The 267,731-nt window shown below is 45.7% G+C and overlaps 12 protein-coding genes, 1 long non-coding RNA gene and 1 other non-coding gene across 74 annotated transcripts; 8 read left to right on the forward strand and 6 right to left on the reverse strand.

Moving 5' to 3' along the window:
• The first annotated feature begins 3,898 nt into the window (after window positions 1-3,898).
• On the forward strand, window positions 3,899-30,517 carry RBM39 (RNA binding motif protein 39). 24 transcript variants are annotated; one of them, XR_015139098.1, is made up of 18 exons: window positions 3,899-4,199; window positions 4,819-4,882; window positions 6,631-6,680; window positions 11,015-11,209; window positions 13,729-13,794; window positions 13,891-13,944; window positions 16,037-16,154; window positions 16,467-16,619; window positions 18,718-18,855; window positions 20,767-20,832; window positions 21,735-21,939; window positions 22,491-22,568; window positions 25,115-25,241; window positions 26,253-26,303; window positions 28,508-28,589; window positions 29,026-29,131; window positions 29,382-29,460; window positions 29,552-30,517. XR_015139098.1 is itself a non-coding variant. In XM_086332154.1 (18 exons), the coding sequence occupies exons 3-18, from the start codon at window positions 6,662-6,664 to the stop codon at window positions 29,650-29,652; spliced, it is 1,584 nt and encodes a 527-aa protein (XP_086188280.1). In that variant the 5' UTR covers window positions 3,899-4,199; window positions 4,819-4,882; window positions 6,631-6,661; the 3' UTR covers window positions 29,653-30,517. The 24 variants fall into 24 exon arrangements, 20 of the variants coding, with proteins under 20 accessions (XP_086188280.1, XP_086188288.1, XP_086188296.1 ...); XR_015139099.1 differs by having other exon boundaries at window positions 26,271-26,303; XM_086332154.1 differs by lacking the exon at window positions 25,115-25,241 and adding an exon at window positions 9,813-9,888 and having other exon boundaries at window positions 11,018-11,209.
• Window positions 30,518-32,239: 1,722 nt separating this feature from the next.
• Window positions 32,240-33,754, reverse strand: ROMO1 (reactive oxygen species modulator 1). 2 transcript variants are annotated; one of them, XM_086332182.1, is made up of 3 exons: window positions 33,693-33,754; window positions 33,373-33,503; window positions 32,240-32,431 (listed from the first exon to the last, which is right to left on the reverse strand). In XM_086332182.1, the coding sequence occupies exons 2-3, from the start codon at window positions 33,501-33,503 to the stop codon at window positions 32,323-32,325; spliced, it is 240 nt and encodes a 79-aa protein (XP_086188308.1). In that variant the 5' UTR covers window positions 33,693-33,754; the 3' UTR covers window positions 32,240-32,322. The 2 variants fall into 2 exon arrangements, with proteins under 2 accessions (XP_086188308.1, XP_086188309.1); XM_086332183.1 differs by having other exon boundaries at window positions 33,373-33,601.
• A 37-nt stretch (window positions 33,755-33,791) lies between these two features.
• Window positions 33,792-51,404, forward strand: NFS1 (NFS1 cysteine desulfurase). 2 transcript variants are annotated; one of them, XM_086332175.1, is made up of 13 exons: window positions 33,792-33,952; window positions 34,565-34,674; window positions 35,384-35,500; window positions 36,199-36,282; window positions 40,055-40,207; window positions 43,051-43,144; window positions 44,448-44,582; window positions 46,159-46,316; window positions 46,920-47,025; window positions 47,105-47,186; window positions 47,823-47,906; window positions 48,505-48,594; window positions 50,665-51,404. In XM_086332175.1, exons 1-13 carry the CDS (start codon window positions 33,856-33,858, stop codon window positions 50,726-50,728), a joined length of 1,374 nt encoding a protein of 457 aa, XP_086188301.1. In that variant the 5' UTR covers window positions 33,792-33,855; the 3' UTR covers window positions 50,729-51,404. The 2 variants fall into 2 exon arrangements, with proteins under 2 accessions (XP_086188301.1, XP_086188302.1); XM_086332176.1 differs by lacking the exon at window positions 47,823-47,906.
• A 2,746-nt stretch (window positions 51,405-54,150) lies between these two features.
• Window positions 54,151-65,663, forward strand: RBM12 (RNA binding motif protein 12). 5 transcript variants are annotated; one of them, XM_086332135.1, is made up of 4 exons: window positions 54,163-54,297; window positions 56,355-56,464; window positions 59,592-59,676; window positions 62,273-65,663. In XM_086332135.1, exon 4 carries the CDS (start codon window positions 62,295-62,297, stop codon window positions 65,154-65,156), a length of 2,862 nt encoding a protein of 953 aa, XP_086188261.1. In that variant the 5' UTR covers window positions 54,163-54,297; window positions 56,355-56,464; window positions 59,592-59,676; window positions 62,273-62,294; the 3' UTR covers window positions 65,157-65,663. The 5 variants fall into 5 exon arrangements, with proteins under 5 accessions (XP_086188263.1, XP_086188261.1, XP_086188264.1 ...); XM_086332138.1 differs by having other exon boundaries at window positions 59,624-59,676; XM_086332137.1 differs by lacking the exon at window positions 56,355-56,464 and having other exon boundaries at window positions 54,151-54,182.
• Window positions 54,151-91,890, forward strand: CPNE1 (copine 1). 16 transcript variants are annotated; one of them, XM_086332142.1, is made up of 19 exons: window positions 54,163-54,297; window positions 56,355-56,464; window positions 59,592-59,676; window positions 62,273-64,089; window positions 83,404-83,532; window positions 83,632-83,811; window positions 83,956-84,030; window positions 84,118-84,189; window positions 84,337-84,417; window positions 84,585-84,674; window positions 84,788-84,874; window positions 85,006-85,092; window positions 85,186-85,245; window positions 85,326-85,459; window positions 85,563-85,617; window positions 85,876-85,927; window positions 89,176-89,309; window positions 89,458-89,694; window positions 89,905-91,890. In XM_086332142.1, the coding sequence occupies exons 4-19, from the start codon at window positions 64,075-64,077 to the stop codon at window positions 90,043-90,045; spliced, it is 1,629 nt and encodes a 542-aa protein (XP_086188268.1). In that variant the 5' UTR covers window positions 54,163-54,297; window positions 56,355-56,464; window positions 59,592-59,676; window positions 62,273-64,074; the 3' UTR covers window positions 90,046-91,890. The 16 variants fall into 16 exon arrangements, 12 of the variants coding, with proteins under 12 accessions (XP_086188277.1, XP_086188278.1, XP_086188268.1 ...); XM_086332147.1 differs by lacking the exon at window positions 62,273-64,089; XM_086332148.1 differs by lacking the exon at window positions 62,273-64,089 and having other exon boundaries at window positions 59,624-59,676.
• A 1,532-nt stretch (window positions 91,891-93,422) lies between these two features.
• On the reverse strand, window positions 93,423-98,131 carry SPAG4 (sperm associated antigen 4). 2 transcript variants are annotated; one of them, XM_086332185.1, is made up of 12 exons: window positions 97,689-98,131; window positions 97,052-97,156; window positions 96,657-96,723; window positions 96,411-96,472; window positions 96,133-96,176; window positions 95,799-95,824; window positions 95,562-95,670; window positions 95,292-95,367; window positions 95,031-95,146; window positions 94,298-94,465; window positions 93,706-93,795; window positions 93,423-93,589 (listed from the first exon to the last, which is right to left on the reverse strand). In XM_086332185.1, the coding sequence occupies exons 1-12, from the start codon at window positions 97,759-97,761 to the stop codon at window positions 93,440-93,442; spliced, it is 1,086 nt and encodes a 361-aa protein (XP_086188311.1). In that variant the 5' UTR covers window positions 97,762-98,131; the 3' UTR covers window positions 93,423-93,439. The 2 variants fall into 2 exon arrangements, with proteins under 2 accessions (XP_086188311.1, XP_086188310.1); XM_086332184.1 differs by having other exon boundaries at window positions 96,133-96,472; window positions 97,670-98,131.
• A 2,385-nt stretch (window positions 98,132-100,516) lies between these two features.
• Window positions 100,517-147,134, forward strand: LOC147360324 (fer-1-like protein 4). Its single transcript, XM_086331256.1, is given in 45 exon segments — window positions 100,517-100,523; window positions 101,884-102,057; window positions 102,338-102,393; window positions 104,623-104,714; window positions 104,883-104,924; window positions 105,188-105,346; window positions 105,889-105,949; window positions 106,066-106,197; window positions 106,483-106,545; window positions 106,625-106,709; window positions 106,969-107,128; window positions 107,249-107,432; window positions 107,518-107,704; window positions 108,567-108,928; window positions 109,309-109,417; window positions 109,604-109,781; window positions 109,876-109,996; window positions 110,378-110,478; window positions 116,043-116,130; window positions 116,204-116,320; window positions 118,127-118,279; window positions 119,445-119,598; window positions 119,747-119,871; window positions 120,101-120,235; window positions 120,361-120,534; window positions 120,980-121,096; window positions 121,183-121,344; window positions 125,039-125,234; window positions 125,380-125,435; window positions 125,524-125,655; window positions 126,505-126,547; window positions 127,360-127,460; window positions 127,537-127,674; window positions 127,779-127,895; window positions 141,483-141,610; window positions 141,791-141,961; window positions 142,386-142,540; window positions 143,121-143,281; window positions 143,779-143,864; window positions 144,961-145,059; window positions 145,299-145,540; window positions 146,067-146,221; window positions 146,318-146,470; window positions 146,567-146,667; window positions 146,780-147,134. Coding segments are annotated over 45 exon segments (5,925 nt in total). The 3' UTR covers window positions 146,973-147,134.
• Window positions 118,375-127,363, reverse strand: LOC147360325 (uncharacterized). The gene is made up of 2 exons (XM_086332181.1): window positions 125,060-127,363; window positions 118,375-121,378 (listed from the first exon to the last, which is right to left on the reverse strand). Exon 1 carries the CDS (start codon window positions 127,132-127,134, stop codon window positions 126,634-126,636), a length of 501 nt encoding a protein of 166 aa, XP_086188307.1. The 5' UTR covers window positions 127,135-127,363; the 3' UTR covers window positions 118,375-121,378; window positions 125,060-126,633.
• Window positions 147,135-148,724: 1,590 nt separating the features above from the next.
• On the reverse strand, window positions 148,725-162,627 carry ERGIC3 (ERGIC and golgi 3). Of its 3 annotated transcripts, XM_086332178.1 has the most exons (14): window positions 162,506-162,627; window positions 162,298-162,368; window positions 162,097-162,184; window positions 161,767-161,886; window positions 156,672-156,765; window positions 155,645-155,810; window positions 155,441-155,498; window positions 151,809-151,823; window positions 151,104-151,135; window positions 150,256-150,352; window positions 150,115-150,179; window positions 149,288-149,424; window positions 149,156-149,211; window positions 148,725-148,959 (listed from the first exon to the last, which is right to left on the reverse strand). In XM_086332178.1, the coding sequence occupies exons 1-14, from the start codon at window positions 162,591-162,593 to the stop codon at window positions 148,880-148,882; spliced, it is 1,167 nt and encodes a 388-aa protein (XP_086188304.1). In that variant the 5' UTR covers window positions 162,594-162,627; the 3' UTR covers window positions 148,725-148,879. The 3 variants fall into 3 exon arrangements, with proteins under 3 accessions (XP_086188304.1, XP_086188305.1, XP_086188306.1); XM_086332179.1 differs by lacking the exon at window positions 151,809-151,823; XM_086332180.1 differs by lacking the exons at window positions 148,725-148,959; window positions 149,156-149,211; window positions 149,288-149,424; ... (2 more) ...; window positions 151,104-151,135; window positions 151,809-151,823 and adding an exon at window positions 154,906-155,158.
• Window positions 162,628-171,391: 8,764 nt separating this feature from the next.
• C13H20orf173 (chromosome 13 C20orf173 homolog) lies at window positions 171,392-184,680 on the forward strand. The gene is made up of 5 exons (XM_086332187.1): window positions 171,392-171,994; window positions 172,226-172,404; window positions 183,257-183,397; window positions 183,607-183,655; window positions 184,359-184,680. The coding sequence occupies exons 1-5, from the start codon at window positions 171,503-171,505 to the stop codon at window positions 184,512-184,514; spliced, it is 1,017 nt and encodes a 338-aa protein (XP_086188313.1). The 5' UTR covers window positions 171,392-171,502; the 3' UTR covers window positions 184,515-184,680.
• Window positions 184,681-192,353: 7,673 nt separating this feature from the next.
• Window positions 192,354-239,832, reverse strand: CEP250 (centrosomal protein 250). 13 transcript variants are annotated; one of them, XM_086332119.1, is made up of 33 exons: window positions 239,482-239,832; window positions 231,980-232,268; window positions 231,462-231,518; window positions 229,553-229,635; window positions 229,162-229,327; window positions 228,275-228,381; window positions 227,773-228,027; window positions 226,248-226,344; window positions 223,660-223,761; window positions 222,998-223,159; window positions 222,277-222,455; window positions 221,517-221,699; window positions 219,459-219,603; window positions 218,501-218,647; window positions 217,158-217,388; window positions 215,992-216,185; window positions 215,643-215,770; window positions 215,037-215,206; window positions 212,549-212,716; window positions 212,004-212,138; window positions 210,098-210,241; window positions 209,108-209,241; window positions 207,847-207,985; window positions 206,389-206,731; window positions 205,658-205,779; window positions 204,041-204,161; window positions 202,720-202,841; window positions 199,682-202,267; window positions 196,260-196,373; window positions 195,914-196,069; window positions 195,366-195,467; window positions 194,285-194,347; window positions 192,354-192,960 (listed from the first exon to the last, which is right to left on the reverse strand). In XM_086332119.1, the coding sequence occupies exons 2-33, from the start codon at window positions 232,163-232,165 to the stop codon at window positions 192,697-192,699; spliced, it is 7,305 nt and encodes a 2,434-aa protein (XP_086188245.1). In that variant the 5' UTR covers window positions 232,166-232,268; window positions 239,482-239,832; the 3' UTR covers window positions 192,354-192,696. The 13 variants fall into 13 exon arrangements, with proteins under 13 accessions (XP_086188245.1, XP_086188248.1, XP_086188244.1 ...); XM_086332122.1 differs by having other exon boundaries at window positions 229,162-229,332; window positions 239,482-239,815; XM_086332118.1 differs by having other exon boundaries at window positions 239,487-239,735.
• Window positions 212,666-220,400, forward strand: LOC147360329 (uncharacterized). 2 transcript variants are annotated; one of them, XR_015139103.1, is made up of 2 exons: window positions 212,666-212,860; window positions 212,994-213,968. It is a non-coding gene; the product is annotated as an uncharacterized LOC147360329 (long non-coding RNA). The 2 variants fall into 2 exon arrangements; XR_015139102.1 differs by lacking the exon at window positions 212,994-213,968 and adding an exon at window positions 218,366-220,400 and having other exon boundaries at window positions 212,712-212,860.
• A 4,570-nt stretch (window positions 239,833-244,402) lies between the features above and the next one.
• TRNAM-CAU (transfer RNA methionine (anticodon CAU)) lies at window positions 244,403-244,475 on the reverse strand. Its single transcript has one exon. It is a non-coding gene; the product is annotated as a tRNA-Met (tRNA).
• Window positions 244,476-253,975: 9,500 nt separating this feature from the next.
• On the forward strand, window positions 253,976-258,626 carry GDF5 (growth differentiation factor 5). The gene is made up of 2 exons (XM_086332188.1): window positions 253,976-254,944; window positions 257,203-258,626. Exons 1-2 carry the CDS (start codon window positions 254,320-254,322, stop codon window positions 258,075-258,077), a joined length of 1,500 nt encoding a protein of 499 aa, XP_086188314.1. The 5' UTR covers window positions 253,976-254,319; the 3' UTR covers window positions 258,078-258,626.
• The last annotated feature ends 9,105 nt before the right edge of the window (window positions 258,627-267,731 follow it).

The following is a 267,731-nucleotide window of genomic DNA, read 5'->3' on the forward strand; positions in this document are numbered from 1 at the left end:
ACTGAGATCCCACAAGCTGGGTGGTGTGGCCAAGAAATAAATAGTATCTTGCATAATCTTTTTTATCATGGGATGGAGAGATGGACAAATAAGTGGCTGTTGATATACCCATGAAACAGCTCTTAAGGACGAATTTATGCAAATTCCTTTTGGATATGTCACTACAATGCCCCTGACATTATGGCCAGCAGTCAGGCAAGTATTTGAAATCAATGCCAAATTCAACCTTTAAGTAGATTGATTATACAATCAAGTCTAAATGAGGGTGGAGGGGGATGATTTGATCCTCCCAAATCAGGCAAAAGTCATAAGGCTGGCAAAATTACCTCCACTAGTATGAAATGGGATTAAGTTTCTCATTGTTACAGAGACATTGTTACAGAGGGAAAAAAGAAAGTTCACAGTGTCCCCAGCGGCTCAACAATTGCTGGAATCTGTCAGGTAAAGTATGCAAACAGTTGTTGGTTCAGGTCAGAAACTCTGGCCAATCAGAAACCTTGGTCCTCTGAGATAATATCTGAATTCTCTTGGAATGTTAATATCAAAAATTTTTGAGATAATAAAACCTTTCTGTTATAAGCATCTTTTTATACAGGGAAATTTCAATTTAAAGACTTAAAACTTTCATATTAAGAATGCTTTGTACATATATATGTTATATGTTAGTCACTCAGTTGTGTCTGACTCTTTGTGACCCCAAGGACTGCAGCCTGCAAGGCTCTTCTGTCCAGGGAATTCTCCAGGCAAGAATACTGGAGTTGGTAGCCATTCCCTTCTCCAGGGGACCTTCCTGACCCAGAGATCTATTCAGGTCTCCTGCATTGCAGGTGGATTCTTTACCATCTGAGCCACCAGTGAAATCTACTGTATACATTTCTGTATTTAAATTGTAATGTTTAAAGGAACTTGAGGTACTAGAGATTCAGGTAAAAAAATATGATTAAGTAACTGACGAGGTTTGTCATTTTAATTGGAAAAGTATAAGACTACATTAGAATATTTTAAGAAATTTAAAACACCATATTTGTGATTTTAATTTTTTAGGTTTAGAAGAGTTTATATACTTGTAAAAGTTTTAAAGTACTCAAAAATAACACATTAAAAAAAAACCACCATGACAAAAGCATACTAAATTTGAGGACATTTATCTAACATAAATGGGACTGATTTTTTGAAGGGAGTTTAGTCCATTTAATTTGAATTCAACACAATATTAACAGAAAAAGTGAAGATGATTCTAATATTCTAGTTAGATTTATAAATAAAACAAATTTTCTAAGTCAGTCTTAAAGTCTCAAGGAAACTAGATTAAAATGCACTTATTCTATACATTGAATGTTAACTTTTAAAATGCAAGTATGAAAAATAGCATCTTCTGTCCATAGAAGTCATACACGAATGTTAAAAAACTCACATTGGCAAAATATATTTAATTATCAGCCAAATTCTCTAAGCATAACATCTGCTACCTTCTTTATCCCAGGCCCTTAGTTAGCCTGTGGTCCTCTCTTCACAAGTTTTAAGATAGAGTGATATTCTTGGTGGTGATGATTTAACCCAATTAACTTCGAGGCAAAAGAATTGAGAACATAATGATGAAAGGGGAAGGAGTCCATGAGCCAGACAGAGTGAGAGTTTTGCATGGTGAATAAAAAGCATATCATATTTTTAATATTTTTTTAAATACATAAAAATACTTTCATTTTAGAGACTGAGTTTTCCAGTTGGTGTTTCTTGTTTGTGTGCTAAATTGCCAGGTTCACTCTGATCATTCTGGGACAGAAAACAATTTAAGGGATATTCAATACTCAAGTACGGAGAAGGCAGTGGCAACCCATTCCAGTACTCTTGCCTGGAAAATCCCATGGACGGAGGAGCCTGGTAGGCTGCAGTCCATGGGGTCGCAAAGAGTCAGACACAACTGAGCGACTTCACTTTCACGCATTGGAGAAGGAAATGGCACCCCACTCCAGTATTCTTGCCTGCAGAATCCCAGAGATGGTGGAGCCTGTTGGGCTGCCGTCTATGGGGTCGCACAGATTCAGACACTGCTGAAGCGACTTAGCAGCAGCAGCAATACTCAAGTAACTGAGAGCTTAAAATATTTCTCTTCTCAAATAAGTCTAGAGATTAAAGTCAGATTCTGTGCAGTCATATTCCCAAACAAAATTAAGTAGGGGCCACCATCTATGTTTTAATATTTTCACAATTAACAAGTCACAACACTAGAATTAAAGGGAAAAACAAAGGCAAACGTTAGCTTGTCTTTTCTAAAATAATTGTGTTTCAATATAATGTGATGATTTTCAACATTCAAAAAATGAAAAGCATCTGAGTTTTCAGGAAAAGAAGTTAAGGGAATATTAATAATTATGCAAAATCTACTAATTCTCTAAAAGAAACACCTAAGTGCAAAGTTAATCTGAAATGCAAAGCCTCTTTACACCAAGAGTTTCTCTAAATATTTTATTCAGAGATAATAGAAGTTAACTTTTTTGAGGATTAAATATTTGCCAGGCATTTTACATGGCAAAAGAGGCTATTACCTCATTCAATCCTTTCTATACTCCTATTAGCAAGCCTTCATTCATCCATTCATTGATTTAATGAGTTTCTACCTGCGCATCTGGCTAAGTGCTGACAGTTCACTAGTGAGCATTACTGGCCTTCCTCACTAACAAGCAGTTTAGTAATTATACTCTTCTTCACAGAAATGGAGGGCAGGTTCATTTACTTGTCCAAGGTCACAGTATTGGAGCAGCTAGACAAACTCATCTCAAAGCTTTGCAGTCAATCATTAAGCTGTCAACAGACTTCTAGATTTTCTCTCTCAAGATTTTTTTGTTTTTAATTTTTTTCTCTCTAAATTTTTTCAATCATTTTTATCTTAAAGTCTTGTAGACAATGATCTCTGTGCTCTCCGCTTTTTCACCGTGTAGACCAAAGAACAAGTGGTGACTGTACATTGTAACTGCCATGCATCTGGGAGACTTCAGGGACAAGGAGCCAAGTCCCAGGGGATTACTGTTCACTCGCTAAGACGTGTCCAACTTTTTGCGAGCACATAAAATGCAGGTTTCCTTGTCCTTCACTTTGCTCAGCTTCATGTCCATTGAGTACATACCCAGGGGAATGGGGTACATTTCTGAAGAAACAATAGCAACCCCCACACAAGGTCAGATTATAAATTCGAGGGGCACAGAACTGGACCACGCCAAGGGATGCAGTGTTTTTTCACCTTCTCTTTGCCTTTGCCCACTACTTCCAAGGATATTTTGAAGCTAGGCAGCCAACGCGGTGCCTGGTCCACTGGCTCCACAGGCCGAGAAATCTTTTTGTTTCACACTCTTAGCCCCCTACCCCTGAACGTCTCTTTTCATCTTCTCTCTTGCTTGCTTTTCACTCCGTCTTCACCCTTGGCAGATAATCTGTATAAGAGCCTTTTCGTTTTATTCTAGAGCCATATGGACTAGATTGGTTTACGGCGACCTTGACAGACACCTGGGTGGGAGGCCCGGGGGAGGGGGCAGCCGTCATCTCAGAAACCTTCTGATAGCTCTGGGGCGGTGGCCACGAGGAGGCGGCGACCACTGAACTCCACTCAGTGATGAGTTTTCTGGAAGATTGACAGTACGTGTACCAACTGTCTTTGCGCTAGCAGGTTGCGCGATCTCGCGAGATGTGGACGCTGATCTGGAGTATGGACTCAAAGGCGCCTTTCTGAGTGGGGGATGGGAATATCTGTGGCGCAATCATTGCGCGAGATTGGGCCATAGTCGCTGGGGGCCGATGCTTAAATCTCGCGATATTTCCGCTGCTCCGGACTGGAATTAGGAGGTGCTTCTCGCGAGAGCCCGTGCTGAGGGCTCTGTGAGGCCCCGTGTGTTTGTGTGTGTGTATGTGTGTTGGTGACTGTGAGTACGGGGAAGCTGCGGCCGCCATTTCAGAGAGCTTGCCGACACTGTCGCAGGGGTGGATCCTGAGCCGCCGAAGCCGCCGTCCTGAACTCCCGCGCGGGCTCCTCTAATCCCATTGTCTCTTTTAGATTCGCTTGGGCCTGTCCGCTCTCTGAGCCCGAAATTCGGGCTGGGTGGTACCGCGGCCTGGGCCTAGCGGCTTAACAGTAGCAACAGCGGCGGCAGCCACAGCCCCCCTTTTTCTGAATACGAGCACCGCAAGGACCCGGAAAGCCCGCACAGGTGAGGAGGCATCGCGGACCCGCGTATTTTCAGGGCTTTTTTGAGGTTTGGTTCTTTTCTGGATTGAGGGGCACTCTTTAGGCGATTTTAAGCGCCCGGGTTGGGGGTGGGTGGGGGGAGGTTTTTTAAAAATCGTCGTCTTTTCGACGACCGCGCCCTTTTCCGGCCGAATATTTTTCAGGGTTTTCGGGTGGCGTGGGCTCGAGAGAGGCTTCGGGCAGATGGCGACCTGTCCCTTCGAGGCCCGGGCCGACCGCGACCTCCCAACATGGCGCCAGCCGAACGCTGCCTTGGCACACAACCCCTCCCAGCCGAGGGAGTTTCCCTTTGCCCCTAAAATGGCAGCGCGGGGTTTTGCGCGAAAGCGGCGCTTTGGCTCGAGATTCTTGGGTTCTGTTTTTTGAGGCGCTGTAGGCTTTTTAAAAATACAGTACCTAATCTGTCTAGCGTGTTTGATGTTGGGGACATTTTAGATTAATTTCCAAGCCTACTAAAGTGGTCCCGCTTTAGTCATTCTGTGGCACCTCTTTGAGGTTTTGGAATATGTCCGGTAAAAAGGAAATTTAGCACAATTTAAAATTGTTTACTCACCAAATTTTCATTCTTGCTTTTTACCTAGTCGTTTAGAGAAAATGGCAGACGATATTGATATTGAAGCAATGCTTGAGGCTCCTTACAAGAAGGTGAGAAAAAACAAGTCGGTGAGGTTTATCTATTTCTTAATTTAGCATTATTCACGAAACTACTGCTGAAATGTAAACTAACCTCCCCGGAGCCCTCTTGATTTACCTTATCAGAGATGCATTACATGTAACTTACAAAAGTAAATATATGCTATTGATGTAATAATATTGTGCAGTAGTTTCACTTCAGCGTGATGAATAAATGCCCATCTATCTCTCTTTGTAGACTTGCCTAACGATATCTCACCTCTACTCCCATGAATTCACCTTTGATTCCAGTGTGAACTGTCAATCATAAGGTAGTAATTGAGTGACTTATCGCTGTACCGTGGTCCCCTAGGTAAAATGACTCAACTAAGAATTACCAGCTCCAGTTTGGTATAGCAAAAAGGTGAATGTAGTGGTTTGGGAAAACAGCAGGGGTCCAAGAATAACCAAGCATAACCAGTCTGTGGCAAGTAAATCTTTAAATAAGACAAGTCTTACAAGAAGAAATGGGTGAGATTTAAAATTTATCCTATACATAAGACTGGTGATAGTAAATATTAAAACAGGCAGGTGATGATCTGCTGCTCAGTTAAAAATTACTAAAATTCTTGGATCCCTGAACAGAAAAAATTTAAAGCAAAAGAGGCAATATCACAACTTAGAGTCACTTGATGACTGTTTAACTGTTCTCCATATTGTTTTATTTTTAATTCGTCCCTGCCATAATATTTCACACTAAAAACTACAAAGGAGTTATTTTTGCTAATAACGTAGATCCATTTCAGTATCACAGTAAAAGTAAAGTGTCTTTTCATTCTTTCACCACCAGTTGGTGGTGAAAATAGCAGTATGCATGCGTTATCACTGATGTCACAAACTGTAAGCTTTGTAAGTTAGCACTTATACTCTATACTCCTTTAGCTGATGTGATCAAACTTGAAAATAAACATTTCGCTAAACCTTTTAAAAATAATACATTTGTTTTGGAGTGTATAGCTCGACCATGTGGTACCAATTTGGATGAATTCTTTAAAGCTTTGAATAGTGTACTTAGTTTGTAATACTTAGACTCTTGAAGCTCTACTTTCTATTTTAATGTTAAGATTCTGTCTTAGTTTAACATGGATGTAATTCCATGTGAACAGGTATGGAAGTAGGACTGGTGGATTATTAATTGACTTTCTTGGGTTCTTGGGAGTCAACATTACTAAAGCAGTGTGAATCCCTGTTTGCTTCAGGGCGAGATGTGTGACAGAGGTGGCATCAAGCTCTTACAGTCCCAACCCTCCAACGGAAATGGGCGAAGATCTCAGGAATGGCATCGGTCACAGGAAATCGATAGTGGCTGGCTGCTAGCATGGCCACTTGGGGCTTAGGCAGAAATAGAGCCATGGTACTGATCAAAGGGGCCATAGCACATGGAATAAAACTCAAAACAGGACTTCATTCATGTTTTATAGAAATTCTATTTAACCACTTCAACACTGTAAATCTGGATAACTTAATATCTAACTATATAAGAAAATTTAACATGTTAATATGCATCTTTATTTTTGTATCTTGATGACTTAATTTGTAAGCAACAAAGTGGTTAAACATACATCCATCTAAATTTTTTTATAGCCTTCCATGTTAAACTGTAAATAAGTAATTAGTTTTAAAATTGTTTTGTATTTTCTTATTCCTATTCCCTTTACCCTTTGACAACTTGAAATGTTACCACTTCGTCCTCATGATGTTCTTCTATCAACCCTGCTTAGGATGAGAACAAGTTGAGCAGTGCTAACGGCCATGAAGAACGTAGCAAAAAGTAAGTTTCAAGAAGGGACCTGGGTTGGGGGGGAGGTGCTTTACATGATTGAGACTTTTAAGTTGTACCCCTGTGGTTAAAGCGTTCTCTCCTGAAGCTTTTCTTTGCCTGTTTTAGAAAAGTGGGTTCTTTTGGGAAGAGACTATTTGAGGATGTAAAACTATGGACTCTTTCCTTAGATTTCAGGAATTGGTGTCATTGGACATCTTCCCCTCCAAGTCCATCCATGACAATCTGGAGGAGTTCTTATATTCGAACTTGTCTAAAATTCGTTAACTTTGGCTTAATATTTATTACTTAATGTCATCAATAAAGCTATTATATCCACTGAAGATGTGTTAGAAAGAAGGTGATAACTGTGAGAAATGTATTTTGCCCTAAATTACTGAAGGAGTCAGAGCTATGAATTATTCATGCTCCTTGATGTTTTAAGATTCTTTCTGTAATAATGTTACAGCATACTTTAGTACTTCTTAATCTTAATGTTCTTACATGGCTTTCATTGTCTTAAGCTTTTTAAACTCCGATCGAGTTAATAGAATGGAATTTCAGAAAATTATGCATGTTATTTGTGCAAATAACTAACCCTTAATAGGAACTCAGTGACAGATGAGTACAGAATACAGTGTGAAAGAAGTTTAAATAATAGTATAAACCAAATGCACTTTATAAGATTTGATCCTATTGAGTTTTCTTTAGCTCTGAAGTAAATGATGTTAGCATCACATGTTCTATATCATAAGCATTAAGATGTTTTATTATTTTTGTGATGTCATACTCAAATGTTTTGTTACATTCATGACCTCATAATACGTAACAAAAAATGATGGTAATGTGAGTCACTTACTTGATTCTTTTTGGCTCTTCCAAGAGCTCAAAGTGTTTCATAGTATACCACCTCAGTATCTCACAAGAAGTTTGTAAGGTAGGTTAATAAAATTTCATAAAATGGTTGAGATTGTCTAGACTGGATTGTTCAGGCTTTGCTGCACCAGTATTCTTACCCTCTAGAGTATTGTAAGAATTGATAAAAATGGTAAAATTTGTAGGATATTTCCTGTATTTTTTCTGCATGGGTGGGAGTCTGTTATCTCTCTTCACTAATCACATGTTATGGGTATTGAGTTGGGTTTAGTCTTGAATTGTTTGAGGCAGTCAGCCAACCAATCATTGCATGGTTTAGTGTCCTTTAATTTTATACTTTTTACCAAAGTATGTTTCCTAATTAACAGTTCTGATTTGCAATTCTGCAATTAAAAGGTAGGAAGGGGTATCTATATAAATTGAAATTATCCAGTCTCTAGATAACATGCCTAGTGGACCAATAAAGATCTCATCTATAATGAAGACATTGGTAGTGCACATGCTTTCTTTGTTGTACCATCTTTAGATGTCTTGTTACTAATACCATCTTTACCTGTTATCTTCCTGCAACTAAAGACTACCAAACTTTTACCAGAAAATTGAGCATCAAGCTCTCAATGGCTGGTGCTTAGTGGCTTTTATATAAAGTGTGAAGTCTTACAAGACGAAATAGAAGAATGGACAATTTTCTTTAATTGGCCATAGGAGTCTTTAAGGAAAGAATATTTACAAAACTTCAACTGTCATCTGGTTTTTTTTTAAATGTACAAATTATTTCTGTCAGACTTCTCATACTCAGTTGAAGCTGACTCCCTTATTTTTCCTGAAGGGAATTAATCTTTCAAATTAATTTGAAAGTTATTTAGAAGAAAATTTTGTTTAGTTATAAATCATAAAACAGTGTCCTGTGCATTAGTCTTTAGTGTGAATAAATTAAGTCTCTTAACCAAAGGAAGGTGCCACGTTGGCAGATTTTTCATTCTGAAACTTCATTGTTCTTTAAAAGCCATTGGGTATTGGGATGTAGTTTTAAGGTAGTAAGAAAATGCACATTCTGAGAAATTGAGAGTTGACTGACTAGTAAATGTTTTCTTCTAAAAAACAGTATAATTCTCAGTACATACACTCAATTGATTTCAGGTAATAAGCTTAACACAAATTGTTTATCTTAGTCTTTCTGAAAAGCTATATCCCTGAACTTGGCAAGACCTCAAAGTATGCCTTTTTAAGTACCTGAGCTTGCCTTCGTAGGAGTATTATTAGTATAACCAGTTCTGCAAAGTCTCAACCAGCATCCATTCAGCTCTTTTGGAATTAATTACTCAAAAAGGATTAAAAAAGAAAAAAATGACACAGTTGAAATATATTGGCTACTGTGGTGTGGATTATCTATAAATTTTGGAATAAATGACTTTTCTATTTTTTTTTCTTATTTTCCAGAGTACTTTGCATTTAATATTTAGATCTTCTTACATGGAAGAGGTCAAATCCAGTTATAGCAAAACACCTTTTCAGCAGAGACCATATAACCAAAAAGTCCAAAGGCCCAGCCCAGTGGACCATTTACTTCAATGATGTTCAGTACAAAATTCCACTGCCACTAAAGACTTTGGAAAGTCCCTTTTAAGTTGTAACAGGATTTGACTATTAGTATGGATTTTGATAACCCTTCTTTAGTTAACTTAATAAATGTTCTTTGAAGCTTCATTATATTGTAGAGAAGTATTCTGCTTTCTTGCACCCTTAAATTTTTGTCTGGGCTTTCATAAAGAGGATTATATTTCTGAATGTCTTAGTATGTTGCTGTCTTTTTACCTGTCTGGGGTTGCCTTCAGATGTGCGTGGGGGCTCATTTATGAAAAGTCCTAGGAAGACCTTAAGTTGAAATTAGTTCTTCAATTTTTGAGTCCTTTTCCTTTGGCACAATAAATTTTCTGCCTAAAAAGAGGTAAATTGGAAGGTTGGCTGCCTCTATGCAGTGGGCCATCTATGAGCAGAGCAAATCTTTGTCCTTTTTGTGAGGGATGGAGTGTTAACTTTGTCCCCTACTTGATAATATTTAGGATTTTTGATAGCTATCTCACAGAATTCTTTAGTCTAAGAGATAGTTTCAGGTTTTTAGGTAACAAAAATGGAATGTTATCTGTTGCCCTTCTGGGCATTGCTTTGATAACGTCTATAAAAGTAATGAGTGTAGCCTAATTTTCTGTCATGTGCTACCTAGCATATACATTTCTGACAGTCAGGTGGATTATCTTGAAATTTTAGACAAAGTTTCTGCCTCCTTGGAAAGCTCTACATCTCCTTGTGATTGGAGTGTGGGTTTCAAGATTCCAGAAGGTGGGTGTCTTCATTTTCTATTTTCAATGCACTCTAAGATGACCTGCTTTACAGGTTCTCTGAGGCAGACTTCAGTTGCTCGTTGTGCTAAGCTTGCTTTGCTAAGGACTAAGTTAAATTTCCAAATGATGTAGTTGTCACAGTGTTTAATCTTTTTGCCACTACAAAATGACCTTTAAGTGGATAAGTTTAATTTGAAATGTCTTTCAATTTATATTGAAATATCTGAAGGCACCTCTAAAATTTAGGTGATGACAGAGGTATGAAATAGATGGGTGGTATGCTGTGAGGAATACAGAAATGAACAGGAAAAGATAATACTGACAGACTTTTCTACCTTTCAGAGTTTGAAAATTTATAATATAAAGATTTATAAAGGTGTTGATTCTTGTTGATTGTATCCCACAGGCTTTATAAACTGGCATAAAAATGGCATGCTCCAGTATCTGGTGTACTCACTGTAACTTTAAAAAGAAATTATTTGAAATGGTCACATTAAAGTCTAGGAGTGTCAGAGTGCATTTTACTGTGTTAGTTTGTCGTTTATTGTTATATGTAACAATTTTGCCCATGAACTCCAAAACAGTGATGCTTGTATGGCCCTTTGAAAGTATAAAATACTCATATGTGCAAATTGGGTCAAAATAGGCTTTACTTAAGAGAAATTAGTGGGTTAATGACAATTTTTATGTATGATCCAGCACTAATACTTGATGTAAGAGTATTCTGTCGTTAACTTTGATTTCGTATTTTGTGGATTACAGTAATACTGGGTTGGCCAGTTACATGATTGGACTTTCTGTTTAAAAGTTCAGATTTGGATTTATACCTACCAGCAAGTCCTCTCCTTGTTAAAGCTATAGCTGACTCTCAAGAAATATCATTACAGTATCTGTCTCTCTCTCAAATGATTCATTATCAGCTGACTGCTGATTTTCAGTAGTAGAAGGCAAAGGTGGGGTGTTGTTTACCTTACCTTGGAATTATTTTTCCATAAGTGGTTATTATGTATCATTGTATGATAGGAAAAATAGCAAAATAATTTTACAAAGATGTTTCTGACCATAAAGGGAAGTATATTTTGGCAGATTCTTTAATCAGCAAGATGATGGTGACTTTTTTCTTCTCAGGAGGAAAAAAAGCAAGAGCAGAAGTCGTAGTCATGAACGAAAAAGAAGCAAAAGTAAGGAACGGAAGCGAAGTAGAGATAGAGAAAGGAAAAAGAGCAAAAGCCGTGAAAGGAAGCGAAGTAGAAGCAAAGAAAGGAGACGGAGCCGATCAAGAAGTCGAGATCGCAGATTCAGAGGCCGCTACAGAAGTCCTTAGTATGTAACTATAATTATGATGATACTGGTTTGAGAGATTTCTCTCGGTATCCAGAGCAATGTAACCAGAGTGATTTGAATTGTGGAATTTTATTTCTCACTATTATATAAGGATTTGGGCATCAAAAAAATCCAGTAGAAAAATAGTGTGTGGACAGATAATACTGGTTTTACTAGGCATACAGAACATTTTCTGTTTCTGCCATCTAAAAGTATTTTAACTGTGTGCCATTCCAAACTAGACTAAAGCACTAAAGTGCTTTTAAAAGAAGATTTGATATTGTAGTGCCAAATATGTGAAAGCTTAAAGTCTGTGAGCTATTAACAGTATTTTTTACTGAACATAAATTATTTAAAAATTTAAAACTCAGTTGGATACAAATTATAAATATATATAATTAGTCATGTACTTAATTAGTTAGCAATCTTGTCTGGCTGTTTTCAGCTGAAATGACAAGCTAATTGTGAATTTTGTGTATGCTTTTTTTATATTCGTGGGGGGGTGCTCATCACACATCTTAAAGGTATTTTAATAGCAAGAATGCAGTAAAAGTGCTCTTGAAGGTTAAATCACTGTGGAAATTTGGATGTGGTTATTTGAACCAGTTGGAAATGTTTCATTATAGTTATTTTTTAAAAAGCTAAACTGTACTAATGACTTTGGAAAGAGCCTTACAACTCTTAAGCAGGGATTGAATCTTAACAGTCCCTAGTGCTTTATAATGTTCTTTCGTATTAATAAATATATTGTTGTAAGCACTGGACTATATTAAAATTAAGTTTTAACTGAATTTGATTGAATTCAGAGAGAGTCCTCGATCAGAGCCTTGGCTTTTTCACTTGGTTAAAAAGGATTCTTAAGCTTTAGTTTTCTCATCTTTTAAGAAGGAGGTGTAACTACTGATATAAGCTTTGAATGAGAAGAGGTTGTAAATTAAAGCACCCACAATACTTAGTGCTATTGATGAAATGTTTTGGTATTACTTGAAGCAGATAAAGTTAGTAACACTTAGACTTCTGATTCTGATTCTTCAATGAAAAGAATTCCACTCCTTGTTCTTCAGGGTCCTCTTAGCTGATTATTTTACAAACTTTGTAACAGTTTAAAAAGGACCACAGTGTTGTTTTAAGTGCTCTTTTGGGAAAATACTTTGCTTTTTGTCCAGTTTATCGAAATTTACTTCATTCTTTTTTTACCGGAATGAACTTAATATTGGGGAAGATTAATAATTCTGAATACTGTTATTTCTCATCCGTGATGGATACTTAAAAGTCAGCCTGTGATTCTGGTCTGACTTAAAATTGACTTGGTTCTTATGTTTGGTTTCAGGTGATTTTTAACTACCAAGGCAGTAATTGGAACTTTTATAATTAAAGGGGAAAGAAAGAAAATAGCTTATAGACTTACTTAACCACTAAATGTATATTCTTAATTGTCACTTTAAGTGTGATTTGCAAAGGACCTGTTTAATACAATTTTATTTGGGACTTCTTGGGTGTAATAGGTACATGTAGAGTCCATGACAACAAATCTCAGTGTGAATTGAGGACCACCATATATTTTCATTTTGCTACCCATCTGGTAAAGGATAGCAGGATGAGCACTAAGAGACATCTGACCTGACCTTTTAAGTTAGTTTGGTCTTTCAAAATAAAAGGGCCATAAAATACTGGGCCTTTTTAAAGTGTTTCAAATTACAGAGTAAAGCTTTGAAAACACACTTTTAATATAATCAAGTTCTGAAAAGAAATTTTCCTGAGGGGTTGATGAACTTCCCTCACATCTTCAGTACTGACTGTTTTGTCACTAAGAACTGAAGTCTACGACATGCTTAAATATGCTTATGTGCAGTTTTGGAGACTTAACTGTTAAGTGAAAAAATTGGAATTGAATGTAAAGAATTAGTCCCCTATTTTTTAAAAGAAGCTTCTCAAGGGAATTCCCTGACAGTCCAGTAGTTAGGACTGTGCACTTTTACTGCCTGTGGCCTGGATTCAATCCCTGGACAGGGAACTATGATCCCACAAACCATGCAGCACGGCCAAAAAACGTTAACTCAAAACATGAATATTGTATATGTATGTATATATAAACATGTATATTCCTGAGGAAGGATCTGCAGAGATGCACACCAAGTTGTTAATTATACTTATTCCTGGTGTGAGGGAAGTTCAGGATAATTTTCACTACATGTGCTTCCCCCAACCCCCAAACCTCAGGAATGTACTCATAAATATGTAATCAGAGAAAACTAGACTGAAAATTTAAGCATTTTCAGAATATTAAAAATTTTGAGGCTGTAACCTTTGGTCTTGGCACCTCTCAGTGGTCCAGGATGGATAACTGTAAGAACAGTTTGCCTGGGATAGAGTTGAAAAGAAAGTCTTTTATTTCCTCTTCATAATTGAGGTGGAAAACAAACAGCCTAAACAATGTTAAACTTGCTGGAGAGCGCATGAACGCGATCTTAGCAAGACCCTAACCCTGTAACTAGTGTAATTTTGTGTTTCCTTTTTAGCTCCGGACCAAAATTTAACAGTGCCATCCGAGGAAAGATTGGGTTGCCTCATAGCATCAAATTAAGGTTTTTAAACATACTTCTGAATTGTTTAAATTGTTTTTCAAGGAACTAATGTGGTGTACTTGCTTGGGTAACTTTTGAAATTTTTTAACTTTGCAGCAGACGACGTTCTCGAAGCAAAAGTCCGTTCAGAAAAGACAAGAGCCCTGTGAGGTAATTGTCTCCATTTCTTTTCTTTTGCATTTTTAGCTTTTATGCTACTGCAAAATTTAATGACATTTGCTAACTTGGATCATATTAAATCATTATTTGGTTTGCAGTCCTAGTGTTATTAATGTGAATTGCAAAGTTTTCAGTAACTTGTATCTAAGAAGAATGGGCAAAAATGATCACTTTAATTGTAGATATTTCATGTGCTTTTATTGCTCTTTATAGTAACTAAAAATTTTTTAATGGTAGCTATTGGAAACTTCAGACTTGATTTACCTTTGGAAATAATGAGTTTTTGAAATAACTTCCTGTAGGAAAATAGTGAAAATAGTCATGAGTTTTATCATTTGGCTCCCTTTACATGAGAGAAGTGTTTAATCTCCAAACTCTTAACTGAATTGACTTGTGCTTTTTACTGTTTTTGACTTTCTGTGAGGTATTTTTCTTGACTGACCTAATGCAATCTACAATTTTGGTTCAAGGAACATTTTGTTACATGATAGGGTTGTTTTTTACTTCTGGTTTCCCTTAAAGGGTGTCTTTTAACTAAGTATCTTGTTATTTGGCATATAATGATTTTAAAGGGTTTCTGTAACAAATATTGAGTTTTTACTCTTTTAATAGTTTTCTCTTGTGAGAAGACTCATTTTTAGTTCTCATTCTTTGGATCTAGTCGGCTTTGTATCTCTGTTTTATAGTAATAGGTTTAAAATAACTGCAGATTTCCCAAGGGATGTACCTGAGGTTTGTAGGTGGAGTGTTTCAAAAATACTTCCTGAGAATGTCAGAACATGGTTAAGAAAGAGCATATTTATGTTTATATTTTTAAGGATTAAAACCTTAATCATAGTGAAATTTTATAATAGTTTTAGTAGTGGACATTGTTATTTTTCTTTGACTTTCATGATGTTAAATTTCATCTACTATGTTCTTTTCTCACTTATTGGGCATTTAAGTTTGCTCAGTCAATTTAGAAGTATAAACATTTGTAAATATGAGTAAATTAAATCCCACTGTTACTTGTCTCCATACCTCCTGCTTTTTACTTTTGATTTGCTCATTGTTAGTGTCTCTATGCTATAAGAAGTATAAGTGTTTTTTTCAGTTACTGAATTTGTAGTCTTAGTAAGACCAATCTAATCTAGTAAACAGCTACCTCGCTATTCTTTATGATTATCTGAGTTGGTGAAATAAAATTCTTAAGAGTCAAAATCAGTTCAGTTCAGCCACTCAGCTGTGTTCGACTCTTTGCGACCCCATGGACTGCAGCACACCAGGCTTCCCTGTCCATCAACAACTCTGGAGCTTGCTCGAACTCATGTCCATCGAGTCTGTGATGCCATCCAGAGTCTGTGATGCCATCCAACCATCTTATCCTCTGTCATCCCCTTCTCCCACCTTCAAGCTTTCCCAGAATCAGGGTCATTTCCAGTGAGTCAGTTCTTTGCATCAGGTGGCCAAAGTGTTAGAGCTTTAGCGTCAGTTAATGAGTATTCAGGACTGATTTCCATTGGGATTGAATCTTTGATCTTGGAGTCCAAGGGACTTTGAAGAGTCTTCTCCAACACCACAGTTCAAAAGCATCAATTCTTAAGCGCTCAGCTTTCTTTATTGTCCAACTCATAGAGTCAAAGTAGTTTTCATCATTTGGGGTTTACTTTCAAGTTATTGTTTGTGATTATGAAACTTAGTTTTATTTTATGATTTCTTTTTGGGGAAACATCCTTTCTGCTAGTTTGGACCAGTTAAACATTTGTGTCTAGTCGGGTTATTAATTGTGAATGTCAAACTCTTTGGCTTCTGATTGGCTGTTTATTATGCTGGAGAGAATAACATTTGTAAGATTGAAAGACCAATGGACTTTGGTTCTGATAATGTAAGATAGTATCAGAAGAAACTTTAGAAACTCATGTTGAAGGCGTTTGGGTCACATTGAATTATTTTATGAGCATTTTTTATATATTGTAGTGAAAATGGGCTTGGGGGTAGTGACAGACTGGTTTCAGGAAAGTTTATTCTGTTTACTAAAAATAGGTATTAAATGTTACTTTGAAAGACGTTATAAAGTTAATTCTATACTCTTTATTCCTGTTAGGGAGCCTATTGATAATCTCACTCCTGAGGAAAGAGATGCAAGGACTGTTTTCTGCATGCAGCTGGCAGCAAGAATTCGGCCAAGGGATTTGGAAGAGTTTTTCTCTACAGTTGGGAAGGTAATCTAAGCTTATCTATGGAGCTAATTTAAGTAGAAGTTGCAAGCCACAGTTTAATAATTGTCAGTGTGACAGATGAAATGAGAAAAAAATCTAAACCAAATGTGTTTGGTGGAATTTAGTTAGGGAATTTATGTTTATTTTTAGAAATTGATGTATTTTGATAAATGAATTGAACCTACGAATTTGCCTCTTTTTAATTGCTTGCTTCATAATATTGTTTATGTGCCTCTTGTCTTTTGAAATGATTATACTTAATTGTGAATGGTTGCATAAACAGAACCCTGTGTTAAGTGTGTGTTTTCTTTTTAGGTTCGTGATGTGAGGATGATTTCTGACAGAAATTCAAGACGTTCCAAAGGAATTGCTTATGTGGAGTTTGTTGATGTTAGCTCAGTGCCTCTAGCAATAGGATTAACTGGTCAGCGGGTTTTAGGAGTGCCGATCATAGTACAAGCATCACAGGTAACTTCCTATTTAAGAATTCGAGCATTGATAGTGCTAGAAACCTGCTGTTGCTTAGTGTTGTAGTGCCTTGAGCCTTATAAAATCACCTCTTACTACCTTGAATTAGATGTTCTCAGGACAGCTTTTAAAAACAAAAGCTGATTCCTTTGATGTATTTGTATTCTCACAATTCTCTTTTTCTGTCTTAATATAAGTTGTAAATATTTATTTCATGCTGAAGAATTGAACTTGTTTTAGAATTTTATTGATTTGTGATGACTTGGGGATAGAAGCATCTAAGCACATGTTTTCCTCTTTCTAATGGAATGTTTTTCACATTTTTAATATATTTTCACAATTTTTATGAAATTCTAACATTTGAAAGTAAGATGTTTCAGACTAATTTAGAAAATGTTTTTTAAGATAATCCAAGTTATAATGTAATTTCTCTTTGCTGATTCTTCACAATGATTGTTGCGTTTGGAAAAATGAAATTAGGGTTAATATTTTAGTTCATTTAGATATGGAAAAATTGAAATACATTGCTGCTGCTGCTAAGTCACTTCAGTTGTATCCGAGTCTGTGCGACCCCATAGACGGCAGCCCATCAGGCTCCTCTGTCCCTGGGATTCTCCAGGCAAGAACACTGGAGTGGGTTGCCATTTCCTTCTCCAATGCAGGCAAGTGAAAAGTGAAAGTGAAGTCGCTCAGTCATGTCCGACTCTTAGCGCCCCCATGGACTGCAGCCTACCAGGCTCCTCCGTCCATGGGATTTTCCAGGCAAGAGTACTGGAGTGGGGTGCCATTGCCTTCTCCACTACTGAGTATCTAATATGGAAATACTTTTAGGATTTATCATCAGTACCTATTTATACTAAGAAACAAGTTAGTTTCTGTGACTACCAGATAACTTAGCTTTTTAAAATGGAGAATATAGATCTTAAAGATCTTTTTTTGGTCTCATTGCATGGTTTGTGGAATCTACATTCCCCAACCAGGGATTGAACCTGGGCCATGGCAATGAAAACACCCAAATCCTAACTACTGTACCGCCAGGGAATTCCCAAGGATTTTAAAAATATTTTCTGAGCAATATGAGATAACAGTATAGTTATGCTCATTCCTTTTCAGACCCCAGAAATAAGTACTTCACATAACTTCTGAAAAATCTGGTTGCTCACCAAAAGCTTTTAATACTTTATAGTTAGGCACAGGATTTAACCGAGTCTGAAGTGAAATTGCAGTTTTCACTGTTAAACTCAAAATTTGGTCAAGTTACTACCATCTATCTAATGTTTTAGGATTATGTAACATTGTTGAGTACCATTTGATTATAGGTAAACAGTAGGAGCCCAGGGCTTCCTTGGTGGCTCAGATGGTAAATAATTGTTAAGGAGCAGGCTGTGGGTATCATTGTTCAATTCATTTCATGTGACGGAGGACAAACCTTATAATAGTGTGTACTTTGTCCTGGCGAAGGCTGAGAAGAATCAAATTTATAAATGAGGTTTTGAATTCATTTTTTTAACCTCCTGTGGTGCCCCAGTTTGTTAGAGTTTGTGTTAGAATGTAAATTGAGAACTGTTTAGTTTGAGAAGGACTTGATAGGAGAAAAATGACTGCTAAACTGAATGGTTTAGTTTGATTTATATTGCAGAAGTTCTTTAAGATGGATAGCCAGTTGGTATACTGTATATTGAGTAACAGTGATCTTGAGAACACATTTTAGTGAATGAGTATATTTAGTTCCAGGAAGTAATCTTAAATTTCTACATTTACTACATCTGATACCAGGATGCTGCTTTATCAGTTTTATATATGCTCTTAAATCTAAAATTTTTTTTTTTTTACTGGAAAATACAGTAAAATCTAAAATTTTAATTTAAAAATTTGGCTTTGGAACCATTTTAGGTGTACCATTCAGTCAGTGTCAGTACTGACAAGCATATGAGGTGGAATCATACAATATTTGTCCTTTTATGTGTGAAGTAACACTTAGCATAATTTGATATCAGTTGTAATTAAGCAAAGCTAAGATGTGTGTGGGATTTACTATGTTGAAAATGGTACTTACTCATTGTAAATTGATGTGCATTTTGTCTTATCTAACTTGTAGGCAGAAAAAAACAGAGCTGCAGCAATGGCAAACAATCTACAAAAGGGAAGTGCTGGACCTATGAGGCTTTATGTGGGCTCATTACATTTTAACATAACTGAAGATATGCTTCGAGGGATTTTTGAGCCATTTGGAAGGGTAAGTCTCAAGTTTTTAAATGGATCCTAAATAGGTTCTTGAAACAAATGTAGCTGCATAATTTATCTGCTTTGTGATGTTTCTAAGACACTAATGTTAAGATGGGAGGGAGTGGTTCTATTAGAATTTTTTAAAAGTCAACCTGAATGATAAAATGTACTGTACATTGGAGCAAGAGGGTTTCCCCCCTTGGTTTATTTTGGGATACTTTTCTTACTGAAAGTTTAGGAGTGTGTAATATAATTTTAGCATAGCACTATATAAGCTTCAGCTGTAAATGCAATAGTTTGACTTACATCATGAAATTAGTACTGTAATAGGTGCAGTGAACATCTATCATCTCATCCAGATACATTATTAAAGAAATAGATAAAGTTTTTTCTCTTGTGATGAGAACTCTAAGCCTTACTCTCCTTACTCTAAGCTTTACTCTTGGAGCCTTAGTTTATGACATATAGCTGTGTAAATATGTGTAAATAAAAATATAGCTGTGTAAGTTCTAGACATTGCATTTCTAGAACTTAAAACTGGAAGTTTGTACCTTATGACTACTTCAATCTAACTCTTCTCCACTCATACCTCTGTTAGCCGCAAATGTAATGTTATTTTTCCATGAGTTTGTTTTTGAAGTACAGTTAAACTGCAACACTATTTTCCTGGTACACAGCATAGACTTTTTTGATATTTCTATATATTTATCAAAATAATCACCAGGATAAGTGTAGTTCTCATTTTAGAAGAATGTTTAGAATAAATGTTATCAGTAGGCTGGTGTGGTGGTGGAGGAGGATTAGTGGCTAAGTTGTGTCTGACTGTTTGCGACCCCATAGACTGTAGCCCACCAGGCTCCTCTCTGTGCGTGGAATTTCCCAGACAAAAATACTGGAGTGGGTTGCCATTTCTTTCTCCAAGGGATCTTCCCAACCCAGGAATTGAACCCACCTCTCTTATTTGGCAGGTGGATTCTTTATCACTGAACTACCTGGCTGCTCTGGATTAAACTTTTTGTGTGGCCATGAATAAAAATCTCAGTTCCTGTTGTACTTTATCCACTACTTAATCTTTATTGCTTTTGGATATATAGTTCATTGTTTTCTTTTGCTATCCCACTCAACTCCTTTGTTAAATTGTTTTGGGAAAAAATAGAGAAAGTGTTAGTCACTTAGTTGTGTCTGACTCCCTGCGACTCCATGGACTGTAGCCTGCCAGGCTACTCCAGCCATGGGATTCTCCAGGCAAGAATACTGGAGTGGGTAGCCATTTCCTTCTCTGGGAGATCTTCCTGACCTAGGTGGAGCCCTGGTCTCCTGCATTGCAGGCCCGTTTTTTGCCACCTGAGACCAGGTAAGGCCTAAATTGGGAAACCCTAAATTATTTTAAGTGTTAATAATGAGAACATTTGGCTGTTGATTTTTAAGTTTTCATGCTTCCTCTGTGTGGCTTGCTTTGTTGCAATATTGTGATGTAACTACAGTTCCTTCCTTTGTAATGACACAGTTCCCTCATTTAAGGTGCATAGTCACTATGTAGCAGATGCACAGAGTTGTACAAACTATCAACCGCATCCAGTTGTTATTTTTAATTATTCCAACATTTGTGGCAGTCCATTATGTCTGGCATAATTGCATATTAATGTTTGGTATATTTTAGCATAATGTGAAGGAAACATGTTGATTTGGTTTTTTAACATATTCTCCAAAGAATTTCAGATTGTGTTTTTTCCTAGGAAAGATTAAAGGTTGTTCCCCTGCTTAGTATGTTCCCAGGCCTCTAGAAAGAAGATATTCTGGGCATGAGGGATTTTTATGTTTTCGATTTCTTTCAGGGGAGACATTTTAAAATTGTACTTTAAGAAATTTTTTGCTCCTCCTTTTCACTTGCATAAATAATAATTATGGTTTTCATTTTTAGATTGAAAGTATCCAGCTCATGATGGATAGTGAAACAGGTCGATCCAAGGGATATGGATTTATTACGGTAAGCAGTTAACCATGATTAACATAATGACTTGAACTTTTTTTTTATCTGAGTAGCAAAGTGTAAAACTTGATTAGTTATTCATAGTGGGGAAGGGATAAAGTTACTATTTTCAAGTGGTTTAAATTAGTTTGCTGTTAGTGGCCAATTTTTAGTAGTTGAAAATATCTTCTCAAATGCAGAACTTCCAAGTACTTTGCTATCTTCTTGTTTATGGACAGTTTGTTTAGCCAACTCCTCGTGTAATTGAAGGCAGTCACTTCTTCAGTTTGACTAGTGTGACCCAAGATGTTAGTTGCATTAAAGTCTTTTGGAATTCATTTTTACTCTTTAATATAGACATAATATGGTTTGACATACCATGACCAGAATTTCCTTAAGTAGCTGACCATTGAAACCCTGTCCTTGATAGGGTATGAAGTGGCAGCTGGAATAATTGTGAATAGAGGTGTCCTTTTAAAAGTAAACTTGTACTTGTAGTTAGTTCATTTAGTTTTGTACATTTGCAGTCCAATTACATGATAGCAATTTTTCAAATTATCATTTATCCCTGGAAAGTACTGGAAACACATTTTTAGTTTAAAATATAAAAACTTGTCACCGTTGCCACCTTTATAGATGAAGTTTTAAAAATAGATCCCAGATTTTATCAGGAAATTAGAATTGGATCTTATCCAAATTCAAGTAAAATTTAAACCTGTTCTGTACAACAGATAGCAATCTGTTGCATTGATTGCTTTAGTTTACATTTAGGTTACATTGATTACATTATGTGACAAGCCTGAGCTTGTTACTCTTATCATCCTTCCAGATGTAATTATTGAATATACTAGATTAATAAGTTGAGGTTTCTTTGCCTTGCATATAAGTAATTACCTTTTATCCCCCTCTCAATTGTATAGTTTTCTGATTCAGAATGTGCCAAGAAAGCTTTGGAACAACTTAATGGATTTGAGCTAGCAGGAAGGCCCATGAAAGTTGGTCATGTTACTGAACGTACTGATGCTTCCAGTGCTAGCTCATTTTTGGACAGTGATGAACTGGAAAGGACTGGAATTGACTTGGGAACAACTGGTCGTCTCCAGTTAATGGCAAGACTTGCAGAGGGTAAGTTTATTCTACTGTTGTGAATATAGTAACGAGAACCATAACTGTGCAAACAACTGGAAAAGCATGCAAACAAATGGAAAATGATTTTTTCTTATTTTGAGGTTGACTGTTTTCATTGAGCAGCACACATGGTTTCATAGGCAAAATCCTTTGCCTTTAAGTTCTAAAGTTCTAAGAATCTACTTTATGATGGTGCTTTTTGAATGCCACAACACGTTACAGGATTCCTTTTGTGTTTTATAATAATTAATACCCTTCTACTTTAGTTGCAGCGTTTACTCTATGTCCTGCTTGTACAGTTGGCCTTCTGTATCTGTAGGTTCAGTATCCTTGAGTACGGAGGGCAAACTGTACCACAGCTCTTTAAATATGGGATTTCAGCATTTGTGGAGTTTGACAACCAACGGGATCCTGGAAACATTCTTACCCACCTGGCTACCAAAGGGCCACTGTAATTTTTAAAAATTGACTTTGGTATTAAGCAATCAGAAAACTAGGATTTTCCCACTCTTAACGAAGCAGGAACATTAAGACCTATTCTTTTACAGGTACAGGTTTGCAGATCCCGCCAGCAGCACAGCAAGCTTTGCAAATGAGTGGCTCTTTGGCATTTGGTGCTGTGGCAGGTAGGAATTGAATCTTTTCTATTTGAAATCATTGTTTTTTTTCACCTAATTCGAAAATTTTCCAAATTTTTGCATTTAAAAGGACTTACTGAGAATTCAATTCATCAAGTACTTTTTTAACTTAGAAATTTCAAGAGTTAATGTAAGGAAACGGTGATATAGGACAGACTTAGCTACTGATCATAATCAAATGTCAGGGTATTATTGAACCCTGCATACCAGTTTGTTTTTAGTAGAAAGTGATGTAAATTGTTAAATCTTTAAATGTATCACTTTTGTTGAAAACCAGAAAGCTCCTATTGTTTCAAAGGAAAAATGTTTTATAATGTTTGAGATTAGAAAGTTTTATTTCAAAGGCCTTTAAATAAAGCTTTATTTTAAATAATTGAGTGCAGAAAAAACCGCTTTTCTAATTAGAACATAACTACAATTGACCCTTGAACAACACAGGTTTGAACTGCAAGGGTTATTTAGACATGTGCCTTTATTTTCAATAGTAAGTACTACTGTACCATATGATTTATGGTGGTTAAAAGCATGATTTTGGAAGGACCAAGGATATGGAGAGCCAAATAAAAGTTACATATGTATTTTAAGTTACTCAGATGGTTGGTGTCTCTAATTCCTTAAATGTGAAGGCCAACTGTATTTTGAGATTTTGACTTATAGAATGAAGTTCCTAGGGAGGTGAGGGGAAGGAAAAGGGAGTTGATAGTTTGTTACAATTATGTAACAATGGGCTTAGTTTATGAACACTTTGTTTTTTGTCTTTTTGTGGCTCAGTTACTTGAAATTAACCCAAATCTATTAGCTAAGATAACATTAAATTTTAATGTTAGAAGACTTGCTTGCAGAATATATGAGAGTAAACCATTGTATTGGACTTCAGATGACAAACACTAATCTAAGAAAGTATGGTCATTTTCAGTTACACATTGGTCCTATGATCTTATCTAGCTATAAAGTGAGACTCTGTCAATATGTAAAATATATAGGATCGTGGTACCACATCTGAATATAGGGAAAGTTCCATGTCGTTGCTTCATGATTTCCGTTTCAATTGAAAACCCATTAATTAAAGGAGACAAGATTATTTCTGCCTCTATATTATTATTTATTGTGGGCGCTTCTGTGTTTTCCTTTTTTTAGTTGAATATTTGAGAGCTTGTTTTCTCTTCAGCATCTCATGGTTCCTCTCAAACTGACTTAAATTTTGAAATCCGATAGGTAAAGTTCTTTATAAACAACCATGCTAGTGTATCCACATAAGAAAAATTGCAACTATTAAGCATTTCTGTAATTAAGAGTCATTTGGTGACTCCAGGTTTTTCTGTATTGTTTTGGTTTGACTTTTTGAACAAGTATTAGTCATTTCATTTCTTCATAGTGAACACGTAGTTATTGAATGCCACCTAGTGTAATTGAAGATACTAAATAAACCCATCACTGCAGAAATACATCGTAGTCTCTGGTTTTCAGTTACTGTTTTCTGAAAACATGTGTCCTCCTATTGCTTCCCATTGTTAGGTCATTTGAATAATTTAGAAAAATGCTTGATGATTTACCATAGTCTTGGTTTTTCGATAGAGGCTGATACCTTTAGGGATTTAATACAAAGACACACAATTCATTTTTTAAACAATCTTACCTTATATCCTGGGTGCTGTATCAAGTATATTGATTTGGTTTGTTAACAGTATCTTTGCCGAATTATAGATTCTCTGTGTTGTGGACGTTACTTCCCTCAGTTCTTTCTTCTGGTGAATGAAGAATGATTACACTTGCCTGGGCACATTTATTGTGTAGTTTACATTAAGGCTGATAATGCTAAACATCCATATGGGTTGCTTAAAAAATAGCCACATAGTTACCTATTTGTTATATTCCCACTTTTTCCCCCCACTTTTTATTATTTATTGATGTGCTGTACTTAATGAGTTGCTCAGTCATGTCCAACTCTTTGTGACCCCATGGACTGTATATAGCCTGCCAGGCTTCTCTGTTCATGAGATTTTCCAGGCAAAAATACTGGAGTGGGTTGCCATGCCCTCCTCCAGGGGATCGTCCCAATCTGGGGATTGAACCCAGGTGTCCCGCATTGCAGGCGGATTCTTTATCGGCTGAGCCACTAGGGAAGCCCATTGTTCATTGATAGATGAGTCTGTTTTCTTAGAACTTCCAATAAATTGCTATTCTGAATTAGTAATCACATATTTGCATAACTGGGTATATTTCTCTTGACTGTCATTAAAATTGTACACATTCGGTATTAAGTCGCTGAATGTTAATGTATTTGAGGGCCTTGGTCTCCTAAGTTCTTTAAAGCTGTTTTTTGAAACCCAAGAGTGGCCCATCCCTATATCAACGTGTCTTTTGTTCTGAAAGTATAATAGCTATTTTCTAAGATAAGTTCTTATCTTTATGAAACCCATGCTTTGTTTCCTAACTGGTTACAAATGACCTGAAGAATCATTTTTGAAATTTTGATTTATATACACTTAATATAGCATGGATTTCTGATGCTTATACATTTTTTCCCATTTTAGGAAAAAAAACAAATTGTGTTAAAATTTAAAGTTTATTCCTATGGTCATATCTTCAAGTTCCTTCAGTATACACCAGTTACATTTCTTCAACTCCCTGAGATGCCAATTTTGAGCACCTAGGACCCAGGTATTCTTACATCCCTGTATGACTTGGGCTGCTGATCCCTTTTCATTTTTGCCCATGTTTTATGATTTTCTATACTCAGCAAGAAACCCAGATAGTAATAAAGTATGCAACTGAGTCACATGTTATTGAAAATTAGGTAACGGAATCCAATTTCTTTGTTGTATTATTTTAAACTTAAAAAGATAGCTTAAATACTATGACATTCTGTTTACTATTCATATTTCTGTTTTCATTTGAAATTAAGAAAGCTGCAGCTTTCTCTTAATTTGCCTTCTCATGTAGAATTTTAATGATTATATATGAGAAAACTATATTAGAAATCACTATTATGTTCATTTTTAATAGAGACTAGATGCTTAAATTTTTCTAGTAATACATAGATTATAGTAAATCTAACTAGATTTCATTCATGCCTCATTAAATTTTCAAAATAGGCTAGGAAACCAGGCCTAACAAAACTATCACCTTCTGGGCTGGACATGACAATTTAAAACTTAAAGGACTTAAAAAATAGTATATACATATGGTTAGAGTAGTGTCACTACTTATTGACAGTGTTTGACATTTACTGTTGCAGTATTTATTCTTTTACTAGTAACTTTTAAATGTAAAATGCTTACCGACACTGATAGAATAATAAAAAGTTGAATAACCCAAGTACTTGGAATTGAATTCTCAAGATCAGGGTTTTCATGCATTTTCTGACCGGTGTGCTTCCCTTTCCCCATTTCCCATTATTCCCAAATGAATAGTAGTATAGTGGAATCCATTGAGATGTGAAAGAGTTATAGGACTAGGAAGAGAAAGGCATAAGTAAGTTTCCTAGGATAGGAGGAAAAGAAAAAGGCCCCAAAGCCTTGTCAATGAGGAATGGGGAAGGAGGTTTGGCTGCCAGGTTTTACTATAAGTTCGTTTTGATAAACCCTGCTACCATAGTCCTCTTTTATTAATGCTCTCCTGACATTTACCCTGTTAGTTGAGGCTCTTCATTGTTCCTGCACTGAGCTGTAGAATTCTCTTTTGTTATAGATTTGCAAACAAGACTTTCCCAACAGACTGAAGGTGAGTTGAGTTTTTTATTTGTTTTTTTTGTTGTTCGTTTGTTTTTAAAGTGGATATATAAATGTAGTATAAGACATAGTTGTGTGTATACATATATCATTATTATTGTAGTTTGTCTTTTTGGCCCAATTTTGTCAGAATGACATACAGTGTCATTAACCATAAGCTATCTGGTAATTCATACAAAGAAGGCCTAATATGCATCATTAGAGTTACATGGATAAAGATGGTAAATGTCTGTGCCTTTTTTTTTTTTTTTTTTTGCTGTAACTTAGAGTTTTTTTCAGCTTTGTATGCTTATCTTTGTGTTCTCATTATAAGTTTTATATAGATATCAGACAATGAAACTTGTCATTTAAGTAGACAGGGAGTCTGAATTTAAGGTCAGGAATAACTTAACTCCAGTGATTTGCATTAACAAATCACTGATAGGATGCAACTTCCTGTTGACTCCCAATTTTGAATGTAATCTTTAGAATTATCTAGTATCTTTTTTTTTTTTTTAGAATTATCTAGTATCATTTTAACGAATGCGAGTTTTAATTTCGTTGCATCATTTGTTGTTACTCCATTACTATAAACAGTACCAAGCAATGAGAAGATTATCCAGAACTAAGTTGCATGCAGATTTCAGAGTTTGAAACAGTTTATAAATAACCTGTTTTTTTCTTGGTCTTTATTATCAAGTAAATTCTGCCATTTTATAGAGTATTCTGTTACAGTAATTTGGAATCTTACAGGATATACTTTAAAGTCTTCTGAGTAAATCTGTATTATAAAGGTCTATCCTTATTACTCGACAGTCAGGAATTGAATGTGTATCTTTTTTGGCAAATGAGACAATTGTATTCAATCTTTTTTTTTCCTAACAGATTTTTGAAAGTAGAATTGGTGGATTTTCCTTAGCTATATATTTCTATGCTGAATTCGTTGTGTTCTGCATTCATCTAGGCTGAGCTGGAATATTTGCATCATACATTTTCTAGTATTTTTCAGTATTGATAGTCTATAATGACCTTGTAGTATTTTTTCCAAGCATACTACTTTGTTTTATGATAAGGTACACCGTGGGCTTCATTTTTTTTTTTTTTTTTGTAATACAGGCACACTTGCATCTTTAAATTTCTCCAGTAGAATTTGACGTTAGTTATTTCAGTATTTTTATTTTCATAGTTTTATGAAAGACAAATATTTGTTTATCAAAATAAAGAAGTGAAAAGCAGTTGTTATTCTACCAGAAATTTTTATGATGTATTCATGCACAGCCCTAATTTTTATTCAATGGAATATTTCTGATACTTCTCAGGTTATTGTTCAAGTACCATAATTTCTAATGTACTGTTTTATCCGTAGCTTTTTTTATTGTTGTTATGTATTGGAATGAAATTTGATCAAATATTATGATTACGGTGAGTTCTGTATCAGTTACTGGTAATGTTTTTTAAGTCACGTAAAAGCAATGGATCAAATGTCTTGGAAAATGCTGTCACTTCAAAATTAAAACCAATATTGGTTTAAATTTGCTCCTAAATATTAGTATCAGTAGTTTTTTTTTAATTTTCAACAGTGACTATTAGAGATACATGTTACTCTTATTAGTGTTTCAAGACTGTGAGACTTTGTTGTGGTAGATTTTATAGTCCCAGGATATTAAATCTTTAATAATCTTTAAATGCTTGGATGATTTTTATGTATATTATTTTTTAAATGTCATCCTTTCTTATAATGGTTGTATATTTATAAGAAAATATGTGACTATATATTCATGGGCAGATAACCTAACAAAATTTTTATTTAGATTTAGTCAGGATTTTAAAGATTGTGTTTTCATCACCCCCTGAGTATAAACTCTTAACAGTCAGTACTGTTTCCTTGAACTGTATTGATATTTGTCTAACTGAATTAATATTTGCTACACTTGAGGTTTAATTTCCCTTATAAAGATAAAATTCCCAATTTATTCAAGATCAATTATCTGAAATACTAAGTTGCCTCTGCTTTCTGGCAACATTTTAAAATAGAATGTTGATATATATGTTGATACTTGATAGCATTATCAAATATGGGGAATTAGTAAATGAACTGATGGCCCTATTTTCACTTGGGTCCAGTGGTTATATTTGGTTTTGTTTTATTCATAGGGATATACTCTGATGCATTTTCCATGAAACTAATTTCTGGTTTTTGGGTGTTTTTTTTTTTAGCTTCAGCATTAGCTGCAGCTGCCTCTGTTCAACCTCTGGCAACACAGTGTTTCCAACTCTCTAACATGTTTAATCCTCAAACGTAAGTAATTTACTTTGGTCGAGTTCAAAGGGTCTTAAATTATCTGTAACTTGTCTAAGTTACTACTTAGGGTGTTTCAACATATTTCATAGTTCAAGTATTGCTACAATTCTGGTCATTTTACTGCCGTTATTTTTATGCACATAACTATTTCCCTTGAATGTGTTAGTAAGGTTGGAATTCAGTTGAAAACTTTGCATTTTGTTTTCCATTTATACCTAGTAGTTTTTCTGTGAAGTTTGTATCAGTATTTAATTTGTATTAACAGGATAGTGTTCCTAATCCTGTGAAATGATGATAAACTTGGTATAAGTATCTTTTGAAAGATGTCAGTTAACCATTTTAAAAGGCCCATGATTTTTAAAATAGATTAGAATATATATTGTATCATTTCATCAGTTTGAGTTGTTCTAATGGACTTAATACTTTGTTACAGAGAAGAAGAAGTTGGATGGGATACAGAGATTAAAGATGATGTGATTGAAGAATGTAATAAACATGGAGGAGTTATTCATATTTATGTTGACAAAAATTCAGCTCAGGTATTTTAACTGTTACTTTCTTGTGTTTAATTTTCAAACATACTTGGGTTGTGGTTTTTCCTTAAAGAAGATAGTTACATGGCTAGTTTTGTGGATAATAAACTATTTTCAGTAAATTTCTAGGTACATATTAGCTAGTGGGGCAATTATATGGTTATAGAGCTGTTTTTGTACAGTCAATTTGAATAGTCCTATTGGTATCCATGTTGTATATATCACAGCACGTTAAATATTTTTTGTTGTATTTTAGGGCAATGTGTATGTGAAGTGCCCATCAATTGCTGCAGCCATTGCTGCTGTCAATGCATTGCATGGCAGGTGGTTTGCGGGTGAGTTTGACCTTTTTCTGAGTGATTTTTTTTTTTTTTTTTTGACGGTCTAAGTGAAGATGCTAATCATCATATCTATTTCTTTCAACAGGTAAAATGATAACAGCAGCATATGTACCTCTTCCAACTTATCACAACCTCTTCCCTGATTCTATGACAGCAACACAACTACTGGTTCCAAGTAGACGATGAAGGAAAAGATAGTCCTTTATGTACATAGCTTTTTTTCTTTCTTGAGAATTCATCTTGAGTTATCTTTTATTTAGATAAAAAATAAAGAGGCAAGGGTCTACTGTCATTTGTATACAATTCCTGTTACCTTGGAAAAATAAAAATGTTAACAGGAATGCAGTGTGCTCATTCTCCCTAACTAGCAAATCCCACTGTATACAAAGCTGTTCTCTTGTTCTGCCTTTTAAATGTACATGTAGAAAATTACATTAAGGATCTATAGGAATAGTTGTAGGGGAACAAATGTGCTTAACATAAAAAGGCAGACAGGGATGTAATATTTTTAATGTTTCAGAAGCCTAACTTTTTACACAGCAGTTACATTTCACTAATGTTGATATTTGGTTAATGGTTTAGCAGAGGTTTCTGGAATACCTAGTTTATGGAAATTCAAGACAGCTAAACGGGCTGTTTAACATGTCATCTTGCATTCTGATCAATTGGCAAGAAAAGGTTTCAAAAATACATTTCTGGATGGTATCTTTTCAATTAATGTATCTGTAAAAGTTTCTTTGTAAATATTATGTGTTCTGGTGTGTCATAAGATTCCAAACAAAATGATCCCTGCATTTCCTCAAGATGTTTAGTGACAGTCTGGTAAGCAAAGCAGTCTGAGCAAGAAATAGGAAATGCAGAAATAGGTTTTGTCTGGTTGCATATAATCTTTGCTCTTTTTAAGCTCTGTGAGCTCTGAAATATATTTTTGGGTTACTTCAGTGTGTTTGACAAGACAGCTTGATATTTCTATCAAACAAATGACTTTCATATTGCAACAATCTTTGTAAGAACCACTCAAATAAAATTCTCTTAAAAAGGCCACAAGAAATCTTCATTTTTGAGACGTTTTAAAGTCATAGAAACTTGGAAATTACAATAGACTATTAGTTTCTCTGACTTTTTTAGTTGATTCTTCAGAACTTAAGTGAAACTGTTGTCCTCAAGTTGTCCCTCTACATTCCTCTGTATTAGTTTTAATACACTTGTTATTTAGGATAGTGTATAAAAATTGAGGGATTTATGATACAAAGAAAAGCCAAACAGGTTTGCTCAGGCTTCAAATCTGGGCATTAAGTTTCTCCTGTGTTGTCTGGGCATTTTGGGCCAGGCGGGCTTCATTATTTAAATAATTGGGTAGATTCAAAGTGGTTTCCCAAATTAACTGCAGTTTTAAGCTTTAATTTCACTTGGGCAGCAGCCCTTCCCAATTCATACTCTGAACTCTGCTTCAAGTTTTTGTATCTAGATTGAATCTGAGTAGGTGGTGCTACTCCTAGTTACACCTTCCAATATGGATTTCCTCACCTGATTTCTAAACCCTTAAAATTGTTAGGGATGAAGGACAAGTATTACAAATTTAGTCAGGTATCAAAATAACTGGTTTGACTTTGGAGGCATCACAGTTTTCTACCACCCCTTTTGAGAGATGTTTGTAATTTCTTTTCAATTATTTAACCTGGAGAAAAAAATTCAAGATAATCTTTATTTGTGAACACAGAGCCTCAGTTTTTGGGTAGCAGAGACATGACAACTTTTTTTTTTTCTCCAAACTATCAGTATCTTTGTAATTAAAGACTTTATTCTTGAATCAAGTACTAGCAGGTTTCTTTCTAGGGAACTGGGCCAGCAAAGGTAACTTCAGGTATTTAATCTCATGAAAACAGTTAACTACCATTTTTTATTGTTTTATTTGGCTGTGTAATGAGGCATCTTAGTTCTGGACCAGGGAGGGATTGAGCCCATGCCCTGAGCACTGGGAGTGTTGAGTCTTAACCCACACACCCAGGGTAGTCCCACCATTTTCTTAATGACAAATACTTGAGGGGCAACTTAGAACAGTATCAAGGAATATGTTGCCTGTACAGGTGAGGAGCACATCTCATGATGGAGAAACTACCTTAACAAGCCAGTTAAAAGGAGGGAGAGTCAGCTAATAAGTTTACATCCTCATTGATGACTGGTTAGAAAATCATCTGAGATGAACCTGTGTGAGCTGCGTGCCAGGTTGCTTAAGTTGTGGCCAGCTGCAAACTCAGGCCTCTGCCCATGGGATTCTCCAGGCAAGAGTAGGGTAGTGGGTTGCCAGGCCCTGCTCCAGGGGGTCTTCCCAATCCAGAGACTGAACCTGTCTCATGCCTCCTGCATCAGCAGGTGGATTCTTGACCGCTAGTGCCATCTGAACTTGTGAGGCTACAAAAGTGGTTTGAATTTGTTCTTTTCCTGATCAAGTCATATCTGAAGACAATATTTGGGTATACAACGTAATAGCACTGGAAATATGGCTGGTTAATCTTGCACTGTGACCTTGAGGAAATGTAGACTTAACAGTTTAAAGGTGAGAAACTAAGCATCAACCTTAAAGGGCTGAATAATAAGGATTTCCAAGAATCTATGAACAGTCTTAATGCATGATAAATCATTCCAAGTTTGGATTAACAGAGAAAGCTCTTGTGAAACAAGAAACCAAACCTCAGGCCACCTCCGAAGATCTTTAAGCAAGCTGGGTAACGGGCTTTGAGAGGAAAAAATGCTTCTAAACAGAAACTCCGAATACTCAAAGACTTGCTTTATTATAGTACACATGGGATGGAACTGGTGGGATGGGGTGGATGTTGTGGGCAACCACTGCCCTGATTAGCATCGGATGCCCATCCCGATGGCCATGAATGTGCCAAAGGTGCCGCCACTCTGCATCATGGTTTTTCCGATGCCGCCCATCAGCTCCCGACCCCGCATTCCGATCCTGAGGGAGGAGGAAACCAAGATGGGGCCACTTGAGAACAACAATACAGGGAGGAGCATTAACTAACCCTTTCCAATTCATAATCAGGCACTGCTGAAGTCTGGCAGGACATTATTACCTCTTGACACATGGAGTGAGTAATGCTAAGGACAAGGATCCATTAGGATCTCTGGGCAACTGACGGGTTTGTGGGAGGCAACAGAAGCAGTATAAAGTACAGAAACAGGGAAATCATTTTTGGGTGCTGGTTTTGCCTCCAGGGTATACATGATCCAATACAACATTTTTTAGATGGTGTTAAAACAATGATTGGGGGCTCAGACCTGGGGTCAAGAACTACGTGCAATTTACAGGCTGTGTCAAGTGTATAATGAGGCTCTTAACATTCACAGCAGTGTTGTGATAACAGGGCATTCACTGACAGTAGACGCTCGGTAAACGATAATTTATTTACCAGGAACAATAGCATCTTTTATGTGTGAAAACTAGAGTGTAGAGTTTATCTGCTTAATTTCTACATCCTGTTCCCAGTGCAGTGAAATTAAGTTTGTTTCACCATGAGCCTAACAGGAGTAAAACAGAACAGCCATTTATTGAGCACTTAATATGTGCCAGGTTCTCTGTTAAGTGTGGTCTGATTTGAGCTTAGAATTCTACATGATGTAGAGGTTTACTGACCTCATTTCTACGTGAAACCCGGGCTCCTACTTGCCTAAGGTTACAGAATAAGGGTCAGAAAGCAGTTTGAATCAGAGCTCGTATTCTCAACCATTTAGATTATCAACTGTCCTCCCAGACTGAAGGTGCTTAGGAAAATAGTCTCGTTCGTTACAGGGCAGAGACAGAACTGGAAAGTAGTAAGCTCTATTCGGGCTGTAGGCCGAGAGCTGTGGGCTGGGAAAATCAGGTAGTCCCCAGAGATCACCGCCCGCGCCCCTCACCTGAGACAGGAAAAGGTGCCGAAGAGCGCCCCCGCCGCCATGCCCACGGCGCAACCCATCACGAAGCCCATCTTCACGCGGTCGAAACAGCTTGGCTGGGACTGTCCATAGGGACCCACGGCCACCGGCATCTGCGGGGTTCGAAGGTTAGGGAAGTGTGGGCCTAGCCGCCAGCCCGAGACTCCAGCAGAGGCCAGAGGAGGTGCGATAGGGAACCGGCCCAGGGGTTCTGGGAAATCCGAGAAAGAAAAGAAGGGTGTAGCCCGACTCCATCACCCACTGTGCGTTCGAGTCCCCGCGCCACGGTGCCCCCACCTCACCTCGTTCGTGGCTTCGGTCGCTCAGATCTACGTCTTACACGGAACGCGAGCTGGTGCGCACTCCAGATCCGAGGAAGCGCTTCCGGGGCGCGGAGTAGTACTTCCGGGATCCTGTAGCTGAGGACTGTAGCGGCTTCGGGCGGGGGGCTCTGCCACCGGGACCATGCTGCTGCGAACCGCTTGGAGGCGGGTGGCCACGGCCGCGCCCGCGGCTCCGGGGCCGAGGGCCAAGCCGCCCATTCGGGGGCTGCGCCTGCGCGGTACGCTCGGGGGCCCGCTCGCCGCCACCTTCCTGGAGGCGCGGAACTTTCTCCTGGGCTAGGCGACTTACCTGCATATTCAGGAGTCTTCCTCTTCCGCTACCCCGACCCTCTGACCCTTCCTCTTGACTGCATCCCTCAGGTTTTCTCATACCGGCTCTCTGAACCGTTGACTTCGCCGCATCCCCCCACCCGCACTTCACATCCTGCACCGCAGGCCCTCAGAGCCCTAAAATTCGGCCATCGGACCTCTCCTGACCCAATTGTAGAGATGCTAGTGGTCCAGCCAGTAACCTCTGAAGGAGATCTTACCTACCGTCTCCACGTTCCTTCTCAGGGGCTTTGCCCTTTCGGAGATTTCCTCACTCCAACGACGCAATTTGAATGTTGTCTCAGCACCCTACCCTAAGAACCCTGTCTCTCTCCCTTACCTCTTTTTTTACAGTTTGCTCAACTTTTCCGATGTTCTGTTTCCTTTTGCGTTGAGATTCGCTCAGCATCGCTTAAACTTATGTCACCTACGTCCAGCCTTTCCATTCTGTTGTTTGGGATGCCCTGTGTGCAGAGTTGGATCCTCTCTCACCTGGCCCCTCCGTTCCATTTTTTTGTCAGGTATAGACCTTACTCCCCAGTCTGCTGTTGCCTCTGATGCAGCCATTGCTCTGGAGGCGGAGTCAGTGCTGCGACCTCTGTACATGGATGTGCAAGCTACAACTCCTCTGGTAAGGATGGAGGGGCAGCTTTCCCTGAGCTGTTTAGTGGAGTTATACTGTAGAAGTGGCAGTACACAGAAATGGCTGAATCCCTGTAGAGGTGAGAGCCATTGAGAAGTGTGTGCTGGGAAAGCAATGAGCCAGGAGACTGGAGGCTTACATTGTAGTCCACTAGAAGTGTCTTTACGGCTTACTAGCTATTGATCTTGGTCAAGTCACTTCATTGCCGGCACTCTCCTAGTAGTTAAAAGCATAGGGTCTGGAATTACTGGACCACTGCTTACTATACGCATTTGGGCAAGAATTAAATAGGTTAAAAGATATAAAGCAGCCCTTAGAATAGTGCCTGGCACATGATGAGCACTGGAATATTAATACACGTTTTCATCAACATCCTCTCCTAGATATCACATTGCTTGGCAGTGAAAACACCTACAGACACAACTGTCAGGAAAAAGCAGTGTTTGTAGATTATCTGAGGAGATGGTAGAATAAAATGATTTAAGACAGATTGGGAAAAAAAAGACAGATTGGGAGGAGAGTGTATTAAGATAATATTTGGTTAGAACCTGAGGGGATGGGAGAATGTTTGAGGCCTAATCTAGGCAGGGTCTGAAGGATTGGGGGTGTGTTGAGGCAGGTTGGGTAGGTCAGGGGATGGAGTGGGGCCCGAGTTAACTATGGGCTCAAGGAGACTGGTCTGTTCTGTTTTGTCCAGGACCCTCGGGTGCTTGATGCCATGCTCCCTTACCTAGTCAACTACTATGGAAACCCACACTCCCGGACACATGCTTATGGCTGGGAGAGTGAGGCTGCCATGGAATGTGCTCGCCAGGTTAGTACAGAGGACTCTAGGAAGTTCTGATGTCAGAGGTTTCAGTGACCTGTGGGTGGCTTTTTTTTTTTTTTTTAGTATCTGTGGGTGAAGGTGGAAATGGTTTGGGGCTCTCTCAGCAAGAGATTCAAAGGACAGGCCTTTGGAGTCCCTCTGAAGGCATTCGATTAGTTTCCACATTTCCTGGCTAACTGACCTTTGTTATTTTGTTATCTGACTTCTCGAAGCTTCAGTTTCCTCACATTGAAAATGGAGGTTGAGGGGAGTCCAGTGGATAGAATTCTGGGCTTTCGCTCCTGGGGGTCTCGATTTGATCTCTGTTCAGGGAACTAAGATCCAGCAAACTGTGTGGCATGTCCAAAAGAAAATGGAGATTGTAGTAGTTCCTACTCCTTAAGGTTTTGGGGTGGATTAAATCAGACAATACTAGTGATGTGTTTGTAGACATGATGCCTGTGCACACTAAGAACTCATAAGTGCTTTTTCAAAAACACCAAAGTTGTTATTAATTGGATTTGGGATGTAGTTGAATATATCCCTTTGTCTGATCCTAGTGGGTACAGAACTGCTTCTTGAGCAGTTGACAGATTGCGGTTCAGCTCTTCATGCTCCAGACTGCTGTCTTAGTTGTCACCACAGCCCCATTCCTGCTGAGGAAACTAATGCTCCTTATTTCTGCTTCTTGTCTTGACTTGCAGCAAGTAGCATCTCTGATTGGGGCTGATCCTCGTGAGATCATTTTCACTAGCGGTGCTACTGAATCCAACAACATAGCAATTAAGGTAAGAGAACCAGAAGGCATATCTGGGCTTTCCTGACCTGGGAGATGGTTTCCTGCCATCAGTTAGGCTCATGTGTCTTTCCCAGTCACCCACCTTCATCATATCATGAAAAAAGACACAGACACATCACCCTTTTTCTAATTTGTTGCTTCCTTCAGCCCTGTGTAGTTGACTGTATCTAAAGTTTGCTCCTGGTGAACTGAATTCAGTCACGTAGTTGGATAGGAAAGGAGGTGGCTCTTGGGTCATCAACCACGTGGTGTTTTGGATGACAGCTACTTCAGAGGATAAATGGTGACTCAATCCTTTTTCCCATCCTTTAGATCTACTCACAATGAAGTCCAGAATACACTCGTAATTGAATAGATTTCTCTGCTTCTTATTACCAAGTTTACCCTTATATCTATGATTTCAGGGCTGCCTTTTTCTCAGCCTTCCTTTTCTCTCCAGTGAGATCTGTTTGCAGCAAGTTCTTCCTGTTTCTTTAGATGTCCCTGTTTTTAAGTCCTGGTTGCCTAGGTGCTGTCTGAAGACATTTACTTAATCACCTGTTCTGAGATTAGTCACTCTGTCCTTGGGACGTCTTTGATGCTAACGAAAGTAAAATTCCACTCTCAGTAATCATGTCAGTGTTTCATAGAACATAGTCATGCCTGACTGGGGCCTGGTTACCAGGGTCACTTGTGTAAATACCAAGGCTCTGATAAATTGTGGGCTGCTGTAGGTTCAGTGCTGGCTCTATCCCCTCTCATCATGGTCTCTCACCTGTGTTGCCAGTATTGTTTTTTCTGACCTTGGACTCTGTAGGAGGCCTAGGCCTGGGCCAGGTTCCAGAGTCATCAGCACTCACCGGATCCTGTTAACAGGAGTGTCCTTCCTTGGGACTGCAGAGACCTCAGAGCCATGCGTGTGGTCTCTTCAAAGATGAGGATGGTTTCTGGAATGGGGAGCGTTTTCAAAACTTTGAAAATATTTGCTTTGAAAGCTTCCACAGATTCTCAGACCTCAAGGTCAAGGATTGCTAAGAGTGGTTGTGACCGTTTTCCCCTTAGACTCCTGGATGGGTAAATATCTGTCTGCTGGTAGAGGATTCAACATTCTGGGTAACTGAGATAGGAGGAGGGGGAGGGACCTTTTAAATGTTTTCATTTTTATGTTCCTTGTCCCTAAGAACATTTTTATGTAGTCATAATTTTGGCCTAATTAGTTTCATATTCTGCTTTTAACATAGTACCCTGGGAGGGGTGGGGTTGCACCTTTTATTTAAGTTTTTTAAGGAATTCATGTATATGCAGTGAAATTTTTTTAACCCTATGGAAAGATTTATTTATTAATTTTTACCAGAGTATAGTTGCTTTACAATGTTGTGTTTATACTGTACAGTGAAGTGAATCAGCTATAAATACACATATATCCCCTCTTTTTTAGATTTCCTTCCCATTTAGATCACCACAGAGTACTGAGTAGAGTTCCCTGAGCTATACAGTAGGTTCTTATTATATGGAAAGGTTTAAACTTGAGTGTAGATCTTCCATTTCCTCGTCCCTACCAAAGAGACCTCAAGTCTGTTTAGTATTGTTCCAGAAAACAAATTGTACACACATATGCGTTTGCTTTTAATAGTTTCACATATTGTAGCATCCACATTTATTTTTCCATAGCCAATAATAACATATGTTTTTCCATTTTAAACTCCATAATATTTAATATACCTACGTTATTTTTCATGGAGTTGTATTATTGCAGTTTACTCTTTATTCCTCTATTGTTGGATGTGTTTAATCTCTCCATTTTTTTTAAGGATTGTGAATACAATGAAAGCATATTTTGTCTCTATAGTATCATCTATGCTTTGAAATATTTCCCTAAATTCCCAAAAGAGGAGTCACAGTAAAGAGTGCTAATACAGCTTTTTAAAAAAATTTATTTATTTTTTAATTGAAGGATAGTTGCTTTGCAGAATTTTGTTAATACAGCTTTTAAGACATCTTTATAAATAATTCTCTGAAGAGTTTGTAGTGTAAGTACTGCCATCAGCAAGGAATGAGTATATGAGTTTTACTTCTACACTGCCAGCTTTAGGTATCAGTATCACCATATTTATATGTTTTGTTGTTTACACAGAAATAAAACATATATACCCTACCATGTGTAAAATAGATAGCTAGTTGGAAGCTGCTATAATAGCACAGGAGCTCAGCCCCGTGCTCTGTGATGACCTAGAGGGGTGGGATGGGGGTGGAGTGGGAGGGAGGCTCTAGAGAGAGGGAATATATGAATGTTGTTGTTTAGTCTCTAAATTGGTCTGACTCTTTGCAAACCCATGGACTGTAGTCTGCCAGATTCCTGTGTCCATGGGATTTTTTTAGGCAAGATACTGGAGTGGGTTGCCATTTCCTTCTACAGGGGATCTTCTTGATCCATGGATCAAACCCACTTCTCTTATACTGGCAGATGGATTCTTTATCACTGAGCCACCAATTCCTGCTGATTCATTTGTAGTACAGCAGAAACTGTTACTAATACAACATTGTAAAACAGTTATCCTCCAATTAAAAAAAAAAGAAATAAATGAGAAACACTTTTCCTGGGATACAAGGATAGGGATGTTTTCCATTTTCCATCTATGATATAATAAAAAGTGTATTTGGTCTTTGTTCTCTGTTCCTAGCACAGGGCTTCAAAAACCCTTGTAGTTTCCTGAATACTAGGAATGTCTTTGTTATTCATAATAAGCCCCCTTGGACCATAATGTGTTTCTGGTGATGAAGTGATTCTTGGTGGGCCCTTAGATAGTTTTAAGATGTAGGCTGGTCACTCCAGAAGGACGAAGAAGATGTGATTAGAGGGTTGTAACTTTGATCTGGGGAAGAAAGGGGGTTGGAGATTGAGTCTAGTCATATGGCCAGTGATTTAATCAGTCACGCCTGTGTTATATGAAACCACTGTAAAAACTGGAAAATGAGGGGGAATTCCCTGGTGGTCCAGTGGCTGGGACTCCATGCTCCCAATGCAGGGGGCCCAAGTTCGATCCCTGGTCAGGGAACTAGGTCCCACATGCCACAACTAAGACCCCAGTACAGCCAAATAAATAAATAAAAATAAATATTAAAAAACAAAACAAAACTGGGAAACAAGAGTCAGAGGAGCTTCCAGGTTAGCTAACATGTGGATGTCCTGGCGGGTGGCATGCTTGATGCTCTGAGCCCTTCCCTGCCTCAGACCTCATCCTGTGCAGCTCTTCCGTTTGGCCATTCATGGGCTCTATCTTCTGTGATAAAGCTATGATAGTAAGTGTAGTGTTTTCAGTGAATTCTGTGAATCATAGGGGATTACTGAATCTTAGGGGGCTATGCATCACCAGCTCAATGGACATGAGTTTGAACAAACTCCCTGAGATAGTGAAGGACAGGAAAGCCTAGAGTTTTGCAGTCCATTGTGTCACAAAGAGCTGACTTAGTGATTAAACAACAACAACAAGGGGGCTGTGGGAGGTCTTTTATTTGTAGCCATCTGGGGAAATATGGATGGGGAGCTTGTGACATCTAGGCCTCACAGCTGGCATCTGAAGTGGAGGCAGACCTGTGAGACTGAGGCACTTAACCTGTGGGATTTTCACTAGTGGGATAGTTAGTGTCAGAATTAAGTTGAATTGTAAGACACACAGTTGTCAGAGAATTGATGTTGGGCCATACCGCCCTTATCCACTTACTCAAGTCACTGCTGTCTCTCTGAGTATATTCTTCATTTTTCCACCACCACCAACTTCTAGGGAGTGGCCAGGTTCTACAGGTCCCGGAAAAAGCACTTGATCACCACACAGACAGAACACAAATGTGTCTTGGACTCCTGCCGTTCACTGGAAGCTGAGGGCTTTAAAGTCACCTACCTCCCGGTGAAGAAGAGTGGAATCATTGACCTGAAGGTAAGAGGGCATGATAGGGGGAGCCTGGCTTCAATCTATAAAACTGTCTCTTTAGCCTCAGCTGGAGCTTGAAAGACTAGATCTAATGGTGAGGGAGGGCTTTAGAGAAATAGGTCTCTCAGTGGGACCCAGAGTATGTTCTCCTTGAGAGGGCACCATCTTCCTTTTGTCTGGAGGATTTGTTTCTCAGCTTAGTTGGTGCTTCCTGGTCTGTGTGAGAGCCACTGACCATGTATGCAGGATGCCAGAGACTATCACTCACCGTGGGAAAGCTTTGGCCTCCTTCACCCTTCACTGATGTTTCTCATCCTTCAAAAGGGTAGGTGTAGTTTTGTGAAGAATATTTCCCTTTGGGACCCGTATAGATGTTTTTAAATTTTATTTATTGATTCATTAATTTCTGGCTGCGCTGGGTCTTGGTTGCCTTGTGTGGGTTCCCTGTAGTTGTGGTGCACAGGCTCCTCACTGTGGTGGCTTCTTTCGTTGTGGACGATGGGCTCTAGGTGCATGGACTCAGTAGTTGCAGCACATGGGCTCAATAGCTGCAGCTTGAAGGCTCTAGAATGTGGGCTTAGAAGTTGTGGTGCACAGCTTAGTTGCTCTACAGCACGTGGGATCTTCCCGGACCAGGAATCGAACCCTTATCCCCTGCATTGGTGGGCAGATTCATATCCACTGTGTCAGGAAAATCTGATTCACAATTTTCAAAAGGTATATTCCATTTATAGTTATTACAAAATATTGGCTATATTCCCTGTGTTGTACAATATATCCTTATAACTTATTTTATACAGTTTTTGCCTATTTTTATTTTATTATTTTAAAATTTTGGGCTGCACCCTGTAGCATGTAGGATCTTAGTTCCTTAACCAGGGATCAAACCCACACCCCCTGCATTGGAATTCTTTAACCACTGGACTGCCTGGGAAGTCCCTTATTATTTTTATTCCAACAGGTTTGTTTTTTTTTTTTTTGCTGCACCTTGAGGCATGTAGGTTCTCCGTTCCCTGATCAGGGATCCAGCCATTCCCTTTATTTTATTTAATGGCTTTTTACTTCTTTGCTCTGTTGTGTGCCTGTGCCTATTTTTCCACTAGGCTTAGCTTCCTGAACTTGGGGAGTGCATATTTTCTGTATTTTCATTTCTCGTAATACTTAACATAATGTCTTTCTTTCACTCTCTACTATTTATTGTGTCATAGTGCCAGGCACTGGGGATAAAGGGACGAATAAGACAAGCCTAGTCTGTGCTTTCAAGGAGCTTATATTCTAGTGAAAGGACAGGTAACATGTAAACAAATGTATAAATAATTATGAATTGGGATATATACTATAAAGGAAGTAAAGAAGAAGCTGAGAGAAATGAAACATTGAGAACTTCCATTAGACCAGTGTCAGGGAAAGCATCATAGATGCTGGGAGGTTGATTACTAGTTTCTTTAGGATAAATGTTTCCGTCAGATGTGGTCCCTATGTCAATGTTAATAGTAACCTTGTTTTTTACTACTTATTTTGTTCTTTGCCACTTACTCTGACAACCTTATGTAGGAAAGGCTCCCCCTCTTTTTTTTTAATGAAGTTTTTAATTTTTAAATTATAGATTCTCATGTAGTTGTCAGAAGTAATATAGACAGATCTCATGTATCCTTTATTCATTTCCCTTAATGATAACATCTAGCAAAAGTATAGTATAATATTACAACCAGGATATTGATGTTGATACAATCTCCTGGTCTTGTTCTGATTTCCCTGGTTTTACTTGTACTCACTTGTGTGTGTGTGTTTAGTTCTATGCATTCTAGTTTCATCACATGTGTAGGTTTATGTAACTATCACCACAGTGATGCCTTATTTTTTTTTTCTAAATATGTATTTAGTTTTGGCTATGCTGGGTCTTCATTGCTGCCTGGAGGCTTTCTCTAGTGGTGAGCGGGGGCTACTCTAGTTGTGTTGTATAGTCATCTCATTGCAGTGGCTTCCCTGCTGCAGAGCACAGACTCTGTGGTGTGCGGGCTTCAGTAGTTGAGACATGTGGGCTCAATATTTGTGGCTCGAGGACTCCAGAGAACAGACTCAGTAGTCGTGGTGCATGGGGTAGTTGCTCCATGGCATGTGTGATCCTCCCGGACCAGGGGTTGAAGCAGTGTCCCCTGCATTGCCAGGTGGATTCTTAACCACTGGACTACCAGGGAAGTCCCATGGAATTCTTTTAAAACCACTAATTTGATCACCATTTCTTTAATTTTGTCATTTCAGTAATGTTATGTAAATGAAATGTTAGTAATATAGTGTGTAACCTTTTGGGATTGGCTATTTTCGCTTAGCATAAGTCTTAGGCGAATCATTTAAGTTGTCGCCTGTCTCTGTAGTCTGTTCCTTTTTGTTGCTGAGTAGTAGTCCACAGAATGGAAGTACCACAGTTTCTTTAGCCATTTCCCTATTGAAGGACCTCTGGCTTGTTTTAGATTTTGGCTATTAAGAGTAAAGTAATCATGGTCATTTATAGGTTTCTTATGTGAATTTAAGCTTGCATTTCCCCAAGGTAATGCCCAAGAGTGCAGTTACTGGGTCATATGGTAATTTCATGTTCAGTTTTATAAGAAACCAAAGCTGCCAAACTGTTTTCCAGTGTGGTTGTACCATTTTATATTCCCGTCAGTAGTGTATGAGTGATTCGGTTTCTTTGCATCCTAGCCAGCATTTTGTGTCATTGCTATTTTAATTTTACTCACTCTTGTAGGTGTGTAGTGAAAGGCCCCTGTTCGCAACTAAGCTTGCTTACATTCTGAGTTAGAGACGACTCTGTTCATACTATATGGTCTCTTTACTCCTGATATTCTTAGGAACTAGAGGCTGCCATCCAGCCAGATACCAGCCTGGTCTCAGTCATGACTGTGAACAATGAAATTGGAGTGAAGCAGCCCATTAAGGAAATAGGTAAGTATCATGGGTGGACCCTGATGCTTGCCCAGCACTGGGATCCATCTGAGGAGCAGGACTGGACTAGGAGCTGAAAGACTATATAGAGTGCAATAAGGAAACCTAGGGAAAGAGGGCTTCAGTTCCTTGTTCAAGGACATATTGTAAATGGCACAGCTCGTATTTGAACCCAGGTCTTATACCACTTGAGCTTCCCAGATGGTGCAGTGGTAAAGAATCTGCCTGCCAGTGCAAGAGACGCAAGAGCCTTGGGTTCGACCCCTGGGTTGAGAAGATCCCCTGGAGGAAGAAATGGCAACTCATTGCAGTATTCTTGCTGGGAAAATCCCATGGACAGAGAAGCCTGGGGGGCTACAGTCCCCGTGGTCATAGAAGAGTGGGACACGACTGAGCACACATGCACTGCACTGCTGTCCTTTTCATTTTACCGCAGCTGGTGCAGAAAGCAAAACAAAGAACCTCCACCTTTTTTTCTCTTCCTCTTTTAACTTTTTCGTTTTAGAACATCTGTTCACTGTGCTCATTTGGAGCCAGAGACATGTACCCCGTAACTTCTTAGGTACATTAGCAAATAGATCTATTAATTTTTGCTTCTTTTAAATCAATAAGGATCTAAAAATTAATCTGGTATATTGAAAGGCCAGTGTTAATGAGGTAGGAAGAGTCTTATGAATCAGAATATTGGATGTATTTTGATTTGATGCTTTGTGCTTTTTTTTTGACCACCATAACTTTTATTATTTTTGTAAGTTGGACTGTAATTGCTTTACAATGTTGTGTTAGTTTCTGCTGTACAATGAAGTGAATCAGTTGTATGTTTACATATGATCCCCTCTTTCTTGGACCTCCCTCTGACGCCCCTCCCCCCAACCATCCCACCCATCTAGGTCATCAGAGAGCACCAAGCTGAGCTTCTTGTACTTTACATTGGTTCCCGCTAGCTATCTATTTTACAGGTGGTAGTGTATATGTGTCAATCCTAATCTCTCAATTAATGGACATTATGTGGAATCTAGAAAAATGGTACAGAGGAACCTATTTCCAGGCTAGGAGTAGAGATGCAGGCATAGAGAATGGATGTGTGCACTTGCCCTTATTTATTCTAGTCAAGGACACGAGAGCTGAGAATGAGAGAGAGAGAGAGAGAAAGAGAGAGAGAGAAAGAGAGAAGTGATTTACTACGTGGCTAGGGCCAATACCAGATGTAATTTTGCCTCAGAACTCATAGTATATTATAGGACCACTGCCAGGTTACTTCCTAACATTGTGTTCTGGTTCTTCCCCTCTATTGTTTTCTCAGGGCAGATTTGCAGTTCCAGAAAGGTGTATTTCCATACCGATGCAGCCCAGGCTGTTGGAAAAATCCCACTTGACGTCAATGACATGAAAATTGATCTCATGAGCATCAGTGGTCACAAAATCTATGGTCCCAAAGGTACTAGCCCCTCCTAGATTTCCTCCTCTCTGCACCACCCAACCCTTTGACAGGTGTTCCTGAGATTCATTTGGGACTCTCACTGCTCTCAGAGGAAGAGTGCTCTGCAGAATGCAGGTGTCATTTAATAATAGCCAGGAACAGTTGCCTATTTGCAGATTCTAGCAGTTACTATAAGCAGTCCATCCTTCACTGGTCTCTTTAGAAAATCCTTTCATGTAGATGTTAATTCGGTTGAGGAACAAAGGTTTTGTCATATCAAATTAGCTTGATAAGTCCAGTTATCTTGTCTAATCAACTGTGATTTGCAGATCAATATTCTTTTTTTTTTTTTTTTGACTGTGTGGCATGTGGGATTATAGTTCCCTGACCAGGGATTGAACCCATGGCCCCTGAAGTAGAAGCCTGGAGTCCTAACCACTGGACCTCCAGGGAAGTCTCAGATCAATATTCTTTGAGTCCTTTATTCCCTCGTGTTTTGCTTTAGCCTTAGGGGAAGATTGTATGGGCTTTTATGTGTTTTGGTGTTTGTTCCTAGCTTTATTAGTCTTTGCTCCTGTTAATCTCTCAAGGTACTTGTCTGTGTCCTATGGTCCTATTGGCATAGGAATATTTTCCAGCTGGAATTCTGCCTTTGCATGCCAGCCTTTGGGAAGAGACTGTTGTCCTCTGTTTTATGGAGGTAGCCATCCAAAATGAACAACTCTTCCTCTCTTTCCTGGGTGAGGGCCTGTGGTGGTTGGTTATGCCAGTATGCTTTCTGTGTCTGCAGGGTGTGTCATCCAGATGGACACCCTATGGGAAAAGGTGTGATAATTCCTGAAAGTACATAAGATGGCTTCTTCTAAAGCAGTAGTCCCCAGCCTTTTTGGCAGCAGGGACCAGTTTCATGGAAGACAGTTTTTCCATGGACCAGGGATAGGGGGCAGGATGGTTTCAGGATCCAAGTGCATTACATTTAATGTGGACTTTGTTTCTGTTATTAGTACATCAGTTCCACCTCAGATCATCAGATATTAGATCCCAGAGGTTGTGCTTCCAGAGGTTGTAAACAGTGTGTTTTTAAGTTAATTGTTTTTAAAAGCTCAACAGTCATTCTATCTTTAACTAAAATTGGCTTACTGGCTTTTATTGTAGATAAATTTGTTTTAATAAAACTAATTAACTCATATTGAGCAGAAGCTCTGTTCAGCACTAAAATGTATGCAAGTATCCCTCACTATCCAAACTCTTGCTTTTTGGACTCAGAATCTAAATAGATTTAGATGACATGGTAGCCCTCACTCTCCAGATGTAGTGTCTGAGCCCTTACTCTCTGAACTTGGGAACTGCAGAGACTCAGATAGTGTCAGATACCTGAATATGATTTTATTTTCATGGGGAAATGGAATATGTCTTAATAAATGCAGTTTGGTACATCCTGCATTAGTGTCCCCCACCCCCAACATTTTTTATTTTGAAAATTTTGGAGCTAACAGAAAAGTTGAAAGAATTTTTTGACCCCTTTGGAAAGTGATATTTTGTTTCATCTGCCTTTTCCTTTTTCTCTTTTTTTGTAACAAACTTTGTTTCCCAGGGGTCGGTGCCATCTACATTCGCCGGCGGCCCCGTGTGCGTGTGGAGGCCCTGCAGAGTGGAGGGGGGCAGGAGCGGGGTATGCGGTCTGGGACAGTACCCACACCCTTGGTGGTGGGGCTGGGGGCTGCGTGTGAGGTGGCACAGCAAGAGATGGAGGTATGGGGAAAGCAGTTCCCTCCCACAAATTCTTCCCCTGTGCTGGGTCTCCTGTTTAGCAGCTTCTTGGCATGACTGGGTCAGATCTTTGCCAGAAGAGGTGGTTTAAGAAAACCGCCTTTCTCTGAGTGCTGCTGGCATCCTGTTCTGAGGGAGGTGTCGTCGTTGCTGTTTAGTCACTCGGTCGTGTCCGACTCTTTGCGATCCCTTGAACTGCAGCCCATCAGGTTCCTCTGTCCATGGGGTTTCCCGGGCAGGCATACTGGAGTGGCTTGCCATTTTCTTCTCTAGGGGACCTTCCTGACCCAGGATCAAACCCGCATCTCCTGCATTGTAGGCGGATTCTTTGCTGCTGGGCCAGCTGGGAAGCCCTGAGGGAGGTCTTATGGGCTCCAAATTCCAGGTGCTTTACTGGAACCACGTGTCCAGTATTTGAGCACCTCTGTGCTCACTGCTGTGGATACAGTGGTCTCCATGAGTAACACAAGACCATAGATGGTTAAATGCACAGTCACTTCTGGGCACAGGGTAGGGTTCCTCATCCTTTATGTCTCTGAGCTGTTAATGGTCACTATGCTTAGTCCTCCCTTGCCTGCTCCTCAGTATGACCACAAGCGAATCTCAAAGTTAGCTGAGCGACTGATACGGAAGATAATGAAGAGCCTTCCAGATGTGGTGATGAATGGGGACCCTGAGCACCATTACCCAGGTATGGTTGTGCCCATTCTGTCCTCGCCTGGAAAAGCCCTAGACTCTGAGCCTCCTCTCACAGTAGTTCTCTCTTTCAGGCTGTGTCAACCTCTCCTTTGCGTATGTGGAAGGGGAGAGTCTGTTGATGGCACTTAAGGATGTTGCCTTATCCTCAGGGAGGTGAGTTGGACTGGATAAGCAGGGTCTGTGGCAGGACCAGTTAGTCTGGCTTTAAGTGTCGGGTTAATAAGCTTCCCATTGTGGAGATGACACGCACAGGAGCTTTTGGTTGAGAATAAAAGTCATTTTGTAAGCACCTATTTTTAGCCAGTTGGGCACAGGCTAAAGTTTGCCACCTTCGGAGGGCTTCCTGTGGTAGAGCTTTGTGCCTTTTGTGGTCCCAGGAGATGCCTGTATCTGTTCTAATGTTATTCTAGTAGTTCTGTTATAGCCCTCTAGAATTCAAGGATGTTCCAGAAGATACCAAGTGTTTAGCTGCTGTCTAGGCTGCTACAGATGATGCATTTGGTTGTAGGGAAGTGATCCCATGGTTCTCTGCCACTTCTTGTTACACTCAGCTCTTGTGGTATCACACTCTGTCATGCTTTGGCTGTGTCCTTGCTCATGGAAGATATCCTCCACAGGGGCCAGAGGAGCTCGATCCACACACTAGAAGGTGCAAGCAGCATCTGTCTCTTTAGCTCTGTCAGATGAGAATGTCTCTTTTGTCGTGATATGACTTCAGGGCTCTGGGGGTTTGTGGCCAGAAGGAGATTGGATGCTGAACTGAGCGAGGCTTTGTGTCTTTCTCCTTAGTGCCTGCACCTCTGCATCCCTGGAGCCCTCTTACGTCCTTCGAGCAATTGGCACTGATGAGGATTTAGCTCACTCTTCTATCAGGTTAGTCAACTGAGCTGCAGCATTTATGAAAGGTGTGCTCTTTTGTATTATTCATTTCCTGTTAGAGTCTTCCTCAGTCTAGTGTTTTTTTGTTTTTTTTTTTTTAACAAAAAAGTACCTATTTTTTATTTGGCTGCTCAGGGTCTCAGTTGTGGAATGCAGGATCTTAATTATGGCATGTGGGATCTAGTTTCCTGACCAGGGATAGAGCCCAAGCCCCCTGCATTGGGAGTGGAAAGTCTTAGCTGCTGGACCAATCTAGGGAAATACCCAATCTAGTTTTTCTTATCCCTTCATTCTTCACGAGTTTCTCAAGCAGTGGTTCTCAGACTTCACTGACTGTCACCTGGGAAGTTTGTGAATGATGAAGAGGTCTGAGTGCTGCACTCGAGATTCTGATTTGCTAGGTTTGGAGTAGGAAACTTCTTCTTGGATGATTCTCAGGTGACCCACAGACCATGTTTGGAGAAACTGTCCTGCAGGGGAAGGACTGTGTCTCTCCACGTCTTGTGGAGTAGAGCCTCATTGGGTACTTGCTGAATGAACTTACCCTGGTGCCACAGGTCTGATGCAGAGTTCCTCTCTGCGTCTTTTTCAGGTTTGGCATTGGCCGTTTCACTACAGAGGAGGAAGTGGACTACACAGTGGAGAAGTGCATTCACCATGTGAAGCGTCTTCGAGAAATGAGGTATGCACTCTTGTTCCAGAGACTCTTTGGAAGAAACTGCAGTGGTAGCTCCTTTCTTGTCCTCAAGCTATATATTCACCCTGCCAGAAACCAAAGTTTGAAAATCCTTGGCTTTCAGGATTTAGAGGAAGTCCTAAGGCAGGAAAGTGGATTTTCTTGGCTGCTTGTAAGAAAATGAAAAGGTGTCTTTAAAAACTAAAGAACCACATAAATTCAGATTGTTTTCATTATTTTATTAATTTATTTATTTGGCCTTGAGGCTTGCAGGATCTTAGTCCCCTGACCAGAATCCAACTGTGCTCCCTGCAGTGGAAGCACAGAGTCCTAACCACTGGACCTCCAGGGAATTCCCCGTCATTTTATTGATAATATTAATCGTGGTCTTGCATTTACTGATAATATTAATCGTGGTCTTGCAGCCATATCAATGCAGAATTCATGACTTGTAGACTAAGTTTAGGAAAACTCTATGAGATAGGGATTCTTAATTTGGGTTCTGTGGCTGAACTTCAGGATAACCCTGAAATTGTATGCTGTGTTTTACAGTTGTGCATTTTCTATGGAAGAAAGTCCATAGTTTTCATCAGATACTCAAAAGGTTAAGAACTTTTACTCAGTTTGCTTTGTAAAGATGCTTACAAAGGTCAAGATCCTTTACCAACCAGCTGCTACTAGGGGTTCTCCTAATAATCATAGGCTCTATGTTCATGGGAACATAAAGGCCTCTGGAATTCTTCAGAACTCTGTTCTGGTTCAGTTTGACTTTCAGGATTTTCTTGGTCTAGTTGGCAAGAGTGAGGTAGTTCAGGTACATACTGCTTTCCTTTGTGAGCTCCCCAGCCTTTCTAGGCTGTGAATTTTCCTTCACAGAGTCTGGTTGTATTGCTTAAATATCTATAGCTTGCTTAGCTTTGTTAGGCTCAGGAGTCCTCCTTGGCTTGGCTCTCTCGTACTCTCTCACTTGGCACACTCAGGGGGCATTTCTACTGACTATGCTGCCAAGTGAGACATTCCTCATAACTGTGTGTTTTCAGCATCTTCACCCTATTCCTTCTGATGCCTTGCAAACAATTTCAACCTCGTCCCATTAGCCCTCAGCCAGAGTTTTATTTTGTGAGCCTGTGATATTAAGTCACCTTCCCTAAAGAGAAGGCTAACTTCAGAGTCTTGGAAAATGTCAAATAGAAAGGTGCTGGGGGACTTCCCTGACAGTCCAGTGGTTAAGACTGTGCTTCCACCGCAGGGCACACAGATCTGTACCTGGTCGGGAAATTAAGATCCCAGCATACCATGTGGTACAGCCAAAAATTTAAAAAAAAAAAAAAAAAAGTGTGCTTGGAATGCATAGTGTAATGGAGAGAGATAAACCAAGTTAACTGGAGAACTCCAAAATCCTATGGTTGTAACACATTGAAGTAATATCTGGTCTGGGAACATTATCTAAGGCATTCAAGCTGAAGGGGATCAGAGTTTAGCAGAGATCTCTCAGCAGCTGTTCTTGTATGAAATGGGATGCCCAAGTCCAAGACTCAGAAGATCCTTTTGAATTGGAGGTGGGGATGTTGGAAGTAGAGTCACCTCTGGGGAGATGAATCTTGTGGGAGTTGGATAATGGTGATACATACCCAGGTGATTTAGGGCCAGGTTCTGAGAAGTAGAGCAAAACCAAGAAGCAGGTGCCGAAAAGTCCATTTGTGTTTGGGGTTAGTAGAGAGGCTGAAACTTGCTGCTTATACTTGCTCTAAGGGTCTTGGTTCTCCCAGGGAAACTGTGTCCATAGCCTCTCACAAGTGGCTTGAGAGCTCCATGAATATAACCACACTTGACACTCTTGGAGTGGCTTCATTGGAGCTGAGCCTGGGGTACCTAGTTATTAATGTTGGCAGCTGGGGAGAGGCTAGAGCTGACAAGGACTTTCTCAGACATCTGAGAAAGACTTGATAACCTCTTGTTTTGGGGTTATCAGGGTAGGAAGTAGAGGACAGACAAGAACAGATGGAGGCAAGTTAGGGCTCAGTGCTATCTGCTTCCTAAGCCTTCACTCATCCAAATACCTCTTCTCTTTGGCAGCCCTCTCTGGGAGATGGTGCAGGATGGCATTGACCTCAAGAGCATCAAGTGGACCCAACACTAGAAGAGTGGGCCTCTAAGTTTGTGCTGGCTCCTCCTGCCTCATCAACTCATGCACAGCCAGGCATTTCGTTACCCCAGTGGCTGCTCCATGTTCAAACCAGAACTGGTGTAGCCCACCTGACTTCAGCATTGGCCTGCCTCTAAGACAGAAACATGAGAAAACTGTCTTTCTCTGGCCTCAGCTCCTTTGGTGGGGAACATTCCCCATTTCTTTCCAGGAATCCTTCTCTGGTCTTATAGTGAGTGGATGTTCTTATCCTGAACCAGGAGGGACATTTGCTATGAGCTGCTGCTGGACACATCTGTATCCTTGGTGGAGAGAGCCAGAGGAACTACAAAAACGCTTTTGTTCAGGGACCCTGATGCCCTGGGTGGATGGACATTTGAGTTGTTGCTTACCGCTGCTGAGAGACTCACTTCTTCCGATAGAAGCATAATCATCTATGACTTCATCTTTTTTGTGGCTCCAAAGACTACCTCTTCATATCGTCTATAGACTGAACTGCAAGTTTCTTAGAAGGCTTGTCTCCTCTGTGTTCTTGTCCTTCTTTTCTTTTGACCTAATGGAGCTAGAAATATCTGTATGACTGAGTCTACCTAGTCTTGTAGTAATTTATGTTTCTTTTTAAAAAAAATTGTTAATTTGAAGATTAGAGGAATAAAATCATCTTCCTGTATTTATTCTATGAGATGCTCAAGGAGAATTCCTGGAGAAGGAAATGGCAATCCACTCCAGTGTTCTTGCCTGGAGAATCCCAGGGACAGGGGAGCCTTGTGGGCTGCCATCTCGGGTTGCACAGAGTCGAACACGACTGAAGCGACTGAGCAGCAGCAGCAAGGAGAATTCCAAGCTTGGGAATCGTAGGGCAGACTACTTCTTGATGTCAACAGATGAGTCTGCTTGCTTATTTCTTTAGTCAGCAATTATTTGGGTGCCTCTCAGGTGCCTGACATTATTCTGGATATTTGGGATACACTGGTTAACAATACCAAAAAGTACTCTCGGTGAACTTTCATTCTAGCAGACAGAAAGAAAATAATAATTAAATAAGGCTATTATTATAGACTGTGATGAGTGCTGTGGCAGAAATTGAGTGGTAGAGAAAGTAACAGGGAAAGAACCTACCATGCTGGGTATACTAGGAAAGCTTTTTTGAGGAGGTGTTACTTAAGCACAAACATGATTTCTAGCCATCAAAAGAACTGGGGATTGGTGAGGAATAAGAAGGAACAGTAACAGCAAAGGGCCTGAGGCATGAAAAAGCATGGTGTTTGAGAAACAGAGGTCAAAACAGCCAGAGTAGAGTTTTGCGATTTGCGGGTCTGAAACCGTAAGTGGGAGGTTACCAGCATTAAAAGGGGGAAGAAAGAAATTTTATTAGAGTACATCACATGTAAATATTTAAAAATTTTATTGAAGTATAGTTGATTTAAAATGTTACATTAATTTTTGCTGAAGAGCAAAGTTACTCAGTTATATGTATCTTCGTATTTTCCATTATGGTTTATCACAGGACATTGAGTATAGTTCCCTATGAAATACAGTAGGACTTTGTTGTTTATCCATCCTGTATATATACTAGCTTGTATCTGCTAATCCCAAACACCTGATCTTTTTCTTCCCTACTTGCCTCCCCCTTGGCACCTGCAATTCTGTTCTCTGTATCTTCCTCTAGTGTACAACAGGTGGTCAAGATGACATCTATGTCCTGCCAGTTCAGACCGAAAGCCACTCTGAGTCCTCTGAATTCTCAAATAAAATTGGTGGGTTCCTGACTAAAAGATCTGAATTTAGTTTCGACTTGTAACATATCAGACATAGGAAAGGAGAAATGAACTGAAACAGTGTCCGTTTCTCCATCGGCCATCTCAAGGAGAAGCAAAAGATTTTCAGGGAGTTGAGGGTGTTCCTGAGGGGAATCTTAGTTTCTGATTCAAACCCCTGCAGGCATGGCCCCCCCAAAAAAATCAACATATGGGTACAAATATCTTTCTGAATTATAATTTTACTTGGGTATATGCCCAATACTGGGATACTGGATCATATGGCAACTCTAGTTTTAGTTTTGTGAGGAAGTTCCATACTGTTTTCCGTAATGGCTGCACCAATTTACACTCCCACCAACAGTATAGCACATATGTTAAGTATCTTATTTTTATCACAGATTTTAATGAGTTTACAGGTTGCAAATATATTTCTTATGTGAGTGATACTCAAAGTTTGAAGGCCACTAGGCTCAAGTATGGTAAATGCAGACAAATGAGGAGGAGGAGATGGAATTAATAGTTTTCTGAATAAATTGTTTTATTTTGAATAATCTTAGATTTAGAGAAATGTTGCAAAGACAGTATAGAGTTGCATGTCTATCACCCAATTTCCTCTAATTTTTAACATCTTACTTAAAACTATGATGTCAAAACTAAGAGACTGACATCTATACATCAGTATTAACTAAACTTCAGATTTCATTCAGATTTCACCAGTTTCCCCACTAATGTCCTTTTTCTACTCCAGGATTCAATCCTGGGTACCATGTTGTACTTAGTAGATTTTGTTCTTAACGCACTGCATTTTACCTGCAAAAAGTATATATAATGAAGTACCAGTCGCTCAGTCGTGTCCGACTCTTTGCGACCCCATGAACCCCAGCATGCCAGGCCTCCCCGTCCTTCACCGACTTCCGGAGTCCACCCAAACTCAAGTCCATTGTGTCGGCGATGCCATCCAACCATCTCATCCTCTGTCGTCCCCTTCCCCTCCTGCCCTCAGTCTTTCCCAGTATCATACATTTGTTTAAAAGCGTGATCTGTTTTAAGTCACACTCAGCTAGCACCAGGCTAGTCTGCAACACAAATCTTCCCCAAACTTGGGAGTTTTGGGGAATTTAGTCTCTGATTTTGTTAGTCAATTGCCTCTTTTTCTGCCTTGGAAGATTAGTTCAATTATGGTAACATTAATCAAGAGATAGGATATATACGAGCGAGTGGAGTCTGCGAGGCTTAGGACCTAAGCAGCACAAGAATAATTTTTTCTATAATAAAACCATACCAAAGTGCAGTCGTGGAGAGGTTAACGAGGACTGGTAAGGCTCCCCGGGCTGAAAATTTTAAATTTCACCACCATTTCGTGGTCCTTTTAATCTCAAAACAATTCTGCGAGGTAGGCAGTATTTTCCTCCTTTCGCAGAGGCTCGAAAAGAAGAAACTGCTTGAACCCAGGCGCCAAATACTTGAGCGGATCCCATCAAGCAGCGTCGCTCCCCTAAAGGCGAAGCTAGTGCGCAAACGTCGCAAACTTCTCACAAGAAACACAGGCAACTTCCGGGAGCTTCCCGAGATGCTCAGCCCGCTTGCGCCGCTCCGCCCCGTGACGTCAGTCACTCCGCCCCGCCCTTTCTGGAACGCTGAGCTGCGGAGCGGGCCGGCGGCCATCTTGTGAAGCGGAGAAGAAGGAGGTGGCTGCTCTGGGCTCCGGGAAGCCGTTCGGGCTGGGGCTGCCGGCCGCGGGGCGGAGGCACTCGCGCGGGGGGTAACTCGGGTCTGGGTTCAGGTGCCGCGCAGCTCTCGCCGGTAAGACTCCTGCAGCCCCGGAACGGGCGGGGCTGTGCGGGGCTCGAGCCGCCCCTTGATGGCCCGGGGCGGGGCCTTCGAAGGCCTCGGAGCCCGCCGCAGCGAGCGCCCTACACAAAAGGGTCGGGGCTTAGCTAAGGGGGTCTTGGGGCGCCACTTGCGCCTCTCAGTCCTGAGAGGATGGTCTGCCTATCGAAGAGGGCCCGAGGCCATAGCGAGGACGCCCCCGTTGTCTGAGAGGGGAGGAAGCCAGAGCTGGGTGCTCCAGCTGCCCGCAAACGAACGGGAACTGCAGTGAAAACACGCTACATTCCGAATGAACAAGATTCTCTATGCTCTCATGTGGGGCAGAGATTATATCTGTGTCCCGAAGTAAGGGGGTAATCATTGTGAGGACACTCCCTCCACCGGAAGTGGGATGGAGGCCCCTGAAAAAAGGGACTGGACACACCTGTGGGGAGGGAGCTGTAGTCGGTTCTCTCCCTTTAGTGTAGGAAGGAAGTCAGAATTGGCCGGCCGCCATGGAGGCCTGAAGGTAGAGGGGGTTGCTTGAAAAGCTGCTGAGGCCCAGCGTTGGGGCGGGGCTTGTTCTCCGGTGTGTAGTTAATTGGAGAAGGCCGCACGGGTAGCATGGGGTTGAGTCCGCCTCGCGAGCCTTATGAGAATTGTTAAGACGTTAGGCCCTTGGTTCCCGCGTAGGGAAGGGTCTGCTAAGAGCATCACTTTACGTGTCCCTTGGGAGAGATCCTCCAGCATTTAAGGTGGAGGAGGTTCAATGGGATGCGGAGACTGGGTGATTTTGATGGAGAGTGAACTGAGTTTTTGATTGAAGGCTGGAGATGGTAGTTTGCGGCCACGTGAAAAAAATGAGTGGGAGCGGCTTTGATAATCCACAGGTTAGTGACAGGAAGATCACTAGTGCAGGGGGCTTAGTTGCTAGATTGTAAGTGCGTGGACTATGTTTGCCGTATAGTGGAAAATTTGAGCTCCTGTGAGGGTTACTCTGGGTTATTCAGCTCTGAACGTACCGAAAGCTGTGTAGTGGAAATAGACAACATAAGCGAGGTTTCTGGATCTTAAAACCCTTCTTGCTCCGGATTCCCAGAGATGACATAATGTAAATTGGGATAGTTGACAGGAACCAAAATATACAAGATTAAGGTGATGCCAGTCGATATAACCTACTAAAAAACTGATTGCAACTGAAGGTTTTGTTGAAGGAGAGACTTCGGACAAGTATTTGTTTTAGAGCTTCTTGTATGGTTTTAAATGGTGTAATTTTTGTAAAATGCAGTACTAACATGAATTTCCTTGGATTTTATTATCTAATTTACATTGTTAATGCATTTCAGAGCATTTGCAATTGAAAAAAATAATCTTAGAAGTCTGGACATATAGGCCATTCTCGTTGCGTTTTGTATTTTAATTATAGGCATACACTAGACTGGGTCGTACTTGGTAGTTTTGATAGCGTGGAGGATTTCTGGATTTAGTGGAAGGAAATTGTGTTCAGCCGTTTTCTAAGAATATTAAAAAGCTGGGAGGAACTGTTACAGGAGGTTAAAAAATTATGTTTATGGTAATTAATCCCTGAAGAAAATGGTATGTTTGGCTTGTTTTGTAAAAGTTGAGGATGTGCTCGGGATTATTACTGGAAAATTTTAATGAAGCAGGGAATACATTTTTATATCACTTTTATATGCTCTATTATTGGTTATTTTGTTTATGGATTGTGATGCATAATTTCAGTTTTTTTATGTTCATATCTGTTAGGTGAAAAATGTGAAGCTTTAGAAACCATCATGGTAGTTACTTGGATATATTGTTATACGCTGATTCCAGAAAACTCCAGACTTCTTTCATTTTTTTTGACATACCAAATGACTTGATTTTTGCATGATGAGTTTGGGGGTTGTTGGTACAATTTTTAGACGTGAAACTTGATTTTGTGGGCCAGTGTTTTCCAGGTGTTGAAATTCAGCGACAGTATTCATGGTGTTTTTATTCCATTTTGTAGATAGTCACTCCATCCTTCTATTGAATATTTTCTTCTCTAGATGAAATAGGAAGAACTTCTGTCAGTAACGGTTGCGCAAAAGATGTTTTTAGATATCCCTGCCTAAAACGCAGTGACTATCTTCCATTTCTCTGATCTTCTGCCTGGCCAGTAAGTGCTTGATAAATGTTTGTGGGAAAAGTGAATGTTGTTGTGTTTTAGGTCAACTAAGAAAAATCACTTATAGTTTTGTCAGATTTTACTACCACCACACATACACCTTTTGGTTTGCATAGAGTTTAGTTCATTAAATTTAAAGCCTTAAAACCAGTAGTGAGGGTGAATGTGGTTGGCTAGATTAGAAGAAATATTGTTTCTTTGAAGTCTAAAGCCAGTAAGACAATGAACTTTGTTGGCATTTGGGGGGATATAAAAAATAATATAGTCTTTTTTGCAAGAGCGTAAATATCATATTTAGAAATGTCTTTTTGATTCACTGCCTTTGAATACTGACTGGAGATAAATGAGAAAGTGGAGAAATATGCTATTAAATGTTTATATCTCCCTCAATGTCAGAAAATTTGTTTTAAGACTGGTCCCAGAACCTGAAATGTGATCCATTTGGGGATGGAGACAAAATTAAGTCGATGAAGCTATGTTCTTTTTCATAATGCATACCATGATATGGTTATGTTGCGTGTAGCATGGTGCCCGTTGTAATTGGTTCTCTATTACTCATCTGTGTGGTGAACATTCAAAGGGTGCTTATGTTTGTTTTCTTTTGAATCTGAAGATCTTAGATTGTACCTGTACCCTGGTTCTTGTGATCAAAAACTGATTAAACCAAGTTAAAATTCACTTTTGGATGTTTATTACCAAATGAATAGTGGAAATGGTCAAGTTCCTATCTATGCCTTGGCTTCCTGGTAAAGAAGATTGTTGTCAGACATTTTATCCTGAAATTCCAAGTTTTTTGAATGGCTAGTAAATAAGAAAATCTGTCTTCTCATAATAATATGCTAAAATTTTGTAGCAAATATTTGTGCGTGTATCTGGTATTTGTAAAGTGGAAACAAAGCCACTGTGAGTTAATCCTCAAGATAAAGTGCCAAAGTATACTAAAGCAAGCTTCTTGTTTTAGTTCTAAAATATATGAGTGGATTTAATGGCAAATCAAGCCCATTTTCTCTTTCCCTTAGCTCTATGAGAAGGTAAAACATGAATTTTAGATGTTTTGTTGCTTAGAATTGTTTCATTGCTTAGAATTGTTTTCAGTCTTTCTAAAATTCATTAAAGCTTAAGGTGATTGGAATGAATATTTCATTTTGGTATCCTACTTTTAGTTGCTTGCTGACATTTAGAATGCAGGAATGAGTAGGTTCCTAATGCTTCTATTAAACAGTAATGCTTCTATTAAATCATTGAGTCCCTTTCCAAGTGAGATGTTGAAAACAAAAGTACTTTAGTTCTCAGGATTTCTATTTGAAGGAAAGGATGTAGTACGAAGAGTTCTGAAGTTCTGGCTTCTAGCCTGAGCTTCCTGTGTACTTTTCTTTGGTATGGGATGAGGTGGAGCTTCTCTTTTGCTGAAATAGTGAAGATTAACAATTTATGTCTTGATTGATTTTGTAACATGTAAATTCAACATGTTACATACACTTCAGCTAGAGATTTGTCAAATTCAGCTGGTTCTTTTAACTTTTCTCCTTGTTTAGTAATTTTTGGCAACCCTGTAGACATTTTTGGGAGTAGATATAGCATGTTCCCTTTGGGCTTAACTGGCTGATACCAAGCTTGTTCCTCTGTGGGTGGACATATCTTACTTACCTTCTCTGGTCTGAAAGGGAGGAGGCTGAGGAACTTGTTTCCCTTGCCTTCAGGGCACATGGACTGACACCGACCCCCCCCCTCCCCCCCCCCCCCCCCCCCCGCCCCGTACCAGACCTTTTGAATTGGAATCTCCAGTAGGAATCATCACAAGTGCTTAACTAGAAAATTACCCTAGTCAAACTTGTACATTTAGGGGAAAAAACCTGCAATAATTCATGCTCTTCTTTGAACATAAACTTTATGTAAAGCAAGCTTTTTTCTGTTTTACATTGCCTTTTGTGACCTGTTAAACTACTGGATGTGGCTTTTTAAATAAAGAGTTTTAGAATTCTACACAAATTAGTATTGATTGTACAACTATTAAAAGATTTAACACAATGCTCTGGACTTTTGTAAGTGTTGTTTATGACATACAGCATAACTTTGTGGCAAAACAATCTCAGTGTTCTTTAGTAATTTGAGTGGATGTTGATGTTTATTTTAGCTTGTTCTTCAGAAAAGTTTGGAGTAACACTGAAACTTTTGAATATGTCTTTCCAGTGATGCATATTAAGCTCAGTGGTGGTATCTTGATCTTGACAGATAGCTAAAAATAGGCATCATCATTCTAAGTAGGCTTCTGTGGGTAATCTTAATACCTAACAGTGACAATTTTCTTCTACTCTTGAATATAGTTGTCTAATCGTTTGGTCATATAAATTGCTTGTGAATTGTTCATAACTTCACCAGTTTGGGAGAAATTGCAGTGAAAGATGAGTGATGTGTTTTTACTTTGGAAGTACTCTTTAATATGCTGGATTTTTTTTTTTTAACAAGTTTCTTGGGACAAGTTTGGTATGTTAGAAGAAAAAAACTTTCCCTTAATATTTTGAACTCTGGTGGTTTTAACTAGGAATTACTCCTACAGCCAGAACTTTTACTTCATTTGTGTTTTTTTGTTGTTTGATTGCTATTTTGGTGCAAAGGAAAATATCTTGAAAGAGTAACGGCAGTAATTTCCATGAATACGCTTGAGTTGATGACTTAATTTGTCCAGTAACTGTTACTTTGTGAATTTGTGCTTTTTCGTAAAAATTTGATGGGAATCTGAGGAGATAGATTGCAGTTGGACTTGTGTTATGGAATTTTCTGGACTGGTTTAATCATCAAGTGATTAAAGCAATTACCAGATGTGAAGTTGAGCTTTGTGACTGTTTTAGTTTTCAATTGATTCATTCTTCTTGGGCTAATTTATGACACATTCTTGATGTGTGTAAATATATAATATTTTGAGAGAAAGCATTTGAAAGCAATACCAAATAATAAATAATAAACGTGGGATTTTGGTATCTATATTTTTTTCTAATACTTCATAAAGATGTACTCCAGTGGTTTCATACTCGCCTTCGTAATATACAGTTCAGTGTGGCCTGTGCGTATTTTTGTGTTTCCTGCATTGATTTTTGCCTCCATTTATTCTCTATTGCAGTCTAAAAGTTGGTTTTAATTGGTTGCCCACAGGATTGACTTGACCTCTACTTCTTGTTAAGAAAATACATCTCTTGTTTTATCAGGTAAGAGAATTTGAATAGAGGGTTTGTTTTTATACAAAATAAAATGAGATAGCTTATTAAATAACATGAAAATACATATAATAACTGTGTTTTTTATTCTTTGTTTTTAAACAAGCTTATTTGAGGGATGGTTTTGGGGTGGATGGGTGTCTTGAACATTGTTGATTCCTTTGGGAGTCAGTTTCCTATGGATGCATTTCTCCTGCTGAATTCCTCATTATTAGGAAGTAAGTCGCTGTTTTCTTTCCTCGGTATCATTTTAGACCACCTACAAATAGAGGTGCTTATTATTGGTATGGTTTTTTTAATATTCCTTTGTGGAATAGGTAGAGAAAATGGTAGAAGTATATATGTCATATGTTTTAGAGTACAAATTGACTTTAGATGGAACCTTATTGATTGGAATCTGACCCTCTTGTTAAATAACTAGGATATGCTCAAGCAAGATAGATTGAAATGACTCATCTGTCAGACAGGTACTTTGTAGCAGAATAGCAGATTTTATTTCATGTTTTTTCAGAACCTAAAACCTTCTCCCTTTTTGGATGGCTGTGTGAATAAATCTTGTGCGCTACTTTGGTTTACTCAGCCCTTTTCTAGATGGTAATCTGGGCAGACCTTCAATATCATGTTTTCGTATGTACCTTGTACAGACTTTGACTAAATCCCCTCTCTCAGCGGCAGATGGTTTGAAGACTTAACTGTGTATGTCACTTTAGCCCTGTGTTTAATTCTTGGGACATATTAAAATTCTCATCTTACTGTCCTAATGCAAACTAACATACTCTTTGTCTCTCTCTCAAGTTTTGGGGATTTAGATTACCCAAGATGTTTCCCCCAATTAGTGATTAAGTGATTTTTGAAGTTGAATGGATTATTGTCTTAGCTTTGCTGTATAGCCAATCTTTTAGTAAGGAACAAGAATTTGATTTAATGAATCAGAACCTTCTTGATGAACTTCTTAGAGACTGCTAAATAGTAAATAAGGGCAAAAGAGTCTATCAGTGTGATGTGTTTAGTATTAATTTTTCTTACTGATCCTTTCGACCAAAAATGAAAAGCTTCCCCCCCCTCTTTTCAGATTTCTAGTGTTTTATATGGTTTTATTTTGTGTTTGCCAATCCATCTTTCTAGGTTAAATTTGAAGGTGGCTTTTATTTTTGTGTAGGTGTGTGTGAGAAAAGCGTCTGAAAGCCAAACAATGTATTTCTCTTGTGTACAGCAGTCGTAATATTGAGATATAATTGCAGATTTTGTTGCCTCAAATTAGTATTCATGTAATATTTGACATTGGAAAGCTGCTTTCATGGAGTTAGTATCCTTAGAACTTGCAGCAGGAAACTTTGCTCTTCTTTGTTCTTATTTGAGAAGTGATGAAGCCACAGCTCACATAATTTATCATTTTCCTAAGATCACAGAGCTAGTTTAATAGATTTATGTTTCAAAGTCGATTTTTAAAATGGCTTGGAAAACATCCTATGTTGTTGACCACATAAATTTCAAATTAATATATTTTTTCAGCCCCAAGAATTTGTTTTGGATCACTTTACAAATGGCTGCTTTTGCACTTATTCTTAGAAACTATACGAACTGAAATACTGAAATTTTATTTAAGTCTGGGAGAAATTTTTCTTTTTGATTATATCAAAATGGACATTATCTATGGAGATGAGTGAGCACCCAGAAATACCATAGGAGTTATGTTGGGTCACAATCACTGAATAAAGTTCATTCACTAGTTCAAAAACAAAAAATAGCTCTTTTTCATTATCAGCCCTCTCTGTGGGATAAACAAGACCTTATTAAATGAGGGTTTGAGAATGAGTCCTTGGACCTGAGTTTTAACTGGAACAGCCATGTTGAATGGCGCTGTAACCAGGTTCTACTTTTTGGAGTGATGACTTCAGATATCTAACATTTTGGCTATTTTATTCAGTATTTCTTTGGGATACTTAGTATGTGTTAAACTTATATGTAATGCATAATCCCATGTATCATTTTTTTAATAAAAATATTTTTTTAATAAATTGTTTCATCCTAGGGTGAAATATGGAACCACTTATTTGAGACTTGAATCTGCTTTAGTGTTATTTGAAATTCATTGTTATGAGATCAAGCCATATAGAATAATTTTACAATAGTTCTACAAAGTTATTAAGTTTATAAGGAAGATTCTGAGCCAGTTTTAACTATTACCTTTGACACATTCTTTGTATCTTTCCCCTGTAGATAAACTTTGTTTCCTGATTTGACATGCACATTTCTTTTAAATCTTATTGAATAATTAGTGGCCAGACTGATGAAATAATTGGTGGTTTTATTGTCCTTTGGTGGTTTTTTCCCCTGAAACTTTTGAGTCTTGAACTTTTAATTGTTTTCAGAATTAATGTCTTTTGGACGTTGAAATTGGGTTTTACATTGTAAATGGCATATAGTACCCAGTTTTTAGAATATCCACATTTTAAAAAATGACATTGCTTGTGATAGTTTAAGGGACTACTTGAGGGCCTAATACGGTAGCTGGTCATTCTTATAGCTGAAAACTTGGTGTGATAAACAGGAGTCTGACCTGGCCGTTGCCTTTTCTCATCTGCAGGTGTGTGTGGTTTCAGCGCAGCATGGCTGTGGTCATCCGTTTGCAAGGTCTCCCAATTGTGGCGGGGACCATGGACATTCGCCACTTCTTCTCTGGATTGACCATTCCTGATGGGGGCGTGCATATTGTAGGGGGTGAACTGGGTGAGGCTTTCATCGTTTTTGCCACTGATGAAGATGCAAGGCTTGGTATGATGCGCACAGGTGGTACAATTAAAGGGTCAAAAGTAACACTGTTGTTGAGTAGTAAAACGGAAATGCAGAATATGATTGAACTGAGTCGTAGGCGTTTTGAAACTGCCAACCTAGATATACCACCGGCAAATGCTAGTAGATCAGGACCGCCACCTAGCTCAGGAATGAGTGGCAGGGTGAACTTGCCTACAACAGTACCCAACTTTAATAATCCTTCACCCAGTGTAGTTACTGCCACCACTTCTGTTCATGAAAGCAGCAAAAACATACAGACATTTTCCACAGCCAGCATAGGAACGGCTCCTCCAAATATGGGGGCTTCCTTTGGGAGCCCAACGTTTAGCTCAACTGTTCCGAGCACAGCCTCTCCGATGAACACAGTCCCACCTCCACCAATTCCTCCAATCCCAGCGATGCCATCTTTGCCGCCAATGCCGTCTATTCCCCCAATTCCAGTTCCTCCTCCGGTACCTACAATGCCTCCTGTGCCTCCTGTGCCCCCAATTCCCCCAGTCCCTTCTGTGCCACCCATGACCCCACTGCCACCCATGTCAGGCATGCCACCTTTGAACCCACCGCCTGTGGCACCTCTACCTGCTGGAATGAATGGCTCTGGAGCACCTGTGAATCTGAACAATAACCTGAACCCTGTGTTTCTGGGTCCATTGAATCCTGTTAACCCTGTCCAGATGAACTCGCAAAGCAGTGTGAAACCACTTCCCATCAACCCTGATGATCTGTATGTCAGTGTGCATGGAATGCCCTTTTCTGCAATGGAAAATGATGTCCGAGATTTTTTCCATGGGCTCCGCGTTGATGCGGTGCATTTGTTGAAAGATCATGTAGGTCGAAATAATGGGAATGGATTGGTTAAGTTTCTCTCCCCTCAAGATACATTTGAAGCTTTGAAACGAAACAGAATGCTGATGATTCAACGCTATGTGGAAGTTAGTCCTGCCACAGAGAGACAGTGGGTAGCTGCTGGAGGCCATATCACTTTTAAGCAAAGTATAGGACCTTCTGGACAAACCCATCCCCCTCCTCAGCCACTTCCCAGGTCAAAATCGCCCAGTGGGCAGAAAAGGTCAAGGTCAAGATCACCACATGAGGCTGGTTTTTGTGTTTACTTGAAAGGGCTGCCATTTGAAGCAGAAAACAAACATGTCATTGATTTTTTTAAAAAGTTGGATATTGTGGAAGATAGTATTTATATTGCTTATGGACCCAATGGGAAAGCAACGGGTGAAGGCTTCGTAGAGTTCAGGAATGAGGCTGACTATAAGGCTGCTCTGTGTCGTCATAAACAATACATGGGTAATCGCTTTATTCAAGTTCATCCAATTACCAAGAAAGGTATGCTAGAAAAGATAGATATGATTCGAAAAAGACTGCAGAACTTCAGCTATGACCAGAGGGAAATGATCTTAAATCCGGAGGGGGATGTCACCTCTGCCAAAGTCTGTGCCCATATAACAAATATTCCCTTCAGCATTACCAAGATGGATGTTCTTCAGTTCCTAGAAGGAATCCCAGTGGATGAAAATGCTGTACATGTTCTTGTTGATAACAATGGGCAAGGTCTAGGACAGGCATTGGTTCAGTTTAAAAATGAAGATGATGCACGTAAGTCTGAACGCTTACACCGTAAAAAACTTAATGGGAGAGAAGCTTTTGTTCATGTAGTTACTTTAGAAGATATGAGAGAGATTGAGAAAAATCCTCCTGCCCAAGGAAAAAAGGGGTTAAAGATGTCTGTGCCAGGTAATCCTGCAGTTCCAGGAATTCCCAATGTGGGAATGCCCAATGCGGGATTGCCCAGTTCAGGAATGCCCAGTGCGGGACTGCCTAATGCGGGAATGCCCAATGCAGGAATACCTGCTGCGGGAATGCCCAATTCGGGAATGCCTGCTGCAGGAATGCCTAATGCAGGAATTCCCAGTGCAGGAATGCCTGCTGCGGGAATGCCTGGTGTGGGAATGCCCAGTGCGGGAATGCCTAGTGCAGGAGGTGAAGAGCATGCCTTCTTGGCTGTAGGATCTAAGGAGGCCAACAGTGGGCCTCCATTTAACTTTCCTGGTAATTTTGGTGGGTCAAATGCCTTTGGACCACCACTCCCTCCTCCAGGATTAGGAGGGGCCTTTGGTGATGCTAGGCCTGGAATGCCTTCAGTTGGAAATAGTGGTTTGCCTGGTCTAGGACTGGATGTTCCAGGTTTTGGAGGTGGACCAAATAATTTAAGTGGACCAGGATTTGGAGGGGGCCCTCAGAATTTTGGAAATGGCCCTGGTAGCTTAGGTGGCCCCCCTGGCTTTGGAAGTGGGCCCCCTGGCCTTGGAAATGCCCCTGGGCATTTGAGTGGCCCTCCAGCCTTTGGTCCTGGTCCTGGTCCTGGCCCTGGCCCAATCCACATTGGTGGTCCTCCTGGCTTTGGATCTAGTTCTGGAAAACCAGGACCAACAATAATTAAAGTACAGAACATGCCCTTCACTGTGTCTATTGATGAGATTTTAGATTTCTTTTACGGTTATCAAGTGATCCCAGGCTCAGTGTGTTTAAAGTACAATGAAAAAGGTATGCCCACCGGTGAAGCTATGGTGGCTTTCGAATCTCGGGATGAAGCCACAGCTGCTGTCATTGACTTAAATGACAGACCTATTGGCTCTAGGAAAGTAAAACTTGTATTAGGGTAGCTGTTCACATCATTCTTCATAGGGTAGATATAGTCTTCATAGTGCTGTGATTAATGCATTCAGATTGTTTTTCTAGTGTTTCCAGGTTAGAACCTGTGGATTGTTTCAATTGCATATAGATTGGTTTCCATGACATAGAGTGTTGGTTGACTGTTTACAGAAGACTCACTACCGAGATAAACATTGCTGTATGTTATAGTAAAGCTGTCTCGAGAGAACACAAAAATGATTTTGGCATACCATTAGAGAAACCATTTGTAAAACTCAAATGACCACATAAAGCTTATCAAGGAGTCTAGATTGGTTTTTGTTTTATACCATATGGATGAAGAAGATAGAAATGTCAATAGAGCTCATTAAGGGTGCTCTTGCCAGCTGCTGAAAAATAGAAGCTGGCTACTCTTGGAATTTGGTTCAAAGCTGGACAGATTTGCTTTGTTATAGGGTCAAAGCATTGTCTAAAGTTCTCGTTTTCTTTTAAAATTGAATAAAATCTCTGTATACAGATTCACTGTATGTACCTTTATTGCTTCTTGAGGGTTCTTGCTGTATAGACAGTCCTGCTTCTGAAGTTGCTGCTTTGTTTGCCTCATTGACTCATTTGTAAATGAGCAGAACTGCTTTGTTGTTGTTTTTCTATTATAAAACTCCACACTTGGTTTCTGCTATAACCTTGAACTTTTAATTTCTATTGTCACACTTAAAACTGTGTGGAATAAGACATTTGCCACAAAAGTAAAACAGAGTCCTCTACCTACCAGAGCCTTTTTGGTTTGACCGCCGAGTTGTAGTTTAGTCAGTTTAAAAATCGTGCCTGTTGTTTGGACGGCATAAAAAACCAGAAACCACTTTCAGTAATCATTGTTTAAGATGCCTAAGTTGAAATCCTGCCCAAGATGGACTCTAATGTTCTGGCAATTTCCTCCTGTCCCACATTTATCTGAAATGACTTATAAAACTAAATAATCGTCCATTCATAAGAAAGCATCATTATATATAGGTTTTTTAAATTGAAGTTGCAGTTGTTAGTTTTGTTAACTATTAATAGTGTGATAGGAAAAGATCCATAAACTAGCCCATAGATTGATATGTACTTAATCCTGTTACTTGGAGGCTTTTTGGTCTAGTTGATTGATCAGGAGCCTGTTTGCAAAAATTCTAAAGAGTACAAGTGCCGCTGTTAGAGGGGAGAGAACTGAGACTTCTTGCCCTTTCATACTTTGGCATTCAGGACACTAAGGCAGGAGGACCACATGGGTTCTGGTTGGTGAGTGTCCTTGTCATGAAAACATTTGCCTTACAACGTCCTACTCACTGCCGCAAAAGGCTCTACTTATGGTTACTTTTCTTAAAATGCTCTAAAGATGTGTCACATATTATAAACGGAATGGGAGATTGGTGAGATATCATGAAAAACAAATTTGTCTTTTACATGGGCCTCTGTCTTGGTTTGAAACATCCCCAACATTTCCTACAAATCAATGTACTTGTAAAGGGGTCAGCCTTTTAAAAGAAGTATTTTCTATTTAAGAAAAATAGTGCCTTTTTGGTGTTGCAATTCAGCAGAACGCTTAAATACAGCGTCTCTTGTAATTTAGAGTTAAGAATGGCAACAGTTTCATTTGTGTGGTAAGATTTGGAAAGCCTTTTCATCACTACAATCTTAGAGGATTGACAGTACAGGATTTTTTGTTTAGGGAAAGGATTATTTAGACTTTCAAAGACGAGATGGCTGTGTTGTGGGTCTTTTGGTAATTCACGAATACAAATTTGCTTTGACAGATCACTAGATAATTGCCTCCTCAACTAAAAAAGCAATATGTTTATATATGCTGTTCAATTTAAGTTTTCTGTTAAGTAATCATTTCTCATTCCAAAGACAGAGAGTGCAGAAAACTTCAGCACTGCTTGGGAATCTTATTTCAACTGCAGATTTTTTTCCCAATTGGAAAGCTATTTTCATTTTAGAAAAATGGGTTGTTTGAAGATGAAAGTCTTTATTTTTCACAATTTATTTTGGTTATGTGTTCATAAATTCTTATTAAATATTTCATATACTTCATTGCAACTACTTTGTTATTCCTACATTTTAGATAAATGCTAAAAAGGAAAACTTGATTTCATTGTTTACCAAATTAAATAAATTTAAAAAATAGTGGTTTGTGTAGAAATTGGAGAGAATTGTGTTTCATATTTGGTCTCACAACAGTGCTTCTCTTGTTGTGAAATGTAATTAAATACTTTGCCCTCTGGAACTTGATTTTTGTGTATCTAAGACTTATTAACATAGTGCTAACTGCTAAGCATACTGTTCATCTAGTTCTGATTGGAGTTTGAGTTTTTAAAAAATTCTTGAAAATATGTTCTGTGAAACTATTCATACCTCTCTTCCTGCAAATTTTCTCCTAAGAATAAGGTTTGGGATGAAAATTTACATTATTTTCTCATTTGCTTTGTATGGTATGAAGGATTTGTAAAGCTTTGCTCAAAGTTTTGTGCATTTGTTAACACTATCATGATGTTTTCAATCTTCTGTGTAAACTTTATTGCCTGTTTTTGGTGACTCTGACATTAATAGAAGAGAAACTTTTAGATTTAGTGGGTCCCCCCTCCATTTTTTTTTATGTTTTTTATTTTTTTTTTTAGTTTAAAGGGTTAGTGAAATCTATAAAATGTATTTTATAAATAAGCAAACTTGTAAACTTTTCTTGAACTTCAGTGAAACATTTAGTTCCAAAGCAACATTTGGAGGTGTGTTCTGTGTGCACTGTAGTTTGGATGTAGAATTAGTGGCTTTTTTTTTTTTTAACAACACTACTAAGTGATAAGTTTCTAGTTTTGTGCTTCAAGTTGTCAAAGCATTGATAGTGGAAATTCCATTAGGAAACTTTATTTGGAATTTCAGAGAGTAATACTCAGTGTAATTAGGTCAGTCTTAACCCACTGGATGAAAATATAAGGCTGTGTATGGAAGTAAACAGACATACATTTTGGATGGAAGTACCTTGGATGAAAATAAGGATGCACAAAAGCCTTAATCAAGCTGAGTCCCTTTTATTGGATTCTGTCATTGTGTACAGGTGTGGGTCAAGTGTTTAAAAATGAATCCACCAATCAGTTGAAGAACACTTTAAAAATGAGTAAAGAAGATGTAAAATTGCTGCTAGTTAAATTTTCTGGAAGAATTTCTGGCAGTGATTACTTTAAAAAATTATTTCCCACTCTTGCAAACATTTAAATTGTTTTACTGGCAGTTCTATAGTAGTACAAACTTTAGAAAGCAGACACAATAAAATGACTTATTGCCAATATGGCCACAACATTGCCAGCAAAATACTGCCTTGGCTTCATTCAGCAGAGACTTTTGTTTTTATAGATGAAGTCTTGAATATTGTTCAATAAACTTGTCACGAAATAAAACAGGCTGATGCTTTTAATGCTTTAACTGCACAGACGTACTCTATTGAGCTATACCATTAGATATTTTGGGGTCTTTTAAAAACTCTTGAAAATATTTTGTGCCTTTGGAAACGTGGCTTTGGTGATCTTGGAGATAACGATTGTTGCTTATCCTTGTCTGCTAATGCTGAAGTATGGAAAGAAGAGGATACCTGGAACTGCAGGGAGGAATCTTGATTCTAGGTCATATCTGTGGTATCCACTTTTTCAGACTTACTATGTGTGTTTTGCTAGCAAGCCACTTTTTTAATGTGGACTGAGAAAGAACTGGAAACCAGATGCTCCTTTTCATGAAAGGAGTCTTAAAGGGGGCTGTGAATTTTTTTTTTTTAATGGTTAGGAAATGGGAAAAGAAATATTCAGAATATATTGTCACTTGCACATATCTTTAAAACTTTGTTTTCCTTCTTTGTTTTTGCATGAGTATGTTAGGTATTTGAAGTGGGGAAGTGGGGCTAGAAATCAAAAATATTGCTGGTTTCTGACACTGATGCTCTGATTTTGTCCATTCCACGTTTGTTCAACTTCTGGAAAAAAATTAGCAAATAAAAAGTTTGCATAAACTCCATAGAGTCTCTTTAAAAAACAAAAAACTGAATTGGAGTTGCAGAGAAAATAGCGGGCTGTTCCTTTTAACCAGAACTCTTGAAAAATGTTTATAACTTTTTTCTTTATCTTAAAAGTTTTAGCCTGAATTTGAGTTTGAATTCCCAGCTTGTTTGAGAAAGTTTTAGACTAGACGTAATAAATTCCAGATAGTTGCTGAGCTGTTTTTAAAATCATGACAGTTTGACTAAGCATTTGAAAAATTACAGAATGAAATCAGCTGTTTGGAATATCCAGAAATATCTAGAATGGTCTTTACCATCTTAAAAGGGTGGACTGTGTGCTAATATGTCTCCTTTTCTTGCTCAGGAGAGATTACTCAATTTCTATAACTCACGGTTGTCTGCTTTCCATTGTTTTACAGCAAGTAATTATCTGTCAATTATGTACATTTCCACCATTCTCCTTACTCCCAAAAGTGGAGTTTTTATGGGATATGGTAGACTCCAAACTTAATGGCTATTCTTTTTAATTAAAAAAATTGCTTGATATTCCGCTTCTTCTTTTTAGCATGGAATCTGGTAGATGACATTAACTTATTTTAAAATGCTCTTGGAAGAGTGTACTCTGGTGGTGGCACAATCCTCTGATGCTGTGGTGACTTTAGGGAACCTGTTCAACCAGTAAGCAGGCTCATCTCTTGTTGGTGCCTGCTTGTGTAAATCTTAATTCTTCACTGTGCTGTTCTTGGATTTGTTATTGGTGCCTTAGCTATTTTGTGCCAGAGGATCTCACAAGCATATGGCTCCTTTTTTGCATCACCATAACTAGCAACTAGCAACCAAGGCACTGCTTTTCTACATACTGTTCTCCTACTGAAGGGGAAAAAGCCACCTGGGGCAAACATTCCAGCCCCAGCGACCAAAGGGCAGCACTCTTAAAACTCCGGAGAAAGGAAAGTAGTGCTCATTAACCATATTCCATAAATTCTGTTGAGAGCCCCAGGAACCTCTCGCCAGCAAAAATATTGACCATTAGGTCATAGAGACTAAACAAACACCAGCTGTAGAGAAGTGGGTAAACAGCACAGCAGAACATTGGAGTTGGCCCTCTAGCTGCTCCAGACATCTGGACTCGGATTTTAGCGACTTAATAGTCTTATCAGTTTTCCTAGTCAACCGATGGCTTGCCGTTTCATGTCAAGCAAAGGAGGTGGTGCCTATTTGGGGAAAATAGAGCCATGACCAGGCAGAGAACATAATTCAATATGGACAGAGTCAAAGATGTTAAATAATCATAACACATCCCAGTATTCCAGTATCACACTGCTCCTTGGTGTTCGATTCCCTATTTTGATGCTGTCAATTTTCCCCTTTTACATGCTTATACAGTAAGCTTGCCTAGTAACCAGCACTATTAAATTTTACTTAGACTGAAGCCCCCTCACCGCTCTCTCTAACCCTAACTTAATTGAGTTGGAGTGAGTGTGAGTTCACCTACCGCTCTTGATTAGTGAAATAAGATTTGTCATTTATGCATTTGCGCTACACATCAAATGTAACCACCACATTGTACAAGAAGTCACTTGTTAGCCCTTGCAGAGTGGGAAAGTCTTAAGGAAGTTCAGTTACTTAGGGTGGTCTTAAACCATACTAACAGGTGGTATTGCTAATTTCCTCTTTTGTCTTTTGTTCCGCACTTCCCTATGTGTTGGGTTGCAATACAAAAAATGTCATATCCTTTATACATAACTCCTTTCTGTGGTGTGGGCCCGGGAGGATCCCTCTGCTATAAATCTGGCTTAGGTGGTAGAAAGACTTGCATTAGTTGCATTACTCTTACTGAAGTAAATAATGCTAATCATCTTTGCTTCTCTGACCACTGAATTGGCAGGTTGGAACTGGAAACATATTTTACCGACAGTTTCATATGGATATACAGCCTAGCCATTTAACTCATGCTAAGTAAGTGTTTTGTGCAGTGTTGTGCATCTAGCACTTACACATTGTTTTGGAAAAGGGAGTATAAAAGATAACCTGTTCTTCAGTGTCTTAAAGACTAAAATGATTTAAAAAAGTCTAAAGACTTAAGTTTTAAATGATACAAGTGCTCAGTTGTGCTTGTATATATACAAGGTATATACTCATGACCCACTGGAACTTTCAATAGATAAAGGGATTCCTAACCAGTTGCTAAATGGTGGGACAGAAACAAGTGTAATGGAAGCCTTACGTGTGATCTCTTAACTAGGGTTCTTGGGGACACAATATTTGTTAGTTTAGTAGAATGAAATGATTGAGGCAACACAGTGGCAGTATCTCAAATTCTGCCTGTCCTGAGAGCTTTTAAGTTATCCCATAACAGCATAGCTTGAGGTTCCAGCAGCCTAAAGTGGTATGACTGAGCTGAATGGTCTGCAGGGCAGGCAGACAAGGCAAGCGTTGGTTCTAGGGATGTGTTGACCTAGCCGAAGGCCAGAATCTTTTCCCTTTTTAACAGTCTTTTGAGTATCTGCCAGATTACACTTTTTATAAACAAGCGGTCTAAGAAGACATTGATAAACACTTCAGAATTGTGAATTTCTCCTTCAACTTAACCACTTACATGCATAGTAGTTATGCATTCCTTTCTGGGCTTAGATACATTTCAAAACAGTCTTAGCTTTTCTGTGTAAAATGTCTACCTTTTAGTTCTTGTTCTTAACCAGCACTGTCCAGTAGAATTTTCTGCAGTGGAAGTGTTCTCATCTGCACTAATGCAGTAATTGAATTATATGTGACTAGTGGCTACAGTACTGAGCAGCACAAGTGTAGAGATCTTGGGCAGCACTGTCCAATAGAAAAAAGAATCAGTGTCATTTAAAATTTTCCAGTAGCCACATTTAAAAGGTTGAAACAAGTGAAATTTAAGGATATAATTTATCCCAGTAGATGTTAAATGTTACAATTTCTTTAAATATACTCAATACAAGATTATTGAACTATTTTACATTCCTTTTTTTGTACTAAGATTTCAAGATTCAGTGTATATTTTATAGCACATTATGACTTGAACTAAGCATATTTTAGGTGGTGAACAGCCACATGTGGTTCAAAACTACCCTTTCGGACAGCCCAGATTTACAGTATAAAAAAAGTTATTCCCTGTCATTTCTCTCTTAGTTCTGCTGCCTCTTTCAGCTGTTTCTTCACTTTTGGGTGTTCAAATGTTGTTGCATTCCTGCTCACTTTTACCCCTCCTGTTGTGTTTGCAGGTTTGTTTTTGAGAGCTTGCCTCAGTTACCTTTCTTATTTGTTGCACTGGAGGTTAACTAGGTGACAGCTTTATATTGTAAAAGCCCTGATCCTGCAACCAGCAGCAGCCACAGAGCTAGAATCTCCCTCCACCCACACCCCATCCACAATGGCAAGTGGGCAAATCCGCGTGTGTCTGTAATGTGTTTTCATTTTTCAAATCCTCATTTTAACTTCTCAACTTCCCTAACATAGAAATTCTGCAGATCCACCCATCTTAAGTTCTCCTGTGTATGCCTTGTAAATTTATTCCAGTGAGGGGGCTTACATTATCAACTGTAGGTAGGACTCAAGGGCTCTGGTTCTGCTGCTTTTGTTCATTAACTAAGCTCCTTTTGTGCCGTTGGTCACATTGCACACTGCAGATGCACAAGTTCTTGTTGATGTCCTTGTCCTGGAGATGCTGAGGAAGGTGGTCTAGTACTGTTGTCTCAGACATACACTGCAGGCAATAGAGGCAGATGTCTCATTTAAAGAACATGGATTAATACATAGATTCCAGCAGGGCAGGTTGAAGGCAGAAGTGACTGCCCAGTTGGTGTTCTTTGAAATTTTGGGTATAATTCATTTTCTGAAGCAAATTCTACTTTATGTGCTATATTCATGCTTGTAATTTAAAGTTTATTCCTTTGAAAAAATGTAATAAATATGGAGTACCACAGTGTCTCCATTCCTGCCTTGGCAGACAAATAACGAAAGAAAACGTGTGGTGGATGCAGAATTATTTTCGATCTGTGTGCGAAGTTAGTGTAGATGGAGGCCACATGAGCCCACTGCTCTTTCAGTGGCCAAGTGGGTTTTGGATTGAATTGGATTACAAAGTGTGGGGGATGTTGGTAAAATGGGTGGAAACCACATCCTCAGGGAGTCAAGTTGTGGTTCACCCAAGTTACTGTGTGTCCCAGGACTAATCATTTCCTTTCTCTGTCTTCAGTGGGATTAATAGGATTAATAAACAAAATGGGATTAAGTTAGATAATCTCATTATATCTGGTTTTAAACTTCTGTGAACCCAGCCATTTCATTTCTTTCTGGAAATCTGTAGTTAATTTGAACCTTGAATGAAACACCAGTGGAACTAAAAATATTGGTCTGGCTATCGCTTTATGGCTTTTCCTGAGTGATAGCATTTTCACATTTAAGCTTGAAGATTTCATTAGGAGAGGAAAGGGTCTTCGTTTCCCTTGCTGTTCCTTTCCTGCCAGTTAAGTTCTCTGGAGCAGGTAGACCAGAGATGTCAACCACCAAATAGGTAATTAAACAGTAAAAGGAACCATTTATGAGCACTGAACAGAGGAGTAGTCAACACATGTAGGGCACTTTCCACAGTTGATCCCATTAAAGTCTCACAACGATCCTGTAAAGTTGATGTTATTATTATCCCCACTTTACAGATGGAGAAATCCAGGCAAAGAGAAGCAAAATAACTTGCCCAAAGTCTCTTTGATAAGGGAAAGAATTAAATGATCATCTGTCTGTGTGACTCGAGGCAGAGCCCCTCCTTTCCTTAGCTGTTTCCTGCCTCTCCTTGACCTTTGGGGGTTGGGGTGCAGGGAGGTGCATGATGCCATTGGCATCACTCTTCTCATGGATCCTGAGCCAGCTGGGGAAGGGGCTCCAGCCTTGTGCCCATACTCCAGTTGCTCATTTTGAAGTTAGAAGGTGGAGGCTTTGTTTAAGCTCATTCAGTCATGAGGAAAACCTTCCACTCTGATACAGCCTTATTTTGCTTTGAAGGCTGTGTGTTCCTTGGTTTTATTCCTTCCCCATATTCTCTCCTTAAGCTAGATTTCCTTTGGAGAGTTGGACACAAATGGTTGGATTTGCCCATATTTGGACAAGTCTTTTTGGGACATTGGCGTTGGATCAGTGGCCTTCAAACTTCTTTGACCGCAGAAATATAGCAGGATGAGAAACCCTGCGACCATTTACTATACCACATTTTCCCATTTTTCACTTTTTATGTAAACATGCATATCTTAAGCTTTTTAGTATTGCCAAGTACTGCATGACAACCAGACTTCTTAATATATGGATCTAAACCAAATTATTGTTTATGATTTTAGTTTATAAACACAATTTTAGTAGCCATTAAATGAATAAAGAATTTTGTAGTAAGGCTTTATCTATTTGGTTCAGCTTGTGACACAAGAGGACTGTCCCTTAGGCTACTGATTTAAATTTGGGGGATTCCTGAGTTACAGAGGGAGAGGCAGGGGTAGAAATACTTGTCCTCCTTCATGTCCCTTGATGCAGAGAAGGAAAGGAAGAGTGGTGGCGGTGGGTGTAATTTGTCTTTTCAATCTTACGAGAAGAGAGTATTCCATGAGTGGTCTTCTCCCCATTGGGAGCTTATGGAGACCTTCCTGATGGGTTTTCAAGATTTGATCCAGCATGTGAGCTGCTGCAGCGTGCCAAGGTAGGCAACAGGAGTGAGAGCATGGCCCTGGTTTGTGAATGAGTGATCCTGCCATACAGATGGGTGCTCTTTTCTTCCTCACAGCCTGGAAATAGGGTTGAAGGCTGGTGCCTTGCCTTGTTAGGCTTTTGGGAAAGGAGGAAGGCAGTGAAATAACTCCTGAGTGTGAAGGACTGATGAGTTTCAGCTCGATTGGCACTGAATTGAATCCATCTGGATCCAGGAGGAAAGATCTGTTCTTGGTTTATGAAGAGCCAAGTTAAAATCTCACAAGGTAGGGGTAGGGGAAGCCAAAGAAAATACAGAGTGAGTTACTCCAGGTTGGCAGACAGTGGGATTCCCTATCAACAGTTGAGTGCTAGTTAACTGGCTCAAAGGGGAAGGGAAGCCCTGATTTTAGCATTTGCCCGGTTTCTGTGGTTCAAACTTTTAAGGAGGCCACCTACTTAGAAAATTTGTTTACAGTCCTCTCGTAAACTATACAACCCTGCCCCAGCACACTACTGCAAGCCTCCCTCAGGTGTTTTGAATTCCCATTGTGTGCTCAGATCTGTGCCCTGTGACATAGATACTGAAGCAGTATCTTCTAAAGAAACTTGTTATTTCATTGACAGGCCAGGAGGGTTGTGTGGATCGAGTATAGTAGTCCCGAGTGAGAAGTTGAGTGCTGGAAAGATCATGACAAGGGGACATTTGAGAGCTAGACTTGAAGGATAATAGTAACAGCTAACGTTTATTGGTAATAATAGTATCTGAGTCTGTACTAAGCATCTTGCATACATTATTTATGATGTTGTTCTTTTTTTAGAAATAGATAATACCTCCCACTTTACACATGAGGAACCTAAGATTTAGTGAAAAAGAATTCTGCCCAAATTGCATAGATGAGACATTTTGGTGGGTGTGTAGTAGTATCATTGTGGCTAGAAAGGAGTAAAGCGAGTACTTGCAGCCTGGTCACTTCACTGCAGAACTCATACTCTTGCCCACTGTATCATATCACTATTAATAGAAGAAGGAAGGTTCTTTCAGTGGAGAAGGGTATAACTACAGCCCAAAGTCTTGGGACTAGATGGGAGTCAGCATATTTGAGTTCTAGTCCTCATTTTACTTACCCATGGATGTCTCTTTACCAAATCACACCTTTCCTCTTCATCTTGAATTGAGAATCAGATGATCACTCAGTTTCTTTTTATTTCTAACGTGAGTTTTAAGTTATAAAAATGAGAGTATAGTTTCTTTAAGGAGCAGTGGGAAAAGTATCCTGTCGGTATGAGGCGTGGGAAGCTCTAAGTTTGGCTGGTGATGGGGTAAGCAGAGGAAAGCAAGCTACAAGGGCAAATGAAAGGAATGAGACTCCCAAGTGGTGGAAAGCAGAAGCAGAAAAAGTGGTTGCTGAACACTCAGTTGTTTCCATTTGCAATTCCCCAGGTGGAAAGATGTGAATTGTGGGTGCACAGAGAGAGAACAAGCTAGTCTTTTGTATTGGATGTTCCTAGACTGCTCACTTCTCCCTTGATGGCTTTAGCATCAGGCCAGGGCTTTATTTGGGTTATTTCTGAGGATCCTTAAGTTACCACTCCTTTCTTTTAGCATTAACTTAGCAGTTATTTATAAAGCACCTGCTATGTATGAGTCACTGGAATGGAAATAAGACAAATCTGGTCCATCCCCTGTTGAATTTATAATTTGGTAGGGGGAATAGATAGTATGCAAGTAAGTTACACATTTTGATAGGTTTGTGAGAAGCTGGGATTTGTTGGTTGGAGTCAGGGAAGATTTCTGACTTCACCGTGGAAAACAGATGGGAAAGGACCAAGAGTGGAAATGGGGAGACCAGTTAGATGATTACAGACATCCAGGCAAGATGCGCTGATTCAGAAGCAAGTACACAAAAGACCTGACAAATATTAGCCAGATCTCTTGCAAAAATAAATGAAAAAATTCTTGAGATTCTTTTATTGACACACTTAAATCTTATATTTAATAAAGTTTTATAAAATTCCAATCTCTATAAAGGATACTGAAAATCCCATGAGATTAATGACCGTAGTTGAAAAGTAAATGAGATTGGTGTAAAGTATGTGGCTGTTAAAGGGATATGAGATAGAAGAGTGACACGGACTAGTTTTAACTGTAGAAAATTTCCAAATGGGCAGGTTTGGAGATGAAATTTAAAGGAGATAAACAGGATTTAGGAGAATAAACCCATGCATTTGAAAGTTTAAAGGCAATATGACTCAAAGGATGGAAAACTGCACATTATAAAATTAGCTTATAAGAAGCACTATGAGAAAGTAAAAATCAGATTTGTGAAAAAACAAAACTAGTTATCCAGGAAGCTCTGACCTCTCAGAATGAAAGCCAGCCCTGTATGCTTCTGAGACAGATATGGGCCCACAGCACTCCGATTGTGGTTTTAGTTTGGGCAGAGAAGAAACAAACAAGATTAGGACCAGCTGTGAAGAAGGTGGTTTTGGTAACAGACCAGAAATAGAAGGCTCTGGCCTACCAGAAATTGAGGCCTGGCACAAGAGGAAGCTCCTTACTCCCCCCATGTGTTTGACTCAGCTCAAAAGCATCTTTTTCTGGGATCTTTTAAGAAGTTATAGAGGGGAAGAGCCACAGGTCCAGTTGTTGTCTGTGATCTTACCACCACAGTTAACTGCTGCTAATGCTCTTATAGTTCACTCAGAGTATCAGGAATAAACCTGTAGTCTTCCATTTAAGTTTTTCCCTCATCATTGTTTTATTTAAAAAAAATTCTTTTGATTGTATCAGGTCTCAGTTGCAGCACACAGGACCTTTGTTGCATCATGCAGATCTTTCATTGCAGTATGCGGGCTCAGTAGTTGTGGCAAAAGGGTGCTCTAGTTGTGGCGCACAAGCTTCGTTCCCCCATGGCATGTGGGATCTCAGTTCCCCAACTAGGGATCAAACCTGTGTCCCTTGAATTGGAAAGCAGATTCTTAACCACTGGACCACCAGGGAAGTCCCCTTCCATTTTTCTCCCACTCCCTAGCATTTTATTACGAAAACTTTGAACAAACAGAAAAGTTGGAAAAATTATACAGTGAATTCCCATATACCCACCGCTTAGATTGTATAGTTTAAAATTTCGCATATTTTACTACATCTATCCATTCCATAAATCATTTTAATTTTTGGTGCATTTCAAAGTAGTTGCAAGCATCAGCGTACTTCACCCATAAACATTTCAGTATGCCTTGAGTTGAATATAGTTTATGAGTTTTGGGACAGAGGGTTGATACAATTTACATATAATAAGATGAATATAACTTCAGTGTACCATTAGATGAAAAGGGCAAATACACCTGTGACTCACATTCCCATCTAGGTGAAGAACTTACATTCTCCCTAGAATTGTCTTCTGCCTCTTCACAGTTAATACCTGCTTTTCCCCTGGGCAACAGGGGAAGAACAATCACTATTCTGAATTTTTTTTGTAATAGTTTTTGCCTGTCCTAAAACTTGATAGAGTGTAAGTGCATTTTATGCTTCTGATTCATTCATGTTGCAGATATGAATAGTCTGTTTCTGTTTTTGCTGAGCAGTTTTCTCTTACATATCCAAACATACCGTTCTTATACTGATGGATACCTGGGCTGTTTCAACTTTTTGGCTATTATGAATAAAGCTGCCATGAACATTCATGTACAAGTCTTTTCGTGAACATAATGTTTTTATTTATTTTGGATAAAAGACTAGGACGTGGGTGCTCTTAGACTAGGTATGTGTTTGGTTTTCTAATAAGCTCCCAGACCATCAAAGCAGTACCTTTCACACCTTCGCTTACACCGTGTGAGGGTTTCACATCCTTGCCAAGATTTGGCGTTGTCAGTTTTTTTACTTTTAGCCATTGTGACGGGTAGGTAATAGTATCTCACTGTGGTTTTAATTTTTATTTCCCTGGTAACCAGTGCTATTAATGACTTCTTCCTTAGATTATTTCCAGTTCATATGTTTTCCTTTGTGAAGTATCAGATCAGAATTTTTTTTTACCCATTTTTTAAGTTGACTTGTCATTTAACATTGAGTTCTAGGAGTCCTGCCTCTAAATTGTAAAGGCTAGTTTGTAGAAGAGTACAACTTCTGTGTTACTGCCTGACATTAGTTCAAATGGAAGAGGCCTGAAGGTTTGAGTTGAGCAGAAGCTCTTAATCAGTGAATGTACCTTTTAATCAGTGAATGGTTGAGTACCAACTAAGCACTAGTATTAAGGATGCAGAAATAATACCTACCCCTAGCTCCAAGGAGTCCAGATTATGAAGGTAGACAAAAATAAAAATTCTGATGTAATGGTTTCAACATTAAGTCACTAAATATTTGCTGAGTTCTTACTATAGGATGGGTACTATTGTAGGTATTATACATAAAGAGATAGGCAAACCAGACATAGTTCCTACTCTAATACAGCTTATTTATTTTCTGGAGTATATATGGGGGAAGTATTCTTGCTTGGAATCTCCCATGGATGGAGGACCCTGGAGGGCTAGAGTCAGTGGGGTCCCAAAGAGTCAGACACAACTGAGCGACTAACACTTTCACAGGGGGGAAGATAGTGCAGAGAGGCTCTGAAGTGAAGAATGAGATGGATGTTGAGTGTATGTGGATCAGAAATGAAACCTGTCTGGAAGGTACATAACAAGATGATGAGTTAGGTGAGGGTCAGCTCTTGCAGGGCCTTGTAGACTGTGGTAAGAACTTTGGATTATTTTATTTTGAGCATTTTGGGAAGCCATTCCAGAGTTTTAAGCAGAGAAATGGCATGAGCTGGTTTCTGTTTGGCTGATGAATTTTGTGTGTGTGTATGCCTGCATGTGTGCACGTGTATATACAGAAAAGCTGCTGAAGAAACTGCTGCAGTCATCCACAGGAGAGAGAAATCCGACCTGGGGAAGGTGGGCAAGACTTCGGAAAGGAATAATGTCATAGCATAACCATGGATGACAAGGCATTTGCTAGGGAAGAAACTCAGAGGTATCAGCAAGTGTGTGTGGCTGTGTGTGTGTTTGAGGATCAAGAAATAGCCTTCAATGACTAGTTGGGTCGGTGGTAGAATGACAGGAGGTAGAACAATCAGAAAAGGCTTTGAAGGTTGCATTATAGATGCAAAATCATCATGTTACACAGTTACTTAATTCTGTATAGATTGGTCCTCTAGAGTTGGGCCACGAGGTGGCTGTGCTAGGGAATTAGGCTTTGAACCTAAGGGCCGTGAGCAGATATATATACAGGGCTTCTAGTTAGCGTGGAGACTTTCAGGAAAGTGTCAAGGACGACTAGGTAAGACACTGAGAGGATGAAAAAACAGGAGGCAGGAAACAAAGCGGTCTGGAGTTATGTGCAAGGTGTTATGTGTGGAGGCTTGGGGTTAGGATATTGTCAGGAGGACCTGGAGGAGTGGATTGGGGGAAAAAGTTGAGTCCCTTTAAAAAATACAAAATAGTTTGAAATATTGAAATAATATAGAAGTGTCTGTGCGTGAGAGTTGCTCAGTTGTGTCCAACTCTTTGTGGCCCCATGGGCTGTAGCCCGCCAGGCTCCTCTGTCCATGGGATTCTCCAGGCAAGAACACTGGAGTGGGTTGCGATTTCCTTCTCCAGGGGGTCTTCCTGACCGAGGGATCAAACCTGCGTCTCCTGAATTGGCAGGCAGATTCTTTACCACTGTGCCACCTAGGCTGTTGTTTAGAAGTGTCTAAGAGTATATAAAATTACCACCTTTATTCTATTCCTCTGAAGTGTACCTAAAAGTTGCATTTATTTGGTGTGTCTTCCATTTTTTAATGTGACTGTATTTATTTTGCATATATATTTAAATCTATTGTGTATTCACATACAACTGAAGTTTGAAATGGGGTTAACTTTTCTTACCATTTTTTGCAACTTTATTTTTTCATATGCTATCAATATACTTCTGCCTTAATTGTTTATTTACTTGCTGCTCAGCATTCCATTGACTAATTACCGTAATTTACTTAGTCACCACCTAACTGATAGACCTTTAAGCTGTCTCACGTTTTCCACTTTTTAGCAGTAGTGAAATGAGCATTCTTCCTTGTCTCCGTACTGTGCGAACACTGCCTGAGAGAACGTGCAAAGTGAGAAGTGTGGGGTCCAGTTATGACCTGGGCTTAAGTTACAGTCCCATTCCCTTAGGGAGTATGTGTCGTTCTCTGAGATCTGTCCTGGGGAATCTGCAAAGCAGTGACTTCTGGTCAGAAGTCTAAAATCCACATTTTGGTGGCAATATTCAAAAGAACTAGGGCTATTTCTCCAGATTTTAGCTTGGGGTTCACTGCTTCCAGGTTTTAGATGGTTCTCAGAGGGCGATGAAATAAAGCTTTCTTGTCGAATTTTAGATTGAAGAAATAGGAATAATGTATAGAAGTGAGAATTCACTTGGGTTGATTTGGATAGAACTTGATAGAGCAGGACTTTCTGATAATTGAATTATAAGAGTGGTGGGTTTTCCATCATTGGATACATTCAAGCAAAGGCTCAGATGCTATGGAAGGACAGTATATGAAGCAGATTGAACTCTTAAAAATCATTCCAGTTTTGCTTGATAACAGCATTTGAGATGGAGACCGTGAGGCACCAAGATAGGAATAGCACTGACTGTGAGCTGGGTTGGGCAAGGGATTGACTTGAGGGTTGATTTAGGGGAGGCTGAGGCTAGAGGCATCCTGGGGTATAGTGCTGGGAAACCTGGGATGCTAGATGAGGCTAGGTGAGGGATCTGACCTCATCTGCACTCTTGGCACAGATGGTCTGCAGGTGTATTGGTCAGCGGGGACAGAGGGTTAGTGAAGAGTCTGAGGATAACTGTTATAGTGACTTAGGAAAATGGGTTTATATGGATGTCATGGTGATCCATGCAAGAAGATAGTGTTTCTAGCAAAGGAGATGGATGAACCGGAGATGCTTTGGTGCTGTTTGACAGCCAATCAGTTTAGACCAGGCTGAGATGGAAGCAGGGGCTGGAGATGGCCTTTCAGATTTCATGCAACAAATACTATCTAGGTGCTTGAGATAGAGCAGTGGAAAGAACAGATAAGTATCCCTTCCCTCATGGAGTGTACATTCTAATGGGGAAGACAAAGCATATAAATATATACAGTATGTTGGTGATAAATACTAAAGAGAAAAAAAGCAGGAAATAAGTATGTGATGTATCAGTAGAAGTAGAGTTGAAATTTCAGAATGGCCAGAAAAGGAGAACCTTTTCATTCAAAATAGAGAAGATGGTTTTGAATAGAGACCTAGAGACATTGTAAGGCAAAAGCAAGCCATGTGGATTAAAAGAGGGAAGAACCTTCTGGATGTTGAGGTAGAAACAAGCATATTTGTGGAATGACAAGCAGACTGTGTGGCCGGAACAGAATGAGCAAGAGGGGTCAAGTCAGATCTAGATCTTTCAAGACCTTGTTAGTGTGTGCTTGTGTGTGTGCACAGTCACTCAGTGGTGTCCGACTCTGAGCAACCCCATGGACTGTAACTCACTAGGCTCCTCTGTCTGTGGGATTTCCCAGGCAAGAATACTGGAGTGAATTGCCATCCTCCAGGGGATCTTCCTGACCTAGGGATTGAACCTTCATCTCCTGCAGCTTCTGCATTGGCAGGCAGATTCTTTACCACTACATGACCTTGTAGGCCAACACAGAGTTTGGGTTTTTTCTAAGGAATGGGAAATCTTTATTGGGTTTTGGTAGAGGTATGACATGACCCGTGTTTTAACAGGGTCACCATAGTTGCTGTATTGAGAGTAACCTGTTGGTGTGAGGATGAGAAGAGGTGAGAATGGCATAGGTAGGCTAAGGAGACCTCTTAAAAGGTGACGCAGTAAGGCTGGTGAGAGGTGATGGGCTTGGACTAGGTTGTGCAAATAGGAGCTGGACCTGAACAGCTGATTAGAGGCTAGGAGAATCAGCATGAGGATTGTAACACTACCTCAAGATGTAGATCCCCAGGGTTAGTGGGGAATCACTGAAGGAAGAGACTTTGGGAAGCAGAATCTGGATCACGGTTGTATTTTGGGCAGTGTTGGGCTTAGAACTCGGACTCAGGTCTGATCTGAGGCCAGTAAAGGCATCAGAGTGAGATTGATTGGTCTCTGAGAAGATCAAGTTTGGGGTCCAGGTCCAGGGAGCATTATTGGGATTAGGACCCAATTTGGGGCTGAGGACTAGTTTCGGGTCAGAGTTGTTGATGGAGGCCAGTACACTGTTTGTGCATTTTACCGTAATTTTCTTGGATCAGGGTTGGCTGTAATCGCCATCTCCCATCCCATTGAGCCTACCCAAGGGGATTGGAGGAGTTTGGAACCTATAGGGCCGTCTTTTCCTTAGGTGTCATGGGGATAGACACAGGCTCAGCCTTGCCTGGCTAAAGCTGACTGGCTTTACAAGTTGGGACCTACAGTCAGGGAAAGGTGGAAAAGGGTCCTCGGTGGCTAATTTGTGTCTTTTCCGACCCCCCCTCCCCCCCCCCCCCCCCGCCCCCAGATGGCCCACTGTGTGACCTTGGTTCAGCTGTCTGTTTCATGTGACCACCTCATCGACAAGGACATCGGCTCCAAGTCTGACCCACTCTGTGTCCTTTTGCAGGATGTGGGAGGGGGTAACTGGACTGAGGTGAGAAGGACTATGGGGGTTAAAGTCGTGGAGGGATGCTAGGACTGTTTGAGGGTGGAAGGTACATGACTGTAATGCTTATTGGCTTCTTGCCCACAGCTTGGCCGGACTGAGCGAGTACAGAACTGCTCGAGCCCTGAGTTCTCCAAGACTCTGCAGCTTGAGTACCACTTTGAAACAGTCCAAAAGCTCCGATTTGGCATCTATGACATAGACAACAAGACACCTGAGCTGGGGGACGATGACTTCCTAGGAGGAGCTGAGTGTTCCCTGGGACAGGTATGTAGGTCCAAGGATTAGAATCCTTCAGACACAGGTTGAGTCAGAGCCCTGTGAAATAACCCAGAAAGCCTAGAACTTGGAGGTGGGGGTCAACAGGACCTAACCTTGTCTGAGATCTTGTTCCCCCATCCCCTGCCCTAGATTGTATCCAGTCGGGTGCTAACTCTGCCCTTGATGCTGAAGCCTGGAAAGCCTGCTGGGCGGGGGACCATCACGGTAAGGCTGGGGTTTGGTGGGGGAGTGTGCTCATATCAGTGAGGAGGAATTCATGAGACGATACAGTCTCCTGCCTCCCCTACCTAGGTCTCAGCTCAGGAGTTGAAAGATAATCGTGTAGTGACCATGGAGGTGGAAGCCAGAAACCTGGATAAGAAGGTGTGTATGGAAGGAGGCCCTGGGGGTTCAAGAATTAAGCAGACAGGGGTGGTGCATTGGAGGTGGGAGGGTGGGAGGGGATAGAGGTCTTTCATAGTGTTTGTCTCTGCCTGAGTCTTATAACTAGGGTCTCTGTGACATTGACAGGACTTCCTGGGAAAATCGGATCCGTTCTTGGAGTTTTTCCGTCAGGGTGATGGGAAATGGCACCTGGCATACAGATCAGAGGTGTGAGCCCCCTGGGATTGGGTGTGATGGAGCAGGAGAGAATCTCCTGGGGTTTGTGACTACCAAGATTTGGAGCACAGGGAGGAGCCTGCTTATGGCTAGGGAAGGATGGCAGCTCCCCACATGCCAACTCAGCGCTCACTGGAAGCTTTGTACTCCACCCTCAGGTCATCAAGAACAACCTGAATCCTACTTGGAAACGGTTCTCTGTTCCCCTTCAACATTTCTGTGGGGGAGATGCCAGTACACCCATCCAGGTGAGGAGCTTGCCTTCTGAATGGACTGAGCAGGGGCAGAGTCTAGGGAGGGATGTATTCTCACCTGCCACCCGCCTCCTGGTCTTTACATACACACACGCCTTCCCTCCTAGGTGCGATGCTCCGATTATGACAGTGATGGTTCACATGACCTCATTGGTACCTTCCACACCAGCTTGGCTCAGCTGCAGGCAGCCCCAGTGAGTGCTGGCTCAGGGATATTGAGGTGGACTTAGGGACTGCAGCCTCAGGAATAGAGGGAGTGCACGGCAGCTCCCATCCTGGCTGAGGCTCTGGAAGTTTTCTACTCTAATTTTTCTTTCCTTACCAGGCTGAGTTTGAATGCATTCATCCTGAGAAACAGCAGAAAAAAAAAAGTTACAAGAACTCTGGAACTATCTGTGTCAAGATGTGTCAGGTGAGACAGTAGCCCATGTGACCCAGCCTTTGACTCCTAAGGTTCATGACCCCAATCCCTTCACTCCAGCTATAACCCTGGTTTCAACTACAGGTAGAAACAGAACATTCATTCCTGGACTATGTGATGGGAGGCTGTCAAATCAACTTCACTGTAAGTTGCTTCATCAGGGGCAAGAAGACAGATCTGGGGCTCGAAGATGGCCTTCAACTCTGCTCCTCCCCTCCCCGCAGGTGGGCGTGGACTTCACAGGCTCCAACGGAGACCCTTCCTCACCTGATTCTCTGCACTACCTGAGCCCAACAGGGGTCAATGAGTACCTTACAGCACTGTGGAGCGTGGGCAGTGTGGTTCAGGACTATGACTCGTAAGCAGCTTTGTCTTACTCCTCGCCGCTCCCTGCAGACGCTCTTAGCTCTGGGCTTGTGGTCCTCTCACTGCCTCTTCCCCCCTTTGCTGTCTTCTCACAGGGACAAGCTGTTCCCAGCATTTGGATTTGGGGCCCAGGTACCCCCTGACTGGCAGGTGAGTGTTTTCTCCCCTCCACTGCTCCTGTTTTTGGTTTCATGGTCCTGATCAGGGGGGATGTGGTAAACTTGCTACTTGGCACCCAGCTTTATGTGGAATTGCAGGGAGTCATCCGTACAGGCATGTATACAACAGATGCTCAGGACTGAATACCTCCTAAATAACACTTTGTACATATCCTAGTGCCCTTTTTCTTAGCACACAAGTGGTCATGGGGAAAGAACCTCATTACCTCAGTTCTATTCTTGCCCTCAGGTTTCCCATGAATTTGCTTTGAACTTCAACCCCAGTAACCCCTTTTGTGCAGGTAAGCCCCCCATCCTCCAGCATAAGGTGTATCTGTCCAATCTCTGCCAAGTTCGTGTGGGCAAGGGAGAATGAGGGTGGGGAGACAGACACCTGACTCCATTGTCTAGAGTAGTGGATTTTACAACTAGGCCTCTGGAGTCAAATCTTCATCCTGCCACTTGATAATCATGTGACTTGGGGCCAGTTGCTTAGCTTCTGTGTGCTTTGGCTTCATAGTAAGAAATATTATAGGATATTGAATATTTTAAGAAGATGCATATAAAGCTTGAAGCAGTAATCCTGGTACATCATAAGTGCTCTCTAAACTATGGTAGCTGTTATATTATCATTATTATCTTTGCCTAGAGGCTCACAGGTACTTACTTGGGCATCAGTAGAAGCATTGGTGCCTCCTTGCAGCTCTATTCAGGGTACTTTTTGCCCCAGGTTCTTTTGTCTAGAGAGGACCAAACCCCATGTTTCCCTAGCCACCCGCATGTAAACAAGCTGAAGTTGAAAACTTGACTTGATCTAATCTGATTTTTACTAAGATTACAGGTCAGTTAATATGTAGAATGTCCTTCAGTTTGGGTTTACCTATTTCCTCATAGTTAGATTCAAGTTACGCATTTTTGGCGGGAATACCACAGAAGCCATGCTGTATGTTCCGGAGGCACATGTTGATTTCTCCTCTTACCAGTCTTATTAACTTTGATCATTTGGTTGAGGCGGAATCTACCAGGTTTCTCTTCTGTACAAGTACAGTTTTTTTCTTTATATGTAATTTTAAACATTTTTAATTGAAGGATAGTTTATGTACAATGTTGTATTAGTTCCTAATGTACAGCAGAATGATTCAGTTTATATATATAAACATATTCTTTTCCATTATCATTTATTACAGGATATTGAATATAGTTCCCTGTGTTATAAAGGAGGACCTTGTTGTTTATTTTATATATAGTAATTTGTATCTGCTGATCTCAGACTCCTAATTTACCACTCCACTATGCTCTTTCCTCTTTGTTAACCATAAATTTGTTTTCTTTGTCTGTTTCTGTTTTGTATACAGGCTCATATGTATCGTATTTTAATTCTAAATACCACACATCCTATGGCATTTGTCTTTCTGGATTACTTGGTGTGCTAATCGCTAGGTCCATCCATGTTGCTGCAAATGGCAATATCTCATTCCTTTATACACACACACACACACATATTTAACTAATTTTTATTCATTTTTAGTTTAAAAAATATTCTCTTTTTTGGTCGTGCCATGCAGCATGTGGGAACTTAGTTTCTATGTATCATACCCAGGCACCCTGCAGTGGAAGTGTGGATTCCTAACCGCTGGACCACCAGGGAATTCCCTTTGTTTTTTTAAAGAAACAGTTAAGACACATTATCTTTCTCAAAATTATTTGAATCTATTTTTTATTTTAGTATTTTTTAATTGAAGTATAGTTGATTTATAATGTGTTAATTTCTGCTGTATACCAAAGTGATTCAGTTATACATATATATATATTCTTTTTTAATACTCTTTTCCATTATGGTTTATCATAAGATATTTAATATAGTAATCAGTGCTATTATATAGTAGGACTTGTTTATCCATTCTGTATATAAAAGCTTAAATCTGCTAACCCCAACCTCCCACTCGCATCCCTCCCCCCTCCCGCTTGGCAACCACTAGTGTATCTCTCTGTGGTTCTGTTTCTGTTTCGTAGACAGCTTTATTCATATACCACAGCTTTCTTCATCTGTTGATGGACATCTAGGATGCTTCCATGTCTTGGCAACTGTAAATAATGCTGCTATGAACATTGGGGTGTATGTATCTTTTTGAATTAGTGTTTTCTTCAAATAATATGCCCAGGAGTGGGATTGCTGGATCATTTGGCAACTATATTTTTAGGTTTTTAAGGAGCCTCCATACTGTTTCCCTAGTGGCCGCACCAATTTTACATTCCCACTAATAGTGTAGAATTCCCTTTCTTCCACATCTTTCCAGCATTTGTTACTTGTAAATTTTTTAATGATGGCCCTTCTGACTAGTGTGAGGGGATACCTTACTGTAATTTTGATTTGCAGCTCTTCACTTGTGGGGGGCCATGCCACACAGCATGCAGAATCCTAGTTCCTTACCAGGGATCAAACATGTGCCCCCTGCAGTGGAAGCAGAGTCCTAACCACTGGACCGTCAGGAAATTCCCTGCATTTCTCTAATAATTACCAATGTTGAGCATCTTTTCATGTGACTACTGGCCATCTGTATCTTCTTTGAAGATTTGTCTATTTAGGTCTTTTGCCCACTTTTTGATTGGATTATTTGGGTTTTGTTGTATGAGCTATTTGTATATTTTGGAATTTAAGCCCTTGTTGATCACATCATTTCCAAACATTTTTTCACAGTCTGTAGTTTGTCTTCTTGTTTATAGTTTCCTTTGCTGTACTGAAGCTTGTAAGTTTGATTAAGTCCCATTTGTTTAGTTTTGCTTTTATTCCTATTTCCTTGAGAAATGTTTTGCCTATATTCCTTTTTAGTTTTATGGTGTCATGTTTTATATTTAAGTCTTTAGGCCATTTAGAGTTTATTTTTACATATGGTATGAGGGAGTGTTCTAACTTCATTCGTTTACTTGTGGCAGTTGAGCTTTTCCAGCACCACTTGGTGAAGATACTGTCTTTTATCCGTTGTATGTTTTTGCCTCCTTTGTTAATTGACTGTGGGTGAGTGGGCCTGTTTTTTTTTTGTTTTTTTTTTTTTTAACTAATAATCATCATCCTTTGGGAGGATGCTTTAAGACTATATAAATATCCAATCACTCATCAATTTTTACCTTTTGGCATCCATTGATGATCCTTGCCTTAATCAATTATCTCTGATTGTCAAATGATTCTATAATTTCTTCTACATTAAGAGCTTTTCCTTGTCTATTATATCTCTGTGGATTCTTATTTTATAAAATGGGTTATAATTCATTAGGTGCATTATAATTTGATGCTCAACTCTCCTGCATTTGTTCAGGGGATTCCCCCAATCTGGATTTTAATTCAAGCTGTGGTTCAGGGCACGTGCCCTTCCTCTCTTTGGCCCTAATTTTTTCATCTGTAGGGTAAGGTTAAGAACGTTGGGTTACAGGGGCGAGTGAATGAAATGCACCCAAGTTCCCAAATCTCCATGGCCAGGATAAAGTGTCGTCAGGGCTGGCAGAACCCCAAGAGGCCCAGTGTCTTATGGTATTTTTTGCTTTGCTTCTCTAGGCATCCAGGGCATTGTGGATGCCTACCGCCAGGCCCTGCCCCAAGTTCGGCTCTATGGTCCCACCAACTTTGCACCCATCATCAACCATGTGGCTAGGTTTGCAGCCCAGGCTGCAAATCAGAGGAATGCTTCGGTGAGGGTTATGGGATGTAGTGGGCGAGGAAGGGGAGGGGGGGTGCTCCCTTGAGGACTGTTTAACAAGAGACTTCTTGTCAGTGTGGGAATGTGTAGCTGGGATGTTTAGAGGGTCTGCCTCAATATATGAATGGACTTGCTTTTAGCAATACTTCGTGCTGTTGCTGCTGACTGATGGTGCTGTGACAGATGTGGAGGCCACACGTGAGGCTGTGGTTCGTGCTTCCTACCTGCCCATGTCAGTGATCATAGTGGGTGTGGGTTGTGCTGACTTCGAGGCCATGGAGCAGCTGGACGCTGATGGTGGACCCCTGCACACACGCTCCGGGGAGGCAGCCGCTCGTGACATAGTGCAGTTTGTGCCCTTCCGGCGTTTCCAGAATGTGAGTAGGGGCAAGCTTGGGGACAGAACAGAGCTGGGAGTTCAGCCTTCCACCTCTCCCTGATGTGTGTGGGGATACTTATCCCTTCACCTGAGCCTGGGGCAGGGTTAGGTTTTGGATTCTGTATCCTTTCTTGGGTGTGAAATGTAGACCTTGTACAAATGAAGCCGTTATGGCCCATCACTGAACTTGCCCCTCTTCTCCTGGCAGGCCCCTCGAGAGGCACTGGCGCAGACTGTACTTGCAGAAGTACCCACGCAACTGGTCTCCTACTTCAGGGCCCAAGGTTGGGCCCCATTCAAGCCACCTCCACCTGCAGCCAAGGGCCCTGCACAGGCCCCCCAGGCTTAGATTCCCTTGAAGGGGTCGACCGTGGCCATTTCTCAGTCCCATGTTAAGGTCCCCAGCCCTGAACACACATTCCCTCGTGCTTGTACTTAGGTTTTATACTTTTATACTTAATCCTGCTGTTGCTGCCCTCGATCTCACCTGCTTGCCCCTGGAATCCCTCATTCAATAAAGATGAAGACCACTCCTTTGCTACTACTCTGTGTTTTAGGTGGGAATCTGCTATTAGCCATGGTTAGTTCTCCTCTCTGAACTTACTTGTTGACTTTAGGGGTTGTTGGAGTGAAGGAGTCCTCTGACATAATAGCCCCCACTCAAAGAAATTGGGTATTCCCTGCCAGATATCTAGAGACACTGACTCTGTTTTGGAAAATGCAAAGACTGAGTATAAGCCAAACACCTAGCCTAACCTGCGTCAGAAAAGACTGAGTATAAGCCAAACACCTAGCCCAACCTGCGTCAGAGCAGAGCTGAGCTGGGAACACAGACAAGGTGGAAAGTGTTAGGGGAGGGGATCAAGGGCTATGCCTGACTCCTTGGAAGGTGGAGCAGTGGTGGTTCTAGTTCTAAAAATAGGCTACAAGCCTCACTTTTTTTATTAGCTATTCTTTTTCTTACTAGAAAATTAATATGTATATTCATTATAGGGAAAAATACCACCCAAACTCCCGTGTCCCATTAAAATATTCGGTGCATATTTTTTAATACTTTATACGTATTTACAGTGATGCATGTTTTTTTACAGAATTGGGACCATACTGTATGTACTATTTTTGTATGCCTTAACTGTGTTTTAAATGTATGCTAGTTAGTACAAAATTATTTCACATGTATGAGATAGATAATGGGCAGGGTCTGACAAATTTTTTTCTCTAAATTACTACACTGTTTGCACTTTGTTTTATTGTATTTTGGGTATTTTACCCATTAGAACTTATTACTGACTTCATTCTTTTTAATGCCTATAGATTACTCTGTGTATGAGTGTATTATAGCTTACTTGCTGCTGCTGCTAAGTCGCTTCAGTCGTGTCCGACTCTGTGCAACCCTATAGACAGCAGCCCACCAGGCTCCCCCATCCCTGGGATTCTCCAGGCAAGAATACTGGAGTGGGTTGCCATTTCCTTCTCGAATGCGTGAAAGTGAAGTCGCTCAGTCGTGTCCAACTCTTAGCAACCCCATGGACTGCAGCCTACCAGGCTCCTCCATCCATGGGATTTTCCAGGCAAGAGTACTGGAGTGATAGCTTACTTAGCCAATCCCTAATTTATCAAGATTTGGGTCCCTTCTGGTTTTCTTCCATTACAACAAACAATGCTGTAAGGAATATCCTAATACATTTATCTGTGCGTTTATATAGTAATATTTCTGAAAATTTTATTCCTACAAGTGAAAATGTTCAATCAAAAGATATGAATACGTAATATTTTAATAGATACTGTAAATTGCATTTCATAACAGTTTTTTACCCATTTCATTAATATGACAGGCAAAAAAACCCCTCAGTTTTAGTTGAATTTATTGAATTACAAAGGCTGGGTATCATTTTATATGTTTACTTTTCAATTGTATCTCTTATGAATAGCTTTATTGTTATAGTTATTCAGCAAACCTTTATCTCTTATACATGTCAAAAATATTTCCTCCCAGGCTATTATCTTTTCAGTTATAGTGTCTTTTGGTCTATGTAACTCTTTTGATATGGAAATTTAAAAATTTTATGTATGTCAGCCTAGCTTGCTTTTGTGTATGTATGTTTGTGTATGTAACCTAGCTTGGTTTTTAAAAAATTATCCATGTATTATTACTTACTTTTCATGACATTAAACAGTCTCTTATATTACCATTTCTATTGGCTACATATTATTTTTATAGTGTACTTTATCTTCTTAGATACTATTTCCATTTTTTCCTTTATAAACAATAGTGTGTTCGACATCCTTAAAGTAGTAACTTAGATTATATCTGTGTATCCTTTGGATCCATTCTTAGAAATGGAATTGCTGTGATTAAAAAGTATAAAAAAGTTAAGACTTTTCAGCACCTATTGTGAAAATGCCCCCTCCAGAAAAGTTGTATTAGTTCATTAGTTAGAAAACTTGAGACTTTTAAGAGTACTCAATAGATTCTTTTCCCTCTGTCTTCAAATTACAAAAGTAATAATCCCCAAACTTAAAGGGATACATGTTCCATCCTCACACATACTCTTGCATTCCACTTCCTAGAGGTACAGCACTGTTGATAGTCTGTAGATTCTTCCAAAACATGAACACACGGGAAAGGATCCTAACAGTCAAGATGTTGCATGTGTTTCTTTGACACTTCTTCCCCTTTTCGAGCCCTCTGCCCGGGTAGAACTCATTACTCCTTTGATGTGCGTCTCCTCCATCTTTTTCCCTCCAATTCTACTTTTGACCCTTGGAATGAAGAGTTCTTGGATCAATAAATGAATGGTCCCATTTTCTGGAGCGTCTTCTGTTCCCTGTCAGGCTTCTGGAGGGCAGGGACTGGTCAACACTCTACCACCTGTACTGTTCCTAGCATAGTTGAACACTCAAGTTTTAGTGAAAACAGCCTGAGTAGGGACAATCAGGCCTGCATCATTTCTGACTCAAATGCCCCCTACAGGTTCTCAAGTCTCCCTAGGATTTTACCTGAAAAAAGGGAAGGTTCTGCCTCCACCTGCACCTAGCAAGAGTTGGGGTGAGAAGTGAGGGGCACAGCACAGCTTCATGCCGACTGGTGGCTCTGCAAGAAGGCAACCTCCAGAGAAAGGTCGGAGAAGGCCATGGCACCCCACTCTTGCCTGGAAAATCCCATGGATGGCAAAGCCTGGTAGGCTGCAGTCCACGGGGGAGCTAAGAGTCAGACGTGACTGAGCGACTTCACTTTCACTTTTCACTTTCATGCATTGGAGAAGGAAATGGCAGCCCACTCCAGTGTTCTTGCCTGGAGAATCCCAGGGACGGGGGAGCCTGGTGGGCTTCCGTCTATGGGGTCGCACAGAGTCGGACACGACTGAAGCGACTTAGCAGCAGCAGCAGCAGAGAAAGGTAGGCTCAGGGTCCCACTGTGGCTCAGGTCTTCACTAGCTGTGTGACCTTGCAACTTTCCTGATCTGAGCGGTTTCTCCCTCTGTGGTTGTGAAGATTAGTTAGAGAAGGCATGTAACATCCAGAGTACTATCTTAGGTGCATGGTAAACACTCCACACACACTAACTACTGCTGCTGCTGTACTGATCTGGGCTTCTCCAAGAAGGCACTTTGATAGACGCCCCCCACCACATTTATGTACCAAAGGCAACTAGAGTGCCAGCCTCCCTGCCCACAACAGACCTCCCAGCACTGATCAGCTTCTTTCAGCAGACTTCCACTCTACTCCAACAATCAGCATGTTTAATGGGCGCCCCCTGTGGCACTGTCCCCTGCCCCCTCTGAGGTTCGAATACCATGGGCTCGGACTCGATACAAGCATGTGAAACGAGGGTGGCCCCAGTTGCTTAGAATCTGGATCTTCACCTTGGGAAAGGCAGCTGGGGGGTCATTCTGGAGAGAAAAATGGATGATGCCAGTGTCTGCTCTCCCAAGGGGCTGCCTTCCTCCCCTATCTTCCCTTACTGTCCCATTCTCTTAGACCCTTCACCTCCCAGAGACCAACATACCTGTAGGTGGAAAGTCTGAATCTCAGATTTCTCCACGTCAAAGGTAAATTTCCCCAAGAAGACCTCAGTCTCGCCGTCAACTTGGAGGCCCTGATAAGTGAAGAATGAGTGGAGGAACAGAGACAGGTGGAAGTGGAGGTGTTGAGAACCTACTTTGTGTTCAGTAGTTGTATGCACACTCTCATTTATTTTTCAGTGTTAGGATGATAGAGTGTGGAATCTGGGCTCAAAGAAATCAAGTTGCAAATTTAAGCCTGACCACTTGTTAGCTGTGTGACCTTGGGCAAGTTACCTCCCCTATCTGAGAATTACTTTTTCTCATCTATGAAGGGGGGAGATAGCACTTCATAGGTTGTGTGGATGCAAGGATATATAATCCATGTAAAGTACTCAAAACAGATTAAGGACTCAATAAACCATAACCGATATTTGAGTATGGTATGGTTATTTAAGACCTATGGCAACCCTGAGAGGCAAGTGGTAGTATCTCCATTTATGGATGAGCAAGCAAAGACTCAGTAGCCCCAGTTTTCATGCCTGCCTTGTGCTCTGTAGGAAAATCCCCCACCTCCTTGGCCTCAGCCCCACTTACATAGACTGCAAAGTCACGGGGGGCGCTGTTAGCTCCCCGGGTGTGTGCCACAGTGGGCGGTGGATGCTGCAGAGTGATGTCGCTCAGCTGCACACGACCCGGCAACCGGATCACCACCTGGCCCTGGTCGCCTTCAAAAGCCCAGCAATTTCCAGGGAACACGTCTGGCTGCAGTGGGGGTGGATAGATCTTCAGAACCACAGGACTGAGCAACTGTGGCCCTTCCCCACCCTCCCGGGCATTTGTTCTGGTAGGCCCCTCCATCAGTTTGACCCTATCAAGGGCCCACCCAGGACTCCAGTCCCTAGCAGTGCCAGAAAGTGTTAGTTGCTCAGTCGTGTCCGACTCTTTGTGACCCCATGGAGTAGCCCGCCAGGCTCCTCTGTCCATGGAACTCTCCAGGCAAGAAAACTGGAATGGGTAGCCATTCCCTTCTCCATGGGATCTTCCTGACGCAGGGATCGAACCCAGCATTGCAGGCAGATTCCTCACCGTCTGAGCCACCAGGAAGCACTGCCAGGTCTCTCCAGTATTATGTTGTCCTCCACCTCACCCAGAGTCTCACCCCAGGCAAGCCAGGCCCGCCTCCGCCTCCGGGGGGCCAAATTATGCCCAGCAGGGTCTCCCTGGTGCCACGCCCTCAGCTAAGTCAGGTCCAACCCCAGGAAGCTGTGGGATCCTTTCTCCAGAATCCGCCCCTGGTTCCTTTTTGGGATCTGCGTTCCAGGCCCACCTCCAGGATAACCGTGGGCGGTCGAGCGTAGTTCCAGAAGCTGAAGCGATTCCAGAAGTAGGCAGTGTTCGCATCCTCATAGTCCTGGGATGTCTTCTCTAGGTCGATGGAGGCTCCTAGAGCAGGAAGAAGCAACTAGTCAGGGGCTCTCAGGCCAGACCCACAGCAAAGGCAGTGTCCGTCTGAGGTCGGTCTGTCTGGGCCGATCTTGTGCATAGTTCTGTCTGCGTCTCTGAGTCTCAGTCCCTCCCTGGGTCTTACCGACAGAACTCAGCGCATAGTCGGGTTTCCGCACAAAGTCCTCACTCAGCCTCTGGAATACGAGTTGGGCCACTCTCTGAAAAGAGAGAGGGCGGAGCCTGGAGGGGCGGGCTTGCGGGCAGGTTTTATACTGGGGCGGAGTTCTCCGGGGCTCTGGTTCGGGCCTTAACACTCAGGAGGGCCTTAAGACTCAGGGCGGAGGGAGCATGGTTCCCAGCTGCCGAGCTCCTGGACCGGGTTCTGAGGGCAGGCTGCGTCTGCGGGACTCACCTCGCTGTTGGTGGCGCGAACGCTGGACATCTCCTTGTGGAGTTTAACCAGTTCAGCCTGGAGCTGCTGCAGCTGCTGCCCCTGGGAGCGCACGCGCTCGTGGTATTCGCTGCAGGCAGAAGGTTGGCACGCTGCAGTGGGCTCCCTGTCCCCCTGGCCACTTTCCGTAGGATCTCCCCACCCCCAACAGAAGCACCTTTGAGGCCCCCAATTCCCCACCCCAGTGCCCTCTTTCACCTTAGAGTCAGCATCTCCTTAGGTTCCTATTGGAGGGAGGGACAAAAAACAGCAATGCTTAGCTCCCACCTCAGAGTGGGAGTGGCCAGATACAAAAGGCCTTCTCTCTGAGGACTGCCTACCCCTTTTTCCTGATCTTCCAGCATCTCTCCAAGACAGACCCTCAAGCACCTCTGCGCACAATCCCCCAGAAATCTCCTGTTTATAGCCAGCCTTTCCTTAGGGTGATAGCCTCCGGCACTGTCCCCCTCCCCAGTGGCCCAGGGGACTCCCCACAACCTCCAGGTTTGTAGCCTGCCAACCATCCAAACCCAGGACAGTTTCCCCGACTCACATTTTCCAAAGGAGGGGCGAGGTATAAGAGTCCCCACCAGAGTGCTGGAGAAAGAAGGAGTGGTCTCAGGGGAAGGGAAGGGAGGAGGTTTCTCAGTCGAAAAGGGGACAGTGGGGGCAAAGAGGCTTGAAGGAGCTCAGTCTGAGGAGGGAAGGCTCTGAAGGGGAGTGTGAAGAACTGTGAGCCTCTGAAGGGACTGAGTGGGCTGAAGGAAAGTGTACCAGGTTTGGCTTCAAAGCTTCCAGGGCTGGGGCCCCGGGAACTGATCACCCTCTCACCTGCCAGAAAGAGGCTCAGCAGTGACACAGCCGTGAGCAGGAAGCGGATGGAACAGACCTCCCTGAGGAACCGAAGGGAGGCTGAGGCTGGGAGACCCCAGAGAATCCCCAGCCCCCACCCCAGGGTCCTAGACCCAGCTCCTGTGAACACAGGTATGAATCGGCTCAAGCCTCAGCTGGGTCTGGCCCTGCTCCCCACCCCCTCCAAAGAGCAGCCCCTGGGGCTCCCCCTTCCCTCCCTCTGACCTGTACACACTGACCAGCACGTCTCCTACCAGGGATAACAACACGCTCAGCACCTGGAAGAGTAGGCCTGAGAAGAAGAAAGGGGGCTCAGGGAAGGAACTAGGCTTAGGGAGGGAAAGAGATGGTGGGGGAGGAGCTCACAGAGTGGTGTTGGAGGTTCAGAAAAACCTAGGAAGTGGACTCAGGAAGAGAGGGGTGGGCTAGGAGACTTAGGTGGGGAGAAGGAAAATGGATTCTCATTCTTGGAGAAGGTGGGTCGGGCTCTGGGAACGGGCTAGACAATCAGACATGGGCCGGGGGCTCAGAACTGAAAACAGGGCTTCAGAGGTGAGAAATGGAGTTCGGAGAAGGGAGCCAGAGGGGTCAGAGGGGATCTGGGCTGGCTTGACCCGTACTCAGGAAGCTCTTGGACACTTGCGGGGAAGGCATCTCCTGCCTCAGATCCAGAGTCGGGAGAAGGTCGAGCTGCTCCTCAGAGACTGCGGGAGAGCCAGCCGGTTCTGTGGGAGCCCAAGGGCTCCATTGGGGCCTTGTGCACCGCAGGCCCACTGTTTCCTCAGGACCTGGCTGCAGGTTCTCTTAGCCCAGAAGCAGGGCAGCCTCACAGGTTTTGGTCGCACAGAATCCACAACCCTGGGGTCCTGCAGCACTCTGAGGCCACCCCCACCCCCCACCACCCCGGGAAGCTCAGTCTAGTCGTTGTCCCAACCCGCAAACAGTGGTGCCGCCCCCAGCTTTAGGTCTTGATGCGGCCCTATTTGCCTGGTATCCGCTGAAGCTAACAACCGAGGCCACGCCTCCTAGGCGGTGCCCAATCACAAGCTTTTCCACGCCCCTTCCCAGGACCATCCACCTCACCAAGACCCTCTTATTCATTGCCTACTCTTTTTTCCCCCCTTCAGGCCCCGCCCCCTAGGTGGTGCACAGATAGTTTTGTCCCACTTCCGCGCCAAACCCCACCCTCTAGGTCCCAGCCCTTCCCTCCGCTCACCCGGGTTCGACCCCGCCCGCACCCGAGGCCCCGCCCCTCACGGTTGCCGCGCCACAGGCGGTCTGCCCATTGTGGCTCCGAGGCGCCGGCTTCTGCCGAGAGCTTCCAGCCCATGTGGTTCCTCCGGGCACTCCAGCGCTCAAGGCGGGCTCACCGCAGCTCGAGCCCCGGGCTCGTCTGCCCTCGGGCTCCCCGGGCCCCGGCCCAGCTGACCGGTGCCCGCAGCTGTCCCCCGAGGTGACGCTCACAGAGCTGTTGCTGTTGTCGCTGTAGAAGTTGGGCGTGTGCTTGTGCTGGGACGCGGCTGAACCCGGGCGGGGGCTTCGCCGCATCCTGACCCGGGGCTGTGGCCTTCCGACGCCAAAGGCACCGTCGTGGCCTCCAAGGCCCTCAGCCCTCCAGCTGGTGCGCGCCGCCCGGACCCCTCAACCCTGCGTGCAGCCGGTGGGCCCCGTGGCCTGCCGCAACCCTCTCCTTTGTAACTGGGCCTGGCTGCTGACTTCATAGAGGAGACCACCGTCTCCGAGGAACGCCCTGGCCGGCGTCACAGAGCCAGTCGTGACGTCCCTGGGAGCCTTGGCAGTCTCCCTTATTCTTTCCCAAGTTAAAGCAAGCAATGACATTACAGCATTTTCCAAAACACCCTGTCTAAAACTACTGCTTAACATGAAAGAGTTTCTGTCCCCCTTCCTGCTTTGTTTTTCCCCTTAGCACTTAGGTGTTTTATTTCATTCTTCATTACGTGTCACTCCCAGTAGAGCAGTAAGTTTATGAAGGCAGAGATTTTTGTTGTGTTCACTACTGTATCTTTCAGCACCGCGATAGATAGTTTCTACCTAGCATGTAGTGTCGATCAGTCGCTCAGTGGTGTCTGACTCTTTGTGACCCCATGAAATGTAGCATGTGGTAGGTACTCATGTATCTATGAAGGAACAGATGTTAAGAAGGGGCAAGGGCTCACCCCCATGTGGCACTTCTCAATACAGTCTTTTTAGTCTCTTTTGCTCTAAAAACACTTCAGGCTCCTCCTTCTCTCATCCTAGTCATCAGGCCAGAGAACTCTGACCTCAGGGATCTGTGATCTCTTCTGGACCCATATTCACCAGGGGTCTTTGGGGAATTCAGTACCCCTCAATCACCATATCTTTTTGTTCTTTTATACAATTGATACCTTCAAACTGTGATGCTGAAGACTCCTGACAGTCCCTAGGACAGCAAGGAGATCAAACCAGTCAATCTTAAGGGAAATCAACCCTAAATACTTGTTGGAAAAACTGATGCTGAAGCTGAAGTATTTTGGTCATCTGATTCGAACAGCCGTCTCATTGGAAAAGTCCCTGATGCTGGGAAAGATTGAGGGCAGAAGGAGAAGAGGGCGTCAGAGGATGAGATGGCTGGATGGCATCACCAATGCAATGGACAAGAACTTGGCAAACTTCGGGAGATGGTGAGGGACATGGAGGTCTGGCGTGCTGCAGTCCATGGGGTTGCAAAGAGTCAGACACGACTGGGTGACTAAACAACAACAACAATCTCCATACAGACACTCAGACCATCTGAGTCACCTAGAACAGAAAGGAACCACACTTAGTCACAGTCAAGAGACCAGATGTTCCCAAATTCCTGCTGTGCAGCAGAATAGTACCAGAGTGGCTTCTGAAAATTTAGGTCCCAGCCACACCTTAAGATACTACGTTAGCATTTCTAGAGTGGGAGCAAGAATGTGCATTTTTAACAAGCACGTATGATCCTGACCACACTTTGAAAAGCAGTGCAGTTCATCCTGTGCATATTACACAGTGGGCAACCAGGCCCAGAGAGGAGAAAGGATTTTCTGGAAACCACACAATAAGTGACAGCAGTTGGAATTCCAAAACCTTGCCCTGGAGTTTAGTATTCTTTCCACCACATCCTATTTTTGTTGGAATGTTAGGACGTGGATGTAGGAGTTCTTAAAGGGTCGAGGCCCAGGGAACCTGCCACGGTGTGTTTCAACCCAAAGAGGAGCCACCTGTGTTAGCTTCCAGAGGCATCAATAACTCACTTGAGGGACTTCCATGGTGGCCCAGTGGTTAAGAATCCACCTTCCAATGCAGGGGAGATGGGTTCAATCCCTGGTTAGGGAACTAAGATCCCACATGCCGTGGGGCAACTAAACCTACACTCTGCAACTACAGAGCCCGCTCACCCCAACTAGAGAGAAGCCCACAAACTGCAGTGAAAGATCTGGTGTGCTGCAACTAAGACCCCATCCAGCCAAAAAATAATAATAAAATAAATTTAAAAAAAGAAAAAAAAAAACAAAGCAAAAATACCTTGCTTGACTAGATGCCACAGAGCTCAAGGGAGGGAGGGAAGACAAGACCAAAGCAGTGACACCTAATAATTCTGGACCCCTTTCCACCCTCCTTTGGGTCCCAGTGTCTCTATCTGTCAAATGGGGAGATGAAGCCCTCAATGTCTGAGAGCTTTGAGGTGTAACCTTGTTTAAGAATAGACTCACCCATGCCTCTTGTCTGGTATTGTATAGGCCCAAAAACTCATTTGAGCATGTTACACCTGGGGAATAGGCAGAATGAGACTCTCTCTCAGTACAGTTATCCCTTGCTTTTTACAAAAGACCTATTTTAGTACTGGTTTTTGCTGACCAAAAGAAACCCGAAGATTTTCACTCTCACAAAAAAGGCAAAAAGCAAAGATAGCATTCCCAGTGAGCTGTTACAAAGGCATCTCGCACCCAGAGCTGCAAGACTGGCACCGCAAGCTCCTTCCCCAAGAACTACAAACTCAGCATAAAGCCTCCATAGCCTTGAACTGTCTGTGAACGTCTGTGCTTCATTCAGATTTATTTTAAACATCCAATAGCAAGATGTATCGTAGGGCGACTGCTTTTTCACTTTCTGCCACTTTGCCTTAGGACAGCAGGGGAAATCTGTGCTGAGATGGAGCAGCCGAAGCACAGGAAGTGACCACCTCTGGTTCAAGGAACCAGCAAGACCCAGCTCCTCTGACTGCCTCCTCTTATCTGCTGCTGCCGCCTGATACATTCCTTGTACTCTGGCCATACTGAACAAATCATAGGTCCTGGAACATGCCCGGCATTCCTTCCCACTTCCTACATGCCCTTCTCTGCTGAACTGCTGTCCTCAAAGCCCAATTTAAGCAGTCGCTCCTCAAGGAAGCCCCTTTGGCCTCCCTCCCCTGAGTAGTGTAGCCCTGACCCTCTCCCGCTCTGATGGGGATCTAGGCTTTGTTTGGTGTTGGAGTCCGTGAAGCGATTTGGAAGAAATGCCTGAATCACCTCTGTGGTGGCACCTCCTCCCCGCCTCCGCCAAGAGTGACACAGCATGTGTTCTGTATACAGGCAGTGTCACCGATGGCCCTGAGATGCACTCAACACAGAGTTACCGTCACTCATGGGTTCAGACTGTGAGACACAGTCATTCCTTCATTCATTCAAAGTACTTCACATCTGTTTCAGGATTAATAACCTAACCTAGGAGGACTATGTCCAGAAAAATGCACACATGCTCAAAATTTTAGACAATTTCAAGTGTTTGCACACTCCCTGGAGACCATCTATGGTCCCACCAGTAAACCCAAAGATATTGGTTAAGAAATGTTCTGGGACTTCCCTGGCGGTCCAGTGGTTAATCTGCCTTGCAATGCAGGGGACATGTGCTCTATCCCTGGTTGGGGAAGATCCCACATGCTGTGGAGCAACTAAGCCCATGTGCCACAACTACTTTGCTGCGTGCAGCAGCAAAGACCCATGACAGCCAAAAAATAAAAATAAATAGCTAAATAAATCTTAAAAAAAAGAAGAAGCGTTTTGAATACCTGCTATATGCAAGCTAGGGACACACGTTCAGTCATTAATTCAAAAATATGTTGAGTGCCTACATGCTAATGTTGGGGGCTAGGGGATTTACTTTTCTTTTTTTTTTAATGTTTTAATTTGTTTGACTGAGAGGTGAACAGGGAACAACATGAGGCCCCATGTCCTTGAGTCCTCACAGGCTAGCAGAGGCCAGACTGGGTCCAGCCCTCTCCCCTTGCCTCCATCCCCACCTGGTCGCATCTGCCCCTGCCAATAAGGATGCAGGACAGAGGCTGAAGCTGGGGAAGGCAAAGAGGACTAAATTGACCACAGGGACCTTACTTACCCCTATCTTTCTGTTCTTTCACTCCCTCCCTACTGACCCCCAGGCCTGCTGATTTTGTGTTTGACTAAAGGGCAGGGATTGCTGAACCTGCTGGGTGAGTCCAGTGAGTCAAAGGCGATTCAGGTGGGCAGGAGGGCAGGCGGGGAGAGGCATTGCCCTGGGACAGTGGCTCTGACTGTGTGTGTGCGGCGACTAACAGGGCTGCCAGGCACCCACGACCGACAAGTGAGGCTCAGCTTTCGAGGTGAGGTCTGCAGGGATGCTCTGAGAATTTTTAGATACGGGAAGCTCTGGCCCCTCCTATCCGCAGGTCCCCCACTTCATCTCTGGGCATCTCTACAGTTTGTCTCCTTTGTCCTTGAGCCCAATGTCTCCATCTCTCTGCCTCCCTCCCTCCGTATCTTCTATGGCTCTTTGAGGGTGAGTCCAGGGAGTTCGGACTCTGGGCCAAGAGTGGATGGAGAGATGATTTGTGTGTGTGTAGGGGGAGGAGGTGATAAATGACTAGATTCAATTCTGAGTAGGTTTTACCCAGAAAACGAGGAGAATTCACTGTGGTCGAGAAGCAGATATAGGTGAGGTAAGTGGGGTTGGGTTCTGGATGGGGAAAAGCTGGTCTGTACCCCATCTGAGTCCATCCTTGGGCTGGGAGGCTTATTCCTGAATTTGGAGAGGTGGTACAGTTTCAGGAGGTGGGGTTGTCTAATGCTCTAGAGGTTAGACTCAGCATGGGACAAGTCAGGATCAAGACTGGGGAGATTAGTTCTTGATTGATAGTTAGCCCCAGATCAGCCCTAATTGGGGAGGACTGGTTCCTGGTTTAGGAGATCAGCCGTGGAGTTAGCTCTCAATTTGTTGGCTCCTATTTCAGGTTTGGGAATAGGCTATGGATTGGGGGTCAGTGTCAGCCCAGCACTGGGTGTTACAAGGTTCTTCCTATTCCCAGCTCTTCCGTTGGCCACACTATGGGGCTCCTCTGGCTGGGGAGTGTCTGTCTGTTCAGGTGGTCAATTGTAGCTGTGTGTTCAGCCCCAGGTGAGTAGGCCTGGGGAACCAAGGATGCAAACGGGGTAGAGGGGGCCTTGGGGCCATTCTCCTGGGTCATTCTTTTATTTCGTGCCGCACCCCCAGGTCTCTGGGGACACTTGTGATCTCCCTGCAGCAGCTACAGACTGCTGGGCATTTGGTGCTGCGGGAGGCCTTAGTGGACAAGAATCTGTGTGTGTCTCCAATGAGTTCTGCCAGCCCCCCAGAGCCTGAGGGTCCCTCTAGAAGTGGGTTCCATTTCTCAGAGAGGAAAATTCAGACTGAGACAGGAGTGGTAACACGGCCCCCGAGTCAGGGTGTCTTGGATTACAGCTCTGGGGGCCAAGAATCAGGTTCAGCTCTGAGGGCCAGGGGTGTGGCAAGGGGAGAAGATAAGAAGTTCTCGCCCCATGACCCTGCACCAGGCGCAGTCCTTGTAGGGAGGCAAAGATGAGCCCGGATGGATTTTTCTGGTGTTTCATGGGGAGTCAGCGTAGCCTCATAGAAGTGAACTTGGGTTCAAATCTCAAGTCCTCCACTTCCCATCTGAGACCTTAGCCAAGTTATTCAGCTTCTCTAGGCAGTTTCCTCACTTACCTTATGTGGAGTCCTACAAAATGTCAAGCTTTTCACTCAGCCTGCCGTCATTTGTTATGCTCCGATTACAAGCAAGTGCAGTTCTAAGCAATGAGGATTGAGTGGTGAGCAAAGCCAGATAAGGACTTGCCCTCTTAGAACTCCATATCGACAGAGAGAGGCAAACATTAAACAAATATTCAGGGACTTCTCTGGTAGTCCCATGGCTAAGATTCCATGCTCCCAATGCAGGCGGCTGGAGTTTGATCCCTGGTCAGGGAACAAGATCCCACAAGCTGTAACGAAATGTTCAGATGCTGCAGATCCTGTGAGCTGCAATGAAGACCTGGCACAGTAAAAAAAAAAAAAAAAAAGAGTTAAAAAAGAATATTCACAAAAATGAATGTAAAAATGCCTGTGAAGGATGTTATAAAATAGCAGATAGGGGGCTGGAAGAATGTATAACGGAGAGACGTGACCTATATAGGGTTCAGAAAAGGCTCCCTGAGGAAGTAGTGTTTGAGCTTAGAATTGAAAGATATGATAGGAGTTAAATACATGGGAGGAGAGACTGTTCCAGGCGGAAGAACCAGCATATTCAAAAGCCCAGCACCCTGAGATAGCGTAACTGGGGTGCAGGGCAAAGCAGATCCCCTAACAGATGCGGCTGGAAAGTTTGGCAGGGCCCAGACCATGCAGAGCTGTGAAGGCACGTTAGTGTATTTCCAAGAGCAATGAGATTATTTTGGAGTTGTGTTGGGCCCCTTCAAGAAGTTACTTGCGCTTGGTAAGTTCTTAATAGCTTATGAGTAGTCACTATTATTTGGGGCTTCCCTGGTGACTCAGATGCTAAAGAATCTGCCTGCAGTGTGGGAGACCTGGGTTTTGCCCCTAGGTCAGGAAGATCCTGGGAGAAGAGAATGGCTACCCACTCCAATATTCTTGCCTGGGAAATCCCATGGACAGAGGAGCGTGGCAAGCTACAGTCCATAAGTCCATGGGGTCACAAAGAGTCAGACACAACTGAGTGACTAACACTTTCACACTTTCACCCACTACTAGTAATGATCAGAGAGGAACCAAAGTCACCACAGATGAGGCCAGGAGGGTCTCTGTTTATAGATAGAGAAAAAGGCACTGTCTTTGGGGTTTTCCTAGCCTCAGGGTAGCCTCAGTAGCCTGAGGCCCACTGTGGATCTGGTTTTAGGTCCAGGTAGAACTTGACCTGAAGTACCAGCCTCCAGAGGTTGCAACTGGAGTCTGGGCACAAGAGGACTTTGGAGCACCCATTTGGGACAGGTAAACCTCCCACCCACCTAAGCAAGACCCAGGCAGGCCTCAGTAAAGGACAATGGTAACCAGTTGCCCTGTGGATCTGCTGGATGTGATGACTCTTGGACCCATGCTGCCCAGTTTGTAACTCTGTAGTCAGACCTGGCCCTCTCCTGTCATTCCTCTTTCTCCCAGCTCAGAGCTGATCATCCCCAACGTGGGCTTCCAGGAGCTGGAGTAAGTATGTGGGGATGACCTGGGTTACAGGGTCAGTCTTGGGATTGGGACCCAGTGATATGAGGTCAGTTCCTGGGTCTGGGATCAGTACTGGACCAATTCCAGGGTGAGAAGTCAGTCCTAGAATAAGGGGTCAATTCTGGAATTAGAGGGCTCTCAGGTTCAGAGTCAGAGATGGGTCCTAGAGTCAGGGACATCAGAGATGGGTGTCCAGAGATGGGTGAGAGGTCCCAGACATGTTCCTGGAGGGCCTTTCCTGTCAGACCTGGGGAGGCCCAGCTGGAGCGGCGGGCAGTGGCACTGGGCCGAAGGCTAGCTCAAGGAGCAGGTCAGCAGGACGATGAGGACGATGAGCTGGCGCTGGAGCTGGATGATGAGCCTGATGTGGAGCTTTCTGGCGTCGTGTTCAGCCCACTCTAAAGGTAACTTGTAGCCCTGCACACCTGCTCCCATAGCCTACCAGTGTGTCTGTCAACCTCACCTGCTCATACCTGCAGGCCCATGCCTGTCCACCCTCACAAACACAAGGTTCCAAGGGTATGGGTGGGGAGTGGATATCCTGGGGTCAAGGGTCACTCACTCTTCGGCATAGACACTGCCACATTCAGACAGTTACACTGACTCACACATGGCTTCTGGAACCCATGAAGGTGATGCCAGCTTGATGAGGGCAAGGAGTTTAACCTCTTTTGTTCTCTGCAGTGTTCCAGTGCCTAGAACAGAGTTGGTTCTAGGCGCCTGCATATAGCAGGCGCACCATCAGTCTTTGTTGAATGAACAAACGGTTTTAGGGCTCCAGAAATGAGTCGAATTCTGAGTGTAGAGTTGAGATGGCGGCCAGACAAGACTGGAAGGACTTAGAAACCAAAGTTTAGGGGGAGAAATCTCAGCACCAACCAAGCAAGAGTGTGTGTACAGAGGGGGAGGAAGTGAAGTGAGAGCTGACCCTAACCCCTCTCTGCAGCCGAGCTCGGGGCCTGGCCCGCGGGGATCCTTTCCAGGTGTCCAGGGCCCAGGACTTCCAGGTACGGCTCTCCCTCCAGGCCCAAACCCTTGGGGAGTACCATCAGCTCTCCACACACGTTCTTCCCTCAAACCATGGCAGGTTGGCTTCCTTTCCTCTTCCTTCCTCACCCTTCAGGTCGGGGTCACGGTGCTGGAGGCCCAGAAGCTGGTGGGAGTCAACATTAACCCTTATGTGGCCGTGCGCGTTGGAGAGCAACGCCGAAAGACCGCCACGCAGCGCGGCACCAATTGCCCCTTCTACAATGAGGTGGGCGCAACCAGGGAAGGAGGAGCCTGAGAGAGTGGGCGGGACCCAGGGGAAGAACTGTGAGCCGAGGGGACGTGGCCTGGGGCTGGGGAAATGAGCCTATTGGCTGGCCTGGGGCCAAGCGCTCGGTGCTGGAAAGGGTTCAAAGGGGTATGGTCACCGAATTGGGGTGGAGTGGGGAAGGGGGAAACAGGGCGTTCTCTTTACAAGGGCTAGGGGCCAGAGGGTGTGAACCCTTCACGTATAACCTGCTGTCAATTCTCTTGCTTCCCCACTTTAACCCAGTACTTCTTGTTTGAATTTCACGAGACCCGGCTTCACCTCCAGAACTGGCTCCTGGAGATCACGGTGAGAGGGTTAGGGGTGAGAGGTTGCCGTCAGAAAAGGAGAGATGCCGAAGATCCAGTCTAAAGCCACCTTTCCCCAGGCTTTTCATTCGCAGACCCTTCCCTTTATGGCCACTCGGATCGGCACCTTCAGGATGGACCTGGGCATGATCTTCGAACAGCCAGGTACTGAACACCCCCTGCCCCTGTCACTGAAACTCCTCTGCGTGGACAAAGGAAGCAGACCCGCTGGCCACCGAGCCCAGAGTACTAACTTGTAAGACAGCTATCTCTTTCGACGTCTGACTGGCATGTACTCCTGCTCCTCCCTCCTGAGCCAGACTTGAACCCAGGCTATTGTCCAGCATTCTAATCCCAGCCTCCACAACCACCCTGCGCATCCCGCCGGGCCCCCTGACCCCTGGGCCCGCTCCTCTGTCCCCAGATGGCCACTTCTATCAGAAATGGGCCCCACTGCACGACCCCCGGGACACCCGCGCCGGGACCAAAGGCTTCGTCAAGGTCACTTTGTCCTTGAGTGCGCGCGGGGACCTGCCCCCTCCACTCCCACCCCCGGACCCTGGCCACAGTTCGAACATCGAGAAGTGAGCTGGGGTGGAGAGTGGGGAGGGGGAAGAGTAGGACCGGGCGAGGCTTCCTGGATGCGGAAAAGGCAAGGGGCCGAGCCTAGGGCTTCTGGGCCCCTCAGCGCCCGGCTCCCCTAGGAACCTGTTGCTGCCGCGTTGGGTGCCAGCGGAGAGGCCGTGGGCGCGCCTGCGAGTGCGCGTGTACCGCGCGGAGGGGCTTCCGGCGCTGCGCCCCGGGCTGCTGGGCAGCCTGGCCCATGCCCTGCTGGACCAGCGCGTCCCCGTGGACCCCTACGTGAGGGTGTCTTTCCTGGGGCAGCAGGTAAGTCCCTCCCGTCCCCATTCAGCGGAGGCCCAGGCCGGGATCCGCACAGACCGCTCGCCGCCTGTCTTCACCGCATGCTCAGGGCGAGACTTCGGTACGCAGTGAGACCACTGCGCCCAAGTAGAACGAGCAGCTGAGCTTCGTGGAGCTCTTCCCGCCGCTAACGCGCGGCCTTAGTCTGCAGCTACGGGACGACGCGCCCCTCGTCGACGCGGCCCTCGCCACGCACGTGCTGGACCTGACACAGATCTCGCATTCCGGCCGCGCAGGTAAGTGCATCCTGCCGACGCGTGCCGCGCCTCCTCCCTGGCCCTGTGTGCCCAGGGTCCCGCCCCCGACGGCAAACCCCATCCTCCCGACCCAACTCCGCTTAGAAAGTCTGGTCTATGCCAAGTGACTATATCGCTCCAAGCCGACCCCTCCCTTCACAGTCCCACTTGTTGCCCGCAGACTACAGACCCTACACTTGGTTTGGTTCTGTTGACAAGAATCCTAATTACAGCTGAATATCCAGTAATCCCTGCAGCCCAGTTCTTCTTACAGATTGACCTGCAGGAAAACAAGCCCTGACCACATTAACCGTTTACTCCGGACCCCTACCGGGTCACCCGTAGCTCCACCCCAATGCTGACTCCACCTCCAGGTCTTTGGCTCCGCCCCCAGGGCATCTTTCCTGTTGAACTGCTCCCAGGGCACTTCCCTGGTGGTCCAGTGGTTGGGAATCCTCCTGCCCATGCAGGGGACACGGGTTCAGTCCCTGGTCCGGGAAGATTCCGCATACCCGGGGCAACTAAGCCGATGCTCCACAACTACTGAAGCCCACGCCCTAGAGCCTGTGCTCTGAAGAGAAGCTACGCTAATGAGAAGCCAGAGCACCGCAATTAGAGAAAGGCTGTAGGCAGCAACAAAGATCCAGTGCAGCCAAAAGCAAACGACTAAATAATAGTTGTTTTTAAAAACTAGTTCTCCCAGGTCTTGGTCCTTAGCTCTTGGGCCCTAACTGTTCGAAGGCTTTCCTTCCAGAGGTCCAGAGGTTCAATCTGACACCCCTCTTCCTTAGCATAGACTAGTACCCACCTGCTCCACACTTCCCTCCAAAACACTGTTTTTGTCCCCTTCATTTCCCCACAGCGGGGTTTAACCCCACCTTCGGCCCGGCCTGGGTACCTCTCTATGGCTCACCCCCCAGTACGGGTCTCCGGGATGGTCTTCAGAATCTCAATGAAGGCATTGGCCAAGGCATTTGTTTTCGAGGCCGACTGCTGGTGGCCGTGTCCATGGAAGTGTTGGAAGGGAGAGCTGAACCCGAGCCTCCCCAGGCCCCACAGGTGTCCAGGTTGTCTCGGCTCACAGGAAAGAAGAAGAAGAAAGCCAGGCGTGGCCAGATTCCTGCAGGGATACAGCCGCACCCGGATGCCAGCTCCAGTGTTGATGCACCTGAGATTCCTAGTGCCATGGAGGTGGAAGTGGAGGAATTGCTGCTGCTGCCAGAGGTGGGGCTGAAGTTTAGTAAGGGGGCCGGGTACACATTCTCAGTTCTGGAGTGTGTACCCGGCTCCCAGGCTTTAAACACTGGGGCAGGGGGGTGTCTCAACTTGGTGACCTGGGTGAAGACTGCACTGTGTGTACACATGTGCCCCTATGTATATTACACACAGGGAAAGAGGAGGGTGACGACTCAGAGATGAACCAGAGAGAACCAAGTCCCAGGTCCGAAGAACTGGGACAACAAGGGGCAGAGGGAGGCAGGACGCCAGCAGCGAATCTTCTAGGCCTTCATTGCATGTCCTTCTGTGGGCATTGTGACCAAGCATAGTCCAGGCTGCAAACTGGGAGGGTGGGGGCTGACTCCATCCTGACCCGCCTTTTCCAGAATGCCCTGGCGCCCTGTGAAGATTTCCTGCTCTTCCCTGTGCTCTTCGAGGCCACCATGATCGACCCGGCCATGGCTGCCCAGCCCATCAGCTTTGAGATCTCCATCGGTGTGAGACCTAACCAAAGCCCTAAGGGCAGTGGGTTTGAGGGTGGTCACTCTTGTTCCAGACTTAGGCCACTGGAAGGAACAGTTGACCTTCAGTAAGGGGTGGGCTCTGACTTAACTACTGAGACAAAGATTGAGGGAGGGAACCCTCAGGCTGGTGCCCACTGACCCTTGTGGCTCCCGGCAGGTGATGCAGGTCACAGAAAGGAGCAGTTGAGCCAAGGATCCAGGGTGGGGGAGGAAGCAGAGGACACAGAAGGGGAGAAACAGCTCCTGCTGGAGTCAGACATGGGAGTCGGGCCAGTGGAGGAGGAGGAGGAGCTGGGAACCCCAGCTCAGCGGCCTGAGCCCATGGATGGCAGTGGGTGAGTGCTCCCGGTGGCTGGAAGGAAGGCGTTGGGGGATTCCCAGCGGCCCAGGACTGCCCGTTACAGACTCTGCTCCTCTGCATGTGCCCAGGCCTTACTTCTGCTTGCCCCTACGTCACCACAAGCCTTGTGTGTGCGTGTGGAGCCGCTGGGAGAATCACTTGTGGCGCCTGCAGAGCAGTAACTGTGTGCGGAGAGTGGCCGAGAGGCTGGTGAGAGCAAGGCGGGTGCTCACAGGGCGAGGCCAGGATAGAGGGGGCATTCCGGACACCCTGACCTGTGAAGGGGGAGCAGATGGGTAAAGCAGCAGGGTTACCCAACACCTCATCAGGTGCAAGCTTCCGGGAGAGCTGAGAAGGCCAGAAACTGTGGGAGGGCTGGAATTCAGAACGTTGGACCCAGGAAGAACAAGAGTAGAGCTCCTGGGGCCTGGACTCACAGCCATGGAGCCAGCCCAGGGCTTGAGAAACTGAACCCAGAATTAGTTGGCGTCAAAGAAGGGTGGGGCCAAGAGGAAGTCATGAGTGGGCGGGGCCTTGGGATGAGGGTGTGGTCTAAAGGAGGTGGAGGCTGACCCTCTCCCTTTGGCACAGGACCAGGGGTTGCAGGAGGTTGAGACTCTGCAGCGCCGGCCAGGACCTGGGGCCTGCACACGGCTGAAGCAGGCACTGGAAGAGCTGGTGGTAGGCAGCAGGTGAGCGGAGAGCCTCCCCTTCCTTGCTGCAGACTCTAGGGTAAGGGAAACCCATGATAGCTGTCTGGACCCAAGGGCCCTGGATGCTGCAGTCTGATCAGCACTTTACAGGAGAGTGAGGAGATGATTGTGGAGGGAACTTGATGGAAATTATTGGGTGTTAGGCCACTCCCCTTCAATAAACTCTTTCCTCCTCTCCTCTAATCTCCACACACCTTCCAGTTCCTCAGATGAGGAGCCACTGAAGATTTTGAAAAGAAAAGGGATGTACTCTAACCTATCCCTAAAAAGGATCAGTGGGGGAGGGATGATATGAGAGGAAGCAGAGGTAATAACTGAGGTGATGGTTGAATTGAATCTAGGATGGACACAGAGTGACGGGACTGGATTCAAAGGCAGTGTAGGTCTGTGAAAGTGACATCTCAAGACTCACTAATGAATAGTCTTAGGGGACTTGGGAAATGTGCAGAGAGGAGTTATGAATGACTCCTACGATTTTGACTTGAATAACTATGTAGATGGTGCCATTTACTGAGCTATGGAAAACGAGAGGAGAGAAGTTATGGTGGGAGGGGAGGGAATATCATAAGCTCATTTTGGGACTTGTTAACTCTGTGAAGAGGAACTAAAAAGCCTCTTGATGAAAGTGAAAGTGGAGAGTGAAAAAGTTGGCTTAAAGCTCAACATTCAGAAAACAAAGATCATGGCATCCAGTCCCATCACTTCATGGGAAATAGATGGGAAACAGTGGAAACAGTGTCAGACATTATTTTTGGGGGCTCCAAAATCACTGCAGATGGTGACTGCAGCCATGAAATTAAAAGACACTTACTCCTTGGAAGGAAAGTTATGTCCAACCTAGATAGCATATTCAAAAGCAGAGACATCACTTTGCCAACAAAGGTCCATCTAGTCAAGGCTATGGTTTTTCCTGTGGTCATGTATGGATGTGAGAGTTGGACTGTGAAGAAGGCTGAGCGCCAAAGAATTGATGCTTTTGAAGTGTGGTGTTGGAGAAGACTCTTGAGAGTCCCTTGGACTGCAAGACTCTCCATTCTAAAGGAGATCAGCCCTGGGTGTTCTTTGGAAGGAATGATGCTGAAGCTGAAACTCCAGTACTTTGGCCACCTCATGGGAAGAGTTGACTCATTGGAAAAGACTCTGATGCTGGGAGGGATTGGGGGCAGGAGGAGAACGGGACGACAGAGGATGAGATGGCTGGATGGCATCACCGACTCAATGGACATGAGTTTGAGTGAACTCCGGGAGTTGGTGATGGACAGGGAGGCCTGGCGTTCCGCAATTCATGGGGTCACAAAGAGTCAGACACGACTGAGCGACTGAACTGAACTGAGCTCTAGGGAGAGTTCAAAGCTTAAAATGTAAAATTGGGAGGTGTTAATACAGAGATGGGACTGGATAAGATCATCTAGAGAGCAAAAAAAGGGAAAAAGAAAATTCCAGGGACCTGGCAAGCTCCAGCATTTAGAGGGAGGGAGGAAGAGGAGAACTCAGCTAAACTTGGTTATTGGTGGTTACTTTTCTTTCTTTATCTCAATCAACCTTTCAGTTCAGTGAAACACTGAGGTGAACACAGTTGACCCCACCCTCCTTCTTGAAAGACTCTCCTGTTGACTTCCATGTCCCTGGTTTTCCTTGGGCTTCCCTGGCCATTCTTTCTCATCTCTTTTGCTGGTTCCCTATCTTCTTGACCTCTGAATGTTACAAATTTCATATACTGTGTCCCTGGGCTTCACTGTAAGGCTCTCTTCTCTGTCTATGTTCTCTATGTCTCCAAAAGAGCAACCATATTTAATCCAGTTTAATTACTTGCTTGATTTTTTTATATGATGCAATGAAACTATTTCCATTTTCACTTCACTGATTTATTTTTTTGAAAGTTTTAATTGCTTAGTCGTGTCTGATTCTTTGTGACTCCATGGAACTGTAGCCTGCCAGGCTCCTCTGTCCATGGAATTCTCCAGGCAAGAATACTGGAGAGGGTTACCATTTCCTCCTGCATTGCAGGAGGATTCTTTACCATCTGAGCCACAAAGGAAGTCCTAGTTATCTTATTACTAAAATTATTCTTTAGCAGGGAAATTTCAATGAAAGATTTACTCATATAATATTTCACTTTTTATAGCTTTTCCAGTGTGGTTTTGTGTGTGTGTATGCTGCTGTTATTTCTATCACATCTAATTTTCCTGAATCCAATTTTGTGGATCTAAATCTTATTAAGAATATATTTTTCTCTTGTCAATTTTTAATCAATAGCAATGTTAATAAGTGAAGTTTTAAAAATTATACAGTTCAGTTCAGTTCATTTCAGTCGCTCAGTCTTGTCCAAATCTTTGAGACCCCATAAACTGCAGCACGCTAGGCCTCCCTGTCCATCACCAACTCCCGGAGTCCACCCAAAGCCATGTCCATTGAGTCGGTGATGACATCCAACCATCTCATCCTCTGTCGTCCCCTTCTTCTCCTGCCCTCAATCTTTCCCGGCATCAGGGTCTTTTCAAATGAGTCAGCTCTCCGAATCAGGTGACCAAAGTATTGGAGTTTCAGCTTCAACATCAGTCCTTCCAATGAACACCCAGGACTGATCTCCTTTAGGATGGACTGGTTGGATCTCCTTCCTGTCCAAGGGACTCAAGAGTCTTCTCCAACACCACAGTTCAAAAGCATCAAATCTTCAGTGCTCAGCTTTCTTTATAGTCCAACTTTCACATCCATACATGACCACTGGAAAAACCATAGCCTTGACTAGACAGACCTTTGTTGACAAAATAATGTCTCTGCTTTTTAGTATGCTGTCTAGGTTGGTCATAACTTTCCTTCCAAAGAGTAAGTGTCTTTTAATTTCATGGCTGCAATCACCATCTGCAGTGATTTTGGAGCCCCCCAAAATAAAGTCAGCCACTGTTTCCACTGTTTTCCCATCTATTTGCCATGAAGTGATGGGACCAGATGCCATCATCTTAGTTTTCTGAATGTTGAGCTTTAAGCCAACTTTTTCACTCTCTTCTTTCACTTTCATCAAGAGGCTCTTTAGTTCTTCTTCACTTACTTCCATAAGGGTGGTGTCATCCGCATATCTGAGGTTATTGATATTTCTCCCGGCAATCTTGATTCCAGCTTGTGCTTCCTCCAGCACAGCATTTCTCATGATGTACTCTGCATATAAGTTAAATAAGCAGGGTGACAATATACAGCCTTGACGTACTCCTTTTCCTATTTGGAACCAATCTGTTGTTCCATGTCCAGTTCTAACTGTTGCTTCCTCACCTGCATATGGGTTTCTCAAGAGGCAGGTGCAGTTTTGACCCTTGTCAGTCAAATTGTGTCTGTCAGTAGAAGTCTTGGAGTAAAGAGCATTATAAGTTAAAAAGATAAGCTCTGGGAGCAGTATTAGGTGAAAAATCCTTGGAGTCACTTATTTTATATATATATATATAATATGTATATATATTTAAATTTCCACAATAAAAAGTTAAGAAATCATTGAGGGGTCAAAAAGGGGCCCAAATTCCATGGATTAAAATCATTTTACTTAACCCAACAAGTGTCTTTTGAGCATCTATTAGGTGCCAGGCCCTGAGGATACAGTGGTAATCAAAATGAAGTCCCTGCCATAGCTAACATTCTGTTTAGAGAGACAGAAAAAGCAGAGATGAAGATGGAGAAAGTGGGAGGGGTTGTTGAGATGGGATGACCAGGGAAGGTCTGTGAAGAGGTATTTGAGCAAAGCCTTAACAAAGAAGGGGAGAATGAGCTATGGAAAGGTCTAGGGCGAAACATTGCAGCATAGGGAGCAGCTGATAAGAGGCCGTGAGGTCACAGGCTTGGGGTATTCAAGGAGGAGCAAAAAGGCCAGGGTGACTGTAGGGCTGAGCTTGAGGGGAGAGTAATATTTGATGAAGACAGGGAACTAAAGAGAAATAGAGCATGTAGGGCCTTTTAGGCCATTTAAAAAATATTTTTATGTGTTTATTTTGCTTCACCAGGTCTTAGTAGGCCTGTGGGATCTTCTGTCCTCATTTGGCTTATGGGGTCTTTAGTTGTGGCATGGGAACTCCTAGCTGCAGCAGGTGGGATCGAGTTCCCTGACCAGGGATTGAACCCGGGGCCTCTGCATCGGAAGCACCAAGTCTCAGTCACTGGACCACCAGGGAAATCTCCCCATTAAGACCATTTTAAGTCTTTTGTTTTTAACTCTGAGATGAGAAACTTCTGGGGAGGAGTGAAATGGTCTGAAAAGCATTGGATAACTCATTTTGGACGCTGTATTGAGAACATTCTGTAGGCCCGAGGGTAAGAGTGGAAGAAGTGGGAACAGCCAGGTGGCTCTTGCAATAATCTTGGTGAGAAGCGATGGTGGCTTAGACCTGGGTGGGCCTGGAAAAGGAGGAAAGTGGTCAGACTCTGAGTGCATTTTGAAAATAGAGCCTAAGTGATATGCTAAGTGATATGACATGTTCATTAGATCTCAGAGTCAGACACGACAGCAACTGAACAGGAAGTGATATGCTGATGGGTTGATGTGGAATGTGCGTGAGAGAAAGAGCAGTGAAGGAGACTTGGAAGTTTGGAAGTGAAGCAGGGTTTGCTTTTAGACGGATAGGGCGGGGCAGTCACTGGAACTCGTGCCCTTGGTTTGGGCATGCATTGTCGGAACTATCTTTAGTCCATGTTGGAACTGTCAAGTACAGCCCACGTGAGCCTTTAATATGCACTTGAATCCTCCGAGTATAAACATGCAGATTTCTGACAGAGAAGGTCAGGGTGGGGCTGAGATTCTGTGTTCTAACTAAGTCATACCAGTCCTGTTGGGCCTGGGCTACACTGAGTAGCCAGGGCAGTAAATAGTTAATTTCTAGTACATTCTAGGGCTCCAGAGTGATGCTGGCCTTGATGAGTTGGGAAATGGTCCAAATACAGAAGGCATCCTTAACTGAGGAAGGATGCCTGTTATTTTTTACTTTTTAAAAAATTAATTTAATTGGAGGATAATTACTTTACAATCTTGTGGTGGTTTTTGCCATATATCCCCATGAATCAGCCTCGGGTGCATGCATCCCCCCATCCTGAACCCCCCTCCCACCTCCCTCCCCACCCATCCCTCTGGGTTGCCCCAGGGCTGTTATTTTTCTTTTTTAAAGATTATTTTATTGTTTGGCTGTGGTGGATCGTCCTGGCTCTGGTTGCGGCGTGCAGGCTTCTCACTGTTGCAGCTTCTCTTGCTGCAGAGCATGGGTTCTGGGGGCCTCAGTGGTTGCAGCTTGTGGGCTCTAGAGCACTGCTTCAGTAGTAGTTGTGGCGCACAGGCTTAGTTGTTCCATGGCACGTGGTGGGATCTTCCCAGACCAGGGATGGAACCCACGTCCCTAAAATTACAAGGCGGATTCTTAACCGCTGGACCACCAGGGAAGCCCCAAGGATGCCTGTTTGTGAACAAGACTGAGAGGAGCTGTGAGGGAGGCTGGTGTGGGAGGCCTGCTCTGAGGAAGGTGGCCCCTAACGGACGGTGTTCCCACCTGCCACGCCTGCCCCTGCTCACGCAGACAGTTTTGCCACGGTGCTGAGCGCAGGACGATGACCCGGCCCAACGCCCTGGACCGATGCCGAGGGAAACTGCTGGTGTATAGCCTGGTACGATCTGGGGAAGGGGATCAGGGGCACCCAGCAGAGACCCGCCACTCATGTTCTCTTCCTGACTTTTCAGAACCTGTTGGCAAAGCAAGGATTGCGGCTCCTACGGGGCCTGAGGCAGAGAAACGTGCCAGAGAAAGTGGCACTGGCCAAGAAGCTCCTGGTGAAATTGCGCTTCCTGGCCCAGGAGGTAATGCCTTATGCATCCATTTTTCCACCCTGAATACCCTTTCTCCTAAGCCTACCAGGGCCTTTGGGTAGGACTGACCTAATATTAGTCCTGTGGATCCATGCCCGGCCATAGGATCCGTTGCTCTGAATAGAGGACCAAGTTCCATTTGGAGCAGCTAAGGGTACTGTACATTCTGGGACCCAGCAGGGATGCAGGGAACAGTCAGGATCTCTTCGGAAGAAAATTTGAGAGTACACTCCTTGGCATGACTTCCCTGGTCCGAAGCTCTGAACACAACACATGGGAAGGGTAAAGGAAGTTCACATTTTGAGAAAGTTTCCTTTGCTGAGTATCTGCATGTGTTATCCTATGTAATTCAACAACCTTGGGAAGACGTACCTCATTTGACAAGCGCAGACACTAAGGCTTAGAGAAGGAAAGTGACGGATCCACCATGTCATGGCTGATTAAGTGGCAGAGTTAGACTTCAAAGCCATTTCTGCTCCACTCTGAAGCTCAGTCATTCCAAAGGCACAGAAAGTTTTGACCACCAGAACCAATATGTCCTTAGGGTCAATGAGTGAGGAGCTGGATATTGGTCTCAGGTTTTGTTTTTTTCAAAAAATCATATTTATGTATTTGTTTATGGCTGGGCTGGATCTTTGTTGCTGCATATCAGCTTTCTCTAGTTGCAGTGCATGCGTTTCTCATTGCGGTGGCTTCTCTTGTTATGGAGCATGAAGTGTGGGCTCAGAAGTTACGGCACATGGGCTTAGTTACTCCTTGGCATGTGGGATCTTCCCAACCTAGGGATAGAACCAATATCTCCTGCATTGGCAGGAGGATGCTTAAATATTGGACCACCAGGGAAGTCCTTGGTCTCAGATCTCGAAGGGCATGTTGGAGTTTGGCAAGTATGAAAGAATAAAGAACATGTGCAAAGGGACAGCTGGAAAGCAGAGTGGTGGAAGGAGAGGTGAGGATCACTGCAGAGAAATCAGGCTGGGAGGAGGGAAAACTAAGGAAATCAAGCTAACCCATGCTCCAACATGGTGAACCTTGAAGACTTTATGATAAATGAAAAAAAGCCAATCAGAAAAGGGCAAATACATATGATTCCACTGATATGAGGTACCTAGAATAGTCAAATTCATAGAGAGATAGTAAGATAGTTATTGTCAGGGCTGGGAGGGGAAAATGGGAAGTTAGTGTTTAATGGCTACAGAGTGTCGGTCCTACTGATGAAGAAAGTTGAAGAAGCTTCTGGAGGTGGGCAACAGTGATAGTCTCACGACAATGTGAATGTCCTGCCTAGCTGTACACTTAACAGTGGCTGAGATGGGAAATTTTACATTATGTGTGAGTGAAAGTGTGGAGTGTTAGCTGCTCAGTCGTGTCTGACTCTTTGCAACCCCATGACTGTAGCTCACCAGGCTCCTCTGTCCATGGAATTCTCCAGGCAGGAATACTGGAGAGGGTTGCCATTCCCTCCTCCAGGGGATCTGCCCAACCCAGAGATTGAACCTGGGTCTCCTGCACTGCAAGAAGATTCTTTTCTGCCTGAGCCACCAGGGAAGCCCATGTTTTGTGTATTTTAACATAATTTAAAAAATAAATAGAGAGACCAGGAAAAAAAAAGTCAGGCCTGTAGGGGTATGGCATCCAGGGGAGAGATGTCCAGGACGTAGGTGGCCAGATGGACCTGCAGTCTGGGGAGAGGTCAGGGCTGGAGGTGGACATCTGGCCCGTCCGTCCAGTGGAAGCTGCGGGAGCAGGTGGTCTCAACTCCAAGCTCGCTGCTGTAACCCAGTTCTCTGCCTGCAGCCCCAGCCGCCCCTCCCGGATGTGCTGCTCTGGATGCTCAGTGGGCGGCGCTGTGTGGCCTGGGCCCAGATTCCTGCCCAGGATGTGCTGTTCTCTGTGGTGGAGGAGGAACGGGGCCGGGACTGTGGGAAGATCCAGAGCCTGCTGCTCACAGTGAGGGGTCCTGGGGGGTGAGGGTGCTGGGGATTGGAGTGGGGTGAGGCTCTTAGGGTGGCACAGGCGTTGGGGTGGAGCCACACGGTGCACAGTAGGAGTCCCAAACTCTTTATTTTTTTATTTATAATTGTTGGCTTCACCATGTTGCCTGTGGGATCTTAGTTCCCCGACCGGTGATCCAACTCGTGTCCTTGGCAGTGAAAGTGCTGAGGCCTAACCACTGAATGGCCAGGGAATTCCCTTAAAACTCTTTATTTAATTTTTAAAATTTTTTTAATTAAAATTTTTTAGTCAAAAATTCTAATTAAAATTTTTTAAGTCAAAAATTCTAATTAAAAATTTTTATTTGATTTTTAAACTTTTAACAAATTAAAATGTTTCCATTAGAAATTTATTATTATTAAAAATAAAGTATATCACATGTTGTGCCATTGGCAAAAAAACTTAAAAAAGGATACCAAACTCTTAATTATCTAAAATGCCAAAAGGAAATTGTGCCTTTACCCAGGTGAGCTTTGATGTGAGATAAACAGCAGATCTTGTCATCTCTGAGCATGAACTTGCCCTGGCTCTGAGCATGAACTTGCCCAGACTAGGCTCTGACAGATGGGCTGGGTTATGAAAATGGGACTGGTTGCTGATAAGTCCAGCTGATGTGGGGTAGAGTATTTCTAAATGAGGCGTCCTTGGGACAGACACCAGCAGGGGTCCCTGGTGGTGAGTTGTGACCTCTGGGTAAGGGACAGGGAATCTCATGTGCTGGGAATGAGGGGACACAGGGCTGAGTGTGGGGTAGCAGAGTGCAGAACTCAGAGCATGGTTTGGGGTCTGAGGTTTGGGGCATAGGTGGGGCAGTGTTGGCGCAGGGGGGACAAGGAATGGAAATTAAGGATAATGGAGTCTCAGGTGGAGGGCATGAAGAGGGTCAGGTACAGGGAGTGCTGTTTGTTTTTTTGTTTGGTTTTTATTGTGGCCATGCTGCCAGGCAAGTAGGATCTTAGGTTCCTGACCAGGGATCGAACCCATGTCCCCTCCATGGGAGTGCTGTTTGGATTAGGGATCTGGTGATACAGAGAGCAGAGCCCTGCCTTGGAGGAGCAAGATGATTGGTCTCGCAGGGGTAGTAAGAGGTGGGGCCCTAACATGGCTCCTCCCACAACAGGCACCAGGGGCAGCCCCTGGTGAGGTCTGTGCCAAGCTGGAGCTCTTCCTGTGGCTGGGGCTGGGCAAGCAAGCCAAGGCCTGCACTGCAGAGCTCCCCGGGGACCTGCTGCCTGAGCCCTCAGCTGGGCTGCCCCACAGCCTGTACCAGGACGGTGAGTGCAGGCTGTGAGGTGGGCGGGCTGGCTCTCCATCTGCCTCAGGTGTGGGGCTAGATGCTTAGCTGGGGATTCGGAGGGGTCTGAGGTCAGGGACTCCAGTGGTCCCTGAGCTCACACTGCCCCTTCTTTCCCTCCACCCCAGACTTCAGCTACTTCCAGCTCCGGGCCCACTTGTACCAGGCCCGAGGGGTGCTGGCAGCAGATGACAGTGGGCTCTCGGACCCCTTTGCTCGAGTCCTCATCTCTACGCAGTGCCAGACCACGCGGGTGAGGGCTGGGCTGGGAGGTGGGTGGTGGAGGGGCACTGGGAGACAAGGTGGGTGGGAACTGAGTTTCTTCCAAGGCTCCCAGTCTCTCTTCTGCCCTCTATTTTCAGGATGGGATGTTGGATCAGATCGCCCTGATTTAGGGGGTGGTGTAGAACCAGGGGGTCTTAGGGGTGATGGGTTCTCCTGATACTACCTGCTGTTACCTCCCTTCCTGCACGGCCGTCAAGGTCCTGGAGCAGATGCTGAGCCCTCTGTGGAATGAGCTCTTGGTATTTGATCAACTGATCATGGACGGGAGGAGGGAGCACCTGCAGGATGAGCCCCCGCTGGTGATCGTCAATGTCTTTGACCACAATAAGTTCGTGAGTGTGACCTGGGCCCCACCTGGGTTCCCACCCCCAAGGATCCTCCTCTCCTCGTCTCGATGCACCCTCCCGGGGTTCCTGAGCCTCTTCTACTTTTGTCTTCACTGCTCTGCTCCCCGCAGGGCCCCGATGTGTTCCTGGGCAGGGCGCTGGCCGCCCCGAGGGTGAAGTTGATGGAGGACCCTTACCAACATCCTGAACTGCAGTTCTTCCCCCTGAGGAAGGGGCCCCGGGCAGCGGGGGAGCTCATCACCACCTTTGAGCTCATTGAACTGGACTATAGTAGCGGGCTTGAGGTCAGAGTGCTGGGGTCTAGTTGGGACACCCCGTGGACCACTCCTGCAATTCCTCCAGGTCCTCTCGCTCTGGGAATGTGGGCACATCCCAGGGTTACTCCTCCAACTTCTGTACCCCCAGAGAATGCGGGCTGCAGGTCTGTCCTGGGGCCACCTCACTGCACCTCCAGACTCCAGGGAATACTCGAAGTAGACCTTCCCTCGGTTCACCTTGCCAGGCCTCCAACCCCAGAGGACCCAGGCTATGGGTCGATCCCCTTGCTCAGACACCCATCCTCTCCCTGTACATGGCTGTTCCTGACACAACCCCCTCCTGCCAATCTAGCCTTGCCAGGTTCCTCTGGATTTATATCTCACCAGCAGTCCTCCATGTCTTTACCCTGAGTCCAGACTTGCCCTCCTCCTGCCCGATTCCTCTCTGAGCTCTGATCTCACCTCCCTGCAGCCCTCAGTGCCCAGCTATGTGGAGCCCCAGGACCTGAGCCTCCTGGCTGAGCCCTTCTCTGGATGCCTGTCCTTGCCACCCCATGTGCACCCGGTGCTCAGGGAATTCCGCGTTGAGGTAGTGAACTCACTACCTGCCTTCCCCCCGTCTGGGTGTCCTTCAGTGAGGTACAGGCCCCTGAATCTTCCCCTTCCCAACTTCAGGTACTGTTCTGGGGTCTCAGGGGCCTTGGCCGCGTGCATCTGTTCGAGGTGGAGCGGTCCCAGGTTGTGCTGGAGGTGGCGGGTCGGCGAGTGGAGTCTGAGGTCCTGGCCAGTTACCGTGAGAATCCCAATTTCACTGAGCTCGTCAAGCATCTGACGGTGGTGAGGACATGGGCTGGGGCCAAGAAGTGCTGGGCTGGGAAATGGAATAGGCAGTGAGATGGTGCATTCCTGGCTGGTTATACTAGATTAACCCAGGGGTCACCAGACTTTCTATAAGGGTGTGTGTACTCAATTGCTCAATTGTGTTTGACTCTTTTGTGACCCCACGGACTGTAGCCTGCCAGGCTCCTCTGTCCATGGAATTTTTCGGGCAAGAATACTGGAGTGGTTTGCCATTTCCTCCTCAAAGGGATCTTCCCAACCCAGGGGTTGAATCTACATTTCCTGTGTCTCCTGCATTGCTGGTGGATTCTTTACCACCGAGCCACCAGGGAAGCTCCTCTATAAACGGCAAGTTAGTGAAGATTTTAGGCTTTGTGGGCTATACAGTCTCAGTTGCAATTATTCAACTCTGCTTTTATACACAGTCTTAAGAAACAAGGAAATGAATGAGTATGACTGTTCCAAGAAAACTTGGCTTATAAAAACTGGCAACAGGCTAGACTTGGTTTGCAGGCAATGATTAGCCGATCCCTGGATTAATCCATGAACTGGTGATGCTCTATTGGCTCTATTGATTGAGTGGATTAGCCAAAAGTCATGTGTGAGTCTGAAGGAAACTGAGACACCAGGGAGTTAGAAAGATAAATACATTCTTTGTTTAATTTATAATTACCATACTGTAGTGTGGGCTTGGAGTCAAATTCTGGCAGTGTCACTTAAGTGCTTGTCAAATCACTTGTCTGATTTGAGCTTTACTTTGTCTGCTTGTTTGTTTGAAAAAGGGACAGAAGTGTGTTATGAGGAGCCAATGAAAAAAGGGCTCTTTAATATTTATTTATTTATTTTCAGGTGCACTGGGTCTTCGTTGCTGTGAGCAGGCTTTTCTCTCGTTGCAGCGAGCAGTGGCTACTCTCTAGTTGTGGTGACTGGGCTTCTCATTGCCCTGACTTTGCTCACTGTAGAGAACGGGCTCTAGGGCACGTGGGCTTCAGCAGTTGCCGCACACAGGCTCAGATGCCCCACGGCATGAGAATCTTCCCAGATAAGGGATGGAAAGGAACCCTTGTTCCCTGCATTAGCAGGTGGATTCTTAACCACTGGGTCACCAGATCAGATCAGATCAGTCGCTCAGTCGTGTCTGACTCTTTGCGACCCCATGAATCGCAGCACGCCAGGCCTCCCTGTCCATCATCAACTCCTGGAGTTCACTGAGACTCACGTCCATCGAGTCAGTGATGCCATCCAGCCATCTCATCCTCTGTCGTCCCCTTCTCCTCCTGCCCCCAATCCCTCCCAGCATCAGAGTCTTTTCCAATGAGTCAACTCTTCGCATGAGGTGGCCAAAGTACTGGAGTTTCAGCTTTAGCATCATTCCTTCCAAAGAAATCCCAGGGCTGATCTCCTTCAGAATGGACTGGTTGGATCTCCTTGCAGTCCAAGGGACTCGCAAGAGTCTTCTCCAACACCACACTTCAAAAGCATCAATTCTTCGGCACTCAGCCTTCTTCACAGTCCAACTCTCACATCCATACATGACCACAGGAAAAACCATAGCCTTGACTAGACGGACCTTTGTTGGCAAAGTAATGTCTCTGCTTTTTAATATGCTATCTAGCGTGGTCATAACTTTCCTTCCAAGGAGTAAGCGTCTTTTAATTTCATGGCTGCAATCACCATCTGCAGTGATTTTGGAGCCCAGAAAAATAAAGTCTGACACTGTTTCCACTGTTTCCTCATCTATTTCCCATGAAGTGATGGGACTGGATGCCATGATCTTCGTTTTCTGAATGTTGAACTTTAAGCCAACTTTTTCACTCTCCACTTTCACTTTCATCAAGAGGCTTTTGAATTCCTCTTCACTTTCTGCCATAAGGGTGGTGTCATCTGCATATCTGAGGTTATTGATATTTCTCCCAGAAATCTTGATTCCAGCTTGTGCTTCTTCCAGTCCAGCATTTCTCATGATGTACTCTGCATATAAGTTAAATATACAGGGTGACAATATACAGCCTTGACATACTCCTTTTCCTATTGGAACCAGTCTGTTGTTACATGTCCAGTTCTAACTGTTGCTTCCTGACCTGCATACAAATTTCTCAAGAGGCAGATCAGGTGGTCTGGTATTCCCATCTCTTTCAGAATTTTCCACAGTTTATTGTGATCCACACAGTCAAAGGCTTTGGCATAGTCAATAAAGCAGAAATAGATGTTTTTCTGGAACTCTCTTGCTTTTTCCATGATCCAGTGGATGTTGGCAATTTGATCTCTGGTTCCTCTACCTTTTCTAAAACCAGCTTGAACATCAGGAAGTTCACGGTTCACATATTGATGAAGCCTGGCTCGGAGAATTTTGAGCATTACTTTACTAGCATATGAGATGAGTGCAATTGTGCGGTAGTTTGAGCATTCTTTGGCATTGCCTTTCTTTGGGATTGGAATGAAAACTGACCTTTTCCAGTCCTGTGGCCACTGCTGAGTTTTCCAAATTTGCTGGCATATTGAGTGCAGCACTTTCACAGCATCATCTTCCAGGATTTGGAATAGCTCAACTGGAATTCTATCACCTCCACTAGCTTTGTTCGTAGTGATGCTTTCTAAGGCCCACTTGACTTCACATTCCAGGATGTCTGGCTCTAGGTCCGTGATCACACCATCATGATTATCTGGATTGTGAAGATCTTTTTTGTACAGTTCTTCTGTGTATTCTTGCCATCTCTTCTTAATATCTTCTGCTTCTGTTAGGTCCATACCATTTGTGTCCTTTATCGAGCCCATCTTTGCATGAAATGTTCCCTTGGTATCTCTGATTTTCTTGAAGAGATGTCTAGTCTTTCCCATTCTGTTGTTTTCCTCTATTTCTTTGCATTGATCGCTGAAGAAGGCTTTCTTGTCTCTTCTTGCTATTCTTTGGAACTCTGCATTCAGATGTTTATATCTTTCCTTTTCTCCTTGGAAGTCCTTAATGTTATTACCGATATGGTTGGATTTACATTTGCCACTTTGCTATTTGTTTTCTATACATTTCATTTATTTTTTGTTCCTCCTTTACTGTCTTCTTTTGTATTAAATAGACATTTGTTAGTATACTACTTTAATTCCTTAGTTGATATTTACTTAGTTGCTCCAGGGATTACAGTATGCATACTGATTTTTCACTGTCTGTTTCAGATTAATACTGATTTAGTTTCAGTAAAATAGAAATACTTTGCTCAATTATAACTCCATTTCTCTCTCTTTTGTGCTGTGATTGTCACATATATGTAAAATAAAACCAACAATACAGTATTATAACTGTGTTCCCCCTCCCCACTCAGGATCCACTGATAGACATAGAATTTCTGGATTAAAGGGTATATATAATTTTTATGGTTCTAAGTCTATATTAGCAAACTGAATATTTCTCCTTTACATAATAATAACAACAACCTCATGTTTCTGATAGCACTTTGTAGGCTCCAAATTACTTTTGTATCTGTTATGTCATGTGATGCAATAGCCTTTCCAATCCAGGACTGTGTCCCCTTTTTAGCTGGGGAGTGGATTGGGAAGGCAGTGACTCACCACAGATGACTCAGTGGGGCTGTGGACTTCGAATACACATTTAGCTGCCTTGTTTTCTCACCTGTCTCTGCTGCGGCCTTTTCCTCCTCCCCGAATCTGCGGAGATCCAGGTCCCCTCTCCCACCCCCAGGACTTGCCGGAACAGCCTTACCTGCAGCCCCCTCTCAGTGTCCTGGTGATCGAGCGCCGGGCCTTTGGCCGCACAGTGCTTGTGGGGTCCCACGTTGTCCCCCACATGCTGAGATTCACTCTCCGGGGTCAAGAGGATGCCCCTGAGGAGCAAGAAGAGGACGAGACAGGGGACTTGGTCCCCAAGGAACCTCGAGGTAAGGGGCTCTCCCCCTAGGGGCCACCAGACAGAAGTCTTCATCTAATTCCTGGCTGAGATGGCTCCCGGAGACCCTCCAGTGGGACATGGAGTCTGATTTCTACCTGCCTGTCCTTCTCCTGGTGTCGTTTGTCCCCTCTCAGGACAGAGGTCCCTGGACCCCTTCAAGGCCGACAGGGCACCCAGACGGCTCCTGAAGGTGATGGAGTGGGGGGAATGTATGAAGAACGGGCTGGCAGGGCTTGGGGTGGTACTGGGCTAGGGGCACTGAGTTCTTGCTCCCCCAGGCTCCTCTGAAGAAGCTGCCTCTGGGAGGCCTCCTGAATCGAGGCCCAGGGCTGGAGGAGGACATCCCAGAGCCTGAAGAGCTTGACTGGTGGTCCAAGTACTGTGCATCACTGCAGGAGCTCCAGGGCCAGGTGGGAGCAGGGGAAGGTTCTGGGGGTGGGAGTGGTGGAGCTGGAGGCAGAGGAGGCTGAATGGTAAGAAGAAGGATCTCATCAAACATGGAGCTCTACAGATTTTCAAAACTGTTACAGCCATCTTTGCTCATCTTTACCACAGTTTGAGAAGTTGGGGACTATTAACTCCATTATCTAGAGCTGTGTTGTCCAACAGAAATATCATGTGAGCCACGTATGCAATTTTAACTTTTGTAGCAGCCACATATTTAAAAAAGTGAAAGGAACCAGTTGAAGTTGATTTTTAATAATATGCTTTATTAACCTAGTATATCTACAATAGCATTTCAAGAAGTAACTATCAAAAACAATTAATAATGAAATAATTTACAGTTTTAATTTAGACTAGTCTTTGACATCCAGTGTGTAGTTTGCACTTGGAGCACAGCTCAGTTTGGACCAGCCACATTTCAAGTGCTCAGCAGTTCCACATGTAACTGATGGTTACATATCAGGACTACATGATAAACTAAGGCTTTGGAAACACGAGGGCACTAAGGCTGTCACCAGTATACCAGCTCCAAGTAAATATAATATGCCTAGCCACTGTTAACAGAGAAGGCAATGGCACCCCACTCCAGTACTCTTGCCTGGAAAATCCCATGGATGGAGGGCCTGGTGGGCTGTAGTCCATGGGGTCGCTAAGAGTTGGACATGACTGAGCGACTTCACTTTCACTTTGAAAACACAAGTAGGCTTACCCAGCTGGAACTTGAACTAAAGTTTCCCAGCTCCCTATCCTGGGGAAGGGGTAGATGAAGGAGGTGAAAGGAAGGGAAGGATCTCTGACCTGCCCATTGATTTCAGGCCAACTTTGATGAGGATGAAATGGATGACCCTGGGGATTCAGGTAAGAGATGGGCTTTCTCCCTTTTCCTCTTTCTGTCTCCCTCCCTTTCCCAACACCATGCTTCTTTCTTTCTCTCTTTTTAAGATTTATTTATTTATTTTCGGCTGTGCTGGGCCTTCGTTGCTGTGTGCAAGGCTTTCTCTAGTTTCTGGGGGCTCCTCTTTCTCGTGGAGCACGGGCTTCTCATCCTGGTGGCTCCTCTCGTGGAGCACGGGCTTCTCATCCTGGTGGCTCCTCTCGTGGAGCACGGGCTTCTCATCCTGGTGGCTCCTCTCGTGGAGCACGGGCTTCTCATCCTGGTGGCTCCTCTCGTGGAGCACGGGCTTCTCATCCTGGTGGCTCCTCTCGTGGAGCACGGGCTTCTCATCCTGGTGGCTCCTCTCGTGGAGCACGGGCTTCTCATCCTGGTGGCTCCTCTCGTGGAGCATGGGCTTCTCATCCTGGTGGCTCCTCTCGTGGAGCACGGGCTTCTCATCCTGGTGGCTCCTCTCGTGGAGCACGGGTTTCTCATCCTGGTGGCTCCTCTCGTGGAGCACGGGCTTCTCATCCTGGTGGCTCCTCTCATGGAGCGCGGGCTCTAGGCACATGGACTTCAGCAGTTGCAGCGTGGGGGCTCAGTAGTTGTGACTTGCAGGCTCTAGAGCGCAGGCTCAGTGGTTGTGGTGCACGGGCTTAGTTGCTCCACGGCACGTGGGATCTTCCCGGACTAGGGATCAGATCTGTGGCCCCTGCATCGGCAGGTGATTTTTAACCACTAGATCACCAGTGAAGCCCCACACCAGTTTCTAATGGGGCATTTCTGCTATTCCCAGATGGGATTCACCCCATTTCTGTGGATGGGGAAGCCCACGACCAGAGTGAGCCTGAAGTCAAAGGCCTTGTATCCCAGAAAAAAGCACTCACCACTCTCAAGGTAACTGGGTCTTGGGAGAGGGAATTTTGCTCCCATTCTGAGACATTGGGCTGTCACTGAGGCCCTTGCCTTTCAGATTTACAACACCTCCCTGGAGGAAGAGTTTAACCACTTTGAAGACTGGCTGAATGTGTTTCCCCTGTACCGTGGGCAGGGGGGTCAGGGTGGAGATGGAGAGGATGAAGAGTCTGGAAAGCTTGTGGGCAAGTTCAAGGTATGTTTGGGGGAGGAATGGGAGACCAGGGAGCACAGACAGGGATGCAGGAGGAAGTCTCTCTTAGCAGTGTTTTTTCTGCTCCCCACTCCCATCCCACCCAGGGCTCCTTCCTCATTTACCCAGAATCAGAGGCAGTGTCCTTCTCTGAGCCCCAGATCTCCCGGGGAATCCCACAGAACCGGCCCATCAAGCTCCTGGTTAGAGTGTATGTTGTAAAGGTGAACATCCGTTGACCCTGCACGCCTCTAAGTCGAACAAAGGTAATGTACACAAAACCTACAGACAGAAGGGATCGGAGTCCAGCTTTTTCACTTTTCAGGTGGGAAATCTTAGGCACAAAGTTAAGAGACTCCCCAAGGTTACACAACTTGCTCATGGCAGAACCTGAATTTACTGCTTAGATCTTCTGACTCCTTATTTGTAGTTCTAGTCTCATATTAAAAGAATGGGGAGAGTAATTCCAGGAAGAGCACAACCCATAAAGCTTCGTGATGGCCTCCCACCAAAGCCTTTGTACAGGTCTTCCCATTGTTGCAGGATTTTTTTTTACTTAAAAAAAAAAAATCAATCATTGAATGAATTAACTACTTTTGGCTGCCCTGGGTCTTCATTGCTATGCGAGGGCTTTCTCTAGTTGCGGTGAACAGGGGCTACTCTTTGTTGCAGCGCACAGGCTTCTCACTGCGGTGGCTTTTCTTGTTACGGAGCACGGGCTTCGGTAGTCACAGCACGTGGGCTTAGGTGCTCCGTGGCATGTGGGATCTTCTCGGACCAGGGATTGAACTTGTGTCCCCTGGATTGGCAAGTGGATTCTTAACCACTGGACCGTCAGGGTTTTCACTCAGCAGGGCCCTGAAGTTTCCTTAAAGGCATCTCAGAGAATGAAGGGAGTGAGGGGGTTGCTACACATTTACTCCCAGCACAGAACAGATGCTGTACTTTTATCTAGTTTAAATATAGGGATTCTAAGGTGTAATTTAAAGAAACATTCTGTGGCACTCTTCTGCCATAATCTAAGCATCCTAGTGCATACACTAGATAATGTGAATTACTTGGCTGTTTTTCCTTTAATGTTTCATAGGCAGGGACAATACAGTATGTTCTGTATCTAATTATAATGGCTTATTTTCTGTGAACAGTTTTCTTTTTGTTTTTTGTTGTCTCTAGCCCTGAATACAAGCTGTAAAGAGGAACAGCTTTGCATCACCTATGAACTGTGTAACTTTGGGCACAAAGCTTTGCTTTTTTAAAAAAGCATTTTTATTTTGGTTTTTTTTTGGGCTCAGCTGGGTCTTCATTGCAGCGTGCAGGCTTCTCTAGTCATGGTGCAAGGGTGACATGTAGGATCTAGTTCCCTGACCAGGGATCAAATCTGGACCTCCTACACTGGGAGTGCGGAGTCAGCTCCTGGACCACCAGGGAAGTCCCACTATGCTTTGTTCTGGGACTCAGTATCCTTATCTGTCTACAGGCAGGTAAGATATGCTGTCTTCAGAGCAATTGGAAAATCAAATGAGATGATGCATCAGTAACTTGGCCTAGTTTGTTAGACTACTAGTAGACTAGACATACTAGTTTGGTAATTATCCTTATTTTATAGGTGTTTTGGTACCTGTGGAAAAGTCCAGACTCCCTTGGCCCACTCCCCTCTTCCTTCTGCTCCCACTTCCCGTATCTCAGTCCCAACAGTACATTCATCCTAGACAATAGGAAAGAAGGTCCTTTCCCTTCTATTTATTTATTTATTTATTGTTTTTCAAATTTTGGCTACACTGGGTATTCATTGCAGTGCTTGGGCTTAGTTGCCCCATGGCCTGTGGGTCTTAGTTCCCTGACCTGGGATTGAACCCCGCATAGCAAGGTAGATTGTTAACCACTGCAGCACCAGGGAAGTACCTCCCTTCTATTTATATCATAAAACACCTGTTTCCTGAAGTCTCTGGAGACCTTGCAGTCATCTGGACCTTCTGCTTCTAACAGTATTGCAGGATGGTCTGAAATAACTTCCTGACATAATGCATCTAGAAATACTAGATAAGCAGTCTTTTATACAAATGCTGAACTCATAAGAAGGGGAATTCTCAATGGCCAAATGAGGAATTGGCAGGAATCCCTGAACAAGCCCTGAAGTCAGATTCTCTTGAGAAGATTTCTCCATATCTGGACCCCAAGCCTTAGGTTCTAATACCGAACATCCTATACAAGGTGGGAGACACAACTAAGAAACTTGCCTAAAGCAGGACCCAGGAAGGGCTCTACTGTCAGCGAAAGGTAGTCAAGAGGAAGCCCACCCACTGGAAAAGGAGCCTGTAAGGTAAATGGTCTGTGTTAGCCTCTGTTCCAACTGGGTGAAACACAAAAAATACTTTTCCTGAGGATTTAGTATTAGAGTTTTGCCCTCACATTGATTTAGGACTTGAATTTTTTTTTTAATGTATTTCTTTACTTGGCTGCGTCAGATCTCAGTTTCAGCATTCGGGATCTATGTTGTGTCACGGGGCATCTTCGTGTTGTGATACAGACTCTAGTTGTGGTGCATGGGCTCAGTAGCTGCAGCTCACCGGCTGAGTTGCTCTGCAGCGTGTGGGATCTTAGTTCCCCAATCAGGGATCCAATCCATGTCCCCTACGTTGCAAGGTGAATTCTTAACCACAGGACCACCAAGGAAATCCCTAAGACTTGAGATTTTATTGTCTGCATAATCCAGAAAACTCAAAGCTGAGAAATCGGCTTAAAGTGGTTCCAAATCAGGCTTTACAGACTCCAGAGATTTAGACAACCAAATTTGGGTTCACAATCCCAAATGACAATCTATATAAGAAAACAATCATCAGGAAAAATTGTGAGAAAGAAATAACACAAAGAAGAATTAGATCTCTAAAGGCTTTGGATGTTAGAGTTTTCAAATATTAAAATACAAAACAGCTGTTTAAAATGATTTCACAGGCAGAGAACAAAAGGCTATAGAAATTGACTGGGCAGGACTTCCCTGGTGGACTAGTGGCTAAGACTCTGCTCTTCCAATGCAGAGGGCCCGGGTTTGATCTCTGATCAGGGATCTAGATCCCACAGGCTGCAATTAAGACCCAGTGCAGCCTGGTGAACTATGGACGGAGGTTCGTGACATTGTACAGGAGGCAGGGATCAAGACCATCCCCAAGGAAAAGAAATGCAAAAAAGCAAAATGGCTGTCTGAGGAGGTCTTACAAATAGCTGTGAAAAGAAGTGAAAAGCAAAGGAGAAAAGGAAAGATATAAGCATCTGGATGCAGAGTTACAAAGAATAGCAAGGAGAAATAAGAAAGCCTTCTTCAGTGATCAGTGCAAAGAAATAGAGGAAAACAACAGAATGGGAAAGACTAGACATCTCTTCAAGAACATTAGAGATAACAAGGGAACATTTCATGCAAAGATGGGCTCGATAAAGGACAGAAATGGTATAGACCTAACAGAAGCAGAAGATACTAAGAAAAGGTGGCAAGAATACACAGAAGAACTGTACAAAAAAGATCTTCACGACCAAGATAATCATGATGGTGTGATCACGGACCTAGAGCCAGACATCCTGGAATGTGAAGTCAAGTGGGCCTTAGAAAGCATCACTACGAACAAAGCTAGTGGAGGTGATGGAATTCCAGTTGAGCTATTTCAAATCCTGGAAGATGATGCTGTGAAAGTGCTGCACTCAATATGCCAGCAAATTTGGAAAACTCAGCAGTGGCCACAGGACTGGAAAAGGTCAGTTTTCATTCCCATCCCAAAGAAAGGCAATGCCAAAGAATGCTCAAACTACTGCACAATTGCATTCATCTCACACATTAGTAAAGTAATGCTCAAAATTCTCCAAGCCAGGCTTCAGCAATACGTGAACCATGAACTTCCAAATGTTCAAGCTGGTTTTAGAAAAGGTAGAGGAACCAGAGATCAAATTGCCAACATCCACTGGATCATGGAAAAAGCAAGAGAGTTCCAGAAAAACATCCATTTCTGCTTTATTGACTATGCCAAAGCCTTTGACTGTGTGGATCACAATAAACAGTGGAAAATTCTGAAAGAGATGGGAATACCAGACCACCTGACCTGCCTCTTGAGAAACCTATATGCAGGTCAGGAAGCAACAGTTAGAAATGGACATGGAACAACAGACTGGTTCCAAATAGGAAAAGGAGTACGTTAAGGCTGTGTATTGTCACCCTGTTTATTTAACTTATATACAGAGTACATCATGAGAAACGTTGGGCTGGAAGAAGCACAAGCTGGAATCAAGATTTCTGGGAGAAATATCAATAACCTCAGATATGCAGATGACACCACCCTTATGGCAGAAAGTGAAGAGGAACTAAAAAGCCTCTTGATGAAAGTTAAAGAGGAGAGTGAAAAAGCTGGCTTAAAGCTCAACATTCAGAAAATGAAGATCATGGCATCTGGTCCCATCACTTCATGGGAAATAGACGGGGAAACAGTGGAAACAGTATCAGACGTTATTTTTCTGGGCTACAAAATCACTGCAGATGGTGATTGCAGCCATGAAATTAAAAGACGCTTACTCCTTGGAAGGAAAGTTATGACCAACCTAGATAGCATATTCAAAAGCAGAGACATTATTTTGTCAGCAAAGGTCCATCTAGTCAAGGCTATGGTTTTTCCTGTGGTCATGTATGGATGTGAGAGTTGGACTGTGAAGAAGGCTGAGTGCCGAAGAATTGATGCTTTTGAACTGTGGTGTTGGAGAAGACTCTTGAGAGTCCCTTTGACTGCAAGGAGATCCAACCAGTCCATCCTAAAGGAGATCAGTCCTGGGTGTTCATTGGAAGGACTGATGTTGAAGCTGAAACTCCAATACTTTGGCCACCTCATGCGAAGAGTTGACTCATTTGAAAAGACCCTGATGCTGGGAGGGATTGGGGGCAGGAGGAGAAGGGGACAACAGAGGATGAGATGGTTGGATGTCATCACCGACTCGATGGACGTGGGTTTGGGTGGACTCCAGGAGTTGGTGATGGACAGGGAGGCCTGGTGTGCTGCGATTCATGGGGTCTCAAAGAGTCAGACATGACAGCGACTGAACTGAACTGCAGCCAAATAAATAAATAATATTTTAAAAAATTTGCTGGGCAGTTTTGAAATAAGGGCTTCCCTGGTGGCTCAGCTGGTAAAGAATCCACCTGCAATGCAGGAGACCTGGGTTCGATCGCTGGGTTGGGAAGATCCCGTGGAGAAGGAAATGATTTCCCACTCCAGTATTTTGGCCTGGAGAATTCCATGGACCACAGTCCATGGAGTCGCAAAGAGTCAAACATGACTGAGAGACTTCCACTTTCACTTTTCACTTTCCCTTTGAAAATAATAAAATTTCTAAAGCTGGAGTCCCATTAAAAATCAAATGTCATTTTTTGTTTTATTTTTTAAATTTATTATTTATTTTGGCTGTGCTGGGTCTTCTTTACAACATGTTGTACTTTGCAACATGTGAGCTTAGTTGCAGTATGTGGGATCTTAGTTCTCCAACCAGGGATTGATCTTGGGCCCCCTGCATTTGGAGCGCAGAATCTTATCCACTGGACCACCAGGGAAATCCCCAAATCAAATCTTATTAAATGCACATACATAGCAGAATGGGTGAATAAACTATGGTAAGTCCACACACCAGTGTACCATGCAGCTGTAAAAAAGAATGAAGAAGATCTTGACCTGAGATGGAGTGATTTCCAAGACACGGTATAAAGTGAAAAAAGCAGAATACAAAGAATACCTACAGGGTGCTGCTCTCCATGTAAGAAAGAAAAAGATCCAAGGAATTTACATAGTTGTTCCTCTGTGCACCAGAAATACCAGAAGAATAAACTAGAAACTAAAGGGGCTGGTTTACCTAAAGAGTGTGGATGGTTAAAAGTGGAAAGAAAGCGAGAATGCAATTCAAATGGTGTGGTGTGTACTATAAGCCAGGCACAAGGCTAAGGGTTGCTACCCTGGAATTAAAAAGCTAATTCTAAAATTTCCATGGAAGAACAAAGTACCAAGAGTAGTCAAGACAGTTTTGAAGGACAGTGTAGGAAGACAAGAATTCTTATAAGCTATGGTAATTAAGGCAGTGTGGTTTTGGCATGGGAACAGATGATTAGGCCAATGGGACAGGGTAGAAGTTAAAAAAAAAGACAGACACAGATGGGAATTCCCTGGTGGTCCAGTGGTTAGGACTCCATGCTTCCACTGCTGGGAGTCCAGGTTTGATCCCTGGTCGGGGAACTAAGATCCTGCAAGCTGTTCATCTGACCAAAAGGGAAAAAAAAAAAACCAGACATAGAAATTTACACCAGAGTTGGCACTGCAGATCATTTGGGGGGAAAACGAGACTGTTCTGTAAGTGGTCCCATGAAGATGGATTATTTGTGTGGAAAAAATAAAATGAAATGAAATTCCTAACTTGTAGCATCCACAAAAAAATCCAGCCAAATCTGATATTTGATTGTGAAAAGCGAAACTATAAGGAAATATTAAGATATCTGTATGATCTTGGGTGGGGGGAATTTTTCCTAAATTAGGGAAAAAATAATACATGTTGACTCCATTCAGACTAAACTTCTAGGCATCCATAAACATGTTCGATTAAATGACAGCCTAAACACAGGCTGGGTCAGATATTTACCCTATGAATAATCAATAAAGGGCTAGTGTCTGCAATATACTTAAGTAACTCCTGCAAATCTGTAAGAAAACCAAAAAGAAAAATTGAGAAAAAAATATGAAAAGGGAATTAACTGAAGAAGAAATTCCAATGATCAATAAACATATTAACAAGTCTTACAACTTAGGACTCCCCTGGCGGTCCAGTGGTTAAAACTCTGTGCTTCCAATGCGGGGTGGCGGGTACGGGGTGGGAGGTGGTGAGGGTTCGATTGGTCCCACAGGCTGCCCAGGAACTAAGATCCCACAAAGAAATAAAAGAACAACAACAAAACCTGCACCTTAACTGTAATCTGACAGGCAAATAATTGAAACCATCAGAAATTTCCCTCCCTTTGATTGGCAAGATTAGACCGGGGAGGGGCAGCTGTAGAACTCTACCGCAGTGCTGGTAGAAGGAGGCATTAGTTCTCTTTGCTGCTGCAACCAGTTACCACATACTTACCATCTATCATCTTACTGTTCGGAAGAGCAGAAATCCAAAACAGGTTGCACTGGGTTGAAATCAAGGTGTTGGCCCAACTGCTTTCCTTCTACAGGCTCTTGCAAACAATCATTTACTTGTCTTCTTGACCTTCTACAGGCAGCCTGTGTATCTTGGCTCATGACCTCTTCCTCCATCTTCAAAATCAGCAGTGTAGCACCTTCAAATCTCTCTCCCTGACTCTCTCATCTCCCTCTTTCACTTATAAAAACCTTTGTGATTATATTGGACTCACCTGGATAATCTAGGCTACTTCCTTCATCTTGTGATCTTTAATCGCATCTGCAAAGTCTCTTTTACTATGTAACGTAAGATATTCATAGGTTCAGGGATACTTGGATATCTTGTGCGGTGATTTATTCTGCCTGCCACCGAATGTAAATTGTTATAACAACTTTGGAGAACAGTTTGTAGTAAGATGTACAATATGTTGTCAAATGGAAGATTCTCATAGCCAATACCCAGTAATTATGCTTCTAGATAAAATCTTAGAAAAATTTTCATATAATGTGTCTAAGAAAGCATATATGTTCATTCTAGTATTATTTGTAATAATAAAAAATTTAGAAATAACCTATGCTATGCTATGCTATGCTAAGTCACTTCAGTTGTGTCCGACTCTGTGCGACCCCATAGACGGCATCCCACCAGGCTCCTCCGTCCCTGGGATTCTCCAGGCAAGAACACTGCAGTGGGTTGCCATTTCCTTCTCCAGTTCAGGAAAGTGAAAAGTGAAAGTGAAGTTGCTCAGTCGTGTCTGACTCTTCACGACCCCATGGACTGTAGCCTACCAGGCTCCTCCGTCCATGGGATTTTCCAGGCAAGAGTACTGGAGTGGGTTGCCATTGCCTTCTCCTAAAGTGTTCCTAAATAGGAGAGAGAGTGTGTGTGTATCAGTCATATAACAAATACTACAGTTAAACTGAACGAACTACAGTAACATGTGTCAATAAGGATACATCTCCCAACAGAAATTTGGATGAAGTAAGCAAGTTTCATGATTTCCAGTTTGTGGAAGGTGGCACCAATGGGGCATTTCCCCTTCTTTTTCCTGAAAATCACCCCCAAACAAGAACAATTAACAAAAAATCTGAGTTCCAGTTATGCTGAAATCAGAGCCTTAAAACTGCAACCACCAGGGCAGCTGAAGAGCCTCCAAGAGCTGTGCAGATAGAGTCATGTGCATGAAGGAAGGGAGAGAGGACATCACTCATCAGAGCTCAAGGTCAGCAGAGTCTGTGTCTCAAGAGGGAAGAGCACACCCTGAGGATTAAAGCTAGCATCACTCACCAAAAGCTAAAAATGCTGGATCAAATTTTAAAGACATCTTAAAAATTTTTTTTAAAAATTCATTGAATCATAGCTGATTTACAATGTTGTGTTAATTTCTGATGTAAAACAAAGTGATTCAGTTATACATATATATATATACATATATATACATATATATTCCTTTTCATGTGTCCATTATGGTTTATCACAGGATATTTAATACAGTTCCCTGTGCTACACAGTAGGACCTTGTTTATCCATCCTACATATAATAGTTTGCATCTGCTAATCCCCAACTCCCAACCCATCCCTTCCCCACCTGCTCCCCCTTGGCAACCACAGTCTGTTCTCTATGTCTGTGAGTCTGTTTCTGTTTCATAAATAAGTTTGTTTGTGTCATCTTTTAGATTCCACATATAAGTGATATCATATGGTATTTGTCTTTCTCTTTCTGACTTACTTCACTTAATATGGCAATCTCTAGCTCTATCCATGTTGCTGCAAATAGCAGTACTTCATTATGTTTTTATGCTGAATCATATTCCATTGTGTGTGTATATATATGATATATATGTATATGTGTATATCATATCTTCTTTATCCATTCATCTGTCAATGGAAATTTAGGTTGTTTCCATGTCTTGATTATTGTGAATAGCGCTGCTATGAACACACGAGTGAATATATCTTTTTTGTTGTTGTTATATTTTCTCTATTTCTTTTTGGCCATGCCAAGAGGCATGCAGGATCTTAATTCCTTGACCACGGATCAAACCTTTGCTCCCTGTAGTGGAAGCAAAGAGTCCCAACCACTGGACTGCAGGGAATTCCCTGTATCTTTTTGAAGTGCAGTTTTTTTCTGGGTATACGCCCAGGAGTGGGATTGCTGGATCATATCGCAACTCTATTTTCAGTTTTTTGAGAAACTTTCAGACTTCAAAAACATCTTTTAAATGCAATGCTGAGCTTCCAAGAAAGTACGAGATTTTTAGAGTAGAAAAAAACCCAAAGTAAAAGCAGGAACTGCTTTAAAATGCACCCACGGTTTTGTTATTATCCACGTATGGCGAAGCTGACAGATCAGATGGCTGCCATTGAAAAGATTGTTGTTTGTTTCAGTTTTCTAGAGGTGGGGCAGGCTGTGCCTTGCAGGGTTACCCAGGAAACATGAGGCCAGTCCGAAGGCAGAAGGAACAAGGGAAGTGTGAGGGCCAGAGCCTTTGTTGTGCGTGTTTTTTTTGTTTTTGTTTTTGATGGAAAGACGGGGCAAGGCAGCATAAGCAGGTTTATGACTGGCTAGTTTGAATAATTCCTATAGGCTTTAGGGTACAGGAGTTGTCTCGCTGTCTCTAGCTGTCTGAACCTGGCCGTGGAGATGATAAAAGCAGAGGAATATTACTTTCTGGAGTAGAAAGGCCAGATAGAGGAGGTGGTTGGATGTTGTATGGGGTCTGGATTAGTTGGTTTGTATATGAAAAGTACTCTGGCAAATATGTTGCCTGCTAACTCTGGGAATTAGTAGCCTTGGCAGGGGCAGTCTCTCCAGCGTCAGTACAGCCCCAGATACCAGAGCATCAAGAATACAGAAAATCAGACTGGTGGTCCAGTGGTTAAGAATCTGTCTGCCAGTGCAGGGGACACAGGGTTCGATCCCTGATCCGGGAAGATTCCACATGCCTTGGGGCAACTGAGCCCTCCACCACAACTCCTGAGCTCCAGAGCTGGGGAGCCATAACAAGAGAAGCCACCACAATGAGAAGCCCACAAATCACAATAAAGAGTAGCCCCTGCACAGCCAAAAACAAATAAAAGAATACAGAAAACATGGAAGTGTAGCTAATACAGGAACTAAGAGAAAAGGAGCGGTAAAGCAGGCTTTCACCCCACACTCACTGCTGACCGGAGAGACCTCCTCTTCCTCATGCCAGGCAGTGAGGACGGAAGATGAAATCCCAGGGCCACCTGGAGCCCCCCCACCTACACCTTCAGCATAAGGATGAACGAAGATAGAAACTTGCAAGGCAGAAGGAGACACCAAGGCAGCTTGCCTGCCTTAACCCTGGCATTGGTTAGAGGGGAAAAGTCTCCCTAAGCATCCACGACCACACGCTGCCTTCTCACCTCTGGTGTGATCCCCACAACCTCAGTTAGAAGATTTCATTCATCATTTACCTGCTTCTTGTTTTTGGTTGCTATGGGCCTCTGTTGTTGTGAGAGGTCTTTCTCTAGTTGAGGCGCACAGGCTCCTCATTCTGGTGGCTCCTATTGTGGAGCGTGGGATCTAGGGCAAGGGCTTCAGTAGTTGCAGCACTCAGGCTCAGTAGTTGCAGCGTGTGGGCTCCAGGGCTCCAGGGCTTGGAGGATTTAATTTAAAGTGGCTGCAGGTTGGTAGTTTGCCTAGGGAACTGGCAGAGTGAAAACAAACCCTCTTTGGCAGAGAACACCCACAACAAGCCCTCAGCATGAGTCATACCAAATATGAGTCAGGATTAAAAAGTACCCAAAGAAAAAGACCATCAGGAGTAAGAATTAGCAAAAATAACAGATTCAGACCCCAAGGCCGTTGATATTGGAATGACTAGATAGAGAATGTGAAATGTTTAAAGAAATAGAATGAAATTAAAATGATCAAGGAACAAGAGACCATTACAAATAAACAGCAAGTTTGAAGGACCAGTTAGAATGTTTAGAAATTAAAAATGTAATATTGAAAATTATAAACTCAATGATGGAGCAAAAGATTTGAAGTCATTTCACAAAAGCAAATATATATATATGTGTGTTTCCCTGCTGATGAAGCACGTTGAGCTTTTTTTTTTTTCACTTTTGAATGTGCTTATTAGCCTTGTGTGTGTCAAGGCTAATAAGCACATTCAAAAGTGAAAAAAAAAAAAAAAGCTCAACGTGCTTCATCAGCAGGGAAACACAAATTAAACCCCAGTGAGCTTCAATTTTACATGGATGAGAATGATGAAAATAAAAAAGATTGACAATACCAAGTGCTGGGAAAGATGAGGAGCAACTGGAACTCTGCTGTGTATAAATTCTATTTCAGTAATTTATGCATAAGTTATATATCTACTAAATTACATAGTTTTCAAAAATATAAAAAGTAAGTTTACTACATACAGTTTAAACCATGAAAGATGATAAGATCATGCTGTATATTGCTTAGGGATGCATGTATATGTAACAGAAGTATATTTTCTTTTTGTGTGTGTGTGTGTGAGAAACCCTAATTAAAAAACCCCAAATAAAGGGTTCTCCCTACTTTAGAGATGTAAAGGGAATTAAATCCACTCAGGGACTGAAGACATTTGTCTGTAGTGTTTTATTTACGAAGCTGGGCACACACATGCTCATTGTATTATTTTTTTATTTAGCTAAAATATTCTTAATTTAACAAAAGAGGACTTCCCTGGTGGTCCAGTGGTTAAGAACCAACCTTGCAATGCAGGGGACACGAGTTTGATCCCTGGTCCTGGAACAGCCCACATGCCATGGAGCAGCTAAGCCCGGATGCTGCAGCTCCTGAAGCCTACACGCCAACCTTGCAATGCAGGGGACACGAGTTTGATCCCTGGTCCTGGAAGAGCCCACATGCCATGGAGCAGCTAAGCCCGGATGCTGCAGCTCCTGAAGCCTACACGCCCTAGAGCCCGTGCTCCACAAAAGAAAAGCTGCTGCAGCGAGAAGCCCGAGCCCCACATGAAGACTATTGCCCCCTCACAGCGCAGAGAAATCAGTGTGCCCAGCAACCCAGACTCAGCGCAGCCAAAAATAAAAAAATCAAATAAATTAAAAACAAAACAAAAAAAGGGATAAAAAGTAAAATAAAGTAAAAATAAAATGAAAGTAAAATATGCTCATTGCGAAAGAGTGAAACTCAAATGATATGGAAAGTTATGAATTGAATAGTAAGTCCCTTGTACAATGGAAAGAGTGAGAAACTTTATTTTTTGGGGCTCCAAAATCACTGCAGGTGGTGACTGCAGCCATGAAATTAAAAGATGCTTACTCCTTGGAAGAAAAGCTATGATCATCCTAGACAGCATATTAAAAAGCAGAGACATTAATTTGCTAACAAAAGTCCGTCTAGACAAAGCTATGGTTTTTTCCAATAGTCATGTATGAATGTGAGAGTTGGACTATAAAGAAAGCTGAGCACTGAAAAATTGATGCTTTTGAACTATGGTGTTGGAGAAGACTCTTGAGAGTCCCTTGGACTACAAGGAGATCAAACCAGTCCATCCTAAAGGAAATCAGTCCTGAATATTCATTGCAAGGACTAATACTGAAGCTGAAACTTCAATATTTTGGCCACCTGATGCGAAGGACTAACTCACTAGAAAAGACCCTGATGCTGGGAAAGATTGAAGGCAGGAGGAGAAGGGGACAACAGAAGAGGAGATGATTGTATGGCATCACAGTTTGAGAAGGCTCCAGGAGTTGGTGATGGACAGGGAGGCCTGGCTGGAGAAGGCAATGGCACCCCACTCCAGTACTCTTGCCTGGAAAATCCCATGGGCGGAGGAGCCTGGTAGGCTGTAGTCCATGGGGTTGCAAAGAGTCGGACACGACTGAGCGATTTCACTTTCACTTTCACTTTTCACTTTCACTCATTGGAGAAGGAAATGGCAACCCATTCCAGTGTTCTTGCCTGGAGAATCTCAGGGACGGAGGAGCCTGGTGGGCTGCCGTCTATGGGGTCTCACAGAGTCAGACACGACTGAAGCGACTTAGCAGCAGCAGCAGCAGGGAGGCCTGGTGTGCTGCAGCCCATGCGGTCGCAAAGAGTCACACACAACTGAGCGACTGAACTGACTATACATGTTTCCATGTATTTTGTTTCATTATATATATATTTTAAGTTTATTTATTTATGGCTGCACTGGGTCTTCGTTGCTGCACACAGGCTTCCTCTAGTTGTGGCAAGCAGGGGCTCCTCACTAGTTGCGGTGTGTTGGCTTCTCATTGCAGTGGCTTCTCAGTTGAGGCTTGTGGGCTCCAGAGTGCAAGGTCAGTTGTGGTGCACAGGCTCAGTTGCCCCTTGACACATGGAGTCTTCATGGACCAGGAATTGAATCCGTGTCCCCTGCATTGTCAGGTGGATTCTTAACCACTGGACCACCAGGGCAGCCTTCATTATATTCCTGTTATACCTATTTGTATGACAGTAATTACTGTATTTCAATAATTAAGTTAAAAGAAAGTAAGTCACCTCATCCAACCTCTCAGCTAACATCTTGCAGTGGAAGAATTTTCTGTGGTAACTTTCTGTTTTTACTAAATGGGAGAGTAGGCCCAGCAAGGGCAACCTTGGGTTTTGACGTTTCTCTCATTTCCACCCCGTACTGTCTCCCTAGGCTACCAACCTGGCTCCTGCAGACCCCAATGGCAAGGCAGACCCCTATGTGGTGGTGAGCGCTGGCCGGGAGCGGCTGGACACCAAGGAACGATACATCCCCAAGCAGCTGAATCCCATCTTTGGAGAGTGAGGCTGGGCCCTGGGCTTGGGGATGGGGAGTAACTTTGCCATCTGGCCCTGTGACTCTCACTCAGGCAGCTAGTAGTGATGGTGGGGGAATGGACAGGGGTGCTGAGTCCACCCCTTCCCCCGCAGGACCATCCCCAGGGTGTGGAGGTGTTCTCAGCTGTGCTCTCTACTTGCCAGGGTCCTGGAACTCAGCATTTCTCTCCCTGCTGAGCCTGAGCTGACCGTAGCTGTGTATGATCATGACCTCGTGGGTTCTGATGACCTCATCGGAGAGACCCACATTGATTTGGAAAACCGATTCTATAGCCACCACAGGGCGAACTGTGGGCTGGCATCCCAGTATGACATGTGAGTCCCACAGGGCCCTCGGGAGTCATTCTAAGTCTGACCAAAGACTTTAAAGTTCACATCCCACCTGAAGGTCCAGATCCTTTAATTTCATAGCAGGGGACTCCCCTGCAACCAAGACATTATAGCTTATTGGTCAAGAAATGGGCTTGGGAGTTGGGATCTGTAACTAATAAGTCACTTGACTTCCTTGAGCTTCAGTTTCCTCATCTGCAAAATGGGGGTAATAATATCAGTATCTCTTTCATAGGAGCATTTGGCATGCATACTTGATTTTCGCCATTACTGTAAGCGAGGACTAACCTGTTCTCCAGGGAGTTATGAACCTGAATCCTAAGTCCTCAAGGGCCCCCATCCCTGCCCCTGTGCCCAACTATGTTTACGTGCTGGATCCAACTGAGGCACCTTCCATCTCCGCCCACAGGGATGGGTACAATGCCTGGCGTGATGCATTCCGGCCTTCACAGATCCTGGTGGGGCTATGCCAACGCTGTGGCCTCCCCCCACCTGAATATCGAGTCGAGGCTGTCAAAGTGGGCAGCAAACTCTTTCTGACACCGCCAGAGACCCTGCCCTCGGGTACCAGTCTCTCTCTGTTGGACAATCCAGAGGGGGCAAGATGGTAGAGCAAGGTATGGGGGAGGCCACTGATGATCAGCCTAATGTGTCCCCAAAGATGCCACCTCCCTCTGCAAGCAGAGGAGGTGAGTTTGGCTGAGTAAGGACAATAGTGGAGAGAAAATGGTCTTTGTTGGTGAGTGTGAGATCTCCGGGGAGCCCTAGTGAACCCCTCAGAGCCTTAGCTAATTGAGGACACAGGAGTCCCATGCAATATACAATATGGTGCAGAATTTAGCTTGTGCTTCATACATGGCCAGTGGTCTGTACTCTAAACAAGGTTTGCACAAAGGCCACAGCCCCTCCAATCCCACTGTCCCCCTACTGCTGGCTTTTCATTGGCAAAAGTTGTTACAGCAGCATCCGCCACTTTCTATGCATTGTGGACATGCCCTTCCAGGAAATGGGTTTGTCCAGTACAGCAGTTGCCTCAGCCCAGAGCGTCTATTGAGGGCAGGGGGTGGGGGGGCGGTGGTGGTGGGAAGGAGGGAGCAGAGTTGGGAACTGTGTGGAACCCAAGCTCATGAACCTCTTGTTGTAGGTATCAGGGGCTCCAAGGCGGCAAAGGATGTCTCTGAGGAGGCCCAGGCATTACTGGTACTGCGGCGCTGGCAGGAGATGCCAGGGTTTGGGATCCAGCTGGTACCTGAGCACGTAGAAACACGGCCCCTCTACCATCCCCGCAGCCCAGGGCTGCTGCAGGTGAAGGAGGGCTCAGGGCACATCCCCAGAGCCCCAGGACTCCCACCTGGTCCTGGACCTGGGCACGGTCACTTCTGACTCTGGCTCTTGATCCTGGTCCCCACCGTCCCCATTCCAGTCTTGGACTTCCATCCTGGACCCCCTCCCCTCATCCCAGACTCTGGTTCTGAAGGAGTCCCAGCCCTGGCCTACCAAGGCTCAGATGTGGCACTCCCAACCTGACCTCTACCCCAGATTTCTAGGATCTGGACCTGGGAACACTGGATCTCACTTTTGATCTCAGCCTTCCACTTCCAGGGCCTCATCTCTGAACCCCCAGTCTAACCTCAACCCTGGAATCCCCAGTTCAGACCCTGCCTTCATCCTCATCCCCCAGGATCTACCCCCCTGACTCCAGCTCTCCTTTCCACCTGGGGCAAGGCACAACCTCCGGCCCCAGGGCTGTTAGGGGAGGTGGGACCCCTGGAAGACCCTTCAGCCCAGTCCTGTGCCCCCAGGGGTCTCTTCACATGTGGATTGACATCTTCCCCAGAGATGTGCCTGACCAACCCCCAGTTGACATCAAGCCTCGGCAGCCAATCAGGTAAGAGGAGTCCTGGCCCCTCCTCCCATGGGGCGGGGACATCTTGGCCAGCCTGGACAAGGGCCCCTGGTGAAGCAGGCAGAGCTGACCCAGGCTTCAGGTAGGTGAGCCATTATTCTTTTTTTTTTCATAAGCCACTGTGAGTTGGGTGACACTTGAAACTGAAGAGAGTCCAAGTACCAGTTAACTACCTTCTGACCTAAGCTGGTCCGAGTGGGGAGTGTGTGCACTTCAGATTTCATCAGCAATCTGTCACTTCCTGCCTCTGGGCTCTGCTTTCCTTGGTGTCAGTCTCATGGAAGCTTTCGCAGTCTGGAGTCAAAGTGACTTTTAACAGCGCAAGCTTATATCTTACCAACCAGACCACTTGAGCAGAAAAATAAACACCTCTTTCCCAGTTAGAGCAAGTGTCTTGGGCTAACTATCATTGGACCAGCTTGGGTCAAATGGTGATTCCTGAACCAATCACTGTGATCAGGGGGCTGTAATACACTGATTGGTCAGTCCTGGGTGATGTCCCCTAGGTGACAGACCCACCAGTATGACACAGTGGACAGTAGTGGGGGTAGGGTCACCCACAGAAAATCAAGGTGCTGTCGACAAATGAGGGGAAATTAACACTGGGCAAAACAACAGATGAAACCATTTGACAGCCCAGGACAGGGCTACCTGGGGTAGGATCAAGAATGTCACAGCCCCTCCTCTGTCCCTTAGGGGCTTCATGCTCTCATCCCCACTTAGTGTTTCTCTGCAGACTGGCTCTCTCCGCTTGCACAGCACTTAAGCTTGTGGTAGCTCCAGATCTACATCTGATGCTTTGGGACTCACGTTTTCAGGGTCTTGATTCCAAATTTATGGGAGGGAAAAATCTCATTGACCCAGCGTGGGTCAGCAGACCATTCCTGGTGCCAACTGCAGTGGCTGGGGTGGTCAGTGATACCTGGGGCTGCCCCTTCAAGGGACCACGGACATCTGATCACCTGGCTAGGCACACTCCGGTTGCTGAGTGTCAGTGGCCCTGCCCAGGTCCTTCCTGCAGCTCCTCCCAAGACCCCTCTCGAGAGTCTGAAAACCCTCCCCCCAATACATCCCTCAGCTATGAGCTCTGAGTCATCATCTGGAACACGGAGGATGTAGTTCTGGATGACGTGAACCCTCTCACTGGAGACATGTCGAGTGACATCTATGTGAAAAGGTAGGCGTGCAGGCCGAGCTGGGCGCATGGCTGTGTACTGAGGTGACTGCGAACAGGGCCTTGGGTCCTGGGCTGAGCCAGAGCCCTGCCTGTCCTCTGGGCCCTGGATGGCGCCCGGAGCTGGGTGGAGGGACCGACCTGAGGGTGAGCGGACGGGCATGCTGGGTGAGGAGCAGATTCTGGACTCGGCCCTGCGCGCATGCCCACCCTCTTGGCCTGTACCTTTCCCCCGGTCCCAGCTGGGTGAAGGGGCTGGAGCACGACAAGCAGGAGACAGACGTTCACTTCAACTCTCTGACTGGGGAGGGCAACTTCAACTGGCGCTTCGTGTTCCGCTTTGAGTACCTGCGCACGGAGCGCGAGGTGAGCGTCCGGCGCCGCCCTGGACGCTTTGCCCTGGAAGAAGCCGAATTCCGGCAGCCGGCTGTGCTGGTCCTGCAGGTCTGGGACTATGACCGCATCTCCGCCAACGACTTCCTCCGTACTGCTGAGCTGTCCTCCCACCTCCATCCTAGCTCCCATTTCTGCCCTCATTGCCGCGCCCTTGGCCCCTGGTTTCCCTACTCTAACCAACCCTGAATCCTGGATTTCAGATCCAAGTCACCAACTTTTGCTTTCTGGCCTAATAATGTATTGAGTTTATTCAGCTCTGAGCATCATAAGCTCCATTCCCACCCAGTCTCCAATTCAATCCTCTCATTTGACCTGAGCTCAGGTTACTCTGGCCCCACAGCTGTTAGTCCCTGCTGTGCCTTGTCCCATAGGACAACCCGCTGACATTTGGGCTGCGGTGTGTGGTGCATAGCTGTGGCCTGACAACTACATCCTAGCTTCTTAAAAAAATGTGTCTTCGGGAGGTGTCATAGTTGTCACGCCTGGGACTTTTGTTGCAGCATCGGGATCTAGTTCCTTGACCAGGGATTGGACCTGGGGCCCCTGCACTGGGAGTGCAGTCTTAACCACTGGACTGCCATTCTAACTCTACATGCCTTGCCTTCCGTCTCCAGGGATTCGGTCAGGCATCAGTCACTTTCTAGCTCTGGGCTCTGCTTTCCTTGGAGTCACTCTCAGGGATAGGAGGTTGGCTCAGACAGACCTGCTCCTGCCTAACCTGGAGCGCTCTGGACTTGCAGGATCCCTGGAGCTGCAGCTACTGGACATGGTGCGAGGGGCCCGGGGCCCCGAGCTCTGCTCCGTGCGGCTGGCCCGGGACGGGGCCGCACCCAGGTGTAACTTGTTTCACTGCCACCGCTTGCAGGGCTGGTGGCCGGTAGTGAAGCTGCGGGAGCCGGAGGACGAGGAGCAGGAACAGCGGGAGGCTCAGACCGGCAAGAAGAGGAGGAAGAAGAGGAAAGGCCGGTGGGAAGACTTAGAGTTCTCGGACTCAGGAGGCAATGTCTACTTCCTCACGGTGGGCAGGAATGGGGATGGGAGGGGTGGGAGGATCGGGGGTCGAGGGTCGGCCTGAGGCCACCCAAGAACTTGGCTTCTGTCCCTTCTTTTCCAGGGAAAGGTTGAGGCAGAATTTGAGCTGCTGACTGTGGAGGAGGCTGAGAAATGGCCAGTGGGGAAGGGGCGCAAGGAGCCTGAGCCCTTGGAGAAGCCCAAGTGAGTGGGGGGCGCAGGAGGCGGGGCCAGATCCGGGGTAGGGGGCGGGGGTGGTGGTGGTGTAGACAGGTGGGGGTTTCCTCCTCATCTGACACCACCTGCTCCCCGACAGCCGCCCCAAAACCTCCTTCAACTGGTTTGTGAACCCGCTGAAGACCTTCGTCTTCTTCATCTGGTGCCGGTACTGGCGCATCTTGGTGCTGCTGCTGCTGCTGGCACTGATCACTGTCTTCCTCCTCCTCGTCTTTTATACCATGCCCGGGCAGATCAGCCAGGTCATCTTCCGCCCCCTCCACCGCCCCTAACTCACCGTGGACACTCATCCCGTAATGCCAGCTCTGGCCTCCTTCCCACCAACAGGAGCCATCCTGGAGTTGCCCTGTTTCCTCTGCCCAAACCTTCCAGGGAATCCACTCTTGTTACCTGCACACCCACGGCAGATAATAAATAACGCTCGGGGCAGAGAATAGAGGTGTTCCTGGGTGACCTTGGGTGTTGGGGGTCACTGGACTAATACACAGGATGGGGGCGGTGCTGCCCACATGGCCCTACTGCCAGGAGGAATAGGACCCAGGGGAGGTTCCCTGCTGAGGAGGCCTGGCCACTGAGGGGTCAGGCCCCCTGAGCAGCCCCCCTGCCCTGCCAGTGGCTGCTGCTGCTCCATGACAGCTAAACCCTCGGTGTGCTTCATGAACTTGTAACCGTGAGAGTAGGCAGGTCACTCAGGACACTTGGTTCCAAGTGACAGAAATCCCAACCCAAGCTGGCTGAAGCAAAAAGGGACTGTTGTGGCTTCCACAGTGGTAATTCCCAGGATGTGGTGGGTTTCAGGCGCTGTTGGTCACAGGGTTCAGACAATGTCACTGAGACTGGTTCTCTGCCTCTGAGCCTGGCGCTGCTGTTCTCAGGGGAAGCTCATTTACGAAGATGGTCTGTCCCTGGAAGTATAGGATGGCTGCAGCAACCCCGACTCTCCCCATCTTCACGTCCAGGAGGAAAGATTTCCTAGTCCTGGTGGAGCCTGGCTTGTTCTGGGTCACTGGGGCCAGCAGGGATGGGGCATGCTGACTGAGGCCCTCCCCTGGAGCTTAGGGTGGGAAATCAACCCTCCTCAAAAATCACACAAGCTGACGGGGTGGGCAGGGAGGTGCCCAGAGGAAACCCAGGATACTGTTAATAGGGGAAATGGTTCCTGGGTGACCAAAAAAACAGGACTCACTGAAGTTGACAACATCATCCACAATTTATAGACAAGTGCCCATCAATAACACGTCCAAGGTCACAGCTCACAAGTGGCCAAGTCAGAGCTGGGTCTCATGTCCGTCTGCTTCAAGAAGTATTCTGGCCATTGCTCTACTTTGTTTCTCCCCCCTCTACTGTCTTACACTGAAACTCCCCAGCTTTTAAAATCCCTGGTTCCCTAGGCTGTGCAGTAGTGAGGTCTTACGACTGGTTCCCCACACGTCTGAAGGGCTCTGATGAAAAGCCCTGACGAGGCCCAGAGCCAAGGTCTAATGCTGGCCCTGGCAGCACCACTACCTTCCCTCCCTGTTTTTCAGTTCTGTGTCCACCCAGGGAATTGCAAAGGACCTGGCTGGACCCCCCTTGGACACCAGGAGCCAGGAGGGGCTTGGCACGGAGCAGGGTCATTAAGCAGGAGAGGATCAGGTGACTGTGCCCAGGGTGGCAGGGAGGGGCCCCAGCTTTAGCCACCACTAGGGGGGCAAGTCCCAGCCTGCACACAGGACCCGTAACCAATAGGGTCGGAAACTCACAAGCTTGGGAGCTCCGGTGACTTGAAGCTCATCCTGGAAAGTTCCATCTTAGCCCTGGGGCTGAACCCAAAAAGCCCGAAGACCACAGTGGGAGGACTGACGACAGGGCTGTGGAGTGGACATCAGTCTGGTTTGAATAATAATAAGCTGGGGATGTCCACATGGGGCTCCCAGAGCCACCTGCTCTGATCTGCTAGTCCTGACTGCCTTCAGTAAGTGGCTGCAATGAGGGGTTGTTCCCACACTCCAGCGAGACCCAAGAACCACACTGAGACCAGCGAGTATATCACAATCAATAGATTTACCAACAACCGGGAGCTGCAACTGCCTCTTTGAATGGGGGTGGGGTGGGGGAGTAGGGTAAGAAGAGGCTGGGAAAATGACCCCAAAGTCAAAGAGAAACAGGAAAAAGAGGGGAGGAGTGGGGAGACAGACAACTATGTTGTCTTCCCTAGATCAATTTTCTTCTGGATGGCTCGAGCTGAGTGGTAGATGAGAGAGTCAATGAGTCCGGCCACTGGGGAGAGAGACAAAGGCTGGCACTGGCCCAGGTGGGCCCTTGGTTTGACCTCCGGGCCTTGTCACCTGACTGGCCAGGGGCCCTTCAAGTGCCCCTCCTCCCTCCACCAAAACCCGATTGGGCGGAGGGGGTGTCAAGCTTTCCACTCCCCACCACGCCCTCAACCCCAGACAGACACCCCACAGCTTCTGACCTGTGAACATGCCCCCGATGATGGCGCACACGCCGGTCAGGAAGTGTGTGAAGGACCTGGCAGAAGGGCAGGGGAGGTCAGCAGGCACCCTGCTCCCTGCAGGCCCAGGCCCCTCCCTTCCCCGGCCCTCACCTGTGCTTCTCTGTCAACTTCACCATCATGGGCGAGAGCTCGTACAGCACGAAGACGCCGGGAAGCCCCTGATCGCCCATCAGCCCGTTGGCGACCTTCTCATGTCTAGTCACAGAGAACTGATTTGTCCTCAGCACCTGGCACAGGAGGGGAGACTGGACCAGGGCCAGGTCTGTGACCTGGCTCCCAACCCCGCAGTCCTACCCGCTGCTCTGGGCCCTGGTTTGGCAGTGCCTTGACTGTGTGGAGGAGAAAGCGAGGCCCCGTGCTGGAATCAAACACCGCAAGGCCCGGGGACCACCTCAACGCCCTCGTGCAGCCTGACCATCCCCGCTTTCCCTCCAGTCACCAGCTCTTTATGGGTTACCAATCCCAGCTCCGCATGGTGGACCCTCTTAGCTGGGGAGAATAGCAACTCTTCAAGGCTGCACCGTGAACCCCGGGCAATGCTAGGCCTGGCATCCTCTCCACTCAGTCCTCACACATTCTACCCGTCTGCAGAGATGCTGCTCCACAGGCCACAGGAGAGACAGGAGGGAGGGGCATGGAAGGGTCAGCCTGGCTAGCCCCTGGCCCAGGGCAGACTGTGGGGGACAGAGAGGCGGACAGTGTACACGGGAGGAGTGGACGGCAAGTAGAAAAAGTGCTCTGAAATCTGACAGCCTGGGGCCTGAGCTCTAGCTATGGGGCAAATCACCCAGCCCCCTCCGAGCCTCAGCCTGTCACCCATCATATGGGGTAAGAGCAGGCCGTCACTTCCCAGGTTGAAGGAATTCACGGGCTTGGCACCAGAGGGTGCCCTGAAGTCTGGGCCCCCTCGGACTCACCTCTCCATCTACCTTCATGTACACTGTGGGCACCACCTTCACAAAATACTGAAACATCATGGAGGCTGTGGGGAGAAGAGGGCACTGGGCGTGGGTGCGAGCAGGGCTTGGGCCGCTGGGGGCTACCTCCCGGGCTGGTACCTTGGGGTGCCGTGACATTGGTGTGGTCCAGGGGGTTCACAATGCCCGGGTAGTCCTCCCCAAATGACAGGTGCCGGATGTAGTGGGTCATGTTGATCTGCAAGCAACACCAGCCCTGGGCCTCCGAGCACCTGAGGCCCCAACAGGCCCCACCCTCTCAAAGGCTTTTCACACAGGGGCCCCTGGGTCTGGGGAGTGGGTGTGCGGAGATGGGTCTTCCCTTGGAGAACCTGCCTGAGACAGACACTCCCAACCCCCACCTAGGAACTCCTTCCTCAGGGTCTGGGGGCTCATGGGGCTGCAGAGTTTGAGGTTGTGGCTGCACCCACACGTGAGACAATCACAGCACACACTCTTGGTCGCCTAGGCTGAAGGGGCCCCGGATCTCCCAGCTCCCTCCCCTGTTCTGCTCCTGTTGAGTCAAACAGCCACTAGAGGGATCTTTTAAAAACTATGCAAATCTGATTCCATTATGACCCTGCTTGAAGTAGGCCAACAGCCTCCCACTGCTCAGGAAAGACACAGACTCCCCTGAATAGCACATGGCCTGTCAGCCCTCCAGGCTCATCCTCAACCAACCACACAGCCCTGTTTTTCCTCAGAAGTGCCCCCTGACCTCACTCCAGGCTCCCTCTGCCCGGATGCTCTTGTCCAAGCTCATCCCCCATCTCCAGCCTATGCAGGTCTCAGTTCAAAAGTCACAGCAGTGATCCTCACACTGCACCCGTCAGACCGTGGTTCATTGTTCTGTATCTGCTCCCCCATCCCAGGATGTCTCTACAGAGAATGAAGGCAGCGACTAGGCCTCCACCTCCATCCACCCTCCATGGTTTCCACCTGGTACGTACGTTGTCGAGGCCGAAGCTCTGCAGGTCGTGGACTAGGAGAGAAGGGAGAAGGTGTCAGCAGGGGAGCAGGCTCTCCAGACCCTTGCTCGGGCCTCCCCACTCCTCCTGCTGGACCATGACCTGCCTGGCTCGTCTTCCACCCCTCAATCACTCACCAACCCGGCCCTGCTTGAGGGCAGCCAGAGGGCCTGCTGTGGGCCTGCATGAGAGGTGAGAGTTCATGCCCTCTACAGGGCCCACTTCTTCCCTCGCATGTGCAGGGAGCCCTTCATGGGCACCACTCCAGACCTCTGCTCCCACCAAGGCCCGAGGCCCTGCATCTCAGGAGATAAAGCCCATTGACTCAGGTCTTTCAGGACTAGAGCCGATGGGCCAGTCACTGAACCCCAAAGCGAGGTGGGACTTAAGAATGTGGTCTAATTTCTTTCCAGGCCTCCTCTGCTCCCACCCTCAAGCCACCAAAGGGAGCCCAGCAGGCACCCTACACCTCCTGTTCCAGAACAAATTCCTCCTGCCCTTGAACCCTGATCCCTCCCACTACAAGGAACCCCAGCTAATGGATACACTTACTGCTAGTTATAGTCACCCAGCCGTCAGGCCAGAGAAGGCCCCCCACCCAGGCCCACCCACACCCACCCCTCTTCTTGGGAGGACAGGCTGCCCCAGAAATGGGGGCTTGGCTTCCCTGGGGGTAGGGCCACTTACTCTCCACAGCGTGTACTGCAGCATGGGGGAGAGAAGGAGAGAGAAGGGAGGAAGAGAAAAAAGATTCAAAGCTTCACAGTGAGAACCACAGAGCTGGACATGTGGTAGAAGGGAGGACCAGATGTTCCTGCCTCAGTAGCGGGGTCTGGACTCAGCTAACAGGCCTCCTCCCAGTCCCCTCCCCTGGCCAGAGAAGAGTGCAAGGGGGCTTGGGCAGAACTGTGGTCGCCTAGGAAGAACAAAAGACCTAGAGCCCAGAGGGTCACTTCCCTAGCTGTGTGACCTTGGGCAGGTCACGTATTCTCTCTGAGCCTTGGTGCCCTCTGAAGACCAGGTAGGATCTAAGATAAACTTTACAATCTTCCCCTCTCCTCCCCTAAATCAACATGATGTCAGAAACTAGCTTCCAGGCCTTCAGTTCAGCCTCTGGCCTTGGGCATCTGTAGCTCTGTGTTTCGAATATCCCTCGAGGGTATGGCGGACCCTTTGCCCTGGGCTCCCTGCTCTGACAACAGCCAGACGGAGAGGCAGAGATGGGTCACCTCTCACTGAGTGCCCACAGGCCCTATGCCCACAGAGCCACATTAATCGTCTTCCTACAACCCCAGTGAGACCACCTTCCCTGGCCCCTCCAGATGCACCTGCCTGCCCCAACGTTCAGGCGCACCCCTGCAGACCGCTGTGAAGACCAGCGAGGCCATCTTCACCAAGCCCGTTACTTCTGTCCTTTGTTACCAGGCAGCTCAGGACTGCCGGGTCATCTCTTCCCTGGACTCTTACCACCATGTGGCTCTGTATGTCCTCGAGTACAATCCTGACTCCCATCCCTTCTAGGTCCTTCCACACGCCCTGTTACTCATCAGCAAAACCCCAACATCTCCAACCTCCACACCTCCCTCCTGCTCACACTTTGGCCACAGCCCAGCTTGCCCTTGCAGCCCCCAAGCAGTGACTCCTTCTCTCCCACACCTGTCCTCCTTCCTGGCCTAACAGAGGTCCTCCTTGCTCCTCAATGCCATTTCTAGATCACTTCATTTCCCTTGATTTTCCCTAAAAATCTCAGGTCTACAGCTCATGGCACTGCACCACCTTCCATCCCCATTTGTTTGAATCGCCTGGAAACCCACACAGAACCACCAGTCAGTCCTCTCACACTGGCGCCCGAGAGTTTTGGCCACTCGCTGTCACACTGTCTTAGACAATGGCCCTGTCACAACTCCTGATGATTTCCATGTCACTCTGCTGCCAACCGACCTGTACCTATGCAGGTCCGCCTTCCCTCCTGTTGCCAAATTGGGACTTTCTACACCTCTAAGGCATTACATTGTCTTCCTTTTCCTTCTCAAAGACTTCACTCCAGCAAATGTCCCTCTCGGCTACAGGGCATCACTTCTGTTCTCTCCACTAGGCAATTTCCGACAGCATGTTGACACATGGCTACACCACACGTCTTACAAAACTCCCGCCTGACTTCCATTCTCTCCAGCGACGGGCCCCTCTCCCCTTCCCCTTGAGAGCAAGCCCCACAAGGGCTGCCTCTGTTCACCGCCTGCAGCTCCTCTCACACGCCCTCCTGAACCACGCAGTGGGTGCTTCCCGGCCCAAACTACTCTGTTCGGGTCACAATGACCACTGCCGCATTAGACACGCCACGGTCATTCTACCTGACATCCAGAAGCACCCGACAGAGTTCTGGAGACACATCCGCCCCTTAGCTTTCAGGATATCACCCTCCGGGTCACACTCTCACCTCCCCAGTGTCTCCGCTGCTGCTTCCTTCTGTCCTCTAATTTCGGGGGCCCGGCGCTTAGACCCCTGAACTCTCCTCCTCTACATCTACCCTCACCTCCATCTGAAAGGTGACTCATCCAGTCTCATGGTTTTAAACACATAGATGACTCCAACATGTGTATCCCTAGGCCAGACCTCTCTCCTGAACTCCAGACTTGGAGTGGCCAATTGCTTACTTGACATCTGGGGTGATATCCCATTGGTCTGAACATATCAAAGGCGGCTTCATGTTCTCACTCCAACCGTCTAAACCTGTTCCTCTGAGCCTCCCCTTCTCACTAAATAGTAACTTCATCCTACAGAGTCATCTTTACTCCTCTTTTCCTCACCTTCTCATCTGTTGGCAACCCCTCTCAGCTCTACCTTTGAAATATCCACGGTCACTTCTCACCACCTCCACCCCCACTCCAGCCCAGCCCCCAAAATCGGGTGCCTTGACTGATCACTGCGACAGCCTCCTAACTGGCCTCTCTTGCCCACTCTGCCCCCTCACCCACAACCCACCAGTCTCCTTAACGAAGCAAAATGCTGCCTGTCAGAGTTAAGTCAAAGTTAAGTCAGATCACATGAAACTTCCTCAGAGCCCTACAACACCCTCCCATCTCACGCAAAGTAAAAGCCCAAGTCCCTGCAATGCCCTCCCGGGCCCTACACGACAGGGCCCTGTTACCTCCCTCACCTTATTTCCTAACCATGCAGCTCAGCTCACCGTGCTCCAGTCACCCTAACTTCCTCCCTGCACCCTGAGTTCACCAAGCGCATTCCTGCATTCGCTATTCTAGGGCTTTGCATTCGCTATTCTATTTGAGAAGGAAATGGCAACCCACTCCAGTACTCTTGCCTAGAAAATTCCATGGATGGAGGAGCCTGATGGGCTACAGTCCATGGGGTCACAAAGAGTCAAACACGACTGAGTGACTTCACTCACTCATTCTATTTGAAACACTTCCCCACAGTCATTCACATGGCCAGGCCCTGTACTCACTTCAGATCTTCACTCAGATGTTACCCATCAGTCTTCCCTGACACCCTCCATGGAACAGCACACACATACCATCTCACCCAAGCCTCTCACGTCACTCATTCTTATCCTGGCTTTATTGGGTTTGAGTTGCTTAAATACATTCTTGATATACCATATCTTTATATGTACTTGTTGACTGTCTCTTTCTTTACTAGAATGTTCTGAGGGCAGGGATTTTGTTTGGATTGCTGCTGTATCCTTAGCACCTGGACTAGCACATGACAAGACAATCACGATAGGTGATTACTAAGCATCTAGTGAATGAATGAATGAAAAAAGGAATGAGAATAAATCTCCATTTATTCATCCTTGTGAACAACACTGTAAGGCAAGTACTATTTCAGGCCCATTTTACAGAAGAAGAAACCGAGTAGGGCTCAATATGTCCCAATTTAACACAGCCTAAGAGCGGCAGAACCTGGGTTCCAAACCGGCTCTGCTTCCGTCAAAGTCTCACACGCGGGTTACTTGACGCTGGGGCTGCCACTGGAACAAGTACCTACCACATGCCAGGTTCCCTGCTGTCATCTTAAACCTGCCCAAACAGCGTAGGAGATAAGTACTATCATCGCCACTTTAGAAAGGAGGAAACTGAAGCTAAGAAAGTAAAGGAACTTTCCCAAAGTTGCAGATAACCTGGAAGGTCTAAGACTGAACTCTGAAGCCAGACAGTCTGGCTCCTTGGCATGTGCCCTTAACCGTTTACCAAACCACTGCCCTGAGACGAGGCTCTGCTCTGGGCCAAGACAGAAGTGCATCAGGCAGGGGAAGGGACCCTCCAACTCGCCAGGTGTGCCGGCTGCTCTGGGGCGCTTACCGTGCACGTGGGACTGCTGGAAGCTCTTCCCGGGGGCAAAGTGGAAGTTTCCGGCCACCTGGGGGGAGATGCCCGCTCATCCTCCAGCGTTTCCTCCTTTCCCTTTGTCCTTTGTCCCCTGAGGGCAAGTGTGCCCTCGAGTCACAGTGGACTGGGGCCCACCCACAGCCCAGCTGGCCTGTCCCGCCTCGGGTCCTCCTGTACCTTGTTGACCTCCAGGAAGCCGTACACCTGGCAGCCTTCGTTCTTCTGCTCCTGCATTTTCTGGCTGAAGCCCTCCCGCCGGCACTGCTCAATGGTGTCCGGGTTCTTGAAGGCCCAGCCTCGACGGCGATATGCCTCCCGCACGTCCTCACAGGAGTTACAGCACCTGAAGAGGGGAGGTGCGGGGGGAGCGTCAGAGAGGCACCCGAAAAGTGCTGGCACCTTGGGAAACAAGGCAGTGCCGCCCACTAACAAAGCCTCCCCCAGCCTCATCTTTGATCATCCAGCGTCCTCCAGGTATGTTTCCTCAGCGGCAGCAGGGCTGTTGAAACATACATACTCCCATTCTGTTTGGGGTGATGAGAAGTTTAAACCGGATCATGGTGATGGCCACACAGGGCTATGCATGTAGTTAACACTACCAGATGGCACATATGAAAACAGTCAAAATGGTACATTTCATGTCACGTATATTTTACCTCAATTAAAAAAAAGATTGTAAATGCATACTCCCAGGCTCTACCCTAGACCTGCTGAACCAGGGGTCTCTCAGGGGTCAGGGCCTGAGAAACAAAACAGCAGCTGCCACATAAGGAAGGCTTAAGAGCCCGGGCTGAGCCTTCCAATCTCAGTGCCGTACATAGAAAATACATTTATTCCCTAGGTAAGTCTTCTGAGAAAGGCGTCCTTTTCACCCCCTTCACAAGGATTATGTAGTTTGGCCCAAGGACACATAGGTGGAACCCAGGCAGCTGGACTCCAGAGACTACCACTGAGCCAGAACAAGGATCACTTTGACCTCGTCCCCAGCTCTTGAGCCTGACACCTGACCTGGGATCAGTGATCAGGGCACATAGCCCATGCCATCTAAATTCTTGGCCAAGACCACCACACACACACACACACACACACACACACACACACACACACACACGGCATCCAACAGAGGCTGGGGATGACTGACAAAAAGCACCTGATGGGAGCCCTGCTCCCCACCCCCCAGCTTGACCCCCTGACCCTGGCTCACTTGATGTCTTCCATCTCAGCACCATAGCAGCTCTCACAGCGATCAGGGTCCAGGGAATCAGGGTCAAACACCTTCACCTCGACTTTCCCGAGCTCTAAGGGGAAGGCAAGAGGCAGGGCCATGAGCCAGGGGCAGGCGCAGTGAAATCACTACCCCTAACCCTCGCATGGACTTCCCTGGTGGCTTAGACAGTAAAGAATCTGCCTGCAATGAGGGAGACCTGGGTTTGATGCCTGGGTTAGGAAGATCCCCTGGAGGAGGGCATGGCAACCCACTTCAGTATTATTGCCTAGAGAATCCACATGGACAGAGGAGCCTAGAGGGCTATAGTCCGTGGGATGACAAAGAGTCAGACATGGCTAAGTGACTAGGCACAGCACAACCCTTGCATGGGCCCTCTGGCCTGTGGCTTAGGAATAATAAACATTGTAATACCTAATATTTACATAATGCATACTATGTATGTGTCAGACACTAAGCATTTCCACACATGTTGCATTTCTTTTAATAAAAGGTAATAGCAATAAAACAATAAAAGTGAATACCAAAGATTAGCTGAATACAGGTCACTGTACTTTACACAGTCTCTTTTCAACCCCACACGACTCTGTGAAGGTGGAGGTTACTATCCCCACAGTACTGAGAAGGTGCTGAGGCTCAGAGTGAAAAGTGATTTCGCCAGTGCAACACTGTAAGCGGCAGAGTTCAGTGCTGAACCCCAAGTGTAAGCCCTAACCCCTTGCCCTGGTGCCTCTCAGACTGCTCTCTCTGCACCTGGCTCCCCGCCTTTAACTACCTCACTGTAACTGGCGGTTTCAATATTCAGAACCCTGACTTCTAGTCCTCCAGTAATCTTTTTATTTTTGTCAACCATCCTCAACCAGCCATTTCCATACTCAGTTACTACCAGTGGTCACAAACCTTCCAGAATTCAATGTCATAATCCCAATCTTAAATCTTATCTTTTTTTCCAGCTCGCTCTCTCTGGTACCCAGAAGCCACCGATTCTTTGTTACCAATATCACCCCTTCATACTCTCACTTCCCTCTTTATTTAAGTTCTATGGTTCAAATGGGTAATGAACTACCTCCTTATTAAATGGTGCTGGAAAAAACAGATATTCACATGCAAAAGAAGGAAATCACACCCCTATTTTACACCACTTGCAAAAATTAACTCAAAATGGATTAAAGACTTAAATGTAAAACTTGATACTGCAAAACTCCTAGGAAGAAAACATAGGGAAAGAACTCCTTGATACTGGTCTTGGCAATGATTTTTTGGATACAACACGAAAAGCACAAGCAACAAAAGCAAAAAGAAATAAGTGCTACTACATCAAAAGAAACAGCTTCTGCACAGCAAACAAACTATTAACAAAATGAAAGGGCAACCTATGGAACAAAGGAAATATTTACAAAAAGTATCTCTGATAAGGGATATCAAAAACATTGGAGGAACTGATATAACTCAATAGCAGAAAACCCAATTTGTCCAATTAAAAATGGGCAAAGCAGTTGAATAAACATTTTTCAAAAGAAGACATACAGATGGTCAACAGGGACACGAAAAGGTGCTCAACGTTACTCATCATCGGGGAAATGCAAATCAAAACCACTAGGTATCACCTCACATCTGTTAGAATGGCTATTATTGGAAAAAACAAAAACAAAAAATAAAATAACATTGTCGACAAAGCAGAGAAAAGGGAACCCTTGTGCACTGTTAGTGGGAGTGTAAATTGGTATAGCCATTATGGCATCCGGTCCCACCACTTCATGGGAAATAGATGGGGAAACAGTGGAAACAGTGTCAGACTATTTTTCTGGGCTCCAAAATCACTACAGATGGTGACTGCAGCCATGAAATTAAAAGACGCTTACTCCTTGGAAGGAAAGTTATGACCAACCTAGATAGCATATTCAAAAGCAGAGACATTACTTTGCCAACAAAGGTCCGTCTAGTCAAGGCTATGGTTTTTCCAGTGGTCACGTATGGATGTGAGAGTTGGACTGTGAAGAAGGCTGAGTGCCAAAGAATTGATGCTTTTGAACTGTGGTGTTGGAGAAGACTCTTGAGAGTCCCTTGGACTGCAAGGAGATCCAACCAGTCCATTCTGAAGGAGATCAGCCCTGGGATTTCTTTGGAAGGAATGATGCTGAAGCTGAAACTCCAGTACTTTGGCCACCTCCAAGAGTTGACTCACTGGAAAAGACTCTGATGCTGGGAGGGATTGGGGGCAGGAGGAGAAGGGGACGACAGAGGATGAGATGGCTGGATGGCATCACTGACTCGATGGACGTGAGTCTCAGTGAACTCCGGGAGTTGGTGATGGACAGGGAGGCCTGGCGTGCTGCGATTCATGGGGCTGCAAAGAGTCGGACACGACTGAGCGACTGATCTGATCTGATTATGGAAAACAATATGGAAGTCCTTCAAAAAATTAAAAATAGAATTGCCAGATGTCCCAGCAATCCCCATCTCTAGGTATATATACAAAAAAGAAAGAAAGAAATCACCATCTTGAAGAGATATCTGTAGCTCATGTTTACTGTAGTACTATCCACAATAATCAAGACGTGAAAACAACATGAGTCAATCAACAAATGAATGGATAAAGAAACTGTGACTTGTGCGCCTCTCTGTAAGTGTGTGTATGCATATATATATACATACACACATATTTATACACATACAGAGCTATATACATATATATGGTATATATATGTAATGTTCCAATATATATATAGGAATATATTGGAATATTATATATTCTGAACATCTTATGGAGAAACCTGAACAAAGTTTTTGCCCAAACCAATATATATTATGTATATGTATACGTGGGTGTGTGTGCTTAGTCATTCAGTCACGTCCAACTCTTTGTGACTCCATGGACTGTAGCCCACCAAGCTCCTCTGTTCACAGAATTTTCCAGGCAAGGACAATGGAGTGGTTGCCATTTCTTCCTCCAGGGGATCTTTCTGACCGAAGGATCGAACCTGTGTCTCTTGTGTCTCTTGTATTGGCAGGTGGATTCTTTACCATTGGGCCACTTGGGAAGCTCTGTATGTGTATATATTGGAATATTATTCAGCCATTAAAAAGAAGAATATCCTACCATTTTCAACAACATGGATGAACCTGAGGATATTATATTAAGTGAAATAAGTGAGACAGAGAAAGACAAATACTGTTATGGTCTCATTTACATATAATCTAAAAATAACAAATTCATAGAAAGACAGTAGATTGTTGGCTGCCAGGGGTTCAGGGGTAGGGAAAATGGGGAAATGTTGGTCAAAGGGCACAGACTTTCACTTATAAGATGAATAAGTTCTGGGGATCTAACAGCATGGGGACTATAGTTAACGATGTTGTAAACTTGAAAGTTGCTAAGAGTAGATCTTAAATGTTCTCACCTCATATACAAAAAAGGTAACTGTGAGGTAATGGCCGTTACCCTACTACGGTAATCATCTTACAATATGTATGTATGTAAATCATCATGAACTTACATGATGCTACATTCCAAGTACACAGCCACAAAGCTGGAAAAAAAATCTCTAGTCCTCTGCTGTAATTCTTCTCTTGCACACAAGCACAAGTCACTTGTTCCTCTCTCCCCTCGTTGTATAAGAATAGCAAAACCCACCTTCCAGCTGAGTTCAACTCTCTGTGCCTACTTCTTCCTGTGCCTCCCTTAAGACTGCCTGGCAATCCTACTTCCTTTCACTAATGCCTTTCACTCTTCCATTCTCTGAGATGACTAATTTATATCTTTTCCTCTCTCCTTAGGCTTCCAAAATCCCTTCCCCTTTCTCCACTCTCAGCTAATGACCTTGCTTTCAATCTCCACTAAAAAGACAGAAGCAACAGGACCTGGCTAAATCTCAACACCAAACCAACCAACCCACATGCACTCTCTTCCAGTCCCCACCCCACTTTTCTGCTTTCTCTTACAGCTAAACTCCCAGAAGGGTTATCTATACTTGATGTCTCCATTTCCTTTTCTGCTCTGTAATTAGATTTTCATCCCCAACAGTATCAAAACTATTCTATTCAGTTTCCAGTGACCTCCATGTTGCCAACTGCAATGGTCAGAACAACCCAACCAAGCTGCTCCCAAATTCCTGACCCACAGAAACTGACAAAAACAAATGTTTGTTAAATTAAATCACTAACTTTTGGGGTTACTTGTTACACAGTAGTGGAGATATATATATTCCCCCACCTCTCCCACCCATACACAAAAGTCCTCTTCCTTCTCTGGTCATTAAATCATTCACTCACTCAGACCAAAACCTTGGAATCGACCTTGACTCCATATCCAATCCTAAAGCAAATTCTATTTGTTTTACTGGTGTTCAACATTTGAATGAACAAATGATAAAGCTGACCAACAAAGCAATCTCTAAGGTGTGAAAAAATCAGAGCTTTCAGGAAGGTTTTGTTATGGAGGGAAACTGAGTTAATGGAGGCACTGGGAGGACACAGAGAAAAGAAAGGAAGCTAAAAGTGAACAACACTCTGAACTAGGCATTATACATGTATTACTTCATTTGATCCTGCAATTCCATGTGGTAGGTACAACTGTTTATCACCATTTTAAGAGCCAAGGGCATGGACTGCAAAAGACAAAGCTACATCTGAACTCAGGCAATCTAATTCAAGGACAAAGACTTAAACTTAAGCCTTCCTGCATTCCAAGAGGGAAGAGCATTATGGGCTGAAGTCAGTCTGTGGGACAGGGAAGTAGACAGCCAGAGAAGCCTGGGTCCACCTACAGGAGTTCCGCCAAGGCACCTAGGACTCATCCTCCGACTTCTGTTACTAAACCACAATAGGCAGGGATTCGGGACCTTAGAATGACAGCCACGTAGAGTACTCTCCTCAATACACAGAGGCTAAAAAGCCAGCATTTCAGCCCACCCTGACTCTTAACAGCTGGGGGACCCTTGGAAAGCCACTTGACTCCTCTGGGTCCTAGATGCTTCACGTATCACTGAGTCAGTCACAGCCCACTTGCCAGAAGGTAGGGCTTGGGCATGTCCAGCTCTGGGATTTGAGATCTGGCCTCTTCCCCCCAAGTTACCATGACGCTCTGCCTCTGAGCTCACGGGAAAGCCATCCTTATCAAGCCGTTTTTTGAACAGGTTGTGCTCCACATCCAGCTGCTGCTCCCCAGCCACATCCATGGCATCGATGCTCAGATCTGGAAGCAGGAGGTCAGGGTAAAGGGCTGTGTCCTAAGGGTAAGGGTTTTGGAGAGTAAGGGGACGCTGAGCTTGTTTCGGGGCGGCAGTGGACTAGGGGAAGGAGGCTCTCCTGGAGTCCAGTCCAGAACCTAAGGCTGGAGCTGTGAACCTGGAAGCCATCTGAGAACCCTGGGGCTTGCCATTCCCACCCATGGTGAGGTACTCACAAGCACAAGGCATGTGCGGAAAGAGCACATTGATGTTGATCTTCAGTTTATCCCCCCGTGACTTGTCCACGTAGAGTTCAGGATGCACCTGGGGCAGGACTACCTTAGTAAGATTTCACCTCAACCCTCTCTTGCCCCATTCCATAAGCTCCTACCACTATAATGCCAAGCCCCGCCCACCTACTAGGCCCCGCCCCTTACCTCTGTGGTGAGGTAATACTGCAGCTCTGACAGGAACAATAGTAGCATAAGAAGGCCACTGACAATGGTCACTGCAGGGCAGGGAGCGAGGGTCAGAATGGCCTCTGTCCCTCTCCCTCTGCCCCCGGCAGGCCGGACAGGTTCCAGGCGCCCCGGCCAACCTCCAGGACACCCCACTCCCCGCGACCTCGACCCCGCCACGCCCTACCCGTGGCGCCCCCGCAGGTCTTGACCCGGAAGTCCTCCAGAGTCTTGGGATAGGCATCGAACTGCTTCAGCTTCCCCAGCGCCTCCATGGGGACCAGCCGGAAAGGGGAAGCCAGAGGGCCCGCCCCGGCAGCCTCCCGCTTCCGGCCTGGAGCTTGGGCCACGCCCCCTCTTTCGGCACGCAGGCGCAGCAATGCCCACGCTTGGCCCCACCCCTTGCTGCGTTCTCACTCAGGCCGCCCCGCCCACCTGTGCTGCTCCTGCCTTTGGCGGCTGGAACCGGCTCCGGTGGGGTGGTTGAGGGGGTGAAGAAATAAGGGGTTAGGTTTTCTGTGGAGCAGAGTGCCTGGAAGAGGACTCAACCGGATAGACACAGTAATAGCAGCATTCGCTTGCCTTGTGCCCCGAGCTGCACCTCGAGTTTCACATCAGACTCTTGGAACCTCCTAGAACAGTGGTTTTCACAGTGTCCTCAATGGGCAGCCTCATTATCATCTGAAATTGGTTAGGAATGCACACTATTGTGCCCTGACACAAACCTGCTGATCAGAAACTCTAGGAATGACTCCCAGGCGATTTCCTGCAGTTAACAGCTTGAGAATCACCTCTGTAAAGTCGGTGTGACTTTTATATCCATTTTTCTCAAGGATAAACTGTGGCCGTGGAAAAGCTAAGTAACTTGCCCTGTGTGTGTGTGTGTGTGTGTGTGTGTGTGTGTGTGTGTGTGTGTGTTGCTCACTAGTGTCTGACTCTTTGCTTTCCCATAGACTATAGCCCGCCAGGCTCCTCTGTTCTTGGGATTCTCTCAGTTCAGTTCAGTTCAGTCGCTCAGTCGTGTCCGACTCTTTTCGACCTCATGAATTGCAGCACTCCAGGCCTCCCTGTCCATCACCAACTCCCAGAGTTCACTCATTCTCACGTCCATCGAGTCGGTGATGCCATCCAGTCATCTCATCCTGCCCCCAATCCCTCCCAGCATCAGTCTTTTCCAGTGAGTCAACTCTTCGCATGAGGTGGCCAAAGTACTGGAGTTTCAGCTTCAGCATCATTCCCTCCAAAGAAATCCCAGGGCTGATCTCCTTCAGAATGGACTGGTTGGATCTCCTTGCAATCCAAGGGACTCTCAAGAATCTTCACCAACACCACAGTTCAAAAGCATCAATTCTTTGGCGCTCAGCCTTCTTCACAGTCCGACTCTCACATCCATACATGACCACTGGAAAAACTATAGCCTTGACTAGATAGATCTTTGTTGGCAAAGTAATGTCTCTGCTTTTGAATATGCTATCTAGGTTGGTCATAACTTTCCTTCCAAGGAGTAAGCGTCTTTTAATTTCATGGCTGCAGTCACCATCTGCAGTGATTTTGGAGCCCCCAAAAATAAAGTCTGACACTGTTTCCACTGTTTCCCCATCTATTTGCCATGAAGTGATGGGATCAGATGCCATGATCTTCATTTTCTGAATGTTGAGCTTTAAGCCAACTTTTTCACTCTCCTCTTTCACTTTCATCAAGAGGCTTTTTAGTTCCTCTTCACTTTCTGCCATAAGGGATTCTCTAGGCAAGAATACTAGTAGTGGGTTGCCATTCCCTTCGCCAGGGGATCTTCCAAACCCAGGGGTTGAATTCAGGTCTCCTGCATTGCAGGCAGATTCTTTACTATCTGAGCCACCAGGGAAAGCCAACTTGGCCTAGATGGTAGGAATTAATGGCAGAGCCTGATTCCAACCCATTTCTTCTGGACCTCAAAGTACTCTGGGACCAAGAGGCTTTGGGGTTAATTCTACCCAAACAGCCTCTCAGTGCTTTTCCTCAGCATGGCTAGTGGAGGTGCCTAGCTCAAATCATTTCAGTAGCATTAGATCAGAGCTTCTGGGCTTTCCACGTGGCTCTAGTGGTAAAGAACCCATCTGCCAAAATCCCATGGACGGAGGAGCCTGGTGGGCTGCAGTCCATGGGGTTGCTAGGAGTTGGACACGACTGAGCGACTTCACTTTCACTTTTCACTTTCATGCATTGGAGAAGGAAATGGCAACCCACTGCAGTGTTCTTGCCTGGAGAATCCCAGGGACTGGGGAGCCTGGTGGGCTGCCATCTATGGGGTCGCACAGAGTTGGACACGACTGAAGCAGACTCAGCAGCAACAGCAGCAGCCACTGCAGGAGATGCAGGTTCAGTCCCTGGGTTGGGAAGATTCCCTGGAGTAGGATATGGCAACCCGCTCCAATATTCTTACCTGAAAAATTCCATGGACCGAGGAGCCTGGTGGGCTACAACTTATAGACTTGCAAAAAGTCAGACACAACTGAGCAACTAACACACACACACACACAGACCAGAACTTTGTAAAGAGGGGTTCAGGGAACTCTGGAGAGTCCATAGAAGAAAATTACTGACACATTGGGTCAGGGAAGGCTTCCAGGAGAAAGAGAAGGGACACAAGCTGGGTGCATTGTGGCAGTCCGACTCAGGAGAAGCTGAGTCCCCCTTTCTGTCTGCAGGCTACAGCCTGCTAGGAATGGAAGAAGGAAAGGGCTAATGCATATTAATTGAAAACTGACAACATGCCAATTACTGTTACCCATTCTGCATCAGCCTGGAGAAGGGAATGGCAACCCACTCCAGTATTCTTGACTGGAGAATCCCATGGACAGAGGAGCCTGATGAGCTACAGTCCATGGGGTCACAAAGAGACATGATTGAGCGACTGAGCATATTCTACATCAGAACAGCCCTGGCAAGTCGATGCTATTTCAAACCCCATTTTGTAGATAAAGAAGCCAAGAGTTGGACTGACTTTGCCCGAGGTTGCAGGGGGAGTTAACAGGGCAAAGCTGGGCTTCAAGGCCTGATTTTTCTGACTCCAGAGCATGGGTCTTTCCCACACATTAGCTACCACCACCAAGTGCAAGAGAAGTCTATGCTCAGTTGGATGCCCATGAACAGTGTTGACAGAAATTATCCTCTCCTCTCTGTCATATGTCCATTCTATGCCCATTCATGTTTGACTTCCAAGCCCTCCTTCCTCAGTGGGGTTCCCCGCTAAAACACACTTCTTCACTCCCTTTTCTTGTATCCCCTGTTATGCAATACCATGGTGAGTAACAAAGATGTGAGTCATACTTACTCTTGAGGAGCTTTCAGTGGGGAGTAGGAAGAGGTAAACAACAACAAAATGTATGGATGTTATATAAACCACTGAACTGTGCTCTGAAAATGGTTACGATGGTAACTTTTATGTTATGTGTATTTTACCATAATAAAATTTTTTGGAAAAAAAATAAAGTAATTAATTAACTACCTAAATAAAGGAGAATGTGCCTTGCACTGTGAAGGAAAAATCAGGGAATGTAATAGGGACAGCAAAGTGGAGAGACTTTCTGCTTTAGGAATTCTAGAAGTAGGTAGTCCTTTCTCTTCATAGAGTTCTTCTAGGTGAGCATGATGCAGAAGTCACAGGATACCAAGACGCTGACCAGTTGGAAACTTAGCTCTTCACAATGTCAGGCTTCCCCTTAATGCTTCCAGTCCTCCCCCATCAACATGAGGTCCTTTGGCCACGGGAGCAGTTGGATCCTGTACGGGAGTGCCTCACTGCACACTGGGTTGCAGGAAGAGGGGGTCACTGGTCACATGTAGATGCAGCCTAAGCCTGACCAGAGAAGGGAAGGTTTCAGGCCCTTTCCTTGGTTCATTCTGCCCAGTCACAGCCTTCTTTCACCTTACATGAGACTCGGATAAATGAACTTTTCCTTAAATCATCGAAGAAATAAGTATATTTGAGGGTTTCCCTGGTGGTCCAGTGGTGAAGAATCCACCTACCGATGCAGAAGATATGGGCTGGGAAGATCCCACATGCTGCAGAGTCACTAAGCCCATGCACCACAACTAGTGAGCCTGTGCTCTAGAGCCCAGGGGCCACAACTAATGAGCCCACGCACTCTGGAGCTCATGCTCCACCACGGAAGACACAGCAATGAGAAGCCTGTGCACCGCAGCTAGAGAATAGCCCCCTCTCGCCACAATTAGAGAAAAGCCTGAGCAGCAGCAAAGACCCAGCACAGCAAAAACTAAATAAATATTAATAAAATTATTTTTAGAAGAAATAAGTATATTTGGAACTTTCCTGATGGTCCAATGGCTAAGACTCTGGGCTCCCAATTCACGGGGCCTGGATTCAATCCCTGGTCAGAGGAAGTTCAACGAAGTGCAACAAAGTTCAAAGATCCCATGTGCTGCAACTAAGACCAGGCACAGCCAAATAAATAAATAGATAAATATTTTTTTAAAACAATGAAACTGTGCAAAATTATCAGAACAATCACCTTCAGTTCAATTCAGTCCCTCAGTCGTGTCTGACTCTTTGCGACCCGATGAATCGCAGCACACCAGGCCTCCCTGTCCATCACCAACTCCCAGAGTTCGCTCAAACTCAATATGGCAGCAAATTTGGGAAACTCAGCAGTGGCCACGGGACTGGAAAAGGTCAGTTTTCATTCCAGTCCCAAGAAAGGCAATGCCAAAGAATGCTCAAACTACCGCACAATTACACTCATTTCACACGATAGTAACTGCTACTGCTAAGTCGCTTCAGTTGTGTCAGACTCTGTGCAACCCCATAGACGGCAGCCCACCAGGCTCCACCGTCCCTGGGATTCTCCAGGCAAGAACACTGGAGAGGGTTGCCATTCCCTTCTCCAATGCATGAAAGTGAAAAGTGAAAGTGAAGTTGCTCAGTCGTGTCCGACTCTTTGTGACCCCATGGACTGCAGCCTACCAGGCTTCTCCACCCATGGGATTTTCCAGGCAAGAGTACTGGAGTGGGTTGCCATTGCCTTCTCCGAAGGCAGGTCAGGTTGCTTCCTGACCTGCATATAGGTTTCTCAAGAGGCAGGTCAGGTGGTCTGGTATTCCCATCTGTTTCAGAATTTTCCACTGTTTATTGTGATCCACACAGTCAAAGGCTTTGACATAGTTAATAAAGCAGAAATAGATGTCTTTCCGGAACTCTCTTGCTTTTTTGATGATCCAGCAGATGTTGGCAATTTGATCTCTGGTTCCTCTGCCTTTTCTAAAACCAGCTTGAACATCTGGAAGTTCACGGTTCATGTATTGCTGAAGCCTGCCTTGGAGAATTTTGAGCATTATTTTACTAGCGTGAGAGATGAGTGCAATTGTGCAGCAGTTTGAGCATTCTTTGCCATTGCCTTTCTTGGGACTGGAATGCAAACTGACCTTTTCTAGTCCTGTGGCCACTGCTGAGTTTTCCAAATTTGCTGGCATATTGAGTGCAGCACTTTTACAGCATCATCTTTCAGGATTTGAAATAGCTCAACCGGAATTCCATCATCTCCACTAGCTTTGTTCATAGTGATGCTTTCTAAGGCCCACTTGACTTCACATTCCAGGATGTCTGGCTCTAGGTCCGTGATCACACCATCATGATTATCTTGGTCGTGAAGATCTTTTTTGTACAATTCTTCTGTGTATTCTTGCCACCTCTTCTTAATATCTTCTGCTTCTGTTAGGTCTATACCATTTCTGTCCTTTATTGAGCCCATCTTTGCATGAAATGTTCCCTTGGTATCTCTAATGTTCTTCAAGATATGTCTAGTCTTTCCCATTCTGTTGTTTTCCTCTATTTCTTTGCATTGATCACTGAGGAAGCCTTTCTTATCTCTCCTTGCTATTCTTTGGAACTCTCCATTCAGATGCTTATTATCTTTCCTTTTCTCCTTTGCTTTTCACTTCTTTTCACAGCTATTTGTAAGGCCTCCTCAGACAGTCATTTTGCTTTTTTACATTTCTTTTTCTTGGGGATGGTCTTCATCCCTGTCTCCTGTACAGTGTCACAAACCTCCATCCATAGTTCATCAGGCACTCTATCAGATCTAGTCCCTTAAATCTATTTCTCATTTCCACTGAATAATCATAAGGGATTTGATTTAGGTCATACCTGAGTGGTCTAGTGGTTTTCCCTACTTTCTTCAATTTGTCTAAATTTGGCAATAAGGAGTTCATGATCTGAGCCACAGTCAGCTCTCAGTCTTGTTTTTGCTGACTATATAGAGCTTCTCCATCTTTGGCTGCAAAGAATATAATCAATCTGATTTCTGTGTTGACCATCTAGTGATGTCCATGTGTAGAGTCTTCACTAGAATAGCTATAATCAAAAAGACAGACAAAACCAAATGTCATTGAGAATGTGGAAAAATTGCAACCTTTATACATTACTGGTGATAAGTGTAAAATGCTGCTGCCACTTTGGAAAATACTTTGAAAGATTTTTCTTAACTTAAATATAAATGCACATGTAAACCAACAATTCCTAGCTGTCTACCCAAGAGAAATGAAAATGCATGTTCCTGCAAAAACTTGTAAACAAATGTTCATAGGAGCATTATTCATAATAGCCAAAAAGTGGAAACAATTCAAATGTCCATCAGCTGGTGAGTGGATAAACACAATGCGATCTAGCCACACAGTGGAATACTACTCAACAGCAGGAGTTAACTCCTGGTGCATGACACATTATAAATTTTAAAAATAATATGCTGAGGAAAAGAAATCAGATATGAGAAACTGCATATTGTATTATTCCATTTATAAACACGGCAAATCTTTAGGGAAAGTGGGGTAGTGGTTGCCTGGAATGAGGAGTGGCATTGACTGCAGATGCAAATAGGGATTTCTGATGGAAATGTCCTAAAACTGGGTTGTGGTGATGCTTATACAGCTGTCTACATTTATTGAATCATACACTTAAAATGTGTGAATTTTATGGCATGTGAATTGTGCCTTGATAAAATTGCTAAAACGCAAAACCAAAGCTAATGTTTCAGGATGTTTTTAAAAGGTTATATTTTGCTAGGGCTGCATAAGAAAGGAATGGGGAACGACTGCTTAATGGGTATGGGGTTTCCACTTGGGATGATGAGTATGTTCTGTAATTAGGTAGTGGTGATGGCTGCATTATGGTGTGAATGTCCTAAATGTCATTGATTTATTGTATACTTTAAAAAGGTTTAAGTGGTAAGTTTTTGAGTATTTCACAACAAAAATATTATGTTAGTTCATGTAAGTGAAACACCAATAAAGCTTACTATGCATCTATTTCTAGATGATTTTTTAAAACCTTTTTATTTTAAAATAGGTATAGGCATATAAAAAATTATAAAAATAGTAAAAAGAGATCCCATGTACCCATCACCCCATTTCTCTTGATGTATCGTCTTACATTACACAAACCAGGGAATTGACATTGACACAATTAATTAGTCTGCAGTCAGTTCAGTCACTCAGTCGTGTCCAACTCTTTGCGACCCATGGGCTGCACCTCTCCAGGCTTCCCTGTCCATCACCAAATCCCAGAGCTTGCTCAAACTCATATCCATCGAGTTGGTGATGCCATCCAACCATCTTATCCTCTGTCGTCCCCTTCTCCTCCTGCCTTCAATTTTCCCCAGCATCAAGGTCTTTTCTAATGAGTCAGTTATTTGCATCAGGAGGCCTAAGTATTGGATTTTCAGCTTCAGCATCAGTCCTTCCAATGAATATTCAGGACTGATTTCCTTTAGGATTGACTGAATCTTCTTGAAGTCCAAGGGACTCTCAAGAGTCTTCTCCAACACTGCAGTTCAAAAGCATCAATTAGTCTACAGACCTTACTCAAATTTTTTGGTGATTTTTTTTTGTTGTTGTTGCTGTATTTATATGGGATCTAGTTCTCCGACCAAGGGTCAAACCCATAGTCCCTGCAGTGGAATCTTGGAGCCTTAACCACTGGACTGCCAGAAAAATCCCCTGGTGAATTTTTTAAAGCAATAAAATACCCACTGCAGATTTTCACTAGTTATGACAACTGTTTTCCTGTTCTTATCCCATGGAAGAAAACATTTTGATTTTTTGAAAAAATGGGTTTCTAACCCCACCCCTTTATTAAAAACCTTAAAAACAACTCAGTTTTTCATTTTGTTTTTTAACATCTTCCACAGGCCAGGGTTGAATTAAGAGAGTGACGCTGGAGATGAGGAAGGTTGTTTGGAGACAGAAACAAAAGGATTAAAAATGGATTTGGAAATCATGGGAGAGGGAGGAGTCAAGGATAGCATATGGGTTTCTGGCTGCAGCAAGAGGTGAGTGGAGGAGCATCTGCTGAGATACAGAAGTCTTGGGAAGGGTTTGGTTTAAAAGGAGCAACATGAGTTCAGTCTCAGGCTTGTCCGGGGTGATGGGTCTCTGAGACAGCTAAGTCAGGGTGCGACAGACTGCCGGGTTTGGGGGTCTAGAGGACAGAAGTGAAGTCTGAGACGAAGTTGAGCAATTGCAGAGGGGCCGTCACACATAAATAATACTTAAGTTTCCCTGTCCACTCTGTTCCTATATCCCATAAATATTTATTAAATGATTAAGTCTTAGGGATTCAGAGGTGAAAAAGGTAATCACAGGACTTCCCTGACGGTCCAGTGTTTAAGGATCCACCTTCCAGTACAGGGGACGTGGATTTGATCCCTGGCTGGGAAACTAAGATCTCACGTGCCATGGGGGCAATAAACCTGCTTGCCGCAACCACTGAACCTGTGTGCTCTGGAGCCCACGTGCCACAACTAGAGAGAAGCCCACACACCATAATAAAAGATTCCGTGTGACACAACTAAGACCCGAGGCAGCCAAGGAAAAAAAAAAAAAAAATATATATATATATATATATAAATATATATATAAATGTAAAGGTCAGTCCTTGTCTATGTGGATCTTGCACTCAAGGCAGGCAGCTTGAGTGTGACAGACAGGATAGGGTGGTGGCTTTGTGCCTAAAGGAGGGAGGTCACAATGTGTACTTTGTGATGAGATCTGTAATATACCCCTTGGCAGGGAGGACCCCACTGAGAGCTCAACCTCCTTCTGTGGGAAGGATCAGGGACACACCATATGTTACCTCTCTGCCCTCACACCTTCCATCCCAGGCCCAGTTGGAGGGCCCTTTGGGGATAAGCAAATGGACAGAGAAGTGGGAGATGAGGGCTTGGCAGGAGGTGTGGTGTGGAGGTCTGGGGAGCCACGGAGGCCCACAGGACAGAGAGTTGGGGGGCTGTCTACGACCTCAGGTCCTCACCCCTCCCAGTCCCAGGTAGAGGAACCAGTTGGCCACCTGCCACTGGAGCCATCGCCTGGGCCACACATAAGGCGCTGGTGGCAGATTTTTGTCCTGTGCGTCTTCTGGATGCTCCTCTTGTGGCTGGTGACCCCCTGCCTGGATCTGAAGACTGACTCGGCACCCCAGGAAAAATGGATGGACGTGGCACCACGGCGTTGCAGCTGCCCTTGGTTCAAATTCAGGCAATGTGGCTGCCCGTCCGGGAGTCTCAATCACTCTGTCTGCCACCACACAGCTGGAGAGCACCAGTTTGATGCAGGCTATGAAAAGATGAGGGGGTCCCTGATGGGAGGAGCAGAGTCTATGCGCCCTGGTGCTGTGCTCTGGTGGTCGGTCAGTGGTCAACACTGGGGTGTCCCATCCCGTCCTCCCCTGGGCCCAGGTCACCTCCCACTTTCTGTCCCAAACCTCTGCCCTTGGCCCTGACTTAGAGTGCCTCCCATCTTCACAGCTTCAACTCCCGATCTCCCGATGGAGGTCTCACCCACTCAGATCTGCTTCCCGTCCTCCAGGAGCCAATACCTGGGTCTTGGCCCCCCATCTCTTCTCTCCTGCTGTTTTCAGGACCTGAACGCAGCAAGTGAGCTGGGCAGAGTGTGGAAGAAGCTGCTTGAGGTGATTCCCCAACTCTCAATGAGCTATTTTGATCTCTTCTGTGGGACTTGTGCCCTGATGGGGAATTCGAAGATCCTGCGGGCTGCCAGTATCAGCAACAATGTCAACCAACTCAGCATGGTCTCCAGGTGAGCCTCGAGGAAAGGGCAGGGGACTGGATGGCCAGACCTGCCCCTAGAGTTCTTTCAGTTTCTATTCTCTTTTCTCAGGATGAACCAGGTCCCTGTTCAGGGCATTGAGATGCTGGGGAACCAAACCACGAGATGCTCCGTCTCCCATAGGAATGCCAGGGGCCAGGGTTCTTGGAGGCAAGTGCTGTTGCTGCTCCTGCAGCTCTTTGATCTCGCGTGGACTTCAGATGCTCTGAGTGAGGAGATGGTGGTCTGGGAACCCAGACATTCTTAGTATGGCAGGTAAGGAGAGGGCACTGCAGCAGATGACAGAGGGGCCTCCAAGGAGACTCTCCTGGCTTACTGGGCACACCTGCCAGAGCTTCCCAGGTCTCAGGGGCTGCTGAAACCCCTCCACTTCCTAATTCTTCCTTAGATTTCTGAAGGTGGTCCAGTTCCCTAGCAGAATGGAAGAGAGAAAAGGCCAGGTAAGGGTTTGACAGGTGGGAAGATGTGGCTGTGGGTCGCTGTGGACTGGGACCCAGGTTGGCCACCTCCCATTCCTCTCCAAGTCCTGGCGATCAGCCCCACCTTCCTCCAGTACAACCGGGGCACTCTCCATCTTGGGGGCTCATGGCTCTGTTCTGGGCCTTGCGTACCTGTGACTCAATAAAGATTCTTGTTCTTTCCTCACTTAAAACTTTTCCCTGCTGGTGGTCCAGTGCTTAAGGCTCCACACTTTCAATGCAGGGGATGCAGGTTTGATCCCTAGTCGGGTAACTAAGATCCTACATGCTTTGTGGTATGGCCAAAAAATTAACAAAACAAAACTTTTCCAAGCTATGCCTTCAGCATAGAGTCTAAAAGTTTCTGCCTAGCTTCCAAGACCCTGTGTGGTCTGACCTCTCGCCTCCCCTCATCTCTCCCAGGCTCACACCACGGGTTTCTCAGTTCCGCACACATGCCAGCTGCCTCATGCCTTTTCACACGCTGCTCCCTCTGCCTGGGATGCCCTCCTCTTGTCTCCCCAAAGAACCTTCTCTTATTCCAGTACGATGAGAATCATATGATGCTCTTTTCCAGGGTCTGGGGTCACACTGTGTGCTCAGACTCTGTCTCCCCTGGGGAAGGTGAGCTCCATTCTCCTAGCTTCAGGAGGCAGCTGGTCACCCTTGATGTTGAATGAAGGGCGGTGGGATGAAGACAGGATTCAACCTGCTGATGCATACATCCCTCTCTCATCCACTAGGATTCCCGCTTTGGATCTGGATCAGAAAAGCAAAGGAGGTGGTCCCCTTACTGGGAGGATGCTAATCAGACCAACAGAGATTCTGTCCATGCTCAGCAAGAAGCGGAAATGGAGGTCAGCTAGAGTGGACAAGCTCGCTGTTCACACAAGTCCACACAAGTCCTTGTCCTTTGGGCCTGAATGCAAGGGAGTCTTGGAGTTGCGGCAGGACTCTGGGGACATTCAGGGATAAAGGGCAAGAGGAAATTGTATAGTGATCAGTCTGATGCTGAATAAAATCCTGGCCTGATTCTCCTCCCTTCAAGGACGGTGTTGGGGAGGAAGGGCCCGACTTGACTTTCGTAGCTCAGGGACAATATCTGTATTAATTTCTATGCCTGGTCCCCTGGATCATGCAGGTGGTGTAAATTAGAGCCAGCTCCATGCCAAGTGCAGACCCAGACTGAGTATCCAGAGAAGTTCATTTCCCACTGGACAAAAGAGATAAGCTTGCTTATATCATCCTATGCTGGTGGGTGAATTTTGGGGGAGCCCAGCTTTTCACCAAAGATTCAGCTGTTTGAGGTTCCCAGTGTTTTGTGGGGGCCTCTGTTCTGATTCTCTGCCTCCCCTAGGATCAAGGTCCTCTGCCTGCATGAGCATTAAACTTCTAAGTTTCTGAGCAGCCCCTTAAGCATCTTAAGCACCCCCCCATACTGTTTTTCAGTTCTCTCTTCATTTCTGACATCTAGGGACTTCCTGTTTTCTTTTAACCTCTGGTCTGCATTTAAAATACTTTTTATTAAACACTATAGATGTACATGCTTGCAAAATTACCAATTAACTCAGGAAAGAATTAGACAAGACACTTGAGTGGTAGTTGCCTCTGGGGAAGAGACTGGGTAGGAGGGGAGCAAGAAAGGGACAGAATCCTTCTTTTCACTTACTTTTTATACCTTTTGGACTATGTCCCACAGACCCATATTATACATTCAATAATAAATATAATTTTTAAAAGTTAAAACTATGTTTTGACCAGCAGACTGGATTTTTATTGTAGGAAAGTTTTTAGGTTATCTTTTACTTCATTAATTTGCTAGATCTGGAATCAAAACTAAGTCTTTGTAGCTCTTCTGCAGTTCCATGAACTTGGTGAGTATGTGATAAAGTTAGTGAGTTCTATGGGCAGCAGCTCAGTGCCTCATTCCTATGGAAAATAACCTGGCAGTTCATCAGAAAGTTAAACATAGAATTACCATGTAAGCCAGCAATTCCACTCTTAGGTAGGTCCCCAAGAGAAATGAAAACATGTCTGCCCAGAAACTCGAACCCAAATGTCTATAGCAGTACTATTCATGATAGCCTAAAGGTGGAAACAATCCAAATGTCTCTCAAATGGTGAATAGACAAACTGTGGCATGTCCATACAGTGGAATATTATTTAGCCATCAGAAGAGGGCAGAGTATTAACACATGCTACAACTTGGAAGAACCGCAAAAACATGATAAGTAAAAGAAGCTGGAATAGGAGGGAAGGGGACAGGGCATAACTTTTAAAAGAATGACATAGCCATTGAAGATACAATATAAATTGGTTAGAACCAACTAGGTCCAAGAAGGCAGAAGATTCAACTTCCAGTGGATCTTGAGCCTCATTATACACTCCTTGTAATACATCAACATTTGCTAAGTGACACCGCCCACAGGCACCATGACAGTTCTAACAGGGCTAAAAAGTGAGCAGTGGCCTGAATCCTGGAAATTTCTGTGCCTTCCCCAAAACAGTTGGAATGAGCCTCCCTTTTGTTAGCCTATGAGCTTACCCAGCCCGTAAAAACCGATCTAAAGCCTTTTGAGATGGATTGCATTCTGTCTATGGAATGTGTAACCTTCCAGGGTTTTGCCTCTGAGATGGCTCACACTCTGTCCATAGAGAGTGTATCTGTCTCCACAAACAAATAAATCTACTTCTTACTTATCACTTTGCCTCTTGCTGAATTCCTTCTGCACTGAGACATAAAGAGCCTGAGGTTCATTAAGTCCTGAGACCAAGTGTGTGGTTTCAATTAAAAGGCAGTTGTAAAGAAACTAACACAACACTGTAAAGCAATTAGGCTCCAATTAAAATAAATAAGTAAATAAAAGGCGGTGGATTCGAGGGAATCCCTGGTGATCCACGGTGAGGACTGGATGCTTTCACTGCTGAGGGCCCGGGTTTAGTCCCTAGCTGGGGAACAAAAATCCCACAAGTCATGTGGTATGGCAAATAAAACCAAAAAAACACAGATTTCTCTGGTAGTTCAGTGGTTAGGACTCCATGCTTCCAACGCAGGGGAAGTAGGTTTGATGCCTGGTCTGGGAAGTCATATCCCATATGCCACGTGGTAGCACCATCCCCCCCAACCTGAATTTTGCCTGGGTTCGAATCCCATCTGAGTTGTGCAGTTTCAAAGACAGACACAAAAGGTCACATATCGTATGATTCATTTTGTGTGATGTACCCACGATGGGCAAATTCTTAGAAGCAGGAAACAGATGCATGGTTACCAGGGGTTGAGGGTTAGGCAGAACAGTGAGTGATTATTTGATTGGCATGGTGTGTTTTTATGGGGTGTTGAATGAAGAAGTCTTGAAAGTAGAGGGAGCTGCTGGCTGCGTGACACTGAATACACTAAATGCCACAGAAATGTGTTCTTAAATGGCTCAGTGTATGTAATGTGAATTTCACCTCAAGAAGAAAAGCACTTGCATGAAAACACATATGATTATATCCATAACTTTTAAAAACACAAAATTAAATAATATATTGTTTAGTTATACATAGATTTTTAAACAAATTTTGGCTGTACTGGGTCTCTGTTGCTGCACAGGTGCGGGCTACTCTCTAGCTGCAGTGCGCGGGTTTTTCATTGCAGTGGCTTCTCTTGTTGCAAAGCATTGGCTTTAGGGTGGGCTTCAGTATTCAGCTTGAGGGCCCCAGAGCATGGACTTAGTTGCCCCTTGGCATGTGGGATTGAAAGGTTGTTGTTGAATCACGCGAATACACCGGGATTCTTGGCCCCCGGAGGAGAAGAATTCAATCCCGGGCCAGAGACGAGGCTTGATCGCTCAGAGCTTTTGTGTAATAAAGTTTTATTAAAGTATAAAGGAGATAGAGAAAGCTTCTGACAAAGGCATCAGAAGGGGGCAGAAAGAGTACCCCCCTGCTAATCTTCAGCTGGATGTTATATAGTCACTAGCAATCTGTTAATGAAAGAAAGGAATGTCTTAAAATTCAGAATGGCACCAGGCCCCTCACCCATAAGATGCATTTTGGGATAATCTTGGCGCCAAATGGTTTCTCCTGGGCCATAAAATGATTAACTTGAATCTTGAAGAAGGGCAGACCACCATACAAATAGTTTCATTTACATAGATTAGGGGAACAATATCCATACTGGTTTGTCAAGTAGGTTCTGGGCCGAGAGGCGGAACCGACTTGGAGACAGAGTTTGAGGTAAAGGCATAGTACATTAGCATAGCTTAAGACGGACATTTCCATAAGAAAAAGGCAATGGTTATCTCTAGGCGAAACCAGGTGTCATTATGGCAACACAGTATTTTAAGAGAAACCTCCCTTTAAATTTGTATAGAGAAGGAAAAAATATTGCTAGTTTGTTTCCTCCTGCCGCTTAAGAGATAAAAATGTCTGACACTTGCAGGCTATTTCCTCCATTTGGAGACCCCTGGCCTTCCTGCCTGTTACCCTCTCAGGATCTTCCTGGACCAGGGATCAAATCTGTATCCCCTGCATTGGCAGATGGATTCTTAAACACTGGACTACTAGGAAGTCCTTGTTATATATAGATGTTGCAAAAAGAAAAAGCCAACGGAATGAAAAACACAAAATTCCTGGTGGTGTTATCATCTGGTGGGGGAAAAAGAGCACCCAGTGTCTTCAATGGTATTAATGTTCTTTAAAAAAAATTTTTATTGGAGTATAGTTTATTTACAATTGATTTACAAATGTGTTAGTTTCTGCTGTACAGCAAAATGAATCAGTTATACAAATACATATATCCACTCTTTTTTAGTTTCTTTTGGAATGGATGGCTGGAGTTGTTGGAGGCTAAGCCTCTCTCTCTGTGAAATCTTTCACCGCAGACTTCTTCAATGATGGAGGAGGTATTATAAGATTGGAAACTGCAAGGCTGAGGCTAGACATCACACAGTGTCACTGACACAGTATTCCATTGGTTACGTCAAGTCATACAATGACTCCAGATTCAAGAATTGGGGAAATGGACTCCTATTCCTAATGTAACAAGCCAAAAAGAATTTGTGGCCATACTTAAACTACCATTGTGTCCCACAGCGTCAAGGGTTCTATTTTGTTATCCTTGGCCCTTCCTGGAAGAGTCATTGGCTACATCTTGCCTCCTTTGGTTAGAGCCTCACCCCGGTTCTCTAGCTTTCACATCTATTCTGTAAGCTTCTTGATATTTAACCAGTGAATTGTCTTTCTAGTTAAGTTTACCACAGTCTGTTTCTGAGACCAAGAATTCCAACTGCTACAGTTAAAAAGGATCAAAAAATCGTACTCTCACCAACAGTAATGAAGGTTAGACGATGACAGAACATTCTTTTTGGTTTTTGTTTTAACCTATACTCCTTTATACCCAAACTATCAATCAAACCCAAAGGCATTGTATTAGTTTCCTAGGGTTGCCATAACAAATTACCACTAACTAGGTAATTTAAAGGGGCTTCCCAGGTGACTCAGTGGTAAATAACCTGCCTGCCGATGCAGGAAACGTAAGAGATGTTGGTTTGATCCCTGGATCAGGAAGATTGCTTGGAAAAGGAAATGCAACCTGCTCCAGTATTCTTGCCTGGAAAATCTCATGGACAGAGGAACCTGGCAGGCTACAGTCCATGCACGCATGTTAAGTCACTTCAGTTGTGTCCAGCTCTTTTCGACTCTATGGACTGTAGCCTGCCAGCCTCCTCTGCCCATGGAATTCTCCAGGCAAGAATACTGAAGTAGGTTGCTATGCCATCCTCCAGGGGATCTTCCCAACCCAGGGATCAAACCCACTCTCTTGTCTTCTGCATTGGCAGGCAGGTTCTCTACCACTACCGCCACCTGAGAAGCCTAGGTTACAGTCCTGCTGCTGCTGCTGCTGCTGCTGCTGCTAAGTCACTTCAGTCGTGTCCTACTCTGTGCGACCCCATAGACGTCAGCCCACCAGGCTCCCCGTCCCTGGGATTCTCCAGGCAAGAACACTGGAGTGGGTTGCCATTTCCTTCTTCAATGCATGAAAGTGAAAAGTGAAAGTGAAGTCGCTCAGTCGTGTCCGACTCTTAGCGATCCCATGGACCGCACCCTACCAGACTCCTCCATCCGTGGGATTTTCCAGGCAAGAGTACTGGAGTGGGTTGCCATTGCCTTCTCCGAGGTTACAGTCTATGGGGTCGCAAAAGAGTCAGACACGACTTAGCGACTAAGCAACAACAACTGGTAGCTTAAAACAACAGAAATTTATTATCTTACAGTTCTGGAGGCTAGAAGTCCAAACTTCAGGTTGATGTCCTTTGCGGGATCTGAGTGAGAATTTGTCCCATGCCTCTCTCCCAGCTTCTGGTGGTTGCTAGCAATTCTTACCATTTTGATCTTGTAGACAGACACAGCAATCTACTCTCTGCCTCCATCTTCACATGGCACTCTCCCCCTGTGTCTTCTCTTCCTACATTTTCCCTTTTTCATAAGGACACCAGTCATTGGATTAGGGCCCTTCCTAAACCAGTATGAACTCACTTTAACCTGCAAAGACCTTATTTCCAAACAAGGTCACATTCACTGGTACCAGAGGTCCAGACTTGAAGCTAATTTTTTGGAGGGGGACACAGTGCTACTCACAATAGGCAGAATAATGACTTTTCTAGATGTACAAAGATTTAGAAATTTCATTTCTTACATAGCTTTTTTCCTAGGGAATTTTAATGAATGACTACAGATGGTGACTGCAGCCATGAAATTAAAAGATACTCCTTGGGAGGAAAGTTATGACCAATCTAGATAGCATATTCAAAAGCAGAGACATTACTTTGCCAACAAAGGTTCGTCTAGTCAAGGCTATATGGTTTTTCCTGTGGTCATGTATGGATGTGAGAGTTGGACTGTGAAGAAAGCTGAGCGCCAAAGAATTGATGCTTTTGAGCTGTGGTGTTGGAGAAGACTCTTGAGAGTCCCTTGGACTGCAAGGAGATCCAACCAGTCCATTCTCAAGGAGATCAGCCCTGGGATTTCTTTGGAAGGAATGAAGCTAAAGCTGAAACTCCAGTACTTTGGCCACCTCATGCGAAGAGTTGACTCATTAGAAAAGACTCTGATGCTGGGAGGGATTGGGGGCAGGAGGAGAAGGGGATGACAGAGGATGAGATGGCTGGATGGCATCACTGACTCGATGGACGTGAGTCTGAGTGAACTCTGGGAGTTGGTGATGGACAGGGAGGCCTGGCGTGCTGCAATTCATGGGGTCGTAAAGAGTTGGACACGACTGAGTGACTGATCTGATCTGATCTGATCTGAAGAGGAAAGTAGCCCTAGTTTACTACTAGATTATTTAGGAAACAATGCTTACCTAGTTGCAATATTATAAACACTAAGAACAGACATTTGACTTTCAGAATCAGCCTATAATCCTCTGCCATTCAGTATGGTGGAAGAGTTAGTGAATGTATCTAGTGAGAAATTGAAATTTTAATTAATTATTTTTGGGGGCTGTGGCACACAGCATGTGGGATCTTAGTTCCCTGACCAGGGATTGAACCCATGCCCCCTGTGGTGGAAGCATGAGGCCTTAACTGCTGGACCACCAGGGAATTTCTAACTGAGACTTTCCCTGACCTTCCAGTGATTAAGAATCCATGCTTCCACCACAGGAGCTGTGAATTTGATTCCCTGGTTGGGGAACGAAGATCCCAAATGTGGCATGGTAAGGCCAAAAAAGAAATACAACAAAAAATTAATTTTAAACAATCTAAAATTTAAGATGAATGCAATTCAGTTTTTGGAACACTTCTAAGTATACTTTGTTTAACTGGAGTTTGCAGATCTACTTTTCAGGTTGTAAAATTTTTTTAAATAGATCATGTATTTTTGATGAAAACTGAATGTTAAGATTTAGATATACTGTGAATACTGTGAGTGTAAAATACAATTCTTATTTAGAAGACTTAGTTTCAATAAAGAATGCAAAATTTTAATATTTTGTATCAAGAACGTGTTGAAATGATAATATATAGACATACTGGGTTAAATATATTATTCAAATTTATTTTCTCCACTTCCTTTTATTTTTTTATTAGACTACGGCCACTAGAAAATTATACATGTGGCTTGAATATTTCTTTTGGATGGCATTGCTATAAACAAAGCATGTGAAAAGTAATGATACAACAGATTGCTTACACAACAGAATCTGAATGTTATCCTTGATGATGTAAAGTTTCACTTGCCAATGTTGGGAAGTACAAAAAGGAAAAAATTGGCGAATAGAAGTATACAGACACAGGGATCCCCTGGTGGTCCAGTGGCTAAGACTTTACACTCCTAATGCAGGAGGCCTGGGTTCAATCCCTAGTCAGGGAACTGGATCCCACATACTGCAACTAAGACCTGGCACAGGGAAATAAATAAGCACTTAAAAAAGAGAAGCGTACAGACACAATATCCTCATCTCAGAGAACAAGGCTTTAAGAAACCTTGTCTTGATGTGACAGAATGAGAAACAGAGAGTCCAATGTGTAAAGTCACGAAGTGAGCAGGTGGTTATTACTAAACATAATGATATGATTATTTACAGCAGGTAGTCTGTATGTAATATCACGATACAGTTATGTAAGCATATTATTTAGACATATGGAAACAAATGCCCGGAGAATAGTTAGAAGAGGAGGCCTCTGAGGAGGGGCCTCAGGGTAAGAAGTCAGGGAGGCTGGGAGGCTGGGAGGCTGCCACTCCACATTAGAAGTCTTTCTGAATCCTGCGATTTTTTTGGGAAAAAGTTTTCAAATACTTATCTTGGTAACAACCTTAAAGGAAAAAAAAAAGAAGAAATTCAACTCCTGAGAGATTTCAAGGGGTGACTACACCAAATATTCACTTTTGTCAAAATGGTAAATTCTCTCTGACCAAAAAAAAGGTTCCAGGGCTTCTCTGGTGGCTCAGATGGTAGAATCTGCCTGCATTGCAGGAGACCCAGGTTCAGTCCCTGGGTTGGGAAGATCCCCCTGGAGAAGGGAGTGGCTACCCACTACAGTATTCTTGCCTGGAGAGTCCCATGGACAGAGGAGCCTGGTGGGCTACAGTCCATGGGTTCAGAAAGAGTTGGACATGACTGAGTGACCAAGTCATGTCCTTGCCTTCTGGATCTCCTGTTCCTCCACAGCAGACTTGGCACATGGCCACTGCTCCCTCACCCTCCTGTCCCCTTGAGCTTAAATCCATACCTCCTTTGTCAGCCTGACTCTGTGTGTGTTGGTGGGGGTGGGGCGTTTGTCAAGAGGCCTGTGCAGAGGAGGTCACAATGCATTCTCTGTGATGAGGCCCCGGATATAACCGGGCCAGTGTGAAAGACCTCATTGGATACCAGTCTCCCTGGGAGACCACCGAGCTCACCAATCGACACCTCTCCTGTCCTTTCAGCCTTGAGCCCAGGCCTTGGCAGGGTTCCTTCCAGTGCTTAGCAGGTGGCTGAGGAGGTGAGAGGTAAGGTGTTGAGAGGGTGTGTGGTGTGAAGGGTTGGAGAAGGAATGGAAGCTTCTAGGACAAGGGACGCTGGGGATGTCTGATGACCCCAGCCCTTTTTCCTTCCCAGTACATGATGTCAGAGCCAATCTACTGCCTGCTGGGGCACCAGCGTCTGGGCCAGAGATGAGGGTTCCATATCTGAAGCTGCATCTGCTAGCCACCTGTGTGCCTACCTTGTGGATGATGGTCTTCCTTCTGGACCAGAAGTCTAGCCAGAATGACCTTCGCAAGATGCCCGGAAATCACTCAAAGACCTGCGACTGCCCCCAGAACTCTTTAAGAAAGTGTATCTGTTCATCTGAGGTCCATGAGTGCTCCACCTGCCTCGGCATTCCCGGAGAGTCTGTCTGGTTTGACGAACGCTTTGAGATGGACACTGAGCCCTTGATGAGGTCAGAAGTGCCCATGTCCTTTGATGCTTTGCTATTGTGGTTGGTCAGTGCACATTCTTGGTCTCTGTCCAGTCCCCACCCCCAAGCCCAAGCCCTGGCTGTCTCTCTCTCCATGGCCCCAGGCTCTAACCTTCTTCTATAGGTGGTGGGAGCCTGGGAAAACCCCCTATATCTCTCCCTCCTGCATTCCTATGAACTTTAGGGCATGGAGTCAGAGGAGTTTGGGAATCAGAATCAGCAGCCACCCAAAGGGCCTTCCACACACCCACTGGACCGTGTGGGGTGCTGGACTTGTGCAGGTTGGAAACTCAAAGTTCCTATTGGACTCTGGCCTTGGCCTAAAGATTGACCAACATGACGTGGTCCTCAGGTGAGTGCAGGGTGAAAGGTGGAGATCAGGAAGGTCACGACAAATCCTCCTCCTCCCCAAAACGTCTATCCTGCTTTTCTCTCGAGGATGAACCAGGCACCTGTCCAAGGCTTTGAGGCGGACGTGGGAAAAAGGACCACTGTGTGCATTACATACCCCAAGATAGACAGCCCTCAGGATCCTGGTGCCCAGCTGCTGCTGCTTCCTCTGAATTCATCTGGTCTGAAGTGCGTCATGGACACAGTGCAGAAAGACAGCATCATTCAGAAGGCAGAAAATCCTGGGTATGGTGGTGGAGGGTAGGACATTGTAAGGAGGATAGTGGGAACTCTGGAGAGACCCTTGCTATCTATCAGGGCACCCCCCAGGCTTACCTAAGTTTGGGGACGGCTGTGTCAAATGATGCTGAAACTCCCCCACCTCAATCTTGTTTTAGATTTCGGATAGTCCAGGTCACCCGTGGAAGTAATGAGAAGGAAGACAAGGTGAGGGACCCAGGAGGGAAAAGGGGAAGGAGTAAAATGCAGTGGGTCGGGTTGGGCGGCCACTGGATGGACATCAGGTCACCACCCTCCTCCGTCTCCCCAGGTCTCAGTGATCAGCCTGAGCTTCCTTTAGTACATCCAGCAGAGATGGCTGGGAAAACACGGTCACTTTCCATCTCTGGGGTTCATAACTCTGTTGTATGCCTTGCACACCTGTGACCAGGTATAAGACGCGGTCTGCAGCTCATAGAACTTCATCCCTTTGCCACTAAAAGTGTTTGTTTTCCCAGGGACTTCAGGTTAAGCCCAAAGTTGTCTGGCTGGTTTTCAAGATCCTGCGTGGTCTGACCCTTCCACTCCCCTCATCTCTACCAGCACTCTCTATGGGCTTCTCGGTTCTCTAAACATCTGCCTTGGGCCTTTCACATGCTGTTCCCCTGCCTGCAGTGCCCTCCTCTTGTCTCCCCAAGGAATCCTCTCTTTTCCTTCAACATGATGAGAATCAACTCTCTTTCCTGGGCTCTGTGTGTTCAGAGTCTTCCCTGGGGAAGGTGAGCTCTGTTCTTCTCCCAGCTCCAGGAAACAGCCTGTCGCCCTTCACGTTAAGTGAATGTTTGGTGAAGGAATGCTCAGTGGGTGTGGAGGCAGCCTGGGATCCAGCCTGCTACCCCAGAGCCCTCTTCTCTCTTACCCCATCTCCCAGGTATCCTTGTTTGGTTTTGGGACAGACCAGCTCATGAGGTGGTCCCATTACTGGGATGATAAATATTGGTTCAAGACCAACACACACAGTTTTAAAGAAGAGCAACAGGTCATCCTTAAGCTGCAGTGTGAGGGGAAGGTTGCTGTTTACAACTGAGATGGCCTCCAGCCAGTTCAGCCCACTGGAGGCCCCCGGAGGCTGACAGGGGGTCAAGAGGACTCTGAGTGTCAGAGAGGGATAAGGGCTTCAGAAGTACCCTGGATGAAGATCACTCTGCTAGGAAACCCCACATGGTGACATTAAAGGACTACTTTCTCTTCTAGATTCTCAACAGTGAACATTTCATTATGTCACATATATATTTTTACCTTATCAAAAAGTAAAATTAAATGAAAAAGAGGAAAAAGCAAAGCCTAAAGTTGAAAACACATTAAGTGAACCCAACTATACATCAAATTGCTAACACAATCACCAGGGAAAGAGGTAAAGTTCCTTTAAAATTCAATACACTGTATATCCCTTGTAGCATAGATTCTGTGGACAAAAAGAACCACAAAGAAATTTTAAATTTTACTCAGTAGACTTTGATTATAATACTGTAATATTTTAATTTATTATAATATTATAAATTATATAATAAATATCATACAATAAATACGTAATTTTATTAATATTATTAGGAACCAAATACAAAATTGGACAGGGAGAGTAAAACCCCTGGGACATTATGAATTCAAACAGGAAATATCACTGTGAGCTCAATTTTATGTTATGTTTTATGGTAAAATATACATAAAAATGGTCATTTGAAGGTATACAGTTCAGTGGCATTAAGCATATTCACATTGTGTGCAACCACTCCCATCTCAAACTCACAGTTTTCAAAATACGTTGTTTGTGAGTCCAAAAGCCACACTAACATCCCAGAGACAACGATCAACTCTGGAATGTGGATTTCATTTTCTAAATACTTTTCCCCACTAATCTAAAAGTTTCAGGCCTGGACGAGAAAAGTACAAGGAAAACCTGCACAACAAATATGGGACAATTTGAGCATCAAAAATAGCAACTGTCACAGATGAGTCACAGTAGATATATAAAAAATCCTTGAGTCCATATTGACACTCAGAGAGATATCAAAACAATCAGAGGAAACTATTATATTAAATGGGACTGGGGGAGAAGCATTTATCTTGCCTTTTTGGTAGAAACAGTATTCAAGGTGAGCCAAGAACCTGTCAATGAGGGTTTTCAGTCACTGGGTATCCAAAACACACCCACTCCGTTCTTACTTTGGCCGCCCCACAACCACACATAACCTGACAAGATGAAAACATCCCTGGTACAGCTGAGAGCATGTTTACCTGCTCCCCTAAGGGCACAGAGGTGTGCTCAGTGTCTGGCTCAGAGCTAGAGCTCAAGAATTCCCAAAGGTGTGGGCAGTGCGCTTGTCACCATCTTGTTGCAGATAACTGGACCCATATGGCATCGTATAATCATCATTTAGAGGAATAAAGTTATCCACGATGAAAGCAGAGTTTAAAAAACTGGTTGCCCGCCTGGAAAGTGATTAGAAAAGAATGGAGTGGGAAACTGCTGCCTTCTTTTCTATTTCATTTTTAACCATGTGTGTGCAGTTGTTTCCTTGGAAATAAATGAAATCAAGGGTATTCCCTGGGTCCAGGGATTCCCTGATGGCTCAGATGGTAAAGAGTCTGCCTGCAATGCAGGAGACCTGGATTTGATCCCTGGGTCAGGAAGATCCCCTGGAGAAGGAAATGGCAACCCACTCCAGTATTCTTGCCTGGAAAAATCCCATGGATGGAGGAGCCAGGCAGTCTACAGTCCATGGGGTTGCAAAGAGTCGAACATGACTGAGTGACTTCACTACAGGTTTAGGACACCACGATTTTACTGCTGCAGCCCTGGGTTCAATCCCCGACCAAGGAACTAAGATTCCACAAAGTGAAAATGAAGTCGCTCAGTCGTGTCCGACTCTTTGCGATCCCATGGACTATAGCCTACCAGGCTCTCCCTCCATGGGATTCTCCAGGCAAGAGTACTGGAGTGAGTTGCCATTTCCTTCTCCGGGGGATCTTCCCAACCCAGGGATCGAACCCGAGTCTCCTGAATTCCAGGCAGACACTTTAACCTCTGAGCCACCAGGGAAGCCCGATTCCACAAAGCTCGTGACAAAAAAGCGAAAGCAAACAGAAAAACTACCCCCACCCCCAAAGTTTGGTTGGATAGAAATTTACTTTAACCACATTATATTTTCTTGTAGGTTCTTTGCTCAAGAGGGAACAAAGGCCCTCCTTTCCCCTCTCTGCCTCATACTTGACAAGTTCGTTTTGGGAGTAGCCAGCACCCCCTCACGGAGAAGGCAATGGCACCCCACTCCAGTACTCTTGCCTGGAAAATCCCATGGACGGAGGAGCCTGAAAGGCTGCAGTCCATGGGGTCGCTGAGGGTCGGACACGACTGAGAGACTTCACTTCCACTTTTCACTTTCATGCATTGGAGAAGGAAATGGCAACCCACTCCAGTGTTCTTGCCTGGAAAATCCCAGGGACAGGGGAGCCTGGTGGGCTGCCGTCTATGGGGTCACACAGTCCCACATGACTGAAGCGACTTAGCAGCAGCACCTCCTCAGAGAGGCACCACACAGGCCTTTCTTGCCTTTTTCATTCCTGTGCCCATTGTACTTGATTTCCATGCCCTCCCTTGTCAGCTGGACCCTGGGCTGAATGCCAAGGTGAAGGCAGTCTTACCCACAAAGCCTATATGCAAAAGCTCACAGTGTGACCTGTGCGGTGGGGTCCCTGATACTACTGGGCTAGCATGAAGGATCCCACTGGGCATCAACCCCTTTTCCTCTGGGGAGGTCACAGGATACACCAAAAGCACCTCTCCCCTCCCTCCTCTCAGCCTCCAGCAGAGCACCCTGCAGGGCTCAGCAGGTGGCTGGGGTGGTGAGAGATGTGTTATAAGGAGGTGTGGTGAACAGGGTTGAGGAAATGATGGAGGCCATGGGGCCGTGGATACTGCTGGAGTCTGTGGCCACAGCTTCCTCCTTTTCCAGTGCCTGCTGTCTGAGTCAGCCTGCCTCTTGGCCTGTGAGTTGTCCCATGGATAGGAATGAAGCCTTCATGATGGGCTCTAGGTTGGTGTGCTGCCTTGATGGCTCACCTGTGCCTGGTGCTTCTGCTCTTTGGTTGGAAAAGTCTCACCTGACGGGCTAGCTGGTACAACTCCCAGAGTGGCCATTGGTCCCAGGACCTACAGATGTAGCCCTTGACGCCACATACCCAGTGTACCCAACTGGCTTGGCAAACACTTTGAAAGGGCCCTGAAGCCCACTCTTCCTCCAACATGTTCTGTGATGGTCTTCCTGGCCAGTGAGTCTCCTCCTGGCACCCAGGTCATGCTGAGTTTCTCTGCCACCAGGCCCTGGAGATGAGCTCCTCCTTTCAGTATGTGTTGTGAAGTTCTGTGACACACAGGTTTGATGAGTATTTGTCAAATGAATGAAAAGTTGGATTAGGAGCAGGGGGGAAGCAAGCAGCCCATTTGATGTCATCCATTGGATTTTCCCGTTTGGGCTTGGGCGGACTATCTGAAGAGGTGGCCCCGTATACAGGGAGGAGAGCTAGAGCCGAAGACTCCTGCATGGCTTGCAAAGCACCTTGCAATGGCAGAAGGCGAGAGATTCCACCAGCTCGTGTATGAGACAACTCTTAGCCAGCAACCAGCCTCAGACTCTTGGTAGGATTGGAATATGAAGAACAGGAGAGGGAATGACAGGGAACCAAGACAGGGGGTGCAGGAACAATGTACGGGTTATCAAGCCCTGAATAAGAGCTTCCCCTGACTCCTGCACCCCAACTAGTAGCAGTAAATAACTAAGGAAGAGCTAAATTTAAACACACATTCTTACCCTCTCCTGCCTCCACACAGATGACCACTAGCTGGGAACAGAGAGTGCCCGAACTCAGATGGACACATGACTGCCTTCCCTCATATCTCTCCTCTGACCATTGATCCATTCAAGGGGGTCAACTCTTTGCTTCCAAGTCCTTCCACCTGTGCCAAGCTTCAGGTGCTACGAAGGCATATAAAGAGCTGGGGACGTTAGTGACAAAGGACTAAGAAGAAAGAGGTCCTAGGGCTTCCCTGGGGGTCCAGTGGTTAAGACTTCGCTTTCCAGTGCAGGGGCTGTGGGTTCAAACCCTCAATGCAGAGGTGTGGGTTTGATCCCTGGTTGGGAAGCTAGGACCCCACATGCCTTGGGGCCAAAAAAAAAAAAGAAGGAAAAAAGATGTCATAATGTCCACTCCATACTGGGCTGCCAGTGTGTCAGGCAAGACTCTCAGCGGGGCCAGAGAACACAGTCCTTTTTTATCTGGAGAAGCCTCACTCCTCGCCTTCACCTCCGTCAGGGTCTAGGCAAATCCCTCTGGTCCCAGGAGCATAGAAAGTAAACTGCAGGGGGTCAGGGCCTTGAGACCCCTTGTTCTTGTCTTTCCTTCTCCTTGCCTGCTTTCTCAGCTTCCTGAGCAGAGCTAAGCTGCACCCCAGCATCAAGGGGTTGGGGGAGGGATCTCATGGCTCAGAGAACCCTGATGGCCCCTGCTCCTTCCTCCTCCCTGCCTCTGCTCACCATCCCCCAGGCTCTGCAGGACTCAGCATTTCCATATTGCTCAAGTAGTCCCTTCCTCAGCCATGGGAGTGAGTAGGTGGTCAGTGGGACAGGAAGTAGGAGGTGAGGTGTTGGGGGGAACAGCTAAAGGCCTCACGTGTCCTAAGATTAAACAACTAAACCAACTAGCTGCCCCAGGGTCTGGTTCCGTGAGCTGAGATGAGAGTAAAAAACCCTTAGATGCTCAGTCACGTCCGACTCTTTGTGACCCCACAGACCCACCTCCACTTCTATGCTGGCACACAGGGGTGAAGTGGTGAGTGGTCTGTCTCTCCTCCATGGGTATAAATGCTGGGAAACCTAACCCAGGTCCAGCCGGCCGAGGAGGAGCTATTCCAGCTGATACACAGGTCACAGCCATACCGAGTCCTGTTCATGCCTGTCCTGGGCTGTACGGTGGGGAATTCGGGATTACCATTGATGAGCACTGCATTGCACTCTGGGAGAGCAGGTGGGAGGGTGGTAAGTAGTGTGAGGCTGAGCCCCAGCACCTCCCTGACATTATCCTTTCCTATCTCTGCAGAATGAACCAGGCTGCATGTCTAGGCTCTGAGAACAGCGTGGGCAATGGAATCTCCCTGCACATACCCCACCGGAGAATGCCCTCCACCTGGAGGAATGCCCATGTTCTCCTGGAGTCAAAGCCTCCGGAGCTAGTGTGGGCTGCAGAGGGCATGAGCCAAGATGAAAGGGCTCCTTTCCTCAGCTGGAGACACAGAGTTGGAGCAGACAGCCCTCAGCCTTTAGGTGTAAGTGTTGATCTTGTCCTCACTCTGCAGTCTGATCAGACTCTCCCCACCGTCTTCACCGTCAGTGTATACTACCAGCTTTCCCTTCTCTACTTCATGCCAGGCAGCTTTTTCAGCCTTTAAGTTGCTGCTAGTCCCACATGGGGAAGCAGATGAGCAAACTTAATTAGGTTGCGATGTGGTAACTGTTGCTCTTACATGCAAAGCATGAAGCGCAAGAGAACAGGGTGCAGCCCTCACCAGACCCAGCGCACCCTGCAAACAAGAACATTGCCCAGACTCCGACTCAGTTCTCACGTCCTCTGCTCTTAGGACTCTGGGGCCTCGAGCAGCTGCTATCAACGCAGAAAAGGAGAAGGCAGGATGGAGGGTGGGGATTTGTGGATGGAGAAGACCCACATGCTCAGCTCTGATCTCCATTCCCCTAGGTTCTGGAGATCAATCACACCGTCCTCAAGTGCACCCTTGAGAACCGGCTGGAAGATGAGACAGTGAATTCCCATCCGCCAGATTCACTGCACTTGTTATGACCTGTTGCATGTGACAAGAAGGAAAAGGACCTCTGGCCTGACGCCCTGGAGCAAGGTGGGGTGCTGCCCCGAAGACCCATACGCTTTCCTCCATGCTTCTCCAGATCGGATCTCTGGGTTTGGAGCAGATGAGAAGAGCAATTGGCTCCATGACTGGTAGGACTATCCAAACAGATGACCCTACTGTTGGCTAAACAAAGTGTATTATAGGGACTTCCCCAGTGTTCCAGTGGTAAAGAAACCACCTTCCAGAGCAGGGGATGCAGGTTTGATCTCTGGTTGGGGAATCAAGATCCCACATGCCCTTTGGCAACTAAGCCCATACTCTACAACTACCGAACTTGAGCTCTGGAGCTACAACTAGAGAGGAAAATCCCATGTGTTGCAACTAAGACCCAACACAGTCAAATAAATAGATATTAAAATGAAAAATGTGTTCTAGGAAGTTGGAGCAGAAAAGCATACACAAGCTAAGAAGGTGAAAGCAAGACGACAGTTAATAATTGAACAGAGGACTAAGCCTGATGGAATATCTGCTGGAGAGAGGAGCCCCAGGCCTGACATCCAGAGTGGGGTGAGGGGCTATTGAGGATTGGATGGGGAGGCAGAAGCAGGTATAGATTAACTATTTACTGGATGAAGACTTAGCTTGGCTGCCTCCAAAATGCCTTTCATCTGCTGGAAACTCTCTTCCTGGTCCCAGAAGGTGTATGGGGCTTAATGCCTCAGCTTACGACCTATAGATAATGGAACTGAGAAGAAACTCCAAGGCAGACAACAGGGTCCCTCTGTGAGCCTCTAAGCTAGAGAACCAGAGTTGGGGACCAAACAAAGTTAAGGACCCTAGAGAGATCAAGCTTGTCCCTGAGAACTTCTAGAGTAGAAAAGGCCAGGTAAGGATCCTGAGCCACGGGGAATCTGACTAGAGGTGGGGACCAGCCGGCATCTTGGGGGCTCCAGATTTAGCTCTGTGGGGGGGAGGGGGTGGTTAAACTGTAACTTTTTACAGAGCATCTGTGTTGAGTCCCATGCATGGGCTTTGAAACCAAGCTCCAGCAGTGGCAAACGTCCTCCTTCCCACTCTGTGTGGTGCGATGGGATGTAATGGGGCCTGAGCCTTGGGGTAAATAGGTCTGGGGTACTGTGGCGCCGATCGCAAACCTCCCCACTCTTAGCCGGCCTTAGCTCCATTCCCAGGCTTAGGTAAGAGGAACCCCAGATTATGGTTGGAGGGCCAGAGGAAGGTCATGCCTGCTTCTCTGAAGAAGACTGTTCTCTTAGGCTTTGATGAAGCTGCCAATACTAGGCCTTAAGCCTACGCACTGCCTCCACCAAGGTCAGGCCACAAGTGATGAGTCCTGCCATTGTCCATCCTCCTTCCTGGTTTGACCCATGGCTGGACTACAGAGGACCAGAGTCGGTTGCATCTGATATGCCCCGAAAGGGACACCCTCAGGACACTCACCCAGCACAGAAGGGGAATGAGGCCAGATAGAACTTCTGAACATGACGACTGACTTTAGCCAAAAGCCCATTCAGTGTTTCTGAAGCCTAGACCAAGTTTTAAGTCAAGAACATATGACGGTTCCTCATTACCCCTGAGTTCAAATCTAGATCCCCAAGGCCCTCCCTCATCTCCCTCGCTGCCCATCCCACAGGGCAGACCAGTCTTCTCACCAGAATGCTTGGCCACCCACCCGAGTCCTCTCCAGCCTTCGAGGGCCAGTTCATACCTTCCTGCCTCAGGCCCGGGCATTTCTACAGCACTTCTAGGCAGCACACAGAACTGACTCTGACTCAGGGATGGGCGTCTGCCTGGTCCTGTCAACAGGGCTCAAGCTTCCTGTGGACAGGGGCTCTGTCTTGTGAGCCTTCTGCAGCTCGTCTCTGTCAGAATGCAGGCAGATGACAAATTCATGCCGCTTGACAGGAATCTTTAGTGAAGCCTTCCTTAACAGATGCTCTTGATGTACTGCTGTTTCCCAGCTATACTGTAAAGACAGCAGCAGAGAACAAATGCCAAGACCCAGGGTTTATTACTGAAGGGGGAGGTGACAGAGGGTGAGGGACTGGATAATGAGTTCTCGCGAGAGGCTGCAGATACCCACTTGGCCAGGGCAAGGCATTCTCGGGGTGACTGCAGGTTGGCAACAAGTGTTGTGTCCTCATTCCCCTGTGAGTCAGGGCCTGCCTTCAGCCTTGTGGGTTTCCTCCCCTCTTCCTGGGAATGTCCGCCGACCTGGGGCTCCCAGGTTGGGTCACAGAGCCAGAACTTGTTCTGGCCAACTGCAACTGTGTGGAGCGGCCACAACCCACTCTACCACCATCTTGTCTGTCTGCGTGCTCCCAGGCTGTGGCTGCTACCTGGAGGCGCCTTGAGCAGGGCTGGGGCTGGGGCACAGCAGGATGGGCCCGGGCGATGTCAGGCTTTGAGTCAGGGACTCATCCAGCTTGCGGGTCTCGGCCTCCAGGACAGTGGCCTCGGGGGCCTGGGCCACGGCCAGGAGGGAGTGAGAGAGGCTGTGGTGCAGGCCCGCCAGCTCACGGTTCGTCTGCACCGAGCGGGCGATGTAGTCCTGCTTCTGCTTCCGCTCCAAGGCCAGCTGGGCTCGCAGGAGGGCCACCTGGGGGGCAGGAAAACCAAGAGGGCAAGAGCCATGGAGGACCCTGAAGCTGCCCACCCCCTCCTTGCTTGGCTCCTGTGGCTCTTGTCAGACCAGCCTTTGAATCAACTCCACACCCATGAATCTCAGGATTAGGCTTTACAGTATATAGGGCAAGGGCTGTTGGGAATCAGAGAATCCAGTGATTGTCAATCCTGGCTGCACAGGAGGCTCAAAGAGGGAGCTTATAAAAAAACAAAACTATTCATGTGTTTACAGGTAATAAAATGCCCAGATTTTAAGTACATTTTAACATATTTCCTAACATACATATTCATGTATAACTACTATCTCAATCAAGATACAGAACGGTTTAATTGCTATAGAAAGCTCCATCATGCCCCTTTGGGAGATTTTAAGAAACATTCTGACTTAACTAGACAAGATGAGGCCTGAGCATCAGTAATTTTTTCAAAGCTCCCCAGATGATTCTAATGTGTATAAGGGTTGAGAATCACTGACTGATCCATTTCTCAGATGGGTACACTGAGGTGGAGTTATTGGGAGCTCAGGGCACATTCAGGATGAGGGTGGGGCAAGAGAGGCTCCTCGTCGAGTGCAAAACTTCAGGAGGTGCTCCAGGTCCAAAGGGAGGCCTGCCCTGCCTCATCCTAGTCTGGGCCTGTCTCAGCGATCACTTTATATGAGTCTAACAGAATTCAAAGTGAGAGCTTGAGGTATAGTCAGGGCCTTCCAGTAGTGACTACTGATTTCTGGCACAGGTTCTGAAATCAGAACTTCATAGTTTTAATTACTCCTGGGCCTTGCAAGACAGGGTGAATCTTCAGGTGAGACCTCAGAGGCAAAAAGGCACTTGAAACAGGTTCCTGGAGCTTGACCTGAGCTCTGGGGTATGGATCCTGGTGCCTGTGCCAGGCTGCTCTGCCTGGTGTGCTGATGACAGTCCTGCCTGCAAGCGTGCATGTGAGGGTGGAGGAGGCCTGGGTGCTTTTGCTTGGTTCAGGCTGTCCTGTGAGAATCCTCTGTCTGCTCCTCAGCCTTCTTCCCTTCCCTTTCTCAGTAGGCGGTCTGGGGCCTGGAGCATACTTTCTTCCCCGCTCCCACCCTAAGCATAGGAGAGGTTAAGTGCACTCAGTGTAGTAGGTAGAGCTGGGACGGCTCTGCTTGCCTCCCATGGGGTCTGCAGTTCTTTGAGGCACGAACTATCTTCCCCCTCCCTGCTGGACACGCACGAGGGACCAAGCACATAGCAGACACCAAAGCCTTGCTGTCAGAGTACCAGGGAGGGAAAGAGCCTTAGAAGATGGAACCTTCTGGAACGTACCTCTTTCTGCAGCTCAGCCACGTGCGTGGCATCCGAGGAGACTTTCTGTCCTCCTCTTCCATCCTGGGGGAGACAAATATTGTTCCAGGGGAACAGGCCTTCCATCCGGGGTTTGTGCAGGCCTCCCACAATCCTGGGGCACCAGGGCCTGGGGGCAGGAGAGGCCTCAGAGGGTCTAAACCAAACCAATGGGCAACGCCCATGGAGACTTGATGCCAAATGTCCCAGAGGTTTGGATGGGATTGGCTTCTTTGAGGCACCTCATTTAAAGTACACCGCACATCTGCCTCGTGCTGATCCCGGGCAGCGCGTGAAGGATGCAGAGGGGAAGTGGGACAAGGGCCCTGCCCTTGGGAAGCTCTCTTTAAAGGAAGGGGGATGGAGGGCTGGGACGTGCTCAGCCACTAGGGACAGTCCCTGCCTGCCAGGCTCCAGGACTGTCGACTGATGGGCATAACTCAGTCAAAAGAGTGGTTTGCGGTGTCTTCCCCTAAATCTTTCTGGCCACAGAAAAGATTGAGGGCAGGAGGAGAAGAGGGTAACCGAAGATGAGATGGTTGGATGGCATCACTGACTCAATGGGGAAGCCTGGCGTGCTGCAGTCCTTGGGCTTGCAAAGAGTCAGATGCGACTTAGTGACCAAACGACCACCAGGAAACACCTTGGACCCATATCTTGTTAATTCAGTATTGCAAAGGGCAAGGAAGTCTAAGAGGTCCACGAAGCTGCTATTGAGCCCCTAGGTACATCGGGATGTGGCAAGCACCACACACTGGGAGAGACCAGAAACCCATGAGCTTTGCTCCCAGGAGCCTGAAGCACTGGTCTTGGGGCAGATGGACTGAACATCAGCAAAGGCTGCTCAGAAGGCAGGGCTGCCAGCCTTGATTCAAGGCCCAGTCACTGATGTTGGGCCTCTTTCCTGGGTCAGGGACAGTGCTAGGCGGGGCAGAGCCTGGTCAGGACGGGCCCTCTGGACTGGCTGAATCGGCTTCTTGCCTTGGATACACATTGCAGAGGACTGTTTCTGGTGGCCGGGCTTGGGCTCTCCGGAAGCTGCAGTCAATGAAAATGGACAAACCTGGGGTGTGGGGGACGGTGTTGTGGCTCCACTGCTCTCTAGGACCCCTGCCCTCGACGCGCGCATGGACTCCCTCTTCAGTTTCCTCCGCTCTCGCTCCACCTGCAGAGATTGGGTATGAGTGAGAGCCCAGGGCTTGGGCTTGGCTCTGGGCTGCAGCTGAGCCGCCTTTTTGGGGAGCAGGCTGGTGTGAGGGGTGTGGTGTGAACATAAGGGGTCGTGAGAAGCTGAACTGCATGGAGGAGAGTCTGTGCTGGGACAGCCCTGAGTGCACAGTGCTGCTGCAACAGAGGACGTGGGGCCAGCCTCCTGGGCTTCCAAGCAGGGCCAGCAAGTCTTCTGTAGAACTTCAGGCACTGTGGGCCATTCAATCTTTGTCACAAATACTGGTGCATCCCCACTTAACTTTATTTTCAGAAATGGAGAGCAGGCCAAATCTGGTCCTGGGCTATCGTTTCCAAACCCCCCGCTCCGGGGGCTGCAGGAGAAGTGGAGATGTGCACCTTTCTTCAGACTGGGGGCAGGAGCCAAGGACTGGAGTCACCCACCTGCTCCAGGGTGGTCCGCAGCTGGGCGTTGTGGTGCTGCAGCCGGCTCCGGTCAACCTCCAGCTGCGCCACCGCTCGCTGCAGGTGTTCAAGCCTCTGCTCCCAGCGCTGCTTCTCCTCTGCCTCAGGACTCGGCTCCATCTTCACCTCTGAGACCTGAAGGAAAGAGACCTGTCAAGCTCACCAGGGCAGCCCCTGAGACAGGGGAAGGCGGGGGAGCTAGACAGAGGGCAAAGGATGAACCAGGCAGGTGTGCGATTCAGGGACCCAACTCTCAGGGGAAGGGGACAAGCCCCTGGACAGGCACTCCCTCCTGGGCCATCTGTTCTCCAGGCCCCCAGCTCACCTCTCCCAGCCGGATGCCGGGCTCTCCTCCAGGCCCCTGTTCTGCTTGGCTGGTCAGGCCCAGGCTGTGGAGTCGCTCCTTCTCCAGAGCTTGTCTGGTGAGCTCTAGTTCGTCCTGGGACATCAAGGTGCAAAGCAAGTCACATCATGGTGACCGCACATTCAGAAAGTGAGAGGAACATCCGCATGTCCACTCCACCCTCCATCGTCAACAATCTCATCAGGTTTATAGTCTTATTTTTCTTGGCACCTCTCAGCTATTCTAGTGCAGAACCTTCATTTTACAGACGGATAAAACAAAGGAACAGAGGAGGATCTTCCCAAGGATACACGGTGGTCTAGGACTAAAATCTGTCTCAGTTTATTTATTTTTATTTTTTGGCCATGTTGCATGGCTTGCAGGATCTCAGTTCCCCAACCAGGGGTTGAACCAGGGCCATGGCAGTGAAATCCCAACCACTAAACCACCAGGGAACTGCCTGGACCTGTCTCATTTTAGATCTTGCCTAAGCTAAGTGACAACTGAGAGCACTAGGAATCACGCAGAGGTGGGAACTGTGTCATCGCTTACTGGCTATGTGACTTGGGTCAAGATAGGAGCTCTCTCCAGACCCCAACCACCTTTGTAAAATACAAAGCGTAGATCAAGCCTCTGGGGTTAAACCTTTTTGGATAAATGGGAAGACTAGTGTTTAGATTATTTTCTAGACGCTTGAGGGTTCATAAATAGCAAAGGTCAAGAGGGGAGACAGAGAAGAGAAGCAGATAGTCTACTTGTGCGTGGTGGCCGTCTGGGAGGGAGGAGAAACTCAGGAGTACGAGGCCATGCTTGAAAGTCAGCCTGCTTAGGTCTAATCCAAGTTCTGCCCATCATGAGCTGGATGATCACCGACAGGTTACTTAACCTCTTTTACGGGTTATTCCTCAACTATAAAATGAAGATATTAACTGTTCCTGCGTCTCAGGGTTGTTGTAGAAAAAGAAAGTGAGAGAACAGTGCCTGGCATGTAAAATGCTTAAAATAAAAACTGATGCTACTGTATAAATGTCCATCGACAGATGAATGGATAAAGAAGAGATGGTAACTATATACAATGGAATGTTTTTGAATGGATAAAGAAGATGTGGTAAATATATATAATGGAGTGTTACTCAGCCATAAAAAGAATGAAACAATGTCATCTGCAGCAACATGGACAGCCTTAGTAAGTAAAGCAAGTCAGACAGGTAAAAACAAATATATCACTTATACTTAGAATCTAAAAAAATGATACAAATGAATTTATTTACAAAACAGAAGCAGACTCGCAGATACAGAAAGCAAACTTACGGTTACCAAAGAGGAAAGGGGGAAGAGGGATAAATTAGGAATTTGGGATTAACAGATATACACTACACTATTATATATAAAATAGATAAACAAGGATTTGCTTGTATTACACAGGGAACTATATTCACTATCTTATAATTACCTATTAATACAAGGGAAAAGAATCTGGAAAAGAATATAGGTATATTCAGTTATATATATATATATTAATATATATATACATATACACACACACACACACTCTGCTATGTACCTGAAACACTGTAAATCAACTATACCTCAATTTTAAATAATAATGCTACTGGGACTTCCCTGGTGGTCCAGTGGCTAAGACTCCTCGCTCCCAAGGCAGGGGACTCAGGCTTAATCCCACACGCCACAACTAAGGCCTGGCCCAGCCAAATAAATACTGTGACGCTACTAGGAAGCGGGCTCCTTCTGAAAAACGTCCTTGAGTATTTTGGGAATGGGGGTACCAACCTGAACTCCATTACTGAGTAAACACGGCTCAGTAATTCCCAAGTATAGAAAGTGCCTTCCCGCCCACCTATGTATCTGACTTTTTTCTGTGCCGGTAAGAATAGGCCTAGAAATAGGAGAGGAGTCCCACTTACTGAAAGCTTCTTTCTTGGGCACTTTATATTATTGCTTTTTGGACTCAAAATGGCTGTATGGGGCTGATATTATCATTCCATATTTTATCAATGAGAAAAACGAGTCAGAGAAGAAAAAGCACTTACCCCAGGTCACACAGCTACTAAACTGCAGAACTGTATTTCAAATCCAAGAACTTGACTCCAAAGTTCATAAATGAAACCCTTTGTGTGCATATTGTATTTTAACCAGAACAGAGATTTGGGGGCTCCGGGAAGGCTAGTCCCTGCAGGGCTGTGTGTCTGAGGTCGGGGAGGGGGTTCTCCAGTGCTCACATCCAGTCAAGGGACCAGGATATAGAGTCGACTTATCAGGGAAAATGGGCTGGGCTCCTCTGGGTAAAATAGATAATACCTCTCTACGTCCAGCAGTAAACCCAGCTCTCCTGATGGCCCACTGTGTGCAGACCTTGTGCTCAGTGCAAACATGACTAAGACATGGCCCTGACCTGAGGATAAAGGTCATACTCTAAGGTCACTTCCTCTGCCGTTCAACATCCTGCCTAGAGGAGCCCACTTTTTCTAGCTGTTGATATCTCCCAAGTCTCTACCGCTGGCCTCAATCTCATCCTTTACCTTCAGCTCAGTTTACAGACCCGCCCACTGGACCTGTCCCCTTGCAGGTCCCACAGGTACGTCACTCGTTTCCAAACTGACCACACTATTTCCCTCTTGTTCCCCAAACCCTCCTCTATCTCAGTGAGCAGAAACCTGGGCCCTGTCTTTACTTTGTCATTTCTTCGTGTCTCCATCCACACTTCCTATCTCAGGTCACCACCTCCCCGCTGACTCCCACTTACAGCCTCCTACTCAGTCTCCCCAGATCTCCAGCTGCTCCACAGGGCAGCCTGAGCCATCTTTATGAACTATTATATATCTGATTCTGTCATTCCCTGGGCCCAAACCCTTCATCCGCTTCCCACTGGTCATCCAGGTCCTCAACATGCTGACAAGCCCTAAACGATGGGCCCCTGCCATCCTCTCTGCTCTTGCCAGCCCCCTGCTCTACGTCCCAGGCAGCCTCAACTCCCTGACTGATATTCTACGTTCTCTCTCCCCTCCTTTTCTCCTCTCCCTCCCCTACCTGTGCTGGGCTACTTCCTTACCGGTCCCTTCAGATCTAATCTCAAACATCACTTTTACCAGGAAGCCTTTTGGGACCCAGGAAAGGCGGGGCATCCCTCTGGTTTGCTCAGAGCACACTAAACTAATCCTAATTAAGCACTAACCCCAAGAGCTGCATGCACGGCACAATAATCGCTCTCCCACTAGACCGTTAACTCTGGGAGGGCAGAGTCTGTGGGTGTCGCCTTGCCCCTCCCACCCCACACTAGCACACTAACTGGGATTCCACTGTGTTGAGGTGTCCGTGACCTCACCTTTACTTACACCCTGAGGTGCAGATGGCCCCGGAGTCTTACCCGCCACGACGTGACTCACCTGCAGCCTCTGCTGCTCCGAGTCCCGCTCCAGCACGGAGGCCTGTAGGAGCAGGGCCGCCTCCTGCAGACTGCTCACACTGGCCTTGCTCTGGGCCAGGGACAGTGCCAGGTGCTGGGCCTTCTCCCTCCACTCGATCTCCCTGGCCTCCGTCTGCCTCAGGGCCCTCTGCAGTCGCTCCAGCTCCCGCTGCAGCCTGGGCCCTGAGGAGTCGAGTGGGGGAGACGGCTCCTCCCTGGGCGAGGTTTTGTGGCTGTGGGGTGCGTCCTCCAGATCCTTCCTTTGCTGGGCCTCCCGCAGCTCCAGGAGCTCGTCTTCCTTTTGAGCCAGGGTCCGCTGTAGCTCCCTGAGGCTCTCCCGGAGGCCCCTCACCTCTTCCCCTTCTCTCTCGTGCCTGCGCTCCTGCTTCTCTTGGGCCAGAGACTTCTCTAGCAGCTGCCCCTGCCTCCTCAGCTCTCTCAGCTCTTTGTCCCTCTGGGCAAGCGCCTGCTGGAGCTGCTGCACAGTCTCCTGGTGCCGGAGGTCCCCGTCTTGGATCTCACCTTCCCGCTTCCTCAGGGTCTCCTCGAGCTGCCGGGCTTGGGCCTGGCAGGAGTCCAGGGCGGCCTGCAAGGTGGCCGTGCTGGCCTCCAGGTTGCGGCTCAGTTCAGCCTGCCCATGAAGATGCTGCTCTTTCTCCCGCAGGGCGGCCTGAGCCTGGCCAAGGGCCTTCTGCAGAGCTTCAGCCTGGCCGCGGGCAGCCTCCTCCTGCCGTTGGGAGGCCTGGCCCTCTGCCCGTAGGGCCTCCAGCTCCCTGTCACGGGCGTCGAGCAGCGCCTCTGCCTGCAGCCAGCTGTCCCGCAGGCCCCGGACCTCCGCCTCATGCTCCTGGGCCTGCTCGGCACATTGCTGCTGGAGGGCCCGCAGCACCTTCTCCTGCTCCCGAGCCTCTGCCCGAAGGTCACCCAGCACCTCCTCCAGGGCCTGGCTCCGCCGCCCCTCCACTGCCAGCTCTTCCTGGAGCCTCCGCGCGTGTTCCTTGTGGTCCTCGAGCTCAGCCCGGCGCTCCTCCAGGGCAGCATGCGCCTGCTCCAGGGCGGTCTGCAGTGAGTCCGCCTGCTCCTTCACATTCTTCTCCTGGTCCTGGGCCTCTTGCTGCTGCAGGGCCTGGAGCTCCTGGGTCCTGTGCACCAGGACCCTCTGGGTCTCTTCCAGCCGCCCCTGAAGCTCCTGCTCTTTCAGCTGCCCCTGGTCCCGGGCTTCCTGCAGGTGCTGCTGCAGGACCGCAATCTCCTGCTCCCGCTGGGTCAAGAGGAGGCTGGTCTCACGCACCTTCCTGTGGAGGCCCTGGAGCTCCTGTTCCAGCTGGTCCCTGTGTTCCCGAAGCTCCTGGATGTGCTCCTGCTGGCACTCCACCTCCTTCTCCTTATCCCGCAGGATCAGCTTCATGTGCTCCAGGCTTCCACGCTGAGCTTTGCTCTGGCCCTTCCCTTCCTCTGCCCACTCCTGCCTCAGCTGCCGCTGCGAGACCAGCTCCCGGCCCCGCTCTCTCAGGGCCAGCTTGATCTGCTCCAGGTCTTCCTCCAGGATCTTGGTCTGCCGGCTCCGCTGATCTTCCAGGGCCTGCGTCCTCTCCTTCAGCAGCACTAGCTCCTGCTCCCTCCTCTCCAGGTCTTGACTCAGACGCTCTTTCTGCCTCTGCAGATCCCGGATCTGGTCTTGCTGGGCCATGGCCTCCTGCTCCTTCTCCTGGAGCTCACTAGCCAGGAGAGTGCTGTGGCCCTCCAGCTCCTGGATCCGGCTGCCCTGTGCCAGCAGTTCCTGGCTCCTTTCCTCCAGGTCCAGCGTTAGGTGGGTCAGTGCCACCCTCTGTGCTTCCCTCTGGCCCTCCAGCTCCTCTATCGCCTTTCGCTGGCTCTCCGTTTTGTGACGCTTCTCCTCGAGCTCCAGGGCCAGGCGTTCCGTCGTAACCAGCTGCTTCTTCAGGTCCTGAATCTGGCCTTTCTGGGACTCGATCACTTGGACCTTCTTCTCAAGTTCCAGGAGATGATGCTCTAGGATGCTCGTCTGTGTCTCCCGGTCCTTCTCAAGTTCCCGGATCCGCTCTCTCTGCAGGGCCAGCTGCTGCTCTCGCTCCTGAACAGCCACGGGGAGATGCTCTAGCACAGACCTACACTCCTCCAGCTCCTGGATCTGTCCCTGCTGTAGATCCACCTCTCGGTTCCTCTTCTTCAGGTCCAGAGACAGCACTTCCAACACAGCCTTCTGCATTTCCCGTTGCTTCTCCAGTTCCTCGATTTTCCCCTGCAGAGTCTCCACCTCCCCTTCTCTTTCCGAGAGGGCCTGGGCCAGGCGAGCCAGATTCTCCTGCAGAGCCTTCCCCTGGGCCACTTTCAGCTCACCCTGCTCCTGCAGGGCCTGGGCTCGCTGGCGCTCACTCGCCACCTCCTCATTTTTCAGTTTCAGGGCTGAGCGCGCCATCCGAAGATCTTCCTCCAGGGCCACAGCAGCACTTGCCTGAGCCCTGGCTTCTGTGATAGAGGCTTGGAGATGTTCCACCTGGGCAGTCAGGCTCTCCTTGGCTGCCTGCAGTAACTTGCGCTCACTCTGGAAAACGAGATACAAAACCACCTTAAAGCTGTGCTTCCCTCAAACTGTCACTCCAACAAGGGCCTTTTCTTTCTTTCCTCTGTAGTGTCAGCCTTGTCAAGGATGTGAGCAAAAGGAACTGAGCATTCTACTCAGGCTGATGTTGTAAAAGAACATCCCGACCACACTTTTAGGCTCTGCTCTGCTCTGCTCAAAGAAAGTCTGATGCAAATCAGCCATCCCAGACTCTAGTCCTTCAGGTCAAGGATAAAGATCTCAACCTCAATGCAGAAAGAGCAATTAAAGGAGGATTCACTGAGGCCTTCATAATGGTCCTCAGGGCTGTGGGGACAGCCAGAGAAATGGAGCCACTGCTGAAGAAAGCTGGGCACTATATATGCATGGGGTTTGACCAGGGGCTAGGATGGGAGCCCCAGCCTTGGCGCCTCCCCAGTTCAGTACCACCTTACCTGGGCTTCCACTCCTTGCAGCTCTGCTTGCTGGAGGCGACTCTGTAAGGATGCCACAGTTTCACGCAGTTCCATCAGCTCAGATTCTAGGGAGTTCTGTTTGCCTTCCCACTTGGATTTCTCTTTGGGAAGAGATGGAGGAAGGCCCATGATTGGGGTGTTGGAAAAGAGGGATGTACAGGTAGATGGGAGAAGGGAAGCAGAAACAAAGGAGGAAAAGGCCAAGAAGGAGAGAATTACATCCAGTTTCATAGAGACATGACCCTTCTGCCCACTGCTCTGTTTGTCTAGGCTCCCTGCTGCTTCCAGACCCCTGTCTGCATCTGCTGCCTGACAATTGTGCCAACACTTCTCATCCCGATCACACAGGTTCTCAAGCCTGGATTCCAGACAGGGTTGAGCTTCATGACATGGGATGTCCTTTTCAGCCAGCAATTCTAGGATTTTGCAGGGGTTCCTAGAGACCAGGGCAGCTCTGCTGGGGCCCTCCATTTCTGCAAAAGGCACCAGAACTCAGCTCTGTGTATGGCTCTCACTGAGCCCTGTGGGACATTTTAAGACCCAGATCCATTCCCCACATTGTCTTCTTCTCTTCTGTAGTTGAGCCTTGAGCCTGAAGACACTCCTCTTTCTTTTCCTGGTGGTCAACACCCTTCCCAGCCTTGATTGTAGCACAGATACATTCTCCCCAGGTTCCCCCCTTTTCTATTTCCCAAATAAGCTCAGGATCCTGCTGATCACTTTGAGAATAGTTGGGGATGACAAAATAAGTAACACTGATAAATGATAATGACAGAATTTTATGGTGTTCTTTGAGACTAGGCCTTAGGTAGCCAGTTTTTTCAACCTGCAGACAGAAAAAATGGAAGCCTAGCCAGCAACTTCCCTGAGTTCACCAAATCTGTTCCTCCTAATCTCTTCTGCCAGGATGGCTCTCAAAGGCTAAGCAAAGCATGAAAAGTAGTTCACGGGGTTCACCACTCCTTTGGAGATGCCTCTGGGTATCTTCTTGCAGCTGTGGGCAAGCAGTAAAGAGTGGTTCCCAGGCCGATCCCACCCCTCTGGGCCTTTCCTCACACTTTAGTCGTGTCTGACTCTTTGCAACCCTATGGACCATAGCCCGCCAGGCTCCTCTGTCTATGGGATCCACCAGACAAGAATACCGGCGTGGGTTGCCCTTTCCTCCTCCAGGGGATCTGCCCAACCCAGGGATCAAACCCAGGTCTCCTGCACTGCAGGTGGATTCTTTACCACTAGCGCCACCCGTGAAGTCTGCCATTCCTCTCTTCCCCTCAAACCCCTCCTGCCTTGAGCTTCTCACCTTCCTCATTCTGGGAGAGCTGTCTCTGCAGAGCCTGCAACTCTGTGTGGACCTGGCTCTTCTCGGCTTCCATATCACTGAGACGCTGTTCCAGCTTCTGGGCTTGATCCCGCAGATCATCCTGGGAAAGAAAGTGTGTGGAACTCAAGTGCCACGTCTTCCGGAAGTGTGTGGAACTCAAGCTCCACGTCTTCCATGATGTCGCCCCAGTCCAGGGCCTGAGCCCTCTAGTCCCTCAGGCTCTGTCAGGGTTTGCCATCGAGGACCTACTCTCAGATTGCTGGGTTATTTACCTCTGAATTCATGTGCATCTGGCTCCCAGAAGTGATGACAGGCTCTGCCCCAACTGGCTGGAGCCTGACTTCCCCTTCTGACCCGTCTGTCTTTGAAACAGAACTCCTACTGAAGTCTTAGCCCAGGATCCCTCTCCTCTTCCTGAATCACTTCACATTTTAGCTCAAAGGTCACTGCTTCCTTTCTTCCGACCCTCTCAAGTCAGATTGCACTGCCCCTACCTCCTATTATCAGAATGTGCACCTGTTACTGATCTAGTTAATTCTAGCAGCTCAGCTTTATCTCAGGACAAAGCTGGGTTGCTCAGCCCTGTCATGAGCCTTCCTGAGGGCAGAGAGCAGGTGTTTCTCCTTTCTGTATCCCTAGCTCAGAGTGCATGCTGCTGCTGCCGCTAAGTCGCTCCAGTCGTGTCCGACTCTGTGCGACCCCATAGACGGCAGCCCATCAGGCTCCCCCGTCCCTGGGATTCTCCAGGCAAGAACACTGGAGTGGGTTGCCATTTCCTTCTCCAATGCATTAAAGTGAAAAGTGGAAGTGAAATCACTCAGTCGTATCCGACTCCCAGCGACCCCATGGACTGCAGCCTACCAGGCTCCTCCATCCATGGGATTTTCCAGGCAAGTGTACTGGAGTGGGGTGCCACTGCCTTCTCCGTCAGAGTGCATATTGACACTCAATTTTCACTAACTGATAGGTTCACCATAAGGTGGGATTTGGAGGACATTTCATATTGTCTTGGGCCTAGAATGTTCCTATAAACGGCAACCTCAAATCTCAGTGATCCCCATTTGTTGGTTTCTTCTTGGAGGTCTTGGCACCAAGAACAATTTGTGGCTGAGAGGAAAATGATGTAAAGCAATATCCCAGATCTACACAGAGTATCACGGTTTACAGGGCTCACCTGAGTCCCTCGCTCATTTAATCCTCAAAACCTGGTGAAGTGGGCACAGTGTACCCTAATTTACTAAAGAAACCAAGGTCCAGGAAGCCGAATGCTTTATTCACGGCTGCCAGGTAGTAAGCAATAGAGGCAGAACTCATTCCAACTTGATGTCAGAAATAAAACAGGTCAGGGACTTCCCTGGTGGTCCAAGGAACCACCAGGGGGTTAGCATGGCTAAGTCTCCACGTTCCCAATTCAAGATGCCTAGGTTCAATCCCCAGTTAGGGAACTAGATCCCACACCCCGCAACTAGTAAGACCCAGCACCATCAAATAAATAATTTTTTTTTTTTTAAAGAAGAAATAACACAGGTCAGACTATGCCATGAGCCTTTTTCAGGGGAGGTGAAGAGCCTGAGGAAGGAGAACAGAGACACATACCCGGGCCTGCTGCGTCTTCCACAGGTCTTGGTGAAGCTTGTGGAGGGCGGCCGCCACTGCCTCAACTGAGAGAGCCGTCAGGAGGGGCCCTCTCTTAAAGAGGATCCTAGCGCCATTCTGGTCTGAAAAACGAGGAAACGCCTCCTGACCTGGCTGCACTCTGACATGAAATAGCCACACCACACCACCCAGACATGGCCCTGGCCTTCCTATCCACCCCTCCTCTCCTCAAAGAGTCCCCCTCAGCAGTTTGTTCATCGTGCCCTGGTCTGCATACCTAGGTGCCAGGCGCTTTGATGCGCACTAGAAAATGCCAGCTATCATTTGTTAGGCATTTAATAAGTGCCAGGACAGGGAAGCCTGGCGTGCCGCAGTCCATGGGGTCGCAAAGAGTTGGACACGACTGAGCGTGTGAACAAGTGCCAGGGACTGAGCGGGTGATTTTATTTCTGTCATTTCATTAACTCCTCAGAAAAATCCCGAGAGGTGGGTACTTATAACACCCTCCTTTTATAGTTGAGAAAATCAAGCTCATACAGGAGAGGTCACTTGCCCAAGGACACATGTCTAGCAAATGGCAGAGCTGGGGTTCACACTCTGACTGAATCCATCCCAGAGGCTGGGCCTTGGCCTTGATGCAGTACTGCCTGGAGAACTGCACCCCTCTCCTCCACCCCTCGAGCTAGGCCTGGCTTTGCCCAAAGGCCTGAGGTCCTGGATGGCTCCCTCACCTGGCTCCGGGCCCCAGAGGGAGGGTGCTGAGTCTCCCCCGCCGTTTAGCTCCAGCCTGCTCTCGCAGGCAGACCCCAGGGCCTGCTGCAGGACAGAATAGAGGCTGGCCAGCTGGACCTGGGCCTGGTGCCCAGGCTGCTGCTCGGCCACCAGCGCCTCCAGCCGGCTCTCTGTGCTGCGCAGGCGCAGCTGTAGTTGGGCCACCTTGGTCTCCTGGGCCCACAAGGAAGCTCGGAGCTGTTGTTCGGTGACTCGAGACGCCTCAAGCTCCTCCAGCAGCTGAGTCTCCTGGGCCAGGAAGTCAGCCTCCTTTTCCTTCACCTCCTGCTTCAGTAATTCCACCTGCCAGAGAAGATGTATGGTCACTCCGAGCAGGGAGTGGACACCCTCTCCCTGGACCCTCCCAGGACCAGTCCCACTCGATCCCCAGGGTTGTGCGGTTGTCTGAGGCTGGGAGGATTTCAGGAGGCTCAGCTCTCCAGCAGGAAGGCAGGGTCTGGAATGAGTGTCACCCCAGATCTGACCTACGCACCTACCTAAGGACTCCTAACACGTGGGCCTGGGCTGTATGCTCATGGGCTCTGGCCCTGGTCCCCTTGGCAACTATGCCAGCTTCCTGCTGTGATTAGAAATCTGCCTGAGAAACCTCCCTGGTAGTCTAGTGTCTTAGACTCTGTGTTCCCAATGCAGGGGGCCTGGGTTCAATCCCTGGTCAGGGAACTAGATCCCACATGCTGCAACTAAAAATATTTTGCGTGTCACAACAAAGGTGACACCCAACTAAGATCTGGGGCAGCCGGAAAAAGAGAGAATTCTTCTTGAAACCCTGATACTGAGTCAAAAGAAGACGAGTCACAATAATAATGGCTACCATTTACTGAATGCTTACTGTGCTCCTGACACTTTCTATACTCCTACAATGATTAAGAATTATCACCCTCGTTTTAGGGATGAATAAAGCGTATTCACACAACCAAGAAGCAGTAGGGCCGGGGTCACACCAGGACCGTCTAACAAGCAGACGGGTCCTACGCTACCGCAGTCTATGTCTGGCTCTCACTCCCTTCGTGCTTTTCCTCCCAGGTCCATCTTTCCTCCGTGCACAGGTCTGGGGTCCTGCTGTGAACAGACCAAGTCCATGGAAGGCCTCTTGCTGCCGCGGACCCGAGGGAAGTAATATTTGTTCCCCTTGCTGTGTCTTGCCGGGCAGACGAGGCACACTTGGCAGTGGCCAGGCTTGAACAGGCCTGCGTGAGCCCTATCCTCTGGGTACCATGTTCCGGTCATCAGCGGCCTGTTCTTGACTCTGGGTCAGGTTCCCACGCTCCACCCCACCCAGTCCTGGCTTCCCTCTCCCACCGGGGCTGCCAAGGCCCCAGCATGACTGAGCAAGCACCCGCTGACTCCAGAGGCCGGCTTCCACCAGGGAAGAGATTTCCTGCTGGGGTGGGAGATACCTGGGTGCTGAGCTCTTTCTGCCCGGCCTGGGCCTCCTGCATGTCCTGGCGCAGGGAGCTCAGCTCTTGCTGTTGAACAGAGTCAGCCTCTTGCAGAACAAGGAGTCTCTGTTCCTTTTCCACCAGCGACAGAGTCAGGCTAAAAAGAGAAGGGTCAAGTGCAAGTTCAACGCATGAAGCAGGGCACTCAAAGCGGGTACTCTGGGACAACCCAGAGGAGTGGGGGTGGGGAGGGACATGGGAGGGGGGTTCAGGATGGGGGGATACATGTGCACCCGTGACTGATTCATGTCGATATATGGCAAAAACCACCACAATAGTGTAAAGTAATTATCCTCCAATTAAAATTAATAAATTAATTTTTTAAAAAAGAGAGGGGGTCAGAGGGCCAGGCCATTCTCTTAGGCAACGAAGAACTACCTTCTCATCTGACTGCTCTAACATAGCATGGATAGTAACAGTAATGATCATGATTACAGGCTAAGAATAAAAGCCCGTGTTTATTGAGTACCAACTGATTGCTCCTAGGTTCTTCAACTTCACAATTTACTCTTTGGCAAATTCCAGAAATACCTACACAGTACCTCAAATTCAACACGTCCAATTCTTCCTGTCTCCTCTGCACCTCCCCTCCCCCCAGTCACCCCTGCTACATTCCTCAGCTCAGTGAATGGCCTCTCTATCCACCCTTAGAAGTCCTGACCACATCACAGAATTGTTCCCTCACTCTGCCTGTGAACATTCCAAGACTACATATAAACCGATCCCAACTCCCCTAACGTCCCTCAAACCCCTTCCCTCCTCCTCTTCCTTACCACCCCACCAGGGTTCCAGCTTTGGTATCTCTTATCTGGACATCTGTACCAGCCTCCTACCTCTAGTTTCATCAACAAAAGGGTTTCTCCCCACTCAGACTCCAGGTGACATAATCTGCCAATACCTTCCCTTGGAGATGATTTGATTAATGTCTTCTCCACAAAACCTTCAATTCTATTGCGACAGAGACCATATTGTCTTATTTAAACTATATCCCCAACCTCTGGCATAGTGTCTGGTGCGTGAGGCATGTTCTCCACTAAATGAGTGAATGAATGAAGTGCGAGCTGCAGAGACAGAGACCATGCCCTCTCTACACAGTTACCTGTAGAGCCCAGAGCTGGAGACATGAGTGGTTAGGGGACCTGAGCAAAGAACTGTCAACCTCACTGTGACCCCTGGATCCAGACAGGCCAAAGCCAACTCCATGGCCTGTCGAGCCTACCTGGCTTTTTCTCTCTCCAGCTCCTTCTGAATTCGGCTACACTCCTGGGCCTCTCTCAGCTTTTCCTGAACCTCCTGGTCCACGAACCTCTGGGAGGCTTCTTTGGAAAGCAGCTGAGACTTCAAGTCTTCCACCTGGAAAGTCAAGAGCATGAAGGCTGGGGATAGGCGGCCAGTGGAAGGATGCTTCTCATCTAGGACTTAGGGTCCTTCAAGGTTTACCACAGTCACCAGCCCATTCCCAACGCCCTGGAGGGCCTGCCACCCCTTAGGTGCTGGTCTTAACTATCTCCCTCCGCCAGCCATTCATAAGCCCCTCCCTACCTTTCAGCCTCATCACCTGTCTCCCCAGCCTCACATACGGTGTATAAAGGAGGCACAAGGAAAAACCTTGGCTGAATATAACTCTGTCCAAAGGCCAAATGATTATATTTTTTAAAAATAAACAATCCGAATACCATCTGATACAGGATTCTGAGAAGGAAAAGCAACCTGGTATAAAAACACTGGCTCTGTGGGGGAGGTTGGATCAAGGAGGCTGCCAAAAAAATGTGAGGTTTGGGTTTTCCTGGTGGCTGAGACAGTAAAGAATCCGCCTGCCAAGGTAGGAGACGTGGGTTCGATCCCCAGGTTGGGAAGATCCCCTGGAGAAGGAAATGGCAACCCACTCCAGTATTCTTGTCTGGGAAATCCCAAGGACAGAGGAGCCTGGGGGGCTAAAGTTCATAGGATCACAAAGGATCGGACACCACTTAGTGACTAAACAATAATGACCATGGTCCCCACTGAAAGAGGTTACTAACTATCCCAGGGGCCTGGGAGGCACATGCTCAGTTCTGAGCACCCTTCACTTCTCACTTAATAGTGGGGCCCCCCCTCCCCACCCCAAGCTCAGGCAGCAGGGCCAAGGTTTCCCCGTCCTGCCAGGGGGAGTGGGAGGGCCCGGCTGTGCTGGGGAAGGGTTGTGGGGCTGGGAGAGAGGAGCAGGGACCTGCTTCTGCAGGTCTGTCTTATCCTGCAGCAGGACGCGGCCCTCCTGCTGGAGGGTCGCCAGACTGTCTCTGTGCTGCTGGGCTGCCTGCTCCAGTGCCTGCTGAGCCTCCTGGAGCTGGGTCTGCAGCATCCCAGTGGTCTCCTGCAAGGGGAGAAGAGAGCAGGGAGGGGAAGAAAGCTTCCTTGGTCACGAAATCTGTGTTGCAGAGATTGTGTCGTATAAGTACTGGTTTTTAGGTTGGGTTGGCAAAAGCCAAGGCAGGGCCCAGCTGAGTCATGTTGCTTCCATGATACCTTGTCACCTCAAGTCCTCACCTCCTTCTCCTGCTCCTCCCTCACCAAGCGCACTGCTCGCCCAGGCCTTCTTGGCCAGGGCACCTTACTCAGACCACTGCAGCAGCTCCTGCCGGGTGGCCCGACTTCCACTTCATGCTGCCACACCCACACGCACACGTGTACACACACACACAATTCTCCCCTCAGCGGCTAAAGTATTTTAAAAATACATATAGTAAATCATGTCCCACTCTGCTTTTTAGATATCATCCAACACATTCCAGCTGTCCTTAGAACAAAACTCAAGCTCCTTCCATGGCTGACAAAGGGCTCCTGCCCCCAAGCTTATCAAGGGACTTGTCCCAGGTCCTTGCTGCCTGTCCCAGGTCCTTACAACAGCTATTTCTACTGCCTGAACTGTTTTTCAAATGGCTGGCTTCTTTTCTTAATGGTTTTATTGAGACTGAGCTCATATATCCTGCAACTGACCCATTTAAAGCAGACAATTCAGTGGTATTTAGCATATTCACAGGGTCGTGCCACGGTTACTGTGATCATTTTTTACCATTTTTATCAGCTGCAGAAACAAACTGCATACCCTCCCCATCCCCCAGCCCCACTTCCAACCACTCTTCTACTCTCTGTCTTCGTAGATTTGCCTGTTTGGGCTACTGCCTACAAGCGGAATAATATCCCATGCGGTCTCTTGTAACTGGCTTCTTTCACTTGGCAAAATGCTTTTAAGGTTCACCCTTTTTCTTCTAAGGGCCTGATCTTCAACCTTCGTGGCTCAGCTCAAATGTCACTTTCTCAGTGAGGGCCCCGCTGACCACCTTTGTCCAAAGAGGCCTCCTCTGAATCCCTCTCAGTTAGCTCGGCCTATTCATTTCCTTTATGGCCCTTATCGCGACCTACAATTATCTCACTTATTCTGTGTCCTCTCTGCCACTGTAAAAAACACCATGACTGTCACGTTCACCATTGTGCCACACCTTTCTGTCGGTCGAGTGTCAGCAGCTAGCCTGGGGCCTGGTGCAAAGAAGTGCCAAACAGCAGGTCAAGGTGAAAGAGTGGGGACTTCCCTGGTGGTCCAGTGGCTAGGAATCCGCCTGCTAATGCAGGGGACATGGGTTCGATCCCTGGTCCAGGAAGACTGCTGGACGTGCTGCAGGGCAACTAAGCCCCACAACTGCTGAGCCCGTGCTCTAGAGAGGCCACCCCAACGAGAAGCCCGAGGACTACATTGAAGAATAGCCCCCACTCACAACTACAGAAAGCCTGCACATAGAAACCAAGACCCAGTGCGGACAAAAATAAATAAATAAACATTAAAAAAAAAAAGAATCCACCTGCCTATGCAGGGGACATGGGTTTGATCCCTGGTTGGGGAACTAAGATCCCATATAACAGGGCAGCTAAGCCCACCTGCTGCAACTACGGAGCCTGCACGCCGCAACTAGAGAGAAGCCTGCACACTGCAACGAAAGATCCCTATGGAAAGATCCCTGCACACTGCGGCTAAGACCTGACACAGCCCAATAAATAAATATTTAAAAAAGAAAAACAGAACAGTGTGAAGGAGTGAATCGCCACTCCCTTTCCTCCCTGCCCAGGACCACCCTCCATACCTGCTCCTTTAACTGCTGAACCTTCATGTCCTGCCTCAGCCGCTCCAGCTGTTGGCTGGCCTCTGCCAGCTCCTTCTGGGTCTGCAGCAGTGTCTCCAGGAGGGACATCCTCTCCTTCTCTGTCTCGAGCTGCATCTGTGAAGGGGCAGGAGGGCCAGGGCTTGTTGGGTCAGGGGTCACCATGCTCATCCATGAAGCCACAAGCGCACGCCAGCTGCTCTAGGTTCTTCTGGCAAACGGGGTTAGGGGGGCAGCGGTTGCTGAGGGCAAAGGAAGGTTGGGACCACTGACTGAGAACCAGGAAGTGTGAAGGTTGCCACTGGTTTGCAAGCTGACAGGATGTGGTAAACGGCGGCCCTCCCTCAGGAAGTAGGACACACAGCCAGCCCTGCAGTTAACGGTGCCGATCACCTGCTCACGCCCTAGAGTGAGTAGGGGCAGAGTGGGAGGCCTGGAAGCCCCTGTAGCCCCACTCCTGGGGAGCTGGAAGGAAGTGGTCCGAGGCAGGGGGTCACAGGGAACACGCAGCCCTCCCAGCTGCCCACCTGGCACAGGGCGCTCTCGGCCTCGGCCCGCTCTTCCTCCCTCTGCGCCCGCATAGCCTCCATTTCTGCCTGTTGTTCCCTCAGCCTCGCTTCCAGCTCCATCTTCTCCCTCTCCAGGCTCTCCAGAACCTTCTCCAGTTCCTGCCGGTGCCGGGAGCGCTCTTCTTCCTGGTCATACGAAGGAAACACCGATCGAGCTGAGAGGGTGAGGCGCGGAGGCAGAGAAGCACCGGATGAGAGTAAGAAGTCTACCGCTCACCAGCTGCGTGACCTCGGTGTCTTCCTTACCAAGCCTGTTTTCTCATCTGTGAGGTGAGGCTAATTATCCTGCTTTGCCTATCTTGCCAAGTTTTATGAGAATCAAGTGAGATTTATTAAAAAAAAAAAAAAAAATCAGGGGTGTCCTTGGCAGTTCGATGGTTAAGACTCTACACTCCCAATACAGGGGGCATGGGTTCAATCCCTGGTCTGGGAAGATCCCACATGCCATGGGGCGACTAAGGCCATGCACCACAACCACTGAGCCTGTGAGCCACAGCTACGGAGCCCACGTGCTACAGTGACCAAAGCCTGTGCACCGAGAGCCTGTGCTCTGCAACAAGAGAAGCCACCGCAATGCAATGAAGAGTAGCCACTGCTTGTCGCAAATAGAGAAGGCCTGCGTGCAGCAATGAAGACCCAGCACAACCAAAAATAAAATACATAAATTGAGATAAAAAAAAAAAACACGGACATCCCTGGTGGTCCAGTTGTTAAGACTCTGTGTTCCCAATGCAGGGTTTGACCCTTGGTTAGGGAACTAAGATCCTGCATGCCATACCATACCACCAAAAAAAAAAAAAAGATATAATACATGTAACAGTGTTTTCTAAAGTACAAATGTCCCTCACATAAGCTACAAATATTTTAAAGCAACCACATCATGCTTGGTGGTTGTAACAGCAAACTGAAGTGGTGGACTCATTCTCTGCTGCCCCTCTCCCCTGCTCAGAGTGGCAGGGTCACCCTTCTGAAGAGCCAGCCCATGTCTAGCTATGATGTCTTCTACAGGATTCAAGACTGTCGGGATGGAACATCCCGGTCCTCCCAGAATCCATCAGTGACCAACGACTTTTCTGATTTCCTAGATGAATCCAGCCCCTCTGTCAGGATCTCAGGATGGTGGTGAGGGGCTGCCTGGGTTGGAGTCTTTACTCCAGCACTGCTAGTATGACCTCAGTTAATTTCTATCACATCTCTGTGCCTCCGTTTCCTCATCTATAAAAATGAGGATAGGGAATTCCCTGGCGGTCCAGTGGTTAGGACTCTGTGTTTTCATTACCGAGGGCACAGGTTCAATCCTTAGTCTGGGAACTAAGATCTTGCAAGCTGCACAGCATGGCCAAAATATAAATAAATAAATTCTGGGTCAAAAAATAAATGTTAGTCACTCAGTTGTGTCCGGACTCTTTGCGACCTCATGGACTGTAGTCTACCAGGCTCCTCTATCCATGGGATACTGGAGTTGGTTGCCATTTCCTCCTCTGGGGATCTTCCAGAACTAAGGACTTCCCTGGTGACTCAGACGGTAAAGAATCTGCCTGCAATGCAGGAGAGCAGGGTTTGATCCCTGGGTGAGGAACATCTCCTGGGAAGGAAATGGCAACCCACTGCAGTATTCTGGCCTGGGAAATCCCATGGACGGAGAAGCCTGGTGGGCTACAGTCCATGGCACCGCAAAAGAGTTGGATACGACTTAGTGACTAAACAACAACAAAAAGAATAAAAGTAAAACAGACATTTTCAGACAATTAAATACCAACATACCCTCACCAAAGGTTATCTTACTTCAAGAAGGAAAATAAATCCAAATAGAAAACCCGACATGCAAGAAGGAATGGTGAACAAAAACAAACCTTGTAAAATTTTCAGGATATCCAAACAATGATTGACTGTATAAAATAATCAAAAGGCATAACATATGGTGTTAACAAACTAGTAATAACTAAACACACTGACTAATACAGTTGATAGGTGAGGAGGAGTGAAAGCAGGTAAAATGTTCTGTGATCCTGTGTCATTCAGGAAAAGAGTAAATATACCAATTGACTTGAGATTCTATTAAGTATGTATTTTAAAATATTAAAGAATAACTAAAAGAATAAAAAACACAGTACATATCATCCAAAGTAGCAGAGAGAGAAAAAAGATAAGAAAAGAATACAGCTTAATCATTCAATATAATCCTCTAAAAGAAGTTAAGGTGATCTCCCGTCCCAAAAGGTAAAAGACAAGATGAATAGCAAAAGATGACAGAAATAAATCCAAACATACCTATAATAAAAGCAAATGGACACAATAAAAGCAAATGGACTAAATTATATAATTAAAAAGCAAAGGAAACACAGTTCTGAATTGGGCAAGAATTATCCAAGGTATTTCTCTGCTCCCTTTACACCCTGGAGACCAGGTCTGTCTCTCCCATAGCCTGGCCACATCCACCACCTACCCACTTCTCCTGGAGCCGATTCACCTCCTCCTCATGGGCCGACTTCAGCTGCTGCAGGGCAGCCTGCCCTTCTTGCTCAGCCTGGGCCAGCTGCCTGGCTGCTGTGTCCCGTGCCTGCTCTGCCCGGCTCCGTTCAGTGTCCAGTTCCAGCTGCAGGCACTTCACTTCCCCTAGGATGCCAGAGACAGGATCTGTCTGGTCTCTGAGCCTCTGCCCTCCCATCTTTCACCCTCCTCCCCAGGCCTCATGAGGAATTCCCATCTCAGAGGCTGGGGGTGTGTGTGTATGTGTGTGTGTGTGTGTGTTAGTCACTCAGTCATGTCAAACTCTTTGCAACTCCATGGACTGTAGGCCGCCAGACTCCTCTGTCCATGGGATTCTCCAGGCAAGAATACTGGAGTGGTTGGTCATTCCCTTCTCCAGGAGATCTGCCTGACCCAAGGATTGAACCTGGGTCTCATGCATTTCAGGCAGATTCGTTATCATCTGAGCCACCAGGGGAGCCCCCTCAGAGGCCCTGGGTCTGGCTCTAATAGCTTCCCACCGTCTTCCTGGCTTTTAACATCCCCATGGACTGAAGTGTGCCCATCCCAGCTGGATTCTCACCTTGGATTACTTCCTTGGTTTGCGTGACAGTTTGAATCTGGACCTCCAGCTGCCCTTTGGTGACCTCTGTCAGAGAATTTTGTTGCTGGGCCTCAAACAGACTGCTCTCCAGTACCTCCTTGGCTGAGCTGTCAGGTTCAGGAATCAGGAGAGTTCTTACCCATTAAGCCCCTTACCCTTCCTTAAGAGGAGTCGGGTTCTAACTTCTGGCCACCTAGAGAAGCTAGAGGGGCAATTACAAACTCATAACTCATTGAAACCCCCATACACTTTGGGCAAGGAACTCAGCTTGGCTACGCCTTGCTTTGCGAAGCTCTCTGCCCCTGGTAGAACTGGGGGTGGGCCCTACCTGAGCCCCAGAAGTTGTTCTGCGAGCTCCTGCCGGTCTCGCTCCACAGCCTGTAGCCGCACCTCGAGAGCTGCCTTCTCCCGTGCCAGAGCCTCCTTCTCCTGGACTTCTCGGGCGAGCATCTCTTCCTGGCGCGTTGTCTCTTGCTTTAGCTGTTCTATCTGAGCTGAAGCTGCCTCCTGCTGGTGATATGTCTGGGGGGACAGAACTGATGAGACGAGAGCAGAGGCAGGACCCCCCACTCCAGGCTGCTATCACCAGATTAGGGTCACTGGACCGACCTCTGTGAGCTGTGCCCTCTCACTCCAAGGGCCATATATCTATTTCCCTGATCTACACAGCGTGCCCAGACCAGGAAACATGCTCTAGGGTGGCAAGAGATCTACCTCTAAGGAGCTTTTAGTCTTAAGAAGTAAGACACACACACATTACCACTAAGAAGGTGATCAATGCCCTGAGAAAGACTCTGAGAAGGGAAAAGTGAAAGTGTTAGTCACTCAGTTGTGTCAGACTCTTTGTGACCCCATGAACTGTAGTCTGCCAGGCTCCTCTGTTCGTGGGATTTTCCATCAAGAATACTGGAGTGGGTTGCTATGCCCTTCTCCAGGGGATCTTCCTGACCCAGGGATCGAAACCCAGTCTCCTGGATTGCAGACAGATACTTTACTGTCAGAGCCACCAGGGAAGCCCTCTGAGAGGGGAGATTGCATATAATTATTAGGTCAATGAGATGTTTGGTAGAGAAGAAAGATCACTTTGAGTTGGGCCATTGGTTCAGAAAAAACTAATGGAGCCCCTTGCCATGTGTTAGACACTGTGCTAAAAGTTGGAGGGATTAAAAGCAAATAAGACATAGCCTTGCTTCAAGGAGCTTTTGGTGGAGATACATAAACAGATAATTATAATACAGTATGAAGGCTGTGGTGGTTGAATAAACGCGACGTATTATCAGAGAACACAGGAGAGGCATCTAACTCAAATTGATGGATGTGAAGCAATGGGGCATAAGCGAAGGATTCCTTTAGGAATTCTTTTAAGAAACTGGAAGATGTACCCCAAACTATTCATAGTAACACTGGTCATTTCCAGGAAATGAGATTTTCCCTTCCTGAATCATTTCTGTAGTGTTTTCGTTTTTTTACAGTGTGGCAGTTTTCTCTTCTCACCTCGCTTAGTTTCTCTTGAATTTCTTCCTTCTCTTCTTGGATGCCCCTGAGGTCCGCTTGCAGCTCCGCCCTGGTCTCCTCTGTTTTCTGCAGCTGGGCCTCCAGGTGGCTGTTCTTTTCCCACAGGGCTTCCCTGCTCCTCTCGGCCTCCGCCAGGTCCACCTGCAAAGTGCTTCTCGCCTGCTCTGCTGCCTCCATCCTCCTGCACACAGACTGCTTCTCCTGTTCTAACTACTGGCCAAAAAGGGAAGGGCATCAGAGACAAAGGGTTGTGGTTTAGAGATGAAGAGGTGAAGACAGAAGTCCACATGAAATACATGACTCTCTTCTCCACAGAAGGACACAGGAGTGCTTATGGGAGAGGAGGACTAACCACACATTTGGGGTCTAGAGCCTTTACTCCAGGTACTAGATGCTGGGGACAGAGACAAAAAAGGCAAAATCCTGGACTTCCCCAGCGGCTCAGTGAAGAATCCGCCTGCCAATGGGTTCGATCCCTGATCCAGGAAGATCCCACATGTCTTGGAGCAACTAAGCTCGTTTGCCACGACTATTGAACTTATGCTCTAGTGCCCGTGAGCTGCAACTACCAAAGCTCACATGTCATGCTGCCACAGAAGCCACAGAAGCCCTGCAGAGCAACCAGAGAAAAGCCTGGGCAGCAACAAAGACCTAGCACAGCCAAAAAAATGAATAAACAAAATTTAAAAAAAAAAGCAAAATCCTGCTCTTGAAGAATTCAGAAAAGGGAACACAGAATATTTCTGGGGCTCAAGGGAACCAGAGTGATTCAACAGACAGTTAAGTCTGTTCTGTTTATTTTTCTAGCACCCTGAAGCATGCAGGATCTTAGTACCTCCACCAGGGATTGAACCCACGCCCCCTGCAGTGGAAGCTCAGAGTCTTAACCACTGGACCACCAGGGAAGTCTGAGACATGTTAAATTTTTAACCTCTAGAGAAGATTCTGAGGCTTGGGCTCTTCAGCAGATCCTTTTATGGTGGTTGGTGTTATCTCAAACAACAGGATTGAAGCCTAGTCTTCCTTCTAGAGGGCATGGACTTCCTTCCTGGCCCTGGTGATCTCACTGTAAAGCCCAAAGGGGGTCCTGCTGTAGATGTGGGAGGGGTCTACTTTTAATGGTTGAGCCCAGGCCTTATAATCTTTGCTTTCCTCTGGACTGTAAGTGTTCCTTTTGCTCATTCCAGGACTACATGGGAGCTGATCTGCCTTGGGCTGATCGTTTGAGAACTGTTCCTTGTCACAGGCCATCAGCTGTGTCTGTCTCTTGCCCTCTCGGTTGGGGCCCAGTCCTACCCCATGTGTCAGAGATCTTTGCTCACCTGGAGAAGCTGCTGGTTCAGTCCAACTTTATCTAAGGCCAAAGCCTCATTTAAGGCGCTCAGTTTGACAGCTGCAGCCCGAAGATCAGCGACCTCAGCCTTCAAGCTGTTCTCAGAACTTGACAGCTCCATGATTGACTGTTCTGCCTAAAAACAGACAGTTAAAGAGTTTCTTTTCCCAGTTTTCCTGCAGCAGTGAACAGCTCACATCCCCAGTACCTGCTGCTTCCTGTGTACAGACAGGAGTTAACACTTCATCCCCTCCCTCACATTCTAAACTTTTCCCTTCATTCATCCATTCACTCTCCCATGCATTCATTGAAGAGTGAGAGAGGAACTCACACGAAAGAGACACAGACATTAGGATATATAAACAACCACAACTGTGGTGACAGCGCAGACAATGGAAACGCAAAGTGCTCTGGGACCTCAAAGAAAACATCAGTTCAATTTGAAAGAGTCAAAAAATGCTTGGTTGAAGAGTTCACAGTGAAGTTGGACACTGAGAGATAAGGAATGGTTTGCAGTTAAAGGAGAAGGAAAAAAGCAGTTCAAGCAAAGGGAAGAGTTCATACAGAGTGTTAGAGGCACAAGGGAATGGGTACCATGGAGAACACACTTAGTAAAGGCATGGGAGAAGTGAGGACAGGGATCTCGGGGGAAAGGAGGCTAGAAAAGGTGGCAGGGGGCAGAGGGCTGTCAGTGTGACACCAAGTTGCTGGGGAGCCACTGAATGGTTTTAGGAAAGAGACTGCCACGACCAGATTTATACTTTAGAAAACCATTCTAATTCCAATAGTCTGTTGAGAGGGACAGAAACTAGGAATTGAGGCACAAAATAGGAAGGGCCATGGCTTATAAAGTGAAGAATGACGCAGGTTGTATACCCTTTTCCTAGAGACAATCAACTTTCCAAGCCGCCCGCCCCACCCCACCAGTGAGGGGGAGGCCCACGCACTCTGGCCAGCGCGGCGGTCACTTCTGTTTGCTCCTGCCTCAGCAGCTCCCCTTCCAGGCGACTGGACTCCAGGGCTTCCCGAAGGCAGATCAGTTCACTGAGGGACTCGGACTGTCTGGCTTCCAGGACCACCAGTGTCTCCTGACTAAGATGAAAAAGAGGAAATCTTAGGGAGTGGCTGTATCCCAAAAGATGTTGAAGCTGAAACTTCAATACTTTGGCCACCTGATGGGAAGAACTGACTCATTTGAAAAGACACTGATGCTGGGAAAGATTGAAGGTGAGAGAAGGGGACGATAGATGATGAGATGGTTGGATGGCATCACCGACTCACTGGACATGAGTTTGAGTAAACTCCAGGAGTTGACGATAGAGAGGGAGGCCTGGCGTGCTGCACTGCATGGGGTCGCAAAGAGTTGGACATGACTGAGTGACTGAACTGATTTGCCTTTGTGATACAAAAGAATGAAGGTGGTCTCTAAAAACTGATAAGGAGAGAGCTCCAAGACATAATGTGAAAAAAAGCAAGGTGCAGAACAGTATATGTGGCGTGCTCTCTTTTATGCAAGAAACTGGGGGAAATACGAATATACGCACACATTTGCATAAGGCACCACTAGAAATATGAATAAGAAATTAATTTAAGTGATTACACACAAAAGGAAGGGATACGGGATGGATGAAGTAGAAGGGACAAATACTCTCTCTGTGCATACCTTTTAAAATAGTTTTGACTTTTGAATTATACAAAATTTTCTTGTTAGCCACACTATGTGGCATACATGGTCGTAACCCCCCCAGTCAGAGATCGAACCTGTGCCCCTTGCAGTAGAACTCTGGACTCTTAACCACTGGACCCACAGGGAAGCCCCTTGAATCATAGAAATACTAATAAATGTATTATTGAGTCAAACAGTTTAAATTTAAAAACATTAAACTATATTTGTGGATTGTTGGTTCTTTGCCTTGGTATGGGGAGACCCTTCCTTGGACCAGTCATGATCCTTAGAGGAGTCCCTTCAGGATTCCATCATTTATGACCATTAGGTGCAAGGAGCCGGGGAACAGGAAAGAAGAGGAGGTACCAAAGATGAAGAAGATCCAACCCGTTACCAGGTACTGAAGACCTACCACAGGCCACGCTCTGTGCTGGCATTTCGTAAAACACAGTTTTAATCCTCCCAATGACCCTTCAAGGGAAATATCACCACTCCTATTTTACAAATAAATTAATCCATCCAAGCGGTCAGAGCAATTATTTAAACCAAGCTTCTGCCCAGCTGTAAAGTCCTTGCTTTTTCTATGGTATAATATTGGGGAATTTATAGATAAGCTGGGTCCCTTTACTCTGGAATTTCCTTTTCTTAAAAAATATGTATTTATTTGGGTGTACCAGCTCTAAGTTGCAGCATGCTGGATCTTTAGTTGCAGGCTGAGGGATCTAGTTCTCTGACCAGGGATCAAACCCGGCTCTCCTGCATTGGGAGCTTGGAGTCTTAGCCACTGGATCACCAGGAATGTCCTTGGAATTCCCTTTCTTGACCAGCTCATTTCCCATTACTTCCCAGGATGAGTTCAACTCTTTGGCCAGCCCAGCCTCCTCTGAACATTCATTGCATCCTCCCACCTCCTTTTCTTTGCTAATCTGTTCCTTTAGGCCTTGTCCTGCTCTCTGCCAATCAAAATACATTAAGGCCCAGCTCAGCAGCGACCCTCTTCTCCGAGCAGCTTTCAGTAACAAACTGTTACCCTTATTCTCCCAGAGGATCTAGCTTGAAGCTCTTTTTAGCTCATGCTTCACCTGGCCACGGTTTACTTGTCTGACTTCCCCATTATACTGCAAACTGCTTGAGGTCAGTGTCTTATTTGTTTCCCCCCATGGGGCCTCAGTTCCTCTAGGTGCTCAGCAAAGCCTGGATGAAATCTGTGCATTCATCCTTCTGCCAAGGGTAGAGCGGTAAGCTAAGCTGAACCCACTGCATGCCAGGTTTCTATTAACTCCGCTTTCTCAGGGTGGGGAGGGACAGGGCCAGGGAGAGAGGGGACTGTCACACGCACAGACGCTCCCTCTCTCGGACGGCCAGGTGCAGCTCCTCCTGCTGTTCCTCCTTCTCGCCCTGAGCAGAGTCGCCCTGCAGCTGGAGCTCCATGTTGGTCCTCCGCAGTCGCCACGCCTCCTGCTCCAGCACCTCCAGCTGCTGCTGCAGCTCCTCCCTGGTCTTCTGCAGGAGCTCTCGCTCCCTGGAAGGAGGCCAGACGTGAGCACAAACCCTGGAACCTAAAAACCCTCCTGGAAGCAGACAGCAGAGGGTCAAAGGAGAGGGGTATCTGCTTCCTTTAAATATCTCATCTTCCCTTTAGAGAAGGAAACTGGTTTGTTTGGTTTTTTTAGTGTCTATTTATTTGGCTCCGACAGGTCTTAGTTGTGGCACACGGGATCTTTGTAGTGTCATGTGGACCTTTCGCTGGGGCACACGGACTCTGGTTGCCGCGTGTGGGCTCTCTAGTTTCGGTGCTTGGGCTTAGTTGCTCTGCGACATACGGGATCTTAGTTCCCCGACCAGGGATCAAACCCTGGTCCCTTACACTGCAAGGTGGATTCTTAACCACTGGACCACCAGGGAGGTCTCAAAACTGTTCCCCCCACCTGCCCCAAATCATCACAAAGACCCAAAAGTGAGTGAGCAGGAACCAGCAGAATGCAAAGCCAGGTGGTCCTGAACAGCCCTGGGTCTGCCAACCACACGATGGGAGTGGGAAAAGGCTGGGTGAGGACTGAGCCTGGGAGGAAGTAGGGGGACAAACAGCCCCCACTTACCTGCTGAGAGAGTCCACCTCTCCCTGCAGGTCCACCGTCTGCCCCGCCAGGGTGTCCCGCTCCCCTGTGAGCTGCTGCAGCCGCTGTCTCAGGGCTTCACCCTCTTCCTCCCACTGGTGATGCTGCTGTTGCCAGGAGCTCACAGCGTCCTGGCAGCCTGACAGCTGCTGCCTTAGGTCCTGCAGAGGGAGAGGGACAGAAAGGAGGTGGTGAGTAAGAGGGCAGGGCAGAGAGGGATGTCAGCAGCCTGGAAGCAGGGCTGGGCAAGGGGCAGGGGGACTGGTGTGACCAAGGTAAGCTGTGAATAAAGATGAGACCAGTCAAGGAGACAGAGCATCAGAGGTGACCGGGTTCTGTGGTCTCAGCATCTCAGAGTTCATCATTTTCAAATGTACCATGTGGAAGGTGGGGTTAGTAGTGAGTAGGGCTGGGACCCCTAGAACTGGAGAACACTTACCCACACTCCCCAGGGCTCCACTTTGCAGGGTGCAGTGAAAAGTGCATCAAAGCAGAGCGTGCCAGTGGCATGGGGAGCGTGCTGGCTCCCCCTCAGCACAGCTGGGGAGACCCAGAGATTCCAAAGGACACTTCGGGGTATTGACAAAACTCCTCATGTCAGGTCAATGTAGAGAAAGGGGCAGTCTGGGCTAGGAGGGTACCCGGGGCCCAGATCAGTTTAGATACCGATCCCCATGGCTGAGGAAGAGTGTGGGGTTCTTACCTGCACAGCCTGGCGTCTCTGAGTCAGTACCGAACGCACCAGAGAGACAGCCTTGTCTGGCTGCTGGGAATCAAACTGGGAAGAGAAGCCACCAGGGTCCAACTGCAAGGAGCTCTCGTGACTAGAACCTTGGGCCATACTGTCCTCTTCTTCTACCATGGCCTGAAACCCAACACGGCAGTGTCACCATCCCACTGACCAAGGCCTAGAGTCCATGCAGAGGACTCACACTCCAGCCTGGACAAACCTGATGTTTTCTCTCTCCCAGGTCCTCTCCCTGGGGGGTGGGAGGAGGGCATCTAAGAGCAAAAAAGGGTGGCTTCCTTCAATTCTTCAAATCAACTGTTTACCATTGGTCACCCAAACCCAGGATGAGCATCAGGGCTGGAGCACCCCTTGAACACTCCATGAATAAATGAAAGAAGAGGTTATTGAATCCCGCCGCTGTCTGAGAACTGCAGCCGGCAGTAAGAAGGAGGGCCTGTTTCAGCAGGCAGGGCCAGCCCACAGAAGCTTAGCTTAGGGTTCCAGTTTTCAAACATACCCAGAGAGCTCATCCACACAAAACCCAGTCCAAACTCCCCTAGGCACACCTCAGAGGACAGGGAGGCCTGGGTAAGGGCAGGCTGGACATGTCACCATGATGGGAGGCTGACTGGTACCTGGGTTATATCCTGGATCACTTGCTGTAAAGACAACTTCTCCTCTTGGGCGTTCCTACTAAGAGATGCCTCGTGTTCCATTAATTCTGCATGATTTGCCTCCTGAACAGGGAACAAAATGGAGCCTCTAAGCCAAACTTTCAGAGGAGGATTTATCATTTCGGGCCCCCAAATCAACCAGTCTCCTTCTGTCTCTTGTCACCCACACTTTTCCCCTGACCACACTGGAACGCTAACGGTGTCCTAGGACTCTGCGGACAATGTGATGGGGTGATTAAGAGTTCAGATTAAGGGATTAAGGGCTCCAAAGTAGGCTGTCCAGATTAGCATTCTCTCTCTGTCACTTTCTAGCCTGGTAACCTTAGGCAACTCCTTCTTTGAGCTTCCTTCTCTTTAAAATGGGAATAATTAACAGCAACTACTTCATAGATTTGTTCCCAGACTTGAATGAAAAAACTGCATGTAGGTTACTCAACACAGCGCCTGTCACAAAACAAATGTTCATTAAACGTGAGCCCTCATTGGATGAAGGATGGCTGCCGTCTCTGGACAGCAAATGGACGTGTGAGACCTAAGGCCAGAGGAACCTCTAGCCCCAAGGAAGGCCAGTAGTAAATCTGAACTCTCAAAATTTCGCTCATTCTTCCTACCTTACTGTGCTAGTGAAGACCTAAAGATAAAGATTTGCAGCTATGGGCTTTTTTGAGGTTTTTTTTGGCCTATGCAAAATCTGAACCAACATTTGTAAATTGAGAGATTTTTATAAGCTGAGAAATTCATAAAAATCTACATTTCTGGCATCTCTCAAAAAGTTAACAAATGGACCACACCAGTCCCACAGGCAGACGCTTTAACCTCTGAGCCACCAGGGAAGCCCATCACTGTTGCTATTATTGTTCAGTTGCTCAGTCGTGTCCAACTCTGTGACCCCATGGACTGCAGCAGGCCAGCCTTCCCTGTCCTTCACTATCTCCTGGAGTTTGCTCAAACTCATGTCTATCGGGTCACTGATGACATCCAACCATCTCATCCTCTGTCGCTCTCTTCTCCTGCCTTCAGTATTTCCCAGCATCAGGGTCTTTTCCAATGAGTTGGCTCTTTGCATCAGGTGGCCAAAGTATTGGAGATTCAGCTTCAGCATCAGTCCTTCCAATAAATATTCAGGACTGATTTCCTTTAGGATGGACTGGTTTGATCTCCTTGAAGTTCAAGGGACTCTCAGGAGTCTTCTCCAACATTACAGTTCAAAAGCATCAATTCTTCAGTGCTCAGCCTTCTTCATGGTCCAACTCTCACATCCATACATTGGAAAGACCATAGCTTTGACTAGACGGACCTAAGCCCTCATTCCTACATGGCAATTATTTCTTAAAGTTGAACAGTGGATGCCTCCTCCAGACAGGACAAATGTGTCTCAGGGTCCTGCAGTCCCCACTTCTCCTCTTTTTTTCCCTGTGTACTGAGATCAAGTGTCCCCTGTTGTACTAAATATGACAATATCGGAAAAATCAGAAATCTTACAGCTGAGCCTGCTTGACTCTTGGGCACGAGGACATCTGAATTTGCAAATTCCTGAACACAATGGAAGCAAAAAGGCATAAGCAAGTTTGCTTCCCAGCTGATCTCAGTTTGGATGAGAAGACTAGGGATATGCATAGCGATGGGGGTTCAGGATTCGCCTAGAGTCAAAGATACAAAAACTAGAGATGGAAGAAAACATGGAACCAAGCCAGAGGTTCTGACGTCCAACCTAAGAGAATCCCTTTGATAACATCCTTGGCAGATGTTATCATGGACTTCACTCCTTCCCAAAGAGGACTGTTAAAGTATCGAGCAGCTCTAGCTGCAGCCGAGGTCTACCTCCTGGTAACTTCTAGTCACTGGCAGGGCTTGTGGCCCCCTGGCATACATTAAAACAAACCAACTCTCTTCCCTGGTGTCAGTCCTTCAGTTACATGAAGGCAGTCATCATGTCTTCCTCAAGCCCTTCTCCGCCAGGCTACCCACTGCCATGCTCCTCAAGTGTTTCTTGTATGAGTAGGTTTTGAATCTCTCTACACATTTCCCTCCACCCTCTCCTACTTGGCCACTGCACCTCTTCACAAGTGTCCCACTCTTTCAGAAGAGGACATACTGCAAAGCTCCCCTAAGAAAGTAATAGGGATGATGCTGTTGTTGTTAAGTTCCTAGGTCGTGTCTGACTCTTTGTGACTCCATGGACAGTAGCCACCAGTCTCCTCTGTCCATGGAATCTTCCAAGCAAGGATATTGGAGTGGGTTGCCATTTCCTTCTCCAGGGGGATCTTCCTGACCCAGGGATCAAACCCACATCTCCTGCCTGCATTGCCAGGAAGATTCTTTACCACTGAGCCACTTGGGAAGCCCATAGTAGAAAGAGTAGACAGCTAATGTTTATTAATAGGTAAATGAATGAGTTAATTAATTTTCAGATGGAACCAAAATTAATTTTGTAGCTTCAGGGGATTTCATCAAGGAACATTTAACTGGTATCCTGCACTCTTTGTCCATAAAGGACAGGAACCCACAGGCCTACTCCCAACGCCTTCGCAGAACAAAGGATCACATACCAGGATCTCCATCGTCGCTCTCAGAGCCTTCACCATCTTTTCATAATCTTCATTTTGCTTCTGAGACTGGGTCAGCAGAGCAGAGAGCTCAGTCACCCTGATGAGAAGAGCACAGCACTGTCACCTGGGCACCCATGGATGTGGACAGAGCTATGCAGCACACCCCCAGCCCAACACAGACACCCCGCCTACAGGCACCCCAGAGTCCCTTGGGTGCCCCCAGCCCCTGTACTCCCTGAACACATGATGCTATAGCCTTGAACTCAGCAGGGGAAGCCAAATGCCACTCAGACACATGCAGGGATTTACCACATCTCAAGGCTGGAACACGTGTTTGGGGGCCCGAGAGCTGAAGGAAAGCCCTGGCACAGGCCCCTCCAGGCCCCACTTGATCTTGAAGTCAAGCACCCTGAAGCCAATGAGAACATCAGAATTGCCACATGGGATAGTTCCAAGGTCCCTCCAGCCCAAGGTTCTAACTCTGATAGAGGAAAAGGAGGGGCAATTTGGGAGAGATTACAGTCAACCTCCCTGATCTTAACCCCAAAGTTCAGGGAAATCACCAGGCCTCTATCACCTTTATCCTGGAGTGCACAGTACTTGGTATTATATGGGTAGCTTAACAAATATTTCTTGAATGAACTCATCCAGGAGTTTAATTTTTGTTTCAAAGTCTTCATAATTTGATTCTGCATCATCTTTAAGAGCCTGAACTCACTGTACAGCCACTCATTTAGTTATTGTATCACTAAATAAGCATTTACTAAGTGTCTACTATATGGCAGGTGAAGTGCAAAGCACTCGGTCACACAACTTGACTAAGACATTCTCTGTGCTTTCCAGTGCCTTCACAACCCAACAAAACAAACTGCAATTTACATACGCCACCGATAGGTGGTGACACTACCCTAGCCATGGGGTATAAACGGACCTCTGTCCTGAGATGACTCAAATACAGCTCTTTGCTTATGTCCCTGCTCTTCCCATTTTTTTAATATTGATTTTATTACGATCCAAAAAATAAAAGAGCCTAGCCAAAAAGAGAAAACAAAAAACTAAATAATCAATGAAATTAAAAAACTATTAATAATAGTTCTAAAGACCATGGTAGGGTACAGTAATGTAACAGGCTATTGAGGTCATTGAAGAGGTGACATTTGAACTATGCCTTAAAGGATAAGGCAGAGAGAGGAGGGAGGGAGGCATTCCAGGCCAAGGTCAGCATCTACAAAGGCAGGGAATGTGGAGGGACTTGGCTGTTCTGGGAATCGCAAGTAGTTTGGTATAGAGTCACTGCCAGTTCTGTGAGTCAACAGGAGGAAAACTGAGCTGTGAGATAGTCTGAGGGCAGAGGGTAGCGACATAGCCCCAGCTGTGGCCCTGGGTTTCACACTAGACCCTCCTCTGGCACATCTCCTTCCCCTCTTGTGGGAAGAGGGCTCTTCAGGTCTCCCCCACCTGCTTGACTCCCCAAAGGAGTCGACTTTCCCCAGGCGATCCCCTCTTAGGACCCAGCCCATCTCACCGATCCTGAAGCTCTGCCTTCTCCAGATCCCCTTGACTCTTCAGCTGTATTAACTCCTGGCTCCTTTCATGGGCTTCCCTCTCCAGTTCCTGGGTCTTGGCTAGTAGCAGCATCAACTGGGATGGCTCGTTTCCATTCAGTCTCCCAGATCCATCAGACTCCCGAGACGGTGGTACTCCCACAGTCAGGCGCAGGCAAGAGGTCAACAGGGACCCCGAAAGCCTCGCGTGCTCAGCCTTGAGCTCCGTCAGGTCTCTGAGTCCAAGGAAGGAAAGAGCAGACTCCGGTAGGGACCAGGGATAGGAACGGGCATGTAGAGGTCACGCCCCAGGAAGAGTGGGTCTGGGGAAAACCATCTGAATCCAACAATTCCATCCCTCCCCACCAACTCTCCACCCCTGCCCTCCCCCCACAACCCGACCCCTCCCTTCTAAAGCAGCCCACTGTCACAAATCTGGAGTCAGCAGGGGCAAACCTTCTCCCATCTTATCCCCACACTGACCTGTCAGTGGCTGACTTCATTTCCAGAAAGTGGCGTCGGAAAGTCACCACCTCCCGCCATAGACCCAGAAGGCGACCGTGCTCCCCTTTCAGGTAGCCCTTGAAGAACTGTGTGTTCAGAAACCCAGGGCATATCAAAGGGCAGAGGACATCATTTGTCAACACAGGAGTCCTGGATCCCTCCCGACTATTGCAGGGAAGGGAAGGAGGGACTTACAGGAGACAGCTTACGAATGGGTGTCTATGTTCAGGTGATGCTGAAGTGTTTAATAAAATTAGCAGAGGGACTCAAGAGGTCAGAGGGCCTGGGATGCTATAAGGTCTTCCCTGAGCTAGATTAGAAGAGGATAAACAGTAGCTGCTCAACCAATGAGAGCTATTATCATCATCAGCACAGACTTACAATGAGGATTAAATGATACAACATATATAAATCACCTAATACAAAGCCTGGCACAGAGCAATGGCTCAAGCAACATTAGTTTCCTTTAACTGGGATCTGAAAATATCTTCCCATTCAATTTCAGTAGCTACCTCCTTGGCGTCTAGCTTGCAGACTTCCAGATGAGGGGAGTCTAAACTTTGAGATCCATTTAAAATCTGAGCAAGTCACTAATGCAGGAACGGAGCTGCTCTGAGCATCATGCTACCTGCCAGCAAAACCTCGACTGGGCAGGTAAGGACAGAATGAAGGTGACAGCCCTTCATTCAGCCCCTCAGCCCTGACAGCTCAGGGCTGAGCTGCCAGCATGAGTGCTAAGGATGGCCAGAGACTTAAACTACAGCTCAGTACCCATCCAGGTCCTGAAGGTAGCCCGTTCCTTCTGGCACTGACCAGGCCGTGCCCAACCTGCACTCCTCGCACTATTCCCACCCCGTTTCTCTTACCTCCTGCTCCATCTGCCACTGGCTCTCCTTCCTCATTAGCTCATCCCGGGCCCGGCTCCAGTCGACTGTCAATTTTTCCACATCTTCCCGAAGCGCTTTATTCACCACGTCAGCTTTTTCCATGTGCAGCCGAAGCTGGGTGTTCACCTCCGCTAGATTCTCACACCTGCACTGGGGAGGGGTAGGAGCAAGTACTAAACCAAGGTCTGAGCCAACCCCCTGGACCTCTTGGAGTAAGACGACAACCACTGGAACTTTCCACTGCCAGAGCTGGAGGGCTAAGGCTGAAGTCCTTGGTTCTAAACCATGTCAGCCCTCCAGACAGAGGTTTTCCATCAGCCTGCTCCGCCCGTCGGCCAACCACCCAGGCCAGAAAGTTGGGGCCCATCACCTCTGTTGTTCCTCTTCCAATCGGATTAGCAGCTGTTCCAGGTTTGGCTCTTCCACGCTTTCCCACCTTTGAGGGATCGGTCCCTTAGCCAGATAAAAGCAAGCCTTATTCACCTCCAAAGAGAACATCCTGCAGACCAAGTCTCTGATGCCCCCTTCTACAGCAGCCCACTTTTCTAAACTCACATTTTTATTTTTACTTTTGGCTGCGCCATGCAGCTTGCAAGATCTTAGTTCCCAGATTAGGGATCGAATCTGGGCCCTCAGTAGTGAAAGTGCAGAATCCTAGCCCCTGGACTGCCAGGGAATCCCCCTGCTTGCTTTTGATTCTTTCTCCCCTTTGTTAGCGATATGTCTCTTTTCTCAATCACTGCATCCTGCAAGTAAATCCACTGTATATCTCTCTCCAAATGTGAACCAGTGACTTCTCATGAAAGACAGCATTTGGTAGTGAAAAGAACTTTTGAGTTAAGAAGCATAAGATAACAGCTTCCAGGGATTTCCCTGGCAGTCCGGTGATTAAGATTTTGCCTTCCACTGCTGGGGGTGCAGGTTCGATCTCTGGCTGGGGAGTTAAGATCCCATATACCTCACAGCCAAAAAACTAAAAATGGAAGCAATATTGTAACAACACCAATAAAGATTAAAAAAAATTTTTTTTAATCTTTAAAAAAAAATAAACAAAATACATCTTTCACTAATGGCCTTGGCTTCTATTACACTAATCTTCAGACTTTGGGAAGTTATAACTTCTCTGATCCACAAGGTTTTCAGCTCCAAAGTGAAGGTGATATCATTCCCCTGAGAAAACTGCTTTGCAGGTAAAGTGACATAATTGTATGACAATGCCTAAGGGTGCCTACACAATGCCTACAGATTGGGACATACTAAGTCTCGGTCCTTCCCCTCCTCTGAGAGAACTCTTCTGAGGGTAACGTTAAGATGGTGCTGAGGGGAGCTAGAACAAAGGCAGATGGGTTTTTGAAAGGCAATTCGATCCTGCCCACAGCACAAATAAATCCATCTGCCACAAACACATCTTTTTTTTTTTTTCCCAAGTCTGTGAGGCACACATCTCTCCACAACGGATAAACACTGACACCTTCTGGAGGAAAAACGCATCTCTTCTCTTGGATTCCACACTCCTTCCAATCTGGTTCAGACGGTAAAGAATCCGCCTGCAGTGCAGGAGACCTGGGTTCAATCCCTGGGTCAGGAAGATCCCCTGGGAATGGCTACCTGCCCCAATATTCTTGCCTGGAGAATTCCAAGAACAGAGAAGCCTGGCGGGCTACAGTCCATGGGGTCACAAAGAGTCGGAGACGACTGAGTGACTTTCACTTTATTTCACTTCCAATCTGAAACCCTAAGTTTCTTAAAGCTGCATTTTGCCCTTAGAGAGCCCTGGGCTGGAGTCTGTCGGGGCAGGAATAGCCAGGTCCCATGAAGGTATCCGATAAAGCTCTCAGGGGACTTCCCTGGCGGTCCAGTGGCTAAGCCTCCACGCTCCCAATGCAAGGGGCCTGGGTTCAATCCCTGGTCAGAGATCTAGATCCCACATGCCTCAACTAAGAGTTCGCACGCCACAATCGAAAGATCCTGCATGCTGTAACTAAAGATTCCCCATGCTGCAACTAAAAAACAAAAAGAAAAGAAAAAGATCCTGTGTGCCATAACTAAAACCCAGTGCAGCCAAATAAATACTAAAAAATATTTTTATTATTAAAATATTAAATATTTTAAAATTTTCCAAATATTAAAAAAAAGGCAAAAAGAATCTCTCAGGAGCTGATGAAAGAGCCGCTTCTACCAAACACCGCCTTACCTCTCCCCAGCCTCCCTCAGTCAGCAAACAGGGCCTAACCATACTCCCTGAGGGCCCGTGAGGAACACAGAACAGCCTCACTCACCCCAGTGGCTTCCAGCCGCTTCTCCAGCTCCTGGCACCAGCTCCGGTACTGTAACACCTGAGGCAAACGGGGCAGGACCGGGCAATGGGCCTGGCTGGTACCCATGGCCCAAAGCAGAGGTCCCCCCAGGGTCATGGGCAAACCCCTCGGTGAATCAGGGGCCAGGTGACAGGAGTGAGGGAAGGCCGTAACGTCTTACAGCTTCCGTTTGGTCATTTAATAATACATTCTCTGCAGCTCTTGTTATTGGAGAAGCAACAAGTTCGTGGGCTCAGGAACTGGCAAACCTAAGGTCAGGTCCTATTCTAGGAGAGCAAAGCTACATGACTGATGAAAGCCCCATGAAGGGCGTCTTTGAAAGGACGCGGTCAGCAGCTGGTGGAGAAGTTGGGAGCATCACAGGAGAGCTGTTTAGGTGTTGCCACCGTGTGGCTCTGGGCTCCGGCCAACCTCATCCATCTCAGCCCCCAGCCCCAGGGGTCCTCCTCTTCCCCTTCCTAAGAGAGTGGCCGCCTCACCTTGGCCTGCAGCTTCCTCACGAGAGCTGCTTGCCTCTGCTGGGCCTCCTGGGAGCTCTTCAGCTTCCTCCATGAGGCTGCCTGGTTCTCAGCCATCTGCTGCTGCAGTGCCAGCACTTGCTCTTCCAGCACCAGCTGCAGGGACCGGGGCTTCATATTGTTCAACCCAGGGCCCCCTGTCTCCATGGGGGCCCTGGACAGCAAGCCCACCGGCCCCTAAGCAGCCAGAGGCTGTTCACTCCCAGAGCAGTCTCTGAGCATCACTGTGTCACTTGGACCTCCTCTTGAGCTGGGGACCAAAGCACACATTGGAGTTGAGAGAACTGTCTAGATGACTCACATGTATTCAGCAAATACTGATAAACTCTGGCAGACTTGGATTGGACGAAGTAAATAGGTTCTTTTACTACAGGACTCCTCAGAGCTTTTAAAATACTAAGATGGACCTAATCACTACAGGGGGAGCCATGATGAGTGGCTAATCCCCAAAGTTATTGGACCATGACACAGGGACGCGTGTTTCCTGGCATGCCTTCCGAAACTCTGCACCCGACTAAGAGCTCCTAGTTTATCAGTGCATCCCTCGTGCCTGGCGCAGTGCCTAATAAACATCTGCTGAATGAATCACCAAAGGTGCTTTTAGGCTGGCTGGGGGATGGGTATAATTACAATACAGTGTGGTCTGTACAGTAATAATAGATCACAGGATAGTATGGGAAGACAACAGATGGGCATGTGACCCAACCTGGGGGACTGTGAAGGTGTGAATATCATCATCATTGTTTTGTACCTGCTAAGTCGCTTCAATCATGTCTGACTCCTTGCGACCCCATGGACTGTAGCCCGCCAGGCTCCTCTATCCATGGGATTCTCTAGGCAAGAATACTGTAGTGGGTTGCCATGCCCTCCTCCGGGGGATCTTCCTGATCATTGTTAATACTTGTTAAGTGCTTCTATGGGTCAGTCACTTTGTTAAGTGCCTTACACACACTATGTCAATTTGGCATCACAAGAATCTCAAAGCATTCCTATGACAGTTAAACATCGGTACTACTTTAACTCTTCATGCGTGGATGAGGACACTGAGGCTTATGAAAGTTAAGTCTTAGTTAAGAAACTAGAAAGATTAAACAATTTGTCCTATTTCATACAGTTGATGTTTGGTTGACTAGGGATTTGAACAAGAATTTTGACTCTCTGACACAGAATAGCAGGCATTTCGGGCAGGGGATCCAAAATAGAGAGGGAAGAAGGAACCAGCCTCAGGAGGATAGAGGAGGAGCAAACTCACCTCACCCGCCAGGAGCTGGGCCAGAACCAGGCAATGGGGGCCAGCGGGGGAGGCCAGCCTAACCAGTGACTTCAGAGAGAGCCAGGAGAGGGGAAGGCAAGATGGTCAAGAAGAGTTCGGGGTGCTCATCCAAGTTCTGTCTCTAAAGAGCTCTGTGACCTGGAGCAGCCTAGTTCCCTTTAAGGTTCCTCATCAAAAAAATGAGGGGAAAAAAAAATGACGCACCCAGCTGCATGACCTCTGAGTTTCTTAGTCCTCTAAAACAGCTAGGGCTGGCGGGGAGGTTATAGAGTTCTCTCATTTTATCAGCCCTGAGATACCCATCAGCAGGGCTGAGGAATATCTGTATTTCTAACTACCTATCAAGAAAAAGGTCTACTAGATCTGCCTTTTTGGCAGCATCAGTCTCCTAATCTGAAGAAAATGGCATATACAGCAAATGCAGATACAACATTTGCACATACAGTGGGAGTTTCAGGACCCCAAGTTCCTTTAATGCACCAAACTGTTGATTTCCCACCAATGCTACCTTCTATCAGGTCCTTCCAGATTTATTCAGGAATAACTAATCACTTTTATATGTTTTAAAATTTATATTTAATACACAGAGAGAATGTCTATATCTTATTATCTGGCTATCTTTTCCACTAATTTGTGAGTTCCTGATAAGGCAAGAGCTGACTAATTCATTTTGGTCCTTAGCCACCAGGGCTTCCCAGGTGGTGTTAGTGGTAAAAAACCTGCCTGCCAATGCAGGAGACAAAAGAGACGTGGGTTCGATCCCTGGGTCAAGGAAGATCCTTTGGAGGAGGGCACAGCAACCCAATCCAGTATTCTTGCCTGGAGAATCCCATGGACAGAGGAGCCTGGCGGGCTAGTCGACAGGGCCACACAGAGGCAGATACAACTGAAGTGACTTAGCACGAACATAGGTTGTCAATGATGCACAATGAAGAAATGCATGTGGGCCTCATTCCCGGCAGGTCTAAACCTTTAGCTAGAGGTTACAAGGTGGACTGCTGGTTCTTTTCAATCACTGTGTGGCCTGTACAATGATTTTTAAGAATTCAAATTAGATGCCAACATTTACCCTTGGGAAAATACACACAAAAGTTCATATTTCTGGTTCCTTTAGAAAATCAGAGTATCCAGTGAACCCTGACTCTCATTCCTACAAGGCCACAACCAGCTGCAGTGAAACAGCATCTGTCCCCTTTAGAGAAGGCACGCTCTTCAGTTCACCTCAGTCTTGGGCCCCTGCCTGGCTTTGCCTCTCTCTCATGTACTGATAGCAGATTTCAGTTGTCACGTCATTCTACTTGTGCTATTGTTTTTCTTACAGCAGTGTTAGAGAGGAATACTCAGCTTCCTAATTTATATCACCTCCTGAGCAACTGCAGACAGCTGAGTTTATAGAGATTCTACCAGACAGCAAGGAAACAGCATAACGTAGGAAGAGCAGAGTGGTACCAATAACAGCTTAGGGGCACCAGCACCCCAGGCTGCCTCTTCCTGGCTGACCAACTTGGTTGCTGTGCTGTGCTTAGTCTCTCAGTTGTGTCCAACTCTTAGCAACCCTCTGGACTGTAGCCTGCCAGGCTACATGGGGATTCTCCAGGCAAGAATACTGCAGTGGGTTGCCAAGCCCTCCTCCAGGGGATCCTCCCAACCCAGGGATTGAACCCAGGTCTCCTGCACTGTGGGTAGATTCTTTACTATCTGAGCCACGAGGGAAGCTAAGTCCTCCCTTTCTGCCCTTCCCTTCTGCCAACCCACCATGGCTGTGAAAAGCTGACTCAACCTGTCTCTTCTGGTTAGAGGCACAAAGCTGCTGGGAACAGCTCTTACTGCCAACATCACCAACAACAAGGGTAGCTCTCAGTTGCTTCAAGGGACCGGAAGAGCCTTTTCTCTCCTAACACTGTGGGGGCTGGGCCAGGCTTCTGCAGAGTCTCAGAGGCCCTCAAGACTCCCTTACCCTCCTCCTTTGAATCCTTTCCCTCAAAGCATTAGGCTGATCCATACGAAATTGCTGATACATGCCCTTTTTTAACCTATAAAAGATAATTTCATGTAATTCAACCTAATAATATTATATGTTGTATATATTTCTAATCATATATTTATGTATATGCATGCATGCTAAGTCGCTTCAGTCGTGTCCGACTCTGTGCGACCCTATGGACAGCAGCCCATCAGGCTCCTCTGTCCACGGGATTCTCTAGGCAAGAATACTAGAGTGGGTTGCCATTTTATACAAGCCTAATCTATAAGCAGCCCTCCCATTGTTTCTGGAATTCTATTAAATCTTCTTTTAGAATAAGGCTATTGTTAAAGTATATACACTATTTTAGAAAATGACAGTAACACTTCAATAAAGAAATGGAATTATATTAGAATTATATGATTATTTTACTTTAGCAGATAATTAAAAAATTTACAGCTATTTAAAAATTTAGTCCCAACCTCTCCTTTTACAGATAAGGAAACTGAGGCTTATGGAGATGAAGTGATTTCATTTTGATCATACTTTATTTATATGCCCCATTTACCTCACAAAATGACTTGACATTGTAGCAAATATACAATACTAACGTACAGACTGATGCTGGGAGGGATTGGGGGCAGGAGGAGAAGGGGATGACAGAGGATGAGATGGCTGGATGGCATCACTGACTCGATGGACGCGAGTCTGAGTGAACTCTGGGAGTTGGTGATGGACAGGGAGGCCTGGCGTGCTTCGATTCATGGGTCAGACCCGACTGAGCGACTGAACTGAACTGAACTGAACTGAACGTAAGATGTTACTAATAAAGGAAATTGGATGCAAGGTATATAGGAACTTGCTGTACTATGCAATTTTTCTGTAAATCCAAAATTGTTCCCCAAAATAAAGTTTATTTTAAAAATGATTTAAACAATTTTATGATTAACTCCACCACCACCAATTCCCACCCCACCCCACCCCCACTAAAACAAGAGTAAAAAGATGGAGGCAACAGAGAAAAACTACATCAGGAATTTTTCTGAAATTGAGATTTAGCTCGGAGCTTCCTCAAGACACAGTCCAGCACCTTTCATTAACACACTGTCAGATCAGCCAGTGAATAAGTAAACTAGCATAGCTCCAAAAGAAAGGTAGGTTTCAATGTCTCTCAGGAAAGGAAAAGGTCAGTAGTTGGCAACAGGGAACAGGCTGACTTGCATTCAATGAGACAATGGATGTCGGTGTGCTTTGTAAACCGCAAACCATTGGATAGATGTTATCATTTCTGCAGGTAAAGGAAAAAGATTCCCTTCTTTCATAAATTAAGTTATCCTATAAACACTCATGAATTCCAGCTTAGTATCAGATAACTGGCCACAGTGATACAGAAATAAATAAGGCTAACTTCCAGCTTTTGCTAGGAACCAGATGGGGAAGGGCAGTGACCTCTGAACCTAGGGTGAAGAGTAACATAGGTTATATTTTGTCTTCTCTCATCTAGATTCTTTCAAAAAGTGATTTAAATAAACTTGAAATAGAAGCAATGCCACCTGAACTTGGAATACAGATATAAATGTTAGGAGGACTAAGCTGAGGACGGGTATTATTGAACAGGATTTGTCACTTAGAGCAAAAAAAGTAAAAACACTCGAGGCATGGACATTTTATCTCCTGAGAAAAGAAACGATATATATTTGTCCGCACAGACAATTTGTTTCTTCTCCCAGAAAAAAAAAAAAAATTAGCATACAGCTCCTTATATAAATCGCATATGTTGGGGCTCTCTCTCTGTCCTCCTCCCACCTCTAAGGCTTTCCCTTTAGTCTCCTCTGCTGGTTCCTCCTCATCTCCCCACCATCTAAAGGCTGGAGGCCACATGCCATATGGCATGGCCAAAAAAATAAAACAAATAAATAAATAAATAAAAACTGAAATAGTGACTGATTAGGCCATTCAGAACCCTCCAGTGGCTAATCAAAGAGTAAAAACCACAATCACTATATTGGCTTACCCCGTCCTAAGTATTTGATCCCTGCCTCCAATTGTTTTAATTCCATTTCTTACTCCTCTCCCCTTTGCTCACATCCCTCCAGCCACACAGCCCTCCTTGATGTACCTGCTTGGAACACACCAAGCCACACACTCATCTAGGGCATCTTCTAGTTATTCTCATGATTGGCTCCCTTGCCACCTTCAGGTCTCTGTTCAAATGTCACCTTCTCAGTAAGGTATTCCCTAGCCACCCAATATAAAATACCACCACTCCTCCACACACACACAGGTATTTTTCTTTCTTTTTTTTAAATTGCCATACTATGTGCCATGTGGGAATCTCTTAGTACCCAGATCAGGTAAAGGAACCTGTGGCCCCTTCAGTGAAAACTTGGGAGTCTTGAACACTGGACTATCAGGAAAGTCCCTGGTATTTTTCTACTTAGCTTACCATGCTTTACATGTCCCTATCTGAGTATTATGTGTAATATAGCTAACACAATGCAAATTTCTCAAGAGCAAGAATATTGTTTTATTGACTGCTATATTCTCAGCTCCTGGTATATAGCAGGTACTCTTGAGGCATTTGACCAAATGAATGAATACAGGAACTCTAGGCAACACGATTCATATCAAACGTCTTGCAAAATGCTGATAGCTCTATAACCTTCTAAAGGGAAAAAATGAACAACAAAAAAGAAAGAGATCATGTAGTCTGCATAGCACTTTACTCCCTCACAACAATTGTTTGCAATCTTCATAAAAAAAGAAACCCTTTGAGAAGAAATTAGTGCCTTCATTTTATGGACAAGAAAACTAGGCTCGAAACACAGAAGGAACATAACTGGTCAGCAGTAGAGGAGACACTGAACCCCAATCTGCTTCCAAGGGCTTCCCAGGTGGAGCAGTAAAGGATCCGCCTGCCAAGAGAGGACACGGAAGAGACACAGGTTTGATCCCTGGGTCAGGAAGATCCCTTGGAGGAGGAAATGGCCACCAACTCCAGTATTCTTGCCTGGAGAATTCCATGGACAGAGAAGCCTGGCGGGCTACAGTCCATGGGGTGGCAAGGAGTCAGACACAACTGAGGACGCACGCATGCAGGCAATCTGCTTCCAACTCTGTGCCCTTCCCTTACATCATGCTTCCCCTAAGTCATGAAATATGAAATCACAATTCTGTGAGGGGCACTTTCTAAAGGATGTGAAATAATGAGTCCTGGGTCTTCAGCTCTTTGATGGAAAAGGATCAATGAAAGGCAGAATGTCCAGCAGCAGTTTCTGGCATTGGTTTGGTCATGAACTCACTCAATTCTTCTTTCTAAGCCTTCTCATGTGCATCATAACTCTGGCCTCCATAATTCATGGGCCTAAAGTGAACACCAATTTGACAGACATTTACCAAACCCAAACACAGTCTAGGAATTATCACATGCTCTGGGGAGGCATAGCCTAGAATTCATGTCCCAGCTTCATTCACTTTATTCTTTGTGGGACTCTAGGCAAATCGATGTAACAGAACCTTAGTTTCGTCATGCACAAGATGTGAAGCTATAGAACCCACCTTATGGAATTGCTCTGACGATTGAATGGGCCTTTACAGGTAATGGATTTAGTAGCACCTTTGTGACTATTCAGTAAATATTAGCTATTATTATGATCATCACGTGCTAGACCCTAGGATACAGCTGAAAAAGGCAAGGCAAAACGCCCCAACAAGTGCACGGCTGTAAAAGAGGAGGAGGAAAAGCTAACTCGGTGCGATGTGTTCAAGAACACAGCAGCGAGCTTACTGCGACTGCAGAAAGCGGTTAGAAAGATTTCCAGGGAAGTAGTATTTAAGTTGGGTCGTGAAGAGTGAGAGTTCCAGAGTGGACCTGCCAGGTAGGACTGGACTTTCGGACAGATCACATGCAAAGCCCCAAGTGCAGAGGAAGCCGCAAAATTCTGGGATCCGGCAGCGGGACGCGCAGGAGAACACAGCGCCGCGTCTGATCACTTCGGGCTCGGGAAGATCCCTTTCTGCGCGCACTGGAGCCCAAAGTGGTGGCGGCAACAGGACGCGGACGCACCCGCCTAGGACAGGTCCCAGCCCCTCTGTGGGCCCTCAGGTTTCTCCCGGGGAATCGGAGGCCGCTGGCCAAACGAGATTCCTTAAGGCGCCCTGGGCAGGCCGATCAGTGGGCGTCGGACCGTTAACCCGGTACCTCCCGCCTTCCCTTGAGGCCCCCACCTCACCACGCTCGGCTCCTGCAGATTCCCAAGGTGCTTCTCAGCGCCAGAGCCGCCGAAGCCTCAGCTAAGGCCGGGCCGGGGGCGGGGGCCCACCGAGGGGCTGGGGCGTAGGCCCCGCCCCCCAAACTCCCGCCCTTTCGGAGGGCCCCGCCCCGCCGGGAAGCGTGCCTACGAGCGGACTGCCCCGCCTAGGGGGCCTCCGCCATGTTGAGTACTGGCAGCCGGTTTACAAGAGTGGCTTGTAGTGTCCCCTAAATGGGGACAGCTAGGGTTTCTGGATTCCAGCAAGGAAAGTTTTGGTAACAGAAATAAACTTGCCCTCAATCATACCCCTTTTGGCTTCGGGGTTACACAGTGCGCATGTGTAAGAGCGCCGGTTCTAGGTGCGCCTGCGCACTGCGCCGCCCACAAACCCGAGTACAATTAACAAATGCGTGAATGATAAGCAAACTCGCTGCTGCGTCGCTATGCAACCTTAAGAACATGAAGCGCCAAGCAGCTTCAGGCAACACAACATTCACACCGTAGTTGCTCAATGTGGTTTGAACACGCATGGCATTGCACAGGGTTTCTTTTTGCCTGAATATCCTGCATCCGTTCGGAAAAATGCAGTTTGCTTGATTTTCTGCGTGAGCCTGACTTTGTAGAAGACTAGAAGCGTTATTCCCATAAGTTTTGTGCATAAATAATCAGTGCACTTTTCTAGCATTGTAAAATTCCATTTACCTGTCTCTCTTCTCCATTCAGTGGTTCTAAATTTCTGTGTGTGTGTGTGTGTTAGTAACTCAGTCGTGTCCTACTCTGAATCGTGGTAGCCCACCAGGATCCTCTGATCATGGGATTCTCCAGGCAAGAATACTGGAGTGGGTTGCCATTCCCTTCTCCAGGGGATCTTCCCTATCCAGGGATCCAACCCAGGACTCCCGCATTGCAGGCAGATTCTTTACCATCTCAGTCACCAGGACTTGGAAATTTTTAGTTGGAGTTAAAAAAAATAACTGGGGAACTTCTTCAAATGCAGACTCTCGGATTCTAACACTAGAGTCAGTGTTGTGAGGGAAGAAGAGATCCCAAACGTTTGACAGAGAAAAAGACTCAGTTGTGTGGGAATCAACACTGGAGAGATATTCCCCTAACAGGTTGTGTTTAAGTGTTCACTACAATATTTGGAATGTTACACACGTTAACTTAAGGGTTTTTGCACATACTTTTGCCATCTCCTGGATCAGTTTACCCCAAACTTTTGAATTAGCTGATAACATCTCCTCCTTCAGGTCTCAAACGATAATTCTTTAGCTAGATCTTCCCTGATCATGCTATTTAAAGTAATACCCTATCATTTTCTATCGCAGTTCTCTTTTCACAGTACTTTTTACTTGTTTTGGTTTACCTATTATTTTTCTCTCAGGTGGCCCTAGTGGTAAAGAGCCCGCCCACCAATGCAGGAGATGTTAAGAGACTAGGGTTCCATCCGTGGGTGGGGAAGATACCCTGGAGGAGGGCATGGCAACCCACTCCAGTATTCTTGCCTGGAGAATCATCTGGACAGAGGAGCCTGTTGGGGTACAGTTCATAGGGTCGCAAAGAGTCCAACACGACTGAAGTGACTTAGCACACACGCTCTTGAAAGCTTAAGCTTCATAAGAGTAGGAGACTGACTTATTCCTAGCATTTAACAAAGAGCCTGACACATGGTAGGTGCTAAACAAGCATCCATGGAATGAATGAAGTCAGATTCAGTGTTACAAAGGTAAATGACATAAAACCCATCAACGAACCACAGGATACACTTTAAGACCAAGAAGAATATAGGTTTCAGACTATCCAGACATAACAATAAAGGACAAATGGAATAGAGGAGTATTAAAACCAGGGCTTCCCAGGTGGCGCTAGTGGTAAAGAACCAGCCTGCCATTGCAGGAGACATAAGAGACGTGGGTTTGATCCCTGGGTTGGGAAAATCCCCTGGAGGAGGACATGGAAACCCACTCTAGTATTCTTGACTGGAGAATCCCATGGGGTGGTCCACATGGTCTCAAAGAGTCGGACACGACTGACACAAATTTAGCACACACAAGATTAAAACCAAACAGTAATCTTTGATCTTTGCAAAAGGAAATTCGTTCGTTCATTCTCTTATTCATTTACTCATTCACCCAGGAAACATTCTGAATATCTATTCTGTACTAGCATTGGATAATAATACAATGTATTAACAGCAAGTTGGAAATTGTATTAAAACATAACGAGATAGTACAAGTGGGTATTTTGTCTGGGCCAGAACAGAAAGAGGAGTTAGCTGATATATGAGAGCGGACAACATGCCTGTTAGAGATACTGTAGGCTTTGAGAGTACATCAGCCTTCAACTATCCTATCCTAAGTGCCAGGAACGTTTAGAACAGAAAAATGTGTTCAGGGAATTCCCTGGTAGTCCAGTGGTTGGTATTCCACAATTTCACTGCAGGGGGCCTGCGTTCGATCTCTGATCAAGGAACTAGGATCCCACAAACTGCATAGTGAGACTGAAAAAAACCCACAAAAACTGTTCATCTACAACACCTGAATCGCTTGGGATCCAAGAGCCCTGTAGGAAAGACTTAATCCAGCTACAATTAGAGCCTGGCCATGTTCAAACCTGTCTGATGAACTACAGTGGGGGGAAGGCCTCAAAGGAGGGTGGATTGGACAGAGAGATAACAAACCAGTTGAAAGAAAAACAACTCTGGTCCCCTCCAAGTGAACTGGGGTTCTTCCTTTGTGCCATAAATTCCATCTCTGGGGATATGCTTTATAATGTAACCCTTTTCCAGGGCTACAATGTGGATTCTGAACCCCAGACTTGCTCATTATTTATAGATATTCCCCCTACCCCATGCCAAGAGGCTGCCTGGACTGATTGACTTTCTTTCTTTTTAAAATTATATATGTGAACTTTCAAAGTGAGGGGTTAAAAAAACATATATATTTTTTTCTAATAGTCTAAAATCTATTTTAAAGTTCTTTAAAAAAAATATTTATTTGGCTGCGCCGGGTCTCAATTAGGGCACATTGGATCTTTGATTTTTGTTGTGGCATGTGGGATCAAGTTCCTTGACAAGGGATCAAACCCAGGACCTCTGCATTGGGAGCACAGAGTCTTAGCCACTGGACTACCAGAAAAATCCTTGTTTCAAAGTTCTTAAATCCTTTATCTAAGGTGTCAAGAGAATGGAGGATAGAGAGTTTGTGTGGAAACATTTCTGGCTGTGAGTCCTCACCCTTCTTGGGAGATGTAATGCTCAAAACAAGTGATTGAAAGAGAGGAGTTCTAGGAGGGTTTGAGGTACCACATCCAACCCATTGCAACTGGGGAGCATAATGACTGGATCCACCTCCTGCTCAGGAAATCTATCAACAAGAGACAAGCCTGTTAACTGCTTTGGTGGCAGACTTAGGAGAGTGCTGCTATATTGGGGTTATCCTACTCTCCCAGAATGCCAGATGTGGACTAAGTAAAAGAGAGCCTCCATAGGCCTATCCTGGGTCCTCTTCAGCAGAGCCTCCTAGAGGAATAAAGGGACTCCAGACATAAGAAGACAAATGACCACTGACAGGAAGAGATGCCTTTGCTAAGAGGAGTGCAGGAGATGGGTCCAGCAGGGAACCCCTGGAGGACCCGTAAAAGTCCCCCGTGATGCTTTGTTGAATCCAGAAAGCACAAAGTCAGCTACGATACTAATTCAAAGAAGACTTTTCCCACCCCTTTCTCCATTTTCCTCTCCATGTCAACAGCCTGAGTGACTAATGTGGGCTAAGGATAACAGAGGGGAAAAGTTGAAAAATAAAACAAAAGCTAACAAACTCTAAATAATTCCCCTCTTTCTCACTGCAACCTAACTGCCTGAAGCAGCGCTGGGGGCACCAAAAGAGTATAACATCTTGTGGGACTTCCCTGATGGTGCAGTGGGTTGGAATCCACCTGCCAATGCAGGGGACACAGGTTCAATCCCTGGTCCAGGAAGATCCCACATGCTGCAGAGCAGCTAAGCCTGTGCACCACAACTACTGAGCCTATGCGCCCAGAACCTGTGCTCTGCAACACGAGAAACCTCCACAATGAGAAGCCTGAGCATCAAAACAAAGAGGAGCCCCTGCTCTCCCCAACAGAGAAAGCCTGGGCAAAGCAACGAAGACCCAGCACAACCAAAATAAATAAATAATTTTTTAAAAAGAATATTGCATCTTGTGTAGATTGTGAACAACTTGCTGCTTTCCATCAGAGTCCATTCATATATCATTAAACAAAATATTGATTAAGCACCCATAATGTGTCAAATCCTATGCTAGACTCTGGGAGAGACTGAAAGAATAATAACACATGGACTGTGCCTAAAGCCTCAGTCCACAGACTCACATGAAGGCTGGTGGGTAATGTATATTTCACAACCTACAGGGTGGTAAATTCTATAAAAAATGGAGTGGCTAACTTTGTAGAGGTGGTGACATTACAACCTGATTATGAAGGATAAATCTGCTGAGCAGACAAAGATAGGAAGGGTGTTCCAGGTAATGTGCATGAAACGGTGACATGCAAGAGCATGGATTATTGGGGAATACTGGGGGTTTCCTCTGTGCATGCCTCTGGCTGATTCTGCCTCTAGATTGGATCTTAAGAGTCTCCTTGGGTTTATAATTAGATAATAATACAGTCCTCTTCATCAAGTGGGTCTCTTCCCCTCGATCCTGACCCTGACTCAGTGGGCAGGTCTCATTCCACTCCTTTCCCTTTTCACTGACCAAGTCAAGCTCTATGTACCCACTCACTCAAGCTTGACATTTCTTTTTTTTTGGCTGCACCAGGTCTTAATTGCAGCATGTGGGATCTTCAGTCTTCATTGCAGCATACAGGATTTTTTAGTTGCAGCATGTGGGATCTATTTCCCTGACCAGGGCTCGAACCGGGGCCCCCTGCATTATGAATGCAGAGTCTTAGCCACTGGACCACCAGGGAAGTCCCAAGCTTGACATTTCTTGATGTGAGTGCCATCTGCTCACCATCATTCAGAGCCTGGGCAGTAAAAGCATGTACAGGGACAGCTCCCATAGGTCCTTTGCAGGGGACATGGGTTCAATCCCTGGTCTGAGAAGATGCCACAAGTCACAGGGCAACCGAGCCCATGTGCCATATCTACTGAGCCCACATGCCACAACTAGAGAAAGCCTGCACGCAACAGTGAAGACCCAGTCAGCCAAAAATAAATAAATAAAAATTTAAATGAGCCCGTAATTATATTCTAACCTGAGACTCTATCTGCTGCTTCAGGTGATACAGCGATTAAAACTCTAAGAATCTGGACAGGAACCAAGAGGAACATGCCAGGAAGAACACTGGACTTGGAGGCAGACACACTCCCCTGGGTTTGAACTTCTGGGCTCTGCCTTGTGTCTGGAGCAACCCACCTTCCCTCTCTGAGTCTCAAATTCTTTTGCTGGCAATGGGGATAATAACACTTACCTATTAGAGTGAAAAGTGGGAGATATAAGTAGACAAAGGGAAGGAGGAGTGAGAAGAGTCTAGCAAGAATCCGAGGTTTCTGAGCTCAAGAATGGCAATGGGTTTCCAGGTCCCTAACTATTAATAGTGGTTACCTCTAGGGACAGAGATTGGAGAGCGGCCTCTTTTAATTTAACAAACTTTGGTGTTGTCTCAATTTTATTTTTTTACAAAGAGCATGATTCAAGTTTGTAATTAAATATATATTCAGTACAGGTGTTATTCTTCAATAAAAAGGTTTTTTCAAAACTTATTTTGCACAGAAAGTCATCCAGGAGGGACTTCCCTGGTGGTCCAGTGGTTAAGACTTTGCCTTCCAATGCATGGGATATGAATTTGATCTCTGCTAAGCCAATGGCACCCCACTCCAGTACTCTTGCCTGGAAAATCACATGGACGGAGGAGCCTGGTAGGCTGCAGTCTATGGGGCTGCTAAGAGTCGGACATGACTGAACGACTTCACTTTCACTTTTCTCTTTCATGAACTGGAGAAGGAAATGGCAACCCACTCCAGTGTTCTTGCCTGGAGAATCCCAGGGACAGGGCAGCCTGGTGGGCTGCCGTCTATGGGGTCACACAGAGTGGGACACGACTGAGGTGACTTAGCACCAGCAGCAGCAGGGAGTTAAAATCCCATGTGCCTCAGGCCAAAAAACCAAAACATAAAACAGAAGCAATATTGTAACAAATTCAATAAAGATTTTTTTTTTTAATTTTTAAAAAGAAAGAAACAAAGTTATCCAAGAGACTAATAAAAGTGGTTGTTTCTGAGAACAAATGAAAAAGTGGGGGTCTGAGGTGGGAGGGGGACTTCCTGTGTACTCCCTCATACTATTTGAATTTTTTTCATCATGAGTTTGTGTTACCTTTCTTTCTATTATGCATTAGTTTTTAAATTTCTAAAAATATTTTTAAATACTAAAAAGTTTTAAAATAAAATATTTTAAATAAAGAATAAAATTGAAAATGTATGGTTATTTTGGGCACCACACCCATAACAGGTAAAAATATACATACACCCAGATTAACTACCCTGCAGGGAGTGGGATAAACTGACCTGTTTCCAGATTACAGTATCTGCAGGGAGTGGAATGAATTGATCTGGCTGAAGGGCCCACAGTACTCTGACAAGGTGCAGTTCCTGAGCAGCTCAGCGGGGGGAGCCATTGAGAACTCAGTGGAGGAGAGCTCACAGGGGTGGCAGCTCCAGGGAAGTTGAACCAACACAAACCAGAATGATGATTGCAGGGAGGATTAAGTGGTTCTGCACCTGCTGGGGCTCTCTGGGCTCCCTGGATGGGGATGACCAGGTCCCACAGATTATAAGAAGCACAGATGGAGGGCCCGGGGCCCTTCTCTCAGCCAATCCTTTTCATGTAGAGTGATGCCAGGAAAAATCAATCCTTGTTTGCTGTGGGGAAGAGCACTGGATTCAGAGTCATGTGTTTGAGTTGAGTCCTACCCCGATCATTTTGGGCTGTGTGATCTTGTGTCAATTACTTAATTGACTCAGTTTTCTTTTTTGTGAAGAAGGAAAATACTAACAACTCTTTTTTTTTTAAACCATGATTTATGGAGCACCTACTATATGCAGGTCACTGAAAGAAAGGTGCTCTACATGCATAAATACATTTGTTTCTTATAAGCTGTCTGTGAAGCAGATTTTCTTTACTTTCTTTTTTTAAAAGTAAGAAGTGGATTTATTTAGAGAGAAATACACTCCACAAAGTGTGGGCCATCTCAGAAAGGCAAGAGAGGCTGAAGCAGATATTTTTATACTAATTTTTACAGGCAAAGAAACAGATTTAGAGAAGTGATTTTTTTTAAAAAAAGACAGTAATTATAAGTAACATTTATGTAGTGCTTACTATGCACGAGACACTGTTCTAAGAACTTACAACAAAAATCTGTAATAACTCTGAGGCAAGAATATTATCATTAGCCTCATTTATATATGAGGAAACTGAGGCACAGAAAGATTAAATAACTGGCTTGAGATTACACAGCTGGTAAATTAGGGAGCCAGGATTTGATTGTAGGTAGTCCAGCTCTTAATTGTTAGGTTAGACAAATTTCCTGCTGAAAACTGTGCACCCAAATCCCCACTGCACTAAAAATAAAATCCACCCTCTTTTCTCTGGCTCGTGAGGCCATACTTATTGTGGTCCTGGCATGATCTGACCTCATCTCCTATCAGTACCTCTGCACTCTGTTTCAACAGCACTGGCTTCTCCTGGTTCCTCTGATATGCCAAGCATATTCATGCCTCAGGGCCTTTGAATCTGCTGTTCCTTCCACCAGGAACGATCTTCTCCCAGAAGATCTCCCTTTGTACTGCTCATTCCCTCACTAAGTCTCGAGCTCTGCTCACATATCACCCCCTCAAAGAGACATTCCTATCTAAAATAGACCTCTCGGACTTCCCTGGTGGTCCAGTGGTTAAGAGTCCACCTGCCAATGCAGGGGACATGGGTTCAATCCCTGGTCCAGGAAGATCCCAGTACTGTGGAGCACCTAAGCCTATGCACCACAACTAAGGCCACATGCCTGAAGCCTGTGCTCTGCGACAAGAGAAGCCACCTCAATGAAAAGCCCATGCACCAAAACTAGAGAGTAGCCCTCATTCACCACAATTAGAAGCTAGAGAAAGCCCATGCACAGCAACAAAGACCCAGTGCAGTCAAAAAACTAATAATAATAAATATAATAAAATAGACATCTCTTCGACTCTGCCTAATTTTTCTTCACAGCACTAGAGTTTTCTGAAGCTATACATTTATTTGCTTGTTTTTCTGTCTCTTCCACCAGAATGTGAGCACAGACTTGGGAGTCTTGTCCTTTGTTAGATATCCAGTGCTCAGGCCCAGGAATACATAAATGAATGAAAACCCTAGGTCATCCAATTGGTTCATAGCAGAGCCAGGATGTAAACTGAGTTATCTGATCTGGTAACCCAAGATTTTAGCCACTGAGCTGTGCTGAATTGATTGACTCCAAGAAATAAGAGATTCAGATAGTTTAGTATAAAATAGATAACTAATGAGAACTGACTGTATAGCACTGGGATCTCTACTCAAGGCTCTGCGGTGACCTAAGTGGGAAGGAAATCCAGGAAGAGGGGATATATGTATACATGTAGCTGATTCACTTTGCTGTACTGCAGAAACTAACAGAATGTTGTAAACCAACTATACTCCCTCCCCTCAAAAGAGACACAGGGAGAGAGAGAGAGAGAGAGATTGCTTAAAGAATACAAAGCCACTTTGCAAACTGCTAAGTGCATGAAGAAAGGAAAAGATGATGATGGTAATGCTGATGATTCAGTTCACTATTGGCTCATCTGTGAAATGGGTATAAATAATGCTCTGGCCTGCCAACTTTAAGAGGATGTCTTGTGGAGTGCCCATGAGATGGATGGGGAAACAGGTATAAAAGTTAAAGGCTCTAGACAGCAGAAGGTCATTTCTATGCCAATGGCTTCCCAACATTCCTAGCCTCTACCTCGAGTTGGACATTAATATCACTGACAGGCGAGGGGGAGGTAGGGGGACATGGAGGACCGAGGGACTCTGCATCCCTGTAATTAAACATGTTGGGACTGAAGCACTGCCAGCAGCAGCATCTGGTTGTAATTACCAGAGGGGACTGAAGTGATTAGTCACCTTTATAGTGAGATCCAGATGGGTCCCCTGGGCTCCTCCCTGGAGAGGAGCAAGCTCAGAATCCCCTTTCCCTGCTCCCACCCCATTTCTGGAGTTCTCTGGTCCTCAAATAATAGGCCTGCTCCAACTCCTCCAATGTCCCCACTTGACTAAAAGCCAAGAAGACCACAATTGCCCCAACCACTCTTTCATTTCTTATGTTTCTAGAATCCAGGTTAAGAGTCTTTGGTATGGGACTTCCCTAGTGGTTCAGTGGTTAAGAATCTGCCTTGTAATGCAGGGAACATGGGTTCCATGCCTGGTTGGGGAATTAAGATCCCACATGCCATGGAGCAGCAAAGCTAAGATTGGTGCAGTCAAATAAATAAATATTAAAGAAAAAGATTCTTTGGTATAAAATGTATCAGAACAGGAATTAGACGATCAGTTCAGTTCAGTTGCTCAGTCATGTCCGACTCTTTGCAACCCCGTGAACCGCAGCATGCCAGGCCTCCCTGTCCATCACCAACTCCTGGAGTTCACCCAAACCCATGTCCATCGAGTCAGTGATGCCATCCAACCATCTCATCTTCTGTCATCCCCTTCTCCTCCTGCCCGCAATCTTTCCCATCATCAGGGTCTTTTCAAATGAGTCAGCTGTCCGCATCAGGTGGCCAAAGTATTGGAGTTTCAGCTTCAACATCAGTCCTTCCAATGAACACCCAGGACTGATCTCCTTTAGGATGGACTGGTTGGATCTCCTTGCTGTCCAAGGGACTCTCAAGAGTCTTCTCCAACACCACAGTTCAAAAGCATCAATTCTTCGGCGCTCAGCTTTCTTTATAGTCCAACTCTCACATCCATACATGACCACAGGAAAAACCATAGCCTTGACTAGATGGACCTTTATGGGCAAAGTAATGTCTCTGCTTTTCAATATGCTGTCTAGGTTGGTCATAACTTTCCTTCCAAGGAGTAAGCGTCTTTTAATTTCGTGGCTGCAATCACATTCTGCAGTGATTTTGGAGCCCAGAAGAATAAAGTCTGACACTGTTTCCACTGTTTCCCCATCTATTTCCCATGAAGTGATGGGACCGGATGCCATGATCTTAGTTTTCTGAATGTTGAGCTTTAAGCCAACTTTTTCACTCTCCTCTTTCACTTTCATCAAGAGGCTCTTTAATTCTTCTTCACTTTCTGCCATAAGGGTGGTGTCATCTGCATATCTGAGGTTATTGATATTTCTCCAGGCAATCTTGATTCCAGCTTGTGCTTCTTCCAGCCCAGGGTTTCTCATGATGTACTCTGCATATAAGTTAAATAAGCAGGGTGACAATATACAGCCTTGACGTACTCCTTTTCCTATTTGGAACCAGTCTGTTGTCCCATGTCCAGTTCTAACTGTTGCTTCCTGACCTGCATATAGGTTTCTCAAGAGGCAGGTCAAGTGGTCTGGTATTCCCATCTCTTTCAGAATTTTCCACAGTTTATTGTGATCCACACAGTCAAAGGCTTTGGCATAGTCAAGAAAGCAGAAATAGATGTTTTTCTGGAACTCTCTTTACATTTTCGATGATCCAGCAGATGTTGGCAATTAGACATTAAAGGTAATTTAATGTTTCCAAACTTCAATTTCCTCATCTGCAAAATCAGGGTACTGAGAGTGCCTTCATCACAGGTTATTATGAAGATAAATAAGATAAAAATACAGTGGGATACAAAGGCCAGAGTCTAGTTTACTTTAGTACATGGCTCAACAAATAGCAGCTATTATGATTTGCCAGGTACCAGGCTAATCACTTTTTATAATTTATGTAATTGAATCCCCACAAACACCCTGTGAGGTAGGCACTGTCATAATCCCTGATCAGAGTTTCAGAGAGGTTTAGGGGCTTCCAGAGATCACATAGGCACCCCACTCCAGTACCCTTGCCTGGAAAATCCCATGGATGGAGAAGTCTGGCGGGCTGCAGTCCATGGGGTCACTAAGAGTCGGACACGACTGAGCGACTTCCCTTTCACTTTTCACTTTCATGCATTGGAGAAGGAAATGGCAACCCACTTCAGTGTTCTTGCGTGGAGAATCCCAGGGACGGCAGAGCCTGGTGGGCTGCCATCTCTGGGGTCGCACAGAGTCGGACATGACTAAGCAACTTAGCAGCAGCAGCAGCAGAGATCACATAATGCACTAGACCATAAAGCAGAAGCAGAATTCAAAATCAGGCCTGTTTATCTCGAGCCCTGAGTCCTTATCAAGCCATATTTAGAGACATCTTTTTTTTTTTCCTTTTTTTTTTTTTTGCTGCACTGCATGGTATGTGGGTTTCCCTGACCAGGGATCAAACCTGCACCCCTTACATGGGAAACATGGAATTTTAACCACTGGACTGCCAAGGAAGTCCCAGGAACAGCTTGATGGTTTGTTTTATTCATCCCTTCATTTATTCACTCACTCAAGCTTACAAAGTACCTAATAAGTGTCAAGACAGAATCTTTCCCTATAGGGAACTCAGGAGTCTGGCAGGGAAAGCACAATATGTCTAAAAGTAACTATACCTGAAAGTAGAAAATTGTGACTTTGGTATATAAGGGCTGGTTAGAAATCCATCCATCCATATGACATGTTGAGAACCCGCTATGTGCTGGGCCCTGTACCCAGGCCTGGGAAAAATTGAAAGATAAATATGGTGTCATCTAGTCATAATCTAATGGGGTAGGCAGGTATGTAAATAAACTATTACTGCCCTAAGGAATTAGGCTATGATTTTTTAAATATGAGAAAAGGACACCGAGTAGAAGAAATGACCTGTGTCTGAGATGGGAGTGGTTTAGAGGCAGAACTGGATGATTTTGTGTGCCAAAGTGGAGACACAAAATGTGTGATGGCAATTCAGAAGTGTGTATTTTCTGGTGGAAGAGGGAAGGCTTCATGGAGGAGAGGGCAGACAAGTTGGCGCTTTTCGATGGGCAGTTTTGGGGGAGGGAGGTGGGACAGAGCAGTCTGGAAGCCAGTTCTAAGGGAATTCTCTAAGGACGGGTTGTGAAGAGGACTGAGACTGCAAGGCTGTGGGGGTGGAAAGGAGAAAGGAATGCCAGAGATGATGGCTTAAGTGGGACAAGTCAAAAGGGAAGCCAAGTGTTGTGAACCTGGGCAACTGGAGGGATAGGAAGGGATTCAGCTCTTCTTCAGGTGAAAGTGTTAGTTCCTTAGCTGTGTCCAACTCTTTCCAATCTCCTGGACTGTAGCCCGCCAAGCTCTGTGCATGGAATTCTTCAGGTAAGAGTACTGGAGTGGGTTGCCATTTCCTTCTCCAAGGGATCTTCCTGACCCAGGGACCGAACCTGGGTCTCCTGCATGGCAGGCAGATTCTTTACCATCTGAACCACCTGGGAAGCCCTCAGCTTTGCCTTTTTAAAAAAAATTTTTATCACTCAATTTTATCTGAATGGAATCATTACCCTTAATTCTTATTTTGTAAGATTTTAAGAAATACTCAATCATTTTCTACAGTATTTAACTTAGAGCTTACGTGTGCATGCTCAGTCTTGTCTGACTCTTTGCAGCCCCATGGACTGTAGCCCACCAGTCTCCTTTGTCCATGGGATTTCCCAGTCAAGAATACTGGAGCGGGTTGCCACTTACTTGACCACCTCAGCTCTTCCTTAAAGCTCCTGCAAAGGAGTATCTGGCGGTGCGTTGATTCTTGGAGATGGGGAGGTGGAGATCTCCTGGCGTTTCTGACCTAGGAGCACCAGATGAAGCTTCAAGAGGCCAAATTATGCAGCTGTGCTCTGAGGATTAGTGAGGATCTGGACATATCACCATGAAAACGTTGGCTGGGCACCTGGACACCCCGGCCGTGAGTTTCATCTTCCTTCCTTCATTGAATGCTTACTGAGCTTCTACTCTGTGCCAGGTGTGCTAGGAAACCAATCTGGTGACCTCAGGGTACAAACAGATCTCTATCAGGCAGGCTCAGAGAATCTAGGGTTAAGAAGGAAGCCTAAAAAATAAATAAAATAAAGGGACTTCTCTGGGAGTCCAATGGTTAAGACTCTGCGCTGCCACTGCTGGGGGCACGGGTTTGATTTCTGGTGGGGGAACAGAGATCCCACATGCCACAAGGCAGGGCTAAAAATTAAAATTAAAGAAAGAAGGAAGCCTACCTGATGACTGCTTCTACCACTTCTATTTCTCTCACAGTCTGTTGCAGTGAAATGTTCAAAAAAGGGGTAATTGGTTCTGTTTGGGGATCTGGGAAGGCTTCCTGGAGGAGGTGAATTTTCAGCTGAAGCTCTCAGGATAAGAGGAGCTTCCTCCTGTCGTGGGAGTAAAAGGAGGATGTTCTAGGTAAAGGGAACAGTTTCCCCCGCTGAGCCAGCTGGAGTTCAGACTTCTTCCAGAGCTACTAATATCAGAAAAGCAGTGTGTGGGAAATCATTTTTTCTGCCTCCTGCAGGGGCCGCTGCTGCCCCAGGCTGGGGCTGCCACCTCTGGGACTCAGCCAGTCTCTCACAACAAAACTGAGCCTGTCTTTGCTGGGGTGGCGGTGAGGTATAGACACTCAGGACGTGTCTCCGTCCAAAGAGTGGGCTCGGGGGCGCCCCCCAAATCCTGGAGAAACCATCTGAGCTCAGTCAATGGCATTTGGGGGAGGGGTGTGGTGGGTACCGATATTTTTCTGGCTCTGGGTCACCACAAGTTTATTAAAATAAAAGAAACTGTGGGTGAATTCTGCCATCTGTGCTGCCCTCCCCCACCCCCCACACACCAACAACAGAACAGGTCCCAGACTAGATGCGAAGGTTGCTTTAAAAACACCCCAAGGACTTAACTGAAAACCACACTCTCATGCCTCTGGGGTTTGAGATCTTTGAATCCATTCCTTAGCATCTCTCCTTGGGAAGGTGGGGTGGGCCGTGATGTGGAGGTGAAGACCCCAGAGTCTGCTCCATGGGACTGAAAGTCTCCCCCACCCACCCCGCTCCACTCTAGAATCCCCCCACGGGGCTCTGTGCCAAGAGCCCCCGTGAGCCATGGCCTCAGAGGGCAGCGGTGATTTTTTTCACATAAATATATCGCACTTAAATGAGTTTAGACAGCATGACATCAGAGAGTAATTAAATTGGTTTGGGTTGGAATTCCGTTTCCAATTCCTGAGTTCAGGTTTGTAAAAGATTTTTCTGAGCACCTGCAGGCTTGTGTGTGTGTGTGTGTGTATGTGTGTGTGTGTGTGCGCGCGCGCGAGTGTGTGTAAGTATTTTCACTGGAAAGGATTCAAAAGTTAGCAGCATTACGCCATTCTTCCTTCTTGGAAAAATCCCTGAGCCTTATACAAGCCTCCTTCAGGCCCTCAGTCAGTTGTGCAGGAGAAAGGGGGCGGTCGGCTTTCTCCTTTCAAGAACGAGTTATTTTCAGCTGCTGACTGGAGACGGTGCACGTCTGGATAGGAGAGCATTTCCACTATGGGACTGGATACAAACACACACCCGGCAGACTTCAAGAGTCTCAGACTGAGGAGAAAGCCCTTCCTTCTGCTGCTACTGCTGCTGCCGCTGCTTTTGAGGGTCCGCTCCTTTCATGGTTTTTCCTGCCAAACCAGAGGCACCTTCGCTACTGCCGCTGTTCTCTTGGGCATCATTCAGCGGCTGGCCAGAGGATGAGACTCCCCAAACTCCTCACTCTCTTGCTTTGGCACCTGGCTTGGCTGGACCTGGAATTCATCTGCACTGTGTTGGGTGCCCCTGACTTGGGCCAGAGACCCCAGGGGGCCAGGCCAGGACTGGCCAAAGCAGAAGCCAAGGAGAGACCCCCTCTGGCCCAGAACATCTTCAGGCCAGGGGGTCACAGCTACGGTGGGGGGGCCACCAATGCCAGGGCCAAGGGGGGCACCGGGCAGACAGGAGGCCTGACACAGCCCAAGAAGGATGAACCCAAAAAGCTGCCCCCCAGATCGGGTGGCCCTGAACCCAAGCCAGGACACCCTCCCCAGACAAGGCAGGGGGCCACGCGGACGGTGACCCCAAAAGGACAGCTTCCTGGGGGGAAGGCACCCTCAAAGGCAGGCTCTGTCCCCAGTCCCTTCCTGCTGAAGAAGGCCAGGGAGCCTGGGTCCCCGCGTGAGCCCAAGGAGCCGTTCCGCCCGCCCCCCATCACGCCCCACGAGTACATGCTCTCGCTGTACAGGACGCTGTCCGATGCTGACAGAAAGGGAGGCAACAGCAGCGTGAAGTTGGAGGCTGGCCTGGCCAACACCATCACCAGCTTTATTGACAAAGGGCAAGGTGAGGGGGCGGGGTGGCTGGGGCACGGCTCAGAGGGAGGGGCATCTGCATGCATGGAGGGGGCTTTAGAGCCCAGACACTGCACTGGGGGGAGATGGTGTGTGCTTCTGGCCCAGGGTGGTATCTGGGATTAACCTCACTCACACCAGGTCCCAGACTGCTGGCATGTCAGAGCCAGAGGGCACCTGGGGATCCCCAAGTGCAATTCCTGCAAGATGTGGAGGGGGTTCCTGAAGCCTGGAAAGGAGACAAGCCCTTCTGGTTGGTGGCAGAATTGAGGACCAGCCTCTTAAACTCTTAATTACCAGGCCACACTCTGTTCTTATTGAGTTGGTCAGACTTTCTAGGCTGCATGGGGTTGTAGGTTTTCTTGGATGGCAGAGAGAGAAATGAATCTCAGATGCCCATGGTTCTGCCACTTTCCCTTCAGGCAAGGGGGCAGAGAAGGTAAGATAGGTGAAGGCAGGAAATGAGGCATCTTGGAGTCATGGAATGATCTTCAGATATATGGGGTGGGGTGGACAACAGACCTAGGGTCTAACTCACAGTGTGACCTTGGGAAAGCCCCCTCTCCCTCTGGGGTCTCAGTTTTCCCATCAGTACAACTCTATGGAGGTTGGATGTGGTGACTTCTGAGAGCCCTTCCAATATGAAAACCTTATGTCCTGTCCTAGACACAGATCATTTTTATCATGAACCCAGGAGACAATCTGCCCTCCTAGCATCACTGTCTTGGCTTGTCCCCTCAACTTGCCATGTGATTTCAGCAAGTCCTTTCCCCTCTCAGGGCCTGAGTTTATCCATAAGAGTGAAGAAGGAGGTTGACCTGATGGCTAGGGTTGCTGGAGGCTCGTATGCTCTGGTTCTGGGAGTCTTGGGACTTTGGCTGGCAGGGTGGGGGAGGGGTCAGAGAGGGGAAGAGGCTCCTCATTAGAGCTGGCGGGTGGGGGAGTGACAGAGGGCGGGGGAGGCACAGAGGCAGCGGGTCTGCTGAGGTGGGGGAGGTGGTCTGGCTGCCTGCCCAGCCAGAGAAAGCTGTGACCCCTCGGGGAATCATAAAGTAAGTCCTTGTGCCCCCCAGCTCTAAGGGAGCTTGGAGGGGGAGAGATGGGGAGTTTAAAGGCCTAATTAGTCACCTTCTAGAGCAATATTATGAATGCTTCCCAATGGCAAATTGGTATTTAGGAAGGAGGGCGTGCTGATTCAGACATACCACTGAGCTTCTTGTATACACGCAGAGCCTTATGTTTGTAAATACATGGTGAATCGCATACACACACACATACACAATGTGCACACGCACACCTGACATATACACACAGAACTTTCTTACATATATACAGACACATATATTGGGTTGCCAAAAAGTTTTTTTTGTGTTTTCTGTACCATTTAATAGAAGAAATCGAAAGAACTTTTTGGCCAACCCAATACATACATACCCTTCAAACAGTCACACAAGCGCAATCATACATGCATGTAACCTGTCACTCAAATAGGCGTTGCTTTCCATACTCACATGTGGACCCAGTCATACATATACACACACAAACTGTCATTCACACACACACTCACCCACCAAGGAGAGTAAGAAGCATACACCACAAATCATTAGACTAGCCAGGAACATTGGATCATAGACCAGTTTGGTCATTAACTCGCTGTGTGACCTTAGGCAAGTCACTCTCCCTCTCTGTGCTTCATCTGTGAAACAAGAGCACTAAGATCTTCTTTAAGGCATAGTATAGTAGAAGCAGCCCAGGATCAGGCATAACAAGTTCTAGGCTGGAGTTCCAACCGTGCTTTTTGCCAGCTGGGTAACCTTGAGCAAGTTACCTAACTTCTCTGAGCCTCAGGTGCCTCCTCTGGAAAAACAGAGCAGGTCATTATAATGATCACCCTGCCTCTCTTACCAAAGAGATATCATATTGGATAGCAAATGGGAGAGAGACAGGCAGGAGGCAGTTCTAAGGCTGACGGACCTCTGCTATGCGTGTCATTGACACAGACACCCAGAATCACTCAAATCCTCCACAGTCACATCTATAGGTGAACAGCCCTATTTGGTTGACTGTGTGGGAAGCTTCCTTATTTTGGAAAAGGCTCTCCATGATTTGGGTCTTGGCCTCTGTTGAAGTGGGGGAAGAGGTTAAAGAGAGCTCTCTTGGGGGAGAAGAGCCGTGGCCCTCCCCTAGGCTGTGTGGTGACTGGCTCCCTTGGTGAGGCTATGGGCAATGACTTCTGGGTGTTCTCTCTAGATGACCGAGGTCCCGCGGTCAGGAAGCAGAGGTACGTGTTTGACATTAGTGCCCTGGAGAAGGATGGGCTACTAGGGGCCGAGCTGCGGATCTTGCGGAAGAAGCCCTTGGATGCGGCCAAGCCAGTGGCCCCCGGTAGCGGGCGGGCTGCCCAGCTGAAGCTGTCCAGTTGCCCCAGCGGCCGGCAGCCGGCAGCCTTGCTGGATGTGCGTTCCGTGCCAGGCCTGGACGGCTCTGGCTGGGAGGTGTTCGACATCTGGAAGCTCTTCCGAAACTTTAAGAACTCAGCCCAGCTGTGCTTGGAGCTGGAGGCCTGGGAACGGGGCCGGGCCATGGACCTCCGTGGCCTGGGCTTTGACCGCGCCGCCCGGCAGGTCCACGAGAAAGCCCTGTTCCTGGTGTTTGGCCGCACCAAGAAACGGGACCTGTTCTTCAATGAGATCAAGGCCCGCTCCGGCCAGGATGATAAGACCGTGTATGAGTACCTGTTCAGCCAGCGGCGAAAGCGGCGGGCCCCCCTGGCCACGCGCCAGGGCAAGCGGCCTAGCAAGAACCCCAAGGCCCGCTGCAGTCGGAAGGCGCTGCATGTCAACTTCAAGGACATGGGCTGGGATGACTGGATTATCGCGCCCCTGGAGTACGAGGCTTTCCACTGCGAGGGGCTGTGTGAGTTCCCCTTGCGCTCCCACCTGGAGCCCACGAACCACGCGGTCATCCAGACCCTGATGAACTCCATGGACCCCGAGTCCACACCGCCCACCTGCTGTGTGCCCACGAGGCTGAGTCCCATCAGTATCCTGTTCATCGACTCGGCCAACAACGTGGTCTATAAGCAGTATGAGGACATGGTCGTGGAGTCTTGTGGGTGCAGGTAGCAACACTGGCCTCTGTCTTCCCGGGCGGCACGTCCCCAGGATGCTGGTCACCAGAGCCCCTCCCTGCACTCCTGGAATCACAGGGGGATCCAGAAGCTACAGCCAGGAGCATCTACGCAGCCCCCGTGAAAGGGGATGCCAGCAGCCTTGCTCAGTTGCTAAAGATCCCTTTCTATCCACAAGTCCCCCTGCCTGGGGATTTTTGCCTTCTGCTTCTCTGATTGGCAGACACAGGCCCAGGGAGACAGACTTGGAATGGGACTGAGACCCAGGGGACCTTGTTTTCCAATGAGACTCAGCCCATGACCTCTCCTTTCCTGGGCCTTCTTGACCTTGGCACTCTCTAGGGAGGCCTCTCCTTGGGAGACCCACAGGTGCCATCTCCCCCTTGTACCTGGTGACTTTCTGCCCCTGGAGGCAGATGGATGCTAATTAGGCAGGGGTGGGAAAGAAGGGGAGCGGGCTTGGGCAGGGTGAGGAGTGGGAGGCTATTAGACTGTTAGACTTAAATGTACATTGATGAGATAAAAAGCAAAACTGTGCCTAAAACTGTGGCAGATTTCTTGTCTACCCTTGGGGACCCAGCGACCCTTCAAAGAAGACTGACCCAGAGAGGGGACGTGGGCTGCCTGAAGCAGAATGGGACACAGAGCACAGGCTGAGCTGGGCCAGGGTTTCACCTCTCACCCTATTCCCGATGTTCGCCGAGAGCTCTGTCTACTCCGCTGGGGCCTGGCAACAGAGGTCGGTTTCTGCCGGGTTTCCTTTTCGACATTCCTTAGTCAAGTTTGTTGTCTCCAAAATGAGTCCCTAAGTGGGAGGGAACTTGAGGATTTAATTTCCACTAAAATCATCCCCATTTCATACTCACCCTCCAGCTCATACTCAGAATCCACTGGTCACCAGTTAAAGGGGCCCTCGACCTCCTCTTCACCTATTGGGGCATCTCCTTTGTCACTGATCACTATTCCTCATGTGATCTTGCCTGCGGCCCTGCTACCCTCCAGCTTGGCACCCCTTCCACCCCTTTACCCCAGCTCTAGAAACAACTGGAACCCCTCCCCTTTCCACTATACAGGATATAGATACATAATTATCCATTAGACAAGTAAGCTCCCCATTGACCTTACCGACCTTAGACAGACCAATGCCAGACACAGCCTGACAGTGTTTCCTTCTGGGGCCTGGCCCAGAGTCAAGACCCACTTCTCTCCTCCACTAGAACCTTTGGGGAGGAGCAAGGCATGAACTCTTGGGAGGGGAGCAGGGCCCTCTGGTAGGGAAATGTGGGCACCTGAGTCCTCATTGTCAGGGCTTGGGACCAGGTTCTGCCTGGCTGAGGAGGGGGAGGACCAGAAGAGGAGAACCCAGGCTTCTGCTTCCCACCCAGGGGGCCTCAAAATTTTCCCCACCCCTCTCCAGCTGGGGCTTTGATTCCCAGGGCTCCTAGCCAAAGCTGTTTCAACAGTAAGGATGCTTGCCCAGCTCTGGGCAGATCCTGTGTCCCTTCCCTCAAGGCCTGAAACTTGGGTTGACAGATCCTGAAGCAAGAGCCCAGGGCGGGGGATGAGGGGGTGGGTAGTGTACCTTCAAGCTGCCTCCCTGGCTTGGAGGCCATTCCCTGTCCCTGAGAGGCCAGCCTGAGCCTGGAGCCTAGCCCTCCCTGGCTGGGTTTCGTTGTGTTTGGCTGGGGGGCAGGCCTGCAAGCTCTGGAAGTAAACAAAGGAGCTGCCACGGCAGACAGAGTTCTGGTGTATGTGAGAGGAGAGTGAGCCTGGAAAGGAGGTGCCAGGGAGGCCACGCGGTGGGCTGGGGACACAGAGAGAGCAGTGTAGAAGCAAGGTGGCTGGACACTCAAGGGCAGAGAGGCAGGGCCCTGATTTCCAAGACAGTACATCCCTAGTTTCTTGGAAAGTCTAAAAGATCAGAGGTCTTCCTGCCTTACCCCTATCAGAGAGGCTCATATTATCTCAGCCATGGTACTCTTCCTGCTGAAGGCCTGGGCATTGATTTGACTGTTGTGGCCCTGGCTTGATACCCTGGGAGCTTCCTCTCCCACCTCCACCTGTCCTATAATTCTCTTCCACAAAAGAACCAATCAGCCTGTGTACATTTCCCAACTAGACTGCTGTTCAGTCATTCAGTCGTGTCTGACTCTGCGACCCCGTGGACAGCAGCACACCAGGTTTCCCTGTCCTTTATCATCTCTCAGAGCTTGTGCAAATTCATGTCCATTGAGTCGATGATGCCATCCAACCATCTCATCCTCTGTTGCCCCCTTCTCTTCCTGCCTTCAATTTTTCCCAGCATCAGGGTCTTTTCCAGTAAGTCAGGTCTTCGCATCAGGTGGCCAAAGTATTGGAGCTTCAGCTTCAGCATCAGTCCTTCCAATGAATATTCAGGATTGATTCCTTTAGGATTGACTGGTTTGATCTCCTTGCAGTCCAAGGGACTCTCAAGAGTCAACACCAGAGTTCAAAAGCATCAATTCTTCGACACTCAGCCTTCTTTATGGTCCAGCTCTCACATCCATACATGACTATTGGAAAAACCGTAATTTTGACTATATGGGCCTTTGTTGGCAAAGTAATGTCTCTGCTTTTTAAAATGCTGTCTAGGTGTGTCATAGTTTTTCTTTCAAGAAGCAAGTGTCTTTTAATTTCATGGCTGCAGTCACCATCTGCCGTGATTTTGGAGCCTGAGAAAATAAAGTCTGTCACTGTTTCCATTGTTTCCCCATCTATTCGCCATGTAATGATGGGACTGAATGTTATGAGGAGCCAATCAGAGATAACTGTGGGTGGGAACAGCCCTTCCATCCTAATCTGATTTATTGAACTGCCTCCTTGGACGTTTATGGCCACCAGGCACCCACCTCGAGTCCCAGTCATAACAGGCTGCATACTTGTATAGGATATTCTCGAGCCAAGGGGTACAAGAATTATATCATTCTTTAGAGTTCACAAATACTCTGAGTCATGCTGTGGCAGCACTGATGGGCTCAAAGGGCAGCCCAGTTTCAAATTTCAAGATTTTGTCACTTCAAGTTACAGGCCTTGGGCAAGTAGCCTAATTCCACCAACCTTGATTTCCTCTTTGGTGAAAAAGAAAAGAGAGGGGAAGGGTAAAACAATATACCTGTTTCATAGGGCTGTTAGGATACGAAAGACACTCAACACAGCTGGCACCAAGGTGGGATGCCACAAATATCAGCTGTTATCATAAGTGTGCCTCAGACAGTCTTGTGAAGCAGGCAGGGCAAAGAATATTACTCCTTATGCTCAGTTGTTCATTCGTGTCTGGCTCTTTGCAACCCCATAGACTGTAGCCTGCCAGGCTCCTCTGTCCATGGGATTTTTCAGGCAAGAACACTGAACAGGTTTCCATTTTCTACTCCAGAGGATCTTCCTGACCCAAGGATCAAACCTGCATCTCTTGTGTCGCCTGCATTGGCAGGTGGATTCTTTACCATTGTGCCACCTGGGAAGCCCCCGTACTACACTTGATCTTAGCCACCTCCATTTTTACAGAGGAGAAACTGACAAACCAGAGAAGTAACTGCAGGTCTCTGTATACTTTGCATCATTCTTGCTACTTTTCTGGACATCCAGTTCCACTGACCCTGGTCTTGGAAATTAATCGGATTATCTTCCTGGGATTTGGCTTCCTGGTCTTAAATGTATCTCCTTAGGGACATAGCTTGCTGTTAGTTCCTAGGGAGAAATAGCTAAGCATATAGCTTAGGACAGGGAAAATGGAAAGCCCATAGGGGAGGAAAGAGATGAGACCCCCAGCCCTCTGATGCCATTTCTTGGCTCTTTCCACATCCCTGTGCCACAGGGCCACAACAAGCTGGAGAATCAGCTTTTCTAAGGCTTGGAACACACGACCTTGGGAAGTCTGAGACTTCACTCAGCCTCACAATTGGTTCCTCTGATCGGAATATGGATGTGAGGAAGCAGAGTAGTCATATACAGTAGGAGTCAGGCTGATCTGGGTTCCAGTTCTGGTTTTACCACTTTCCAGCTGGATGACTTTGAGCAAGCTATTTAACTTCTCTGAGCCTCAGTTTTTCTAACCATAAAAGAAGGATAATAATATCAAATTTAGGGGGCTTCCCTAGTGGCTCAGTGGTAAAGAATCTGCCTGTCAATGCAGAAGACACTGGTTTGATCCCTGGTCCAGGAGGATCCCACATGCTGTGGAGCAACTAAGCCTGTACACCACAACTATTGAGTCTGCACTCTGGAGCCTGGGAGCTACAACTATTGAAGCCCTTGCTCTCTAAAGTCTGTACTCTGAAATAAGAGACGCCACCACAATGAGAAGCCTGGAGGCATCATAACTAGAGAGTAGCCTCCACTTGCTGCAACTAGAGAAAAGCCCGTGCAGCAATGAAGACCCAGGACAGCCAAAAATAAATAAAATTATTTTTTAAAATATCAAATTTTATGGGCCTTGGATTCAGGAAAGGGGCTATTCATTCATTCCATACATCTTTGATCCATCTATTCATTTATTAACCAATAAATATTTATTGAGGGTCTGCTGTGACCCAAAACTGTGCTCAGTGTTGGGATAATAATAACAACTACAACGTTTATTGAGGGTTTATTATGTACCAAGTACTGTTCTTAGCACTTTACATGAAATCTCTTATCTTACAATGCTCATGCACTCAAGTTCCATGCATGAATGAAAGATAAAGATCCCAAAGGATACTAGAATGGTAAGATAATATACTGAATCAAAGGAAATGAAATAGACAGAGGGAAAAGTCAAGTTATGCATCACAATGCATGAAACCAACGGTACATGTACAAGAACTGAAATGTGATCTCACAGTTTCTGACGGGAAAGAGACAGTGCGGTAGGTAGCCATGACTTCAGTAGAATCAGCTGAATATAATGTGGGTGCCTAAGTGCAAATACAAGTGTGGGCTTCATTAATAGACATGCACTGTACAAAACCCAAGGGAACTGTGGTTCTGCTCTGTTAGCAGGACTTGGGGAGTGTTGGGATGGTTAGTGTGAGGGAGAAGCAGAGTCAAGGATGAATCCTGTGGTTTTTAGCTTGGGAAACTGAGGGGACGGTGTGCCACTCAACAACAATGAAAAGAAAGAATACGGAAGGAGGAACAGATTTTGAGAGGAAGATAATGGGGTCAGTTTTGAACATGTCAAGTTTGAAGAAATTTTACGAGGTTGGCTTTAAAATAGCCATTGGAAAAAGAGCAATTCTTCCATGAAATGATATGTAGAAGAAAGGACATATGTATGTGATATACGCAGGTTTGTGAGCTGGGTGGTAGGAAGCTGAGTTTCTTTCTGTTGGCTTCTAATTTTTATTTCCTCTGTGAAGCAGGAGGTGAGGCCAATTGTTTACAGACAATAGGAAGGGGTCAGAGTCAAGAAATGTGAAACAAGTTCCTGGTATGGGTTAAATGGTGTCCCTCAAAAAAATATGTTAAGTGGGACTTCCCAGTGGTCCAGTGGTTAAGACTGCACACCCCCAAGGCAGGGAGCTCGGGTCTGATCCCTGGTTGGGGAACTAAGATTCCATGTGTCATGCGTCAAGACTGAAAAAATTTTAAATATATGTTAAAGTCCAACCTCCCTGCTCCTAATACGTGAATATAACCTTATCTGGAAAAAGGATCGTCACAGATGTAATCAAGTTAAGATCATCAGGGTGGGCTCTAATCCAATACGACTGGAGTACTTATAAGATGTGGGCCTTCCCTGGTGGCTCAGTGATAAAAGAATCCTCCTGAAATGCAGGAGATGTGGATTCTATCCCTGGGTCGGGAAGATCCCCTGGAGGAGGAAATGACAACCCCCTCCAGTATCCTTGCCTGGAAAATCCCATGGACAATGGAGCCTGGAGGGCTACAGTCCATATGGGTCACAAGAGTTGGACACAACTGAGCAGGCATGCATGCATTTACAAGATGAGGAGAGTCACAGAGACAGGAACAGAAGAAAGCCATGTGATGACAGAGGCACAGATTAGAGTTTTGCAAGCTGTAAACCAAGAAACACCAAGGATCCAGAGTTCCCTGATGGCCTGGTGGTTAGGATTTGGTGTTTTCACTGCAGAGGCTTAGGTTCATTGGATCCCTGGTTGGAGACTGTCGGGCATGCGGTGCAGTGCAGCCAAAATATAAAAACAAACACCTGCCCCCCCCAAAAAAAAACCCACCAAGGATTTATAGCAATGACCAGCAGCTAGGAAGAGGCAAGGTAAGATTCCCTAGAGCTTTCAGATAGAATGTGGTCCTGCCAACACCTTGATTTTGGACTCCTAGGCTCCAGAACTGGGAGATAATACATTTCCATTGTTTTAAGCCACTTGGTGTGTGTGTTGTTTGCTATGGCAGCCTTAGGAATCTAATACAGTGTTATTAATAAACTAGTTTTGGAGAAGAGAGCAGAGTTAAGCATAATAAAGGTTGGTATCCATATTTGGTGGTATCAATAGGCTCTTTGCATGGTTTTCTCCAGTAGAACTTAATAATCTAGATGCAGGCATGGAACAAATGGACAATTAGAGGCAGGAAGTCTCTCTAGATGGGGTGGGGAGAAAGACTTTTGAGCAAGGGAGTTACACTGACAAGAGACAATTAGGCAATTCAATTGACAAGACTGTATGATGTAAGCTAGACAGGAGGAAAGGGGAGAAAGTTGACAGACAACTGTGTAAAGAGGAGAGATAAAAAGCCTGGAGGTCTCAGTGGGGTAGAATGACAAATGTACTAGGAATGAATGGATGCTTAAAGAATAGGATGATGAGAGAATTCCTAGGTGGTACAATGGTTAGAAGTCTGTACTTCTACTGCAGGGGGCATAGATTCATTATCTGGTCAGGGAACTAAGATCCCACAAACCACACGGCATGACCAAAAAAATAGTGGTGAGAATTCCATTCTGGAATGGAATAAATCAAAAATTTCATAACTAATTTTGGTGGTAAAGTTCAGGAATTGGCCATGGCATTAGGCAGCTGGACATTTCACAGAAATGGATCATACTTATACAATACCCTTTAGTGACTGACTGCTTTCACTTAGCATAATGTTTTCAAGGGTCATCCATATTGAAGTATATCAGTAGTTAACTCCTTGTCGTTGCTGAGTAATAATCCATTTTCTGGATATACCACATTTTATTTATCCATTTCATCAGTTGAAGGATATTTAGGTTGTTTTTGGCTACTTTGAATAATTTTGTGATGAACATAAATATGCAAGTTATCATGTGGACATATGTTTTCCATCCCGCCTGTCCTAAATCACTTCAGTTGTGTCTAACTCTTTGCAACCCAATGGATTGTAGCACACCAGGTTCCTCTGTCCATGGGATTCTCCAGTCAAGAATACTGGAGTGGGTTGCCATTTCTCTCTCCAGGGGATCTTCCTGACCCAGGGATTGAACCCAAGTCTCTTATGTCTCCTGCACTGGCATGTGGGCTCTTTACCACTAGCATCACCCGTATGTTTTAATTTCTCTTAAATATATGCCCAAGAATTGTTAAGTTTATGTTTCTAATTTACAGGAACTGTTTTCCAAAGCAGCTGTATAGTTTCACAATCCCATGCATGAGTTATCCAGTTTGTCACATCCTTGCCAGTACCTGTATTACATATCTGCTTGATTATAGCCACTTGGTGTGATGTGAAGTGGTATCTCATTATGTTGTGTACGTGTTTCCCTAATGACGTTGATCATCTTTTCATTCGCTTATTGACCATTTGTGTATCTTCCTTGCAGAAATGTCTGTTCAAATCTTTTACTCATTTTTGACTGGGTGTTTTTTTTTTTTTTTATTACTGAGTTGTATAGCTCTTTGTATACTCTGGATACAAATCCTTTATCAGATAGGTGATTTGCAAACATTTTCTCCTAATTTGTATCTTTTCACTTTCTTGATGGTATCTTTTGCAATGAATAGTTTAAATTTTCATGTAGTCCAATTTACCTAGTTTTTCTTTTGTGTGCTTTTGACGTATTTAAGGAGGTTTTGCCTAAAACAAAGTCACAAAGACTTACTCTTATGCTTTATAGCTAATTTTTTACATTTAGATCTATGATTCATTTTGAGTTAATTTCCACATGGTGTGAGATAGCAATAAAATGTCATCCTTTGGCATTGTCTTTAAAAACTGTTGTATGTGTTATACTTTCACAATCATAATATGCTAAGGGCAAGGACCAAGTTTCACTTCTTTGTATTTCCCATAAAACCAACAAGTAAAAAAATTTTTTTTTTGGCAGAAGATTTTAAGAGTGGTTTGGATGTTTTTCTTTCAATGTTAAAGGGGATTATATAGATACAGTACAAAGTCCAAACAAGACAAAGGATATAGGTGGAAAAAATATGTCTCCCTTCCAGACCTAACATCCTAGTCCCCTAACCCTCTTCCTCAGAATCAGGCACTATAACTACCACTACCAGTTTCTTGTGTATCCTTCCAGTGATTTTTCTGCAGCTATAATAACACACAGAATAGAATCTAAAGTCTTTATCATGGTCAACAAGGTTCCTCAGGATCTGGCTCCTAGGACCATCTTGTCAACCTCATCTCTTATCATACTCTTCATTATTCATTTGGCTCCAGCCAATAAGCTCCTTTTTCTTCCTTGGAAACATCAAGCATTCTCTCACGTTGGGACTTTTGTACTTGCTGTTCTCTCTGCCCAGCATGTTCTTTTACATGGGTCACTCTATCATTTCATTCATATTTTTGATCAAATTCAGTATGGCCTTACTGGATCATTCTATCTAAAACAGCACCCTATTATATTTTGTTCTTACCTTTCTTAGCAGTTACCATACCTGACATTATATTTATTTGCTTATTGCTTGTCTTCTCCACTGAAATATAATCTCCATGAGGGCAGGAACTTTGTTTTATTCTCTTTTGTATCTTCAGAATCTAGATCTGAGCCTGGATCATGGTAAATACTCAGCACATATATATTTGTAATGTAGGATTAAAAAAAACATATTTATTTATTTGGCTGCCCTGGGTCTTTGTTGTGGCACAAGAAATCTTTAGTTGTGGCATTAGGGATCAAGTTCCCTGACCAGGGATTGAACCTGGGCCCCCTGCATTGGGATTTCCTTATTTGAGTTCAAAATCTGTCATAAAGCAGCAGGCACAATTCTCAACATCAACAACACATTGGCCCAGGAACTGCTAACAAACATACAGTGCAGTGGTGCTTCAAGAAGTTTTGCAAAGGAGAAGAGAGACTTGAAGATGAGGAGTGTAGTGGCCAGTCATCGGAAGTTGACAACAACCAGCTAAGAGCATCATTGAAGCCGATCCTCTTATAACTACATGAGAAATTGCCAAAGAACTCAATGTCAAACATTCTATCATTGTTCAGCATTTGAAGCAAATTGGAAAGGTGAAAAAGCACCCTTGGTAAGTGAGTATTTCATGAGCTGACTGCAAATCAAAAAAATCTTTGTTTTGAAGTGTTGTCTTCTATTACTCTTACGCAACAACAAAGAATCATTTCTTGATTGGATTGTGATGATCGATGAAAAGTGGATTTTATATGACAACTGGTGATGACCAGCTCAGTGGATGGACCAAGAAGAAGCTCCAAAGCATTTTCCAAAGCCAAACTTGCACCCCCCCAAAA

Source organism: Bos grunniens, chromosome 13 (genome assembly GCF_055505025.1).
Source record: "Bos grunniens cultivar Pamir isolate PY7600 chromosome 13, Bosgru_T2T1.0, whole genome shotgun sequence".
NCBI lineage: Eukaryota > Metazoa > Chordata > Mammalia > Artiodactyla > Bovidae > Bos > Bos grunniens.

What these genes read in the sequence shown, in the direction of transcription:
- RBM12 (XM_086332137.1), top strand. Translation starts at nt 62,295, where the DNA reads ATGGCTGTGGTCATCCGTTTGCAAGGTCTCCCAATTGTGGCGGGGACC.
- SPAG4 (XM_086332184.1), bottom strand. Translation starts at nt 97,979, where the DNA reads ATGCGGCGAAGCCCCCGCCCGGGTTCAGCCGCGTCCCAGCACAAGCAC. An exon ending in CGCCCACGGTTATCCTGGAG is followed by an intron (nt 94,466 to 95,030) that starts GTGGGCCTGGAA and finishes CCCCCACTGCAG; the next exon opens with CCAGACGTGTTCCCTGGAAA. An exon ending in CCCGTGACTTTGCAGTCTAT is followed by an intron (nt 93,796 to 94,297) that starts GTAAGTGGGGCT and finishes TTCACTTATCAG; the next exon opens with GGCCTCCAAGTTGACGGCGA.
- GDF5 (XM_086332188.1), top strand. Translation starts at nt 254,320, where the DNA reads ATGAGACTCCCCAAACTCCTCACTCTCTTGCTTTGGCACCTGGCTTGG. An exon ending in CTTTATTGACAAAGGGCAAG is followed by an intron (nt 254,945 to 257,202) that starts GTGAGGGGGCGG and finishes TGTTCTCTCTAG; the next exon opens with ATGACCGAGGTCCCGCGGTC.
- ERGIC3 (XM_086332178.1), bottom strand. Translation starts at nt 162,593, where the DNA reads ATGGAGGCGCTGGGGAAGCTGAAGCAGTTCGATGCCTATCCCAAGACT. An exon ending in GCTTCCTGGAGGTCAACAAG is followed by an intron (nt 155,499 to 155,644) that starts GTACAGGAGGAC and finishes ATCTCCCCCCAG; the next exon opens with GTGGCCGGAAACTTCCACTT. An exon ending in ACATGAAGGTAGATGGAGAG is followed by an intron (nt 149,425 to 150,114) that starts GTGAGTCCGAGG and finishes CTCCTGTGCCAG; the next exon opens with GTGCTGAGGACAAATCAGTT.
- ROMO1 (XM_086332182.1), bottom strand. Translation starts at nt 33,503, where the DNA reads ATGCCGGTGGCCGTGGGTCCCTATGGACAGTCCCAGCCAAGCTGTTTC. An exon ending in GGCACCTTTTCCTGTCTCAG is followed by an intron (nt 32,432 to 33,372) that starts GTGAGGGGCGCG and finishes CTCCTCCCTCAG; the next exon opens with GATCGGAATGCGGGGTCGGG.
- CEP250 (XM_086332119.1), bottom strand. Translation starts at nt 232,165, where the DNA reads ATGGAGACAGGGGGCCCTGGGTTGAACAATATGAAGCCCCGGTCCCTG. An exon ending in AGCGGCTGGAAGCCACTGGG is followed by an intron (nt 229,636 to 231,461) that starts GTGAGTGAGGCT and finishes TATCTGGCTAAG; the next exon opens with GGACCGATCCCTCAAAGGTG. An exon ending in CTGGAGAGAGAAAAAGCCAG is followed by an intron (nt 207,986 to 209,107) that starts GTAGGCTCGACA and finishes TTCTCTTTTTAG; the next exon opens with CCTGACTCTGTCGCTGGTGG.
- NFS1 (XM_086332175.1), top strand. Translation starts at nt 33,856, where the DNA reads ATGCTGCTGCGAACCGCTTGGAGGCGGGTGGCCACGGCCGCGCCCGCG. An exon ending in GCAGCCCATTAAGGAAATAG is followed by an intron (nt 43,145 to 44,447) that starts GTAAGTATCATG and finishes TTGTTTTCTCAG; the next exon opens with GGCAGATTTGCAGTTCCAGA. An exon ending in GTTGCCTTATCCTCAGGGAG is followed by an intron (nt 47,187 to 47,822) that starts GTGAGTTGGACT and finishes CTTTCTCCTTAG; the next exon opens with TGCCTGCACCTCTGCATCCC.
- RBM39 (XM_086332153.1), top strand. Translation starts at nt 4,832, where the DNA reads ATGGCAGACGATATTGATATTGAAGCAATGCTTGAGGCTCCTTACAAG. An exon ending in TCATAGTACAAGCATCACAG is followed by an intron (nt 16,620 to 18,717) that starts GTAACTTCCTAT and finishes TCTAACTTGTAG; the next exon opens with GCAGAAAAAAACAGAGCTGC. An exon ending in AACATGTTTAATCCTCAAAC is followed by an intron (nt 28,590 to 29,025) that starts GTAAGTAATTTA and finishes ACTTTGTTACAG; the next exon opens with AGAAGAAGAAGTTGGATGGG.
- LOC147360325 (XM_086332181.1), bottom strand. Translation starts at nt 127,134, where the DNA reads ATGTGCCTAGAGCCCGCGCTCCATGAGAGGAGCCACCAGGATGAGAAG.
- C13H20orf173 (XM_086332187.1), top strand. Translation starts at nt 171,503, where the DNA reads ATGGACAGAGAAGTGGGAGATGAGGGCTTGGCAGGAGGTGTGGTGTGG. An exon ending in GTGCTGTGCTCTGGTGGTCG is followed by an intron (nt 171,995 to 172,225) that starts GTCAGTGGTCAA and finishes TGCTGTTTTCAG; the next exon opens with GACCTGAACGCAGCAAGTGA. An exon ending in CTGAATTCATCTGGTCTGAA is followed by an intron (nt 183,398 to 183,606) that starts GTGCGTCATGGA and finishes ATCTTGTTTTAG; the next exon opens with ATTTCGGATAGTCCAGGTCA.
- CPNE1 (XM_086332140.1), top strand. Translation starts at nt 54,716, where the DNA reads ATGGAGGCCCCTGAAAAAAGGGACTGGACACACCTGTGGGGAGGGAGC. An exon ending in CTGAGTGTTCCCTGGGACAG is followed by an intron (nt 83,812 to 83,955) that starts GTATGTAGGTCC and finishes CCCCTGCCCTAG; the next exon opens with ATTGTATCCAGTCGGGTGCT. An exon ending in CAGTAACCCCTTTTGTGCAG is followed by an intron (nt 85,928 to 89,175) that starts GTAAGCCCCCCA and finishes TTGCTTCTCTAG; the next exon opens with GCATCCAGGGCATTGTGGAT.